Genomic DNA, 213101 nt, shown 5'->3' on the forward strand with positions numbered 1-213101 from the left:
GAGATGGAGGGATTTTCTCTCTCCTCCTCCGGTTTCTCAAGACTGCCATCCTTTAGATTTCTTGCCTTTCTTTCTTTAAAAGCCCAAAGCCAATTCCATAGGCACTAGAAACTTGGGAGCTGCTGCTTTGGATTTGGGTCCATTCTTGGCTGTGGGCTTGGACCACTCATTTCTCTTTGGTTAATTTTTCTTTCTCTCTGTTTCAAAGGTATTCTCTTTCTTTCTTTCTTTCTTTCTTTCTTTCTTTCTTTCTTTCTTTCTTTCTTTCTGTATCACACTTCATCTGAGAAACACAGGGCAGATTACACTATAAAAACACAAAAACACACAAGTTAATAACAGCCAAAACAATAACCCTCCCCTGCCAGAGACGCATTTTAAAGGCTATAGATTGTTTATTTAGCCAAAGGCCTGGTTGGAGAGAGGCATTGTAACCTGGCGCCTGAATAAATGTAAGGAAGCAGCCAGGTGGGCCTCACTGGGGAGAGCATTCCACAGGGGAGCCACTGCAGAAAAGGCCAGTTCTCATGTTGCCGCCACCCTCCCCCCTAGACCCCTTGTGGGGTGGGGCACATGAAAAAGGGCCTTGGATGATGTTGTCTTGCATCATTTCCCCCGCGAAGCTTATTTCGCTCCAAGCAAATCCATGCAGATTCCCCCCAGAAGGATTAGGGCATGAAAGAGCTCCATCGACCTCCACCTTCAAGGTGGAGTTTAAATAATCCTGATAAATGGTTTTGTGGTGGGCTTTCCCTGCATGGAAATTATCTGAAACTGTTGGGATGGAAAATGCCCCACACTTTATGTGTGCCAGACGGATGATCCCTGTCCTAATTTTCCTGGGCTCCATGTTCCAGCACACAAATATATTAAGCTGCCTTGACTCAGTCAGACCACTGAGCCGCATGGCTGCGATTGCCTCCTAATCTGGCAAGCAGCCAAGGGGACCTTCTGCATATGAAGTCTGGGCCCCTGAGCAACAGCCATCTCCTCCCCAAATCCAGGATTCTCAGCAGCTTGGCTGGCATTCCGTCTTGCACCCTAAGCAAGAGTTGTACCCCTAACAATGTCAGCAGGCAACTTGCCCTTTTGTATGTCATTTTCACTAAAATACTCATTTTTATGCACATGTTTCCCCAGTATAGGCATTTTGACTGCCTGGAGAAAGGTGGCTTTTGAAGAACTGCTGTGTTCTTCATACCTATTTGGAAGGTGCAAATTTGATAACTCAATCAATAACTCAATCAATCAATCAATCAATCTTTATTACAGTCCAGAGACCCAACAAATCATTACAAAGCAATGCACAATTCAGACAGCCTACCTCCAGGTTAAACAAGCATTTTGTTCAGACTTAAAGATAGGGATCAATGGTTCTTACAACCACCGATAAAAACTTTGCCACTGCTAATGTTCTAGCGTTTGTTCGGTCTTCCATAGGAACCTGACATGGTGAGCCTCTGATTTTCCCGGGAAAGGTACCAGCAAGGGTAATATCAGTTCAGCCCTGGCTTGCTCATATTTCGCACAGTGCAGCAAAATATGTTTTATGGAATTGATGTCTTGAGCACCCGAGCAAAGTCTGTCCTGGTAGGGAACTCCTCTCAACCTGCCATCCAACACTGCAGCAGGAAAGACGTTTAGTCTGGCTTTGGTGAATAACCTTCGATAGTTTGGTACTGTCAGGTTTTTAATGTAAGATGTTAACTTAAAGACATGTTCATATTGTACTCCTACTGCCAGCGGACTACAGACTGCGTGTGATCGAGATCACAAGTCACTGTGTGCATTATCCCATAATCTTTGCTTTTAACGTCTTTAGGGCGCCTTAAGCACCCTAAGCAAGAGTTGTACCTCTAACAATGACAGCAGGTGACTTGCCCTTTTGTATGTCATTTTCATTAAAATACTCATTTTTATGCACATGTTTCCCCAGTATAGGCATTTTTAAAAATGTCGACTGCCTGGAGAAAGGTGGCTTTTGAAGAATTGCTATGTTGCAGTTATCATACCTATTTAGAAGGTGCAAATTTGAGAACTTTTGCCGTTAAATGTGAACTGAATTTCTCCCCCCTTCCTGGAGGGAGGGTGTGTCCTGGAGAGAGTCTCATGGGTCAGTCAGAGAGGGGGTTCCCCACCCCCAGATGTATCCCCTATACCAGTGGTGCCCAAAGTGGACACTAGTGGTCTTTGCGGGGGGCGGAGCTGTGGGAATACTTTTTTTTTGGAGGGGGAGCTCTAAGAGGCAAGGGGTGGCAGCAGGAGGTGCTGGAGGTAGAAATGGCTTTGAAAAGTCACTATCCCTGGATCACAGTCCATCAGTTTTGCTGGATTAATTAAACTAGATAGTTTTTTAATGGATTTTGAAGAAATATGTGATTAAGTGTTGCTGTTTTGAATTGTTAGTGCAAGCTGCTTTTTTGAATAATGCTTTCTATAAGGGAGGGAGCACTGGGGAGGAGTCTATGAAACCAAGGAGGAAGTTGCCCCCAAAGGTCTGAGCACCACTGACCTAGACCTTTGACTGTAACTCCCCAGGGATGCAGGCCGCATCCTGCCCTCAGCTCACAGCCCCCCCCCATCAAACGTGCAGGTTCCAAGGGGGAAAGTGCCCAAGGCTCTAAGCTCTCTGACCATAGCTGCCAACCTTCCCTTTTCTTGCAGGAAATTCCCTTATTTCAGCGACGTTTCCCGCTGCTTCCCGCTGCTATCCCGGATTGTTAGATATCCCGTAGACTGTCTCCGGGACAGGTGAGGCTGCTGATCCCTTATTTTCAAATCTGAAAGTTGACAGCTATGTCTCTGACTCACTTTGGGCCGTGTCCAAGGTGAGCAAGGGCATGGAAATGTGAGCTATGACATAAAGCCAGAGAGCTGCCACGCTGGAGCCGCCCAACCAGTTGGCAGGAAAAGTCATCAGACAATGAGGCCCGTGGCTGAGTGACGGAGACCAGCAAGATTCCCCGGTGACTCATTGCCAGAAACACCTGCTGCTAATGGGATCTGCCTCACGCTGGGCTTGGCAGGGAAGCCGCTCCTCAGGCAAGCGCCACAAAGTGTTTTGCTCACCCAGTGGTTTTCTCAAGGCTAAAGTGAGTAAGAAGCGTCCCTCAGGATTGAACCACCTCATCTAGCATCCTGTTTCTCGCAGAGCCAAATAAGGGGATTGTGGGAAACCTACAGCCAAGACCCGCAGAGTGAGGCCATTTTTTGCTCTGGACTTTGTGGCCATAAACACGCTTTTGCGCTTCCTTCAAAATGTGGAAAGCCGCCACTGCCAATTTTGGGGCCCCTTTTATGATGCTGCATCCATCATCCCTGACCAAGATGCTCTCCAGAGGTTGCAGCAGTCCAGGGCTGGGGCTTCTGGGCTAGATGACCCTTTCGGTCCCTCCAACTCTGAGGGGTTCAGCACCCCCCATGACTGATGTCCTTTGTGCTCTGAGTCACTGGGTGCAGCTTTATAGCTTGGATGTTTTGCTTTCAACTTCTTTTGGGGAAGAATTACCATTTGAGGTGGGAGCGAGTTCCTTACTTGGAAAGAATAAGCCTTCCCCAAACTATTGTTCCACAACTGGCATCTGTTGATATTGTGTTGCGTTTCCTGTTATGATAAGCGACTAAAATGAGAACTGGAATAAATAGCCCCTGCATTGTTTGGAAAGGCTTCCTTTTTGCCCAAACACAGTAAGGAGCAAAACATGTCTCTGCCGACCCGTGGCGAGGAACGTGCTCCGGTTCAAGGGCTGTCCTTCCTCAGGGGCCGTGTGCAGGGTGGGAGTGGTTGGCAAAAGTGGGACCTCTCTTGTGCTTGACCCAGAAGCTGTAGTTGGAACTGTCTGCTGCAGCACAATTGCTGACAGGACTGAGGCCATGTCAGCACATAAGTTCAAGGTGTTACTGTTGGTGGTGTTTAGTCGTTTAATCGTGTCCGACTCTTTGTGACCCCATGGACCAGAGCACGCCAGGCACTCTTGTCTTCCACTGCCTCCCGCAGTTTGGTCAGACTCATGCTGGTAGCTTCGAGAACACTGTCCAGCCATCTCGTCCTCTGTCATCCCCTTCTCCTTGTGCCCTCCATCTTTCCCAACATCAGGGTCTTTTCCAGGGAGTCTTCTCTTCTCATGAGGTGGCCAAAGTATTGGAACCTCAGCTTCAGGATCTGTCCTTCCAGTGAGCACTCAGGGCTGATTTCCTTCAGAATGGATAGGTTTGATCTTCTTGCAGTCCATGGGACTCTCAAGAGTCTCCTCCAGCACCATAATTCAAAAGCATCAATTCTTCGGCGATCAGTTCAAGGTGTTACTACTAGCATGTAAATCAGAGGTGGGCAAGGCTTACCTTGCCTGGGCCAGTTCACTGCTGCGGAGTCCCCTTCGTGGGCTGGATCGCGGGCACGCGTGATTTCCTGCACAGACACGATTTCCCGCGCCGCTCCACAAGTCCCCACACCATGTTGCGCCGGTTTAGCACAGTGCGCAGGGACTTGCTGAGCGTGGGGCTCGGTTTGGGGGGTGGCTCATGGGCCGGCTCGCTTGTGGCCCATGGGCCTTAGGTTGCCGACCCCGATGTAAATCCCTTAACAACTTGGGACCGGTTCACCCAACATGTGCCCACTCAGCTGGTGGAACTGGCACAACTACAGCTGCCACCTACACTCTGGAACTCCCTGCCTATTGATACCAAGTGGGTGCCTTCCCTGCATTATTTTCGGCACCTGCTAAAATCATTCTTGTTTAGACAAGCCCACCCAAATGTTTAGAAACTGATGTGCATTTGAACCTTCTAGTATTTTAACTTTTTGTATGTTTTAAACTACTGTCATTTTTACATCATAATTTTATTGAATCATAGAATTCTAGAGTTGGAAGGGACCACAAGAGTAATCTAGTCCAACTGACTGCGATGCAGGAATCTTTTGCGCAACCCACGACCCAGAGATTAGGAATCTTGTGCTCTACCAACTGAGCTATCCCAGTTTTATATTTCTGTAAACTGCTTTCAGGTTTGTTTCTCACAATCAAGCAGTGTATAAATTTTATGAAATAAATAAAAATAAATAAAAGTAGATGGAGTAACAGTTGTGTGCAGTAGTCACACCTGAGCCACACAGAAGTCAGTGGTTTTCTATCCCACCCCCCACTCCCAGCTCTCCATCCAGACAATATCAAAAGGATGTACTTCTAAGTTTTTATTTTTAAAAAAGCATAGGATCTCACTGGAATGCTCTCTCTCTCTCTCTCTCTCTCTCTCTCTCTCTCTCTCTCTCTCATAAAACCTCAAAGGAAGGAGAGTCCTCAACCTCCTGAGGGAGACTGGTCCACTGAGTCTCCTCTAGTCTTTTCCAGACTAAACATACCCAGCTCCTTCAACCATTCCTCATAAGGCTCAATTTCCAGACCCTTGATCATCTTGGTTGCCCTCCTCTGCACAAGTTCCAGCTAGTCAACGTCCTTCTTAAATTGTGGTGCCCAGAATTGGACATAGTATTCCAGGTGTGGCCTGGCAAAGACAGAATAGAGTGGTACTATTACTTCCCTTGATCTGGACATTATACTTCTGTTGATGCAGCCTAGAATGGCATTAGCTTTTTTTTGCTGCTGCATCACACTGTTGAGTCATGTTAAGCTTGTGGTCCACCAAAACCCCTAGATCCTTTTCACATATATGGCTAGTAAGCCAGTTGTCCCCCATCTTATATTTGTGCATCTGGTTCTTCCTGCCTAAGTGCAGAACCTTTACGTTTGTCCCTGCTGAAATTCATTTTGCTAGCTTGCACCCAGTTCTCCAGTCTGTTAAGGTCTGTAAATGTTAATGTAATCTGTCAATGTAGGTTTGTTACAGTTAATTTATATTTGTTGATATTTGACTTGCCCAGCGAACATGTCCCCAAAATGCATAAAAAATGAATATCATAGCGAGAATGAAAGTTTGAAGATGGATTCTCTTCGGGAAATTGCTCACAAAAGATTGGGCTGTGTTGCATGCAAAGGTTTGTATCAGGAGAAACCCACACTGAAGTTCTGGTGATTTTTTAAAAAGAAAAACCACAAGCTGATATGGAACAGTGAAGCCCCCAACGTAAGACAGGGAAAAGTAAAAAAGAGAAATTTAAATTGATTCACCCACCGTTCTGTGGGACTTTGTTCTTGCAGTGCAGCTATAAAGCTGGAGGTGTTGATGGCCCCTGACTCACTTGGTGGTCTGGATGAATCAGCAAAGAGGTCTGGTTTCCCTAAGCAATGGCTTCCTTCTCCTTCCACAGGCCGCCTCCACACACTGAAACTCTGTGGGTGTGAGACAATGAGAACTGCAATCCATGCAGAAGTGCTCCTTGTTCTTCACGGGATGCTCTTTGAAGGCTATTCTATATCAAGCAGAACATCATGCTGCCTCAGAGTCCACCTACTTCATGAGTCTGGTGTGTCTCTGAGGGCTGGCTCCAGGCCTGAGAAGCGCTGGTGCCAGGTTTTGGGGGCCCTTGGCTGGTGGTACTGGGCCTCATCTCAGCATTGCCCCCCAACTCTACTTACAATGATCACAGTGGAACTAGAGATCTATAGAACTGTAGGGTTGGAAAGGATCCTGGGGTCATCTGGTCTAACCCCTGCAATGCAGGAATCACAGTTTAATAATCCCTGACAGATGCTCATCCAACCTCTGCTTAAAAACTCCTCCACCTTCTGAGGGAGTTGTCGACTGGGAGCTGCCTGTTTGTTGTTTTATGGAACAACAAGGAGTTTGAATGGCCTGATCGTCTCTCTTCAAGGCATCTGATGAAGCAGACTCATCCGTGACCATTGGCCATTGATCATTGAGGGTCTGGCAACATTCGGGAGGGGGGGCACTCCATTTGACCCCTCTGCCCCCTTACCTATTCCAATGAAAATGCTTGTCTTTTCTCTTTGCCAAACACTGAAGTCTCTAGTGGCAAGAGAAATCAAAGGGACAGGGTTTCGATTGCTTAACTGGGACCTGAAATCCGATGGCGATCTGGCATGCTAAATGCGACCCGGACCAAGCCAGGTAACGCTGATGTCTCTCGCACCGTGGTCTGCTTCTGCTTGACTGGCAGCATACAGGAAAGAAAATACCGTAATTTTTCGCCCACTCGTTCCCCAATTGCCTTTCAGTTTCACGAAAAACTCTGGCAGCTTTTGGACATTCAGGAAATGTCCCTTTTGTGGTACGTAGAGTGAGTTTCTATTTCAGGGTCTGAGGCAAGCAGGCCTCACCCTCTGTCAACAGGAAGCCTGCAGGAATGCAAAGCAGAGGTTACCTGGGACATCCTGAAACGGGACAGCGGAAGAATGGGCTTGTACGTAATTGTGCCAAGTCAGAGGTGAGTCTCCCTTTCGGGCTACAGGATCTATGACTGCGTGTGCCACACTGCAGCGTGACTTGCCAACTGTCTGACTAAGTCCATGCTCATATTTTGCCCATTGTTCTCCCTCAAAGGTCCTCATCAGGTGCAAGGATGGGCTTTATTTCATTTTGGCTATACAAACTTCACTCCAGTACAAAAAGTATGTAACCCATAACAAAGAAACAAGAGCATCAGTCTATTGGTTTATCAGTTTTGGTTTCTGCTCCTTTCTCAATGTTTTCAATCTTAAACTCAATTCCCAAAGAGTTTATTTGCATAGAAGTTTGGGAATTGCAGCTCTGTTGGGGGAACAAGGAATCTTCTAACAGCTCTCAGTGACGTTAACAAATCACAGTTCCCAGGTTTATTGGGGGGAAGCCATGACTGTTTAATGTGTAAAGTGCAGATGGAGACTTAAAGGTAAAGGGACCCCTGACCATTAGGTCCAGTCAAGACCAACTCTGGGGTTGCGGCACTCATCTCGCTTTATTGGCCGAGGGAGCCGGCGTACAGCTTCCGGGTCATGTGGCCAGCATGACTAAGCCACTTCTGGCGAACCAGAGCAGCACACGGAAATGCCGTTTACCTTCCCGCTGGAGTGGTACCTATTTATCTACTTGCACTTTGACGTGCTTTCAAACTGCTAGGTTGACAGGAGCTGGGACCGAGCAACAGGAGCTCACCCTGTCACGGGGATTCGAACCGCCGACCTTCTGATCGGCAAGTACTAGGCTCTGTGGTTTAACCCACAGCACCACCCAGATGGAGACTTACTCTCCCTTTATTACTCTCTTGTCTCAGATTACCGTATCTACTGAGGGCTACAACAGACAGACGGGGAGCCATCGTTTTGTGACTCTCTAAAGCAGGAGTAGGGAATAATTTTCAGCTGGAGGGATGCACCCCTTTCTGGGCAGCTGTCTTGGGGGGGCACATACCAGTAGTGGGTGGGGACCAAAAAGAGGCAGAGTTATGAACATGCAGTAGACAGTTTCTTCTCTCTCTCTCTCTCTCTCTCTCTCTCTCACACACACACACACACACACACACAACTTAGTAACACCCAAGTAAGCAAGAAACCCCATCAGAATTCAAACTCAAGGAGAGTGTGAAGCACAGCCAGTGGGACCTGGGGACAGTCCCAAGGGCCACATCGAGAGGCATTCGGCCCCCCAGGCCCGACAACCCCCCACCCCTGCTGCAAAGTTCTGTGTGTATCGGTAACACTTCATGAAGTCTAAAAGTTATGCACAGTAATGCATATGGAATACAGTGGTACCTCGAGTTACAAACGCCTCAGGTTACAAGAAGCTTCGGGTTACAAACTCTGCTAACTTGGAAGAGTTACCTCGAGTTGAGAACTTTGCCCCAGGATGAGAACGGAAATTGTGCACCGGTAGCACAGTGGCAGCAAGAGGCCCCATTAGCAAAAGCACACCTCTAAGTTAAGAACAGTTTCAGGTTAAGAACAGACCTCCGGAACGAATTAAGTTCGTAACTAGAGGTACCACTGTATAGAATTATTTATCTCTTTGGCCACAAAAAAATGATGACCTCAAAGGTCCTTTGCCCGCATAGGAAATCAACTGTTCTTGGTCTTGCACCAGAAATGCAGGAAGCTTTGTGTAGATGGACGCTTGTTGCAGAGGGTCATCTTTGGAATAAATGGGGTAACTTGCAAAGTATGGAGGGGACTTGATCCAATTGGCCCCCCTTCTTTGCCATGTTTTGCATCATTTGCATCAGGCTTTGCATCGAGTTCAAGGTGTTACTATTGGCATATGTAAAACCAGTTTACCTATGAAATTGCCTTGCCCCACTGGTGCCCACCCAATCACTTGGGCCCGTTTGCACACAATTTCCGCTCCGCAGTCCTTTAGTGTGGCAGCTGCTCCCTCCCTTTCAGATCAAGCAGGTCGCTTCCCAGTATTCTTTCCAGCGGCTTCTAAAAACATCCTTGTTTAGAAAAGCCTACCCAGAAATTTAGAAAGCTGCTGTGAATTTTAACCTGTTCTAGTATTTTAACTTTCTGTATGTTTTAAAGTCTTGTAGGTTTTTCCTTGTTTTATTGTTTTAGCTTTTGAGGCTTTTCCTTCTTTATTTCAACCAGGCAGTGCATACATTTCATGACATACATAAATACAGTGATACCTCGAGTTACAAACGCCTCAGGTTACAAACGCTTCGGGTTACAAACTCCGCTAACCTAGAAGAGTTACCTCAAGTGGAGAACTTTGCCCCAGGGTGAGAACGAAAATCGTGTGCCGGCAGCGCAGTGACAGCGAGAGGCCCCATTAGCGAAAGCACACCTATAGTTAAGAACAGTTTCAGGTTAAGAACGGACCTCCGGAACGAATGAAGTTCGTAACTAGAGGTACCACTGTAGATAAATTGGAAGAGAAGGCTATTCCGGCATCCGTCCACCTCTCCACAAAACCTATTTGACTCTTCGATTTTCCTCTTCATCAGTCCATGATGCTAATCACTCAACACGGTTCGCTCGTTTGTTGTGCCTGTGCGTACCTTTTGTCTTGAGCGAACTGTGTTGAGTGATTAGCATCATGGACTGATGAAGCTTGCTGCGAAACCTGGATAATATCCGGAGAATAGGTCTCATCTATTTGGCTTCAATTGATCATTTGGCTTTGTGCTTCCAGCTAACGACCACTTGAAGAATGCTTTCAGGAAATCGCTCCTACGTTTATTGCTTTGTGCTTCCAGTGAATGACTATTTGTTCCAGCTTTGTTGTGATATATTTATTGCATACAGAACCAGTACACCAACGAGAGAGACACTGGTACATTCTATGTTCATGAGTATCTCCAGGCTTGGTTATGCACCTTGCACTTTAGTTTGTCACATCAAAGATTGTTTTTTCCTGCTCTGAGGGTAGGACTTGAACCAGTGGCTTCAAATTACAGTGGTACCTCAGGCTACAAACGCTTCAGGTTACAGACTCCGCTAACCCAGAAATAGTACCTCGGGTTAAGAACTTTGCTTCAGGATGAGAACAGAAATCGTTCAGCGGCGCCACAGTGGTAGCAGGAGGCCCCATTAGCTAAAGTGGTACCTCGGGTTAAGAACAGACCTCCAGAACGAATTAAGTTCTTAACCCGAGGTACCACTGTACTCATTGTCTAGTTGGTTTATGAGGGTATATATTTATTCCATTAAAATTGTTCTTTATATTCATAAGCCAGTTCTGTTTGTTTTTCAGTTATTGTTATAACACCTGATACTTTTTGTGTATACTTACTGTAAAAACTTCATGGTGAATACCAGTACTGTTTTTTATTTTTTTAGGAAAAGCACCGGTCCGAAGCAAACTCCTCACTTCTCATTTATTGGTTTCTTCTTCCCGCCAGACAAACCAATTCAGACTTGAGTGTCTCCTTCCTGATTGAGATCACGGGGCTAAAAATAAATAAAGAAATAATCCCCACCCCCAAAGCCCTTGGAGGTACAACGCCACATTCTTTCAATTGCTTCCTCCTTTTCCTGGGGATGACGAAGGTCACTTCCCATTAGCGGAAACACATGGAAGCTTATTTACCTATTCATTTTATTCATGGTATTTATAGTCTCCTTTCATGTACCAAAAATCAAAATACAAAATCATATAAAAAGGACCAATAAACATCTATATTATATCATAAGGCTGCAGTTTATTGTGGGTTCAAAATGTGAGGTTGTACATCTGTCTCTGGCTCCATCTGCACTTAGAACAGGATCATACCACTTTAAGCAGTCATAAATTCCCCCCAAAACTCCTGGGAAATGTATCTTGTAAGGGGGCTGAGAGCTCACAAAGCTACAGTTCCCAAAGGGGTTTAACAATCAATCAACCTTCCCAGGGAACTCTGGGAATTTTTGGCAGCATGGCAGCCAACTCCAGGAGGCCGTGGCTGCTTAAAGGTAAAGGTAAAGGGACTCCTGACCATTAGGTCCAGTCGTGGATGACTTTGGGGTTGCGGCGCTCATCTCGCGTTATTGGCCGAGGGAGCCGGCGTACAGCTTCCGGGTCATGTGGCCAGCAGGACTAAGCCGCTTCTGGTGAAACCAGAGCAGCACACGGAAACGCCGTTTACCTTCCCGCCGGAGCGGTACCTATTTATCTACTTGCACTTTGACGTGCTTTCGAACTGCTAGATTGGCAGGAGCAGGGACCGAGCAACGGGAGCTCACCCCGTCGCGGGGATTCGAACCGCCGACCTTCTGATTGGCAAGTCCTAGGCTCTGTGGTTTAACCCACAGCGCCACCCGCGTCCCTCATGGCTGCTTAGGCACCCACAATAACATAATGGTGAGGGCTGGGCACCCACAAACTCAATGAGAAAAGCCAGCAGGTGGCAGCAGTTCTCCTTTTGACAGAGAAGAAGTCAATATTCTTCTTAAATTGTGGAGTTCAAAACTGGACACTGTACTCCAGGTGTGGTCTGACCAAGAATAGAGTGGCACAATGACTTCCCTTGATTTGGACACGGTATTTCTGTTGATGTACCATTAGCACACACTCTCTCTCTCTCTCTCTCTCTCTCTCTCTCTCTCTCTCTCTCTCTCTGCTGTATAACACTGTTGACTCATGTTAAGCTTGAGGTCCACTAAGACTCCAAGATCTTTTCACATGTACTGCTAGTAAGCCAGGTGTTCCCCATCCTATACTGGTGCATCTGGTTCTTCCTGCCTAAGTGAAGAATCTTATGTTTGTCTCTATAGAATTTCATTCTGTTAGTTGAGGCCCAATTCTCCAATCTGTTCAGGTCATCTTGAATCCCAGTTCTGTCTTCAGCGGCATTGGCTACCCCTCCCAGTTTAATGTCATCTGCAAATTGGATGAGCATCCCCTCAATTCCTTCACCCAAGTCATTTTTAAAGACACGGAACAACAACGAACCCCTGACAGAACCCTGTGGCACCCATGATGATGAGGAACCATTAGTGAACACTCTTTGGGTTTGGTCAGTCAACCAGCTACTGATCCATCTCACAGTTACCTCATCGAGGCCACATTTTACCAGCTTCTCTGCAAGAATACCATGGGACTTTGTCAAAGCCTTAGTAAAATCAAGATACATTTTGTCCACAGCATTTCCCATATCTACCAAGCTCTATCAAAAAAAGAAACGAGACTTATCTGGCATTACTTGTTTTTGGGAAGCCCATGCTGGGTCTTGGTAAACACAGCATCCTTTTCTAAGTGCTCACAGACCAACTGTTGAATTATTTGTTCTAGGATTTCCCCTGGTATCGGTGTCAAGCTCGCTGGTCGGTAGCTACCTGGGTCTTCTTTCCCCCACTTTTTGAAGATGGGGACAACATTTGCCCACTTCCAGTCTGTAGAGACCTCACCTGTTCTCCAAGAATTCTCAAAGATTATCATCAGAGGCTCTGAGATTACATCCACAAGCTCCTTTAGTACCCTTGGGTGCAGCTCATCAGGCCCTGGAGATTTGAATTCATTTAAAGGAGCTGGGTGTTCCCTTACTACCTCTTTTCCTATCTTGGGCTGCAGCTCCCTCCTAACATCATTTATTCTGTCATCACCAGGTAGGGTGTTGTTTTCCTTTTGGGTGAAGACAGAGACAAAGTAGGTGTGGGATGCTCTCCCCAGGGAGGTTCGCCTGGCGCGTTCATTGCACACCTTTAGGCTCCAGGCAAAAACATTCCTCTTTAACCAGGCCTTTGGTTCACTGACATTCAAGGCCCTTTTAAATTGTGTTTTGGGGAGTGTTAAGGGTAGTTTTTATGTTATGCATTTTGTGTTTTTTAATTGTGATTTTATTCTGTGAACTGCCCTGAGACCTGTGGGTATAGGGTGGTATACAATTTCATCATCATCATCATCATCATCATCATCAAGCAGTTCTGCCTTCTCTCTGTTCCCTAATAGCATTTCCCCATCTTCTCCATGAAGAGGACCTACAACTTGCTTGTTCTTCCTCTTTTTTCAAACATACCCAAATAAACATTTTTTAAATTTATTGTTGACCTCTCTTGCAAGCCTGAGCTGATTCTTAGTTTTAGCCCACCTGACATTCACTCTGCAACTGTTGGCTATTCGTGTAGACTCCTCCATTGTGATTTCCACTTTCTTCCATTTCTTATACACACCATTCTTAAATTTCAGCTCATCTGTAAGCTCCTTATGCAGCCACAATGGTTTCTTTAGATGTCTCCTACTTTTCTTTCTTGTTGAAACTGTCTGAATTTGTGCCTCCAATATTTCACCTTTAAGAAACTCCAGTCCAACTTGGACTCCTTTTTCTTTGAGTATTTCATACCATGGGATCTCAGCTCCTGAAGCTTTTTGAAGTTGGTCTTCCTAAAGTCTAGAGTGCATGTCTGACTACACTTAGCTTTCCCTTGCCATCACTTCCTCCCAAGTTTCCCATTACTTCATCAACCAGTTCCTCCCTGTTGGTGAGGACCAAGTCAAAGACAGAGGATCCCTTTGTTGCTTCTTCAAACTTCTGGGAAAATGAAATTGTCAGTGAGGCAACCAGTTACAAATGTACCTCACAGTTACCTCATCCAGCCCACATTTCATCAGCTTCCCCACAAAAATACCATGGGGGACTTTGTCAAAAGTCTTACTGAAATCAAGATACACTATGTCCACAGCATCCCCCTGATCCACCAAACTTGTAACACTATATAAAAAAAATGAGTTTGGCATGTGTATTATTTTTTGTGCTCCTTCTGGGGTAATTGTCCACCTTTGGTCCCCACCCTGCGCTCAGCTCTCCCCTGTGGCTCCTAGAAGTTGTCAGCAGGAGACAGCGGTCACACACCGGGGAACAACTTCGACTGGCCAGCTAAACCAGGTGAGGGCCGCCAATGGGCCTCAAATCTTCAATGATAGGGACCTGCCCTGCATGTGAAGACAAGACTCCGGCGGACTGAGCAGATGAGACCAAGAGTGGGTCCAACGGTCAAGAAGGCAGTTTCTGCATGTGCTGTAGAGGGAAGTGGGGAGCAGATGTGGCTCATCAACCGGGGAAGGTGGTCCATGTAGGAGAAGGAAAATTCTGGTGCTGAAACTCCGCTGCCTTGCGGAATATCTTCAGGAAGAGAAAAGGCTAAGGAGTAAATCCTAGACAAATCCAGAGTCCCCAATACAATTGGGTGGCGCCTTGTACACCTCCTTTCAGCAACTCCTGCAGCCAAGTGGTGCCAAACATATTGGTCTGTTTCCTATGGACCACATCAGTGAGGCCAAGAGGGAGGTCCCATCATCTGGGCAGCCCAGGACCTCCATGCACACTGACCAGGCTTGCTCCCTGGGGAGGTCACTTTGGTGCTGCTCACACACTGGTTTGACTTCACTTACTTAGGTGCACTCCAACGTCTAGTGAGATAGAGAGATGTCAACAACTCTGCTCAGCATTTACACTGGATGCAGCCCTTAGGTAAAGGTAAAGGGACCCCTGACCATTAGGTCCAGTCGTGACCGACTCTGGGGTTGCGGCGCTCATCTCGCTTTATTGGCCAAGGGAGCCGGTGTACAGCTCCGGGTCATGTGGCCAGTGTAACTAAGCCGCTTCTGGCGAACTAGAGCAGCGCACGGAAATGCCATTTACCTTCCCGCTGGAGCGGTACCTATTTATCTACTTGCACTTTGATGTGCTTTCGAACTGCTAGGTTGGCAGGAGCAGGGACTGAGCATCAGGAGCTCAAGGTTTGCACTAAAATGGAAACTCAGCAAATTTCTCCTTTGCCCCTGACACTTGCCAATAATCTTTTGCCTAGGGTTGGGGCAGGAGTCAGAGCCGTCTTTCCCATGGGGCTTAGTGGTGCGTTGCGCCAGGGCGCCGGCCTCTCAGGGGCACCCCAGGGAGTGGGGGAACTGCATGGCTTTGCTGGCGGCCTCCCCTTTCCCTGCACGCCCGCCAGCTGCGCCCCATCAACCATATGGCTGGTGGGCGCACAGCTTCCCTCCCAAGCCTCTGTGGGGATTGCTCTCCAGCCGCGGCATGGGGGAGAGTCTCCCCCTATGGCTGGCAGTGCGCAGCTTCATGCTCCCCACTATCCACGGTAATTTGGGGGTGCTTGGTGGATATTTGCACCCCAGCGCTGCATCTGCTAAAGACGGCCCTGGCAGGAGTTATGGGCTCAGCTTGAGTCCAGTATACGATTGGGGATGCAACGCCATTGCCCTCCATCACAGATCTGAATTTCGGATGGATTTATGCAGCACATATGATAAGGAAACCTGTGGTTCTATATTGTGTCAAGGTAGTTGCTAGATATTCCTGACTTGGTCTCCGTGGATTAAATGAACTGCTGGCGATTTCTCATGCTGTGGGTGGAGTCTGCCATCTAGTGGTAAATTTATTTGATTTGATTTGTAGGATTTCTTCCTTGTCCTTCACCAGAAATTCTCAGGGCGGGTTACAGCAATAAAATTTAGCTGTAAAAGTAATAAAAACAGTACATTTGTGAAAACAAGTAAAAGTCTTCCAAATGTAGCAAAAAAGGTGGGACCCGCAAAACACCTCAAATGTTGGTGCAGTTTTGAAATCAGTGGTTATAATCAGGGCAGTTTTGAAAGGTCCAGTCCACCATCTCGATTCAAAATGGCACCTGATTGTACCCAAACACAGAGAGGAAACTTGCTCCTCCAACTTAGGAACCATCATGCAGAAATTGGTTACAATAGTGGTTCCCAATTACAGGTCTGGGGATTTTAGGAAAGGAATTGCTGAAATAATTAACAGAAGTGGAATACAAAAAGGGAGGTGTGAGGAGGTTGTGGAAATAAGTGAATGAAAGATGGGATAATGAAATTGTTTGATTTATTTTAGTGTCTTTGTCTTGTTTTGTTAATTTGATGTGTTGTATTGTATTGTTTTTCTTTTCTTTTTTTTCTTCTTCTTTTTTTTAGTGTTTTTGGAAAATATAATAAATATTATTTAAAAAAAGAAAAAGAAATAGTTGCTTTGCTTAGATCCAGGCCATGGGTAGGCATGGGTAGGCTGGATGTGGCCCAATCGCCTTCTAGATCCAGTCCGCACATGGTCCAGGAATCAGTGCGTTTTTACATGAGTAGAATGTGTCCTTTTATTTAAAATGCATCACTGGGTTATTTGTAGGGCATAGGATTAAGTTTATCCCCCCCCCCAAATATAGTCCGCCCCCCGACAAGGCCTGAGGGACAGTGGACGGGCCCCCTGCTGAAAAAGTTTGCTGACCCCTGGTCCAGGCTATCTGAAGGACCATATCCTCCCATATGAACCAGCTGTTTTTAAGGAAAGGGCTGGTGCTGTTTTTATTGTAATTATATGCATGTTTTAATCTATGTTTTAGCTGTTGCTATTTGAGTCCCTGTTGGGGAAAAAGGTGGGACATAAATAAATATAATTAATAATAATTCATATCCTACCCTTCAGCAAGAAAGTCCCTAGAGTGGCTCAAGAATAAATAAGAATAACACAGTTGCTGCCCTCCCACCTTGCAAAATAAAAAGGCACAACACAAAAGGAAATAGCGGTGCGGAGGGCAGAGGGAATTCTTAAATGTCACAAGCTATTCTTATCACTGTTACAAGAATTTAAGGTCTCAAATATATAAATGAAATGTTCATGAATTTACAAGGCAAACACATACATAAGTATGTAAACCAAAGGTCTCAAATAGTACAGGAAAACAATCCTGAAACCATTTTGACTCTCCCAAACTGACCTCAAATGTTTCTCTGCAAGGAGGAATGAAATGGGAAAACCTCTCCATATCTTTTGCTTACCTGTCTTTAGGGCATCTTTGTAAGAATAGGGTGAGCCTGTGACCTGGATTCAGGAATTAAAGTATTTACCATCACAACAGAATAGCCAGGCTGCCCAAGTAAGCAATCATTGGCCATTGTCCGGGTACCCTGGCAGACAGGATTTCTGTTGTAGACTGCCTCCTTCTGTGATGTATGTATAATGTTTTTGGGGGTGGTCTTGAGCTACTGTATAGTGAAAGCTCTGGTTTTCCCAGTAGTGATGTATGGAAGTGAGAGCTGGACCATAAAGAAGGCTGATCGCCAAAGAATTGATGCTTTTGAATTATGGTGCTGGAGGAGACTCTTGAGAGTCCCATGGACTGCAAGAAGATCAAACCTATCCATTCTGAAGGAAATCAGCCCTGAGTGCTCACTGGAAGGACAGATCCTGAAGTTGAGGCTCCAATACTTGGGCCACCTCATGAGAAGAGAAGACTCATTGGAAAAGACCCTGATGTTGGGAAAGATGGAGGGCACAAGGAGAAGGGGATGACAGAGGACGAGATGGTTGGACAGTGTTCTCAAAGCTACTAACATGAGTTTGACCAAACTGCGGGAGGCAGTGGAAGACAAGAGTGCCTGGCGTGCTCTGGTCCAGGGGGTCACGAAGAGTCAGACACGACTAAACGACTAAACAACAACAACTTGAGGTACAAGATGGGCAATTTCAAAAGTCTATATAAGGGCTTGCACACCATTGTTCTGGGTTCCTTCTCCCTCCTGTGTGGGGGTGTGTGTGAGCACCCTTTTGCAACAATTTAATAAAGATAAGGCTTACTAGCTGCTTTGCTTCTCAATATTCTCTGGTTGGCCTCTGTTATTTTCTCCTACCGATAGGGAACCCACGTAAGGACTCTTGGATACCCCATAAGGGAAAAGGAGCAGATTTTGTTTACATCGTCACGAAGAGCACTTCTGAAAAGAGGCTTTGGCCATCCCAGGAGGAGGGGAGAACCCAGCCAGTGGCGGACTGGCCAGGGTGTCAGCTTGCCCAATGGCAAGTGGGCCACCTTAAATATTAGACAATAAGTTTAAAAGGTTAATTACCTTTGAGCCTTCTTCATGGATCACTGCCTTGTTGTGGCCAAGGGGCTTGAATAACTCAGAGAAGCTATGAGCTATGCCATGCAGGGCTACCCATGACAGACAGGTCATAGTGGAGAGTTTGGACTAAATGTGATCCACCTGGAGCAGGAACCAGCAAGCCACTCCAGTATCCCTGCCAAGAAAACTCCATGGACAAAAACAACAGGGATACTCTTGAGAGTCCCATGGACTGCAAGAAGATCAAACCTCTCCATTCTGAAGGAAATCAGCCCTGAGTGCTCACTGGAAGGACAGATCCTCAAGCTGAGGCTCCAATACTTGGGCCACCTCATGAGAAGAGAAGACTCATTGGAAAAGACCCTGATGTTGGGAAAGATGGAGGGCACAAGGAGAAGGGGACAACAGAGGATGAGATGGTTGGACAGTGTTCTTGAAGCTACAAACATGAGTCTGACCAAACTGCAGGAGGCAGTGGAAGACAGGAGTGCCTGGCGTGCTCTGGTCCAGGGGGTCATGAAGAGTTGGACATGACTAAACGACTAAACAACAACAACCTTTGAACAGCTTGAAAATAGAAATTCCAAGATAATACATCAACTATGAAACAGCTATTAACATGTTAATCCAAATTATTAAGATTACAATACAAGAAAGAATTAGTCATGAAGTTTCTCAAGCAGACTATTATTCTGTTCAAGTTTATTCAAGACAAGATAATTCATCCATCCATCAGTTTAGCATTATTATCTGGTATGTACTTAAAGGGGTTATCTGTGAATGACTACTTTCAGTTGTGCCAAGTAATGATGGTACAGGACAGGGACTTTTTGATCTGTTGAAACCCTTAAAATTGATCCCACAAAATGTTTGTCTGATAGTACAGAGGGAGCTGTAAGTTACCATGGCCAGTATAATGGTTGACAAAGTAAGATTATTGATGAGGCTGATCAACATGTTCCCATACGGTGCTATGCCCATGTCTTGAATTTGATGATAACTGAAACAGCAAAATGTTTCATGCCTGCAGTTTCTTTTTTAATTTGCTCCAGAATTTAGCAACTTTTGAGAAAGCACCATACAAGAGAATGGCTGTACAGATAGAAGTTGTTGGAAAACATATAGGACAAGAAAAAAATGAAATGATTAAAGCTAATTGGTGAGACAAGAAGGTCAGGAAAATCCAGTGCAGCAATAACTTTATTTAGATGTTGCTGCTGTTAGTACTTTCGTAAATCTATTGACGTGCTTATAATCAGTGATACAAGATGCACAAACAGAACAAGAAGAAAATGTTTTACGTCAAAGTCTTACAAAGTTCGAAAAAACATTGACAGCATTTATTTACTTGTATATATTTGAAACTACAGCCCCGTTATCAAGTTATTGGCAGACAAGTCATTTAGATATGTTTACTGCATGGAGTTTAGTAAATTCAGCTATAACAAAGTTGAAGGAGCAGACAAGAACATTTGATAACGTTCACAGCAAGGCATTGGAATTTGTAAATAAATGTAACAAGAAGATTTCACAGTTGAATGTGGATGGAAATCAAACATTGGAAACTGACTCTTTGGAAATAGCATTGCCAATTAAGAGGCAGAGGAAGAGGACAAGAATGGCAGAGGAGCTTATAGATCAGGGGTCAGCAACCTTTTTCAGCCGTGGGTTGGTCCACCGTCCCTCAGACGGACTATATTTTGAAAAAATAATAATGAACGAATTCCTTTGCCCCACAAATAACCCAGAAATAAATTTTAAACAAAAGCGCACATTCTACTCATGTAAAAACATGCAGATTCCCGGACTGTCCCCTGTGCCTTAGTTTGCCTACTCATGGGTTATGCACGTCTCTAGGAATAAGTCCCATTGAACTCCCAAAAAACCGGGCACAGAATTTGTGATCCCTGCAGAGCAGAGCTGGGGGTTGGACTAGATGACCCTTGGGGTCCATTATGACTCTACAATTCTATGATTCACTGGGGGTTTTTAAGCAGAGGTCAGAAGGCCACCTGCCAGGGATTCCTTAGCCATGGTTCCTGCATTGCAGGGGGTTCTTGCTTCAAGCCGGCTCTCCATTCAGGCTCCAGAGGGGCTTCAGTTTCCCCAATGGACCTCAAGGGAGACAAACAGGACTGCTGTTAACAACTGGGAGGAAAGCGTACCGTATTTTTCGCACCATAGGACGCACCGGCCCATAGGACGCACCTAGTTTTTTGGGGGGGAAATAAAGGGGAAAAAAATTTTATTTCCCCCCCAGGTGCGCTGTGCTAATCCCGAAGCTTGGGGCGTGCGGAGCTCAGTGCGCCCCAAGCTTCTGGGTGCCGGCAAGCAGTCCGCTAGCCGTGGGAGAGCTGCGCGACTTCGCGCGGCTCTCCCATGGCTAGCGGAGCACTGCGCTAATCCCGAAGCTTGGGGCGTGCGGAGCTCAGTGCGCCCCAAGCTTCTGGGTGCTGGCAAGGTCTCCGCTAGCCGTGGGAGAGCTGGGTCTCCCATGGCTAGCAGATAGCTTCCTGAAGCCTGGAGAGCGAGAGAGGTCGGTGCGCACCGACCCCCCTCGCTCTCCAGGCTTCAGCGAAAGCCTGCATTCGCTCCATAGGACGCACACACATTTCCCCTTCATTTTTGGAGGGGAAAAAGTGCGTCTTATAGAGCGAAAAATACGGTATCTCCTACTGTATCTGAATGGACTGAGAAAATGTGGTCCCTAGTAACTATTATTAAGTTCACTTATCACAAAAGAATACAGTGGTACCTCAGGTTAAGTACTTACTTCGTTCCAGAGGTCCGTTCTTAACCTGAAACTGTTCTTAACCTGAGGTACCACTTTAGCTAATGGGGCCTCCTGCTGCTGCGCCGCCGGAGCCCGATTTCTGTTCTCATCCTGAAGCAAAGTTCTTAACCCAAGGTACTATTTCTGGGTTAGCGGAGTCTGTAACCTGAAGCGTCTGTAACCTGAAGTGTTCCGGAGCCCTGTTCGCATCCTGAAGCGAATGCAACCTGTGTCCTTGGTTTGTGATTCGCTGCTTTCCATGCATGCGTGTGACATCATTTTGAGCGTCTGCGCATGCATGAGCGGCAAAACCCGGAAGTAACATGCTCCATTACTTCCGTGTCGCCACGGAGCGCAACCCGAAAATTCTTAACCTGAAGCTACTTCAACCCAAGGTATGACTGTACTTATAAACCAGGTTCGTTGGGGAAATGGTATTTTTTGGCAGTGCTTTGGAGCAACAAGTTCAATGATAATGTGCAATTTTAGGCTGCTTTCAGCCTGCTGTCATAGTATTTCTTCATTATTATTTTGTTTATATTGTTTGTTAATAAAATATACACAGGGATGTAATAAAAGAAAGAAAGGAAAAGTGTTAATCAAATAATTATGCACTCTGTAACGGCGGGTTTCGAAACCTCCTGTTTTCAGTGGAAAAAGCTGACAGGAACACTTTGCTGCTGTGTCAGAACAGAATGTACACAGGGTCAGATTAAGACCTTCGGAGGCTTTTTAAGCACTGAAAAGATTATGTTGTCCCCGCTATACGCAATTCAAAATTAAAACAATACTAAATCACAAAACAACATTCTAAAATAAAAGGCCCATAGATTTATTTCAACACATGAGATTTCCTTGCATTCTTATATATGTTAATAGGATCCCTCCCTTAGCTGGAGATAAGTAACAAAAAGACAGAAAGACAAAATGGAGTAAGAATGCAAGGATGGAGCGAAAGAAGTCTAAACAAGTTCTGATTTCCTGCTATGACGACTGCTATAATGTCTTTTATTTTTTTAAATGTCAAATTCCCCCCCTTTTTAAAACACCTTTCTCATATTTTGCCCCCATACCCTAAGCACATGCTTAGTCTGTCCATTGGATGCGCCATCACTAATTGTACAGCTCAGGAAAAGGTCCCATTAATAATAATAATAAGAATAATTTTATTATTTCTACCCCGCCCATCTGACTGGGTTTCTCCAGCCACTCTGGGCGGCTTCCAACAAAATATTAAAAATACGATAAAACACCAGACATTTAAAACTTCCCTAAACAGGGCTGCCTTCGGATGTCTTCTAAAAGTTGTGCAGCTCTTTATCTCCTTGACATCTGATGGGAGGGCACCACTACTGAGAAGGCCCTCTGCCTGGTTCCCTGTAGCGGCTCACCTCTTGCAATGAGGAAATCCTTCACATCTTATGATTTTTATAGACTTGAGTCTTATTTAGCAGAAAAAGCAATTGCTAAAATGGTTAGGCCATTTTTTGGGGGTGGAGTGGGGGATTATTATTATTGTTGTTATTATTATTATTATTATTATTATTATTATTATTATATTTATACCCCGCCCATCTGGCTGGGTTTCCCCAGCCACTCTGGGCGGCTTCCAACAAAATATTAAAATACAATTGTCTACTAAACATTAAAAGCTTCCCTAAAGAGGGCTGACTTCAGATGTCTTCTAAAAGTCTGGTAGTTGTTTTTCTCTTTGACATCTGGTGGGAGGGCTTTCCACAGGGCGGGTGCCACTACTGAGAAGGCCCTCTGCCTGGTTCCCTGTAACTTGGCTTCTCGCAGCGAGGGAACCGCCAGAAGGCCCTCGGTGCTGGACCTCAGTGTCCGGGCTGGACGATGGGGGTGGAGACGCTCCAGGTATACATTTCATCTCATTAGCCATCTGCTTTGGTATGTAAGTTTGGATCAAAGTGCTGCCTCAAAAAACAACCAGCTTTAACAACCAGCTTATCAATAAATATATCTATTTACATCCCCTCCTTTTTTATCCCCCCCCCCGGACTTCCCTCAGCTCATCTCTCCGGTTTCTTTACACATATTATCCTCTGCATATTGTAAAATTGTACATATCATTGCCTTATTTATCATATATTCAACTAATAAATTTGTGGATGTTTATTCAAAACCTGCCAAGGAGTCCAAATCATTTTGTTGTCTTTTTAAATAATTTGTAAAAAATTCCCATTCTTCCTTGAAGTCACAATTGTCCTTGTCACGCAGTTTATATGTCAACTTGGCCAGTTCTGCATAGCTTATCAGTTTTTCTTGCCTCTGTTCTTTCGTTGGGATTTCCTCGTTCTTCCATCTTTGTGCTAACAAGACTCTTGCCGCTGTTGCAGTTTTGTATTTTTCTTGGAAGGTCTTGTGCTACAATCCCTAACAAAAATGCTTCTGGTTTTTTCCACAAATGTCATTTTAAACATTTTTTTCAATTCATTGTATATCATTTCCCCAAAATTTTTAACTTCTCTAGATTCCCTACATTGTTTGAGTGTCAATGCTAAGAAGTTTCCATCAATATAAAGGAAATTGTTAATACAAGCAGGTACAGTTTGTCGGGCAAAGGTTTTCTTCCTGTGCTGGATGAATGACCACCTGTCTACCCTAAAAGGCTCCCAAGGGGGGGGGGGGAGCTTGCCCTGTAGCCGCACAAAGTTTTTGTGTCGGTTCTTCAGAATATGCAATGTCCCAAATTACTTTTGTGCATTTAAACCCTCTCTTCTTTCTAGCTATGAAAATTCTTGCTGCCATAAATAAGCAATCAATTAAACATTTTCATAAACCCCCTTGGTTGTCTTCACTGAATGCACACAACAATGCTATTTGGGGAGGTGTTTTTTCACAGACTTTCCCAGCATTTTCATTATTTTTGCAAATATCTTGTCCCAAACTGGGCAACTTTGGCACAGTCCCACCGCTCCATTTTGGTAACCATTCAATTTCATTTTTGTATGGTTTTCAAAGAATTTTCTTTAAATTTAGCTGAAGTTGTGTTATAAGGATTTTTTCCTACACAGCTGCCCAATCCTATTATCGTTTTTATCATCATCATCATCAGTAGTAATTACCCTCCCTTCAGCCTAAGGTCCAAGGTCTTCATTATCCATAGCAGCTAAATTCCACACTCATTTCAGGGCTTCTTTTGCTCCCACATCAGTTTAGGTAACATGGTTTATAAGACAGATATAAACCCTTTCTCCTGGTCACTTGTATTAAGACATAATTTTTCAGATCGGGTTAAGCTTATGTTACCTTGCTGTATAAAGGCAAGTGGTGACAGTACTAATTTAATTCCACACACTTCTGGGTAATGGTCTGGCATATATACAGTAGTACCTTGGTTTATGAACTTAATCCGTTCCAGAAGTCCGTTCTTAAACCAAAGCATTCTTAAACCAAGGCGTGCTTTCATATAGCAACGGGGGACTCAATTTACACTCAACAGGAAGTGGAACATGCTCTGCTTCCGAGGCAAAGTTCACAAGCTAAAACATCTACTTCCGGGTTTGCAGCATTCTTAACCGAAGTTGTTAATAAACTAAGCTGATCTTAAACCAAGGTACCACTGTACATAGGGATGTGGGTGACGCTGTGGTCTAAACCACAGAGCCTAGGGCTTGCCGATCGGAAGGTCGGTGGTTCGAATCCCCGCGATGGGGTGAGCTCCCGTTGTTCGGTCCCAGCTCCTGCCAACCCAGCAGTTCAAAAGTATGTTGAAGTGCAAGTAGATAAACAGGTACCGCTCCGGCGGGAAGGTAAACGGCGTTTCCGTGCGCTGCTCTGGTTTCGCCAGAAGCAGCTTAGTCATGCTGGTCACATGACCCTGAAAAACTGTCTGCGGACAAAAGCCGGCTCCCTTGGCTAGTAAAGTGAGATGAGCGCCGCAACCCCAGAGTCGTTTGTGAGTGGACTTAACTGTCAGGGGTCCTTTACCTTTATCTTTTTACTACTGTGTATAAATCTTGCAAGTTAATAAAATTAATTTATTTTAATGCATTAATGCTTCTTTCCCTATCCTTCAGCTAAAAGCCTGGATGTTCATGTGATGGGATTATTGGGGAAATGCCTGGAATAAAGACCTCACCTCTGTACTTCCAGACTTCCAAAATTGTTCTCTGTGTGCTATCCTGTGATTTCCAGCTATTAACAATTTCTATTCTAATAAATAGGACTCTGTTGCAAGGATGTTCCATTTGGACCATTGTTTGTCTTTTGGGGCTTTGATATATGAGTGCAATATAATTTTAGTAACGGAATTACCCACCCAGCCCTCTGATTTTCTGTATCTGAAATGCTTTAAAAAAGGTTTCCAATGCTACGTTCAGCCTGTATATATGTTTAAATAGACCTTGCAGCAACGAAAATGCCATCTGTCTCCAGTGACCTTCGTTCCAAGGAAACCGTTCCTAAGGTCTAGATTTAAAATGCAAAAGGTTTCTGCTTCCTTTACGATTCATTCTCATCATCATCAGTGAATCTGCTTGTCTTTAGAATTAAAAAGGTAAAGGTACCCTTGCCCATACGGGCCAGTCGTGTCCGACTCTGGGGTTGCGTTCTCATCTCGCTTAAGAGGCCGGGGGCCAGCGCTGTCCGAAGACACTTCCGGGTCACGTGGCCAGCGTGACGAAGCTGCTCTGGCGAGCCAGCACCAGCGCAGCGCACGGAAACGCCGTTTACCTTCCTGCTATAAAGCGGTACCTATTTGTCTACTTGCACTTGGGGGTGCTTTCGAACTGCTAGGTGGGCAGGAGCTGGGACCGAACGACGGGAGCTCACCCCGCCGCGGGGATTCGAACCGCAGACCATGCGATCGGTAAGTCCTAGGCACTGAGGTTTTACCCACAGCGCCACCCGTGTCCCTTAAGAATTACCGTACTTTAGAATTACTTTAGAATTACGTCTTTAGAATTATTTACCCATTATTTGTTTTGGTTTATCTCGTGTGTACTTGCCTTTAAAGTTACACGTTATCTTAGCCAAAAGACTTTATTCCTTGTTCAAATGAATAATATCATAAAGGGGGCGGGCAAATGGGCTGGGATTTCAAGCCAAAAGCCACTGGGCGTTTGGCATCCTTGAGACGGCAGCCCAGCTGCTATAAGAGCCTGACCTTTGGAGAACTTGCATCACTTCCAAAGGATTTCTCCTCTGGCTGCTTTGTTCTCTCATCCTTTTTTCTTTTATTCCCTACTGCTGCAATGCAAGCCAGGCATGGTTTCTGCCTCCCTGGCTTGGGCATCCCCAGCAGCTTGAGGATCTTATACTGGTCTGAAACTACCCAGCCTCTGGGCCACCGCAGAGTTCACGCAGCTTCCGGAGAGTTGCACCACTCTCCTCTGCGGGAGAAAGTGGGCAGGCCATTTGACCAATTACCTGGCCACTGGAGAAACAACTGGCTCAACCTGTACCACTTCTGGAAGGAAGACGGCCTCCACAATGTCCACAACATCATGGTAAAGAAGTTCCAGCAATTTGGGCCAATCTACAGGTAAGGGGGTCTCTTTTGGCTGATATGTTCCACCCTCTCTCATTTCTAGCAGCTCCTTGGGCTTTCTGAAAAGATTTGTTTGTTGCTTTTCCCCCCTTAAAAAATATGTTTAAGGGGTGCTTTCATTTTCACTCAAAGAAATCACCATTTTATAGTTCAAATTGGGGGAAATAAATAAATGGACAGGACAGAGAAGGCTTATTCCAAAAGATGGCTTTTAATTTTTTTTTAAAAAAAAGGAAACTCAGAGGGGAAAACACAAATTCTCAGTCCAGAATTTGTGGTTCTGCCAAAAAGGAAGGAAGGAAGGAAGGAAGGAAAGAAAGAAAGAAAGAAAGAAAGAAAGAAAGAAAGAAAGAAAGAAAGAAAGAAATGATTATTAAGGACCACATTTTTTTTTAAATATCCAGAAAAGAAGGGGAATTTAGGTCCTTCCAAAAGCCTTCCTGTATCCAAAAATAAATGGTAAAACGGGGGGGGGGGGGGGGAGAACGACCAGACATTGACAGATACTTTCAATTGGGGTGGGAAGAAGAGAGAGAAAATTAGTGAAATAAGAGAAGGAAGGGGAAGGGGCGCAGGGCGCATCTCCTAGGGGAGGGAGCTTTTTGGCGGGGGCGCCCAAGGCCAGAGGATCAGAGGACCGCGGAGCTCGCAGGTGGCCGCTTTCTTTCTTCCTGCCTCTCCCCTCCTGCCGCCGCCGCCGCTTCCTCCGCATCCTTCCCAGGTGCATTTAGATTCACAAAACGTTTAGGGGTTCGCGTCCCCCGCGTGTCTCCCCAGAAAAAAAGGACTGGATTTGCTCACGGGACCACTTAAGACTAAGCTGCTGTTTAAAGCACATCAACCCCGCCCCCCCCGCTCCAATTCCTGGGAACTGTAGTTTGCGATGAGTGCTGGGCGCAGTGCTATGTGAGGGGTAATTTACAGTTCTCAGGCCACTTTGGTGGGGAAATGTGCTTCCATTGCCCTTTAGATGATTGGTTCACAAAGCAGGGGGTGGCAGCGGGATCGCCCGGGGTGCGCTAAGAGGCGGGGGGGGGGGCGCATAGCCGTCAACTTTTCCATTTTCTTGCGAGGAATCCTATTCGGAATAAGGGAATTTCCCTTAAAAAAGAGGGAACAGTTGACAGCTATGGGTGGGCGCTGGAGCTGTGAATGAGCTTCAGGCTTTGAAAAGTTTGTCATCAATTTTGGTCAGTTCAACTTAATAGTTTTAACTGGATTTTGAACAAATGTGCAATTAAATGTTGCTGTTTTGAATTGTATGGTGTTAATTGTCCTCTTCAGTGGGTCATGCAAAAAGCTATTTCCTTCACCCCTGAGCTGTTAGCCTGGAATCTCACTGACCCAAAGGAAAGTCTGGCCCAAACTGGCTGGCCCTTTGACAATTGTAATTATTGTGACAATTCCAATTATAACTGTGAGTTATGTTCAACTAACATTTACTTAGAGGAGACCTAAGAGCCATGGCTAATTTCAGCCAGTATACTCTGAGTAAGAATTGAATATAATTCTGAACATGTCTTATTTTTGTTCTTTCTGTTTAACTAACACATCACTCGGCTGTTTTAATTGTTTAACTGATAATTGATTAAGCTACTCTGTGATTTTTTGCATATTAACTGACTTTATTTGTTGACTTTGGCATTGTATAAATCTCTCTCTGTGTGTTTGTGTGTGGTTATAGCTATACATACCAATTAGCAAACAGTATGCAAAACTGTCCTCTTTTCTGGCAATGCCATTAAGCAGCCACCCATTTACAGAGGGGAAATGTTTAAATCAGCTTGCTCAGTTTGTAGAGTTTGTTTTATTTGATTTTTTTCTAGTTTTGATTTTGTATATCAAGAAGCCTTCTTAGAAGACCAAAAAACCATTGCAGCTCCTTGCAATCTGCTTACTATTCCAAATATCTTTAAACATTGCCCGTCCTCATTCAGACCTGTTTCCTTGTTTCCCCTTTGTTGGACATCTTAGATCTAGGGGAATATGAATATATATATATATATATATATATATATCCCACTCATCTGACTGGGTTGCCCAAAGTTCCCATTGTTTTGTGTATGTTTTCCTTAAGAGAGAGCACTTGCCTGCACAGCCCACACTTTGCATAGAGCACGGGTCAGCAAACTTTTTCAGCAGGTGGCCGGTCAACTGTCCCTCAGACCTTGTGGGAGGCCGGACTATATAGTGGTACCTCGGGTTACATACACTTCAGGTTACATACGCTTCAGGTTACAGCTCCGCTAACCCAGAAATAGTACCTCAGGTTAAGAACTTTGCTTCAGGAGAACAGAAATTGTGCAGCTGCGGCGCAGCAGAAGCAGGAGGCCCCATTAGCTAAAGTGGTGCTTCAGGTTAAGAACAGCTTCAGGTTAAGAACGGACCTCCGGAACAAATTAAGTACTTAACCCGAGGTATCACTGTATTTTGAAAAAAATATATGTACATATTCCTATGCCCCACAAATAACCCAGAGATGCAGTTTAAATAAAAGGACACATTCTACTCATGTAAAAACATGCTGATTCCTGGACCGTCCGCAGGCTGGATTTAGAAGGCGATGGGGCCGCATCCGGCCCCTGGGCCTTAGTTTGCCTACCCATGGCATAGAGGAAGATATGGGTGGTGCTGTGTTCTAAACCACTGAACATCTTAGGTATGTCGATCGGAAGGTCGGTGGTTTGAATCTGCACAGCGGGGTGAGCTCCTGTTGCTCTGTCCCAGCTTCTGCCAACCTAGCAGTTTGAAAAGCACACTAGTGCAAGTCTGTGCACTCTGGTTTCCGTCAGGGTGTCCTGTTGCGCCAGAAGCGGTTTAGTCCTGCTGGCCACATGACCCGGAAAGCTGTCTGTGGACAAATGCCGGCTCCCTTGGCCTGAAAGTGAGATGAGCACTGCAACCCCATAGTCGCCTTTGACTGGACTTAACCATCCAGGGGTCCTTTACCTTTTTACTTTGCACATCAAATCCTTGCTCCTTACTCTCACCCTGTCTTTAGAGATGGTGTGTGTCTTTCAGATAAGGTAATAAAAATATTTTTTGCCTCAGCAGGGTGTTTCAAAATGATCGTTCCATCAAATACAATTTACTGCCAGCAATTTTGGTGTGGTTTTGTTTTTTGCTTTATGCTTAAGAACATAAGAGGCTTCTGGATCAGGACAAGAGGAGCTCATCTTAGTTTCGCTCCCTGTTCTTCCAGTGGCCCATTATGTGAAACCTGAAACCAGGATTTGAGCACAGGACCCCTTTCCCTCCCGTGATTTCAGCACCTGGTATTCAGAAACATTGTGCCTCCAACTGTAGAGTCAGAACATAGCAATCCCGACTAGTTGCCATCGATAGCCCTTTCCTTCTCCATGAATGTGTCCAATCCTCTTTTGCAGCCACCCAAATTTGTGGCAATCACAACCTCTTGCAGGAGGGAGTTCCATAGGTTAACTGCTTCAGGACAATTTCAGCATCAGAGAATGAAATAGCAGGTATCATAATGTTAACAGGAATTCATTTCAAAAGGCTGTAGCCAGAGGACCTGTCTGCCCGCTCAGTCAGTCTGCTGTCCACCTGCTAACTGTGAGTAATATCCAAGGCAACACGATGACCAAGTACAACAATGCAATATCAATATAAACTCTTTATATAGTCTATACGGAACATTGAACAATATGAGAAACCAAATAAACTGAAATCTTATAAATCTCTTATATCCGGAATCACTGTTCACTACATCTGTTGGTCGTCATAAAACAAAGCTTTAACGGCTTGTTTTCATCAGATAAGAATCTGACCCATTGCTTTTTTCAGAGACTTGCATAGTCTACTAAGACTTTCAGAGACTTATAAGACTTATGTTTATTTGGTTCTGTTTTCAAGAGAATCCATCAAGAGTGCACATTTAGTGATTTTCAGAGATTCATAAGATTTCTGTTTATTAGGTTTCTCATATTGTTCAATGTTCTGTATAGACTATATAAAGAGTTTATATTGATATTGCATTGTTGTACAGTGGTACCTCGGGTTAAGTACTCAATTCATTCCGGAGGTCCGTTCTTAACCTGAAGCACCACTTTAGCAAATGGGGCCTCCTGCTGCCGCCACGCTGCTGGAGCATGATTTCTGTTCTCATCCTGAAGCAAAGTTCTTAACCCGAGGTACTATTTCTGTAACCTGAAGCGTCTGTAACCTGAAGTGTATGTAACCCGAGGTACCACTGTACTTGGTCATCGTGTTGCCTTGGATATTACTGAAAATTGTTTGCAACCCAGGGGTTTAATTGTTTGGTTACACCTGCTAACTGTGAACAGGTAACTTCAAGGCTTCTGCTGTCTGACTGCCTTGTCTCTCACTGGCCTTGAACCTTTTGAACAGAGGATGCATTTGTGTGGGAACTTGCCCTCTTGACCAGGGGTCAGCAAACTTTTTCAGCAGGGGGCCAGTCCACTGTCCCTCAGCACCTTGTGGTGGGCCGGACTATATTTTTTTGGGGGGGGGGGGAAATGATGCAAGAGCACCACGAGCCCTGGTGACTGCTTACCTGTGTCTTGTGAGCAGCAGGGACTGGTGGCAGCGGTGGCGGCGGAGGAACGATGAGCGGAGAGCAAAAGGGCTCTGGAGAGGTGCTGCTTAAAACGGCAGCCGCTCGAGCGCTGCTGCTGCTGGCACCAACAAAGCCCAGCCCCCTTCCTCCTCTAGGCAGGGTGGGGAGAAGCCAGGAGGAGGGAGGGAGGAGACGCCGACGCCGTGTGAGGGAGAGGGAAAGAACGTGCGAGCTGGCGAACCACGTGGCGATTCCCGGACCATCCGCGGGCCGGACCCAGAAGGCGATTGAGCCTGATCTGGCCCGTGGGCCTTAGTTTGCCGACCCATGCTCTTCACAGTCTTTTAAACAGAGTACTGTCAAGTGAGACATAGAATTGTAGAGTTGGAAGGGAACTTAAGCGTCACCTAGTGCAACTCCCTGCAGTGCAGGAATTATAGCATCATCAGTCTGTTTGATTCTGGGTCTTCTGCTGCTACACTTTTGCGTTACTTGCTGAAAAGGCAAGTAGGAGGTGACATGATGGAAGTTTCTAAAATTATGCCTGGCATGGAGAAAGGCTTTTTTCCTTCTTGCATGATGCTAGTTGGTGAAGGATGCAGCTGCCAAGTGCTGCAAGCCGTGATGGCAGACTGTGTTCTGCCTCCAAGGCTGAAGGCAGCAGCGCTTCTGAACACCAGCGGCTGGAAAACACAGGAGCAGAGCGTGATGCTCTTGTGCCCAGGCCCTACTTGTGGGTTCCCCACTGGCACAACTGGCTGGCCACTCCAAGAGCAGGATGACGGACTAGGTGGGCCATTGGCCTGAGCTAGCGGTCTCTCCTTACGTTCTTCCTCCAGAAAAGAGAAGGCCTGGGTGGTGAGCAGTTGCAATTCACCCATGTTCCTCGTTGCTCTTGCTGCAGGGAGAAGCTGGGCACCTACGAAAGCGTCAACATCATTGATCCGGAGGATGCAGCGTTGCTCTTTAAAGCGGAAGGCGTGTACCCAGAGAGGTTCATGGTACCACCTTGGACGGCCTATCGCGACTTCCGCAATAAGGCATACGGAGTGCTTCTCAAGTAAGGCCCGTGTGATGTGTTGGGGGCAAGAGGGCATTTTGTGACCAGGGAATCTACAGGGGTGGGGAATAACTGCAGAAAAGCATACATAGGGAATCTGCAGGAAATCTTAGGGGAGGACTGTTCATTTTCTTTTCTTTTATTTTTTTAAAATAGATTTTTATTATTTTTCTCCTTAAACAGTATTTTAACAATACAGTAACACACAAATTTACTTTCAGCTTTGCCAAGCCGGTGGCTTCCTCACTTCAGCAGGTTTTCCACTTTCAAATCCTATCTGGCACTTTAGCTCTTTAGCCTGTTGTCCACGCTGTAGGATTTATTTCAGTCCTGCTAGTGTCTTCAGATTTTTGCAATTATTATTCAAATATACAATAAATTTACTCCAGTCCCTTTGAGATTTTTGATCGTCCTGGTCTCGAATCCTGCAGGTCAGTTTGGCTGATTCTGCAAAGTCCATCATCTTCGCCTGCCACTCCTCAATCACTGGTAATTCCCGTAACTTCCACTTTGGGGCCCATTTTAATGGTGACCGCCAGCCACTGGGAAGTATTATGTTTGAGTCCTACTCAGAGTAGATCTATTGATGTTGATGGACATCCAGCTCATTGCTGCCTTCCCTAACCACTGCTTTGGATACTAACTCCTGCCAGCCCCAAACAGCATGCCAAAGGGTTAGGAGTGAGGACCATTCAACCCCGAAACCCAATTATTAATAACTTACAGGGGGGAGTTGAAAATATTCCTGTTTACCCAGGCATTTGGGTGAATCTGACCCCTTTTGACATTCAGATGAGGAGGTCACAGAGGTCCGGAGTCCCTCTCCATGCAGTGGCTGGACTTCCTATAAATTCTGTTCGCTAACACTTATTGGAAATCTAGGTAATTACTATTAGTGTAAACTTGGGATCAGTTTATTCGCTGAGATCTCCAGGGATTATTCCCCGGGATCAAGGAGGCACTGTCCCTCTAGATGATGCCTTACCCCACTTGATCACTTCGATGGGCAGAACTGCCCCTGTTACAGGTGCCAAATAATACCTTCTCCGCTTTCCCAAGACCTCCACCTTTCAGCACCTACACTTTGGAACTCCCCGCCAATGGATACCAAGCAAATGCCTTTACTGGACTTTTTTTGGTGCTGGCTAAAAACATTCTTGTCTAGACAAGCCTACCCAGATGCTTAGATAGTTGGTGCAACTTTTAACCTGTTTTTAGTCTATTTTTATTTTAACATCTTGAAAGTCTTACACTTTTATTAATTCTCCTTGTTATGAATTTTATTGCTTTATCTTCTTATTAAAAGAAACCTGTTTTGAGGGTTTTCTTTTTACAGTGATAAATGTTATGAAATAAATAAGTAATATGAAATGATGTAAGACCCTGCATACGTTTCTTCTGCATTTCCCTGGGATCTCTCCTCGCTGATCCTTCTGTTTCTCTTTCACCCGCTTAGGAGTGGCGAGAGTTGGCGCCATGACCGCCTGGTCATGAACAGGGAGGCCCTGTCCCTCAAGATGACTGATCACTTTGTGCCTCTCCTGAACGAGGTGGGGGAAGATTTTGTCCGGAGAGTGCACACACAGATCCAAAGAAGTGGGCAGGGGAAATGGACGGCTGACCTCAGCAACGAGCTCTTCCGGTTTGCTCTGGAGTGTGAGTGGGCAAGGGGGCTCCATGGGAGGGAATATATTGCAGGAAGGTTTGCTAGATGACCCCCAGGGTCCCTTCCAACTCTGTTCTATGATTCCAGGAATAAGTGGTGGCTTGAGAGAGGATACAGATTCCTCCACTGTCAGAGGCAGCATGGCTTCCAAATACCAGTTGCTGGAAGCCACAGGAGTGGAGTGTGTTGGTCTTCCACTGCTTATGGGTTTCTCCTTGGGGTATCTGGTTGGCCCCTGTGAGAACAGGATGCTGGACTAGGTCCATTGGCCTGATCCAGCATACTTTTCTTATGTTCTTCTTCTTCTTCTTCTTCTCTTTTTCTGTTCCCTATAAATCTTCTTAATCTTCTTCTTCTTCTTCTTCTCATTTTACATCCACACACAATCGTAGGTACATGTACAGCCTTAAATAATTATACCATTAAATATTGATTCAAACTTGTATTTGTACATGCTCTTTTTTATAATTTCTAACTAAACAAAAATAAACCAAAGTAAAAAATCCAATAAACTAAATTATATGAAAACAGACTTCCTGTCATTTCCCAATGTAAGTTGGGGACGTGGGTGGCGCTGTGGGTTAAACCACAGAGCCTAGGACTTGCCGATCAGAAGGTCGGCGGTTTGAATCCCCGCAATGGGGTGAGCTCCCGTTGCTCAGTCCCTGCTCCTGCCAACCTAGCAGTTCGAAAGCACGTCAAAGTGCAAGGAGATAAATAGGCGTTTATCCAGCAGGAAGGTAAACGGCGTTTCTGTGCGCTGCTCTGGTTTGCCAGAAGTGGCTTAGTCATGCTGGCCATGTGACTCGGAAGCTGTACGCCGGCTCCCTTGGCCAGTGAAGCGAGATGAGCACCACAATCCCAGAGTCGGCCACGACTGGACCTAATGGTCAGGGGTCCTTTTACGCTTTACCTTTATAAATCATCTTCTTCTTATTTTACATCCACACACAATCGTAGGTACATGTACAGCCTTAAATAATTATACCATTAAATATTGATTCAAACTTGTAAAAATCCAATAAACTAAATTATATGAAAACAGACTTCCCGTCATTTCCCGATGTAAGTTACATTTACGACATTGAATGTACTTATACTTCTTACCTCACTCTTACTATAGTTTCTAGTACTTTCTTATAACATAGCGTACTGTTTTTTCTTGCTTAGTAGTATTTAATTTACACAAGGGTCATTCAAATGCTGCCATAGATGTTATGTCGTTGTTATATTTTTGTAGGTATTTCTTGAACATATCCCATTTTTGTGTGAATGATTGTTTTATATTTCCCCTTAATCTACCTGTCAATTGAGCCAATTCTGCATAGTCTAATAACTTATTCTGCCATTCCCTTACTGTTGGTACTTTCCCCCCTTTCCAGTTCGATGCAATTAATAACCGGTCAGCGGCTGTTGCATATAAAAAGATTTCTCTTATATTTTTTGGGATATCACTGCCTAAAATTCCAAGTAGAAATGCTTCTGGCTTCTTTGCAAATGATAAGTTAAAGATCTTTTTCATCTCATCATAGATGAGGTTCCAGAACTCTTTAATTTTTCGGCATGTCCACCACATATGGTACATATCTCCACACCGCCAACATTTGTCTGAAATATTTTTATACATCTTGGAGAGTTTTGATGGCGTAAGGTACCACCTGAACTGCATTTTCACCATATTTTCTTCAATTGTGTAACATGCCCTAAAATTCATGTTTTCCAAAGAGTTTCCCATTCACTCATCCACCTGGCTATGGTGCTGCTGAGGTAAAAGACAAGATGGCGCCCTCCCACAGGGCACATGCAGAAGCCTTCCATAGGACATTGTCTTCCACTACAGGGAAAGCCACACGCCACTCAGCTCTGGCCTCTTCTGCTACCTCAGCATCTGCTTCCCCACTCTACCTCACTGTAGGACTGGCACTGAGTTAAACTGTGGAACTCCCTCCCGCAGTAGGCAGCGATGGCTACCAACATGTGATGGCTTCAAAAGAGGATTAGAGAAACCCATGGAGGAGGAGAGGGTTGTCAGTGACTACGAGCCACCATGGCTCTGTTCTACCTCCACAGTTGAAGGCAGCATTGCTTCCAAATACTGGTTGTGGAAAGCGCAGGAGGGGAGAGTTGCTGTTATGCTCTGGTCCGGCCTTGTGGGGTCCCCACAGGCAACTGTTCAGCCACTGTGAGAAGAGGATGCTGGGCCAAGGCTTTTCTTATGTTCTTGAGATCTTAAAGTCCATTGTGCAACGACACCCAGCCACAGGATATCATAGAATTGTAGGGATGGAAGGGACCCAAAGGGTCCTCTGTGGGATGTGCAGCCAAAGTGCTACCCATTTGACTCCCACCCCCAACTGGACAGAGTATGGGGCGTTTCTGTACAGCAGGGATTCATTTTCTCCTTCTGCCCTTTCGCCCAGCGGTGTGCAATGTCCTGTACGGTACCCGCCTGGGACTCCTGCAGGATGTCGTTGACCCAGAGAGCCAGCAGTTCATCGATGCCGTAACCCTGATGTTCAACACTACCTCGCCGATGCTGTATCTCCCGCCGAGCCTTCTGCGCAGGATCAACTCCAAGATCTGGCTGGACCATGTGAAGGCCTGGGACATCATCTTCAAGCATGGTGAGCATGTGTTTACATGGAGCCCCACGGATGGGGCACCTTTCTAAGGCCGAGGGCCTTCTAGGTTACCTTCTAGGCAACCTCCTAGGGGTCACATGCCAGCCATGGATGGGGCAGAGTGGGAAATGCAAGTTTTACCTTTGCACACTAGGCTAGTCCTTAAACATGCTCAGCTTTCTCTCTCTCCTTCATTCAGCTCAGCAAGAAACACGTTGCTTTAGTTGCTTTCCTGCAGTGTAGCAGGTTGGACTAGAAGACCTCTGGGATCCCTTGCAACACTAGTTCTAAGATTCTGTGATTACCAGAGTTCAAGAACACATCCACTCTGAGGGAAATATCTACAACTAGAAAAGAATTCTCTGATTTATTTTATCTGACTCTGATTTATTTTACAAAACAAAGCTGGTAAAACAAATGAAGTGTCACGAGATCAAGGTCTTTCAGGAAACAGATAACTTGTTAATAATTATACTAAATCTAGTGACTGTATTCTGAACAAGGTAGTAAATGCACAGCTTCTTTTAAACTTCAGTCATTGCTCTTCCATTAGGTGTTACAGGTTCCTAGACTAGATGGTTGATGCTCTGCTTATTTCCAGACTCCTTTCTCTACCAATAGGTGTTTTCCTCAGGGTGGATGTTACACACACAGACCAGAGCCAACCTTCCTTAACTTTCCCTCCGGTTCCCTCTTAAACCATCTCCCTCTCCCTCTCCCTCAAAACGGCTCCTTTTATTCTCCCTCCCAAAGTGATGGCTCTGCCCTCCCCCCTTGACTGGCTGTTTTGACAGCCAATCAGAGAGAGGGTCTAGCCCTTGGGTGGAATTCCAAGGCATGGCATCACCAGACTCTAGTCTGGCTCGGCTGCCCGTCACACCGAGCCAGAGATGTTCATTTCCCATTGATTGTAAAAATGAGAGGAGGAGTGGAAAACTGCTGGCCCTCCAGTTTCTACTAGAGGCATGGGCAGTTGCCAGGGATGATGGGAGGAGTTGCTCAGGGACATCTGGAGGGCCATAGGTCCCCCAAACCTGAAAGAGCAACATGGCAAAGAGTAGCTCCAAGCTCCACCTGGGGGTGGAGGGGTGGGAAAGAAGGCCTTTGAGGTGCTTCAATGAATCACAGGAATGGCGTCTGAGCAGTTGGAGGAGGAGGGGAGGGGGGCAGAGCAAGGGAGACTCAGAGCCCCAGCTTGCCTTCAGCATCAAGGCTACATCTAGGAACGTGTAAACATCAAAAGCTGACATATGGTCATTTATCCATTTCGCCCTGTGCTATCCATGCAGTGTTCTCCAAGGTCACACAGTGAGGTCTTAATTTGTTTGGAAATGCTTTTCGTTAACTGTAAAAGAACAGTAAGAACAGAAAAAGAGCCTCCTGGATCATGCCAATGGCCCGTCTACAGTAATGTAGCATCCTGTTCTCACAATGGCCTATGAAATGCAAATAATAATAATAATAATAATAATAATTTATTAAATATACCCCACCCATCTGGCTGGGTTTCCCCAGCCACTCTGGGCGGCTTCCAACAAAGTATTAAAATACAGTAGTCTATTAAACATTAAAAGCTTCCCTAAACAGGGCTGTCTTCAGATGTCTTCTAAAAGTCTGGTAATTGTTCTTCTCTTTGACATCTGGTGGGAGGGCGTTCCACAGGGCGGGTGCCACTACCGAGAAGGCCCTCTACCTGGTTCCCTGTAACTTGGCTTCTTGCAGTGAGGGAACTGCCAGAAGGCCCTCGGCGCTGGACCTCAGTGTCCGGGCAGAACAATGGAGGTGGAGACGCTCCTTCAGATATACTGGGCCGAGGCCGTTTAGGGCTTTAAAGGTCAGCACCAACACTTTGAACTGTGCTCGGAAACGTATTGGGAGCCAGTGTAGGTCTTTCAAGACTGGTGTTAGATGGTCTCAGCGGCTGCTCCTAGTCACCAGTCTAGCTGCTGCATTCTGGATTAGTTGTAGTTTCCGGGACGCCTTCAAAGGTAGCCCCATGTAGAGCGCATTGCAGTAGTCCAAGCGGGAGATAACTAGAGCATGTACCACTCTGGCAAGACAGTCTTAGAATCTCATTTCTTGTAACTTGTGTCCATTTGTTTGGGTCTTCCCCTCTGGAGCAGCAGAAAATAAGCTTGCTCCATCTTCCATGTGACAACTCTCCAGGTATCTGAAGATGGCTCTCCTACCTCCTCTCAGTCTCCTCTTTTCCAGGCTAAACATCCCCAGCTCCTACAACTGTTCCTCCTAAGTCTTGGTTTCCAGACCCTTGGTCACCTTGGTCGCCCTCCTCTGCACACCTTCCAGCTTGTTAACATCCTTCTTAAACTGTGGTGCCCAGAACTGGACACAGCGCCCACTTTCTTCCTCTCTGTCTCACCAGCTGACAAGTGTATCCAGAACATCTACCGAGACCTCCGCCTGAAACGGAGAAGTGACCAAGAGTACATGGGCATTTTGTCCAGCCTCTTGCTGCAGAACAAGCTGCCTCTCGAAGATACAAAAGCCAGCGTCACAGAGATGATGGCAGGAGGTGTAGACACGGTAAGAGACGCTGGCAGGGCTGTTGACAACAAGTGTGAGTTGTAGAGGTCTGGCTTTAAAGGAGTCCTAAACTGAATTTCTCAGCAATGCCTGCCTCTAAACCAAACTGTTACAGGAGACACATAGCTCCTGTTTCACATTTGTAAGGACTCAGTTTTTTAGTGTGACACTCTGGAACTCCCTGCCTATTGAAATCAGGCAGGCACCTTCGCTGTACTCTATTCAGCGACTGCTGGAAACATTTTTGTTCAGACAAGTCCACCAGATGTTTAGAAGAGGGGTAGGCAACCTAAGGCCCACGGGCCGGATGCGGCCCAATCGCCTTCTCAATCTGGCCCGCGAATCAGCGTGTTTTTACATGAGTAGAATGTGTGCTTTTATTTAAAATGCATCTCTGGGTTATTTGTGGGGCATAGGAAATCATTCATTCCCCCCCCCCCCAAAAAAAAAATAGTCCAGCCCACCACATGGTCTGAGGGACAGTGGACCGGCCCACGGCTGAAAAAGGTTTCTGACCCCTGGTTTAGAAAGTCGATGTGAATGTTAATCTGTTTTTAGTCTATTGCTGATTTTTTTGACTGTTTAAAATAATTGTTTTTACTGATAATTTTATGCTTTATTGCTGGAAACTGCTTTGAGAGGTTTATCTTACAACCAAGCAGTGTATAAATTTTATGAAACAAGCTAATACGTTTGAAGAAGGCATTGATCCAGTGTGTACAAATATTTGGGACAGAAGCCAGCCCAGTATCTCCTTCCTTCTCTCCCCATTGATCCCTGGTGCGCTTCCAGACTTCAATGACCCTCCAGTGGGCAATGTATGAATTGGCCCGGGCTCCTGGCCTGCAGGAGCAGCTGCGGTCGGAGATCCTTGCTGCCAGGTCGTCTTCCCAGGGGGATGTCCTGAAGATGTTGAAATCTGTGCCGCTGCTCAAAGCTGCTATCAAGGAGACACTGAGGTAGGGCAGCAGGCAATGGGGCGGTCCCTGTCTAGGGTGGAAGGATTGCCACATAGGGGAGCAAGCACCCAGGCTCCAGAGGCCCCCTGCAGTCTAACTTTGGGCAGGTGGCAAGGAGCGGGGAGAGAGGGTGGTGGTAGGAAGTCAGCAAGAACAAATGGGGTTGGCAGGAACGGGTCCCTTCCAGTTCTGCAATTCTATGCTACTGCCTCTGGGGTTAAGATCTCCAGAGTGGATTAGGGCTGAGTGGATGAATGTCTCCCCCTGGTCTTTCCTGAAGGCTCCACCCGGTCGCAGTGACGTTACAGAGATACGTGGCGCAAGACATCATTCTTCAGAATTACTGTATTCCTGCCAAGGTGAGTAACTAGGTTGGAAAGGCACCATTCTTTGATCTACCATTACCGTTGTGATACTGTGTGTTGATAATGATGCCATGATGCAATTCAGTGACCAGCAAAGATTTTCTTTGTTTTCCTGGGCCTTAGGGCAGCATCATTGGTATGACTGTACCATTAAACCCATTTTAAATATCTTAGTGTGACTTGATGGCTGCGTTTTCATTATTGTTACTACTTGGCTGTGACTCGCTTAGGGACTTTAGTGGGAAGCAGAACATAATAAAGCGAGCCTAGCCAAGCCTAATCTAACCACCAAAGGGGAATTTGGAGGAGGGTCACATCAATGGGGAACCTTGGCGTCTCAAATTTCAGTGGCATCCTGTGCAACTGCAAAATCTGGTACTCATATCTGGGACGTCATAGTTGTGGCACCTGCTGCGGTGTCCCAAAAGCTCCATGCCTGGTGTTACTGAGCCCGTTGCGCTCTCCTAGACCCACCATTGGGTCACATACATGAAAAATCTGAAAACCTAGGTATATGTTCACTAACTCTTTTCCTCCTCTGCACAGACATTGGTCCAGGTGGGACTTTATGCGATGGGCCGGGATTCCAGGTTTTTCACCAAGCCCGAGCAGTTCAACCCGCACAGGTGGCTGCAGGCGGACTCCACGTACTTCCGGGGGCTGGGCTTTGGCTTTGGCCCACGCCAGTGCCTTGGGCGCCGGATTGCTGAGCTAGAGATGCAGCTCTTCCTGATACATGTGAGTCTGGAACTGCCTCCCCCATGACATGAATAACCAGGTGCACCAATATAGGATGGGGGATGCCTGGATGGTAGCAAGACACGTGAGAAGGATCCAGGGGTCTTAGGAGACTGCATTCTCAACATGCAGGGAGGTTAGGCTGGCCTCAACCAGAGCCAGGGCTTTTTCGGCTGTGGCCCCGATCTGGTGGAACGCTCTGTCACAAGAGACTAGGGCCCTGCGGGACTTGACATCTTTCCTCAGGGCCTGCAAGACAGAGCTGTTCCACCAGGCCTTTGGCCAAGGCATAGTCTGATGCCCTCCTTCGGTAATCCTCATAGAACTCTAGCCCAATGGTTGCCATTAATTTGATTCTGAATTGATTTTAGAATGAGTTGATTTTAGAATGCTGTGTTACTTTTACTTTTATTGTTGTTAGCCGCTCTGAGCCTGGCTTCGGCTGGGGAGGGTGGAATATAAATCAAATTTTATTATTCTTATTATTGTGAGTCAACCGTGTGATGCAGCTGCAAAAACAGCTAATGCAATTCTAGGCTGCATCCACAGAAGACTTTTGTCCAGATCAAGGGAAGTCATGGTAATGCTCTGCTTTGCTTTGGTCAGACACCAACTGGAGTCCCATGTCCAGTTCTGTGTATCAAAGCAATGGAAAAAGGAGCCATTGAAAAAGGCTCATCACATCCAATTCCTTTTTTTATTAGCTTAAATTTGTATCCCACCTTTCCACTGAAAGGTGTGGCAGGTGGCATCTTGATACGAAACAACTACCAAGAGCATACTGCTGTATCCAACTTACTTGTTCAGAATAGCCCTGCTGAAACCAATCATGTACAGCCCTACACTATTTGCACGGACTCGGGTCTACTGTCAGTAATACTGAGACACAATCTGTATTTTCCTTTTCAGTGATAGAAAAAGGAGCTATATATATACAGTAGTAGTCTCTGAGATTTAAAACTTGCTGCCCTGGGTATGGACCTCCAAATCTGAGTCTGGGGGCTCCTGCCTGTGCCCTCACAAGCTTACTTGTTCTCTTGGATCACACCCTGGTACTAATTGCTTCTCTTGACCCCTTTTCCTTCCATCTCTCTAGATGTTGGAGAGCTTCAAGATTGAGACCAAGAGGGGAGTGGACATCAACACCACTTTCAAACTCATCTTGGTTCCAGACAAGCCCATCCACTTGACCCTAGGGCCTCTGGACTCCCAGCTGTGAAAGGAGAGGGAATTCCCATTACCCTCTGGGGCAAGGCAAGACACATGGAGCCTCCTTCAAGGGGAATGGGGAGCTGCCTGACCGGTCCATTCATATCTGTGCATAAAGATCCCTGGGTGTCCAGTCACCGTTTTTCCTAAATGCAAAAAAGGGTGACACTAGCATTGAGATAAATAATTTGGGGTGGGACTCCTTGACTCCCATGCAGTACAATTTAGACCAGGGCTGCCCACCACTGGAACATGGCCCCAGAGCTGAGAAAGGTTCTCCACCCCGATTTAGACACTGGAGGGAAAAAGCATGCTTGCTGCACAGGTCTTCCCATAGTCTTAGGGCCAAGCCAGATGCAAGTCTAGAAGGCTTAAGAATGTTAGACCAACTCTGCTAGATCAGGCAGCTCAGCGGTTCAGCACCCAGCTTCTTGCAGTGCTGTGGGGAGGCTCCACAAACAGGCCTTAAAGGCATTAGGTCTCCTAAGCTGCTGCCCCCTCGTCCAGCAACAGTGGAGCACGACTGCCTCTGAAGATGGGTCTTCTACTGAGCCAGCAGCTGTTGAATGACTTCCACTCCAATACATTTGTTGAATTCTCTATTAAAGGCACTGGTGGCAAATGTCACAAATCAACTGCATGTTGCGTGGAGAAATTTGTTCTTTCCCCTGTCTTTAATCCCCCGCCAATCAATTTCAGTGGATGAAATGTTCACTTCCTAGGGACATCTGGTTTGGAATTCAGTCTTGACTGCTTTGGAACTCAGCCCAAACTAGCCCCAAATTTGTCCGGGAAACAGAATAAGCCAAGCCAAGGCGATCTGATCTGAGTTTGGGGAAACTCACTTGTTGCCATTAAGAGCGCCCATTATTCAGGCAGGCATTGTCTGGGGATGTAGAAACCAGACTTTGTTCTGTTAGCCACCATCCTTTTTTATATGATGAAGGGGATAGTACCCCCAACCTCAGTGTCCTTCAACAAGCCCCCCCCCCCTTCTTGCAGGGAACAAAGAATGTGGCAGAACTCACAGGGGACGGAGATGAGCGGGCAGGTTGAGGAAGCCCCCACCCCCAGGATCCTCCCTGGCAAATCCACCCACTCTTGTCAGAGCCAATCCCACCCCCCCCCGGTCATTGGTCAATCCCTCCTCTGCATCACGCTGACTCAGCCCATTTATGACACTTACAGGGAGGGAGACTGGGTAGCTCTTGCGCACGGCAAATGGTCCCAGCATGAGCAAAGGGTTGGCTTCTACCAGAGCATCTTTGCAGTGCACCAACCTCCTCTCTTTCCTCCTGGTAAGCAAGCGCTGCACCTCCACCCCACCTGCAGGATGCTTCTGCCCTCCCTCCACCTGCATTTCCAGTAATTTTCTTCTTCCCAAGCAAATTGGCATCAGCTGGTGGGAGTCCATTGATCTTGAAAGTATCCATTTGGGGTGAATACATGCCAAAACTTTAATAAAGTTTATTAGGGAATTGAGGAAGGGGTATGAAACTTGAGAGGTATATTTACAACAGATGATCTGCTCTGCCATCGAGCGTAGATCGCCACAGGCTGCACAAAGGACGAAGGCTCCCAATGCCTCTTGAGCTGAGTTTGCTAATTTGGATGAGTCTTCTGAGAAGAGGGAAAGAGCAGGTGTCAGGAAGGTGTCTAGAATCTCCATGACCCAGTTGCCAGATCTCCTACCCACTCTGTCTAGCATTCTGAGGGCCTGCACAATGTGGTTGCCCCTGTAACGTGGTGCAAAAACTCTGCAAAATTTCACTCAACGTTTCTGTGTGTGGGGAAAAAAAGGCAATGATGTAGAGTTTTCCTTGCACATCCCCCCTCTGGGAAGAATGACCTCTAGACATGCCCCCAATCTGCCAGGGAAAGATCAGGCATCAGGTGTGTTGGTACAGAAAGTCACAAATTGCTGCAGGTAAAGGTTGAATGACCCAGGGGGACCCCATGGCTGTTGGGGGTGGGTGGGCAGGAAGGAGAGGCTGGCATTGTGGGTGGTGGGGGAGGACCCTGTGAAAAGGCTGAGGTCTACCCTGACTACTAGCTGAGTCTTCGGGGAGAAGGTGGGAGCAGGGCCGTCTTAAGCATATCCGGTGCCATGGTGCAAAGATCCCTCTGGTGCCCCACTCCCCATTTCCCAGTTGTCGACCTTTCCCCAAGCCTCTGCAGGGATTGCTCTCTTCCCGCAGGGGCTTGGGAGGCAAGCTGCATGCCCGCCAGCCATATGGTTGACGGGGCACAGCTGGCAGGTGTGCAGGAGGGAAAGGGGAGGCTGCCGGCAAAGCTGCACAGCTCCCCCACTCGCTGGGGTGCCCCTGAGAGGCTGGCGCCCTGGCGCAACGTGCCAGTAAACCCAATGGGAAAGACGGCTCTGGGTGGGAGCTCACCACCTGACTCATCCCTGCAGAGAAGCCTCTCGCAAAGGAGCATCCCTCAGCACTGATAGGTTAGGTGGGATTAGGCCATGCTGATCCTTTGGGCCAGGCATGTGGAATGGGTTCTCAGGCTGCTCTCTCTTTGGATTTGGATTTGATATCCTGCTTTATCACTACCCCAAGGAGTCTCAAAGCGGCTAACAATCTCCTTTCCCTTCCTCCCCCACAACAAACACTCTGTGAGGTGAGTGGGGCTGAGAGACTTCAGAGAAGTGTGACTAGCCTAAGGTCACCCAGCAGTTGCATGTGGAGGAGCAGGGAATCGAAACCGGTTCACCAGATTACGAGTCCAGTGCTCTGAACCACTACACCACACTTGCTTTCTGTAACACCTGTTCCCAATTAACAAAAACTAGGGACTCTGTGGATTGGTTTTGCATGAGGCAGAACCCCACATTTGTAGGGGATTTTGGCACCTGAGTTACCAAAACCAAAACTTCATCTCTGGTTGTCAGATTCCTGGAGAAACCCTACGTCACCCTTGGTGCAACATGAGACTGGGTGTGTTGCTGGACTCTGGACCCGCATCAGCCTTGACAATCTTGTCCAATGGTCAGGGATGATGATGGGAGCTGGAATTCAGCAACACAGGGCTCCCTCTCCCTGCCCTTGAGCCGCTGGGTCAAGACACCTGCCCAACAAGGGGCATCCCTTGCACTGACCTATAATGGAGCCAACCTGCACTGGACTACTTTGCAGCGCTCACCTTCACTCCATATATCTTTGCATTCTTCTGCTCTTCATCTCCTCTCCCTTCCTTCTCATCCTGTGAGTGGGTAAGGGAGCACTCTGATGAGCTAGAGGCATACTAGAACTTTCCAAGCTAAGTCTAGGCTGAACTTTGGGGGTGGGTGGGATTGTGCACAGATGAAGCCCTGACTCCCTCTACTTTCCCTTTTGAAGGGATGCAGTTCCCAAGGTCCAGAGCTCCCTCGTGGCTCTTATTGGCCAGATGTAGGGATGCAAGGAGGCAGCAATTTCCGTCCCATCCTGGTTTTGTTGCAATCAGCGTGGTTTCCATTCTGCTGCAGTTCAGCTTCTGCTAAAACTTAATGCTTTTCATCTTACTATCCACTATGGCCGAAGCTTATGCAATTAATTTCAGTGGAAGGATAATGTCAAAAACAAGGTAGGAAATAATGTAATTATGTATCTAATGTTTGTGGACTGAAAAAATATTGCAAATACAGCATATATACTTTCCTGACCTCAGGTGAACAAACAGATTACAGGAATTTCTGCCCCTATTTCTGTTTCCAGTGGAATTCTTTGTGTGCTAGATAGTTGTGACGAGGGATCAGGGAGAAAATCAATTCAGTTGGCATATGAAGCTGAATCTATAAAATTCTCTCTTTCCAAAATAAGTTGAGAACACAGAAGCAGCTTTTGAAATTCACACTTATTCCAATTTTTCAATGCACTTCTCCAGTTGAACAGTTTTTTTTACAAAAATGCATCTATTAGGGGGAAGTCCCTATAAATATGAAAATATTGGTGAAAACAACATACAAAAATGCATTACATTAGAAGCAATTGCTTGCAAAAAATATAAACTGCGTACAAAGATGTAAAAATGGCACTAAAATTGCTGGTGCATTTTCATGAGGATTTATTTGTTTATTTATTTTGCAAATTAATGCAGAAATGTGGAGAACCAAATTTAAGGATGGAAAAATGAGAAACTAAGAGGATAGAAATTGACAGATGCTTCCATCCCAAGTTGTGATGGTCTGGATGTCAACCGATACCTGTTTCAATTAGATCAGGAAGGAATGGGAGGAACTGCCCCACCCTTTGTGAAAATGGTTAGACATAGATGTCTCCCTAAGGGCCACCCAGAAAGCCATCATATCTTGCCCCGGGAAACTCTCTCCCTGCCCACAGTTATGCTAGTTACTCACCAGTAACGTGTCCCCTAAGAGTAGAGGGGTTGGTGATAGGTCCAATCCAAGATCGCGCTCCAGAAGTCGGGTGCTGTAGTCCTGCTTCTCTCGCCCCCATTTCCTGGCAGACTCCTCCAGCTGTGGCAGAGAAAACCGACAATCCCTGTGACAAACTTGTGCACTGTTCTGGTTGCCTTGTCTCAAAAAGGATACTGTAGAGCTGGAATTCATGCCAACGGATGTGAAGGTTAAAAAGAGGCCCCTTACCTGGTACTCCAAGGCATTGATGCGAGCCTCTGCCCTCTCCAGTTTGGAAATCAAAGAGAGCTTTTCGTTGCTGTTGGAAAACGTATCCTGTAGGGCGGGGAGAGAAAGTTCTATAACATAAGAAGAGAGGAAGCAGCACGAGAAAGGTAATACAGTGGTACCTCGGGTTAAGTACATAACTTGTTGCAAAGACCCATGGAATCAGTCTGCCTGAAACACCCACATCTCCGCATACTCAGTCTCTCTTCCTTTGAAAACTTTCTGCCCAAGTGCATTATTTGCTACCTGTTATTTGTTTCTACCCAGCTCTGCTCACCTGGAGATCAGCTTACAGAGGCCTCCCTCTTGCTATGTTCCCATCTCTTTTAGTGGAGGACCACAGCTTTGTGGTGTCTTTGCATGTAGAAATTCTGATGTCCAACCTCTGGGCAGTGGTGTAGCGTGGGTTGCCACCCCATGCTACGCCACTGCCTGGGATTTCTGATCAAAAGGATCAGGTGTCAGGGAAGAGACCCAGTCACAGTAGGTTAATTATGGGCTAGTGGCAAAGAAGGCAGTCATCTTCTCCCTCACTTTTGTCTTAGTCCAGGATTAGCTAATACCATGGATGCTCAAGGAATTTGTTCTTTACACTTTCTGATAATAACTGACCTAATCCACACTACTCTGGGGATCAGAAAGCAGCCTTACCTTGAATTTCACTAGGGATGAGGAAGAAAATCGGAAAGGAAATTCAGACTTTCTAAACAATCCATAGACTGAACTGTAGCCATCCTTTGAAATTTGCACTTACCCAAAATTTGCAATGCAGTTCGCCAGCAAAGTAATGTGTAGAAAAAGGCACAATTCAAAGTGTTGGTGCTGACCCTGAAAGCCCTAAACAGCCTTGGCCCAGTATACCTGAAGGAGTGTCTCCACCCCCATTGTCCAGCCCAGACACTGAGGTCCAGCACCAAGGGACTTCTGGCAGTTCCCTCACTGCGAGAAGTTAGGTTACAGGGAACCAGGCAGAGGGCCTTCTCGGTAGTGGCGCCTGCCCTGTGAAATGCCTTCGCATCAGGTGTCAAAGAAATAAACAACTATCAGAGTTCTAGAAGACATCTGAAGGCAGCCCTGTTTAGGGAAGTTCTTAATGTCTGAAGTTTTATTCTGTTTTTAGTGTTCTGTTGGAAGGCACCCAGAGTGGCTGGGGAAACCCAGCCAGACGGGTGGGGTATTATTATTATTATTATTATTAATAATAATAATAAACTATATAGTAAGGTAAAATGTGAGTAAATTCAAAAGGGTATTATGCACAGGACATCTGTCCTGATTTATTTCAGCAGAGAATTATGCACAGGAGAACTGTCCTGATTTAATCCAGGACAAATGCCCTGTTTTATTTCTGTAAGGTATTTTGTTCAGGGAAAGTGCACAGGATGAATGGTTGCTGAATAGCAACACCTTACCGGTAGTGCTTGCTGCTGCAATATGATGGGGGAACGATAGTAGGAAGACTTGCCCAGTTCGTCTCGCAGCCTCATGTTCTCCATCATCAAGGTGGAGTAGAGACCCTTGGACCAGTTGTCACCTGGAACTGGGGGTAAAGACAGCAGAAGATGCTGAACTCAAGGAAAGAGAAAGCTGTTGCAAAAAGGAGTAGGGAGAAGCTTCTTTACATTTTCAGGGGTGCAAGCTCAACTGATTTCTACCTACGGGACCGCCTCTCCCGGTATGCCCCATGGAGAGCCTCAAGGTCCATAAATAGCAACACCCTAGAGGTCCCGGGCCCTAAGGAAGTCAGATTAGCCTCAACCAGGGCCAGGGCCTTCTCAACACTGGCCCCGGCCTGGTGGAACGCTCTGCCTCATGAGACCAGGGCCCCGCAGGATCTGATTTCTTTCCACAGGGCCTGTAAGACAGAGTTGTTCCCCCTGGCCTTTGGCTTGGAGTCAATTTGATTCCCTCCCCCTCTTTCTTTTTCCCTTCTCCTCCTGTGATGAGGCTGCATTTTAATGTTTTAATATTTTAATGTTGTATTTTAATCTTGTTTTTTAAGTTGCATTTCAACCAACTTGTTTTTTATTGGTTGTTAGCTGCCCTGAGTCTGGTCTTGGCTGGGGAGGGTGGGGTATAAATACAATTTATTATTATTATTATTTATTATTACAAAAATATTTGTATACCACTATATCATAAAAATATATCAAAGCAGTTTCCAATAATAAAACCATAAAATGAGACACCAATTAGCCCTTGTGGACGGATGTAGTCTTAATTGCCTGGTGGAACAGAAAAGTTTTCAGCAGGTGTTTAAAAGATGGCACAGAAGGTGCCTGCTGAATCCCTAGTGGCAGAGTGTTCCCCGGGACTAAGCCAATGACACAAAAGCCTCGCTTTCTTGATGTTGCCAAATGAGCCTTGCCAATGCAGGGAACCAACTTTGAATGGCAACAAGTGCAGCAGAGATGCTGGAGATGCACAAATTGCCAGCAGTCCACTCACCTGAGCCGAGGGGTGCTTCTGAAAACTGGGTGTCCTCTTTTGACCGCTCCTTCATCTTCCCTTCCAGCATCATCTCCATCCTCTCAATCACCTTTCAATGGAAAGAAGCACTGGATGAATTTATAGGAGGGGACCCTTCACTCCACCCTAAGCTTCTGAGAGACGGTTGTGATGTGCTGGTCTCCAGCAATGGGCTCAGTGCAATGCTCCCGTTCATTGCCGTAGACCAGCAGTCACATTTCATTGCAAAAGATGGAAATGGCAAGGAAGCAGCTCTGAGTGAACTACTGGGCAGGAGTGCCAGTTTGGCCCCATGACCATGGGTGCCTGGGGCTGTGGCTGCTATGCAGTGTGCATGGCTCTGGCACCAAATTTTGTGGCTGCCCGGCCCCTTCATGGGGAATTTTGTGAGTGTTTGGGCACCCAGAGCCCCAGGGAGTTGGCACCTATGCTACTGGGAGAGGTTGCCTCATGGGTAAGATTTGGTATAACAGTAAGACAGACGTCCTTGGGAAACGGTGGTCTCTCCTCCAGTTGAGTTATCTAAGTTGAACAGGCTCCATCTCATAGGCCATTCTGTCAGCTGCCACATGATACAAGCGACCTTACAGTGACTTTCATGAGGTGGTACCAGATTCTGGGCTTAATGTTTTTATGGGGTGAGTGCCCTATAGATGGCAAGGTGTCTTACTCTACTCAGGGCTCGTCCACACATCTTTCTGTGTCACAGTTCCAGGTCTGTGCTTTAAACCTCTGAGACTGTGTTTTTTTGCCCTGGTGATTTCCCCATAGAAGCCCGCTCTTGACCGCTGAATCAGAGCAAACAGCAATCCACAGGAAACCCGAATTGCCATTTGTGCTTGGAGTCCCTCCTGAGCAGCCTCCCCAGATTCTGCCCCCAAGCCCCTACCCTGATGTCTTCACATTTCTCCCACTCGTCTTCCCTCACCTTTTCTTGTTTCTTCACCGCATCTTCCAGAGCTTGCATCTTGGTGATCTTGGCCTGGTATTTCCTTAGCACCATTTGCTGCTGCTGGTGAGCTCGTTGCAGCATCACGAGGTCCTTTTCTCGGTCATTTTTCTGGTGGTGGGAAAGGACCAAGGCCCTTGAGATGGGATGGAACCACAGACCTGATTTCTTTGGGGGGTGGGGAGTGAGTGGTAGAGGCTTCTTTGTGGAGGACTCTGGACAGACCCAGACCTAGTGGGGACTGACTGATCCTCTGCTGAACAGAGGTGGAAAACCTGTGAACTTCCAGAGCTTCCTGGACTACAAATCCCATTATCCCCGATGGACAAATCTATCCAATTCCATTTCTTTCCATTTCTCATTTTCTCAATCTTAAGTTCACTTCTCTCAATTTCTATGTTAGTTTGTGATTATTGTTTTTAAGTGAACACGAAAAATCGCACACATGTGCATTTTACATATTAAGCGCATTTTTAATACAAAATCTCCCCACATATCACCATTTTTTTCACACACACGCCCTTTTTCTTTTTTTTAACTAAGAGAAGCACGTGTGTGCACTTTCTCCTTTGGGTATGCATTTTTTGGTTGGATAGCTTCATTGCAAAATGCAGTGAAGTGTGAGTTTGGGAGGCTGGCAATGTTTCATTTCAAATTCTGGGTTGGGAATCAGGTAGGTTCCTATTAAAATATGGACCAAATAAATCACTGCCCCCATTCCTACCCACAACGCAGAGTCTCTCCAAAGCTGTGAGGAATGGCAAACACAGAAGCGCTTACCCGAATCAGTTCATTCTGCAGCCTTTGAACCCGGTCCTTCATTCTGGCCATCTCCCGAGCCCCAGCACTTAGTTTCTGCTTGAGGGTTACTAAAAAGCAAAGGCAGAGCCTGGAGAAAACCCCATCCAGGGAGGACCATGGCTCTCATACACCATGGTGGGTGCTCTGCCTTCTGTATTGGAGGGGATTGGACAAGATTATGCTTTGGGTCCCTTCCACCCTACAGTTCTATGGTTCCATGATATGAGAGGCTTCTTGCCTTATGTGTCCCAGTTCTCAACATCAGTGAGTGAGGCTATGAACATGGGAAGCAGCTTTATATAGAATGAGACCATTGGACTATCTCATCTGTCACTGCCCACTCTGACTGGCAGCACTGCTCAAGGGTCTCAGCCAGAGGTGTTTCCCATTTTTTTTAATTAAAAAAACTTGATACAGCAGGGGTTGAATTTGGGACTTTCTTTGTGCAAATTGTGTGCTCTAGCTCTGAGCAATACAGAGGATGACCAGGAAAGGCGAAGAATCCCATAGATGAGAACATAAGAAGAGAGTGTTGGATTTGGCCAGTAGTCCACCAAGTCCAGCATCCCGTTCTCTTCTGCTTGGGTCAAGCTTGCAGGTTTCCCACTGACATCTGGTTTACCACTTTGAGAACAGGAAGCTGGACTAGATGGGCCATGGACCTCATCTAGCAGAGCTCTTCTCATGGGACAGTGCTCTTGCCCTTGGGTTCTGCTTATGGGTTTCCCACAGGGCTCTGGTTGGTGTTCATACAGGGCTGTTTCAAAGCACCGATCCTCCTATGATCCTCCTTTTCAACGCTGGCTCCGGCCTGGTGGAACGTTCTGCCTCATGAGACCAGGGCCCTGCAGGATCTGATTTCTTTCCGCAGGGCCTGTAAGACAGAGTTGTTCCGCCTGGCCTTTGGCTTAGAATCAACTTGCTCCTCTTCCCCTCTTTACTTTTTCCCTTCTATGATGCAACTCCTATTTGGGGACTTCCCTGGCTTTTTTCTGGTCCATGTAGGACCAGTTTGGATAGTTGGCCTTGGTGAAGATTGACGTTTTCATCCCCAAAAAGTTTTTGATTTGAGTTTCCACTGAAATGAGGCTACATTTAATGTTGTACTTTAATCTTGTTTTTCAGTTGTGTTTTAATCAATTGTTTTTATACTTGGTGTTAGCCGCCCTGAGCCCGGTCTTGGCTGGGGAGGGCGGGGTATAAATAAAATTTATCATTATTATTATTATTACTATGTTAGAACCAAATTCCAGCTTGGCCGTAAACAAGGATGGGGCAATCTGTCAACTGCCTGGCTACCCTTTCTGCATTTGTGATGGTCACTATCTGGTACTTAGAGGTATACTGCCTCCAACAGATGACGCAGCATGCACCAATCATGGCTAGTAGCCTTAGGTTTGGGGACAATACCTGAGTGGCCACCCAGTCTAGCTGCCACCCAACAAGCTCTACATCCTTCCCCCATGGGGGACCTTCACCTGTCCCCTCCTGTGTCAAACGGATTGGCAGAGAAGTAGGCAATCTCCTTACATATCCTGTCAATGATTTCAGCCTTTGTCATGACGTCAGGGTCTATGTCGTGAAACAGGATGCGGCCCACATCTTCATGCATGGCGAGGTTGCGTCGCAGGGCACTGTTCTCAGACTCCAGGTTGGTGACGTGCTGGCGCAGGGACAGGATATCATCCGCCATCCTCTGCATGGCTGCATGGTAATTGTCCATCTCCTGGCAGCCATTGGAAAAGAAGAAGAATCATGACCCAGTAAAGATAGTTAGAATCCACAAATTGCACCCTGTTAGTTTTGACAGGGCCTGGTGATTATCAGCTTGTGGCAAGATGGAGGTGGGCTTTTTCCACCGGTGCCACCTGTGTTGTGGAACGTTCTCCTGCTGAAATACGAAAGACTCCCATCAGCATTGGCATCTCGCCAGCTCTTGAAGACACACTTTTTTAGACAAATGTTACCCAGAGCCTCTTATTTTCACTGGTGCTGTTTGGATGGATGGGTTTTGTTGCACATTGGAAGGGGACATTTATGAAAGGTATAAGTGCAATTTATTCTGAACAACAGGTGAACTTAACAGTAAACAATGTATTAAATGAAAAATGTATAATAACTAAGGGAACGAGACAGGGATGCCCTCTGTCTCCATTATTGTTTATTTTAGTATCAGAAACGCTGACAAGGAATATGACTGGATAAAAACTTAAGAGGAATTACATCAGGGAGTAAAGCGTATAAGTTAAAAGCATTTGCGGATGACCTGGTTATAACTGTGGAAGAACCCTTGGAAAATATACCAAGGGTAAAAAAGACAGATAAATTTGGACAAGTAGCAGGTTTCAAGCTTGATAAAAATAAAACAAAAGCGTTATTGAAGAATACGTCAGAATAAATGGAAAATGAATTTAAGCAAAAAACGGATTTAGTGGTAGTAAAGAAAGTAAAATATCTAGGGATATGGTTAACAAATAGAAACATAAATATTTTAAAAGATAATTATGTAAAAGTGTGGAATGGAATTGAAAGAGCTATGGAGATATGGGGAAGGATGAATTTAACATCGTGGGGAAGGATCTCAGTGATAAAAATTGATTTTCTTACAATGTGGTTCAGGAATCCCTTGTGTATTTTTACTTTCTCAATACCATAGATAAGCATGCCAACCATATATCTGTTATCATGTCCTTCTAAACCCAGTATATCCGTATTCTTTAATTGTACCCATTCCCGCAACCAGCAAAGACAAGACGCTTCATAATATAATTTCAGGTCCTGCAGTGAGAATCCCCCTCTTTGTTTTTCATCCATTAATAATTTATATTTTATTCTGGGCTCCCCCCCCCCACCAGACAAATTTAAAAATATTTTTTCCATTGTTTGAAGTGTTCTGCTCTTCTGATTATGGGTCTTGATTCAAACAAAAATAGGATTCTTGGCAATACGTTCTCAAAAAAATAAACATGAAAGAGAATTGGCCTATGTACAAAGATCTGTTAACAGAGGTGGAAAATAAATTGAAGGTAAAAGAGTATGGAGAAATAAACCACCTGTTAACAGATTGGTCACAATACCACCAACTAAATGACATATTCAGAAGTGATAAAGAAAAAGGCTTTGGGAAGGAATTCTCAAAGTTTGAAAAAGAACTGTTGGAGAATAATGAAGAATTATTATCAAAAATGTATAAACTACTATTGGAATGGGAGACGAAAGATGAGGAGGTTAAAGATGTAATGATAAAATCGGCAAAGGATTTGGGATATAATATCCCACTTGAGTCATGGGGAAAGCTGTGGAAAGAGGATTTGAAATTTACGGCGTGTAGTACATTGAAAGAATATTATATGCAAATGATGTATCGCTGGTATTTAACTCCAGTAAAGATTGTAAAGATGTATAAAATTCCTCCAAAATATGTTGTAAATGTAAAGATAATGAAGGCACTTTTTTCACATGTGATGGATTTGCAAAAAGGCAAAAGACTTGTGGGAAATGATAGATAATGAATAAAAAAAAAAATGTTTAAGATAACTTTTCATAAAAAACCAGAAGCCTTTTTGCTTGGAATAATGGGGGAAGAAATACCAAAGAATGTAAAGAGACTATTTATGTAGGCTACCACGGCTGCTAGATTGTGATTTGCCCCAAAGTGGAAAGAAGATGGCGTAGCAACAAAGGAAGAATGGACAAACAAGATGATAGACTATGCTGAAATGGCAAAACGTACTGTGAAGATCAGGCATCAAGATGAGAAGAAATTCAAGCAAGATTGGATAAAACTGATAGATTATGTTAAAGAACACTGTAAATATGTTAAAACATTAGCAGGATTGGTGTAGCATTTATGAGATAATTGGATATCTTAGATTAAAAAAGAATTGAAAAGTAATTATATGCAAGGGGAAGAAATGTAAAAAAATTTGGGAACTGGGGTGGGGGGAGTCAGACAAGATGAATTTGGTGTTAAGATGAATGGGGAAATGTTGTTATTTTAGAAATCTTGAAAAATAAAATGTTTTAGTTTTTTTAAAAGGAAGGGGAGGGCTAGCGATGGCTACTAGCCACAACTGGAGGCAGCAGTACTTCTGAATACTAGCTGCTGGAAACTATGGGGCTCTTGTGCTCAGGTTCTGCTTGCAAGTTTTCCAGAAGAGGCATCTGTGTGACTACTGTGACAGCAGGTGCTGGACTAGATGGGCCATTGGCCTGATCCAAAAGGCTCTTCTTATGTCCCTATGGAATTGCTGTTGTTGTTGTTTAGTCATTTAGTTGTGTCCGACTCTTTGTGACCCCATGGACCAGAGCACGCCAGGCACTCCTGTCTTCCACTGCCTCCCGCAGTTTGGTCAGACTCATGTTAGCAGCTTCAGGAACACTGTCCAACCATCTCGTCCTCTGTCGTCCCCTTCTCCTTGTGCCCTCCATCTTTCCCAACATCAGGGTCTTTCCCAGGGACTCTTCTCTTCTCATGAGGTGGCCCAAGTAATGAATGGAGCCTGAGCTTCAGGATCTGCCCTTCCAGTGAGCACTCAGGGCTGATTTCCTTCAGAATGGATAGGTTTGATCTTCTTGCAGTCCATGGGACTCTCAAGAGTCTCTTCCAGCACCAGAATTCAAAAGCATCCATTCTTCGGCGATCAGCCTTCTTTGTGGTCCAGCTCTCACTTTCCATACTACTGGGAAAACCATAGCTTTAACTATACGGCCCTTTGTTGGCAAGGTGATGTCTCTGCTGGGATTATGGATGTTTATTTAAACATTTTGATGAAATGGTTTTTCATCATGTCTTTTCATTGTTCGAGTCATGAGGAGGATCCATCTGTAGTAGCTCCTGCCATCAGTGGCTGACATGTGATGATTTCAGCCTGGGTCTGATTTCAGACACTTATGGTGGTTAGACAAATTCATGGAGGATCAAGCCATCAGTGGCTGCTGGTCAGAGTGACCACTTATTGCCTCCAGTATGGGAGGTGGTTTGGGACGTGGGTGGCGCTGTGGTCTAAACCACTGTGCCTAGGGTTTGCCGATCGGAAGGTAGGCGGTTTGAATCCCCATGACGGGGTGAGTTCCCTTTGCTCAGTCCCTGCTCCTGCCAACCTAGCAGTTCAAAAGCACGTCAAAGTGCAAGTAGATAAATAGGTACCACTCCGGCGGGAAGGTAAATGGCGTTTCTGTGCGCTGCTCTGGTTCACCAAAAGCGGCTTAGTCATGCTGGCCGCATGACCCGAAAAAACTGTCTGTGGAGTGGATAAAGGCCACAACCTGAGTCATTCGCAACTGGACTTAACTGTCAGGGGTCCCTTTACCTTTTTATGGTGATATAAGTTGGTATGTCAGGATGCGGGTGGCGCTGTGGTCTAAACCACTGAGTCCCTTGGGCTTGACGATCGGACGGTTGGCAGTTCGAATCCCCGTGACAGGGTGAGCTCTTGTTGCTCTGTCCCAGCTCCTGCCAACCTAGCATTTCGAAAGCACACCAGTGCAAGTAGATAAATAGGTACCGCTCTGGCGGGAAGGTAAACGGCGTTTCTGTGCTCTCTGGTTTCCATCACGGTGTCCCATTGCACCAGAAGCTGTTTAGTCATACTGGCCACATCACCCAGAAAGCTGTCTGTGGACAACTGCCGGCTCCCTTGGCCTGAAAGCGAGATGAGTGCCGCAACCCCAGAGTCGTCTGTGACTGGACTTAACTGTCAGGGGTCCCTTTACCTTTACCTTTATGGGAGGTGGTATGCCTCTGAGACTGGGGAGCACTGCTGTTCACTCAGGGCCTGCTTGTAGGCTCCCCAGAGGCATCCAGCTGGCCACTATGAGAACAAGACAAGCATTTGGCCTGATCAAGCTGTAGGGCTCATCCTATGTTTTCATGAGGTAAGCAATCGAAAAAGGATTCTCCTCCCCAACCCCCTCTAACCTTGGCCAGATTGCACACGCCAACTTCCTCCTGTGTCAGATCAACAGCTGTTTTGGTTCAGCGAGATCCTGCCCCGCAGTAGGAGAGTGACCTTGCCTGCTTGTTCCAAGCCACATGCTCTCCCTCTTCCCTCCCTCCCGCTTGTCTCTCAGCAAAAAGGCAAGTGGTTTGCACACAGAAAGGTCAGCAGAATTGCAGCAGAGGGGCCTTGTCCTCCTGCCCACACAGCGCAAGATGCTTTCCTAATCACCTGCAGCTAATCTCCGAATGAAGATAGTGACCCATCCGGCTATAGAAAGCACATAGGCGCAAAAGCAGATATGAGAGAGGCAAAGTGCAAGCTTTGTGTTCTTACACAGATCCCAAATGTTGGTGCCGGAAATGAAGATCCTCCTGGAAGCATTTTTGCTAGGGATAACAGGGGATGAATTAAAAAAGGAAGACTACAAACTATTCATGTACGCAACGAGCGCTGCTAGAATCTTAGTGGCTCAGAAATGGAAATCCCAAGAAATCCCAACTTTAATGGAGTGGCAGACAAAAATGTTTGAATACACAGAATTGGCGAAATTGACTTAGAAGATTCGGAACCAAACAGAAGCAAAGTTCGAAAAGGATTGGAGTAAATTTGTTGAATATATACGGAGTAATTGTAAGAATTTAAAAACTGTAGCAGGATTAATGTAAATCTTGTGATGTGGGTGGAGTGTAAATAAGAAACTGTAAGAAAAGATTTGAGACATGAAAACCATTGAAGGGATGGAAGGAAGTTTGGGCGCAATAAGGCGCAGGGTAAATAAGAAGACATACAAATTTTTTAATGTAAGAGTATTTGTTTCATTTGTTGATGTTACAAAAAAGCAGTAAAAAGTATTTGGAGGGGGGGAAAGAGATCCTCCTGGATTAGAATAAATTCCAAATTGGCTCTAAATAGGGACGGGCAAGTCTGTCAATGTTCTAATTTTCCCAGCCTTAAGTTCAGATCTCCACATCACTTGGCAAACTCATCAGCAAATTTCTGCTAATATACAGATGTTTTTATGCAATTTTGCCATATACACACATTTAAGCAAATCATTTTTCCCTAACGTGACACATTTTTAAAGGTTTTCCCATGCTAACACATGCATTTTTAAGGCACACCTCACCGCACTTTGAAACACACTTTGGCTGGAGAACTGCATTGCAAAATTGGGGAAGTGTGAATGTTGAAGTATGGCTGTGTTTTGATTCACACATTGTTTTGGAAAGTGTGAAGAAGAAGAAGAAGAAGAAGAAGAAGAAGAAGAAGAAGAAGAGGAGGAGGAGGAGGAATTTAATTGCACTTATTTGTTGCTTTTCTTTTATAAAAGGCAACCCAAAGCAACTTACAAAATAGCACAAAGCTTAAAACCAGCATGAAACAAAAATAAAAACCTAAAACCACATTCATTCATATCAAAGGCAGGTCTAACACATTCTGGCCCGTGAAAGAGGGCACAAATAGCTAAACCCCTCAAAATTAAGGGCCAAAAGTCTGGGTAAAGAGAAGCGTTTTCCATGCTGCCTTAAAGGAGATAGTGAAGGTACGTGCCTCTCTGGGGAAAGCATCTCACAAGTAGGGGGCCAGCACTGAAAAGGCCCATTCTCATGTCTCCCTCCTCTGCACTTGCCTTGGAGGGAGCACACAGAAAAGGGCCTCAGATGCCAAATCCAGGGTCCAGGCTAGTTCATGTGGGGAGAGGCAGTCCTTATAGTATCAGAGTCCTGAGCTATGTAAGGCCTTATGGGTCAAAACCAGCCCTTTGATCTGAGCTGAGAAACTAACTGGCAGTCAGTGCAGCTGTACCAGAATTGCTTTAACATGCTTGGACTGCCCTGCCCTGGTCAGCACTCTGGCTACAGAATTCTGCACTAGCTGTAGTCTCTGAACTGTTTTCAAAGGCAGCCCTGTGCCCAATGCATTGCAGTAATTGATCCTGGCGGTCACCAGAGCATAGACAACCAAAGTTAAGCGACCCCTGTCCAAATAGAGGTGCAGCTGGGCCACTAGTCATAGTTAAGGCAATCTGTGCCACCGAGGCTACCTGAGCCTCAAGTGACAGGAGGAGTCTCCCCAAAACGACTAATTAGGCTGCTTTCCTTTGAAATGCAAATCCTTTCCCCATGCCTCACACTAAATAGCATCCAAATTTTCTGCCAGGCAAATGCTTCTGTTGGGGCAGATCAAGCAAATGGGAGGCAGTAATCCAAATGTGAGCAGCAGTTTCCCTTGGCAGTGGGGGTGAGAGGGCACTTGGGGACGGGGGTGGCCATGACAGAGTTGCCTCCACGCCAAACTGCTGACCTCACAGGCACCTGGCCTTGCCCCAGCTTTCAATGGGATGCCAAGAGATAAGCTTGGTTTGTTTGTTTGCAGAACAGGGAGATTGACTGCCTGGAATTATGGAGAGGGGGAGAATGCCTGTCCTTCTGACGGGTGACGAGGAAGCCTGCTGGAAATCACTGTGCACGGCAGTATCCTGATATGACTCACGGCCCAGGCGTCAGAGCTGAAGGCCTCAGCCCCCTGGCAGGGGAATGGATGGGTGCCCAGTAGGGTGCTTGCTTAAAAGGTAAAGGTACCCCTAAATATTAGGTGGGACGTGGGTGGCGCTGTGGGTTAATCCACAGAGCCTAGGACTTGCCGATCAGAAGGTTGGCGGTTTGAATCCCCGTGATGGGGTGAGCGCCCGTTGCTTGGTCCCTGCTCCTGCCAACCTAGCAGTTTGAAAGTACGTCAAAGTGCAAGTAGATAAATAGGTACCACTCCAGTGGGAAGGTAAACGGCATTTCCGTGCGTTGCTCTGGTTTGCCAGAAGCGGCTTAGTCATGCTGGCCACATGACCCGGAAGCTGTACGTTGGCTCCCTCGGACAATAAAGCGAGATGAGCGCCGCAACCCCAGAGTCGGCCACGACTGGACCTAATGGTCAGGGGTCCCTTTACCTTTACCTAAAGATACCGCTGACCATTAGGTCCAGTCACAGATGACTCTGGGGTTGCACACTCATCTCGCTCTATAGGCCGAGGGAGCTGGCGTTTGTCCACAGACAGCTTCCAGGTCATGTGGCCAGCATGACTAAGATGCCATTTACCTTCCTGCCAGACTGGTACCTATTTATCTACTTGCCACTTTGACGTGCTCTCGAACTGCTAGGTGGACAGGAGCTGGGACTGAACAATGGGAGCTCAGCCCGTCGCAGGGATTCGAACCGCTGATTTTCCGATCGGCAAAACCTAGGCTCTGTGGTTTAGACCACAGCGCCACCTATGTCCCTAGGGTGCTTGCTTACAGGCTGCCAAATGGAGAGGAAAGAGTCATAGGAAGAGCCTGCAGGATCAGGCCAGTGACCCATCTAGTCCAGCACCCTCTTCTCACAGTGGCCAACCAGATGCCTGTGGCAAACCCATAAGGAGGATCTGAGCACAAGACCCCTCTCACTTCCTGTAGTTTCCAGAAGCATTTAGTGCCTCCGACTATAGAGGCAGAGTAGAGCCATCAGTGCTAGTGGCCTTCAAAATCTCCTCCTCCATGAAATGGCACCTCTTCAGACAACGCAGAGCTCCTTTACAATTCCCAGCACCCTTAACAAACTACAGTTTCCAGGATTTCTGGAAGGGGAAGCCATGTGCCCTAAATGTATGGTGTGCTTTAAATAAGCTTTTTAAAAAATGCATTGTTTTAAAAGTTTGGTGTTTGGGAGGAAAAGTGGGACAGAAATTTAATACCAACCCAATACCCATCAGTCCCTGACAGTATGGCCAAAGGACAGTGAGTTGTAGCATGGGAACATTGGGAAGGCTTATTTATTAGCTGGCTAGGGCGTTTCTGCAAATCTACTTCTTTGCTGCAGAGGGCAGCATCTTTCTTTTAATAGATTTGTTTTAAAAAGCTTCCAATAGCTTCACGTTCTCCCAAAGATTTCCAGAGCATAGGCACATCGCACACAACACAGCACAACTCAACACAATCTTCCCTGTATTCTTTTTAGCGCCTGCTAAAAACATTCTTGTTTAGACAAACCTACCCAGATGCTTAGAAAGTTGATGTGAATTTCAACCTGTTTTAGCATTTAAACTTGGGGTAGATTTTTTTTTTTAATAAGATGTTTATTAAGATTTTCAAAATATTACAAAATGAAAATAGAAAAAAGAAAAATACAAAATAAAAATAGTTAAAAACATCTCAATCTTTCCATTACTTATTTTTCATTAGCTTGTTTCCCGGACCTCCTCACGCCTCCCTTTTTTGTATTCCAGTTCAGTTTGTTGGTTCAGCAAATCCTTCCCCTCTTTGTTTATCCTAATCTTTAATCTTAAAATATTGTAACATTAAATTTTTACCTGTTAGTAATCCATTTTTCATATTCCCTTATAGTGTTGCAGCAAAAAACCAGTTAATTTCTATCCAACATCATTCTAACATTCATTAATTTTACAATATTTCTGTAAATAGTCTTTAAATTTCTTCCAATCTTCTTCCACCGACTCTTCTCCCTGGTCTCGGATTCTGCCAGTCATTTCCGCCAGTTCCATATAGTCAATCACCATCATCTGCCATTCTTCCAGAGTGGGTAGCTCTTGTGTCTTCCAATACTTTGCAATGAGTATTCTTGCTGCTGTTGTGGCATACATAAAAAAAGTTCTATCCTTCTTTGGCACCAGTTGGCCGACTATGCCCAGGAGAAAGGCCTCTGGTTTCTTCAAGAAGGTATATTTAAATACTTTTTTCAATTCATTATAGATCATCTCCCATAAAGCCTTAATCCTTGGGCATGTCCACCAAAGGTGGAAGAATGTACCTTCAGTTTCTTTACATTTCCAGCATTTATTGTCGGGCAAATGATAGATTTTTGCAAGCTTGACTGGAGTCATGTACCACCTGTATACCATTTTCATAATATTCTCTCTTAAGGCATTACATGCCGTAAACTTCATACCTGTGGTCCGTAACTGTTCCCAGTCAGCCATCATTATATTATGTCCAACATCTTGTGCCCATTTAATCATAGCAGATTTCACCGTTTCATCCTGAGTATTCCATTTCAACAGCAAGTTATACATCTTTGACAAAATCTTATAAACTTGGGGTAGATTTTCAACTGTTGTTGTATTCCCCCCCCCCCCCCCGATTTTATTGTTTTATCTTTTTGTAAACCCTTCTTCGGGTTGCGGGTAGATGGGAACACACTGCCTTTGCTTGTAGGTAGTGCCAAGATGGAGCTATCTTCAAATATCTGAAGGGCTGCCATGTGGAGGATGGGGCCGGCTTGTTTTCTGCTACTCTGTGGGGAGGATCCAAATGGATCCAAATGATAAGAAAGGAGATTCTAGCTAAACACCAGGAAGAACTTTCTGGTGGTAGAGCCATTTAACAGCAGAATGAACTCCCTCAAAAGGTGGTGGACTCTCCTTCCTAGGAGGTTTTTAAGCAGAGGTTGGGTGGCCATCTGCCAGGGATGCTTTAGGTTCCTGCATTGCAGGAAGTTGGGCTAGAGGACCCGCTGGGTTCCTACCACCTCTACAATTCTATGATTCTAGGAAGTGCCATAACTCTGTCCAAATGTTACCCTATTTATCCAAACAGAGTCTGTGCCTGTAAGCAGTCTGTTCATAGGTTGTGAGTGATGTCATATCATCAATCCATTGATTAAAGGGTAATAATAATAATAATAATAATAATAATAATAATTTATTATTTATACCCCGCCCATCTGGCTGGGCTTCCCCACCTACTCTGGGCGGCTTCCAACAAAATATTAAAAATGCAATAAAACATCAGGCATTAAAAACTTCCCTAAACAGGGCTGCCTTCAGATGTCTTCTAAAAGTCAGATAGTTTTTAATTTCCTTAACATCTGACGGGAGGGCGTTCCACAGGGCGGGCGTCACTACCCAGTTGGTCCAACGTCAGTACACCTGTTTCCACCCAACTTTTCCATATTACCATCTTTTTTGCAATTCTTAGCATGGGGTTCGCCCACAAAGTAAGGTTAGTATGTGAAAATGGAACAAATTTGTTTTTCTTGTTGAACCTAATGGGCCCCATCTGGCAAAATGGGTCATTTGTTACAAACAGATACACACCTGCTGCTTCACCTCAGCCCCCTGCATTCATTTACTGCACCTTCCCAGCCCCACCCTTCCTACAAGCATAAAATGAACAGGAATCCTTTAGATCTCTTACCGGATCTGGGACCTCCTCGACGATGGGCCTGCCAAAGGCAGAACAAGGTATAAGTCAGTACTGGGAATATCTTCCTTGGCCCTTCCCAGTGAAGGCATCATTTGTATGGCGGAAACTCTGTGACGGAGGCAGGCGAATTGTGGCCTTCCACGCTCACACAGGCTAAGGAATTATCTGACTCCAGAACCCTGACATTTGGACCAGGAATGTGCATTTTACAATGAACAGCACACCTGGGGGCTAACACCTGTCCTGGGGGTGGGGCACTCAGCAAGGAAGCGGCCAATCTGGATGGGAAGAACATTCTAGATCAGGGCCCTGAAGCTTCCCCTCCTGCTTCAGAAATAAAACAACCAACTTCCTCTTCTTCTTCCTATTCTTTTAAAGTGTGTTTATCAAACAGTTTGGCCCACAACTCTCAGTTGGGTCTGTGACAAAGATACAACCCAGGTAAAGGTAAAGGTAAAGGTAAAGGTAAAGGGACCCCTGACCATTAGGTCCAGTCGCAGACGACTCTGGGGTTGCGGCGCTCATCTCGTTTCACTGGCTGAGGGAGCCGGCGTACAGCTTCCAGGTCATGTGGCCAGCATGACTAAGCCGCTTCTGGCGAACCAGAGCAGCACACGAAAATGCCGTTTACCTTCCTGCCAGAGCGGTACCTATTTATCTACTTGCACTTTGATGTGCTTTTGAACTGCTAGGTGGGCAGGAGCAGGGACCGAGCAACGGGAGCTCACCCGTCACGGGGATTCAGACTGCCAACCTTTTAATTGCAAGTCCTAGGCTCTGTGGTTTAACCCACAGTGCCACCCGCATCCCTAGAGATGGTCAAATACAAACGACTCTCCATTTACACGGGGGTTACGTTCTGAACCTCCCTGCACACCAGTGAAATGGGGAGTCACTTGTATCAGCTCAGCTTTGCTGGTCCACAGAGCCGCATGAGCCGGAGCTGATGTGCAGGAAAGCAGCCGCAGCTGCGCTTCCCAGCATGTCAGCTGTTAGATGGGAAGGCCTCCTGCTTGCGAGGAGACCCCTCCGCAGAGCCCGAAGAGGATGTCCTCTTTGGGCTCTGGGGAGGGTCACATCGTGAGCCAGGAGTGCTCCCTATTTCCGGGATCCACTTCCGGTTTCCCTGTACCACACATGTGCACGGTCACGTGCAAATAGAGTGCACGCCAATGGGGAGTAGCCTGTATGTCATTTTTTGTTTCTGTCAGTTTCTCATTTCCCTGCCTTTCCACACCAGTTCATAGCTGTCAGCTTTCAGATTTGAAAATAAGGGATCAGCAGCCTCGAAAATAAGGGATCAGCAGCCTCACCTGTCCCGGGGACAGTCCACGGGATATCTAACAATCCGGGATAGCAGCGAGAAGCGGCGCCGGAATAAGGGAATTTCCCGCAAAAAAAAGGGAAGCTTGACAGCTATGCACCAGTTTGCATTTAAAAATAAGGTCCTCTTCAAAATGTATCAACATTTTTGTGCAAATTTTTGCAAAACCATTTTTACTGATATAATGCATTTTTGTATGTCATTTCACTAATTTATGCATTTAAATTCTCAATTTGCCCCTGCATATGCGTTTTTGTACACATTACTGGGCTGGAGAATTGCACTTCAAAATCTGAAGAACGTGCAGGTTTTGAAGGACGGCTCTGCTTTGGTTCTCAGATTCTTTGTGTGATTTGAGTGAGTTTGCCTTTAAATGGAGATGGATTGGATTGCCCCTCCCCCTTTTCCTAGACTCAGGTTCTTTGCAGGTCATTGGGAAGTAGGTTGCCCTCCTGTCAATTCATCGGCCCACCCTACCTGGGACGCTTCTCTGGGAGAATCTCCATCACAGCATCGTGGGGCGGCAACTCATCTGGGTTTATCTGCGAGACAGAAGACAGCTACTAAAGAAAACCGTCAGGTAAAGGCTGCTGTCACCCACACCCCTGACCCTCATTACTCAGAAGACAGTGGAGGCCCAAAGTGGCAGCCGTCAGTGTGGTGCTTGCTACACCCCCCCCCCAGCAGTTGTGCTTTATTTGTTTGTTTGTTTGTACAGTGGTACCTTGGGATGCGAACGGGATCCATTTCGGAGCCCCGTTCGCATCCTGAACAGAACGTAAAATGCGACAGCGCGTCTGCGCGTGCGCAGGTCGCGTTTTGCCGCTTCTGTGCATGTGTGTGACGTCATTTTGAGTGTCTGCGCATGCGGCGAAACCCGGAAGTAACGCGCTCCGTCACTTCCGGGTTGCTGCAGAGCGCAACCCAAAAGCGCTCAACCTGAAGCACATTCAATCCAAGGTATGACTATATCTGTATACCTCTATATCATAAAAAAAAAGTCAAACTGCTTTACAGCAACAAAAACATACAATACAGTGGTACCTCGGGTTACAGACGCTTCAGGTTACAGACTCTGCTAACCCAGAAATAGTACCTTGGGTTAAGAACTTTGCTTCAGGATGAGAACAGAAATCGTGCGGCAGCGGGCAGCAGCAGCAGGAGGCCCCATTAGCTAAAGTGGTACCTCAGGTTAAGAACAGTTTCAGGTTAAGAACAGACCTCCAGAACGAATTAAGTTCTTATCCCGAAATACCACTGTAATACCATAAAAAGTTCAAAACAAATATCAGTTAACCATGGCAGAAAGTCCTAGTCTTAATTGCCTGCTCAGGCCTGTTTTCAGTAAGCGTTTAAAAGTTGGCACAGTAGGACCTGCTGAATCTCTAGGGCAGGGGTCAGCAAGCTTTTTCAGCCGTGGGCCGGTCCACCGTTCCTCAGACCATGTGGTGAAAATATATATATATATATATATATATATATATATATATATATATATACGAATTCCTATGCTCCACAAATAACACAGAGATGCATTTTTAATAAAAGCACACAGTCTACTCATGTAAAAACACACTGATTCCCAGACCGTCCGTGGGCTGGATTTAGAAGGCGATTGGGCCGCATCCGGCCCCCGGGCCTTAGGTTGCCTACCCCTGCTCTAGTGACAGAGAGTTCCACAGGACCAGGCCAATGACACTAAAAGCTCTATTGCTCATTGTTGTCAAACAAGCCTCACGACGCTCCTGCAAGTGATCTGAGTGATCAAGCTGGGGGTATAAGGGTTTAGGCAGTCCCTGGAGTATCCTGGACCTAAGTTGTTAAGGGCTTTGCAAATTAATACAAGGACCCTGAACCTGGCTTGGTAGCAGGTGGCTGGCAGTTTTGCAGCACTTTGGTCTGGTTGTGTGCTGATGGCAGTTGGAAGATGGCTGCCATCCCATCACCAAGAATCTCAGGGAATTGTTGTGCTTTCCTCCCACTTTTCCTCCGAGGAATTTGAGGCAGCTTATATGGTTCTTTCCCCTCCCTCCTGCTCCCTCAACAGACCTGTGAGGTAGATCAGACAGAGAGATTGTGACTGCTGCAAGGTCACCTAGGCCTCTTCTTCACTATACCGCTAAAGCAGGATCCTACCACTTTATGAACAGGCATGGCTGGGAGCTGTAGTTTGAGGGTGCTGAGGGTTGTTTCCTGATTCCCATCACAGGGCTACAGTTCTCAAAGTGGTTTTACAGTAAATCGCTCTTCACAGGGAAGCTGCATGAGGTGGGTAAATCCTTGCACCAACAGAACCAGAGACTTAAGTGCCACTTTGGATACAAGCAAATAGTAATAACAACAATAATTAATAATGTCATTTCAACCCAGCACTCACAGGAATCCATTTCTCCCTTTCTATGCTCTGCTTATTCATCCATTTATCAATCTATCATCCATCATCCATCAGTAGAAAGACACTTGATCATCTAGTTACTTTGGAACTCCCTGCCTATTGATATCAACCAGGCGCCTTTGCTGTCCTCGTTTTGGTACCTGCTAAAAACACCCTTGTTTAGACCAGCCCATCCTGAGAAAGTTGATGTGAATGAATTTTAATCTGTTTTCATATTTAACTTTTCTACGTTTTAAAGAATTGTGTCAATTTTTTCTTGTTTTCTTGTTTTAACTTTTTGTAAACTGTTTTGATGGTTTTTTTTTTAAAAAAAACACCCAAATAGTATATCAATATTATTAAATAAACAAGCAAACAATCCTCAGTGTCATGCTAAATTAAACCAAATCCCCTTTGCTGTTACTGCAAATACAGCCCCTACAAGGAAGGGCATGTAACACTAATTCACACTGAACGAATGTGAAGGTAGACAGCAACAGACTTGCAGGGTGGTACAGGCTCTCACTATATATGACAAATCAGAGGGAAGCAACTACAGAGCTCAGCCAGATTTCCTCTCATGGAAGTACGTAGGATTGCAGCAGAAATGGTTTGTTCAGCCCCAGCCGCAAGAATCCCAAAGTCAAATAATATAAGGATTCTACTTCCTCCTCCTGCAGCCCCAAATACTCACTGTTGCAGAGAAGGGGCGGTAATACAGTGCCATCTGAGTGTTTGAATGTGCCTCACGCCATCCCATGGGGGGCAGAAAGAAAAAGATCCTCTGGCAGAGATCAGATTAACAAGCCTCTCCACTGGTTGCCAGGCGCCTGTCACTCCAAACAGCAACCTCCAGAGGGACGGCACAAACTCCGGAACCGCAAAGCAAACAGGTGTGCTCACCTCTCCTCCCGGAAGAGGCTCCAAAGGGCTTTGCATCACATCTGCCGGCTCCATCGCCAACAGAGTCAACTGCTAATGGGACGCAATGCCAGCTGGACCCTAAACTGCATGAGGGCAAGCCACAACTCTCCCGTGGGCAGGGCAGGTGTCGGCACCTGATTGCAGAGGTGACCCGCTGCCCAGCTCACTCCGGAAGCTGTCGTTGCTACAACACAGCTCCTTGTAGCAACCAGGGTGTCAAATCTCCTTTGCCACACACAGGGACACAAATGCAGCACTTGTTGAATGTTGGGGTTTTTTTGGACAGTTGTTAAAGACGCAGGTGCCTTGGCAGAAAGGACTACAGAAAGCAGAAAGGATGCGGGTGGCGCTGTGGGTTAAACCACTGAGCCTAGGGCTTGCCGATTAGAAGGTTGGCGGTTCGAATCCCCGTGACGGGGTGAGCTCCCGTTGATTGGTCCCAGCTCCTGCCAACCTAGCAGTTCGAAAGCACGAAGTGCAACTAGATAAATAGGTACCGCTGTGGCGGGAAGGTAAATGGCGTTTCTGTGCGCTGCTCTGGTTTGCCAGAAGCGGCTTAGTCATGCTGGCCACATGACCCGGAAGCTGTCTGCAGACAAACGCCAGCTTCCTCGGCCAATAAAGCGAGATGAGCGCCGCAACCCCAGAGTCGTCCGCCACTGGACCTAATGCTCAGGGGTCCCTTTACCTTTAAAGGCGCAGGTGCCCTGGCAGAAAACAGAAAGGACTACGGAAAGCAGAAAGGATGCGGGTGGCGCTGTGGGTTAAACCACAGAGCCTTGGGCTTGCAGTTTAGAAGATCGGCAGTTCAAATCCCTGTGACGGGGTGAGCTCCCGTTGATCGGTCCCAGCTCCTGTTAACCTAGCAGTTCAAAAGCATGTCAAAGTGCAAGTAGATAAATAGGTACCACTCTGGCGGGAAGGCAAACGGTGTTTCCATGCGCTGCTCTGGTTCGCCAGAAGCGGCTTAGTCATGCTGGCCACATGACCGGGAAGCTGTACACCGGCTCCCTTGGCCAATAAAGCGAGATGAGCGCCACATCCCCAGAGTCATCCGCAACTGAACCTAATGGTCAGGGGTCCCTTTACCTTTACCTTTAAAGGTGCAGGTGCCCTAGCAGAAAGCAGAAAGGACTACAAAAGTTGGACTACAACACTTGGAGGGCCCTGGGTCATCCGCACCAGGTGAAAGGATTGAGATGGACTGTAGGAAGGATGCACACACATATGAACACTTGCAAATCAACAGCTCCTGGTCAACGGACGGGGACATTTGCTGCGATGCTCTTTCTGGGAAGCAGGGGTGCCAACGGAGGTCACTTCTACACCATAAATTGAAAAGTGGACATCCAATGAAGCTGAATGTTGAGAGATTTGGGACAGATAAAAGGAAGGACTTCTTTATGCAGCACATGGTTAATCGATGGAACTCCTTGCCACAGGAGGCAGAGATGGCAACCAACTTGAGTGGCTTTAAAGGAGGATCAGACACGTTTGTGAAGGAGGAGAGGGCTGCTGGTGGCTCTGCTCTTCTTCCACAGTGGGAGGCAGCAATGCTTCCAGATACCAGTAGCTGGAAAATGCAGGAGGGGAGAGTTGCTCTTGGGCTCAAATCCTGCTTGCGGGTTTCCTTTTGGGGCATCTGCTTGGTGTGGGATGTGAAAGACAGAGCAGTCAAGTACAACATCCCTAGAGTGGACATAAAAAGGGGATGTCTGGACCAGCCAGTCGGAACTTCCTGTTTCCTCCTAGGCTGGGACAGACTTCCTCTACATGTGACCAGAGGTGGGCGTGACCTCACCTATGCAGGTAACAAAATACCTCAGCGGAGGTCGCCATCTCTCTCTCTTTGACCACATTCGCCGAAGAAGCAACATCTGCTTAGCCTAAGATGCTCTCTTGGCTTCTAGCCAAGAGAAGACAAAGGAGCTATTTCCTTATGGGATAGTTTCCAGGTATATTACTTTTGTAACTTAAGTCTGCCTTCTGGGATCCATCTGTGAACAGAATGTGAGTGAGTAAACTCTTTTATATTTTTATAGAAGACTGTGTCGTGTCTACAGTATTTCTTTTATGAGGAACTAAAGGGGAAATTACCAGGTACCGTATTTTTCTCTCTATAACACGCAGATTTTTTCTCCTAAAAAGGAAGGGAAAATGTCTGTGCGTGTTATTGAGCGAATGTGTGGTCCCTGGAGCCGGATGGCAAAAATCAGGCAAAAATCAAATCATGTCTCGGAGAAGGGAAACCTGAAAAGAGGAAGTGGCTGCTTTCCTGCATTCTGCCTCAGGGTCTTACTGCCCACCCTCTCTGTTTCGTTGCTGTGTTTGCTCAAACGGAACAAAGAGCAGGGATAGCCCCTCCCCTCCAGGCAAGCAGAGGGGAAAGCAGAGCGTCCTTCCTTCTAATTCCTCTCCATGCTCCGGAGGGAACAATGTTTGTGAAGGGAAGAGAGATTACAGGTTCAGCTTAAAATTCTGATTTGACTTCCTGCTTTTGTTTTTGAGGACACACAGCATTCAAATATGCTTTCTTCCATTTAAAAGGATGAAATCCTTAAACAGTGTTTTGCCTGTAAATTCATGCGATCTGGAAGATTACAGTGTCTGTACCTCTTAAGGGATGGCAAAGCTTAGGTTTCGCTGCTAAATAGTTCTTAATGCAGTTAAAATGCTTTCGTCTGTCAAGGCAATTAAAAAATATATATATCAGGCAGCCAGAAAACATGCAGGTGGGAGAGAGAGAGCGCGAGCTGGCTGACTTGGGTGGGTGGGTGGTTGGGGGGAAACTTTTGCCTTCCTTTCCTCCCTCCCGTTATACCCCTCTCCTGCATTCTTAGCCAGCTGCTTCTCTGCACACCCCTCTCGTGCTCCTTGTCCCTTCTGTGTTTTTCCTTCGCTCCCCACTTAAAATGTGGTTACAAAGCATGGATCCACATGGATCCTCAGGATCTTTGCATTGGGTCAGCCCAAATTCACCATCAGATCACATAGCATGTCCATGGCTACAGCCTGCCCCCCAAAAATCACGCACCCACTGTTGCCTGGGGCTGCAATGGTGCAAAAACGTGGTTACAAAGCATGGATCCACAGGGATTCTCAGGATTTTTGCATTGGGTCACCCCAAATTCACCATCAGATCACATGTCTGTGACCACAGCATGAAGCACAAAAATGATACATCCACTGTTTCATTCAGAATGTTTTTTCCCTTGTTTTCCTCCTCTAAAAACGATGTGCGTTTTATGGTCAGGTGCGTGTTATAGAGCGGAAAAATACGGTAACTTATTTTAGAGGCTTTAGCGAGCCTGAGCAAACGCATCTGCTATGCAAGTTTAAAAAGGGGAATGTTACTCTGCTAAATTGTAGAACTTGTTAACACAAGTTGGAAAGGATATAATCAAACAATATATCCTCTCCTGCATCCCTGAACATTCCCACACTTGGCCACTGTGAGAACAGGATGCTGGATTGGGTGGGCCATTGGGTGGGCCATAGTCATGGCTCCCCCCCCCCCAAGCATCCTGGGAGCTGTATTTGGGTCCAGGGTGCTGAGAGTTGATGGGAGACTCCCTATTCCCTTCACAGAGCTACAATTCCCAGACTTCCCTGGTAAGAAGAAGGATTGACATTTAAACCACTCCGGTGGTACAGCAGGGCTTTGACTGTATGGTGGGGGCTATGGCCCCTGACTGGCCTGGCCTCCATGGGTAGCAGAGCCCCACTGTGTTTCCTGACCCCTGCCAGCCAGAGCCCAACCTTAACTCTCTTTGTCCTTCTCTCTGACTCAGAGTCAGGCTCCTCTAGAGATGACAGAGGGAGGTATCAGTCCCTCACTCCCTGCTGCTTAGATGCTGAGCACCAGAGCCTTTTGCTGCCTCAGCACCTTTCTCTGCCATGCACTCCGCTTCTCATGTTTCAAAGGCTCAATTAGCTTCTGAGGCTCCTCAGCTTTTAAACGTCTCCCTCCGTGACCTTCCTGGGAACGCCTCAGATCTCCTTGGGCATCAGCTTGGTCTGTTTTGCTGCATCCTTCCTAGATCTGTCTATGGGGGGGAGAGATTTGGCACCGTTTGCATCGTCCGCTGTGTCTTCTTTCAGCAGCCAAAACGACCTTGTGCTGGCGATCCGCTGCTTTCATTTCCCCTGTAAAGTTGCATGCGTCTACTTTGGGAAGGAATGTTGGGAGCTGCCTTCAGGACATTTGTCTGTCTAGCTCAGTGCTGGCCACACTGTCGGGCAGCGCAGCAAAGGCTCTCTGGGGTTTCAGTCTTGCAGGGGTCTCTCTCAGCCCAACCTGGAGATGCCATTACACTGGTATCTCAGGTTACATACGCTTCAGGTTACATATGCTTCAGGTTACAGACTCCGCTAATCCATAAATAGTATGTCGGGTTAAGAACTTTACCTCAGGATGAGAACAGGAATTGTGCCCCAGCGGCGCGGTGGCAGCGTGAGGCCCCATTAGCTAAAGTGGTGCTTCAGGTTAAGAACAGTTTCAGGTTAAGAATGGACCTCTGGAACGAATTAAGTACTTAACCCGAGGTACCAATGTAGTGGAGACTGAACATGTGCAGAACATGCTCTGCAACTGAGCTATGGTGGTTCTTCTTTGGGGAAGCGACAGCCTTCAAGACATGTTTTATTTTTTATTTATTTGTGGCATTTCTATCCAAGACGCTCAAGGCGATGTGCATGCTTCTCCCCATTTCCTCACGGAGTCCCCACAACAACCCTGTGAGGTAAGCTAGGTTGAGAGGCATTGGTTTGCCCAAAGTCACACCCAGTGCGCTTTATGGCTGTGATGGACAGCTGAGCCAGACCTGAGTCTGTAGAAGAAGAAGTAGTGTTTGGATTTGATATCCCGCTTTATCACTACCTGAAGGAGTCTCAAAGCGGCTAACGTTCTCCTTCCCCTTCCTTCCCCACAACAAACACTCTGTGAGGTGAGTGGGGCTGAGAGACTTCAGAGAAGTGTGACCAGCCCAAGGTCACCCAGCAGCTGCATGTGGAGGAGCGGGGAAGCGAACCCGGTTCACCAGATTACAAGACTACCGCTCTTGACCACTACACTCATACTGGTGATGCAGCCCCTCAGAAGTCCCCCCAAGAGGGCTGGAGCCTCTCTTTGATTGGCTACCAAGAAAGCCAGCCAGAGGGGGGTGGGGCCACTGGCAGAGTTAGAGGAGTGCGGGGGGAGCGCATCGCCCCCAGCAGCGCGATCCCGGAAGGGTGCCATTGCGGCTGCCCCCCCGTCTGCGTTTGGGCGCCATGCCCCTGCAGATGGCGCACCCTGCCCCCAGGGCGTGCGCCATGACCCCAGGACGCACGCCCCGCTCCTGCGGGCGGCGTGCCCCACCCCAGGATGCATACCAGCCCCACTCCTGCCTACTCTCCACCCCCCGGTGCCGGAGCATAAAGCTCCGCCACTGGGTGCAGCCAGCACTTTCCTGCCACGCGCTTTAAACCAGGGGTCAGCAACCTTTTTCAGCCGTGGGCCGGTCCACCGTCCCTCAGACCATGTGGTGGGCCAGACTATATTTTGGGCAGCGGGGGGGGGGGGGGATGAAGGAATTCCTATGCTCCACAAATAACCCAGAGATGCATTTTAAATAAAAGCACACATTCTACTCATGTAAAAACACCAGGCAGGCCCCGCAAATAACCCAGAGATGCATTTTTTTAAAAAGCACACATTCTACTCATGTAAAAACACCAGGCAGGCCCCACAAATAACCCAGAGATGCATTTTTTTAAAAAGCACACATTCTACTCATGTAAAAACACCAGGCAGGCCCCACAAATAACCCAGAGATGCATTTTTTTAAAAAAGCACACATTCTACTCATGTAAAAACATGCTGATTCCTGGACCATCTGCGGGCCGGATTGAGAAGGCGATTAGGCTGCATCCGGCCCCTGGGCCTTAGGTTGCCTACCCCTGCTTTAGACCCAACCAGTTGCATTTCCTCTGCTATCTATTTCATTTATTTATTGCATTTATATCCCACCTTTCCCTCCACGGAGCTCAAGGTGGCATACGTGGTTCTCCCACCTCCTCACTGAATCCCCACAACAATCCTGTGAGGAAGGCCCCCGAGGTCGCAGCCAGTGAGCTTCCTGGTGTAGTGGGGACTTGAACCCTGGTCTCTCTCAGCTCATAGTCCATCACTCTGTCCGCGACACCACCCCTGGCTCTCTGCTAGATTTAATAGGTCAAGTGGGACCAATTAAGGTCAAAGGGGCACACTGCTGGGTGCAGAATTTAGCCCCTTGTCCTGACCCTCAGAGGCAGGGCACAGAGGAGAGAGAAAGAGGCAGAGATATACCGTATTTTTTGCTCTATAAGACTCACTTTTTCCCTCCTAAAAAGTAAGGGGAAATGTGTGTGTGTCTTATGGAGCGAATTCAGGCTGCGCAGCTATTCCAGAAGCCAGAACAGCAAGAGGGATCGCTGCTTTCGCTGTGCAGCGATCCCTCTTGCTGTTCTGGCTTCTGGGATTCAGAATATTTTTTTTCTTGTTTTCCTCCTCCAAAAACTAGATGCGTCTTATGGTCTGGTGCGTCTTATGGAGCGAAAAATACAGTACTTTGCTGCTCATCAACTCTGTCATCCTGTCAGCTGGGGACCTGCTCCTTCACCCTGTTTGCGCATTGTAAGATTTCACAGAAATGTACTTTAGTCTCACAAAGTACGGGAAGAGTACTTCACGCAGACAACAGGCCAGTGGTGGTGCTGTGGTTAATGTGTCAGACTAGGCCCTGGGAGACTAGAGTTCGAATTCCCGCCCTCTCAGCCATTGAGCTCTTTGGGTGTGATATTGGGCGCCAGTCAATTGCTCTCATCCTAACCTCCCTAGCGGGTCTACTGTGAGGGTACAATTAGGAGGAGAACCACGTATTGCACCCTGAGTTCCTTGGAGGAAAAAGTGAGACATAAATGTAATATATAAATAATTAGTAAGTACTTTAAGCCTGCGCATATTCAGTTTTACATGCTTGGCAAAATAATTTTTAAAAGGGTGGGGCAGAAAGGGGTCAGGCATCTGGGGGAAAAGACTTTGGTAATCCCACCTGTCATTGAACCCAATGTGTTTTAACTATACAACTGCAATTTTGGCTTTAGGTATGATCCCTGGAATGTAACCCCTGTGAGTGTTGTGGGCTTACTGTAATAAGTCAGTAAATATGGACGAGCCAAAGTTATTATAATTTTTTAGAGAAGTAACTCCAAAAACACTTGCAAAAAAGAAGCAGCAAATCTGTATCTTTGTTAAGGATATGCTTCACCTCAGCCAAACAGACAAGTGGGGATGGGGCCATAGATGTTTAATGCTTAAAACCCTAAGGAATTAGCATCATTAGTGATCAGTGACAAAGCAAGAGAGTGGCTTCCTCTTTGAGCCTTGGAGCAGGGACCTGTCCGTCTATACTTCCATGGCTGGAATTGGCACTGCTACAGGGGCCACACAATACTCTTTCTGCAGCGCCTGTACTTTGGAACTCCCTGCCAATTGATATCAAGCAGGTTGCCTTTGCTGTGCTCTTTTTGGTGCTTGCTTAAAAACAGATGTAGAGATTGTAGAGGTAACTTTAATCTGTTTCGTATTTTAACTTTTGTATGTTGTAACACACAATTTTATTGATTTTCTTCTTTTGTCTTTTTGTAAGCTGCTTTGCTTTTATTTATTTATTTTTTTACAACCAAGCTGTATATAAATCTTATGAAATAATAAACTAAAATATATTGATGGTGCTGTGAAAACAGAGAGCAGCACTGATACCCTGAGAGGTGGCCTGGCCAAACAGCAGTGTAGACAGTCAAGGGGACACATCCCTCAAGAGCGAACCATGCTTTTGATCATGAAATCAGACAACACGGTGGCTTGAGCCACACTCACCTCTTTTAGGTCCATCAAGGAGCTCTTGTGTTCAGGAGCAATGAAGGAACTCTGGAAAACACAATATAGTTTCCCCTATTATTTTCCTCCAAGGACAATCCTCACAGAAGAAAATGGTTATAAAATCAAATCCACTGAACGTGGTGTGGATATGAAGAAGGCAGGACTGGGGCATCTGGGTTCTGAACAGATATTGCTCCTGGTTCTCCAAGAACGGCCTGCACCACAAAGATGTCAAGAGCTAGTCATGCAGGTTTAGAGACACTCGTTTTTATTTAATGAGATTTGCAAATGCAGTAAACAAAAGCAAGCAAACAAAACACCAAGTTAAAAAAATAAGAATAAAAACAGTCAAAAGAGCAATACAAAATAGCAGAATAAAAATCATAATGATCACAGGTAAAGGGACCCCGACCGTTAGGTCCAGTTGCAAATGACTTTGGGGTTGCGGAGCTCATCTCGCTTTACTGGCCAAGGGAGCCGGCATACAGCTTCCGGGTCACGTGGCCAGCAGCAGCTTCTGGCGAACCAGAGCAGCGCATGGAAACGCTGTTTACCTTCCCACCGGAGTGGTACCTATTTATCTACTTGCACTTTGATGTGCCTTCAGACTGCTAGGTTGGCAGGAGCTGGGACTGAGCAACAGGAGCTCACCCCGTTGCAGGGATTCAAACCGCCGACCTTCTGATCGGCAAGTCCTAGGCTCAGTGGTTTAGACCACAGCGCCACCCTCATAGAAAGCTTTAAAAAAAGAATGAGTAGCATAAAATATATTCCATGGTGGGGTACAAGGTTCATATTTATACGTAACTTATGAAATAATCACAAATGTTGCCAAATAAACTCATTTAGTAGGAATGTGCCAACTATAAGAGAGTTTGGCCATATCAATCACAAATCGCCCCAAGCAGAAGCTGGAGGGGCCCACCTCATCCCTGGCAACACATAGTTTATAAGTCAGTTTTTTTGAAAATGGTAATAAGCAGGATTTCCTAAAACCCTCAATCCAGAGAGTAACAGGATGCGTGCTTCCTCCAGAGATCCCTAGATGAGTGGCAACCAGCAAATATAGAATGATTTGTTGAGGAGTAACAGCAACAGCAGTCATGAAATTAAAAGACGCCTGCTTCTTGGGAGAAAAGCAAAGACAAACCTAGACAGCATCTTAAAAAGCAGAGACATCACCTTGCCAACAAAGGTCCGTATAGTTAAAGCTATGGTTTTCCCAGTAGTGATGTATGGAAGTGAGAGCTGGACCATAAAGAAGGCTGATCACCAAAGAATGGATGCTTTTGAATTCTGGGGCTGGAGGAGACTCTTGAGAGTCCCATGGACTGCAAGAAGATCAAACCTCTCCATTCTGAAGGAAATCAGCCCTGAGTGCTCACTGGAAGGACAGATCCTGAAGCTGAGGCTTCAATACTTTGGCCACCTCATGAGAAGAGAAGACTCCCTGGAAAAGACCCTGATGTTGGGAAAGATTGAGGCCACAAGGAGAAGGGGACGACAGAGGACAAGATGGTTGGACACTGTTCTCGAAGCAACAAACATGAGTTTGACCCAAATGCGGGAGGCAGTAGAAGACAGGAGTGCCTGGCGGGCTCTGGTCCAGGGGGTCACAAAGAGTCGGACACGACTAAACAACAAGAAGGCCAGCTTCAGCTCCATTCAAGATTGATGAGAGACACAATTTAGCATCTAAGGTGACCTACCGTATTTTTCGCTCTATAACACGCACCTGGCCATAACACGCACGTAGTTTTTAGAGGAGGAAAACAAGAAAAAAATATTCTAAACAAAACAGTGGATGTATGATTTTTGTGGTTCATGCTGTGGCCACAGACATGTGATCTGACGGTGAGTTTGGGGTAGCCCAATGCAAAAATCCTGAGGATCCATGTGGGTCCATGCTTTGTAACCACGTTTTTGCGCCATTGCGGCCCCATGAAACAGTGGGTGTGTGTGTGTTTTTTGTGCAGGCTGTAGCCATGGACATGCTATGTGATCTGATGGTGAATTTGGGGTGACCCAGTGCAAAAATCCTGAGGATCCATGTGGATCCATGCTTTGTAACCACGTTTTAAGTGGGGAGGGAAGGAAAAGCACTCAAGGGACAAGGAGCACACGTGGGGGGGGTGGAGAAGGATGCTGCTAATAATGCAGGAGAGGCTCCTCTCCGGCTTTGCTCCTTTAGAACAAGCAGGCTCTGCGTCTCTCCCTCCTCCCCAGCAAGGAAACCACGATAGTAACCACTCTGAGACAAATCAAGAAAAAGTGCGACCAACACTCTCCCCCAACAAGCACAGTGAGGTCAAAACACACACACACACACAGAGAGAGAGAGAACTGGCCCTAAAGTTGCAGGGCGCTGGAAGTCGCAGGGGCGCTGGGGGAGTGAATGGGAAGCAAGAGAAGGAGAACGATCCCTCACACACACACAGACACACAGAGTGTCAATTCTAAAGTCGCAGGGGCGCTGGGAGAGTGAATGGGAAGCAAGAGGAAAAGGAGCCCTCACACACAGAGAGACACACAGTGTGGATTCTAAAGTCGCAGGGAGAGTGAATGGGAAGCAAATCACACACAGAGAGACACACAGAGTGTGGATTCTAAAGTCGCAGGGAGAGTGAATGGGAAGCAAGAGGAGAAGGAGCCCTCACACACACAGAGAGACACAGAGTGTCAATTCTAAAGTCGCAGGGAGAGTGAACGGGAAGCAAGAGGAGAAGGAGCCCTCACACACAGAGAGAGACACAGAGTGTCAATTCTAAAGTCGCAGGGAGAGTGAATGGGAAGCAAGAGGAGAAGGAGCCCTCACACACAGAGAGAGACACAGAGTGTCAATTCTAAAGTCGCAGGGAGAGTGAAGGGGAAGCAAGAGGAGAAGGAGCCCTCACACACAGAGAGAGACACAGAGTGTCAATTCTAAAGTCGCAGGGAGAGTGAACGGGAAGCAAGAGGAGAAGGAGCCCTCACACACACACAGAGTGTGGATTCTAAAGTCGCAGGGAGAGTGAATGGGAAGCAAGAGGAGAAGGAGCCCTCACACACACACAGAGTGTGGATTCTAACGTCGCAGGGAGAGTGAAGGGGAAGCAAGAGGAGAAGGAGCCCTCACACACACACAGAGTGTGGATTCTAAAGTCGCAGGGAGAGTGAATGGGAAGCAAATCACACACAGAGAGACACACAGAGTGTGGATTCTAAAGTCGCAGGGAGAGTGAATGGGAAGCAAGAGGAGAAGGAGCCTTCACACACACAGAGAGACACAGAGTGTCAATTCTAAAGTCGCAGGGAGAGTGAAGGGGAAGCAAGAGGAGAAGGAGCCCTCACACACACACAGAGTGTCAATTCTAAAGTCGCAGGGAGAGTGAAGGGGAAGCAAGAGGAGAAGGAGCCCTCACACACACACAGAGTGTGGATTCTAAAGTCGCAGGGAGAGTGAAGGGGAAGCAAGAGGAGAAGGAGCCCTCACACACACACAGAGTGTGGATTCTAAAGTCGCAGGGAGAGTGAAGGGGAAGCAAGAGGAGAAGGAGCCCTCACACACACACAGAGTGTGGATTCTAAAGTCGCAGGGAGAGTGAAAGGGAAGCAAGAGGAGAAGGAGCCCTCACACACACACAGACACACAGCGTGTCGATTCTAAAGTCGCAGGGGCGCAGGGAGAGTGAAGGGGAAGCAGGAGGAGGAGAATGATAGCTCAAGCACACACACACACACACACACAGCCCCTACAGTGGCTAATCCAAAATCGGACATCAGAAAACTGCAGGCAGGGACAGAGAGCAGGGGTTGTTTTAAAGCAGCCAACTCCCGCTCTGCTTCTCTCCCTCCTCCCCGGCTCCGCTAGCTGTTTCAAAGCGAGCCACGGACTGCTCACGACTGCAGCAGATTCCCCCGCCATCTGTAGGCATTCGCTCCATAACACGCACAGACATTTCCCCTCACTTTCTAGGAGGAAAAATCTGCGTGTTATGGAGCGAAATTTACGGTATTTGCCAACAATAATGTCAATCTCCATGGCAGAGAACTTTTGCTTCCAGAACTTCTGAATATTCTTATATCCCCACCAAATATGTGGATAAGTTCATTGCACACTCATTTTTTAAAAAAATAAACGTATGACTTTTATCCAAAGCAGCACTAAGTCACTCGTTCTGTTAGTGCAATGGGTTCCTTTCCTCCCCACCCCTCCTGCAGGCCCCCTAAATCTGTTCTGGGGTTTCCCTGCAACCTGCCTGAGCAAACAGGGGAAGGCACAGAGTTCACATGGTGGGGGGGTGTAGGAAAGGGGAAAATGTTCCATTGCACAAGCATAAATCATTGCGCTAGCAGAAGGAGTGCATTGGACAGCACCCAATATTCTTATGCAACTTTTCCTGGGAGGCTTACAGAAGGTAAAATTTTGAACTTGAATTTTAAAATAGAACAACCCAGAAGAATAAAGTCCATTCACAATAAACTCCTGCCTTGAGTCAGCAAATGGAGACAAACATTACGCAAGGTGCTGCAACCTGTAGGGTTTAGATGTGTGACACCTGTGTGACATATACAGGGCAGCCATTTGACCTTCGCCTTCCACCTTAATGAGTCATTACAAGCAAGATACTTACGCCTCAGCGGAGGTCTCCTTGGGAGACGAGTGGTTCAACAGGTGTTTAACACCAAAGAGGTAGGGCCCACAGCGGCTCCCACCTGATTTAGTAACTGCTGAGATACATCCCACGCAGGATCGTATTTCCCTTCCTATAGAAGAAGTGAACGTTGGTACTTACCATAAGTTCCTTCTCTGTAGGGAGAAATATGATCCGGCCCTCCCAGGTACAGTCATACCTCAGGTTACAGATGCTTCAGGTTGCGTTTTTTCGGGTTATGGACCACTGAAACCTGGAAGTACCGGAATGGGTTACTTCCGGGTTTCGGCAGTTGTGCATGCACAGAAGCGCTAAATCGTGCATTGCACATGCACAGAAGCGCCGAATCACAACCCGCGGGTGCGCAGAGGTGCTGCTGTGGGTTGCGAATGCTGCGGGTTGCAAACATGCATCCTGCATGGATCACGTTCGCAACCCGAGAGTCCACTGTACTGCTGTGTACATGGGAGAGGTCATCAGACACAGAGCATGGAGGGTTCCCCAGGGGGCCAGACGTACCTCCCCACAATGTTCAGGGGCCTCCTATCTCCCCGTCCCTCTTGCTCTTTAGCACATACCGGGGCGGCAACGGCATCCCCCTTCTCCTCACCTGTCCTATCTACCCGGCAAGCTTGGGACGGGAGTCCAGGGAACAGAGAGGTGTGTCCCATTGGGACTGCGGAATTTCCTGCTAACTATTTGGTTTCCTTCTTTTTTAGTCTGTTAGTTGTTTATTCCTGACTGTACAGTTACCTGCTTAAGCACAAATTGAACTGGAGATAAAGTGGTTGTCCCTGCCCCAGCTATACTCTAAAAACCCCCACAAACAATCAAACAATCAAACAAACAAACCAGTTACTTCTTGCCAGTGGTGAGATGGGCAGTGACAACCCACACAGGATCAGCTTCCGGTCGGCGCCATCGGTTAATGGCGGATTTCCCTCCGAGCTCCGGAGGGGGTCTGCTTTACAAGTTCGGGTCCTGTCGCTACGGCGAAGCGGGGACCCTCAAAAATTACAGGCGCGGAAGCCTGTGAACAAGGAGGCTCGGTGGGCACCATCGCGCCCCCCCGAAATCGCAAGGGAGCCTTTTTAAAGGCTCCGGAACGGCAGCGGGGGGAGAAGCGGTGCTGAGAGCCGCTACCCAGCTTGTAAAGCGAAGCCGCATCGCCATAGCCGGAGAGCGCCGATTCCTTCCTGAAAATTGGATTACAAAGTAAAACCAGTGAGTAAGACTGACTTAATTGGGATTTACAATTATCTTTTTGAAATTTGGCTGAAAACGGGATTGGTTAAAGTAAGGAAGTCAGCCTTTCCCGGACTGCATAAGGATAAAGCAAAGAAGGATTAAAAGCTGCAACCATTGAGAGATCGCAAAGAGTGAAGAGAACCAGACATAAACTGTGAATTTTCCCCCTTTTGGTAGGCAGGAGCAAAAGGGGGAGGAATTTGGAATTAGAACCTGCCAGAAAAAGATTTTAAAACTTTTTATCGCTGTGTCAAATACCCCTGAAACGGACTGCCGGGGCAAAGGAACCTGGAGAGAGAGAACTGTCAGTGAGCTGTCACTTAGATTATTACATTGTTTCAAACTACTCAGCTCAGGAGAGACATTAAATTACTGGTTTGTTGAACTCTGAAAATATAAGAACTGTTACAATTGACTATTGGGAAACCTCAGGGGAATTTTGGACTGTAAGACATTTTGTGTAGCTTTGGAAACTTTGTTCCCCTAGAGGACACTTTGATAACTGTTGCAAATTGGGCTGTAACTATTAAGGCAGTGGAAATTTCCCTTGAAAAACAACTAACAGCTGCGAGAGTGACCTTGGCTAGGCATGAGTGGTGCATCAGAAGAGACAACAACCAGGTCTGGGAGACAATACAAAACAAAATCTTCACAGCGAAGAATTTCAGTCCCAGGCATCCCAGTGGCACCAGCTGCAACTGGTCAGACAAGAACAACAATGTCATCAGATCCTGTAACACAAGCTTTGGTTAAAATAAATGAGTCTTTGGAATCTTTGACAAAGCAGGGGGCGGAAAATAGTAGAAAATTGACAGAACTCTCAATCAAACTTGATCAGAATACACAAAGTGTGAATGAATTAGGGAAAAGGGTGACATCTAACACAGAATCTATTAATAAAATATTAGAGGACTCTGCTAATATACGTAAAATCGCAGAAGAAGCCAAAGTCTCTGCTGATGAGGCTAAAGTCTCGGCGGATGCTACACAGGAAAAAATTGTACCAGTTTGCAAAAAGCTAGAAGATCATACATTGGCCCTGTCTATGCTTGAATTGGAGAGGAGAAGTAGAAATTTAAGACTACGAGCGGTGCCTGAAAGTGAAGGAGACAACTTGGCGAACTTCCTTTCTAAAGAATTTTCTGATTTTTGGCAACAGGAGTTAGAGAAGGAAGAAATTAAAATAGTCACTGCTTTTAGACTGGGAAGAGCACAAGGCAGGAAGAAGCCAAGGGATTGCCTAATAACATTAAGATCAAGAGAGGAAAGAGAAAAAATATTGAGCCTGCATTTTCAAAGAACACTCGAGATTGAAAAGTCTTTTGTGGAGATCTTTAAAGATATCCCAAAGGAAATTCTAGACGCAAGAACATACTATAAAGAATTGGTCGGATTGCTGAAGAAGAACGAAGTACCTTTCAGGTGGGAATTCCCGCAAGGCCTATCTTTCAAATTCAAAGGTAGGAAAATAAGGATAAGATCAGTAGAAGATCGAGATCAATTTTTAAATCACTACAGGGAAGACCTTCTGAAAGGAACAGTCGGAGAGGAAATAACATCAGAAACGAAAGACGCAACAGACATTTTAAACCTGACGTTTGGACTGAAATCACCGACAGAAGAAGAACAACTACTCGGAGCGACAGGAGGTAAATAGCTTCAGGATGGCCCTGCAACTTCTAAGCTGGAATTGTAATGGACTCAATCTTCCGCGAAGGAGGAAAAACATATTCCATTTATTGAAAAAAGAGCAGTTGGACATAATTTGTTTACAGGAAACTCATATAACAAGATTGCATAGGAAATTACTCGTCAATAAGAGATTAGGCCAAGAATTTATTTCATCGGATAAAGTTAAGAAAAGAGGAGTGGTAATCTATGCAAAAGAAAAATTTTCCCCAAAGTTTATATTTAAAGATGAACAAGGAAGATATTTGGCAATTGAAGTGCAAATTCAAGGTGAAAAATTTTTGATACTAGGGATCTATGCACCTAATGAAGGGAAGTCAGAATTTTTTAAGAAGCTGCATGAGACATTGTTGGACTATTTGGATTACAAATTAATTATGATGGGAGATATGAACGGAGTGGTATCTACAAATATGGATAAAGCACAAAGACAGGTAATTACCAGAGATGGGAGACTACCAAAGACTTTCTTTGAAATGACTGAAAATATGGACTTGATTGATATATGGAGAACAAGGAACCCTCTCGAGAGAGAGGGAACCTTCTTCTCTGAAGCAATGATGACCTGGACCAGAATCGATCAAATTTGGATTACTAGTGGGTTGGCTCCAAAGATTAAGAAAGTGGAAATCTGTCCAAAGACTTGCTCCGACCATAACGCCGTGAAGATGGAGATGAAATTTACAGTAACTGGTCAATTCAGATGGAGGATGAATGACAACCTATTTCGAGACGAGGAGATCCATAGAAAGGCCCAAAAAACTTTAAAGGACTATTTTGAAATAAATCTAAAAACTGATGTAGAAAAAAGAGTGATATGGGACGCAAGCAAAGCAGTGATGCGAGGATTTTTAATCCAACAAAATTCAGTAAAAAAGAGAAAGCAAAATGAGAAGAAGGATAAGATCTTGGAAAAGATAAAAGAAGGAGAGAAGAAATTGAGATCAAAACCAAAGTCCCAGGAGATTCTGAGAGAGATTAAGTTATACCAGACACAATATATGGAATTGATGAATCAAGAGATTGAATGGAAGATAAAACAAATGAGACAAAAGACTTTTGAATCAGCAGATAAATGTGGTAAGCTTCTGGCTTGGCAACTGAAGAAAAGACAGAAACTAAATACAGTTACAAGTCTAGAAGTGGATGGAAAGAATATTTCTAAACCTAACGAGATAAGAAACTGTTTTTTGAGTTATTTTAAAAAGCTATATTCACAAGGACCGCAGAAGGAAGAAGATATAGACGAATTCCTTAAAAAGTATGGACTACAAAAAATCTCCTACCAAAGTAAGGTGGATCTAAACCAGAGAATAACAGATCAAGAGATAGAGAGTGCCATTCAAAATATGCAACTGGGCAAATCTCCAGGACCAGATGGACTGACTTCCAGATACTATAAAGCTTTGAAGGAGTGGTTGGTACAACCATTAAAGGAAGTCTGTAATGAGATCTTGGAGGGGAAAAGGGCACCAGAATCGTGGAAAGAAGCGTATATTACACTCATACCAAAGACAGAGACTGAAAAGACTCAACTTAAGAACTACCGCCCAATATCATTACTTAATGTGGATTATAAAATTTTTGCAGACATTCTGGCAAAAAGATTGAAAAGAGTGTTGATGGAGAAGATTCATAAGGACCAAGCAGGCTTTCTCCCAAAAAGGCATTTATCAGATAATGTGAGGAACATAATAGACATTCTGGAATTATTAGAGGTGAATATAAACACTAAAGCAGTTCTGATCTTTGTGGACGCGGAGAAAGCCTTTGACAATATTTCTTGGAGTTTTATGAAAAAGAATCTTCATGGGATGGGGGTAGGCCAAGGATTTGAGAATGGTATGGGTGCCATATACGCTGAACAAAAGGCTAAGTTGATTGTAAATAATGTGATAACTGAAGAATTTAAAATAGAAAAAGGGACACGACAGGGGTGCCCAATCTCCCCTTTACTTTTTATTTCTGTTCTGGAGGTGTTGCTTAATATGATTAGAGATGACCAGCAGGTTAAAGGTGTACAGGTCGGAGCCAAACATTACAAGTTAAGGGCCTTTGCAGATGATTTAGTACTTACTTTACAAGAGCCAGACACTAGTACAAAAAGGGTGTTGGAGCTAATTCAAGAATTTGGTCAGGTGGCCGGATTTAAATTGAATAAACAAAAGACTAAAGTTTTGGAAAAAAATTTGACAGTCATGGAAAGGGAGAAGTTCCAGAATGAAACAGGTTTGACAGTGGTAAAGAAGGTGAAATACCTAGGGGTTTATTTGACATCTAAGAATTCGAACTTGTATAAAGACAATTATGAAAAATGTTGGTCGGAAATTAAAAAAGATCTAGAAATATGGTCAAATTTGAGATTGTCAATGTTAGGCCGAATTGCAGCTATTAAGATGAATGTATTGCCTAGAATGTTATTTTTGTTCCAAACATTACAAATTCTGGACAAGATAGATTGTTTCAAGAGGTGGCAGAAGGATATCTCGAAATTTGTCTGGCAGGGCAAAAAGCCCAGAATAAAATTTAAAATACTGACGGATGCAAAAGAAAGAGGGGGGTTTGCCCTGCCGGACTTAAAACTGTATTATGAAGCAGCAGCATTTTGCTGGCTGAAAGAATGGATGCTCCTCGAGAATACAGATATCTTGGACTTAGAAGGTTTTAATAATACATTTGGTTGGCATGCATATCTATGGTATGATAAAATTAAGGTGCATAGGGCCTTTAAAAACCATATTGTCAGGAAAGCATTATATAACGTTTGGATAAGATATAAAGATTTGTTGGAAAGTAAAACCCCTAGATGGTTGTCACCTTTAGAGGCTACAGCGCTGAAAAAGCTTAATATGGAAGCTGAATGGCTAAAGTATTGGGAAATTTTGGAACAAGATGGAGATAAATTGAAGTTACAGAGCTATGAGAAATTGAAACTCAAGGTTCGAGATTGGCTCCATTATTATCAAATAATGGAGGTACATAAACAAGACAGGAAAATTGGATTCCAGGTGGAGAAATCAAAATTAGAAATTGAACTGTTAGAATCCAATACTAAGAATTTGTCAAAAATGTATAATCTGCTGCTGAAATGGAATACACAAGATGAAATAGTTAAATCAGCTATGATTAAGTGGGCACAGGACATTGGTCATAACATTATGTTTGCTGACTGGGAATGGTTGTGGAACACTGGTATAAAATTTACGGCATGTAATGCCTTAAAGGAAAATATTATGAAAATGATCTATAGGTGGTACATGACCCCAGTCAAGCTAGCAAAAATTTATCATTTGCCTGATAATAAGTGTTGGAAGTGTAAAGAAACGGAAGGTACTTTTTATCATCTTTGGTGGACGTGCCCGAAGATTAAGGCTTTCTGGGAAATGATATATAATGAAATGAAAAAGGTACTTAAATGTACTTTTCCTAAGAAACCAGAGGCCTTTCTCTTGGGCATTGTCGGCCAATTGGTGTCAAAGAAAGATAGAAATTTCTTTATGTATGCTACGACAGCAGCAAGAATACTCATCGCAAAGTATTGGAAGACAGAAGAATTACCCACCTTGGAAGAGTGGCAGATGAAGGTAATAGACTATATGACACTGGCTGAGATGACTGGCAGAATCCGTGAGCAGGGGAAAGAGACGGCGGAAGAAGATTGGAAGAAATTTAAAATTTACCTTAAGAACTATTATAAAATTGAGGAATGTTAAAATGTCGAGGTTTGGAGAAAGAAAAGGAGATTACAGTGACATAAGATTAAGTTGAAGAAAAGAATAAGAAAAAATATATTTGATAAAATTAATTAGAATTTGCTGAAATAAATTTTGGAAATTGGGATGTAGGAAGGGGAGGTTTGGGGGAGTCCGAGAAGAGAGGGACATGAAAAAAAGGTTATGAAATTTTACATGTTTGTATGTCTTTTTTTATTTGTTTGTATTGTTTAAAATTATTCTGTAAAACCAATAAAATTTTTTACAAAAAAAAAAAAAAAAAAGACAACCCACACAGGATCATACTTCTCCCTACAGAGAAGGAACTTATCATGGTAAGTACCAACGTTCGCCTCTCCCCAGTACACATGCAAAATCTTGGCTTGTATCCAATGTGTCACTAAGTTAAAGTCATTGCAGTTGGCTCTCCTCCTCCTTCACTGGCCCTTCATCCTGCACTCCCTCTTCCACAGCAGGCTCCCAGGGACTGGGTGGAGAAATCACTCAGAAGCAGATCCTCAGCTCCAGCCAGTTCACTTTTCTCCAAGACATCGTCTTCCCCCTTGCCTTCAGCTACTGAATCTCTTCAGCCATCCCTTCTATCTGGTTGCCTTACAGCTGGGCTCTTGGATCACTTTAGGCCCCGTGTATCATCTCATCCTGGGATATGGGTAGCGCTGTGGGTTAAACCAGAGAGCCTAGGGCTTGCTGATCAGAAGGTCGGTGGTTCGAATCCCCACGACGAGGTGAGCTCCCATTGATCGGTCCCTGCTCCTGCCAACCTAGCAGTTCGAAAGCACGTCAAACTGCTAATAGATAAATAGGTACCGCTCTGGTGGGAAGGTAAACAATGTTTCTCTGCACTGCTCTGGTTCGCCAGAAGTGGCTTAGTCATGCTGGCCACATGACCTGGAAGCTTTTCACCGGCTCCCTCGGCCAATAAAGCGAGATGAGCGCCGCAACCCCAGAGTTGTCTGCAACTGGACCTAATGGTGAGGGGTCCCTTTACCTTTACCTAGCATCTCATCAGGCAGGTCTCTGACTTTTTTCTCTGAGGAGGCGTCTCCCACACTCTGCTTGCAGCTGCTCCATTTTATCGAACCACTGTCTCTGTCTGCTGTTGATCCAGTTTGTCAAGCAGTTGATCCGACTGGCCTTGCTGCTCCATTTGTTCCTGGCTTTGCTGCTGGAGCATCAATCTGAACTGCTCTAGAGGTATACCTGTTCCTCCCTTCACCTTGACTCAGGCACACAGGTCCTCCTCCAGGAAAAATGAATCCCACTTTTGACACCAGTGTTGCACGCCACCACAATCTATGAGTGAAGTGAGATTCCTGGTGTTCCAGGCATTTACCCAGAGTTCAGTTTCCTTGGAATGAGGGACAGTGGAGACTGCTATGTCTTTAGGATATATGGTTTATTAACACATATATACAGCCTGAGCCTATGATGGAGGGGCTCCCAGCTTTAACCCCGCAAGAAGGTCTCGCTTCTCCCAAAGCCACAGCCTTGGATTCAAGCAGAAATCAAGCATGCATCTCCCACTCAGGCTTTTGCCTGCTTCTAGCTCTCTTTCACACACCTCTGGCCCTTTCCCTTCTCACCAACAGCCAGGTGAGGGAAGGGTGATGGTGATAAATTCCTTATTAATGACTACAAGAAAGTTAAAAGCTTTGCATCTCCTGCCAGCCTGAGGTTTATTTAGATTCTAAATATATATATTCCCACAGCTTCCTTTCCCTTTAGTAATTTTGTATGTCTTTCATATGCTAGCAAAGAGAAATTTCCCTGTATGATCTCCCTCTTTTCCTCTCTCTCATTCACCATATATATATATTTGTTCAGTGTTTTCTCCTGCACACTTATTTATTTATTTTACAAATTGCTCGGGGAGTCTTTGATGCCTGTGATGAGCTTCAGATGTTGGAATCTATTAATCTTCCATGTCTGCAAAGAAACTGTTTTGCATGATCTCATGGGCCCAGCTGCAAAGCTTCCAACCCCCACCAAAAAACACCAGGGACTACATGGTGCATTTCAAAGGGTAAATGCAGACAATGGGATTCAGGGGGCAGGTTTGCCCCTTTAACATGCCCAAATTTTCTATTCCAGACAGGGCGAAAAGGAGGCACCTGTGTGTGGGAAGAGCCTTGGAAGAAAAAGCATAGAACCATAGAATTGTAGAGTTGGAAGGGACCCAAGGGCCATCTAGTCTAACCCCATGAGATGCAAGAATCTCTTTTTTTAAAAATGATATTTATTAATTTTTTTAACATTTCCAACACAACACTTCAAAAAAAGAAAGAAGAAAAAGAAAGAAAAGAAAGAAAAAACAATGCAAATACAATATAAAATCACTACATAGACTAAAAAAACACATAAAAACAAGCAAAAACAGTTTAAAAACACCTCAAACATTTTCAATATCTTATATTCCATTCACTTATTTCCAGCGACCTCCTCTCACCTCCCTTTTTGTATTCCACTTCTATTATTTGTTTCAGCAATTCCTTTCCATCTTACTCTGTTTTCTGTTCTATAATTATCTTAACACATTCTTGCCATACTTTTCCTTTAATTTTCTATTAATCTATCTATACCTAATTCCTTATGACATTTCTGCTAAAGCCATATAATTTCATTCCAACATTTTTCTAACATTCCTTAATTTTACAATATCTCTATAAATGGTCTTTAAACTTTTTCCAATCTTCTTCCACCGACTCTTCACCCTGGTCTCGGATCTTGCCAGTCATTTCCGGAGATGCAAGAATCTCAACTGAAGCATCCCTGACAGATGACCATCCAGGAAAGAGAGTCTACCACCTTCTGAGAAGTCAGTCCTACTGTTGAATGGCTCTCACCTTCAGAAAGTTTTTCCTGTAAACAACAGATGAGAATCTCCTTTCTTGTAACTTGAATCCATTGGTTTGAGTCCTCCGCTCTGGAGCAGCAGAAACCAAGCTTTCTCCATCTTCCATGGGACAGCCCTTTAGATGTGACAGCTGTCAACTCTCATAACTTCCCCTGGTTTTTTAAGACCCTCAGCTACTGGCTGCATTTCTTCACAGGCCCTCAACAAATGGGTTTTATGGAGGCTTGAGCCAGGAACCAGGCTCAGGACGGCTTATATAAGATGTAAAAATTACATAATTACAAACATAACAAAAGCAGTCATAAACAATAAACAAAACATAAAAAGTACAGAATGAAATTGAACAATTTCCACATAAATAATAATAAAAGCAAAATACAAAAATAATAATATCAATAATAAAATAGTATCAATGATTATTTATACAAGCAGGGCTCAAATACGAAAGTTTGGTTGTGTCTAGACTAACCTTGTGAAGAATACAGAGATCATAAAGATTTGAAAAGAATCTAAGGAAGGGAAATGATTGAAGAACAGATGTGAATGCGAGTAAGACAACTAAAAGACGTGTGGTGAATGTGGTGGAAGTCTTTTATCATATTTTAACTAAGATTTATATATTGCAGTATTTGAAGCAAGAATTTGGTAATATTTCAGGTTATGAAAAGTATATTTTCTTTTCTTTTGTCTTTTTTCTTTATATCTTTTATTTTTCCTTTTCTTTCTTTTTATTTTTATCAGTTTTCATTTTGGAAAATATGTATATAAGTGTGTTTACAGTGTTATGTATTGTTCTTTGTTTTTCTTTGTTTAATTTCTATTTTTTGGGAAAAAAAATAAAACAAAAAAAGCAACAATGAACCCCCCCCCCCCCCGCGCTGGCCCTAATCATGGACCTGTGTGCAGACTCTGAGACTTGTATAGTATTTATATATTACTTATTTCATAAAACTGATACACCCTTTGAAAAAGAAACTTCAAAGTGGTTTACCAAAAAAAGGACAAAACAATGGACCTAAGAACAATTAGCAAAAATTGTTTAAACTATCAAAAAGTGACTTTCTAAACATCTGTGTAGGCTTGTCTAAGCAAGAATGCGCTGGATGGGCACCAAGAGTACAGTGGTACCTCGGGTTACAGACGCTTCAGGTTACAGATTCCGCTAACCCAGAAATAGTACCTTGGGTTAAGAACTTTGCTTCAGGAAGAGAACAGAAATCGTGCAGTGGCGGCGCAGCGGCAGCAGGAGGCCCCATTAGCTAAAGTGGTGCTTCAGGTTAAGAACAGTTTCAGGTTAAGAACAGATCTCCAGAGCAAATTAAGTTCTTAACCCGAGGTACCACTGTACAAAGAAAGCACAAAGGCCTGCATAGTTCTCCTCTTTCTCACAGAATCCTCTCAACAACCCTGCGAGGTAAGTTAGCCTTAGAGGCAGTGCCTGGCCCAAGCCCACCCAGGGAGCTTCATGGCCAAGCCGGGATTTCAACCCTGGTCTCCCAGATCCTCATCCCTAAAAACACACAAGCACCTAAGAAGAGCCCTGCTGGATGAGGCCCCCTGAGTCCAGCATCTTGTTACCCAGCTATACAGCTGCAAATAAAGCGCTGTGTGTTTGTTGTAAAATAAAAAATATGCCCTTTTCCCTTATGGGGTATCCAAGAGCCCATATAGAGTCCTTACATAGGTTCCCTATTGGTAGGAGAGAATAACAGAGGCCAACCAGAGAATATTGAGAAGCAAAGCAGCCAGTAAGCTTGATCTTCATTGATCTGTTGCAACAGAGTGCTCCCCTCACTCGCAGGAAAGGCGGAGGACCCACAAAAATGCTGTGCAAGGGTTTATAAAGACTTTTGAAATTCCCATCCTCTAGATCCAGACCACCCCCAGAAACATGCATACATCACAGAAGGGGTGTAACCTAAGACCACCCCTCAGATACATCCCACCTACATCACAGAAATTTTAATATTGTTTTTCTCCTGTTGTTGTTTATCTCCTGTCTAGCAGGTTACTTGATTGGATTGCCTGAGGAGCCTGGCCATTCTTTTGTAGTGGTAAAATACTTATTTCCTGGGCCAGGTCACAGGCTCACACCTTATTCAAACAGACATATCCTTGAGACAGGATTTGTGAGGAAAGAGACAATGGGGAGGCTTTTCCAGTTTAACCTTGCAGAGAAAGGATTTGGTCAGTTTAGGAATCAAAATGGTTCCAGGTTGGTCTTCCTGTGTTGATCTATGTATGTGCAGTTATGAACATTACCATATATCTAAGACCATAAAATTCCTATCACATGTTGTAAAGTGCTTTATACAAAAGCGACACTAGGTGGCAATGGTGAGCTATGACAAATTCAATATATTTTTCAAAACCTTTTTCAAAAAAACATATTCACAACATTTTTTATATGTGCCTAGATTCCACCTTGTCCTCCCAGTGGCCAACCAGATGGCCCATTATGGGAATCCTGCAAGAAGGCTGGAGCACAAGAGCCATCTTCCTTCCTGTGGTTTCTAGCAACTGGAATAGTTTGTTTACTTCAAGTTGGCCCTGGAATCAGGGTGAAATAAAGGGCAGCTGGGTCAGTCTTAATGGCTGGCCCTCATTCCGAAGCAATTATGGTCTATGTCTCCCTGGAGAAGAGCAAAGAGTGTCAGTAACTAGAGGTCACGGAGACACAAGATTTACAGATGCTGCTCTGCAGCCCAAGGCCTTCCTATGTAAATGATTCTTCCAGGCTGTGCTCAGACATTGCTGTTATCTGCAGCACGCACTCATGGCTTGCAGGAGGGCTATTGTCGCTTGCCTTGCTGATGCTCTTGGCGTTCTACAAAAGCCCTTCTCTGTTGCCTCCTGTCCACAGAATCCCTGTTCCGGGTTCTCCAAGGCTGGGAACGTCATCAGAAATATCTTTAAAAACAAAGAGCATCAGACCCAGGAGAGCATCGCACCCTTTCTGGTGCCTGCTAAAAATGTTCTTCTTTTGGCAGGCCTATGCAGATGCTTAGAAATACGGATGTGAATTTTAATGTGTTTTAGTGGGTTTTTTTTGTTTTTTTGTATGTTTTAAAGTATTGATGTGATTTCTTGTTTTTTTCTCTTTTTGTAAACCTCTTTGAGGCTTGTTTTACAATCAAGAGGTGCATACATTTTACAAAATAAATAAAAATTGATAAAATGCCATAAAAAGAGAATATCAAAGCGGCTTACAGCAGTAACACATTGCTCAGAGCACCTTATGACAGCAATTAAAATAAAACCCCGTATGATTAAGCTATACAACAACTTCCACAATGTAAGAGAAGAACGGGGAATCTGCAGCGCTCCATATATTGTTGAGGATGCTCAGTTCTCATCGGGCTTTTGGGGAGTTTTATTCTGCCCCCTGCCCCATTTCTCCCACGCCTTATGAAAGGCTTTTTTTGTGCTTCTGCAGAAGCCTGCTGTTACCTCCCTCTTGTGCATAGGTGATGCCAGTTTGGCTCCACTAAGAATAAGCAACTTTGCTATCAATGCACAAGACGCTGTGTGCTGAGCCTATCACCTTGTTTAGGTCCCACAGCCCAAGTTTTAATCCATCAGCTGTTGGCAGGTCCAATTGATGCAGTCCTTGCCAGCAGATGAGCCACTGATAACCTTGCATCTGTGATGTCCCTGTCTGTTTTCTTATTTAATCCATCCTCTGTCTGCATTGCTCTCCTGCATGCCATTGTTAAAGACAATTTCCTTGAGCCCATTTTCCTAATCCTGATATCTTAATTGTACTGAGGATCACTGATGTTTGCATTCTCGTGGGGCTCCTCTGTTTGACTTTATCCTTTCTGATTTTCCACAGGATTGCCATAGATCTCTCAGCTAGTGGAGTCACTTGACTCTGGTGCTCAATACGCCCCCACCCTCAAAGCAGACAGTACGGAAGTTCCAGGCCAGCTGTTCTAACACCATATTGACAGAGAGCCAGTGGTGGTGTAATGGTCAGAGTGCCATAACACTAGGACTCATGGACTTGCAATGATGCTGAGTGTAGGAAAAATCAGGACTGATGAAAGAAAGTCCACAAAGAAAGGTTTGGAATTGCCCAAGAATGATGTTAAATTATTTTTGTATGCCACAACTGCTGCTCGAATATTACTAGCTAAGAAGTGGAAAACACAAGAACTACCAACTGTGGAAGAATGGCAGATGAAGATGATGGACTTTTCGGAGCTAGCCGCCCTGACCGGAAGAGTCCGTGACCAGAAGGAGGAGGAGTACCAGGAAGAATGGACGAAATTTAATGACTATTTAAATACATTAAGTTAAATTAATTGGAAAAAGCTTGCAATTACCAGTTAGGCTTAGGACTTAAATAAGTAATGTGAGGAATTATTATGTTTAATGCTGAATTGGGAAGAAAGACTGATGTTAAGTGATTAAGTTAAGATTTTAAGAACTTGGAAAACCGTTAAAATGATATCCACTGAAATTCAACTAGGGGGATACGAGGAAGTCACTGAACAATGTTAAGAAGATTAGTTTTAATAAGGTTATGATTTATGTTTGTCTGTTTATTTGTTAGTGTGTTTCTTAATTTTGTGAAAATCAATAATATTTTTTTTTTAAAAAGGATCAGGCATGACTGTTGTGTGTCACATGCCTGTTTACTTCCAGCACAGTCTGCTGGGAACTTCCATTTGTATATTGCTTTTGCATTGCTGCTGTTTTGCTGGACACAAAGGGAAGCAGACATGTTTTCCCTTTGTTCCTGAACTATGCTGAATAAATGCCTGTAAATAATGCTTACACATGTCTCTGTCCGCCATTTCCATTGTGAGAACTTATTCACTCTGCTGATAAGAGCGTGCAGAGTCTCTAAACGTATCTGAGGCTTGTCTCGCTGATTAATGCTGTACTGGAGATCGCCCGGCTGCTGGCCTGTTGCTGGAGCCAGCTGGAGGCCTGCCAAATGCCCCCATCTCCCCAGCAATATTCCAACAGTGTAATGGTCAGAGTGCCATAACACTAGGACTCATGGGCTTCCAATGAAGCTGAGTGTAGGAAAATTCAGGACTGATCAGAGAAAGTCCACAACGCTAGAACTATGGAACTCCCTCCGGCAGGAGGCAGCAATGGCCACCAGCTTGGATGGCTTTAAAAAAGGACTGAAGAAATTCAGGAAGGAGCAGAGGACTGGTGATGGCTCCTAGCCATGATGGCTGTGCCCTGCCTCCACCATTAAGCAGGGTTCTTCTCATGTTCTTATCTATTTTCAGTGCTGGGCATCAGATCACACACCTGAACATAGGCCTTCCACCGCAGTGCTCCACTGACTTACTTTTAAAGCCTCCAAAGAATGAGCATCTACGACTTCTGAGGGAATCTGTCCCACCATCAAACGGCCCTTCACAGTCAGAAAGTTCTTCCCAAGGTTGCGTTGGAACCTCCTTCCTTGTGAACGTGTGCATTTGAGATGGAAGAGAGATCCCATTTTGCGAAAACCAACTCATTTTAACTTACAGTTTCGGTGCCTCAAATCAAGCAAAGATTTCATGGGTCAAATCCTGACCTGGAGGGTGGCCTTGCAATACCAGTGGGAGAAAGACAACATTGAGCATGTGAGACTGAGCGGTGGCAGAGGGACACCCCCAGGGGGACCTTCTGAAAGTTAAAATCAGCCACCCTCCCCCCCCCCTTGTATTTATTTCCAACACACATTCCTTCCAAAAGATCAATCTCATCTCCTGTCCTGCACCTGGGTGGCGTCATTGGGAATTAATTGCCCTTTATCTGGTTAAACTGGCGGTGAACTCAGAAGCTATTTGCCTTCATCTACTGTGAGGCAAGATGGCCTGCAGTCTTGTAATGGGAGCTGGAAGGAGGAAGGAGAGGAAAAAATTCATGCCAGGGATGAGAACGGTATATTATCCTCCGCATTGCTATTCAATTTGAGAGTTAATTGGATTGTATCGGAAAGCATTTGATCTCGGCTGAGGCTGGCTTAATAGAGACACGGCTTCACTCCGAGCTGCCCCATTCAAAATGGGTGGTTTTGAGGGAGGGCAAAGAGATGGTCATCGCTGCCACGCTACAGATCCAGCTGCCGAAGGCAGATAGTATATCCAGCAACAGAATAAAAGCCATTGGATTACACTAGTAAACCCTCTGAAGAGACAAGCTCTATCTGGCTGGGGTTGGCTTTGCTCAGCCTGTTCCTCTGAGATAAGGCAGGGGAGGCAGCCATCCATCCTGGGCGGCGTCACACAAACACTCCGATTTCCCTGCAACCTCCCCACGTCCCTCCCCATTCCCTGTTCTCAAAGGGCTGGAACACTGGGAGAGATGAAAGTCATCAAGAGGCTTCCCACGGCCTCCGACCAAACATGTTCAAAGATGCGTGTCGCAGGCTCAGACGTCAGGCTCAAAGATCGTGGCCCAAATAATAAGAGCAAAAGAGGTATAAAGCACAAGCAAAGATAAAAAAGACCAAACCTTCAAAAGGATAGTTTGAGGCACAAAATGCACTACCTAGCGCTTTTTTCCACACGACTTTGCATACTTTTGCCTAAGAACTTTCTTAGCATTGAAACAGGGTGTGGTGAGCCACTTTTAACAGTCATGGCTTCCATGGAAAACACTGTCTGGAATTAACACCTCATTATGGTGCAGTAACATATGGAAAACTGCATTACATGAACAACTTAACTGGTGCATCTGTTTGTATGAAAGAAAGAAAAAGGCCTCTTTTGTGGAATTTTATTGAATACATAAAAACACAATTTATCTCTTCCACAAGTCGCTCAAAAAATTTGGGAGAAATAACTTATAACTGGTTGAAAAATGTTATGGTTGTAATATAGAGTCTTTTATTCTTGGTAGTCCTTGGGCCTCTGATGGTTTAATTCATATGTTTCTGTTTCTGTTTATCTTGTAAGTCATGTGCACCACACTTGCTCCTTCGTTTCTTACGATAGTGCTCTCCACTTGCCTGTTTTGTTGTTTAGTCATTTAGTCGTGTCTGACTCTTCGTGACCCCATGGACCAGAGCACGCCAGGCACTCCTGTCTTCCACTGCCTCCCGCAGTTTGGTCAAACTCATGCTGGTAGCTTCGAGAACACTATCCAACCTCTGTCGTCCCCTTCTCCTTGTGCCCTCCATCTTTTCCAACATCAGGGTCTTTTCCAGGGAGTCTTCTCTTCTCATGAGGTGGCCAAAGTATTGGAGCCTCAGCTTCAGGATCTGTCCTTCCAGTGAGCACTCAGGGCTGATTTCCTTCAGAATGGAGAGGTTTGATCTTCTTGCAGTCCATGGGACTCTCAAGAGTCTCCTCCAGCACCAGAATTCAAAAGCATCCATTCTTTGGTGATCAGCCTTCTTTATGGTCCAGCTCTCACTTCCATACATCTCATCTCAAACATCCCGATAGCCAGCTTTATCATATCTTCTTATGAATGTACCATCCCATTGCAGCCTTGGTTCAGTTTTAAAGTCTCATTAAATTCTCTTTTGTTACTTGGGTTATATGGATAAATTTAATAAAATACCTAAAAATAACAGTCTTGGCTTCCCAGAGTTCAGAAGGTGGCCATCATATCACCTGTCTTCTCTTCCGCAGGCTAAAAATGGCCAACTCCCTCAACCGTTCCCCATAAGGCTTGGTTTCCAGACCCTCCCTCAACTTGGTCGCCCTCCTCTGTGTATGTCAATATCCTTCTTAAGCTGTGATGTCCAGAACAGAGCACAGGGCTCCAGGTGGGGTTCAAACTAGGCAGAATATTGCAGTACTATTACTTCCCTTGATCTGGACACTTGATTTTTGTTGATGCAGCCAAGAATCACATTGCCTTTATATTATTATTATTATTATTAATTATTTGCTGTTGCATTTGGTCAAGATCAATTGCAAGAGTCCATCACATGCAGCGTTTTAAGATCTATATGGCACTCTCCGCCTCCTCCAAATCTCTCCCCCATGCCTTACCCTTTGGTCCACTTTTATAAAGCCAGGAATTTTGTTCCCAGAGCTTCCTGTTGAGATGTAGGCTTTCAGCACCTTTTCCCTTCTGCAGAGGCAGGAGACTTTTGAGGATGGTCCGTCCTCTGAGGCTGATGGGTCCAATGGGTTTCCAGGCAGTTGTGGGGGATTTTCTGGATGATATGGCTGGCACTCCTGCTGAAGCCCTGGCCGACCTCTGGAACATCCAAATTGCTTGGGCAGTTGCCACGATCGCTCCGGAGTGCCCTCTCTCACTTTGTGGACCCCATTGGCTCCCTGGTATACTCCAGAGCTTAGGGCAAGGAAACAAGTTTGGAGACAGCTCAAACGCAGGTGAAGGAAAGTTTTGGTTGAATGCAACTGGACATCATCAAACCTACCTAGTGGCAGAGAAGGCAATAAAGTATACCTTCTTTGTTACATTTGCATTCTCATTTCATTGTCTGGCGGAGCTCTTCCTAGGCAGTGCTGGGTCTTTTACAGGCTGGCCCAAAGGAGGTGACCGAACAGTTGGTAGCTCACTGTGACTTGTTTGCAAAGCATTTTGAGCATAAAATTTGTATCCACAGAGATCTTGACTCTGCTGTTATAGCAGATTAATCTCATGTGGTGTCCAGAGCACTGTCTTGGCCTGTTGTGTTGGATGAATTTCAGTTCATCCAAGACTCAAGGATGAGGACAAGGTGCTTGGATCAGTCAGGGCACTACGGACCCTTGTCCCTCTCGGCTGATAAAAACTAGCAAGAAGGGGACAGCTGGGTGGACCAGGGAAGTGGTTTATGCCTCTTTGCGAGAGATGGCGGTCCCTGCCTGCATGAAGGAGGCAGTGGTGAAACCACTCCTCAATAAACCATCTCTGGACTCAGAAAAGTAGCTGCTAGTCAGTTGCTTTTCTCTCCCTGGGCAAGGTTCTTGAGTCGCGGACCAGATCCAGGCACTCTTGGAAGAAACTGATTTTCTAGATCCATTTCAATCAGTGTTTAGGCCCGGTTTTGGCACACAAGCTGCTTTGGTTGTCCGGAATGGTGGCATTTGTCACTGAGGTACTGGGTGGACAGTTCCCTAGATTGGATGGCTGGGAAGTTGCCCGCTCTTAATGGGGTTACACTCCCTATGAAGGAGTGGGTATGCAGCCGGCTCTTCTGGATCCTTTGCTGTCACTTGAGGCTTAGGTGGCCTTAGAGTGCCTTCCATCAGCTTCGTTTGGTGGCCCAGATGCCCCCCCCATCTAAACAGGGATAGCCTAACGTCTGTTGTCTATGCTCTGGTAACCAATAGGTTGGATTACTGCAATACGTTATATGTATGGCTGGCTCTGAAGATGGTTTAGAAGCTTCAGCTGGTGCAGAATTTGGCGGCCAGGTTGCACCAATCCTGGTCCAACTGCACTGGCTGCCAATTAGCTTCTGGGCCCAATTCAATGTGCTGCTTTTGACCTATAAAGCCTTAAACGGCTCAGGACCACAATACTTCAAGAACCGCCTCTTCCCATATAAACCAACCCGGACTCTGCAATCATCATCTGAAGCCCTTCTTTATGTGCTTTCTCAACAAGAGGTCCAGAGGGTGGCAACTAAAAAATGGGTCTTTTCTGCAGTGGCTCCCTGTTTGTGGAATGCTCTCTCCCCAGGGATGTTCAGTTGGTGCCTTCATGATATACATTTAGTCACCAGGCAAAAACCTTCCTCTTCAACCAGGCCTTTGGCTGATTCACGTCCGATGCCCTTTTCAATGTGTTGTGGGAGGGGAGATTATTGGCTTGTTGTCCTTACTTTTACTATGTATTTTGTGGTTTTTATACTGTTATTTAATGTCGTGAACCGCCCTGGGATCTGCGGATGAAGGGCGGAATACAAATTTAATCAATAATAATAATAATAACCTTTTCTCCCATCCTTGAAAGTTGTTTACTGAGCCTACATATTTTAATGACAGTGACTTTGCAGGTTTTATTTACTGGCCCAAGGTGGGCAGTACATCCATTTACTCAAAGACCATAAGGTCAGCTTGTACTACAAGGCTGGGATATGCTTCATTCAACACTGATAACGCTGATATGCCATTGGGGGTTAATGACGCAAAAAGAAAATAAAGACATCTCTCTCTCTCTCCCTCCCCCTCACCATTCAATATGCCAAGATATGACATTTCTCACATACACCATATTCTGCTCATATTCTGTCTGCTTCAGTTTGGCTGGCAGACCCTGCTTGGCTCAGAATTCTAATTAGCACAAAATAATTTGGGCTTGTTAGCGAGCTAGCTACAACAACGTCTAATGAGCTCCTTTCGTTTGGGCTGTTAATTAGCACTTAAAAAGGTCTGTTTGGCTTACAGAATTAGCAGTAAATCAGGCACCAATCAACTGTTCCATGACAAGTGCAACAACGAGGTTTTGCAGCGCTCTGCTGCCTAGGCAGGACTCAGCCAGTTTCCAATCCATGCTGCACAACAGCTCCGTTACATCTACCAGAAGTGCCCTGGACCTGTTCTCTCCCCCTCCCACCAATTTCCAAGGCAGGCTCTTGAAGAATCAGAGCATATGCAACACAGTTCATAGGAATACATGGGGAATCTGCAAAATCCAAATCTCATCTGGATTATTGTAACTCGCTCTAAATCCTTCGAAGACAGAGGTCCTCTGGCTGGGACGGGGCGAAATGGGATTGAGGGGGCAACTCCCATCTCTTGCGGGGGTGCAATTAGTGCCAGCATCATCCGTTAAGAGTTTGGGTGTAATCTTCGATACCTCCCTCTCTATGGAGGTGCAGATTGCAGCTATAACAAAGGTGGCATTTTTTCATCTCCGCCAAGCTAAGCAGTTGGCTCCTTATCTCTCTCGCCTTGACCTAGCCACTGTGATCCACGCGACGGTCACCTCCATACTGGATTATTGTAACTCGCTCTACGTGGGGCTGCCCTTGAGACTGACCCAGAAACTCCAGTGGGTGCAGAATGCCGCGGCGAGACTCCTTACGGGGTCCTTGCTGCGGGATCACATTCACCCAGTGCTATACCAGCTGCACTGGCTCCCGGTGGAGTACAGGGTCAGGTTTAAGGTGCTGTTTTTAACCTTTAAAGCCCTATATGGCCTAGGACCCTCGTACCTATGGGACTGCCTCTCCTAGTATGTCCCACGGAGGACCTTACAGTCTTCAAACAAAAACATCTTGGAGATCCCAGGCCACAGCTTTTTCAGATGTGGCCCCGACTTGGTGGAACGCTCTGTCACAAGAGACTAGGGCCCTGCGGGACCTGACATCTTTCCTCAGGGCCTGCAAGACGGAGCTGTTCCGCCTGGCCTTTGGCCAAGGCACAGCCTGACCCCCTCCTTTGGTAATCCTCACAGAACTCTAGCCCAATGGTTGCCATTAATTCAATTTGAACAATTTATAATGAATTGATTTTAGACTGCTGTATTACTTTACTGTTGTTAGCCGCCCGGAGCCCGGCTTCGGCTGGGGAGGGCAGGATATAAATAAAATTTTATTTTTTATTTTTATTTTTTATTATTATCATCATCATCATGATCTTTGTTCACAAATAGGTATAAAGTGCTTGAGAAGAAAAGACTGCTGGATGAACCCAGTCCAAACTTCCTGAGCTAATATATGAACTGAAAGCTGTTCAAAGGCTCTTCTAGTCCAGCACCCTGTTCCCACAGTGGCCAATGAGACGCCAGTGGGAAACCAGCAAGCAGGATTAGAGCACAAGAGCCCTCTTCCATAAGAACAGCCTACTGGATCAGGCCGATGGCCCATCTAATCTAGCATCCTCTTCTCACAGTGGCCAACCGGATGCCTCAATGTGATGCCCACAAGCAGAATCCAAGCACCAGAGCCCTCTTCTCTCATGTAGCTTCCAGCAACTGACATTCAGAAACATTTCTGCCTCCAACTGTGGAGGCAGAGCAGAGCCATCATGCCCAAGAGCCATCATTAGCCCCATCCTCCATGAATTTGTGAAACCTGTTTTAAAGCCATGTGAAGGAGCGTCTCCACCCCCATCGTTCTGCCCGGACACTGAGGTCCAGCGCTGAGGGCCTTCCAGCGGTTCCTTCACTGCGAGAAGTCAAGTTATAGGGAACCAGACAGAGGGCCTTCTCGGTGGTGGCTCCTGCCCTGTGGAATACCCTCGCACCAGATGTCAAAGAGAACAACAACCACCAGACTTTTAGAAGACATCTGAAGGCAGCCCTGTTTAGGGAAGCTTTTAATGTCTGATGCATTACGGTATTTTAATATTTTGTTGGAAGCCACCCAGAGTGGCTGAGGAAGCCCAGCCAGATGGGTGGGGTACAAATAAATCATCATCATCTCAGGATGGTGCATGAATCCAGCAAGCTTCGTTTCTAAAGCAGATACTGTTGATGTCCCAGCTCTAACTCTCTTTCACATCAGAACCAGTGAAGGCGGTGAAGGTCTTGTGTGAGTGTCTGGAGGCAGTTGGAGGATGGATGGCGGCTAACAGATTGAGGTTGAATCCTGACAAGACAGAAGTACAGGGGGCAGGTGGGTGTGGGGGACTCCCTGGTTCTGAATGGGGTAACTGTGCCCCTGAAAGACCAGGTGCGCAGCCTGGGAGTCATTCTGGACTCACAGCTGTCCATGGAGGCACAGGTCAATTCTGTGTCCAGGGCAGCTGTCTACCAGCTCCATCTGGTACGCAGGCTGAGACCCTACCTGCCCGCGGACTGTCTCGCCAAAGTGGTGCATGCTCTGGTTATCTCTCGCTTGGACTACTGCAATGTGCTCTATGTGGGGCTACCTTTGAAGGCTACCTGGAAACTACAACTAATCCAGAATGAGGCAGCTAGACTGGTGACTGGGAGCGGCCACCGAGACCACATAACACTGGTCCTGAAAGACCTACACTGGCTCCCAGTACGTTTCCAAACACAATTCAAAGTGTTGGTGCTGACCTTTAAAGCCCTAAATTGCCTCGGTCCAGTATACCTGAAGGAGCATCTCCACCTCCATCATTTTGCCCGGACACTGAGGTCCAGCTCCAAGGGCCTTCTGGCGGTTCCCTCACTGCGAGAAGCAAGCTACAGGGAACCAGGCAGAGGGCCTTCTCAGTAGTGGCACCCGCCCTGTGGAACGCCCTCCCACCAGATGTCAAAGTGAAAAACAACTACCAGACTTTTAGAAAACATCTGAAGGCAACCCTGTTTAGGGAAGCTTTTAATGTTTAATAGGTTATTGTATTTTAGTGTTCTGTTGGAAGCCGCCCAGAGTGGCTGGGGAATAAATGGGCGGGGTATAAATAATAAATTTATTATTATTATTATTATTATTATTATTATTATTATTATTATGCTTCTCTGGTTGAGTAGGGAAGATCCCTGCCTGACATCCTGGACAGCAGCTGCCCGTCAGTGTGGGCAATACTGAGCTAGAAGAACCTAGAGCATAACTGGGCATGAAGCAGCTTCTGGTGCTCTTATGCTTTATATGCAGAAGGTTCCAGGTTCAATCTCTGGCATTTCCAGGGAAGGGAAATAAATACCTCTGTGAAACCCTAGCAAGTCACTGCCTGTAGACAATATTGAGTTAGGTGATTGTGTCTTTCCATGAGAACATGTACGGCACTGTCCAATATGACGGCTCATCCTCAAGATACCTTCCCTATAAAGAGCAGCATGAAACAGGGCTGTGTTCTTGCTGCAACACCCGTTGGTATATTCTTCTCCCAATTGCTCTCCTATGCATTCAGCTCAACTGAAAATGGTGTGTACTTTCCTTTGAGGAGTGATGGGGGTCTGTTCAACCTGGCACGTCTCTGTGCCAAGACAAAAGTGTGGCAGATCCTTATCCAAGAGATGTTGTTTGCAGATGACGCAGCCTTGACAGCACACTCCAAGATTCATCACTACGGAGACTCATCAGCTGTTTTGCTAAGCCTACAGGGAGTTTGGCCTTACCATCAGCCTGACAATGACCAACATATTGGGTCGGGACGTCGCCAGCACTCCACGCATCAGCACTGGTGACCACATGTTTGAGGTGGTAGACAATTCTCTCTACTTGGGTCCCAGCATAACCAGCATTCTCTCCAGCATCGCTTAGCTGGACAAGCATATTGGTAAGGCAGTTTTGACAATCACCTCTCCAAAAAGGTATGGGAAAATGTGATGCCAACAGCCAATACCAAGATGAAGGTCTACTAGGCTTACGCATTGAACACGCTGCTTTATGGGAGTCGTGGGCAACTTACAACCGTCATGAGCAATGCCTCAACGCCTTCCACATGCACTGTGTCAGGAGGTTTCTGGGTATCATATGGCAGGACAGAAGTCAAAACAAAGATGTGCTCTTCTAAACCCACATTCCCAGGATGTTTGCACTCCTGTCTCAGTGACTTCTACGCTGGCTTGGTCACGTCCACAGAATGGTAGATGGCAGGATTCCCAAGAAAGTTCTCCACTACAGGCACAAGGCAAATTGGCAGGCCAACTCTGTGCTACAAAGATGTCTGCAACCACGACATGAAGGCTGGCAACATCAACCCTGCAATGTGGGAATTCCTTGCAGATGACCAGAGTGCCTAGAGATAGGCAGCCATGTATCCCTAGCAGTGACCAGAGGAGAAATGGAAGGAGCACAGAGCTCTACAACCACAGCAGGTACTGCAAACTTCCAACAGCCTGACCTCACTCCAAAAGGCGCACTCCTCTGTTGTCTCCCATGATAAACAGATGCCAGTCAATGGTCTGACTCATCTAAGAAGCATAGAATCATCGATAGAAGAGCTGGAAATAATCCTGAGGGTCACCTAGTCCAAGCCCTGCAACACAGATTGCTGCGTGTCCACAGAATGACAGCCTTAGTGACACCCACCCCTCAGTCTGAGGGGTTTGCAGCCTTCCCCCACACCCCTTTCTCTGACTCTCCTCCCAGATCGTCTTACTCAGGCATCCCTGTTCAAAGTGCCATTTATCGAAAGCCAGCAAAAAGGGATCAGCCTCAAAATTCTACCTTGGTAATAACAAGCCTTGCGGCAGGTGGCAGCTAATCGCAGAGGATTAAGGGCTGTAACGCAGAGAAGCTTGGAAAAAGATTGGTGCAATCCAGCACCACGAAATGCATTAGTTTCCATTGTCCTCCTCGCCAAATGGGCTTTGCTCGGTTGCTCTGGCCCTGAAACAGGAGCCAATTCCAGCTCAGAGCGACAATAGGAATGATTAGAGCTGGAAGGGGGTCAAAATCCCCGGTAACAAGCCTCTTCAATCACACATAAAAGCACAGAACTGAAGCATGACAAATGCGTTTTGTCAGGAAAATACAGGGAGGATAAGAAGAGCCTGGCTGGGCTGGATCAGGTCAGTGGCCCACCTAGTCCAACCTCCTGTTCTCACAGCGGCCAACCGCTGTGGGAGGCCATGGGAAGCTGGTAGTCCGGAGATGAAGGCAGCAGCAACTCTCCTTGCTCCCTCCTGCACATGACAAGCATTGCATGTCAGAACAAATGCCTGAATGGAGCAGGGAGGTGCGTGCTTTATGCTGAATGCACGGGCATTGATTCTAAATGGCACTAGATGGCACTGTAACAACTGCAAATGGATGTCAAGCGGAAAAGATCCTGCCTCGTGAATCTTGGAGCCACCCTGACTTTCACAGCCTCTTGCCTGGACTGCTCTTGACAATCTCTAGTTTGGCAGAGTGGCGGCACCAGTGGCATGCAAGGCCAGCAGTAGATTTGTAGGATCTTGCTATACCGTCTTCCAAATTGGAAAAGCCCCCAGTAGGTTACTAAGGAGCGTGCGAGACGAGCCAGGAATACTGATGCCTGTGAATGGTTTGCTCTAGCTGTAGAATACATGTGCGACTTGAGCAAGGAGGGAAACTCCCAAAGTGCTTTGTGCCCTGCCCTGAAAGCAGGCCGAAGGCAGAAACAGAAGGCAGGAAAAGTGGGGAATGTCTCTGGAAATTGAGATAAAAGATCTCTACGCCTCTCCACTCACCCAGGCTGGCCTGGCCATGTCACCTGTCAAATGTTTTCAGTTTCCATCTGACAATGGACCCGTGCAAAACAGACCCATGTGTGTGTGGCATCCAGGGATGCTGCAAAGACCGGGCACTACAGCAACGTCCTGTTGAGGGTGAAGGCAGGGCTGTGGGGAGAGGATGGGATCCCAGCCCTAGAGCAGGACAGCTCGAGTGACTTCAATACTGCATGGAAACATGGCAAAGGTGCCATGTAGGGCGGGGATTGGAAAGGCCTTCTGGGCACCCATTAATTCCTCCGTTTGCCTTGAGGAGGCCACTGGGCACCCTGGCTGGGCAAGCCCCTTCTCCCTTGCCTGAAGAAAGCAGCAAGAGGAGGGGTCAGAAGGTGTGAGACCACTTGCAGGGTCCTAGACCCCACCTGCCTCCTTCCCAATGCTGCCACCCCAGGAGCTGCCCAGGGGAAATTGAGCCCCTGTCTGCTGCCCAGGGGAAATTGAGGCGGCCTAGGATCAAGTCAAGGGATGCGGGTGGCACCGTGGGTTAAACCACAGAGCCTAGGACTTGCCGATCAGAAGGTTGGCGGTTCGAATCCCCGCGATGAGGTGAGCTCCCATTGCTTGGTCCCTGCTCTTGCCCACCTAGCAGTTCGAAAGCACGTCAAAGTGCAAGTAGATAAATAGGTACCGCTCCGGCGGGAAGGTAAATGGCGTTTCCGTGCGCTGCTCTGGTTCGCCAGAAGCGGCTTAGTCATGCTGGCCACATGACCCAGAAGCTGTACGCCGGCTCCCTCAGCCAATAAAGCGAGATGAGCGCCGCAACCCCAGAGTCGGTCACGACTGGACCTAATGGTCAGGGGTCCCTTTACCTAGGATCAAGTCAGAAGCCATGATTTAGGAATTTTGTGACAGTCCTGGAAAAATTGGGACACTTGGAGGGTATGGATACACATCTGAATTAGGGAGAAAGCCGATTCAGTGTGTACTGAAAGGTGAATTTGCCTAATCCACACTTCCCGAAACAACACGCCAACTGAAACATAGAAACGTCCTTCTAAACTGGCCCTTCTCTGAATTTTACAGTGGAGTCTTCTAGCCATGTAATGCGTACAAAAGAGCCTTTGCTGTAGCTAAGCGTGAATAAAGAGGCATTATTAGTGAAGCTCACAAAGAAAAGGTAACATAGAAAAAAGGCATTATATTAGGGGAACCTGCTTTGCAAAATGTGTATATTAGGCAAAATGTGCCTATTAGGAGAAATTTGCATGAAAATGCTGATGAATTTTCATGAGGACTTTTTAAAATAAATGCAAATGGATGTGGGGAAGTGTGTGAGTGGGAAAATGAGAAATTGAGAGGTACTGGAACTGCTAGTATTCTCCCATCCCTCATCCATATGAGGAAGTTGTTGAAACCCTTCGGTACGCAGACTGACAGGTTAAAATGACAGAGCATAGTCTGGGAATGTGGACGTCCCACACTCTAGCCATGCTCACCCCATTACTGCATATGTTTATGGTTTTCTTTCTTTCTTTCTTTCTTTCTTTCTTTCTTTCTTTCTTTCTTTCTTTCTTTCATTCTTTCTTTCAAAAAGCTTAAACATGCGTTTTTGCACACATTTGATGCTAATATGTGTTCCCTTTGCCATAAATTCCCCCCCTTTCCAGCTGATAGCCATCATTCTGTGGCTATTGAGTAGGCTCACTCCTCACTGACTTTGGGGGGAGGAATGAATTTGCTTTTCTCCCTTCTTACTTGTGGTTCTGGAGCTTCTGGGTCCCCGCAAAGAATACTGGTACCTCCTCCTCCTCCCTCTTTTTTCCCTCCATAGAGACTCCAAGTCCAACCCATCAGTACGCACCAGCTGAATTTGCTACTGGAAGCAGTGACGGCCATAAGAACTTCAGGCCCTGGGCCTTGGTGGCTGCTGCTGCTGTGTGTTGAATGCATTTTATAATAAAACCTACACTGAGTAAAATGCACCTTGATCAAAGGCTCATTCCACTTTCTCTCTCGCGATGCCAACATTCACACATACAAACAGACAAGTGTGAGTGCAGCTGAAAGGTGCTTGGAGTGGCATGTGTGAAAACTCTCCCCAGAGCCAGATTCGCACACCAGCTGCTTTTCTCCTTCTGCCTCTTGTCTCTTGCTCCTAACAGCAGGCAAGATCATCAACGTTTTCTATCACAAATGCAAACTGCGATCTGGGACTCCCGTGTCATTCAGCTCGCAAGAGGAAAGTTGGAAGAGTCAGGAAAGATTGCAGCTCATGATGAACCTCATTTGCCATGCCCAGAGTACAAGGCATTTCTCTAAAAAAGGAAAAAGCATGAACCCAGCTTGGCATTTGCAAGTCTGTGGCTGAGGGCCTTGCAAACTGCCCTACTTCTCTGCAATGTTGAGATTCATGTTGGCTAGGACACAGCCGCCAAGAGCAGGTCTGGACCCCAGGGGAAAATGTTTCAGGCCCCCCAGCAAGGACAGATCAGCTAAAAATATTTACCTGGGATACAAAATAAATGTGCAGTATTGTGTTCATGCTAATAATAAATATGAAAATATGCATACCTGTTGAAAATATTAAGATCCTAATGACTAATATCTAAAATATAAGCTGAACTAACCATACACTTTAAACATTAAACTTGTATGTGTAATACCACACAATGTGTATCACATGACGACTTTGCTTACGAAAACATACAAATGCGACTGGACACCACCGCACTGTTTGTGTGGAAGCAAACATTTGTACAGAGTTGGAAATGATCCGAAATGCTTGGTTGACGGCACAAGTTCACAAACTGTTATTCAGAACGGTGTGTGCACTGAGCAAGAAATACGTATTTTGTTAAGAAATACATAAATATATGCAAGATACATGGGACCTCTTTTGGACCTTCAGGACTGGGTAATTTGTAATGGCTTCCCACCCCCCACCCCAGCCACCTGGTCCTGGGCTGGGATACCATTTACAGCCCATGATACATTGAAGACATCCGCTGCAATTCTAGCCCATGTAATAAAAGTGTCTGTCTTTGGCTTTGGCCACCTGATAAAATAAACCCAGCAACAGCAAAGCAGCCTTCCTCTGGAAAACCCTCACATTATTCTTTCTTTTCAGATGCCCTAAGTCAGTTCTGATGAGTTTGGCTAAAGCGGGGATGGGGAGCCTGCCGTCCTCTCAATGCTCCCATCAGCCTCATCCATCATGGCCAATGGGCAAGGGTGGCCGTTGGAGTCCAGCACAGGCTTCCCACCCCAGACCTAAGGGATGCAGCGGGAGTAAAGGACTTTTCCAGACTGAGGGTCGCATTCTTAACATAAGAAGAGCCAGTGCTATTTTTGTAGAAAAAGAGGAGCCAGAACTCAACATTCTCTTGGAATAGCAATGGCGCCCACCTGAGAGGGGCCAGAACTGAGTTCCAGCGAGTTCTGGCTGAGAACTCTGCGACGGAGTGAGCTCCCGTTGCTCAGTCCCTGCTCTGCCAACCTAGCAGTTCAAAAGCACTAAGTGAAAGTAGGTACCGCTCCAGCGGGAAGGTAAACGGCGTTTCCGTGCACTGCTCTGGTTTCGCCAGAAGCGGCTTAGTCATGCTGGCCACATGACCTAGAAAATCTGTCTGTGGACAAACGTCAGCTCCCTCGGCCACTAAAGCGAGATGAGCGCCGCAACCCCAGAGTCATCTGCGATTGGACTTAACGGTCAGGGGTCCTTTACCTTTACTCAGAAGGCTTCCTCACCCACTAGGCTGCAGGCCCCCTGCTGGAGCGCCACTCGCTCACATGCTGGGCTGGTTCCTGTGCAGCAGTGATGCATCGAGTTGTTTATTGTGTTTTTTTCCTACTAAGCCGTGGTCAGAATTAACTCCATACAGCAACGAACGGCAAAGCAAAAAAGTTCTGTAGATTGAGTGAGTGGGGTTTGGATATCTGTATGCTGGGTGCAGGGGGAGCAAAAAATAGCTTCTTGCATTTTATTGCCAGCTTTGTTCCGGCATGTGGAATGGGAACCCAAAGCCACGGATGTGCTTGTTGCACGAGCTGAGAGAGAGCCAGCGGTTAGCAAGCAGGCGGCAGCATCACAATGAAGGTAGCAGGGTGCGCTAAACCCATACAAAATCCTCTGCAGCATTAAAAAATACGTTGCTTTGTGAAGAGGAAACAGTTCTGTCGTGGTTTTGCATTACAATCAATCCATTGCTTAAATCAACACGTTGCAGATGCAAGCATTAGTTTCTGCATTATAGAGAAACTGTGTTTTTTGGGAGGAGGGGCAGAAAGAAGAGCACATAAAACCAGATATAATGGGGGAAACCCACCGAAAGAATCTCTCTATTCACACCTGCCACCCTGAAGCTTCACAGTTGCATAACTTAATGCAGATATCCAAAATCGTTCTAGAAACAAGCTCCACTGACGCACAGCTTACTAAGGAATCTTCTGCATGGTTTTATAAGATTTTAAGTCTTCAATCAAAGCAGCGGGAGGAAAAAGTCAGTAAGTCACAGCCTCACACTGCTGCCTTAAATATGGGGAAGGGGCTCTGAAGGGGGGGGGTGCTTAACAACCTCTAGACCTGCTGTTAACTTTGTGGAGCCACTGGGGCAGGAGGCTCCAATTTAGATGCATTGTTTTTCCTGATCTAAATACCCTACACACACACACACACACACACACACACACACACACACACGTTGCTAATAGCCATTTGGGGAGGGATGCAAATAGCTGTTTGATCCCTTTATTTCTTGTGCTTGCAGGTGGCTGGGAGGTTAGCAAAAGCTTTGGAGGATAAATTTAGAGTCGGAAATGGCGAGGAGTCTAAACCAAACCATGTGAATGCTCTCTCTCACACACACAACCACACAACCACACCCCGGTTCATCCAATACCCATGCTTTCACCATCCTTATCCTGAAGTTTTATAATGCAGAAAGACTGAAAACCTAAATACAAGCTATTGTATGAACTGTTACTTTTCATTAGACATTATTGTTATTTTTATTCGATGTTATTTACTTGAAATTATTGCAGCCTGCCCTGGGACCTTAGGATGAAAGGGGTATGATAAATTAAAATAATCACCATAATAATAATATTTCATTCTCTCTCCTCACAAACACATTTATTAGGGCAACGCTTGCAGAGCTCTGTGATTACCACTCTCTGGTTCAGACAGCAACTGTGGCAAATCAGGATCTGTGGCTGCTCTGGAACATCTGGGCCAAGGATGCAAAAATGTCAAATTCTGCTGTGTGTAAATTCCCTGTTTTTAAAGTGCTTTTAAAAATGCAGCCGTTGCCATTGCACCCTTTGTTCCTCTTCCTGGGCATTTAATAACCAGATTTTAATGGCATGCTATTTTATTTTTATTTTTTAAAAATCCAGACGGATGAAGTGTGCGAGACCTTCACTTAGTGACTGAGGCACTAGTAACGATTTTATCAATCCCCCAGGTTTGATGAAGTCAGCCATATATTCACAGTCCTGAAAGATACGAGTTCTGGGGAAAGCCTGGGGTCTAAAGACTAATGCAGCTGTAATAGCAAAGAATTAGCTAAATGGATTCAGAACTGAAGCCTCTTTATTGTGCCGGAAGCCTTGAAACTCATACAGCCAGCCATGGGCTGCTGTTTCTTTTTAATGGGGTCAGAGTACAATACCTGCTACTAGTTGTCAATTCCAGGGTTTTTTTGGGGGGGGGTGCTTGAGCAGGTCCCTCCTCCCGAGAAAGACCCCCCTCCCCCACTCTCCCTTTGATTCCTCCGTTTGTTTGCCCTCCGCTCCCCATGCACCAAAATACACAGCTCCTCCCACCCCACCAAGGCAGCGCGGACACCAAGATAGAGGAACCTGCTTCCTCTCCTCTCAAATTATATTATCAGGAGAGAGAAAACCAAGTCCTTCTTCACGCAGCGCCGAGTTAAACTGTGGAACTCACCACCAACCTAGAAGGCTTTAATAAATAAAAATAATAAATTTTTATTTATACCCTGCCCTTCCCGGTTCAGAAAACCGGGTTCAGGGCGGCTAACAACAAATTTAAAATACTTAATTGATGCAACAAAAAAAACAGCATAAAATACAGTATAAAACGTGAATAACAATCAATTCAGAATTCTAAAATCAATTTAGGGGGGAAATCCATCCAATAAACATTAGGTGATCACCAGGGCTAGCTGGCTAAATTGGTCCTATTTGGGCCAGCGAGGAGACCAGGGGAGAATTAGCTGTGGGATCCCAGAGCGGGTAATCTTCATAAAAAGGGGAGGGGGAGGTAAGGAAGGGGAATAAAAGATCAGGCTAAGTTCAAATTGAAAGCCAGGCGGAATAGCTCTGTCTTACAGGTCCTGCGGAAGGAAGTTAAATCCTGCAGGGCCCTGGTCTCATGGGACAGAGCATTCCACCAGGTCGGAGCCACCACTGAGAAGGCCCTGGCCCTGGTGGAGGATAATCTGACTTCCTTAGCGCCCGGGACCTCTAAACTATGATTAATCATGGACCTTAAGGTCCTCTGCGGGGCATACCAGGAGAGGCGGTCCTGTAAATACGAGGGCCCTTAGCCACAAAGGATTAGAAGAGGATTGGACAAATTCATGCAGAAGGGAGCTGTTGAAGGTGGCAGTGGACTCTCCTTCCCTTGAAGGATGCAATTTGGAGGGCCACTTGTCATAGAGTCTTTCCCTGTTCCCTATTTTGTGGTGGGGTTGGGCTAGGTGAGCCTTGGGGGGGACGGGACCTTCCAGCTTTACAGTTCTGTAATTCTGTGATTCTTGGATTCTGTGACCAACGCCTATCAGTCACGATAGCTCTGCTGTGTTTCGTGGTCACAGGTAGCAGTGCTTCTGAATACCACTTGCTGGAAGAGAAGAAGGCTCTTGTGCTCCTGATTTACTTGCTGGTTTCCCACAAAGGTCATCTGGTTGGCCCCTGTGATGGGGCCTGATCCAGCAGGGCTCTGCTTTGAAAGGGCAGGTGAGCAGATGAGAAGGAGGAGTGCTGGGAGGTGCACAGAGTCAACAGTGGGCCCCACAGAGGAATGTGGACCTTGGCACATGCCCAGTGATGGATCCATGCAATGGATGCCTGGCCTGCAATGGAGATCTGAGTTTCTAGAAACAAGACAGACCTTGTTCAGGCAGTTGGTGGAGGAGCATGTATGTGCTGCCCCTGCCCCTGAAAAGAGCTCTGCATTCACTCTTCATCCGACTTTTTTGGGGGGGGTAGCGGGCACATTTGGAATTCTGAGAAAGTGCCATGGGTGCCAGTCATAAAATGGCTGCTGTGAGGTTCATGGCACACGAGAAAATGGCCGCCAAATCCCAAGAAGCAAAGGAAAGAGGCAGGGCAACAAAACAGTGCAGGTCTTCCCATCCCACGTCCATCCATCTGACCACACACACACACACACACACGAGGAAAAAAAGGCACCTGCATCAGTTGCCACCACGCTCAATTGCAGAAATAAGCTCTTGTCACTTCTCCTGGAATATATATTTTCCAGGTGAGTACACTGCCTCAGATATATGTACTTAATCCTCTCCCTGCTGTTTGTGTGCTTCTTTTTCCTCTCTTTTAGTATCTGTTTCCCTTTTTCATATTGTATTGCAGGACTGAACACCTTAATAAAAATTACTGCAAAAATAAAAAAATATAAATTGACGCAGTTCTAGCAGTCGAGCTGCTTGCTTCAGGAGTGCGCTTACTTTCCATGTGCTCTGCTTTTGTACTTGCAAATCGCAATGGACGCGGGTGGCGCTGTGGGTAAAACCTCAGCGCCTAGGAGTTGCCGATCGTATGGTCGGCGGTTCGAATCCCCGCAGCGGGGTGAGCTCCCGTTGTTCGGTCCCAGCTCCTGCCCACCTAGCAGTTCGAAAGCACTCTTAAGTGCAAGTAGATAAATAGGGACCGCTTTATAGCGGGAAGGTAAATGGCGTTTCCGTGTGCTGCGCTGGTGCTGGCTCGCCAGCTGCAGCTTTGTCACGCTGGCCACGTGACCCGGAAGTGTCTTCGGACGGCGCCGGCTCACGGCCTCTTAAGTGAGATGAGCACGCAACCCTAGAGTCGGACACAACTGGCCCGTACGGGCAGGGGTACCTTTACCTTTACCTTTACTAGATGTTGCAAAGGCACCGTAAGTTCCCAGTGATTTCTAACTTCAAGGGAAATACAGCTCTGTAGCCCTGTCGCTAGACCTTCCCTTATCTCACGTAGCTCAAGGAAAGGGAGTCACTCACCTCTTTTCGGGGCACCATACTTGTCCAGGGCTCTTTGATAGTCCCCAGCTGCCCCACCAGTTCTGGATCCAGGACAGGAAGGCCATCTGTAGTGGATGATGTCAAAAACAGGTCTGGCCTCTGTGCAATAAGAAATGCAGAACATTACAATATTCATTATTGCATGGATAACGGTTAATATTTTGTATCAATATTACAGTGGTGCCTTGGTTTACAAACTTAATTCGTTCCGGAAGTCCGTTCTTAAACCAAAGCGTTCTTAAACCAAGGTGTGCTTTCCCATAGCAGTGGGGGACTCAGTTTATAAATGGGACACACTCAACAGGAAGCGAAACATGTTCTTATTCCAAGGCTAAGTTCACAAACCAAAACACCTACTTCCGGGTTTGCAGCATTCTTAATCCAAGTTGTTCATAAACTAAGCTGTTCTTAAACCAAGGTACCACTGTATAGGACTAGTTGCATTTTTTTATATACAAGGCCCTGAAACCCGTGTATGGATGAAGATGCTGTTTTGAAAACTGTAAAATTAATCATCAAATCATGACAACCATCAATATCGTTAGCTTTATTCAAAAACATCAGACACTTCTGCGGAAAACGGTCGAGGCTGGGCTACTGGGTGGTGATGGTCTGCAGGACCGGGAGACAAGGTCAATGGAGAATCAGGATGTGAGGGAAATTGGGAGGGGGGAAAATTCAGTTCAGTTTGCATTTAGAAAGTTAGGGTCTCAGTTCGGTCTCAAAGATTGCCAACTGATTTTCCTAGCTGGACTGCTGGGTCTTTAACAGTTAGCAGAAAAAGCATCAATTGGTGAACACTGGCTTATCACACAACAAGCACACAATGTGTGCACGTCTGACTTGGGAAACTCTAGTACACATGTATGTACTTGCATAGACCCCTTTCTTGCAAAGAATAAGGCAAACTTTTTCAGCAGTGGGCCACTCCACTGTCCCTCAGACCTTGTGGGGGGGCGGACTATATTTTGAAGGAAAAAACCCAACGAATTCCTATGCCCCCCAAATAACCCAGAGATGCATTTTAAATAAAAGCACACATTCTACTCATGTAAAATCATGCTGATTCCCGGACAGTCCGCGGGCCGGATTGAGAAGGCAATTGGACCACATCCGGCCCCTGGGCCTTAGTTTGCCTACCCGTGGAATAAGCCATCACATGCTCTTATCACTGTCGGCCCCAGATCAGCGACAAGGTTGGACACCTTGCTTTTGGCTTGGGAGCGGCTGCCTCTCCTCCCTTGGCAGGGCCCTACAGATCAATTAGAAGCTGCTGTCTGAAGCTCATCAACGGTGCAAACAAACGACACTCGGCAGATGGTCCTTAAGCAAACAGGGGTGGCTCTCTAATTGGAGCGGATTCAGCGAGCGCAAAAACTTCAATCATTCCCGAAAGGAGCCAATCTCCACCAGCTCCCTCGGCATTCGTTGACGTGCCCAGCAAATGCGTCCGACTCATTTCCTTGTAATGCATCCCTAACTCGCCAAATTGGCCGCTGCGGGTGGCTGGTGGCAAAGTGGCCCTCGGAGCCTCCTGCTGCCGTGACTAGAGGCCGTGATGCCTCATTAGGGCTGCTTCAGACTGTAGAGGCATAGTCATCGTGGTTTAGTAGCCAATGATAGCCCTCTTGTCCAATAATTCATCCAATCCTCTTTCAAAGTCTTCCAAGTTGGCGGTCCCCATGGGCGTAGCCAGATGGGGGGGCAGCTGCCCCCCTAAATCAAGGAAATAAATAAAAACACTTAACTGACCAATCGTGTTGTAGATAGCTAGGTTCTGCCCCCCTCCCAAAAAATCTCCATCTCGCAATTTCCTTAAATCTTTGCGGTGTTTGTTTTTGCTCCTAACAAACTCTTCGTGGGGTATTATAACAGGAGTTGTCTGTGGTGTGTTGCGATCCCCTCTTTATTTCAAGCCAAACTCTGTGTCTAAAAAAGCTTTTTATCTTGCTGCCCACCTTCGCTAGTGGGGAGTTGTTAAAGATTTTAAGTTCTCTACCGCCGTTTTGGGGAGTAAAACGTCTTGTTTTTAACAGTCTCTCTCTTTTGGGAGAGTTTGGCACTGCCTCGCCAGGTTTTGGGGTGTTTGTGTCGGAGAGGAAATTAACCCTTTTGTGCGGAGGTCCTCCCTGCTTCTTGGCTATATTCTTTGTTTTCTCGCTTTGGGAGAGCCCTTATCGTGCTGCCATGGGCTCTGCCCTCAGGATCCCCCCCTGAGGTCGGGTGACTTACGCCTTGTCGCCCGTTTCTGCCTCTCTCCAACACTGGGTCTGCCTCGAGACAGTAGGAGCACAGATCCCCACCCGAATGTAGGCGTGCTGCTCCGGAAGTCCCTCTACATGCTTTGTGAAGAAAGACTGCCTTTTACTTGTCCTGCTTCTTCTCTCACTCAGATCCTCTTCCATCTCTGGACTCTGTGCTCACGAGAAGGATGTGTAGAGTGAGCAACTGCCCAAATGGTGGCAGGGGGATGCCCTGCTGATGCCCTTGTTGACCAGCGCCTTATTAACCACCAGCTGGATCTTCTGGGCCTTCACATTTCATTCGGCTGGGAGGCCTTTGACCTTGGCTGAACGCCCTTGGCATTCAAAGCAGTGGGCCTGGGCAGCAGTCACGCCCCAGTTTGTGCGGACCCTCGTGGGGAAGAAGCGGCTCATGCAAAATGCAACAGTTTACCAGGCTCCTTGCAAATGACACCAAGCGCACAGATGGCGCCCAAGGTGGGCAGAAAGGATACAGATGACTCCAGTCCCACACCCCACCCCACTTTTTGCCTGACAAAGACAGGGCAGGTTGGCTAGCAGTGCTGCACATGCTCCTAATTCAATTAGCTCTCTCCTAAACCCTCCTCTGGGAGAAGTGAGTGGGAACGGACAAATGTTCTTCCACAAAGACGTTCATTTCAATGTCTCTGTGTGTGCATGTTCTGCTCCGCTTTGCTTTGGCCCTGCTGTCTTCCACTCATTAGCTGCCTAACAAAGCGAGGCTGGCTCAGTCCGTTTCCATTCGGCAGTCATTCTATCACTCCTCTGTAATTTCTGCAGCAATCAAGATTTTCTAAGGATGCTGAGCCAAAGGGGGGGGGGATTAGGGCAGGAAGGAACCTGGCAGAGAATAATGGAGAGCCCACAACCCACCTCCATTCAGGCACTAGCCTTTCATTTCCTTCTGTAATAATCTTCCTCCCTCCCCCTTACTGTAATCACAACGGCTCTTATATGTGCAAGCTAACACAGCTGCAGGATTGCTGGACTTGCTTGTTGCTTACTCGCTCACTCGCTTGTTTGCTTGCTTGCTTATTTGCTTCTAACCCACAAATTTCTGTGCTGGTCCATCCCCTGGCCTACAAGCAGCGGATGGCAGGATGCTGCCTTAATTTGGGCCCAGCCACTGGGCCCATCTCACTCAGTAGCAGTGGGCAACATTCAAGTAAGCTTTCCTCAGAGTAAAAAGGGGAGTGGCAGTGGGAAGAGTGGTCAGAAGGAGAATACTGTTGAATGGTTACTTTAAATGTAAAGGTTCATCATTGTTCCACCCGATGTGTATGTCTTTAAGGGGCCAGAGCAAGGCCCAGAGCAAAATAACAAGACCCAGCTTTACAGCTGTGAATCATAGCAGGTGCTGCTGAGTTGTATTGATTAAGCTGTGTCAGCAATTGGGTATAGTATATAAGGAGCAGCACCTAGCTCTCCCATTACCCTGGGGGATGGGTTGGTGGTTGGGTCTGGTTTGTTGTTGATATATTTAGTGTATAAGGAGTTTTTGTTTTGTTATTAAAGCCTTGTTTAAGTTATTTTTGAGTCCCTTTTTAATGCATGGTCTCCCCAGCAAGCTCTCTGCAGCGCTCCCAAACTGCAAGTAGCCAACAAATACAAGGAAGGCATGTCAGAAGCTTAAGAGATAACAGGGCTTAGTCAGTGGGGAGAGTCTGTGGCTGAAAGAAGTCAGGAATCGGGGGCAGGAGCTGAAGCTGAAGCTGAATCAGGGAGGCCAAGAGGCAGAGATGAGTCAGGCTGGTGAAGAGGCACGAGTGTCTCCCCCTCCTGCTGCAATGAGTGTTGGGATACTGCCGGGTAGACGGGGGCATCAGGCAGGCCCCAAGCTGGCTCCAGCCACCGGCCAGCAGCTGGACAATCACCGGTCTCCCTTGGAACAGCATCAGTCAGTGACACGAGCCTCAGATACATTTAGAGACCCGTGCACACTCTATCAACAGAGTGAATAAATCTTCTCACAGCAGAAGAGGCAGACAGAGCCATGTGTAAGCAGTATACAGTGGTACCTCGGGATGCAAACAGGATCCGTTCCGGAGCCCCGTTCGCATCCTGAAGTGAACGTAACAAGTGACGGCGCGTCTGCACGTGTGCGGGTTGCTTTTTGTCACCTCTGCGCACGCGCGTGACGTCATTTTGAGTGTCTGCGCATGTGCGAGTGGTGAAACCCAGAAGTAACGCCCTCTGTTACTTCCGGGTTGCCGTGGAGTGCAACTCAAACGCCCTCAACCCGAAGCACATTCAACCCGAGGTATGACTGTAGATTACAGCATTTTATTCAGCAGCAGGAACAAAAGAAAAAACATGTCTGCTTCCCTTTGTGTCCAGCAAAACAGCAGCAATGCAAAAGCTATATACAAGCGGAAGTTCCCAGCAGATCTGTGCTGGAAGTAAACAGGCATGTGACACACAACAGTCATGCCTGTACCCTTTTAAGGTGGAACGGAACTACCGTATATCCTAACAATGAGCTCATTTCCCCCTTGGTCTCCCAGAAGGGTGGAGAGGCAAGAAGAGAGCAGAGGAGAGGTTAGCTTCACAGAGGCACAGTCTCCGATTACTTGGGAGAAAGCCCTGGAAAGGAAGAGACTTAAGACAACTGTGGGGAGTTAGGGGCTTTCAGTCTCAGCAACTGATCCATAGGGCAGGACCCACCAGGAATGAGCTCATTAGGCCTGACATTCTGTCATGTCTGTGCAGATCCTGGTCTTGCTAATAAAGAGTTAACTCCAACATGCACAATGTGATTTACTCACTGGCTCATCAATGTATTATGAATAAATAAATTATAACTTGGCAACAGTACCTAAGGAAGCCATTTCAGCTGGACGAAGACTAAACACACACACACACACACACACACACACACAAAAAACTCCACTAAGAGGATGAAGATGTTTGTGAAAAACAGCACTTGTTGAGAATGCGTGTGTGAGGTGAATGGCAGATAAAATTAATGGACTATGCAGAATTGGATAAAATGACAGGAAGGATTTGAAACCTGTGGGACCAGAGATTCATAGAAGATTGGAAGAAGTATATGAACTATTTGAAGAACAACTGTAATCAACAAATTACGCTAGTAGGACCACAAGAAGTTTTGTAAGGAGAAATATATAAACGTTACAAAGTAGAAAAAGAATAGAGATATCAACTATGAGACATAAATGTAATAGGGAAAGTAAGAAATTTATACTAAGAGATCAGATTGGAAAATTTTCAGACGAGATGGATGGAAGTCAAAAAATTGTATAAGATGTAAAAGTATGTTTAATTACTGTTGAAAATGATATGTTAAAAAATTAATAAAAATTTATAAAAAAGAGAACGAGCGTGTGAGGGAGAAAGATCTGTTTTGCCAGGATGTAAAGAGGTGTAGAAGCGGGAGCCCTGCAGTTGCCCATCAGATAAAGCCAAACGTCCGTGTCCCATCATCCCTGGGCCATGCCGGGCAGATGGGCTCCCCATCCCTGTTGCAGCCTCTCAATCCCTAGGGAGCTCAACACAGAGAAGGGCAAACACTTCCTTGCATTGGTGCCTCTTTGCTCTCACGTAGGCTCAGATTTATTTTAGGGCTGAGCTGCAAATTCTCCAAAATATTGGCGTACCAGTGGCCTGGTCACCTGGTTTTGTGGTAACAGCAACAACGATTGGTCTGTGTAGTGTTGTTCTGCTGGGAGTGGGAGGGTTCTGGGGGGGGGGGGAGCCACTGCCTATCAGTTCCAGACCCTATTTTTATGCCCCTTTGACTTCACCCCAAACCCTGAAATCTCCAAAGTCTTGTAAGAGAGCTGGACAGCAGCAAAACAAAAGGGGAAGCTCATATCATCCTAGCCCTCTTTTATTTCATAGAAACACAGTTATATATTGTAAGGGGTACCCAAGGGTCATCTAGTCCAACCCCCTGCTATGCAGGAGCCACAACTAAAAAGTCCCTGACAGATGACCATCCAACCTCTGCTTAAAACCTCCAAGGAAGGAGAGTTCACAACCTCCCAAGTGAGTCCCTTCCACTGTTGAATGGCTCTTGCCACCAGAAAGTTCTTCCTAGTATATAGGAAGAATCTCACTTCTTGTCATCTATTGAATCTATTGGTCCAGGTCCTCCTATCTGGGGCAGCAGAAAAGAAGCTTGCTCCATTTCCTGTGTGACAGCCCTTCAGATATTTGAAGATGACTACCATATCACCTCTTTTCCAATATTTTCCCCCTCTGCACACATTCCAGCTTTTCCATATCCTTCTTAAATTGTGGCACCCAGAACTGGACACAGGGCTCCAGGTGGGGTCTGACCAAGGCAGGATAGAGCAGACTATTTGTATTCAAAGCAAATATCGCACACAAGCCACAAGATTCCCATGCCCTTTCGTTCTGCGGAAATGAAAGCCAGGTAGCACTACCCCCTGGAATGTCCCAGTGCCTCAGTGAAGCATGGAAAACACAAAGGTAAACTAGAAAGGATGCCAGATCAGATCCCTACAGATGAGACAGCAGTATGCCAGCAACAAGGAAACAGACAGGTGCAGTTTTCAGATACAGTGGTACCTCAGGTTACATATGCTTCAGGTTACATACGCTTCAGGTTACAGACTCCGCTAACCCAGAAATAGTGCTTCAGGTTAAAAACTTTGCTTCAGGATGAGAACAGAAATCGTGCTCCAGCGGCGCGGCGGCAGCAGGAAGCCCCATTAGCTAAAGTGGTGCTTCAGGTTAAGAACAGTTTCAGGTTAAGTACGGACCTCCGGAACGAATTAAGTACTTAACCTGAGGTACCACTGTAACTCCCTGCATTAGGTACCAGTACAAAGCCATATATGTGGGGTGTGAAACACAGAGCAGTCCAATACAACATTCCTAGAGTGGACATAAAAAGGGGATGTCTAGATCAGCCAGTCGGAACTTCCTGTTTCCTCCTGGACTGGGACAAACTTCCTCTACATGTGACCAGAGGTGGGCGTGACCTCACCTGTGCAGGTAACAAAATAGCACAGGGGAGGCAGCCATCTCTCTCTTCTCCATTTTGCTTTCGTTGAAGAAGCATCATCCTGATAGATTCCAGGTGTATATATTTTGTAACTTAAGTCTGCCTTCTGGGATCCATCTGTGAACAGGATGTGTGAATAAACTATTTTATCCTTTTATACAAGACTGTGTTGTGTCTATTCTTTTTATGAGGGAATAAAGGGGAATTACCAGGAAACTTATTTTAGAGGCTTATTCAAGCCTGGCAAACCTATCCGCTGTGAAAGTTTAAAAGGGGAATGTTACTCTGCTAAATTGTAGAACTTGTGTTAACAAGTTGGGAAGGATATAATTAAACAATATATCCTCTCCTGCCTCCCTGAACATTCCCATAATATACACAATATACACCTAAAATATTGGCCCACTTCATATTAGGAATGAGGGAGAAATTTGGTCCATTCTGCATTAAAAGATGATGCTCAAAGTGACGTTACGCGCATGCGTGGAAGCGGCAAAATGCGACTCGTGCACACGCAGATGCGCCATTGCGTCTTACGTTCCATTCAGGATGCGAACGGGGCTCCGGAACGGATCCCGTTCGCATCCCGAGGTACCACTGTATATGAAATGGTTCTAATTCATTTTAACATAGGATATTTTTAATACACATTTTTATTGTGGGTTTTTTTAAATTGCTACATGGCTTTGAGATGCGACCTGGGAAGTGATTCATAAATAAAACAAGATCAACAAATGGCACCACTCTGCAGGCAAAGTGACAAAAAAACAACAACAGTCATTGTTGTCAGAGAGTAGATGCCCAGATGCCCTGGCAAAAGACTGCTTTCCTCCATCTCAAGGGAAAGAGCGTCTCTCTTTCCATCGTCAAACATTATCAGTTTAATTTATGTTCTCTCCCCACCTTTCTACAGCCCACTGGGCACTAAGGGACTTGTCAGAACCTGACACTTTAAAGCAAGTCGCATCGCATGATGGGGCATTTAATTCTACTGTTATCAGCCGGGATTGCCTTTTGTGTGTTTCTCTTCTTCTAAAGACCACCTGAAAACCCCAATTTGTTACTTGGTTAAAACAGTTTAAAGTGACAGCGAGCAAGGAAAAGAAATGTAGGATCAAAAGTGCTGTTTCTATTAGATTTAATTAAATCCCCCCAATTGGTAGCTCATACCATGCAAATGCAGATTTTGTGTCAGTTTTTTGGGGGGGGTGAGTTCTGGTTGTGGAAATGTTGACAGTGCCTCATAGGACTTCCGGAGGCGGCGCCAGCGGTCGATGGCGGATTTCCTCGGTTAGAGGGAATCAGCGCCACGAAAAAAAGGGTCGAATCCCGCTTCGGCGCAGCGGGGGACCCCTAAAAATCACAGGCGGGGGAAGCCTGTGAACCTGGGACCCAGCGGGCACATTTGGTGCTCCCCCCCAACCCGGCAAAAAGCCCAGAAACGGGCTTGAAATCGGAGCGGGGGAGAGCGCTGTGCTGTGGGCTGTCTGCTCGTTCGTGGTGTGAAGCCGCAAGCTGTCGACCGGAGAGCGCTGCCTTTCTTCCTTAAAATCCGGACCTGGAAATCAACGATCCGTGAGTAGGATATACTCAAATTGGAACTGTACAAATTGGAAACTGAAATTAGGCTGAAAACGGAAGGAGGTTTAAAAAGGAAGTCAGCCTCCTTTTATTGTAGATAAACTTAAAGCATTGAACTTGAAAGCGGAAGCATTTGGAAAGTACGTTTTAGTGGACTTTAATCCAATCATCGAACCTGGACTCTTCCCTCTATAAGTTGAGGGAAAAAGGGGGAGATCTTTGGAGGTGATTTCTTTATAAAGAGTGGAAAAGAAGAGATTAAACCATCACTCAATTTCCTGGGAAAGGATTCTCCAGATCCTAGGAAAAAAAGAGAGGTACTGTCTTGTAATATATTTTGACAGCTAGTCCTGCATTGAAAAAAAAAAAAGTTTGGATAGATCTTGTGAATATATATCTCCTGGTCCTAAGTTGAAAATTGTGATAGACTGTTTTCCTTCTGAACAAACTAGGGGGGCTTAAAAAGGAAATTAAAGTATCCAAGAACTTTTATGACTGTTACAGTGTCCCCCTAGTGGAACTTGGAACTGTTGCAACTTGTTATAACTGTAACTGTAGCAGGCTTGAGGAGTTCTCACACTGCTTGGGAGGAAATTTCCACTGTACAATTCTAACTACGTGTCTGACCTTGAGAATTATCTAAGGAATGGCAGATAAAGAGAAGACGGATGCTTCGACTACAAGATCGGGGAGGAATATTCGCACAGAAGAAGGATTACAAAGGAGAGCTTCGGCCTCAGGCCCTTCTGGAACCTCAACAACAGCCTCATCGGCACAATCAAAGGTAAAAAGCTCGACAAGTGAAGAAGCCTTTGCTCAAGTTTTGGCCAAAGTTAATGAATCTTTGAGTAAAATAAGTCAACAAGTAGCAGAGGCTTCTGAGAAGATTGATCAAAATACAATAAGTATTAACCAAAATACAGCAAGTATAAATAATTTGGGCCAAAAAGTAAATACCAACACTGAGACTATTCAGAAATTATTAGAGGAATCGGCCTCAATTCGCCAGATTGCTGAAGAGGCTAAAGAAATTGCTACAACTTCTGCTACGGATGTTAAGGAGGTTCAAGAGGAATTACCAACATTGCATAAACAATTGGAAGACCATAAATTAACTCTGTCTATGATAGATTTGAAGGAGAAGCAAGTAAATCTTCGGGTCAGATCAGTACCAGAGGTGGAAAAGGACAATTTAGCTGAATTTCTCACGCAGGAATTTTTGGACTTTTGGGACCCAGAACTGGTAAAAGACAGTTTCACAATAGTAAATGCATTTAGACTTGGGAGAAGAGGAGAGAAGAAGGTGAGAGACTGCCTGATTACTTTTAGAACAAAAGAAGAGAGGGATAAGATTTTGGGCTTACATTTTAAGAAGACATTGGAAATCCATCAGAAAAGGGTGGAAATATTCAAAGATATTCCGAAATATCTTCTGGATCTCAGATCAAAATACAAAGACCTGGTTATCCTGCTGAGAAGGAACAACATCAATTTCAGGTGGGAACTTCCTCAAGGCCTGTCTTTTAGCTACAAGGGAAAGAAGAGGAAAATAAGATCGGAAGACGATAAAGATAAATTTTACAGGGACCACGGAGAAGACTTACAAAAAGAACTATTTCCGGAACCAAAAGACCGTTCGAAAGAAGGGATACCACCGACGGACGAGGAACAGGCACTAGGTGCAGTAGGAGGAGAACCAAAACAATAACATCATGGCCCTGCAACTTTTAACATGGAACTGTCGGGGTTTGAATTCCCCTCAAAAGAGGAAGTCAGTATTTCATATATTAAAAAAGGAACAATTAGACTTAATTTGTTTACAAGAAACACATATAACAAGATTACACAGGAAATTGTTGATAAATAAAAGACTTGGTCAGGAATTTATCTCGTCAGATAAAGTTAAAAAGAGAGGGGTCGTGATCTACGCAAAAGACAATTTATCACCAAAATTTGTTTTCAAGGATGACCAAGGAAGATTTGTGGCAATTGAAATTCAAACACAAGGAGAAAAATTTTTGATCGTAGGAGTTTACGCACCAAATGACGGGAAATCTGATTTTTTTAAGAAGTTGCATGAGACCTTGATGGACCATATGGATTATAACATAATTTTGATGGGAGATATGAATGGAGTGGTATCTACCTACATGGACAAGGCACAAAAACAGGTAGTCACCAAAGATGGTAGACTACCGAAAACTTTTTTTGATATGACAGACAACTTGGACTTAGTGGATATTTGGAGAATTAGAAACCCCTTGGCAAAAGAGGGAACTTTCTTTTCTGAAGCCAAAATGACTTGGACAAGAATTGACCAAATCTGGATAACTAGAGGAATGGCACCAAAGACAAAAAAGGTGGAAATCTGCCCGAAAATTTGCTCCGACCATAACGCTGTTAAGATGGAAATGAGACTAATGCCAACTGGCTCCTTCAGATGGAAGATGAATGACACCCTATTTAGAGATGAAGAATTTCTTAAGAAGGCCCAAAAAACTTTAAGAGACTACTTTGAGATAAATCTTAGTTCCAACGTGGAGAAAAGAGTAATCTGGGATGCAAGTAAAGCTGTTATGAGAGGGTTCTTAATACAACAGAATGCGATAAAGAAAAGAACTCAAAATGAGAAGAAGGATAAAATTATGAACAAAATGAATGAATGTGAAAAAAGATTGCGAGTAAATCCCAAATCTCAAGAGATTTTGAGAGAGCTAAAGTTATATCAAGTACAATATATGAAAATAATGAATCAGGAAATAGAATGGAAAATTAAACAAATGAGACAAAAGACTTTTGAATCGGCCAATAAATGTGGTAAACTGTTGGCATGGCAAATGAAAAAGAGACAAAAACTAAATACGATTACGAATTTAGAAGTGGATGGAAGGAATATACAGAACCCTGCAGAGATAAGAAGTTGTTTCCAGAAGTATTTTAAAAGACTATACACTCAAGGGCCTGTGAAAGAAACAGACTTAGACCAATTTTTGAAAACAAATGGACTACAAAAAATATCTCAAGAAAAGAGATTAATTTTGAATGACAGAATAACGGAACAGGAAATAGAAGGTGCCATTCAAAATATGCAACTGGGTAAATCTCCAGGCCCAGACGGCTTGACCTCTAGATACTACAGATCCTTAAAAGAATGGCTAATTCAACCATTGAAAGAGGTCTGTAACGAAATAATGGAGGGGAGGAGGGCACCAGAGTCGTGGAAAGAAGCATATATTACACTTGTACCAAAAACAGAGGCTGAAAAGACACAACTAAAGAACTACCGCCCAATATCATTACTTAATGTGGATTACAAAATTTTTGCAGATATTTTGGTGAAGAGATTTAAAAAAGTGCTGCTGGAAGAGATTCATAAAGACCAAGCGGGCTTTCTCCCAGGAAGACACTTGTCTGATAATTTGAGGAATATAATTGATATTTTGGAAAAACTAGAAGTGAATATAAACACTAAGGCAGTGTTGATATCTGTAGACGCGGAGAAAGCCTTTGACAATATTTCTTGGAATTTTATGAAGAAGAATCTTCAGGGTATGGGGGTAGGCCAAAGTTTTGAGAATGGTATAAGTGCAATTTATTCAGAACAAAAGGCTAAACTAATTGTAAATAACGTTGTGACGGAAGAACTTAAAATTGAAAAAGGGACACGACAAGGTTGCCCAATTTCCCCTCTTCTTTTTATTTCGGTCCTGGAGGTGTTGCTGAATATGATTAGAAGGGACCAGATTGTTAAAGGTATACAGGTCGGAACCAAACATTATAAATTGAGAGCATTTGCAGATGACCTAGTATTGACGTTACAGGAGCCAGAATCTAGTACAAAAAGGGTGTTAGAACTGATTCAAGAATTTGGTCAAGTGGCAGGATTTAAATTGAACAAATCAAAAACCAAGGTTTTAGAGAAAAATTTAACACCGTTTGAAAGAGAGAGGTTTCAGAATGAGACAGGGTTAACAGTGGTTAAGAAAGTTAAATACCTGGGGATTAACATGACAGCAAAAAATGGGAACTTATTTAAAGATAATTATGAAAAATGTTGGTTAGAAGTGAAAAAAGATTTAGAAATTTGGTCAAACTTGAAGCTTTCACTGCTAGGCCGTATTGCTGCGATAAAAATGAATGTATTGCCTAGAATGTTGTTTTTGTTTCAAACTTTGCAGATCGTGGACAAAATGGACTGTTTCAAGAGGTGGCAGAAAGATATTTCTAAATTTGTCTGGCAGGGCAAGAAACCTAGAATAAAATTTAAAATACTAACAGATGCAAAGGAAAGAGGTGGATTTGCCCTGCCAGACCTCAAACTTTATTATGAATCAGCAGCTTTTTGCTGGTTGAAAGAATGGCTACTTCTTGAAAACACTGACATTTTGGATTTGAAAGGTTTCAATAATGTATTTGGATGGCATGCATATTTATGGTATGATAAGGTCAAAGCACACAAAGCATTTAAAAACCACATTGTCAGGAAAGCGCTATTTAATGTTTGGAGAAGATATAAGGATTTGCTAGAAAATAAAACCCCAAGGTGGCTGTCACCAATGGAAGCGAAAGCCTTGAAAAGGGTCAACATGGAGGTCAAATGGCCGAAATATTGGGAAATTTTGGAACAAGACGGAGATAGACTGAAATTGCAGAGTTTTGAAAAACTAAAAAACAAAGTGCGAGACTGGCTTCATTATTATCAAATAATGGAGGCATTTAAATTAGACAGGAAAATTGGCTTCCAGGTGGAAAAATCAAAATTAGAAACAGAATTGTTAGAACCCAATACTAAGAATCTGTCAAGAATGTATAACTTGCTGCTGAAATGGAATACTCAAGATGAAACGGTAAAATCGGCTATGATTAAATGGGCACAGGACGTAGGACATAACATTATGTTTGCTGACTGGGAACAGTTATGGACCACTGGTATGAAATTTACGGCATGTAATGCCTTAAGAGAGAATATTATGAAAATGATATACAGGTGGTACATAACCCCAGTCAAGCTTGCGAAAATCTATCACTTGCCCGATAACAAATGTTGGAAATGTAAAGAAACTGAAGGTACATTTTTTCACCTTTGGTGGACGTGCCCAAAGATTAAGGCTTTCTGGGAAATGATATATAATGAATTAAAAAAGGTATTTAAGTATACCTTCCCTAAGAAACCAGAGGCCTTTCTCCTGGGCATAGTGGGCCAAATGGTGCTAAAAAAGGATAGAATTTTCTTTATGTATGCAACAACAGCAGCAATAATACTCATCGCAAAGTATTGGAAGACACAAGAACTTCCCACGCTGGAGGAATGGCAGATGAAACTTATGGACTATATGGAATTGGCGGAAATGACTGGCAGAATCCGTGACCAGGGAGAAGAGTCGATGGAGGAAGACTGGAAGAAATTTAAAGACTATCTTCAGAAACACTGCAAAATTAAGGAATGTTAGAGTGATGTTGGATTGAAAATAAATGGTTTCCAGCTATACAGGTTAAAGTTAAGGATAGATTAAGATTAAAGATCAAGATTAAAGATGTTTAAAGAAATGGAAATTTGATAATAAAAGGGAAAAATTTAAAGGTATATGACATTAAGAATAAGGATTATGTTTAAAAAAAAAAGTTGAAGTTATATATTTTAATATTTTATTAAATTAAAGATTGGGTTTAAAAAAGTGGAAAAGAAACTGCTGGACAAATAATGTAGATTGGAATACAAAAGAGGGAGGTATGAGGAAGTCTAGAAAATAAGTAATATAAAATTGGGAACGGAAAAGAGAGTTTGTTTTTAATTGTTATGTTCTGTTTTTTTATTGTTAAATTTTGTATTGTTTTTTTTGTGTGTGTTGTTTTGCTTTTTTCTTTGTTTAAAATCTTAATAAAAAATTATTCAAAAAAAAAAAAAAAGACAGTGCCTCATAGGAACATAAGGTGCTGCCATATGACTCGTTCGGTCCATGTGTCAGCTACTCTCGAGGGTGAAAAACGTAACACAAGAAAAGCCTGTTGGATCTGGCCAGTCACCCATCCAGTTGTCTGTGGGAAACCAGTGTGGGGTGTGAAACACAGAGCAGTCAAATACAACATTCCTAGAGTGGACATGTTTACACATGAAGAGGGATGTTTGTCTGGGCAGTAGATAAACTTCCTGTTTCCTCCTGTGCTGGGACAAACTTCTTCTACATGTGACCAGAGGTGGGCATGACCTCACCTGTGCAGGTAACAAAAGCACAGGACTTGCCACCACATCTCTTCTCTATTTTGCTTTACTAGAAGAAGCATCAGCCTAAGATGCTCTCTTGGCCAAGAGAGGACAAAGGAACTATCTCCCTATGGGATAGATTCCAGGTGTATATATTTTGTAACTTAAGTCTGCCTTCTGGGATCCATCTGTGAACAGAATGAGTGAGTAAACTATTTTATACTTTTCTACAAGACTGTGTTGTGTCTATTCTTTTTAGGAGGGAATAAAAGGGGAATTACCAGGAATAGTAGTAGTAGTAGTAGTAGTAATAATAATAATAATAATAATAATAATAATAATTTATTATTTATACCCCGCCCATCTGGCTGGGTCCCCCCAGCCGCTCTGGGCGGCTTCCAACAAAACACTAAAATACAAAGGAAACGTATTTTAGAGGCTTAAACAAGCCTGGCAAACCTATCCGCTGTGTAAGTTTAAAAAGGGGAATGTTACTCTGCTAAATTATAGAACTTGCTAACGCAAGTTGGAAAGGATATAATTAAACAATATATCCTCTCCTGCCTCTCTGAACATTCCCACAACCAGCAAGCCGGATTCAAACTCAAGAGCCACTCTCTCCCCTCTGGCATTCAGAAGGATTGCTACCTCCAGCTGCGGAAGCAGAGCATAGCCTTCATGGCTAGTAACCACCAATAGCCCTCTTTTGCATGAATTTGACTAATCCTCTTTTAAAGCCCTCCAAGTTGGTGGCCATCCCTGGTTTAAGGCAGGGGACATTCCCAGCCTTACCTGGAAATGCCAGACGTTGAACCCAGGACCTCTTGCATGCAAAGCAGATTCACTTACAAACTCAGCCATGGCCCTTCTCCATGAGGAAAAAGAATGAAAGGGTGATGGAGGCAGCGGGCACAGCAGCTCAGGAGATTTGTGGCCTGGTACATGAGTATGTGTCTCAGTTAGGCTTGCCATATGTCAGGAAAATTCCTGGCATGTCCTGGTTTTCAGGTGTAAAAAGGGCTTCGGGAACGCAATGGAAAAACCAGCAGAAAGAGCTCAAAAAGCTTAAAAATCACAATTGGGGGGGGGGGGAGGTTTCCTCCAAAAAGCTCAACAATAAAAGCTCAAAAATTTGGCAACCCTAGTCTCAGTGGAATGGGGAGGCACAAAGAGGAGAAGGAGGTGCAGGCTGGAACCTACAGAGCTCATCTTTTTCTCATGCTTAATGGAACCAGCATGTTCCTCCTTTGTAAGATCCCTAACATGCCTTTGAGTTGTCACTCTCTGAATTGCTGGGCAAACCAATCCTCTAACATACGTAATTGCTCCCACTAGCTCCCAAGTTCGGCACTGAGTGCCAATCACTATGCCAAAGTAGCATCACCCACAAAGAAGAGGAAGGACTCTGTTGGCTTGGGGGATCGCGGGGTATCTAGAAGTAGGGGGGAAATGTGAGGAAACCTCCTAAAAGGGGACAACCCTCCCTCCAAATGGCTGAAACACAACTGTACGTTCACAGGCCTCTTGCCTTATTCACTCTAGCCTGTTGCCATACCAAGGCTTGGTCCTGTGTGTGTGTGTGTGTGTGTGTGTATGAAAACATACACTGGCTGGCTGGCTGGCTAGATGCCTCTGGGTAGCCCATAAGCAGGACCCGTGCTCAACAGCGCTCTCCCCAACTAAAAATCCAAGGGCGCAGACAGGATCTACAGGTGACTCAACCTGCCTCTTAGGTACCAGTGATTTTGGCACATTTTAAACCTTTCCAAAGCCTGCACTCTTTACACCGACCGCCTGCCAGGTTGCTCATAAAAAAATCTGATGGATTCTGGGAGGTTAGCACTTAAAACGGTCCAGTTCATCGCAAAGCTGTGATTGCTTGAACCCGCGGCGCCGCTTCCCACCGCCCTCCTCCCTTTCCTTTGCGCCGCTAGCAACAAATCCATTCTTTTCTCCATTGTTGCTAGGGCCGATTTGCTGAAACAAGCTTTAAGAGCAGGATTGAGAAGCTGAGCTTGTCACCTGATATCCCCCCCCCCGCTCCCTCGCTTGTACATACATTAGTTGGGGAGGGGGAGAAAGAGGAGGAGGAGGAGGAGAACTGGGGAAGGGGGATAAAAAAGAACACAACAGCCCTTAGATCAAAACAATAATCAGCTAAATGAATTCCGCAGCATTTTCCCGCATGACTAGGAGTGATAATTTAGTGCAGCAGCCAGCTGGAAGGAAGGGGATTAATTCTGCACTTACCAACACCTCTGTGAATAATTCATCACACACGGCCCCCCTCCGCTGACCCCCTGGGCCATTACTCCAAAGTAGCTCGCCAGACAGCCCTGCCCCAGCCAGGGGCCCCGGCGCTTTGTGGGGGGAGAGCAATGGAATTAACCTGCCGGCTTTAAGTTCGGTCCCAAATTAACTTTGCAGATGGGGAGGGGTGGTGGTGGGGAGAAGGCAAAGGCACAGCTGTTTTCTGCAACTGTAGCACCAGTCCCAGAATGCCCCATCCCCTGTAAAAATAATGTTTCTACAATGTAGATATACTTAGGAGGTTCAGCCCTGGGCAATGAAAAAGTCTCTACTCTGTGCAGTCTGTAGCTGCTGTTATTAATTGCAATACAGTGGTACCTCAGGTTACATACGCTTCAGGTTACAGACTCCGCTAACCCAGAAATAGTACCTCGGGTTAAGAACTTTGCTTCAGGATGAGAACAGAAATTGGGCTCCGGCGGCACCACAACAGCCGGAGGCCCCGTTAGCTAAAGTGGTGCTTCAGGTTAAGAACAGTTTCAGGTTAAGAACGGACCTCCAGAACGAATTAAGTTCTTAACCCAAGGTACCTCTGTATTACTGAAGAATTTTATACCCTACTTTTCACCAAATGTCTCAAAGCAGCTTCTGGAAAAATAAAAAGTACAATCCAGAGGATTGCATCCAAGGTTAGCCCTGATCAGAGAAGACCCACTGAAATTAATGTACCTAAATGAGTCCCAGCAGGGGGGTGACAGTGGCAGGGAGCAGAGGCCAGGAACCCACATAATTTTTTTTATATATGGTGCCAGTGTCTAGTGTGACCACCTACAATGGGTTGCCCTGGGCAAGAGCAAGCAAACAAGCAAACAAATATTACAGCTAATGTTCTGGAGTCCAGCAAAGCTTAGCATTTGCAATGGGCACAGATGAGCCTGAATGCCTGACCTGCAAGGCGTACGGGAAGGCAGTGTCACCAAGCGAGCCGGTTAGTAAATTACACAGTTCAAAGCTGGCGTTAACTCTTCATTTGCGGAACACAATCCTCACAGACGTGGTGGAGTTTCAGGCCTAATGAACACAGCAGCTCGTGCCTTCTAGGTCTTACTCCATGAAATCATTGTTGAGACTCTAAGTACCTGCCTCCCCAGAACCTTCTATGTCTCCTCCTCTCCAGGGCTTCTTGCAAGCAATCAGAGACTACACCTGCATGCAGCCTCTCTTTGCTCCGTCCATTCCATGCCTCTTCTGGTTCTGGGAGACCAGGCAGGGGAGCTTATTGCAGCAGGAGGGGGAGACACTCATGACTCTTCACTAGCCTGACACATCTCTGCCTCTTGACCTCCCTCCTTTCACTTATCTGCTTCAGCTTCTGCCCTGATTCTGGATTTCTTTCCACCACAGACTCTCTCAACTCACTGAGCCTGTTACCCCTTCATCTTCTGACACCCCCTCTTCCCAGACTTCTCCCCCTGACTACTGTGATAGGAATTTTGAGGTCTTAGATATATGGTAATGTTCATAAGCGTACCAACCAAGCACGTACCAATCAGCACAGGAAAACCGACCTGAAACCATTTTGATTCCCAAACTGACCAAATGTTTTCCCTGCAAGGGGGGGGGGGGTCAGGGAGCCTTCCCATTGTCTCAGGAATTGAGTAATCAGCATTTTAATGGGTGACAGACTATCTGGAAAGACAATCAGGAAAGGCAATTAGATAACCTGGCAACCAGGAAAAACAACATTCAAATTTCTGTTTTAGACCGCCTTTTCTGTGATGTAGGTATGTTGTATCTGGGGGGGGGGGGGTCTTAGGTTACACCCCTTCTGTGATGTATGTATGATGTTTCTGTGGGTGGTCTTGATCTACAGTTTGGCAATTTCAAAAATCTATATAAGGCCTTGCGTGCCATTGTTTTGGGTTCCTCCTCCTCTCCTGCGGGTGAGGGGAGCACCCTGTTGCAACAGATCAATAAAGATCAGGCTTACTAGCTGCTTTGCTTCTCAATATTCTCTGGTTGGCCTCTGTTATTTTCTCCTACCAATAGGGAACCTAACGTAAGGACTCTATATGGGCTCTTGGATACCCCATAAGGGAAAAGGGCAATTTTTGTTTACAACACTACTCATCATTGTCCCACCATCATTCCCTGGGATCTGAGCCTTCTTCCCTTGATGGTTCCTCAGTTGGTTCCTCCCACCATTCCTCTGTGTCCAAACAGTCCATGACGAGCGGCAACCTGAGAGAGGCCATGAACTCTGAGCACTGGGAACAGCAGGTCAGATTTGCACACGTGACTCAGTGCAACGTCCATTCCTGTTATTTGTGGGCCAGCTGCTGGCAGGCAGAAGAGAACCTCTTGGTATTTTAATCAGCCTCCCTCCCCCATACTTTCTCCCCCTTTTTCGCTGCAGAGCACAGGGGCAGGCACATTCCCTCCATCCTTTACAACCTAATTTGGACTGACAGGCTGGAGTTGGTGCTTAGCAAGGCTGAGCCTCTCGGCTTCTCTGTTATTTTAACACAGACTCCTTTGCAAGCGCTTGAGGCAGAGGAGGGAGGGCAGAGGGCTTTACAAGAGAATGCAAACCATCATCTATATTCATGAACTGCCTCCAGGGGCACTCTCTCTCTTTCCAGAGGAGCTGGCTGCCCGGTTGCCTGCTGTCTGCAGTGATTTTTGCACCTCTCGGGCAGAATCACATGAGGGCCAGTGGAGGGGAGTTCCATTTAAGGCAGCAGCCCAAGAACAGGATCACAGGCCCATGTTTAAATAGCAGCATGGTTAGAGTCAGGAGTGTGCAGTCTGGTGCCAAGCCTGCAAAGGTCTGGAACATTTAGCATTCTCAAGGCAAGTGTCACACCCATGCACTACCCAGAACATTTGGAATCTGAGTTCTTTTGATGTGTTGGCATCTCTGGCTTGTTTTGATTCTGACAAAGCATCACATTTGAAGGATATTATCCAAAGTATCACAGAGACAGGAGTTCAAAGAATTATAGAGTTGCGCTCCCTTCCAACTCTACCATTCTACGCTTCTATGAAAGGAGATTCCAGCGAAAACATCATGAGGCGCTAGTCCATGGGTAGGCAAACTAAGGCCCAGGGGCCGGATCCGGCCCAATCGCCTTCTAAATCCGGCCCATGGACGGTCCGGGAATCAGCATATTTTTACATGAGTAGAATGTGTCCTTTTATTTAAAATGCATCTCTGGGTTACTTGTGGGGCATAGAAATTCGTTCATCCCCCCCCCCTAAATATAGTCTGGTGGGTGGGGCTGGAGTCAAAAGTGGATGGGATCAGAGCCCGAAATGGAAGGGGCCAGACTCAAGAGTGTCAGAAAAATGCTGATGTGTTAACCAAACTGAACCTGTAGACACACCAATGACAACAGGTTATCAGGTAGATGATACTGAAGAAGCATTTTCTGACACTACACTGTACAGAAGTGCGCTCGGCAAACTAAACTTCATTGCCAGATGTTGAAGACCTGCCACTGGAGTTAGCACGAATTTACTAAGCAGACATGTCAACAATCCTACAGGTGGGGGCACTCCTTTCTCTCTCCTTCATTGCTACCTTCATATTTCCCCTCCTCTCCAGCAGGGAAGCCAGCATGCCCCCCACATTGAGGGGGTGCTGTCACACGACACGTGACGCTGCCTGGAATGCCCCAGGTGGGGCAGGATGCGCAGAGGGCGATCTCCATGCCTGCTCATCCCAGCTGCTGTCTGGCTCCTGGACTGCCGAGCTGGGGCTGGGGCTGGGGAACACAGGGGGCACCCAGCAGCAACGGTGGGGAAGGTCCCCTCAATATTGGTGGGGCACTGCCACCTGCCAAAAAATATTGGGGGATTTGAAGCCCCCTCTGCCCCCTATACCCGACGCTGCTGCTCCCCAACCACATGAATCAGGCCAAGGGCCACCTGAAACTGGGCGGAGGGCTGCATGCAACTTTCAGGTTGCAGATTGTTCACCAGTGTCCTATATGGACCATCTGAGCTGTCCAGTCCCGCCCCCCCCCTTTTTTAACGAAGGCAAGATTCTCGGATATCTCCTGTCTGGAGCTCCCCAAGCTGATCTTGCTGGCATTTCCATGTGTCTCACCTCTGAATTTATCAACTGAACACCAAGCTGGACAGTTGGGACTTCTCCACTTCTGGTGCGCAGGTTTGTATCCTGAGAAATCAACAAAGACAAACGGTTGATTAAGAATTGTCAACACACAGAGTTAAGAACTGCATGGCTGGATCAGATGACAAGTCCATCAAGCCTGGAGCACCGTCCGCGCACTGTCAGCTATGTGTCTATTTGGAAAGCCCACTAGCAAGGGGATGCTGGGTAGCTCAATTGGTACGAGCATGAGACTCTTAAACTTAGAAAAGAGGGAGGGATTTGCTGGATAAGCTTAATGGGAGTTATCATGGTGGATTCCTTTTCATCGGTGTCTGGATTGATCCTACAATGACTGAGAGGAAACAAGGAGGAGATCGAAGTAATAGGGTTCTGTCTGGAAAGACTGAATTGTCCAAATTCGATGGTTCAGTCTATAGAGCAGGCATAGGCAAACTCAGCCCTCCAGATGTTTTGGGACTACAACTCCCATCATCCCTAGCTAACAGGACCAGTGCTCAGGGATGATGGGAACTGTAGTCTGAAAACATCTGGAGGGCTGAGTTTGTCTATGCCTGCTGTAGAGCATGAGACTCTTCATCTCAGAGTCATGGGTTCAAGCCCCATGTTGGGCTAAAGATTCCTGCATTGCAGGGGGTTGGACTAGATGACCCTCGTGGTCCCTTCCAACTCTAAAATTCTATGATTCTATATAAGGTGAAGGGACGGGCCCAGGGATGAGTGTATCCGTAGGTTCCTCTCCATGTCTCATTTTCCCAATCTTATGTTGAGTTCTCCATTCCACTTTGCCAAACAGAGCAGCTGTCCAGCAGTGTGGGAGGCACATTACCAAGTAGAAGAGGGACTGTCCACAGGATCCACAAGGACTAAGGGCAGGTCTGCGGAGGTTGTGGCATCAGCAACTTCCAGGTGGTCTAATTCAGGGCTGGGGAATTTGTGGCCCTCAGCGATGAGGAGCGTCATGAGGATCAGTCATGACCAGAAATGGAGTAGGTCACTAGAGGAAGAGTGGGTGGAACCCTGAACGGGAGTACCAAGGTGGTCCACAAACAAACAATTATGAAAATACGGCTACCTGTAATTAAAATGCATAGTAATACAACCATACATCCATAATTTAAATATATGACATACAAGTCCATTAAACCAGCATAACACTTGAAACAGCAATCGAAAACAGGAGACCCAAGTCAGAAGCTGTGTTTTCAAAAGCCGGCAGAATGCCAGTACTGATGGGACCCCCAGTATTTCAGCAGGAAGAGAATTCCACAGCAATGAAAAAGACTGTTGATGTGCTACCACAAGTCAATAACCATCAGGCCATAGCCAAAACTAACCAGGTCTCATTTGTAGATCTTAATGCTCTTTACAGTGGAGGGGCAAGGTTAGAATATACCAGAAGATTTTGCAGCAGGTCCTGTTGCCTAGGGTTGCTATTACCTGGATGGGAAGGTTTTCTACAAGAACTCCATTCCTGCTACTGTCTGACACAAGCTTCCGATAGACACGATTACTTAGTGGCAGCACAGAGAAGCCCAAAGACTTTGGTGGAATTTCCAGGTCTCCATCCGGATCTGGTGGGCAAGCAGGGATAAAACATCTTGATTAGTCCTCCATTGCAACGTGGCAGGGATGCTTTCAAAATCCTCCTCGTCCAAAATTTCTCCCCAGGCTCCTGAGTTGGAAACCAGCCGATCTCGTCTCAAGAGGAATTGATGTTTGGGGCTGCTGGTCAAGATGGACCTTGCAGCCCCAAACATCAGGAGATAGAAAGAGCCTGATGGATCCAGCCCATGGACCATTTAGTCCAGCATCCTGTTCTCACAGGGGCCAACCACAGTGGTCTATATACAGTATATAGTACCAGAGTGCTACATACATTCTTAACCAAAACTGACCATCAGGCCACTTCTGACAGTCCATAATCCAAAAATGAATCAAATGCCTTACCCCAGATATAATAATAATAATAATAATAATAATAATAATAATAATAATAATTTATTTATACCCCGCCCATCTGGCTGAGTTTCCCCAGCCATTCCGGGCGGCTCCCAATCAACTGTTAAAAACAATACAGCATTAAATATTAAAAACTTCCCTAAACAGGGCTGCCTTCAGATGTCTTTTAAAGATAGGATAGCTGCTTATTTCCTTGACATCTGATGGGAGGGCGTCCCACAGGGCTGGCGCCACTACCAAGAAGGCCCTCTGTCTGGTTTCCTGTAACCTCAGTTCTCACAGTGGGGGAAACTGCCAGAAGGCCCTCGGCACTGGATCTCAGTATCCGGGCGGAACGATGGGGGTGGAGATGCTGCTTCAGGTGTATAAGACCGAGGCCGTTTAGGGTTTTAAAGGTCAGCACCAACAGTTTGAATTGTGCTCAGAAACGTGTTGGGAGCCAATGTAGATCTCTCAGGACCAGTGTTATGTGGTCTCGGCGGCCGCCCCCAGTCACGAGTCTAGCTGCTGCATTCTGGATTAATTGCAGTTTCCGGGTCACCTTCAAAGGTAGCCCCACGTAGAGCGCGTTGCAGTAGTCCAAGCGAGAGATAAGCAGAGCATGCACCACTCTGGCAAGACAGTCCACAGGCAGGTAGGGTCTCAGCCTGCGTACCAGATGGAGCTGGTAGACAGCCGCCCTGGACACACAATTAACCTACACCTCCATGGACAGCTGTGAGTCCAAAATGACTTCCAGGCTGCGCACCTGGTCCTTCAGGGGCACAGTTACCCCATTCAGGACCAGGGAGTCCCCCACACCTGCCTGCCCCCTGTCCCCCAAAAACAGTCTTGTCTGTCTTGTCAGGATTCAACCTCAATCCGTTAGCCGCCATCCATCCTCCAACCGCCTCCAGACACTCACACAGAACCTTCACTGCCTTCACTGGTTCTGATGTGAAAGAGAGGTAGAGCTGCTAAGCGCCACATCTCATCTTGAGAACCCCCCACAAATCATTTCACACTCCCATATGGTCTTATCTCACTGGGGGGTTGGTCCAGAGGGGCAGACTGAGCACTGCCCCACCAGCATCAGTCCGCCTTCCTACTTACAACCAAGCCAGGGGGGTGGCCCTGCCTCTCAGCTTGCTCCTCCTTAGCCTTGCTACTGCTATAATAGAACTCAGCAAGGAGGAGGCTGTCAGGCCCATCTTGCCTGGCATCCTGTTCTCCCAGTGGCCAACCAGATGCCTATTATTGGAAAGGATTTGAGCCCAAGAGCACTCTCCCCTCAAGCAATTTCTAGCATCACTGCTTCTGACTGTGGAGGCAGAATATAGCCCTCATGCTTAATAGCCCTCTCCCCCATAAATTTGTCCAATCCTCTTTTAAAGCCATCTGAGTTCGTGGCCATCAATGTCTCCTGCAGCAGTGAGGTCCATAGCTTAGCTAGGCATGGTGTGAAGAAAGACTTATGAATCCTCCAGCATTCAGTTTCATTGTGGATCTGCCAATTCTAGCACTACAAGAGTGGGAGAAACACTCATCTTTCCAAGCCAGGCATAATTTTATCAATTTCCACCATTTTATTTTTTTTAAAAAAATGATATTTATTAAAAGTTTAAAAATTACAGAAAAAAGAAGAAGAAATAATAACAGTAAAGTAGAAAAAGAACAATAACAAAACATATAAAACATATAAAAGCCATACAACAATACAGCAAAAAAGACAGACAAAAAAGAAACTAAAACACACATCCAGTATTCCATGTCTTTACCTTTCCTTTACTTGTTTCATCGACCTCCTCACACCTCCCTTTTTTTGTATTCTAGTTCAATTCACTATTTCAGCAAGTTGTTCCCATCTTTCTCAACTTTTATTCTGTAGTTTATCTTAACGATCTAACCTTGAATTTTTTCAATTTAACCCATTATCAATCAACTTTTACTTAATTCTTTGTTGCATTTCTACTAAAAGCATGTAACTTCATTCCCGCATCCTTCTAACACTCATTAATTTTACAATGTTTCTGTAAGTATACTTTAAATTTTTTCCAATCTTCTTCCACCGACTCTTCTCCCTGGTCTCGAATTCTGCCAGTCATTTCCGCCAGTTCCATAATCAATTTCCACCATTACCTCCCAGAGATAAAGACTTACTTTTTTTGAAGTATTCAATCACCAGGGCAGTATCATCCGAGAAAGCTGTTGCTCCATCCCGTCCTTGGAACAGGTAGGACATGTTCCACGTTGGCTGCTCAGGAGGTCCGGCAGCTGGAGAAACCTGGTGATCAGTGAAAAGTGGAGGAAGCCCAGTCAGGGTATCAGAAGAGAGACCAGGGGGATCTACAGCAAAGTGGCTTCCTCCTGTTCTGTATGCTCCATTCTATTCCCTCTCCCATCTGGTTTCCCACCTGATTCCCCCACCCTCAACAGCGGGGAGAGAAGACCCCAATGCACTCCTCTGAAGGGACAGCGGAAAGGAATGATCTTCAATATCCCACAAAGAGAAAAGAAGTCCCAGGCAATTTGGACTTTTGAAGGAGCCTGCTTCCACATTCCTCTGAAAACAGTATGCAAGTGGTCAATTCCTGTCTCTGAGAGTAAAAAAGAAGTCAAGACTAAAGAGGCTGAAAGATTTTGCTGCCTGGGCATGTGAGGAGCCCTTTCCCAGAGGTGTGTGTGTGTGTGTGTATGTATGTATGTGTGTCAGCAGACACAGGGCTGGTCCTCAGCAGCTGTTTCTGATACTCTACATCACCATGAGTTTGTATTGAATTATAATAAATGCTTGTTTCCTTCTGTTGTGCTTTTGATAGGATTATAAAGATGGCGACGTTACAACGTGTGCAGAGGAGGGAGGCCAAGAGGACCAGCATTGGAAAGTGGAGCAGTGGGTGTTGGGATGTGTCCAAGGAAATGGGGGAGGGGGGCAATTTGCAGGCCCCCAGTTGGCTCCAGCCCACCGGCTGGCAGCAGGGCAAACTCCAGTCCTTGGAACAGCATCAAAACAGTGGCACACAGCTTCAGAAGCCTTCAGAAGCTTGAGCACGCTTCACTCAGCAGAGTGAATAACATGCAACAGAAGTGGTGGACAGAGGCATATGTAAAGCATATTTACAAGCAGTTTATTCAGCATAGTTCGGGACAAAGAAAAACATGTCTGCTCTCTTTCATGTCCAAGAACAGGAAGCATAAGCAAAAGCTATACTCAACGGAAGTTCCCAGCAGGCTGTCCTGGAAGTATACAGACATGTGACATACAACAACTCCACATGCCTGTTCTTAAGGTGGAACGGAACATCGATATCCTAACAGCGGGTACATGGCAAGCTATCGGCAATCTGGTGGCACACTCAACGAGTGCCTTTGCAACTCTGGGGCAGATAAAAGACAGCCCTTCTTTATGCAGCACATAGTTAATGCAAGAGGCAGAAATGGCCACCAAACTAGATGGCTTCAAAAGAGGACCAGACAAATTCATGGAGGATGAGAGGGCTATAGATGGTGACCATCGATGGTGACCTGTTGGAGGCAACAGTGCTTCTGAAGACCAGTTGCTAGAGACCAGAGGAGGGGAAGGGAGCTCTTGTGCACGGATCCTGCTTGTGGGTTTCCCATAAGCATCTGGTTTGCCACTGTGAAAAGAGGGTGCTGGACTAGTGGCTTCCTTATGATTCTATAACACATCATCAAGGCTGAGAGCTATTTATTTTATTTATACAAAGAAAAAATCCCACCAAGAAGTCAATTATGGATTAGAAACCAGGACAGGGCCCTATTTCGATGTACTGTATTCACATTCATCAGCTAACTTTTAAAGGGTCGTGTAAGTTTGAAGACTTTCAATTTCAATACCTCCAAATTGAAAACGCACAGAAAAGCTCAAGATACACATTGATCTACCCACACTTGTTATCCTTGAGAAACGTAGAAAATAACAGGATATATTTATCTGAAAGTCTTCAAACTTAATTGACTTCTGACTTCTGCTCAATGATTGAAACTAAGACCTCCATGACGAATCTGGACTAACATGAACTAATCTCTACGCATAAACTCTTATCTCTAATTCTGTAATAAATTATTGTGTTATACATATTTTTATGAGTTTGAGTTTGTAATCTCTATTTGAGTTTGTAATACATACTTTTGAATGGATTAGTTTTTGTTACTATTGACTATTGATTTGCGAGCAGGGACCACTCCCACTATTGAAACTTACATTGGCCTGAGTTCTTGGTGTGCTTTTTTTCTTGGTATATTTAATAACAAGAACTCCAATTTATTTTATTTAGGCAGAAGCATCCTCAGAAGGGGTTAACCTGGGCACTGGCTGCTCTCCCCTCAGCACCCTGAGAGCAGAGATGCCCATTTCAGCTTGACCACAGAGTCAACAGAGTGACAGTGGGGGGGGGGGCACTGCTGGGGTGGCAGAAGGATCGAAGCTGATTAGCCGCCACATAAGATTCACCGGCGGAAAGCCATTAACCTCCCTAAGCAGAGCTCGGCCTTCCCTCAGAGATCCAGGGAACTAAGTGCATCGATCAACCTTTTGCACCCAGGGGAAACCATGGAAGCCTCTCTCTCTCTCTCTCTCTCTCTCTCTCTCTCTCTCTCTCTCCCCTCCCCTCCGACCTTCATCTGGGAGCAGATGAAAGGTGGGGCAGTTATTATTGCTGTTATTTTGCCTTTCCCCCAGACAGGGGCTCAAGGCACCTTGCAGCTAAAACAGAAGCAGCTAAAAACCTAGGAGGCGGGTGTCAGGGCTGCCTCAAGTCTCAGCTCACAAAAGACCAACGCCTTTCTTTTCTTATATACAAAAGTGTTTATTGCAGTTCATTGTTTGCTTCAGATCCGAGGCGCGCAGCCCTACGTCTGCTAGGCTTAGACCGCTGAAGTCCCTTCTGAATCTGTCCCTGCCCTGCACCAGTTTAAGAGGCTTGCGCTGCTCCACCTCTTTCTCTCTTTCCTTTTCCGCAGGGTCTTTCTGCCCGCTGGGGTTTCGCCCCTCCTGGATTCCTCCGACGCGGAATCAGACTGCTCTTGCCCCCTCCTGCGGGCTTTGGGACCTGGCCCCTCCTCCGGGCTCCCTGTACTTCCGCGCGCCTCTACATTTGAACTTGGCGCGCGCCCCCAACCTCTAACTTTCCTTTTGACAGCTACGCTACTCCCTTCACTACTCCCCTCCCCTTCCGGGAGGGTGGCTTGCTCCGACCTCCCTCCTTTCTCTACTGCCGGAGCCGCCTCCCCTGATACACTGGAACCTCCACCCCCTTCGCTGCACTCTGGCGGGGAGGCTGGTCCTGATGCCCAGCTGCCACTTTGGGATCCCCCGCTGGCCCCCTGCTCCTGACAAGTCCCCCCTGGGGCTCCCCTGGCCTTGACCACCGGCGCCCCCTTCTGGGAATCCTCTGATTCGCTGGAAAGACTCATGGAATCTCTAGAGTCATTGTCATCCTCTTCCTCGCTGTCCTGGGATTCATCCCCATCGCTCTCCATCTCCTGCCTACCCTGTGCCTCTGTCCCTGAACCCCTGACAGCGGGGAATCATTAAAACACAATTAAACATTAACACAAATTAAATTTCCATTTCACTTTTGATTTGTATACTGCCTTCCTGCATTGCTAGGCACAAGGCGGTTTACAAGATCTCCATGGCTCTTTCTCTTACCAGTTGCTTCCATTGTTCTTATAAAGCCTTGGCATACAGATAATGACAATAAAAAGCATAACAGCACCATCTCTTTCATTAAAAGCAGCCAGTTCCCAAAAGCCTGTAGGAAAAAGGATTTCACCTGCCGGCAGAAGGACAGCAAGGAGGAAGCCAAGTCTAGCTTCTCTAGGGAGGGAGTTCCAAAGTTGCCTGGGGGCAGCCCTCTCCTGCGTCCCCACCAGGAGTCCCTGTGAGGGTGGGGGGAATCGAGAGAAGCCCCCCACAAAAAAGTTCTCAGAGCCCAGGCAGGTAAGTATGTGGTCTTTCCAATAGCCTGGGCCTGTACCATGTAGGGTTTATAAGTCAAAACCAGTGCTTTGAATTGTGCCTGGAAACAGGCTGGCAGCCAGCGGAGCTGTTGTAAAAAGGGAGTCACCTGCTCCCTGTAACCAAATGCTAACTCTACCTATTTCACACTTTGTGAAACAATATTGTTATGTTGATGATTCATTGCATTTCTATTCTACCTTTTCCTCCAAGGAGCTCAATGTGGTGTACATGGTTATTCCACTCATTTAATCCCCATTGCACCACACTGTGAGCTCCACTCTGACTGAACTTACCTACAGGGATACCTTGGTTTACAACCATAATCCGTTCCGGAGGTCCGGTTGTACAGTGGTACCTCTGGTTGCAAACGGGATCCATTCCAGAGGCCTGTTCACAACATGAAAAGCCCACAACCTGAAGCGCCGTATCTGTGCAGGTGCGCGGTGCGATTTGGTGTTTGTGCGCATGCGCGAAGCGCGATTTGGTGCTTGTGCACATGTGCGAGCGGCGAAACCCGGAAGTAACCCTTTCTGGTACTTCCAGGTTGCCGCGGGACGCAACCTGAAAAAACATAACATGAAGCAAACGTAACATGAGGTATGACTGTAAACCAAAAGAGTTTGTAACCCAAGGCGCGCTTTCGCCAATGGGGCCTCAAAAAAATAATAATTGGTTGTAATCCGAAAAAAGGGACATACACTTCAGGGTTTGACGTGGTTGTAATCCAAAACGGTTGTAATCCAAAATGGTTGCAAACCAAGGTACCACTGTATATGTAAATCTGCCCCAGTGAGCATATGTCCAGGTTGGTGGGGGCTGAATGTCCCAGAGGAGGGTACTGTGAACACATGCAGTCCCAACCCCAAGATGCCCCCCCATACACTGAATAAAAAATGCAGAGATGGCAAAAGTGGGCTGAGCTTGCCATTAAAGAATGCAAGAGGCATAACAACAGTCTTTAGAAAGGGACTTTAAGTTCAGCTCCCCTGGAGCAAAGCTTAGAGTAAAACTGGCCACTATTTCCAAAACTCATGCAAGGAGTGCAATGTCTGGACAGCTAATTGTGCCCCATACTCTGTTTCTAAGGGACACCACTGCATGCCTTCTAGCCATAAGCATGCTCAGCCCATGTTGTGCACCAAGGAGTTAAATGGCTTGCCAAAAAGCACATAGGGAAGGGAGGGGGGAAGAAGGGGGAGGAAATACCATGACAGTTCAATTCCCTCCGCGGATTAATTTGTAATTCAATTGCTAAATGCAACCCTGTGTGCGGCAAGCATGATTTATGGTATGTAAAGCAAACCACACTGGGTTGGGGGTGGAGGTGTTGCGTTCTTGTCTTTTGCTTCTCTAAATCCTCCTCTTGCTTCTGAGGCTAAATAAGAGATATCAGCTTTCAGAAGTTGTCCCTTAAGAAGAAAATACCCTAACCTCCCATTACGGATCAGTCTGATCCCAAGGCTAAAATGAAGACATCGCCCTGCCTGCCCTGGGAAAAGGAACAAAATCACTGGCTTTCCTGTAAGGAAAGTGGGGCTTTCAAAGGGCAAGAGGAAACCAAAAGTGAGGAAGCTCCCTCATACAGAGTCAGAGCCTTGGTCCTTCGAACTCAGTATGGTTTACACTGCCTGGCAGCAGCTCTCCAGGGTTTCAGGCCAAGCAGAGTCCCAGCCCCACCTGGAGGTGGCAAGGATTGGAACTCGGAAGCTGGCAATAGCCCTCCCGGACTGTTGCACACATTCATTGCATTTTTCATTGCATTCCATTTCACATTCAGATTGTGCAGCACCTTTCTGTATTTCTACGCACAAGGCCATTTGCAAGCTGATGCAACAACAAAAAGGTAAAGATAAAGGTACCCCTGACCAGAGTCGTCCAGTCGCGGACGACTCTGGGGTTGCGGTGCTCATCTCGCTTTACTGGCTGAGGGAACCGGCGTTTGTCTGCAGACAGCTTCCGGGTCATGTGGCCAGCATGACAAAGCTGCTTCTGGCGAACCAGAGCAGTGCATGGAAATGCTGTTTACCTTCCCGCCGGAGTGGTACCTCTTTATCTACTTGCACTTTGACATGCTTTCGTACTGCTAGGTTGGCAGGAGCAGGGACCAAACAACGGGAGCTCACCCTGTCGCGGGGATTCAAACCACCGACCTTCCAATCGGCAAGCCCTAGGCTCAGTGGTTTAGACCACAGCGTCACCCTGATGCAACAACAAAATATACAGCAAAGACCAGGCATCTTATAACAATCCAATCCAATACAAAGAGTCATAACAAAAAAAATATGATTGGAAGCTAAACAACCTATCAAACAAAGTAATACTCAATGATCCATGAGAATATAATAGTAGACAATAAAATTAACTCTCAAAGTACAGTGGTACCTTGGGTTACATACGCTTCAGGTTACATACGCTTCAGGTTACAGACTCCGCTAACCCAGAAATATTACCTCGGGTTAAGAACTTTGCTTCAGGATGAGAACAGAAATTGTGCTCTGGTGGCACGGCAGCAGCAGGAGGCCCCATTAGCTAAAGTGGTGCTTCAGGTTAAGAACAGTTTCAGGTTAAGTACGGACCTCCGGAACGAATTAAGTACTTACCCGATGTACCACTGTAGCATCAAATAATAACTAAACAGAAATTCACTCTCAGAAGTTACAGTAAACCATTACTAAGGTATAATCAATAAAAACAACAGCAAGTCACAATGTATAAAATATCACAATACATTAAAAAAAAATGTAAAAGGCTCTAATTGAGAAACAAAGTCACATAACTTATAAACTTTTTTTAAAAAAACAAAAAACAAAAACCTCCTCTTCTTCCTTCCTAGCTGTTTCTCCTGTTCTTAAAGTCATGGCCTGGCAGAGGCTTCTGTGTTATGCTGACTGAATTCAAAGTATACCCCTCTGAAGATGGAGGAGCATGGTGCACAGGAATGTAGAAGGCTGACTTATACTGAGTTAAGCTCAGCATTGTCCACACTGTGTGTGTTTGGAGCACCACAGTTTAAGAAGGATGTTGACAAGCTGGAAGTTGTGCAGAGGAGGGCGACCAAGATGATCAAGGGTCTGGAAATCAAGTCTTATGAGGAATAATTGAAGGAGCTGGGTATGTTTAGCCTGGAAAAGAGGAGACTGAAAGGAGATATGATAGTCATATTCAAATATTTGAAGGGCTGTCACATGGAGGATGGAGCAAGCTTGTTTTCTCCTGCTCTAGAGGTTAAGACCTGAACCGATGAAGAACTGCACTCAGAGGTGTGAATTTTAAAGGATGCTTATATGTGTCCACCTGTGCATGGTTTCTGAAAGGGTGGCTTACGTACGCTTGCCTTCTAATGGAAACTGAATGGAATTTCTCCTCTATTCCCACTCAGCGACAGAGCGCACTGCATGCAGAAGGGACTGAGGTGCAATCCCTGGTGTCTCTGGCTTAGGCTGGAGAAGGGCTCTCCCCCAGGATAAAAAAGAAAGGTAAAGACCCCTGGATGGTTAAGTCCAGACAAAGGCGACTATGGGATGCGCCACTCATCTCACTTTCAGGCCAAGGGAGCCGGCGCTCGTCCACAGACAGCTTTCCGGGTCATGCGGCCAGCAGGACTAGACTGCTTCTGGCGCAACAGAAACCAGACTGCACGGAAACACCGTTTACCTTCCCACCGGAGTGGTACCTCTTTATCTACTTGCACTTTGACGTGCTTTCAAACTGCTAGGTTGGCAGGAGCTGGGACAGAGCAACGGGAGCTCACCCCGTCATGGGGATTTGAACCACTGACCTTCTGATCGGCAAGCCCAAGAGGCTCAGTGGTTTAGACCACAGCGCCACCCGAGTCCCTTTACCTTCTCCCAGGTTAGCTGCTGCCAATCAGTGCAAAGGTAGCTTTTTCTAATACTACACAACAAATCTGCAAAAAAGCTGAGAAGGGAGACTGGCCAGTTCCACTGGGCCATTTAATTGAAAAGCCTTCCCTAAAACCAACATTCAATCAGGGCTTTTAAAGAAAATTAACAGGGTGTATGTGACGAAAGGAATAAATTTTCTCAGCCCAGATGGCTCTGCTAAATCATTTATGCCGCCAAACCTGCCTCCTTTTTGCCAGCTTTGTTTGGCACCAGGCCTCATCAAAGAGGCTGTCAGCTGAATCAGGATGAACCCCCTTTTGATGGGACTTGGCTGCAAATGTCTTCCTCTTTAGGCTAATTTCCCCCCTCCCCACTGGTTCATCCCCTGAGGGGCTGTTTCTTAAGTTGTAGGAGCCAAAAGGAATCTGTTTCGGATGGCAGCTTCCTTCATCTTGGCAGGAAGGGATGCAAGAGGTAAGGTAGATGTGGTCCACAAAGAGGCTTTGGAGGAACTGAAAAGGCGGATAGGTACTGTGAGCAAGCCTGAAATCCTCCCTCCAATTACAAATTGGATGAAGAGCAAAACAAACAAACAAAGCAAGCACACTCAGGGCCCTCCAGCAGCATTTCTTCCTGCTGTGCCTGACTTATGCTGGGGAGAGCAATTCAAGCCTCTCCAATGCAACTGAGCAACCCACTAGCCATGGGCCTCAGGTAGGGGCCTCCACCTCTTTCTGTGCAGCCCTGAGCTCAGAGAGCAAGAGAGAAGGAAGGAAGGAAGGAAGGAAGGAAGGAAGGAAGGAAGGAAGGAAGGAAGGAAGGAAGGAAGGCTATATGGATATGGATGAATGGACAGATGGGCCATGCACAGGGGTGTGTTTGGTCTTTTAAATTTCAGTGGTGCCCTCTGTGAGGCCAAAATCCAGCTCCCTCCACTTCTGGCCTTGCATTCTGTGTGATGCTCTGCCGTGTCCTCCTTTGCTCAGCGCCCAGTGTGGGGGAACTGGTTGTGCTGCCCTAAATCCACCTCTGGATACTTTTGGCTGGCCACTGTGGGAACACGATGCTGGCCTGGATTGGCCATTGGCCTGATCCAGCAGGCTCCCTATCTCTCCTTATGTCCTTCCCCAAGGCAGAAAACTTTCAAGCGACACTTGGCTAGTACCTGCGGGTGTCCTTGGTTGGTGACTTGCGGGACCTCAAAAGCCTCCATTGGAGGATCTGGGAAGGTGATGTCCTTCTCTGGGACCGGGTGATCATAAAGCGGCCGGGCCTTCATCTCTTTCCTTCAGAGGGAGGAAGGGAGGGGGAGAATGGAATTATAGGGGTTGTTTGCAGCTACACCTTCAGAAATGTATTGCCAGATGTCTAAGAATGACAACACAACTCTAGGCCCATTTCCTCAGAAGCAAGGGTGGGAAAGTCTGTCCATTGCAAATTCTCTTGCTCCTTCCATCTTAAATTCACTTCTCCACATTTCTACATCAATTTGCTTTTTAAAAATAGTCTTCATAAAAATTCACCAGCATTTTAGTGCTAATTTCTCCTAACACACAACTTTTTGGATGCACATCTAATATGCACATTTGGCAAAGTAATTTCCCCCAATACAACGAATTTTTGTGTGCTATAGTCACAATACGTCCATTCATATGAACACGTTATCTCTGTATATGCATTTTTGCCAACACTACTAGGCTGGAGAACTGCACTGCGATATTTGGGAGAGCGTGACTTCTGACGAATGGCTGCATTTTGGTTTGTTTTTCATTTCTGGACAGCTGCAGTTCAGAAAGTTCAAGTTAGCTAGTTGCCTACATTGACCGAGAGTGGCTCTCTTTCACTCACCGGGGATGTTTGGTAGGATCTGCACTAAGGCAGAATCTATGTCCTCTTGTGCAAAGATGCTTAGGATTATGATTAAGACATGTATAGAACTGCCCTGTCCCATCCTGTCCCCCTTCATGTGCCTTTAGCTGGAATTCCTGCATTGCAGGGGATTGGGCTAAATCAGGGGTCAGCAATTTTTTTCAGCAGGGGGCCGGTCCACTGTCCCTCAGACCTTGTGGGGGGCCGGACTATATTTTTGGGGGGGAAATGAATGAGGGATGATGAGCGGTGCGTGAAAGGGCTCAGGAGAGGGGCTGCTTAAAATGGCGGCCGCTCAAGCTGCTGCTGGCACCAACAAAGCCCAGCCTCCTTCCTTCTCTAGGCAGGGCAGGGAGAAGCCAGGAGGAGGGAGGGAGGAGGCGCCACTGTGGTGTGTGAGGGAGAGGGGAGAATGGTGCAGCCCGAACGATCAGAATCAGATCCAAGTAGCGATTCCCGGACTGTCCGTGGGCTGGATCCAGAAGGCAATTGGGCTGGATTCAGCCTTAGTTTGCCGACCCATGGGCTAGATGACCCTTTTGGGTACCTTCCAACTTTACAGTTCTTTGATTCTATTCTTAGCAGCCTGTTGTGATTTCTCCCCACTTACATGTAAGCTTTGACGTTGTTCACTATCCGGCCAACGGCTAAGACAGTGCTGTCGGGTTGTTCCAGAGGCTCATTGATCCCCTTGAGGAATACCTGAAATCAGAGAGAACAATGATTACCAAAGACCTGGTTCTGCTCTTAACACATGTTCACAATCATCAACCCTTCCCCTCACTTCTGCCCTAAATGTTACTTCTTAGCATCTTTGACTTCTCATAACTTCTTATTTCTTCCATTTCTTATATATTCCCTTCTTACATCTCATCTCATCTCATCTGTAAGCTCCTTATGCAGCCACTGGTTTCTTTAGATGCCTCCCACTTTTCTTTCTTGTTAGAATTGTCTGCTTTGTGCCTTCAATATTTCACCTTTAAGAAACTCCCATCCATCTTGTACTCCCGTCTTTTGAGTATTTCTAGCTATGGAATCTCACCCAGCAGTTCCTTAAGTTTTTTGAAACCAGCCTTTTTCAAGTCTAGAGTGCATGTCCAACCACAATAAAAAAAATCCTTTTTTTATTTTGACTATGGCAGACCAACACGGCTACCTATCTGTAACTGTCCAACCACACTCAGCTTTCCCTTGCCTCTGGGTCATGAAACCCAAGAGGACCTGATCATCATTTCCTCCCAAGGTTTACAGTACTTCCACTTTATTAATCAGTTCTTCCCTGTAGGTGAGGACCAGGTCCAAGATAGAAAATCCCCTTGTTGCTTCTTCCATCTTTTGGAAAAATGAAATTGTCAGTGAGGCAAGGGAGAAATTTGTTGAACCTTATATTCTTGGCAGAGTCTAACAGATATCGGGGCAGTTGAAGTTTCCTTTAACTACTATATCTCTCCTTTTTGAATGTTTGGCAATCTGCTCCAGGAAGGCATCACCCAAGTCTTCAGTCTGGCTTGGCGGTCTATAGCTGACACCACTGTAAGGTCCTTGTTGCTTCCCTCTCCTACAATTTTTACCCATATGCCCTCAATCTGTTTTCCATGGTATTCCATGCTCCAGGTCATGAATTTCATCACAAGTGTACATATTCTTTATGTATAATGCTGCTACTCCCTACCTGCTTGGTCTATTCCTTTTGAACAGGTTATACCCCTCAATTTCTACATTCCAATCATTAGTCTCATCCCACCAGGTTTCAGTAGTGCCTATTAGGGTCATATTAGCCACTTTGCATCAAGAGTTCAAATTCATCTTGCTTGTTTCCCATACTCTGAGTATTAGTATAGAGACAACTGAAACCATGAGTCATTCCCTTCCTTCTTGCAGTTTCCTGCCCTTTATCAGGTTTCTGGGGCACCTCCTCAGTTTCCTATGCATCAATCAAGCTACTATCACCAGTACCAGTATTATCCCTTGTCATCTGTAATATTGTCTCCCTCTCCGTTAAGCTCTCCTGATCAGGTGGCATCCTCCAAATATTGTTGGGCTTCAGCTCCCATCAGCCCCAGCCATCATGGCCAACTGCAACTAACGGAGGAGCAGAATCGGGGGGGGGGGGATTTGTGCTGTGAGCCCCTCCATGTTATGCTCAGGTTGTATATATTTGCAAATAAAACAATCTATCCTAAAGACACCACAGTCTCCACCGACCTTCTTTCCAAGGAGACAAAACCTAGAGTGAGTGCTGGAACCCCTGGAAATTCTCACTGCTCAGAGACTGGGGTGCTATGTAACAATATTAAGGGGTTTTTTTAATATAAAAAGGTACCTTAAAAGGCGGGGAGGAACCACAATCATTCCTGATGGAGGAGAGTTTCCTCCTATTCCTTCACTTTCTCATTTCCACCAATACAACAAAATTAATGGAGACAGGATCTCTAGCAAGCAGGGATAGAAACTGGGAGAGGAAAGGAGGTAGGAAGGGAAAGGATCCATCCATTCCAGACCCTTGATCATCTCAGTCACTGTCCTCTGCACATATTCCAGCAAGTCAACACCTTTCTTAATTAATTAGTTTCCATTCATTTAAAGTCACCACATGCTGTGTGAAAATTCCCCACCTTTCTATGTTCTGAAATTGTCGCCAATCTATTTGGTCAGCAGAAATAGGATTGCAGCTGCAGGCACTTTCAGGGCATATGACCCCAAAGGTCTTGGCACTGGCCTGGTGCCACTCACCTCCTCAGAGGTCCCAAAGATCGCCAATTCCACCTCGCCCACCATTTTGGATTTGCCGGCCTGAGCCTTACCTCCAAGCCTGTGTAATTCATTCCAGGGTAGCGGGGGATGAGACTGCCTTTACGGATTATGGTGACATGCAGCTTGGTCCCCGCTGGGTCCTTCTTCCTAGGCTGTTTGGGAAAGAACGAAATGCTTAAGGTGAAATGGGAATGGAGAGAGAGAGCAAGCAAATGAGGCAGCAAACCAAGAGTTTCTCAGCAGTCCAGATTACTCTGCGTTGGCCCTGAGCAGCCATAACAGCAGGCACTGATAATTAAAGCCCATTGTCCTCTGGAGTGCCCTGTCTAGAAAGATCAATGTCATCAATCTTTCCCCTTTGGCATTTAAACATTTCGCAGCCCAGGAAGACCTGCCACCAACCTCTGTGGGAAAAGTAAATAATGTTTGGATCAGCAGAGAAAAGAGGCGAGGGCTGAGAACACGTTATACATTTAAAACACACTGTTTCCCCTAAAGGGTCCTGGGAACTGTAGCCTGCCTCTCACAGAGCTATGATTCCCAATGCCACTACAATTCCTAGCACCAACACTGAACTGAGGGCTGTGAGGGACTGCCCTTTCTTCCCAAACCCATAAGCAGACTTGCCACAAAATGGTGACCCCCTACAGATTTCTTCAGTGTGAGTAAAGCAGCCATGCTTGGGCCGCCAGCAGCTTTGGATGACCATTTGGGATCATGAATAAATCAGCCGGAGAAACACAAAGAACCGCATGGAAAGCTAATCTTGGGGCCACTGGAGTCTGCAAATGGACTTTGGAGCAATCACACCACAAGACAGCTAATCATTATTACCTCATCAATACAAGCACTCTCCTTAAAAATCACTGCTCAAATGAGGGGAAATGGCGTATGGAATAAAGGTCAGGTTTTTAATGCAGAGAGGGAGGAAATTAACAGGCGTTACATTCTGCGCTGCGTGAAACCTTCACAAAAATGCAGAATTCCTCTCCCCCATACCCGCCCAGGATGCAGCGGCTCCTTCTGAGGCAGAGGAAGACAAGCCCATCTTACCCAGAGCTGATGAGTTTTAGGTTTGTCCCCCTCCTCCTCCCTACAAGGACAGCAATTGAGTCTGGGGGAGAGGAAGAAGCTGACAGCCACTGCTATCCCCTGGAACAGATGTACAGTAAGTAGGCAGCAGGCAGGTGGGGGCTGGCTGAGGGCAGATGGGCAAGGTAGGGCCCCATCCTCCCCAGTCAAGCAGTTCCAAAGGTCCCAGGTTCAGGGGTGCTGTGAGGGAAGGACTTTGGAGCCCATATGGATTTTCTTCTGGAAGCACATAAAGCGGGAAAGAGTCCTAAACTTGCACTATATTCTACTACGGTTCCAGAAGGGGCTTCACTGTGTTCCGTTCCAGTTGTCTCACCTAAAAGAGGATACTGCATTACAGAGTTGGGAGAGGTTCAGGACAGTTCCAAGAAAGAGCTTCTTCCCAGAGTACAAACACGGAACTCCCTCCCAGAGGAGGCAGCAAGGGCAACCAACCTAGATGGCTTTAAAAGAGGATTAGAAAAGTTCATGGAGGATAAAGCTATTGTTGGCTGCTGGCCAACATGGCTCTGCTCTGCCCTCCACAGAAGGAGGCGGTAACACTTCTGAGCGCCAGTTGATGGAAGCCCCAGGAGGGAAGAGGGCTGCTCTTGTGACTGGGTCCCGCTTGCTAGATTCTCGTAGTGGGCATGTGGCTGGCCCCTGTGAGAAGAGGATGCTGGACTCAATGGGCCCTTGGCCTGATCCCGCAGGCTGATATGATGTTCTTATGCTTAGTTAGGGGAAAGTCATGAAAACAGAATATGATACGATAATCTTTATTGTCATTGTCCCATACAGAACAACGAAATTGAAAAAATATACATCAGACATTCAAAAACCAACAATACAATATACTCCCACAGAGACTACCTTACACTACATTTAAAACCGAAATCACATTTGGATAGAAAATGTTTCTCAGGTGGCTAGTCCCAGTCTTTATAACCCTGTCCCTTCTTCCAGAAGGGGATGTGGGTGGCGCTGTGGGTTAAACCACAGATCCTAGGACTTGCTGATCAGAAGGTCGGCGGTTCGAATCCCCTCGACGGGGTGAGCTCCTGTTGCTCGGTCCCTGCTCCAGCCAACTTAGCAGTTCGAAAGCACTTCAAAGTGCAAGTAAATAAATAGGTACCGCTCCAGCGGGAAGGTAAACGGCGTTTCCGTGCGCTGCTCTGGTTCGCCAGAAGCGGCTTAGTCATGCTGGCCACATGACCTGGAAGCTGTACGCCGGCTCCCTCAGCCAATAAAGCGAGATGAGCGCTACAACCCCAGAGTCGGCCACAACTGGACCTAATGGTCAGGGGTCCCTTTACCTTTACCTTCTTCCAGAAGGCATAAGCTGAAAGAGATCATTTCCAGGGTGCACACTATCCTGCACTATCTCTGCAGCTTTCTTGTGACACCTGGAAGCATAGATTTGATCCAAGGTGGGAAGAGTGCACCCAATTATTCTTTCTGCAGTCTTTACAACCCTGGACAGCATTGTTTTTCCCCTGACTGTAAACTGCCATGTGAATGCAGCCTGGCTCAGACCAGCTTGATCTATGTTGACTGGAAATGGCTCTCCAGGGTTTCAGACAAGAGGTCTCACTCCATCCTGCCTGGAGATGTCAGAGCTCAAACCCAGGCGAAGCAGATGATGGCCCTTCCCCTCTCTTAAAGGGACCCCTGGGCTCTGGCTTACCACATTTACTCGAGCACATGCTTCTGACTTCTCAGGCTTTGAAAACCTGAAACATTTTCCCATCACGGATTATTGCCTTTGCATAAAGATTTCCTGGGCCTGACCCCAGTGAACTTCAACAAAACGCTTTTTTGTGAGTGAGGCTGCTGCAGAATGTAGTGTGTAAGCCTGGAATTAGGAGGTTGCCAACAAAGGTCCGTATAGTTAAAGCTATGGTTTTCCCAGTAGTGATGTATGGAAGTGAGAGCTGGACCATCAAGAAGGCTGATCGCCAAAGAATGGATGCTTTTGAATGATGGTGCTGGAGGAGACTCTTGAGAGTCCCACGCACTGCAAGCAGATCAAACCTATCCATTCTGAAGGAAATCAGCCCTGAGTGCTCACTGGAAGGACAGATCGTGAAGCTGAGGCTCCAATACTTTGGCCACCTCATGAGAAGAGAAGACTCCCTGGAAAAGTCCCTGATGTTGGGAAAGATGGAGGGCACAAGGAGAAGGGGACGACAGAGGATGAGATGGTTGGACAATGTTCTCGAAGCTACAAGCATGAGTTTGACCAAACTGCGGGAGGCAGTGGAAGACAGGAGTGCCTGGCGTGCTCTGTTCCACGAAGAGTCGGGCACGACTAAACAACTAAACAACAACAACAACAGGAGGTTGGATCCCAACATGCGGGGAAAGTAAAGATGCCTCCTCTGGAGGTGAGAAGAAGACTGTCTCGGAAGACAGATGGTGCATTCGAAATAGTCCTCTGTGTCAGAAAAATTTCCAACAAATGGGAGCACAGCAAAACAAGGAAGAGGCTAGGTGAGAACTCCCTTAAGCAACATCTTCTCTTCTCCATGCAGTAGAATCAGAACTCATGCACACGTCCCTTATCCACAGTGGTGTGTGGATCCACAAGCAAAAGTGGGTGGAGCAACATACACTAATATTCTCACACAACCCTCCCTGTTCTCCATCTGGGCAAGCAAGAGGCACTATCAGAGCTTGAGGCCAGGCAAAAATATTCAAGGAGGGTGCAAAGCAGAGCAAGTGAGAGGCTGGAAACTTGGAGGGAGCCCTGAGGGCCAGACAGACACGCGTAAAGGTAAAGGACCCCTGACAGTTAAGTCTAGTCGCAAATGGTTTTTCCGGGTCATGTGGCCAGCATGACTAAGCCGCTTCTGGCGAAACCAGAGCGGTGCATGGAAACGCTGTTTACCTTCCCGCCAGAGCAGCACCTATTTATCTACTTGCACTTTGCCGTGCTTTCAAACTGCTAGGTTGGCAGGAGCAGGGACTGAGCAACGTGAGCTCACCCTGTAGTGGGGATTTGAACTGCTGAACATCTGATCGGCAAGCCCGAGGCTCAGTGGTTTAGACCACAGCGCCACTCTCTACAGTAAAGCACTTGTTTATTCATGACAATCCATCTTTGAAGATGGATAGCAACCTATCAGGGCACATACAGGCCAGGCCTTTAGATTGCTTGCATAGATCATCCAAGCCTTGGGTGGGGACCTTCTCCAGCCCAAGAGCCACATTCCTACCTGGGCAACTGTCTGAGGACCACAGGCCAGTCATGGATGAGTCAACAAGGCAGAAGTGGGCACTGGAACGCATGCCACATTTAACTTGGCCTGGCAGGCAACTGTGTGCATACACTCCCACTCCCCTCTCTAACCTCCATCCAAAAAAGAAGAGGCATTAGCAGACATATTCTAAAAAATGGTCAAGGAGGGGTGTGTGCAAAGCACAGTAATTGAGCTTTGGCCTGGGGAGAGCTCCAAGGGTCAGACAGAGGGGCCTGAAGGGTCACATTTGACCCCCCAGGACCTGAGGCTCTGCACCCCAGTCTGCCTCCCCCAACCATCAAAGCATGTGGGCAGCTTCCCAGAGGAGGAGGCAGCACTCCGAACAGAGGTGGGGAACCTGCAGCCTTCCAGACATGGCTTAACTCCAACTCCCATTGCCTCCAGTCGGCTTGGTTAATGGCCAGAGAGAATGGAACTCAGCAACCAAACATGTGAACAACCATCTATGTCTTCCACAGTGGTCCAGGCCTATGGTGATGGCACAACTTGCCCTTTCTGAACCTTAAGTTAGGTGTGGGCTGAGAAGCCAATGGTACATATGCCCAAGGTTGGACAGCCAGGCAGCTAACGGGAGCAGATTGTGGGATGTGGCTTACCAGCACTAGGGCACAGTGGTAGTGGTGAAAGGGTTGCAGGTACTTCACAGGGATGATGTATTTGGCCAAGATCTCTTTGGAGTCTTTGTCGGCCACGATCAGGGAGATCCCTGGAAAAGAAAGAAAAGGAGGCAGACTCATTAGCACATGTAATTAAAATCCCTCAGGGCCAATGTGCACCAAGCAGGAGGGGATTTTCAATTGTTTTTATCAGAACAGTGAAGCAGAACACTGCATTGCATTGCTTTTGCATCTCACCTTCTCTCCAAAGAGCACATGGTTCTCTCCTTCCTGATTTAATCCCCACAACAACCCTGTGAGGTAGGTTAGGCTGGGAGAGGCAGTGACTGGTTCCCAGGGTCACCCATGAGCTTCATGACTGAATGGGGATTTGAACCCTGGATTCCCAGATCCTAACCAAGACTTTATTAAAATTATCTGTGGGATGCAGCTCAGTGGTGGAGTCCTTCCTTTGCATGGAAAGGTCCCCTGCTTCCATCTCTGGAATCGCCAAGGTAGGCTGTGAAGAGCCTCTCTCTGAAACCACGAAGCACTGCTGTCTTTCAGAGAGGAAAATGCTCAGACAGACCCCTGGCCTGCCATGGCACCCGCCAACTTCCTATGTTCCTATACCACCAGCATCCAAATTGAAAGCGCCCACATGGGATCTTCAACTTGATTAACTAATCTAATGTACATTCATAGCTTTTATCAAGGCTGATGAGTTTCTCAAGCAGATGAGGCAAAAATCAATGTTACCAATTAAGGGCGGTAGCTCACTTGAGCATTGCTCCTAATCAGATTTGGTATAGGAATCTCCTAATCACCATCACCATCATCTAGTGTAAAGAACAGAGAGGGTTTTATTATTAATTTCCATTGTTTTACAGTTCGCAAAACCTGACCCTGCGAGGTTGGATGAGGCTATTCCACAAACTTCCTTGCAAAGAATGGGGGTAGATCTGCATCTTCAGCATCCAGAGATCCAACATATGCTATGAAAAAAAGCCTGGAAAGTTTCCCCAGGGAGGGGCAGTCACAGTCTCGTAGCCTAAACTACCTCACAGGGTTGTTGTAAGGATACAGTGGTGAGGGAGGTGTGTGTGCCACCTTGAGTTCCTTGGAGAAAAGATAGGATATAAATATTGTTACAAAAGTTGGGCACCATCCCCACTCACTGTCGAGCAGTAGCAAGATCCCAGGGTGGGGGGCTGGGATGCCAGGCACTCATATGGGGTCTGTGTTGCTCTGGAGAATTGAGATACAGTGAAGACTGCCATAGTTTTAAGGAATATGGTTTAGTCATGTATTTATACCTTCTGTCTGAATGGAGGGAGTCCGGATCTTACAGCAGGGTCATTTCAAGAGGGACTTGTTCCCCACAGCAATGCAGCCCTGTAGTTCAAGGCCTCTCTCCCAGCCTCCCTTCAGCCAGCCTGCCCAAGATGGATCCCAGTCTTTCTTCTCCCCTTTCTTCCTCCCAGCACACCTTGCTCTAAAGACACTCTCTTCCTGTCACTTCTAACCCACACCCCATCACCATGGCAACCTATTTCTGTCCAGGCCCAAGATTCCTGTTAGATGGGCCATCAACACCTTTTGTCTGGTCAGTGCCTCTATCCCAGGTGAGGCCCTGGCTTGGAAAGGAAGCTGAGTCTGTATTTTTCCACTGGCCTCCAATCTGTCATGGGCCAGGAGTCAGCTTCACCTGCTGAGCAGCAGCCTGAAGGAGCAGAAGGTGAAGTGACTCTACCTGCTGCTGATCAGCCTTCTTGCTCCTGATAAGAACCAACTGGCTCCAGCTTTCTTAAGCAGGGTCTCCAGCCTCAGTCAGTTGCTGAAAAAAACATTCTTCGTTCCTGACCAGACCTTGCAGCTTCTCGCCTCTCGTGACCTTGGACCCTCAGCTTTCTTGACCCCCAGATCGTCTGACTATGTGAACTAAGATAGTCCTGACCTTAGGACTGGAGTGGACCTTGTATACAGCCTCTGCCTCCAGGCAAGTACCCCCCCCTGAGACTTGGCTGGTTGGCTGGCTTCTCCTTCCACTAAGCTCTGCCATGGCTGGCAGCACAGAACTATGACACAATCTTCCTTTCAGTACTCCAAATAATCAAAATCCTACCTTTTATTAATTTGGAGGGTTTAGTGGGGGGGGTCTCCCCTAATCTAAAATGAATGAATGGATGAATGAATGTTGAACTTAGTGATCCCTGAGGCTTCTTGCACCCAGGATGCTGCTATGACAGCTTTCTCCTAGGCATCCAAGCAGTGCGAGGGAGAAATGGGGTGGGGGAGGGAGAACTGGCTGGTGCCCCCACTCCTATTCCTGTTTCACCACCAGGTGAAATTGGGAGAAGGGGGAGGTGGGAAATTCTTCACCTGAAGGAGCGTCTCCACCTCCATCGTTCCACCTGGACACTGAGGTCCAGCGCCAAGGGCCTTCTGGCGGTTCCCTCGCTGCGAGAAGCCAAGATACAGGAAACCAGGCAGAGGGCCTTCTCGGTAGTGGCACCTGTCCTGTGGAACACCCTCCCACCAGATGTCAAAGAGAAAAACAACTACCAGGCTTTTAGAAGACATCTGAAGGCAGCCCTGTTTAAGGAAGCTTTTAATGTTTAATAGGTTATTGTATTTTAGTGTTCTGTTGGAAGCTGCCCAGAGTGGCTGGGGAAACCCAGCCAGATGGGCGGGGTATAAATAATATATTATTATTACTATTATTATTACTATTATTATTATAATAGATCTAGGTGTTCAAAGTGATGAAGGACTAAGGTGTGAGGGTGGCCAATGGGAGGCAGTTCACTTAACTCTTTTCATGAGCACTCAACAAGGCTTGCTGCAAAATATGGCAAAAAGAGTGTGCGAATTGAGGTGAGTCATTTGTTTACACAACCCTGCTCTGATTTGCGACCCTCACCTCCCACAAAATGTTGGCATGAATTTCCCACATTTCTAAACTGAAATCAACAAGCATCAAGCAAAAGGCTCGTGTGATTAAAAATAGCCTTCTTCCACTGGTATGTTATTCTTTGCATTGCTTGTGAAAATGCCCTAAAATCCTCAGGGGCACCCAGTTGTCGCTGTTGCTGTCCTTGGTGCTGAACTGTAGTCTATTGCTATTGGGAGGTGCTGTAAATGTTGGTGCCTTGTTGCTTAAGATAAACATAGCTCATCAGTACAGCAAAGTGTGGCCCTACTGCAATTAGATCGACTGACCCCATCATGAAACCTTATCTGTTTTCTCCTCCATCTACCCCACAATTCACACTTATTTATCTGAATACACTTTTTGTTGTTGGGGGAAAGGAGGGGAACCTTGATAATGTGCTAATCTTGCCCTGCTAAAGCAGAACATGAAATCCACAAACAGAGAAGGAACCTTCTAAATAAAGGGCACATAGAATAGAAATAATCAGTGCTAACCACCAAAAACAGAACAGCAGGAGAATAAGCAGGCTGTAGGGATGCGGGTGGCGCTGTGGGTTAAACCACAGAGCCTAGGACTTGCCGATCAGAAGGTCGGCGGTTCAAATCCCCGCAACAGGGTGAGCTCCTGTTGCTTGGTCCCTGCTCCTGCCAACCTAGCAGTTCGAAAGCACATCAAAGTGCAAGTAGATAAATAGGTACCACTCCGGCGGGAAGGTAAACGGCGTTTCCGTGCGCTGCTCTGGTTCGCCAGAAGTGTCTTAGTCCTGCTGGCCACATGACCCGGAACCTGTACGCCGGCTCCCTCGGCCAATAAAGCGAGATGAGCACCGCAACCCCAGAGTCGGCCATGACTGGACCTAATGGTCAGGGGTCCCTTTACCTTACTATTTTTCTTGAAGGGACCATTTGACTTATTTGTTAAGTAACTTCATTGTGTAGGAAATGGCCAGTAGTCCTCAGATGACCCAAACCCCCATAAAATAAGAGCATAAGAACCCAAGAAGAGCCTGCTGTATCAGGCCAGTGGACCACCTAGTCCAGCATCCTGCTCTCACAGTGGCTGAGCAGTTGCCTATAGAGAAGCCAGCAAGCAGGACCCAGTCACAAGATTCCTCTCCCCTTCCAGCTGTTTCCAACATCTGGCATTCAGAAGCATTGCTCCCTCCCACTGTGGAGACAGAACAGAGCCAGCCTGGCTAGGAGCCATCAACAGACCTCTCCCCAGGAATGTGTCTAGTTCTCTTTTAAAGCCATCCATAGGTGGCCAACCCTGACTCCTCTGGAAGCCAGTTCCATGGTTTAAGAAAAGTAATCTCTTTAATCTGTCCTGCATTTTCCAACATTCAGCCTCCTTGGCTGTCCGTGAGTTCTAGAGTTAGGAGAGAGGGACAACTTTTCTCTATCCACTTTCTCCATGCTCTGGATTTTTTAAAAAATAATTTTATAAACCTCTATCATGTTGCCTCTTATTCGCCTTTTCTCTGAACTAAAAAGTCCCAAACTCTCAACCTTTCTTTCATAGGGGAGTCACTCCACCCCCTTGGTTGCCCTATTCTGAAACTTCTCCAATTCTGCAGTATCCTTTTTAGGTGAGGCAACCAAAAGTGTACACAGTAACCCAAAATCACAGGTTATCCCAATTTTTGTGTGTTTTTTTTGGGGGGGAGGGGCAAGACCAGGAAGTGAAATTTAGGGAAATCCTGATTTATTTATTTTTTAGGGAGGAAGAGGAGCTTGCTGCATTGGGGCAGCAACTTCCTGTCTGTTTTAAATGACAATTTAGAAGTCACCGGCTCTGCTGTTGGTCTGAAGTCAGGATAAAGCTGTTGCTCTGGTGCCTCCCTCAATATGGTCTCCATGAGGCAAACATGTCTCATCCCCATCCCTCTTCATTATCTCTTGTACCTCAAGTCACTCTGCTCACAGGAGGCTGGACAAAGGAAGACTCCAGCTGCACATCCTTCTTCAATAACAGCAGCTTGTTTTCGGTGTGACCCCCATCAGCGAGGGGAGGGTGCGGGGGAATCACCAAAGCAACAGCACCTGAATAGACCTCTGATCAGCCGCTGATGATCTGCTGCTGATGATCTGCCAGCAAACCTGCCCACCACACTCTCCCCCCCCTCTCTTTCACATTCCCTTCCTCCTCTGTTCTTCTCATCTTGATGCACAGCAGACTCAAGCTGCTCCCTGACTTCAGTCACACTCCAGAAAATTGCGGGGATGTTGGCTGCCCACTATGGTTATTACACTTGTGTCAAAGGGCACGGGGCGGGGGATTACTGTGACTCTGCTGGGCCCCTCATCCACTCTTTCCCTTGGCCCAGGGACAGAGTCTCTCTGTACGGCAGAATAATTCCACTTCTGCTTTGCCAAGGTCGCCTTTGCAAAAGAATACAATGAATCCCACACAGCCTGCGTTGCTGTAAAGGCCCAATCAAGCGAACGAGGCAGCCACCTCAGCTTACTGATTTCAGGCATCATAAAAGGTCATCCAATGGCTTTTAAATTCATCATAATTGCTGCTGCTTTTCCAGCTAGAGAGGGGGTGGGAGGTGCTTGTGGAATTTTCTGCATCAGGCGGCAAAAGTCACTTGAACAGCCTTGGATGCTGTGTGTCAAGGGGTCACTAGTGCGCTCCCCAGGACCTCCCAGGGCACCTGCTGCAAATAGTCTACATAAATATCCCTGCCAAAATCCCCCATGCACAAGAGATGTTTGCTCTTCAAGCTCAGGTCTTGTTGGCAGAGGATCAGCCTCTCCTGTATTAAACACCCCGGTCCCACTTAAACACCCCTGGATGCCAAGACTGCACACCCATCATCCCATCCATTCTGGACAGAGGAGAGGTGCAAAATGCTTCTATAGATGAGCGAGCAGAGCATGCTCACACTGTTTCACAGTCCTGTCCCCCTTTCCTGTGCTTTTAGATGCTGCAGGCATTCGGTGTAAAGCTGTGCCCCTGTGGCAGACATGTTTTTGACTGGTGCCCAGAGCACTCTCTCAAGATTACAAATGTGCTAACTGGCCCCAAAACATTGGTGGCTCCTGGGGTGGGTAGGTGGGTGGGCTCACCATTTGCAGCTCTGCCTCAGAGAGCAAAATGCTTTCGGGTTGCCCTGAAAGAGAAACAATCCTTTGGGGAGTTTGTTTGTTTTGAAATGGCTTGGTTTAGGGCAGGCTTGGCCAAACTTGGCCCTCCAAATGTTTTGGGACTACAACTCCCATCATCCCTAGCTAACAGGACCAGTGGTCAGGGATGCTGGAAATTGTACAGTGGTACCTTGGGTTACAGACACTTCAGGTTACAGACACTTCAGGTTACAGACTCCGCTAACCCAGAAATAGTACCTTGGGTTAAGAAGTTTGCTTCAGGATGAGAACAGAAATCGTGCTCCGGCGGCGAGGCGGCAGCAGGAGGCCCCATTAGCTAAAGTGGTGCTTCAGGTTAAGAACAGACCTCCAGAACGAATTAAGTTCTTAACCTGAGGTACCACTGTAGTCCCAAAACATCTGGAGGGCCAAGTTTGGCCATGCCTGGTTTAGGGCTAAACTGAAATCTCTCTCTCTCTCTCTCTCTCTCTCTCTCTCTCTCTCACACACACACACACACCCCTTCACCAGGGGCTTGCTATTTTCAGAGAAGAGGGTGAGCCACTGCTAGGATTTCCGCATACACCTCAAGTAAGTCGTCCCCTTTGTTACAAACACTGTACTCTCTCTTGTTAGGAAGAAATCTCTGAGGGTAAAAGCTGCTTGACAGTGCAACAGACTCCCTCAGAAGCAGGTGGGCTCTCCTTCCTTGGAGGTTTCTAAGTAGAGGCTGGATGGTCATCTGTCAGGGATTCTTTAGCTGTGATTCCTGCATTGCAGGGAGTTGGACTAGATGACCCTCGGGGTCCCTTCCAACTCTACAATTCTGTGATTCTGTGGTTCTAAGTATAAGCCTCTTGCTAAAACACTCACCAACAAGAGCAGGGTTCCAATAGTAGTGCTGTCCATATAAGCCCAGGTTAGTCTCAAATCATCAGTCTAGGTCTAAAACATGATCCACCGGCAAAGTCCAGCAACAGTCCACAGCCAGTAGTTCAGGCAAGTTGCACCATCTTGGTCCAGAACGCCCAACAAGGCTGACAGCACCATCTACAGTACTTCAATTAATGCACTCCTTCAGTTTGGTCATAGACTGACTGGTTACCTGGCTACATGATGGAGTCATCAAGTGCCCTTCATCACACAGTCAGTTCCAACTGACATTGTTTCGCCCTTTAAAAGCATCGTCTGAATCAGTCCTCAATCAATGGACTGAACTGACTTACCGTATTTTTTGCTCTATAAGACTCACTTTTTCCCTCCTAAAAAGTAAGGGGAAATGTGTGTGCGTCTTATGCAGCGAATGTAGGCTGCACAGCTATCACAGTAGCTAGAACAGCAAGAGGGATTGCTGCTTTCACTGTGCAGCGATCCCTCTTGCTGTTCTGGCTTCTGAGATTCAGAATATTTTTTTTCTTGTTTTCCTCCTCCAAAAACTAGGTGCGTCTTGTGGTCTGGTGCGTCTTATAGAGCGAAAAATACGGTACTTACGCCAGTGGACAGATGGAGACTGAGGCTGCAAGACAAAAAGTATGCACACAGCCAGCTTCTCCCCCCACCCATATATATATATATATATATATATATATATATATATATATTCCGGCTTGTGTAAATGAACGGCTCATCTGAATTTGATTTGCACCATTTAAGGGTCTGACCCTGAAAGAATACAGACTCTTGTCTCTCTCAATCGTTCCAGGCTAGGTTAGGTAGAGGAGTACATCAAGCGCTGCTTTATTTCACTTAAGCAACAGCTGTAATGGAATTACGAGGAGTGGGTTGTCTGGCTGCCACTGGCTTTGTTTCGCCAGAGTCTGGCAATAATCTAATTGCGGGCGCTAATGCCATTAGCATTGCTACAATTACCCACATAACATTGCTCAGCTTGGAACGATCAAGATAAAGTCACCAGGGCACATGGCCACTGCCTTGGAAAAATGTAAAAATTATCAACTATCATTTCCCCATCAGATAGATAATTGAGCGGGGAGATGACTGTCTCTGTCTTCCTCTCTCTGTGTGAGTGTGTGTAGGTGCGTGCAATTCTGTGTCAGCTGAAAGATTCAATACCCAAAAGATCTCCGCTTTCCTTTTTCAACAAGCAGGGTTCTAGCCCTATGGGACTCCAGTACCCATCATCCATAACCACTAGTCATGCTAGCTGGGGGCCAGCGGGAGTCCGGCAATATCTGGAAGGTCACAGACTCTCCATTCCCACATGCTCATTTTTGTCAAACAAGCTCAGCAGGCTTTTAAGGCGCTACCTTTTCACCCGTGCTTACAGCCGGAGTGCCTCTAGCACAATGCTTATGCCGCCATCTTTCTCCAGTGTTAAACAACAACATTTGATGCCAGGGAAATCTCAGAAGCTGGTGTTAATAGGAAGTGGGGCCTGTAGAGACTGAAGGTGAGGCTTCTGTGTTCAGTGCAATTCTTACTCTAGTGTCTACAGAGAATTGAGTTTGCATTCAACAACACACTTTGAATAGAAACTGCTTCCTTGTAAGAGTGAGTGCTTTTTGCACCTGTTAATTTGTTATGCTCTTGAGAAAGGAAGACATGGGACACAGACACCATATTTTTTCTGGAGAGATCCCTTTCTGTCTGAACCTCTGACTGGGTAATATTGACAATGTCATTGTACTGAATGTCTTTTCTCAGAACTTATGGATACCCTTTTATTGTTCGCTATTTTTATTTCAAAATTTGTAATAAGAGAGATTGCAAAAAAAGTGGAACCTTTTCTTCTTTCCAAAGTAACTCAGAATCATAGAATCCACCCACTGCAATGCAGGCACCACAGCTAATTTGTGCCTGGTGGTTGGGAAATGCTGGGCAAGGGGCTCTGCAGACCCAGCCAATGTGTAGCGCCTGCAAAGCCCCTTTCAGCCCTGCCTTTGCCTGGCTTCATATACGTGGCTTGGCTGAAATGGCCTCGTGGACAACACTGGGGAGGCCTGAGGGGCTGAGCAGCCTGTGGGCCAGAGGTCTGTTGCCTCTGCTCTGGTGTGTGCTGCTAGGAGCAGCAGGGTGTGTTTTGGCATGCAATAGCTTTTCTGATAGCCATGCACAGCCCTGTGTGGTAGAATATGCACCAACATTCACATTGATAGAAGTAAAAAAAAGAGTGTTAAAAGCAATGTAGGTAAAGGTAAAGGGACCCCTGACCATTAGGTCCAGTCGTGGACTACTCTGGGGTTGCAGTGCTCATCTCTCTTTATTGGCCAAGGGAGCCAGCGTTCGTCCGCAGACAGTTTTTCCGGGTCATGTGGCCAGCATGGCTAAGCCGCTTCTGGCAAAACCAGAGCAGTGCACGGAAATGCCGTTTACCTTCCCGCTGGAGCAGTACCTACTTGCACTTCGTGCTTTTGAACTGCTAGGTTGGCAGGAGCAGGGACCGAGCAACGGGAGCTCACCTTGTCGTGGGGATTCGAACCACCAACCTTCTGATTGGCAAGTCCTAGGCTCTGTGGTTTAACCCACAGCGCCACCCGCGTCCCTTAAAAGCAATATAGCCTGGGCCTAAGCTACTACATTAGAGGGCCTCCCACCCCCAAGAGGAGAGCGCCTTGTGGCCCTTTCCTGTACTGCACACCTTCTTCTCCTGCCTTCGCCTTGTTCATTTCCACAGCCACTGTCTCCTCCCAGATCGGTCTGTGGGTTGGCTGGGCAGCCACGTGAGTCACGCCCTGGGCTGGCTGCTTGCTGTCTTCATCCGAGGTGGTTTTTCTAGGAGAAACAGAAGAGAAGGAGTCGTGACTTCAAAGCTTATTGCATTGACCACCTTTTTTCTCAAAGGAGCTTGATGTGGTGTGTGTTAGGTTGTGGGTTGACATAGCAGATGACACAGCGATTTCTCCAACGCAGCTCTTTATTTTGTAAGCTGGAACAGAACTAAGCTGAGGAGCTCAGTCAGCCTGCTTATATAGAGATACAGAACAATTGTAACTGTTGCAACGTTCTAAAACTATCCAATCACTGAACGTCACTTTTCGATCCTTCATTTGCATAACTATCTACAGTATCCCCCTGCTGGCCCAGGGTGAGAACTTCAGTACATAACAGTGTGCATGGATCTCCCCCACTTCATTTAATCCCACAGCAATCCTGTGAGGTAGGTGAGATTGAGAGAAGGTAGTGGCTGACTCAAGGTCACCCACCGAGCGCCATTCGAAGCCTCATCTGCCAGGTCATAGTCCAAGACTCTACCCATTACACCACACTGGCCCCAACAACTGGGTGGCTGATGCTGAGCAAACCATCACAGATCAAGGCGGACTTCGGCTTTCAGAGAAAGAATGCTGCGCAGTGGCCCCAAGACTGCATTACAGATCAGTGTATTCCCAGGTTCAGACCTTCACTCTGAGCTGTAGGCCTCCATCTGCAAAGTGCTCTGTTGTCAGGACTGTAAGCAGGGCTGCCTTTGGTTCACGCATTTCAAGGCGTAAGACTAGCATTGACTACAACTTTATATGCTTTCAAACACCTTCCACTAGTCATGGCACAAATCTAGGTACCACACTGGATCTTATACAACCCACTGCAAAGCGGCAACATAATCCTGTTAAATCACAAATACCAGGCCACTAAATCTGGGAGGCCTTGGAACAGCAAACAGAGGCTCTTTTCTGACTCAGGACGCATAAGCCTTCTTAATGAAATCAGAACTGAAAGGGTGTTTGAAAGTCTGCTTTATTCGCTTCCTCCTGCCATTCACTCTCCGGAGGGCCAGGCTTGATAATCCATTTCGTTGCTACGTGACCAAACTGGCCACCCTGGGAACTGGGACAGAGCAGGACAAGGTCTTCAAGGTCATATGCCAAGAGGGTCACCTCTCAACCATAGCTTCCTTCCAGCCATCCAGACAAATTCGCCCTCACCTTCGGAATGACACCAACATACCCTCCCACATTTCTCTGATGAAAATAGGGACGTCCCATTCCATAATGATAACTTTACTATTTATACCCCACACATCTTACTGGGTTGCCCCAGCTACATTGGGCGGCTTCCAAAAACGTAATAAAACATTAAACATTTTTTTAAAAACTTCCATATACAGGATTGCCTTCAGATGGCTCAGGGGTCGGATAACTCCATACCCTCCAACGTTTCTCCAATGAAAATAGGGACATCCTAAGGAAAAGTGGGACACTCCAGGATCAAATCAGAAACTGGGACGGCTTCTCTAAATTAGGGAGACCCCTGGAAAATAGGGACACTGGGAGGGTCTGCACCAAACTGGAAGGGGTAGCTAATGTCACAGAAGACAGAATTGAGATTCAATATGATCTTAACAGACTGGAGAACTGGGCCCAAAGTAACGACATGAATTTCAACAGGGACAAATTTCAGGTTCTACACTTATGCAGGAAAAGCAAGTTACACCACTGTAAGATGGAGGACACCTGGCTTGTCAGCAGTGGCGTAGCGTGGGGGGTGCAGGGGGGGCCGGCCACACCGGGCGCAACAACTGGGGGGGGGCGCTTGCAGCTCTCTGCCCCTACTAAAATCCACGGGTTAGGGGGCGCAAATTACTTGCCTTGCCCCGGGTGCTGACAACCCACGCTACGCCACTGCTTGTCAGTAGTACATGTGAAGAGGATCTAAAGCCAGTGTGATGCAGCAAAGGTTTGATGGGCATCTGTCATGGATTCTTTAGTTGAGATTCTTCCTTTGCAGGATGTTGGACTAGATGATTCCATGATTCTATGCCTATTGGCTTCATCCTCTTAGTCTCAGTGTTGCCCCTTAGAGCTCAGCAAGGAGGGAGAGGAGGGGGGCTAAACTAGACTGAGTTTGCTCTGTCTGCCATTGGTCTCTGTCTGCCATTGGCCTCCTTGCCTTGCTCCCTCGCACTCCCACTTGGTACCAGCCACCTTTGCTGATGGTTCAACTCTGGCTTCCCACAAACAGCTAAGTAGCAGGCAGCTCTGGGGTTTCCAGGGAAACCAGATTGAAACTGGAGAGCAGCCACGTTTTCAAGTGTCAAGGCTAAAGACTTGCCTGGTGCATGGAAGCTGCTCTAAACTTGAAGAAAAGGCCAAATGAGAAAGAGAGAAAGAGGAAATGTGACTCATTTAAGCTGTGTGTGCGCGCGCGCTATTTCTTAAAGGAAAAACTAACTTCTCACAAAGCTACCTGCCATCCTAAACACAGTTATAAGTAGCATGCCCAATTCAATACGACGGGGTTTCTTTCTGAAAAAGCATGTAAACGAGTCAGGAAAACTGGCCAGAACGGCTGGAGAATTTGACACACAAACACACACATCAGAGAGAGAGAGAGAGAGAGAGAGAGAGAGAGAGAGAGGGAGGAAATACGTAGCAAAACGATCCCTCCCCAAGTAAGCTTCCAAGCATTTTATAAAAGCCATTTCTGCCACATTGTCGAAATGCACAAATAATTATAAATACATCTTAGTTAAAACCACCAACTTAGTTAAAACCACCACCAAGAAAACAATCCTGTTATATGACATGGCATGTTCCTTCTCTATCATGGAATGTGCCATCACTGCTAGTATGTACATAATGGGGAATCTATCACTCTGTCCCTTCTGGGAAACAGACATGTTTTACCTGCTTTCAGAGGCTTGCCGTGACCGCGTTTTAATTTTGGGCTTGTATCGATCCAGCTAATCAACACCATTATTTACACTTCACTCTTGCCACAGTGTTCCTTGGAAACAGCCATCATTACCAAGGTCTTTGCTATCCATTTATATGAGGGCCTATTATCACACACCAAAGAACTAATTCCCTGAAGGAATGATGAAGAGGGGAAGAAGGTACTTGGGGAGAGAGAGGCGGGGAAGGGAGAGGAAGGGTTAAGAGCCCCCATCAAGGAGCATTCACAGACGGCACCATGAGCAGGAACCAGAGTGCTAATTAGCAAGTTCCCAGCATTTATATTGTGTTCCATAATTATCCGTTTATGCTGTTTATTCTGTGCAAAATCTAAGGCAATCTTTTTCTTCTTCTTTTTAAAAAAGTGGCAATTACTGCCAGAGCAGATCAGAAAATATAAGAACATAGGAAGAGCCCTGCAGGATCAGGCCGTTGGCCCATGTAGTTCGGCATCCTGTTGCGTGGCGAGTCCCGCCCCCCCGCCCCCCGTGGAAATAAAGACACATAACACAATTATTAAGGTTAATGGGCTAAATAAGGCCACAACTTTATTGGTTACAGGTGATAAGCGGTATTGGCTTAGGCATTGGTCCTAACCGACTACATGCGTGTGTCTTGGGGGAGGAAGGGAAATAGGAGGGATTAATTGTTGAACATTGTTGCGTGGCGAGTTCCCCCCCCCCAGTGAAAATAAAGACACATGACACAATTATTTAAGGTTAATGGGCTAAATATGGCCACAACTTTATTGGTTACAGGTGATGAGCGGTATTGGCTTAGGCATTGGTCCTAACAGACTATCCGGCGTCAGCCCGTCTGCTTGAAGTCCGGGAAGGGTTAACCACCAGTAGGGGGAGTCCTGCTGATGCACATCAACTAGGAACTCCCTTGGGGTCACCGATAGGGGGCGTGCCTTAGGCCCTCACCTCCATAGTTTTGGACAGGGCCACGCCCCCCGGAATCCTTTAGCGGACTCCCCTTCAATATGCGGGGCAGGTGATGGCGCTTCCTCCACTCTTCCATCTACAGAACCATGCCAATGCCTAATCGCCAATACCAAGAAAGTTGTGACGATTTGCTATGAGGTAGGCAATAACCAAGTGGTTGGTGCCAATTTGCCAAGTGGAAAAAATTCCTACCAGGCCCCTCAACGGCGACCAACCAAGGTCCATAGCAAGGTCAAGGAACGGAAACCTTAAAGGGCAGGAGGGTGGGAAACAGGAACAGCTGGCAGGCGGGAAAAGAGGGAGATCCCTGGCTGCACCTGCGTTAAATAGGGCAGGCCACGCCCCCAGAGCCAGCTGATTGGCTGGCCAGGGAGTGACGCGGCCGGGGATTCTCCTCTGCAGGGCGGAAGTGGCTTTCTCACAGTGGCCAGCCAGATGCGCCAAAAGGAAGTCAGCAAGCAGGACATGGGCACAAGAGCAACACTCCCTTCCTGCGGATCCCAGCAACTGGGATTCAGAAAAATTTCTGCCTCCAGCTGGGGAGACAGAGCAGAGCCACCGTAGCCAGCAGCCACTGATAGCCCCTGACTGCATGAAATTATATCTCCATGAATTTTAGCTTTCCTTGAAGCAGTGCAGAGAAAGAAGTCCAATACAGAAAGGTCATGCTATACCCCACCCACCACAAGCATGGAATGAACCAAACTCCCATAATTCCTAGGGGTGTGTCTGATTGGTTTTGCACTGAAGTGCTAAATTAGAGGGGTGCGCGCCTGGGAATATATTGAACCTGCCCTGTATAGGGTCTGGCTCCGGTCCTGCCTCCTGAGCCTGAGAACCAGAGACTAGGAACCAGGGAAGAATCGGTACAGTTCACTGTTTTAATGCCAACGTACTTAACTTTCATTCCCCAAACCAACAGCTGAATTGAAATGCAACTGATTGGTTGGACTCAAATTCATATGTTTTCTATCTGCTGATCAAATGAAGGCCTTGGCATTCTCACCCCCTTCTGAATCTCAAGCAAAGACCACAGTGGATGTAACCATTTCTTCTTCTTCCCCCCCCAAAATTTTTTATTCATTTTATAACACAAATAAAAAACACAAACAGAAAAGACAAACAATACAAACAAATTCTTGTCGTATCCTTATTTTTCTAAACATTGTTAATTGGGCTTCCCCAAGTCCCACCTATCTGATTTTCATTTTACTTCATCTTTAGCAGTTTACATATATCATAATTTCTAACCACCTCCCCCCCCCACTTACTTTAACCATAAAAAACTTCACATTTTATCACTTATAAAATACACTGTCTTCTACTTCTAACCCTACCGCATATATCCACTTCCAAAGCTATTCTAAGATTTAAATATTAACATATTTTTTCAAATATTCCTTAAACTTCTTCCAGTCTTCTTCTACCATCTCTTCTCTCTGGTCTCGGAGTCTCCCGGTCAGTTCGGCAAGTTCCATATAGTCCATCATCTTCATCTGCCATTCTCCGATAGTTGGTAAATCTTGTTTCTTCCAATTCTTCGCTAGCAATATTCTTGCAGCTGTTGTGGCATAGAGGTAACCATTTCTTGAAAGGGTTGCAAGACAGCAAACACACACACACACACACACACACACACCCTTCAGGGTCAGAAGTTCTTTCTGAGCCCCACCAGACAAAGCGAGAAGGACTCATCTGGCAGCCTTGGAGCAGGGCTGCCTTCGACACCAGATGGATGAGTGGCTTTGCCCCTTGTCCCTGGGATGTTCCTGTGCATCTCCCCAGCTGTTGCTCTGGGCTACTCTGCCTTTAAAATCCACCCCCCTCCCCGCCAAGCTCCCCTCTCCTCCAAGCAATGAAAAATTAATGACCATTTCTTCACAAGCCATTTGATATCGCCCATTGCCGGGGAGGCCAGCTTAATGGAGTCACAGTCCCCCACAACGTGTTAATGGGATGCCTGCTTTAGAGGGGAAATGCTGCCCTGCAACCACCCTGGGTCCCCCTCCTCCTCCTCGTTTTTTTTAACCGCTTTCGCCTCTTAAGTGTAGCTGCTGGCATTTCATCCAGTAATTGGTCCTCTCTTAGCTTAGGCGGATATCTGGGCCTCTAGGAAAATTGCATGCTGCCTGATCACATGACCCTTTTAATCTCGCTCCCCTCCCCTCCCACTCTCCATCCCCAAAAGATCGGGTTGGACCACCAAGGCATCAATAATGGATGAAAGGATGCACTTTTCCCCCTCCGCTTTTCATGGCAAGGGGGGGGGGAGCAGGTAGAGGCAGCTCAGCAGACAGACAGACAGACAGACAGCCCTCACCGTAGAGATCCTAGAAGCCAAACAGCACACAGAAATCTTTACACACACACACACACACACACCCCACCTTGGGTGAGCTGGAGGCAAAGATCAATAGGGCCTGCTCAGAAATTCTGCTCTCCCCACACTCACACCCAAATCAAAGGAACAATCTTGATGCGAAGACCCAGAAGGAGCCAAAGGCTTCGGGCACATTGACTTGGCTTTTCTGATCACTGGCCTCGCCATGCAGAGAAGCAACTTGTCTTTTTGTTTTTAATCAGCTGCTCAGGAGAGCACTACATTTGGCCACAGATGCCGGCAGACCCACAAAGCCAAATTATGGTCTGACTGACCCATTGGCTCACAGAGAACCGTTGGCATGTGTGTTGGGGAGAGATGCCATTACAAGGGGGCAGAGGGCAGAACTTGAAGGCTGGGGGACGTTTTTCAGCCTGGGGGCCCCCTTCCCTTCTGTGGTCACTTGCCACTGATGGGCAGAGCAAGAGACACATTTGTGAAATAAGCCAGGGGCTATTCGCAAACTCACCCCTTCTCCATCCTCTACCCAGGAAGGTCCTGATCCCTAGCCTTGGTCCCTGTTTCAGACTCTACCATCTCACACGATCAATGCATCAAATGAACAAGTCTGCTTTAGCAAAGTTCACTGCATTGGTTCAAAAATCCCCAAGAAGGATTTCCATAACTGGCAGGTGAACTGAACATGAATTAAGTTCATTTGGTGACAGAACTTCCTGCAATTTCTACTTCATCTTCAAGTTCCTTCTCTTACGTTTTAAAAAACTCTTCAGATTCTTTGGGCCTTTAAGCTTAAAGAACATAATTGCTAGGGAAACAAACTACAGTGGTACCTCAGGTTAAGAACTTAATTCATTTCGGAGGTCCGTTCTTAACCTGAAACTGTTCTTAACCTGAAGCACCACTTTAGCTAATGGGGCCTCTCGAGGTACTATTTCTGGGTTAGCGGAGTCTGTAACCTGAAGCGTATGTAACCCGAGGTACCACTATAACCATGTCACATCCCACTGATTTGATGTTTTCTTTGCCTCCACTTTGTTATTTTATACTTTGGCACAGCAGCTTGTAACATTCTGAATCCTTAAAACAAAACCTTTTTTTTTTACTGAGGGTCATTTGGATTACCTTGAAGTGAACTGTGCGCACTGGACATGAACCAAACTAGTTTGGTTTGGAAAGGGACAACTGTGAACTGGAACCTTTCCCTTTGGGAGCATCTCGAACTCAAATTTATTCCTTTTTAAAAATGAACTTTCCAGCTCTGCACAGTCCCAAGCTGGAAGGGAAAAGAAGGGGGGAAACCTAGCAAGACCCACAACTGGAAAACAGAGAGACGGTAGTTGGCATTATCCAGGAAGAGGCGAGCATTAAGCTCGTGGCATTCCAACGCAACTAGAGGAGGGAATCCAGCCTCTGGTAATGAGCTCCACAGGGGCTTGCTGTGCTGATCATAACGTGCTTAGAGTCCCAATAAAGACTGAAGGGGCATGAGGTGTGTGTTCCTGGGCAAATGGGGAGGAGAGACTGAGGTGTGTGCTCTGGACAGACCCACAACAGGCCAACCTAAGGAACAATGGGAGTGGTGGAAGGATGGAGCTATTGATGGCTACTAGCGTCGATGGTTATGCTCTGCCTCTATGGCTGGAAGCTGTAATGCTTCTGACTACAACAAGGCTGTATATTGTCTCCCTGCTTACTTAACTTATATGCAGAATTCATCATGCGAAAGGCTGGGCTGGATGAATCCCTAGCCGGAATTAAGATTGCCGGAAGAAATATCAACAACCTCAGATATGCAGATGACACAACCTTGATGGCAGAAAGTGAGGAGGAATTAAAGAACCTTTTAATGAGGGTGAAAGAGGAGAGCGCAAAATATGGTCTGAAGCTCAACATCAAAAAAAGAAGATCATGGCCACTGGTCCCATCACCTCCTGGCAAATAGAAGGGGAAGAAATGGAGGCAGTGAGAGATTTTACTTTCTTGGCTTCCATGATCACTGCAGATGGTAACAGCAGTCACAAAATTAAAAGACGCCTGCTTCTTGGGAGAAAAGCAATGACAAACCTAGAGAGCATCTTAAAAAGCAGAGACATCACCTTGCCAACAAAGGCCCATATAGTTAAATCTATGGCTTTCCCAGTAGTGATGTATGGAAGTGAGAGCTGGACCAAACTGCTTTCCACGACTGATCGCCGAAGAATTGATGCTTTTGAATTATGGTGCTGGAGGAGACTCTTGAGAGCCCTATGGACTGCAAGAAGATCAAACCGATCCATTCTGAAGGAAATCAGCCCTGAGTGCTCACTGGAAGGACAGATCCTGAAGCTGAGGCTCCAATACTTTGGCCACCTCATGGGAAGAGAAGACTCCCTGGAAAAGACCCTGATGTTGGGAAAGATGGAGGGCACAAGGAGAAGGGGATGACAGAGGACGCGATGGTTGGACAGTGTTCTCGAAGCTACCAGCATGAGTTTGACCAAACTGCGGGAGGCAGTGGAAGACAGGAGTGCCTGGTGTGCTCTGGTCCAGGGGGTCACGAAGAGTCGGACACGACTAAACGACTAAACAACAACAACCAGTTGCTTGGAACTGCAGGAGGGCAGAGTTTCTCTGGGAAGCCATTGGGAGAGCAGGATGCTGGACTAGGTGGGCCCCCTGTGAACTGATCCAGCAGACTCCCCTGCTCTGTATATGGCAGAGTGCTCTTTGTGGCTGGGTCCTGCTTGCAGGTTTCCCGTTGAGGTATCTGGCTGGCCAGAGGAAGAACAGGATGCTGAACTAGATGTCCCCACTGGTGACTGAAAGAATGCAGTGTCTGTGACTTCTAGAGAGGTGAAGCTAGCACCAAACTCAGCTCCTGCAACTGCAACCAGAGCTAGGTAAAGAAGGGTATGGATAGTGTTGTAAACAAAAATCTGCCCTTTTCCCCTTATGGGGTATCCAAGAGCCCATATAGAGTCCTTATGTAGGTTCCTGTAATGAGTATGGGTTGCTCGTGCGTTAGTTGCCGCCTCTCCTGGCTATGTTGCCTTGTTTAAACCTTTCTGTCTGGACAGCCCTTCACTTCGTGGCTGCCTCAGTCGCTAGCAGAATCCGTCAGTGGGCGTTTCTTAAACCTTTTCCAACATAAAAGTTGTTTGACGCCAAGTCTCCTCCTACTCTCCCTGCGCGGAAGCCTTCTGCGCAGGGAGGGCGTGGGTAGCGGAGGACCCGTGCTCTCCCCCTGGTGTCCGGTGAAGAGTCCTGGAGCCCTCTCGCTGATTCCCCCATCTGCCCCCCTTTAACTCTGGTGTTGCGCTGATTTGCTTCCCCATCTGCTGAGCTGCCTCTCTCCCTGCTGGGCCCTTCTCCAGCATCATTTGAGAGCCTCCCCTCCGCCTCTAGCTCTGATGTCAGTTCCCTGACAGTTCCCTATTGGTAGGAGAAAATAACAGAGGCCAACCAGAGAATATTGAGAAGCAAAGCAGCTAGTAAGCTTCATCTTTATTGATCTGTTGCAACAGGGTGCTCCCCTCACACGCAGGAGGGAGGAGGAACCAAGAACAATGGCGCGCAAGGCCTTATATAGACATTTTAAATTCCCTGCCCTGGAGCTCAAGACCACCCCTCCATACATCATACATACATCACAGAAGGGGTGTAACCTAAGACCACCCTCGAGATACATCATACCTACATCACAGAAAAGGCGGTCTACAGCAGAAATCTGAGTGACTTGTTTACCTCCTGTCTGCCAGGTTACCTGTTTAATGGTCACTTGACTGGATTGCCTGGGGAGCCTGGCCAGTCTTTTGTAATGATAAATTCTTAGTTTCTGAGCCAGGTCACAGCCTCACACCCTATTCATATCTTAAATGTGCCCTTAAGACAGGATTTGTGAAGGGAAAGACAATGGGGAGGCTTTTCCATTTTCATTTGACCTTGTAGAGAAAACATTTGCTCAGTTTGGGAATCAAAATGGTTCCAGGTCGGTCTTCCTGTGCTGATCTATGTACGTGCTTGGTTGGTACACTTATGAACATTTAACATATATCTAAGACCTCAAAATTCCTATCACAATAGATAGAAGTGGACAGTGCCCACCCAGGGGCAGCTGTGGGCAGGAGTCCTGCATTGCAGGGTGTGAACTAGATGACCCTTGGCTGTCCCTTCTAACTCTACAATTCCACAATTCCATGAAAACATGCACTTCCTCATCCTTCCCATTTTTACTCTGCACATCATTTGGTATGGGTCAGTACTGAACCAAAGAGATCTCGTTCGGTTCTGCATTGCTTCCAAGGCAAATGCAAATCCCTTCCAAAGCTGCATATTCTTCCTGAACTGGTCTAGTCCATTTGGCCACTCAGCATTCTCTTGCCTCGTTTGCACCTCATTCTGCTGTGTGGGTCAAGTTAGGCACAGAGGAAGAAGAAGAAGAGTTTGGATTTGATATCGCGCTTTATCACTACCCGAAGGAGTCTCAAAGCGGCTAACAATCTCCTTTCCCTTCGTCCCCCACAACAAACACTCTGTGAGGTGAGTGAGGCTGAGAGACTTCAGAGAAATGTGACTAGCCCAAGGTCACCCAGCAGCTGCATGTGGAGGAGAGGGGAATCGAACCTGGTTCACCAGATTACGAGTCTACAGCTCTTAACCACTACACCACACTGGCTACCCCGCTCTCTGCAGGAGCCCAGCATATTAAGCTGAGAAATTGGCATTCCAAGTTTGTTGTCGTTATTTGTGATATTTATTCACCCCCTTTTTCCAGAAAGGTGAACTCAGAGAAACTTGCAAAAACAAGTGTGAAAATAAGAGTAATCACGAAGAGGGCTGCTCCTTGATGGAAGTTGAACAGAGCCTGTACTTGCTACAAGTCTTTTAAAGAAAAAGCTTCAATGCATTTTAGTGCTGTTGATTTAACCATAATGCAGTTACTGGGTGATGTACAAATGGATATGATGAGTGAGCAGATTATCCTTAAAAGGTTCTTAATGGTTGAGGCAAAGGCACTGACATGGGGAAAAGGACAGAAAGCTAGAGCAGGCTGCCAGAGTCTGACCTGGTCCAGGCTCAGGTGGAATTTAGAAGGATGAAGCAAAGTGGATATGATCCGCCTGCAAGATACCAAGATTATCCATGTCTTTCTGCAGACGGGCGGGGGGGGGGAGGGAAGCTTATGAATTTTATTGAGCAATAAATGTTTAATAGCTGTGTGATTTGCATGACAGGATAAGTAGAAAGTATGGATGAGAAATCCAATCTATTGGTGTCGCTTAAGCACATCATTACTCCACCAGTATAAGCAGTTCCTGCTTGTATTAACACACACTTCAGCACTGAGTAATAATGTTCACAGTGGGTGACAGATGCTTGGGAATGACATTACCCAGGGCTCCTGGATCATGAGGGTTGGAACTCTTGGGAGGGATTGAGTCCAAGCAACATCATTGGGAATAGGAGGAGAGGAATGGAATACCAGTTGAAAACTAGGTGCTGGAAACGGCAGGAGGAGAGGGTCCTGCTTGCTGGTTTCCCAAGGGCATCTTCTTGGCCATTGTAAGAAGAGGGTGCTGGACCACAGGGGCCATTGGCCGGATCCAACAGGCTTTTCTTGTGGGATGCAAGAATCAGGTGCAGTCAAACACAACATGGCTAGAGTGGACATGAAGGTTATCTCAGTCCTCCAGCCAGAACTTCCTGCTTTCCACGACTGAGACGAAACTTCCTATGGGCATCTTGAGATGGGCATGGCCTCTCAAGAAGTAGAAAGAACCAAGAACCACAGGCTGGTGACCATCTTGTCTCCTCTTGTCTCTATCGATGCCATCTTAACAACAGCACTACTAAGATGCACCCTTGGCTCCAGGCCAAGAGAAGAAAAGGGGGGCCTTCTCCCATAAGGAGATAGTTACCACATTTAAACTATGTTCTAACCTTTTAAGTCTGCCTTCTGGGAACCTTTGTGTGAACAGATGATTACTTGTGAGTAAACGTTTTATACTTTACAGAAGACTGCGTAGCGTCTTATTTTAGGAGGGATTAAATGGGGGAAATACCAGGAAATATTTACAGAGACTCTAACGAGTCTGAGCAAGCTATCTGCTGTGTGTGTGCTTAAAAAGGGGAGTGTTAACTCTGCTGATTTTGTTGAACTCATAAAGAAAAGTTGGGATAGGATATCTTAGACAATATATCCTCCCCCGCATCCCTAAACATTCCCACACTTCTTAGGCTCTTAATACTGTTACAAGACACCCCAATCTCTGAGCGGTGTGAGATTCCAGGAGGTTCCAGTCACTTATCCTTGGAATGAGGGACTGTGGAGACTGTGTTGTCTATATGTGTAAATAAATCATATATCCTGAACAACCTGAGTCTTAGATGGAGGGGTTCACAGTGCTGACACCTCCAAAAGGTGGTATTGGGCATAGGGTGGGTGAAAGAGTGATTTTCTCAGTGGGGAAGGGACAGGATAATTTCCAAGTCTGCCTCCAAATGAAGCCCATGGAGTGGAAGTCAAGAGCTCTTAAGTTGCTGAAAACACTAAGCGCAGTGACATGGCTGCAGTAGCTCTTCACAGACTGGAAGCAAGCAGCCTTCGACCCAAACAAGAAACTCACTTCAGTCTCCTAGCAGGACTCAGATGCACATGGCAGCAAATCACCTGTGGGCCATTGAGCTAGACAAGTGCTTTCTCCTGGCAGTCACAACAAGTCCAAACCATTCTAGCTCTCCTGCCACAGTGACCTACTTTTGCCTGCCACTTCGCGGCTGGATATTGAACAGCGCATTTTGACGTCACGCAGCTACACATGCATGACTGAGCAAGGAGTAGCATTTGGTTAGCATCAAACTGCACTCCAGAGAGATACTGAGACAGACAGACAGACAGCAAGTATGTTTTCTGCATCTCAAGACTTGCAACCTTCTTGTGGTGGAAGGAAAGAGTAAAAAGATACGTTTTGCTTTTTATTTTATTTTTAAAGCAAAAATAAAAACCTAAGTGATATAATCCATACTTGAAAATGCAAGGCTGTGGCTCAGTGGTTAGAGCACCTGCTTTGCATGCTGAACATCCCAAATTAAATTTCCAGGATCTCCAGGTCAGGCTGGGAGCTTGTCTCATTTGAAACACTGGAGAATTGTTGCCAGTCAGTATAGAAAACACTGAACTAGATGGACCAATGGATTGGCTCAGTGCCAGGCAGTTTCCTGTGCTGAAGACTCCTGACAGGATAAGAAATCTTTTGAGGAATCGAAGGGTGGGCTTCAATTACTGTTTTATTGCTGAGTGCCTCATAAGAACTTTCTGGCATTTACCGTTGTTTGACAGTGGAACAACTTCCTTCCTTGCAAGTTGGAGGTTTTTCAGCAGAGATGGCCATCTGTCAGAGATGCTTTAGCTGTGATTTGTGCATTGCAGGGGATGGACTAGATGATCCTAGAATTGTAGAACTCTGCAATTCTATGATTCACCAAGCATGCCAAGGTTGAAGCCATCAACAGAAGGCTGCCTTTGTGTGAATAATGAATGCCTTCCAAGACCAGCAGAACCTCTGAGCAGAAAAGCAACCCAGCTGCTGTGTAAATTTGAACCCTATTCCTTCTTCAGAGAATAATGTGCTCAACTGCTCCTGGCATCTCAAAAGCTCATTGTTCCCCAGATGCCCCAATTCCGCACAAACTCTGCTCCTCACTTCCAGGAGCACAACGGATGGCCGTGACAAATGGGAGATTTCATGGCAATCTGGTTCCTCAAGGAGAGAGGAAAACAATCATTAAGGGGTCCTTGAATTTCTTTCATCTGCTCTGAAGCGCCTGAGCTAAAGTATTAGAACAAGGTTTGGAGGGGGACCTTTCATTTGCCCCTCCCCACCTCGGTCTTGCATGCCTCACCTCCAGGAGGGAGCAAGGGGGGGTCTTGCTATTCCATTCTCACGGATCAGTTGCACTGACATCAACATTTCTGCATGTCCTTGCAACAAGCAGTATTCGATGGCTGCATACATAAGCAATAGAAATCGTTCGTATGGAAATCAAGATGTATAAGATGGTGTAAAAAGAACGGGAAATGGACTCAGGGTGGTACATTTTGAGATGACAAAGGCTCTCTCAGCTGCAAGCTTTGTTAGAAGGGATGTCAGGGAATTTAGGAGTATAAATTGCCGACACACTCTTATTCATCTCACGTCTGGAATGGAAATCAATCCAGTGAATACGATTGGTATTTACTGTTGTTGTGGTTGTCAGTCTGCAAATGGCAAACAATGGATTATGGCCACGTCCCCTACATTGGCATCCCGTTTCCTTTGCACTGTAATGAAAGGGGTAGAATGACATAATGGCAACATCATAATTACTTAAACAAGTTGCATAGTTTTGCCCCAATGGACAGCAAGATGAATAAAGCACCGTATTTTTTGCTCTATAAGACTCACTATTTCCCTCCTAAAAAGTAAGGGGAAATGTGTGTGTGTCTTATGCAGCGAATGCAGGCTGCGCAGCTATCCCAGAAGCCAGAACAGCAAGAGGGATTGCTGCTTTCACTGCGCAGCGATCCCTCTTGCTGTTCTGGCTTCTGAGATTCAGAATATTTTTTTTCTTGTTTTCCTCCTCCAAAAACCAGGTGCGTCTTGTGGTCTGGTGCGTCTTATAGAGCGAAAAATACGGTACTTTTCGGCAGACGATGAATGGCATTGGAACAAAAATAGGGCTGCAGGAAATGACTGCATTGCAGAATGGAAAGCAATGCATAGAGAGTAATGCCTCCTTACACCCCTAATTGTTTTGACCAGTGACCAGGGAGCAGGACCTTTGAAGTGGAGCTCTTTGAGTGGGCACAGCAGACAAGAAGAGGCTGCCCTTTAGGTAACTTAGTCCCAAACCATTAAGGGCTTTAAAGATCAGCACCAGCATTTTCAGCTGGGCCCAGAAATGCAGGCAGAGCCAATATAAATGGTGTAAAATTGGTGTTACATGTCCTGATTTCCCCCCTCCCCCCCCCCCATTTTGTAAACCACTTTGAGGTTGGCTGGTTTTGTTATAAGAATTTTAAGGTCATATATATAAAAAATTAAATGTTCATAACTGTGTATATAAACCACATGTCTGAAACCTCACAGATCAGGTCCTGAACAAATTGACCTCAAATATTTCTCTGCAAGGTCAAAGTGGGAAACCTCCCCATTGTCTCTTTCCTCACAAATCTTGTCTTAAGGGCGGATTCAAGATATGAACAGGGTGTGAGCCTGTAACCTAGATTCAGGAATTAAGTAGTGGCCAAAACCCAGATAATGCAATCAGGTAACTTGCCAGACAGGAGATAAACAACACACTCAGATTTCTGTTGTAGACCCCCTTTTCTGTGATGTAGGTATGATATACCGGTATCTGGGGGTGGTCTTGGACTCCAGGGCGGGCAATTTAAAATGTTTATATAAGGGCTTGCACGCATGGCTCTGGGTCCTCCTCCTTTCTCCTGTGTGTGGGGGAGCACCCTGTTGCAACCATTAATAAAGATCAGGCTTACTAGCTGCCTTGCTTCTCAATATTCTCTGGTTGGCCTCTGTTATTTTCTCCTACCAATAGAGAACCTAAAAAGAGGACTCTATATGGGCTCTTGGGTACCCCATAAGGGAAAAAGAGTAGGTTTTTTTCCCCTTATAATATCAATTTTTAAACAAACAAGCAGTGTATAAATTTTATGAAATAAAATAAATGAATAATAAACACCAGGGTGGCCCCATTCTGCCCCATTTGAAGATTTCAAAGCATCTTCAGAGGCAGCTGCACATAAAGAGCATTACAGAAATCCTGCTTGGAGAACAATATTATATAAATAGAGTAAATAAATATTTCCATGGCAAACATAGCCAATGCATCATGTTCCCCACTCTTTATATATGTATCCCTCCTTTCTTATGTCACCCAAGCAGACACTGACCACGCCTACAGCTGCTTAGACAGGTTCAGCAAGGTACGTTTTCAATCCGGGCCCTGTGTCAGAAGTGATGGTGCACTGTAACCCCACAGAGCTGCAAAGGGGGAGCTCCTGCCCCCCACAATTCCTTGCACACTCCCCAACTTGTGTTCCTCAAATAATAATTACTCTCCTCCACTGGCTACTACAAACGTTTTGATAGGAAGTCATTAGGGCATTCCTCAGACGCTGAAGTCCCACAGACCCGGCAAGAGGCACAGAACTCATTTCTCATCTCAGCGAGCCATGAACAGATGCAGAGAGCTGGCTTTTACAACCCACCAAATGCTGTTGAGACCGCTTGCATCAGCGATGAATAAAATTAGAGAGGAGCAGGAATTAAAAGGGACATAATGTAATTGAAAACCAGGAGCCTTTGGGGGACAATATCTTGGCTTCGATTGTTACGGCTTTCACTTCTTCTGCACTTCCATGGGGGACAGGAGGGAAGGAATGCATTGGGCTGACCCTGACATCTCTTTCGCATCACCTCTGAAAGTCCTAAAAGAATGGCTGGACCAGCGTCCATGCTCAGAAATTTAGCTTTGACAAATTAAGCCCTTGCCTAAGACTAGAGACACCACAGCAGTAAGAGCCGTCCTGAGAAATTGTCCTGAAAATATCACCTCTGTGCACACATATTCACATGTTTATGTGTCTTTTTGTTTGATAGTAGAACAATTGGAGAATTCTGATCCAAACAGAAACAGGAGTGGAAATTGCCCATGTTCATTGATAACGTCCCATGCTTGAAATGGAAATCAATCCAGCTGCTAATGTTCAATATTCACTGTTGCTGTCGCTTTCAGTTCACAAATAGTACATAATTGATTACACACACACACACACACACACACACACACACAACTTACTTGCACTGGGTTTCCTTTGCAGTGAAATTAATGGGGTGGAATAATATAATTCGTGACATAATGTCCTTGCTACAGTGGACAGCAAGACCAAGTGTTTGGCAGAAGACAGATTGCAGCAGAATGGAAACAGTGCTGTATGAATATATGACGAATTTTAAAAACTATTTAAACTTGACATCAAAAAAACAGACCAGAGATTTTCCTTCTAGGAATATTACCAACAGAAATAAAGCAAAACACAAGACCACTGTTTATGTACTCAATTACGGCTACAAGAATACTTGTAGCCAGAAGTTGGAAATGTGAAATAATACCAACAATAATAGATTGGCAAACACTCATGGTAGAGTATTTTCACTTAGCAAAGCTGACTGGAAAAGTTAGGGGAGCCCTAAATCAAAAAGTATATAGAGAATGGATATTATTCAAGGAGTATCTAAGATCACACTGTAAAAATGAAACTATCCTTGCAGAATTGAATGATACTTGTGTATAATAAATAATTGGAAAAATATCTTAGAAGAATATGCCGAAAAAGCTATAAAATAAACTGTGCGATAAAATCAAGATATTAGAAAAAGTACAACGAGAATGATTGGAAGTTTTTGTTCTAGAAGACTATATTGGTCAAGATATGATAATACCACCAATATTCTTTTATTTTAATGTTAATTCTTCTTTGCTTTTTATTCTTGTTATTCCTTTTTCATTTTGGTGTCAAATTCTGTTGTAACTATTTGTAATGTATTTGTATGCTAGTATTTTAAATCAATTGCTGAAGAATGGATGCTTTTGAATTATGGTGCTGGAGGAGACTCTTGAGAGTCCCATGGACTGCAAGAAGATCAAACCTCTCCATTCTGAAGGAAATCAGCCCTGAGTGCTGACTGGAAGGACAGATCCTGAAGCTGAGGCTCCAATACTTGGGCCATCTCATGAGAAGAGAAGACTCCCTGGAAAAGACCCTGATGTTGGGAAAGATGGAGGGCACAAGGAGAAGGGGACGACAGAGGACGAGATGGTTGGACAATGTTCTCGTAACTATCAACATGAATTTGACGAAACTGCAGGAGGCAGTGGAAGACAGGAGTGCCTGGCGTGCTCTGGTCCATGGGGTCACGAAGAGTCGGACATGACTAAACGACTAAACAACAAAAACAATTTTAAATCAATAAAGATATATTCTAAAAAAATAAAATAAAAAAGGAAACAGTGCTGTATGCATCAAATACCAGACAGAATGTAAAATCAGAAGAGCCTGCTGAATCAGGCCAGTGGCCTACCTAGGTCTGCATCCTGTTCTCACAGTGGCCAACCAGATGCCCATTATGGGAAACCTGCAACCAGGACCTCAGCACAAGAGCCCTCCCTGCCTCCTGTGGGAGTGAGTTCCATAGTTCAACTCTACGCTGCGTGAAGAAGGACTTCTTTTTATCTGTCTTGAATCTTCCGACATTCAGCTTCATGGGATACCCACATTTCCTAGTGCTATGAGAGAGGGGGAAAAAACTTTTCTCTTTCCACTCTCTCCACACCAGGCGTAATCTTATAAACGTCTATCATGTTGCCTCTTCCTCGCCTTTCTCTAAACAAAACAGTCCCAAATGCTGCAACCTTCTTTCACAGAGCAGTCGCTTCAACCCTGGATTATTTTGGCTGCTCTTTTCTGAACTTTCTCCTACTCTACAATATGCTTTTTGATATTCAAATGGTTTCCATTGGCTTTTTAACTGTGCTCATCTGCTGTGTTCATTCCTTTAATATTAGGGTTTTGTTTTTGTTTTTTAAACAAATGCTTTAAAGGATTCACAGTTAGTGTTTTATTGGGGGCTCCCCTCCCCAATAAAGGTGGGATTTGTTTTGTTTGTTTTAAAAAACCAAACACCTCACATTTCAAAAGGGGCTATTTTGATAGGGGGGGGGAGTACCATTCATGTGCAAATTAGCCTTTGATTGACAACGTGCCCAAGCCTCCCTCTCATTTGTATCTTTTGCTAATTCACATTGCATAATGGATGCAGCTTTCCCTCTGCCTAGCAACAGCCTCATTAGGGGCTCCTCTTAGGCCAAGGTCTGCCTGGATCTCAACACTGCCCAGTCCTCTTTATGCCACTCTCAGCAATCAAGGCGGCATTCCTGCAAACAATGGCCTATATATCTTTCTGCCTCAGTTCTCCTCACCATGGCTACTCAGACACCTGGTGCATGTGGCGGGTCTAATTTGTGAGATGTGCAAATATCCTCCACCCACAATTGCTCCTGTTTGTCAATTTGTCAATATTGCTCAAAAACTGTCATTGTTATTGCCAATATGCCAATTTAGGAACCGAATGGACTTGATCTCCTGACCATCCATTGGACTTTAATTTCTCTTGATATGTTCAGTTTGCATGATACGTTGGTCTATGGATTTACACTTTGTGAGATATTATATGTTGAATTGTGTTTGAAATAGAAGTTACATAGTCAAAAACAGCCTGTTATGTTGTGTGTGTTGTTACCAGGATTGTATTTACGTAACCTAAGGCTTAGTAGTGTTTTGCATGTCATAGCATCAGAACACCAAAAGGGTCTGCTGGATCAGGCCATTCCATTGATCTGGTACAGCAGGACTTTAACCATCTGACTTCCTAACCAGGGTATTGTGGGGGTTTTTGGGGGGGGCAGTCTAGATGATGCTCTGGGTCCCTTCCAATCTTTGTGGGTCCTATACCCAGTGAGGATTAGAATCTGAAGTAGGATTCTACTGCTAAACTGGTTGGGCAAGTCTCTTTGTTGGCCAATGACCGTAGGTGGTCCTCATCAGCTAAGTGTCCTCCTCAGCACCCCAAAAGAAGGAGCCAGGCTGCAAGAGCTGCAAGTAAGTGATGGGGTCCTCCAGGCTAACAATGGGCTCCACCTAGCTGCTAGGTAGGAGAATGAAAGCCAGTGTGGTGTGTGAGGGCTGAGCTGGAAGCAAGACAAGGAGAAGCTGCAACTAATGGAGAAGCAAGATCTATTGGGGTGTTAATGCTGTGGTCCCTTCACCTTATGCTTATGTTGTATAGATGTGTGTAATAATAATAATAATAATAATAATAATAATAATAATTTATATATACCCCACCCATCTGGCTGGATTTCCCCAGCCACTCTGGGCGACTTCCAACAGAATATTAAAATACAATAGTCTAAAGCCATGTACTAAACATAGTCTAAAAAGTTAAAGCTATGGTTTTCCCAGTAGTAATATATGGAAGTGAGAGCTGGACCATAAAGAAGGCTGATCGCCGAAGAATTGATGCTTTTGAATTTTGGTGCTGGAGGAGACTCTTGAGAGTCCCATGGACTGCAAGAAGATCAAACCTATCCATTCTGAAGGAAATCAGCCCTGAGTGCTCACTGGAAGGACAGATCCTGAAGCTGAGGCTCCAAGACTTTGGCCACCTCATGAGAAGAGAAGACTCCCTGGAAAAGACCCTGATGTTGGGAAAGATGGAGGGCACAAGGAGAAGGGGCCGACAGAGGACGAGATGGTTTGACAGTGTTCTCGAAGCTACAAACATGATTTTGACCAAACTGTGGGAGGCAGTGGAAGACAGGAGTGCCTGGCGTGCTCTGGTCCATGGGGTCACGAAGAGTCGGACACGACTAAACGACTAAACAACAACAACAAAACCATATACAGTGGTACCTCGGGTTACATACGCTTCAGGTTACATACGCTTCAGGTTACAGACTCCGCCAACCCAGAAATAGTATCTCGGGTTAAGAACTTTGCTTCAGGATGAGAACACAAATCATGCTCCAGCAGCGCGGAGGCAGTGGGAGGCCCCATTAGCTAAAGTGGTGCTTCAGGTTAAGAACAGTTTCAGGTTAAGAACGGACCTCCGGAACGAATTAAGTACTTAACCCGAGGTACCACTGTATCCTAAATACACCACATTCTGACCTTCATTCCAAGGATACTGAACCCTGCATAAGCGCTGGAACCACTGGAATTGCTCACCACTCAGAGGTTGGGGTGCATGAAACACTGGTGTTAGCGGTGGGATTGCATTTCCCGTAGGAAGAAATGTGAGCCCCTATATCCTCTGAGAAATCCATCTATCCTAAAGAGACTCCACTGTCCTTCATTCCAAGGAAACTGAACTCTGGGCAAGCGCAGGAACCCCTAGACTCTCTCCCCAGTTGGAGATTGGAGTGGCATGTAACATGGGCATGCCTTGTGGCCATATGAGGGATATTGGTTTGGTGCGGAAGATGCTGGACTAGATCAGCCTCTTGCGGATTCTGATCTAAGAGCGCTGACCTCTTAAATCCACGGAAGGCAGCAGCCTGAATCACAGCAATTTCATCTGACTTTCATCTGAGTCTTTGGCACAGCAAATGCACGGACAGCTCCTCCTAGACTCTGTGTGTTGTTGAGGCTTGGAGAGGGGAGGGTCAATAATGGGGGGGGGGAGAGAATGAGCTCTGAAGCATTCTTGGTTTTAATCTCACACATTGTTGCTTTCTCGCTGCTTTGAATGTCACTCCTGCCTCCAGGCGGGTCCAGGGTTGAGAAAGACTCCCTGCCTTTTCACCCAGGCATTTCCTGTGATTCTTGTTCAAATGTTTTCCCAGTACGGCTTCAGACAGAAATGCCAGAACAATATAAATGGTAAAATATGGAGACGCAAAGGGTGTGGAAAAGATGGAGTCATGGCCCATAGACGCCACCCCCACCCACAGCTCAGTGGCAGAGCATCTGTCTTGCAAGCAGCAGGTCCCAGGGTACATCTCCAACATCTCCAGGTATCGTCCACACTGAGCAACATGGACCAGTGGCCTGACTCACTATAAGGCAGCTTCCTGTTGTTGCTGTTGTTTAGTCGTTTAGTCGTGTATGACTCTTCGTGACCCCATGAACCAGAGCACGCCAGGCACTCCTGTCTTCCACTGCCTCCCGCAGTTTGGTCAAACTCATGTTTGTAGCTTTGAGAACACTGTCCAACCATCTCGTCCTCTGTCATCCCCTTCTCCTTGTGCCCTCCATCTTTCCCAACATCAGGGTCTTTTCCAGGGAGTCTTCTCTTCTCATGAGGTGGCCAAAGTCTTGGAGCCTCAGCTTCACAATCTGTCCTTCCAGTGAGCACTCAGGGCTGATTTCCTTAAGAATGGAGAGGTTTGTTCTTCTTGCAGTCCATGGGACTCTCAAGAGTCTCCTCCAGCACCATAATTCAAAAGCATCAATTCTTCGGCGATCAGCCTTCTTTATGGTCCAGCTCTCACTTCCATACATCACAACTGGGAAAACCATGGCTTTAACTATACGGACCTTTGTTGGCAAGGTGATGTCTCTACTTTTTAAGATGCTTCCTTTTTAGGGCAGCTTCCTAGGATCCTGAAAAAGCACCTTTCTTCCATGACCCAGAGATGCACAACTGCTCAGTGTTGTAGCACTAGAATTCGAGGACATCTAATGAAGCTGAAGACTGGAAGAGTCATGAGAGGTAAAAGAAAGCCCTTCTTCAAGCAGCGCGTAGTTAAACTATGGAACTCCCTCCCACAGGAGGCAGTGAAGGCCACCAACCTAGATGGTCTTGAAAGAGGATGGGACAACCATGAAGGAAAAGGCTATGCATGGCTACTAGTCAAGATGGTTGTGCTCTGCCTCCATGGTCAAGAGGCGGCCGTGCTTCTGACTACCAGTGGCTGGAAGCCACAGGAGGAGAGAGGTGTCTTGTGCTTGAATCCTGCCATTGGCCTGATCCATCAGGTTCTTCTCATGTTCTTATCCCCAACCCTTAATCCAAATATTGCAGCAGCCATTCAAAAGCCGCTTTCTGGTGATGAAACCATTCGTGAGCCACTTGCACCAAGGAGCAGTCCGTATTCTCACAAGATCTGCATTTGACCATGAAAAGTCTTTGCATCCATCCATCTTGTGAGCGGGTGGAAAACACAAAGGCCCAAGAGACCAGTGTTTTCCAGGGTAACAAATTTTGGCTCCAGCAGAAGCATCTCCAGGAGAGAAAACTAATGGAGGAAGGAACTTGTCTTCTCTCACCTCCTCCCTGGCTCATGGCAAAGTCCATGGAGGAGACCATTTGGGCTTAATTACAGCATCAAGGGATCTTCTGGAGAGGAGAGGTTGGGCAGGGGAAGGGCTGGGGGAAATGTGTGCGTTCTGAGTCAGCTGAGGGCGACCACCCTATCTCCTTTGAATTATTACTGGCAAAAGAAGCTGGTCACAGCCCTATAGTCTGAAATCCTCACAGACCCACATCCAACTGCTTTCATAAAAAAGTTTCAACAGCCTCTGGAGGCTGCTTCATTTGGATGAATGGGGAGGTTCCTGCCACCCTCAGTGTGACTTCCACCAGCCCCCGCCTGCCTGCTTGCCTTCTTACTTAGAAGCAGACCAGGCAGTGGCCCTGCCTCTCAGCTCCCTCCTCTTCCTCCCTAGGCTCAGTGGTGTCTGCTTAGAAAAGGGGGTGGCCTCTCCTTCCTTGGAGGTTTTTAAGCAGAGGTCGGATGCAGTGGCAGATCTTGGAGTCTCAAATTTCAGCGATGTCCCCAAGGCTCTGTGCCCAGTGTAACCAAACCAGTTGTGCTCCCCTAAATCTGACTTTGTTGGATGGGCCACTTCCTCCTGCTCTTCTTCTTCTTTGGCGATCACTTACTGCCGAGTAAGATTGTCTTCCATAAACACAGTCTTAACAGTGAGTCCGTAAGTGACTGTGGAGGCCAATTCTGGATCCACACGTCCTTCCACAGTGGGGACATTGGTTTTCAGGTGGGAGTTGATCACAGTGTGGATTTGCCAAGGGTGCCTTCCTCTTAGCATGTTTCTCCCTTGCGTTCTGAGTTCGAGTGTCTTCAAAGTCCATGACGCCTTTGGTAAAGGCAGTTCTCCAATTGGAGCGCTCGCAGACCAGTGTTTCCCAGTTGTCGGTGTTTATACTACATATTTTTAGATTTGCCTTGAGACAGTCTTTAAACCTCTTTTGTTGACCCACCACCATTGCGCTTTCCATTTTTAGGTTTGGAATAGAGTAGTTGCTTTGGAAGACGATAATCAGGCATCCGCAAAACATGACCAGTCCAACGAAGTTGATGTTGAAGAATCATTGCTTCCACACTGGTGATCTTTGCTTCATCCAGTACACTGATATTAGTTTGCCTGTCTTCCCAAGTGATGTATAAGATTTTTCAGAGACACCGTTGATGGAATCTTTCAAGAAATTGGAGTGGGCCACATATAACGGATTCATCAGTTGCGTTTCCTGCCTTGCAGGGGGTTGGACTAGATGACCCTTGGGATCCCTTCCAACTCTATGATTTTATACTCAGAAGATAGGGACGCGGGTGGCGCTGTGTGTTAAACCACAGAGCCTAGGACTTGCCGATCAGAAGGTCGGTGGTTTGAATCCCCGCGACGGTCCCTGCTCGGTCCCTGTTCCTGCCAACCTAGCAGTTCGAAAGCACGTCAAAGTGCAAGTAGATAAATAGGTACCGCTCTGGCAGGAAGGTAAACGGCGTTTCCATGTTCTGCTCTGGCCACATGACCCGGAAGCCAATAAAGCGAGATGAGCGCCGCAACCCCAGAGTCGGCCACGACAGGACCTAACGGTCAGGGGTCCCTTTACCCATTACCTTTACTCAGAAGATAACAGGGGTCCTCCTTTTGCTCTTCCTTCTGTACTTGCCTTTCACAGGCATCTAGTTCTTTTCAGCTATGCTTTAATTTGCATGGGTGTGGTCAAGTGTGGTATATTTGTAAACATTTTATCAACACTGTTTAATAAATATATTTTAAAAATTGTCCAGCTTTCCAATCTTCTTATAAGATTGATGTGGAGGGCAATGTATCCACAAGCATGCCTTTCAGCTTATTTGCATGGAGTTCTATTATGCAGGAGAAAATCTTATCAACAGCTCTGGGTGGGCAGGGGCTTGTAGGGCGAGCTTGGCGTGGGCACAGAGAAAACCCTGCCAGTCAACAACGGGCACCTGTGACTGGCAGCCCCTTCCCTTCCCCCAGCATGGCTTGGCAGCTTGATCCTGCCCTGGAGAAAAATGCTGCTCTTGGGGTCCTCTCCCTCCCATCAGAACTATTTTATAGAAAACCTCAGCAGAAATGGGCAGCAAATCAGCAAGCAGATCTATATCTGGAAATGGGCCAAACTTTGCTTAGAATAATCCGTGCACATTGTCAAGTTGAAGGGGTACGATTTGGTCATTTTAGACTATGGATTAGGGAGGGAGGAAAGAATTTGACTGGGTTTGCCTTCAGAATTCACCCTTTCCAAAACAATACTCAAAGCAAAGCACAGCCAGTTTGGCACTCTTCCAGATTTTGCAAGGCAAAAGTAAAGGCTACAAATGATATGCTTGTGCAAGGGCAAAGGGTACATCAAAAGCAGATAGCTGTGAAAGCAGCATACATTCAAAAATGCATTCTATTGGGAGAAATTGCTTTACAGGAAAACAACTCTATATGTTAAGGGGAAATTGCACCCAAAATGTGTATATTAGTAGAAATGCACTGTAAATTCCTGATGACTTCCCACAAAGTCTGATGTGGAGAACTGTAAAAATGAAGAACCAAGAGAAACGAAAGCTGACAGATTTGCCTATCCCTGCTCTGGGTTTAATGCATTTTAGAAAGCAAAGTCTGTCTTGCTCCATTCATTTAAATATGCAGTAAGACAGCCCTGCTGTGTTTGGGGCTCTTTTGCTCATTCTGGACTCTGGACATCTGCCCAAAAGTCCGACTCTAGTGCTGCCACAAATCTTTTTCCCAGAGAGGAGAAACGCAGTTACTGTACTGTTCAGGATCCATTGGGTTATAAGCTACGAGATTGCCTTATGCCATATATGCCCACTTGATCGCTTCGAACAGTAGAACTGGCACAGTTAACAGGTGCCACTTAATACCCCCATCACATTTGTAAGAAATATCTAGTGTGGCAGCGCCTACACTTTGGAACTCCCTGCCGATTGACACCAGCTAAGACACCTGCTGAAAACATTCCTTTTTAGATAAGCCTATCCAGATAGCAGGAGATGTGGGTGGCACTGTGGGTTAAACCACAGAGCCTAGGACTTGCTGATCAAAAGGTTGGCGGTTCGAATCTCTGCGATGGGGTGAGCTCCCATTGCTCAGTCCCAGCTCCTGCCAACCTAGCAGTTTGAAAGCACGTCAAAGTGCAAGTAGATAAATACCATAGGTACCGCTCCGGCGGGAAGGTAAATGGCGTTTCCGTGCGCTGCTCTGGTTCGCCAGAAGCGGCTTAGTCATGCTGGCCACATGACCCGGAAGCTGTACACTGGCTCCCTTGGCCAGTAAAGCGAGATGAGTGCCGCAACCCCAGAGTTGGAACAACTGGACCTAATGGTCGGGGTCCCTTTACCTTTACCTTTACCCAGATGCTTAGAAAGTTGATGCAAGTTTTACTTGCTGACAGCAGCAAGAATGATCATAGCTAGGAAATGGGAAAAGCAAGGAGGATTTCAAATAGAAGAATGGTATAAAGAAGTGTGGGATATAGCAAAATGATAAATTAACGTGCACTATCTAAGTAAGAAGGGAAATATGGAAGAGAAATGACTTTGAGGAAATATGGGCGGTATTTGTGGTATTTGTATTGTTAAAACAGAAAGGGGTCATGCCATCTGAAGAAGGGTAAATTTTTTGGAAAGTTGGATAATTATAATAAATAATGGTCTTGGGGTGGGTGCAAATTTCTATTTGTATTCTTATTGCTCTGTTAAAAAAGAAAATTTATTTTAAAAAGGAAAGTTGGTGCAAGTTTTAATCTGTTTTTAGTCTGAAATTTTAACTTTCTGTAAGTCTAAAATTATTGTTAATTTTTCTTGTTGGTGATTTTATTGCTTTCTCTTTTTTGTAAACCACTTTGAGGGTTTTTTCTTTTTTTACAATCAAGTGGTATATAAATTTTATGAAATAGAAATGTAAGTACATTGAGTGAGTAGAGCTAGCAGATATCCTGCTATTGACACCTCTTGTTAGGCCAGCTCTTATTTATTCCCACCCCATTCATTCAGAAAAGGGTTAAGAACTCTGGTGCAGATGATCAACTGAGCGGGGGAATGCAACTTGTGGATCATTTTATTTAAACAAATAAAATAATACGATCCCAGCTTTATTTTAAAGCTGACGTGTTCGTAGAGTATACAGAGCCACGTAGTGGTTGGCCTTTAATTCTTAATAGCCTCTTTTAAATGCAGGGTTAAGGTCCAGAAATGCAAACTGCAACTGTCAGGAGCTCAGCACCAAATGCAAAATTCTGTGTTTGCAAGGTTGGGTGTTGGAATTATGGAATATGCACAGCTGTGGCTCCCAGTGCCGAGACCTGGGATTCAGGGATGCTAAACCAACGTTCCTCCCCCAAACATCAAACCTTGTTTGCCAAGACACTAAGCACACCGGGAGCACCTTCGCTTCCCTTGGAGGAGGGGGATTCTATATTCCAGGCCTCTTTTTTAATAATAATAATAATAAACCCTGCTCATGATTCAGACACTCAGAATTCTAAACAACTCAGTGATGCCCTTTCAATTAGTCTGCCATACCAAAGTCAGAGGCCTTTAATTGAGTCCCAGGATGCATCTATTATACACAAGGCTGGGTAACTCAAGATGCTGCTCTGTTTTATTTATTCCATTCAAAGTTTAAAATGCTGGAAGCGCTGCCTTGGTCTCTCACCCACCAACTGTAGAAGATATCACAAGCCTGTGGTGAAGGATGCAATCACCTACAGAAGTAAGTATTTGAATTCAAAGAGTAGAGCAGGTGGAGTGGTTTGTGTGTCACAATTGCCTCTATTCCTTCCGTCTTCTTCATCAGTTTATTTACAAGTGGGAACTGCAGCAAAATGTTGCAGCCATGCCCTTTTCCAAGGTACTCCATTTCATTTCCCCTCTCACCCAGTCTCCTTTCCCTCCCCTTCAGCCTGCTGTTGCCTCACTCTTCTACTCAGGTGGTACCATTGGGGCTACATAAGCAACGACATTCATACAAAGTTTCTCCACTCCTGACATAGGTCTTCTGTGAAGCAATACACTCCTCACCCAGGGAACCTTTCCTGCGACCAGCGCTTCTTTTCGGGGGGGGGGGCGCAGGGAGACGCGTACCCCTAAACATTTTGTGTTGCCCCTGTCAGGAGCTCGTCCTACTCTCGAGTAGGACCCTGGCAGAGACACATGCCCGACTGGCATGTTCCCTCCCTCCTGGTCGATCGCTCGGGAGCTTCAAAAGCTTTCTTCTGCCCGAACATCACAGTGACCGATGCCAACAGACACCAGCACACATAGGGATCCGCAGAGTCTTCACAGCTTTTCGTGACAGACCTCAGCAACTCAGCATTTTGGCTAATCTACTTTATTTACACATAAACACACACAGAGCACTGCAACATGGCTCCCTCTCTCTCTAGCATCAGACAGTAAAAAGAGAACAAAGGACAATAGTCTCACTTCACGGAACACAGTAACACAAACATCCTGTCTCCGTCACTTCCCACTCTGTGGAGTCAAAACATACACCGTCATGTGATAGACAACAATCCTATGACTGCAATCATGGAGCAGGAATTCTAACAGCCCCAACTGACCGACTGATGGACCAATATGCCAGCTGTCTCTGCAGTAGCAGCGCAGACTGGAGCTCCATCATTCTCCAGTGCCCAAAGAGGGGAGTCTGGGGTGACCACAGTGGAGGCGACGGTGCTGCTCCTCTTCCTCCTCTTGCCGGGCTAGAGACAGCCGGTGAGCACTTGCCTCTCCTCGCTCAAGCCGACCCCATCGCCTCCTTTGCCAGGGGCCTACCCATCCTCTCAGCACCACCTCAAGTCCGTCATCTGGGGGTTGGGAGGGAGGGGGCAAGGAGCAGCCAAAATGAGAGTACCCCTAAACATTTTTTTATAAAAGAAGCACTGCCTGTGACCATGACATGTCTCCCCAAATTGACATCATCTCCTTGCACTCAAGAAAACAGCAAAAGATAGAGTCAGAAAAGATACTCACACGATGACATAGGGATTGGGTACGTTGCCCTTCTTGGTTGAGGGAAGATTGCTGGCCCCATGCAGCGTGACCTCAACGGATTCCATCTCAGGATTAGCCAAGTGCAAGGCGTTGGGTCTGGAAGTCAGCGTTCCTGGCTCTGCAGGATCCTCCTTCACCTGCCCAGGGGAAGCAGAAGAAACACCAACTCAGCAGAACTGAGGTTTGTCCGACGACATCCACTGCAGAATGTGGCAGCAAAGCAGCTGGTAGTTAAACTCTGGAACTCAGATTGGAGAACTGGGCCCAAAATAACAGAATGAATTTCAGTAGGAACAAATGTAAGGTTCTGTACTTAAACAGGAATAACCAGCTGCACAAATATAAGATGGGGGACACCTGGCTTGCCAGCGGTATGTGTGAAAAGCATCTAGGGGTCACTCCCAGGAGAGACTTGTGGCTTGGGCGTGCTGCAGGCTCGTGGTGAGTGCCGCCCACCATTTTGTCACCCCCCTCAGTGGGGACATCCAGGGCGGACCAGACCCACCGCACCCTCCTCGCTATGCCCCTGCATGACTCAAAAGTGTGATGCAGCAACAAAAAAAAGTGAATGCATTTCTGGGCCGCATTAACAGAAGTATAGATCAAGGGAGGTAAAAGAACCACTCTATTCTGCCTCGGTCAGACCACGCTTGGAATATTGTGTCTAGTTCTGGGCACCAAAATTTAAGAAGGATGTTGACAAGTTGGAACATGTGCAGAGGAGGGCAACCAAGGTGTTCAAGGGCCCGGAAACCAAGCCTGATGAGGAATGGAAAAGATAAAAAGTCTCCTCTTTACCAGGCTCCACATACCCAATGCCCTCATGCACCACTCAGGCTGAAAAAAGGTTTGCCATCCAGGCTTTTGACTGCTAATGACATGTGGCTTTTGGAGCCAATTCTGGTTGGAAATTAGGGTAGAGAGGATGTGTTGAAGGCATTAATGGCTCAAATCTTGCTTCATCTTAAGACTTGCTTTAGCAACAAAACCCCTAAAGGGCCTCTGTGCAAATATACCAGAGGATGGCAGAAGCAAGAGTTAAATCTCTGGCCTCCTTGACTTGCAAATGAAAGGCAGCAGAAGACCCTTTCAATCATCTTTTCATTAGCACCTCATCTGGCTTCATCGACAAGCAACATCCCAAGAGCCTTGCAAAGCCTTCCTCCTCTAATTCAAAGAGCCAGAAGTTCTTTGGAGCACGCAGAGATGCCACCTGCACCCCCACCAATCAAAACCTTGCAGGTCAGTGGGGGAGGAGGAGGAGAGAGAGAAAGGTTGTTACACACCTCAGCGGATGCAAGGCTCAAGTGATAATAAGGGCAAAGAAATCTGGGGAGAGGTCCTTTTGGTGGAGGCGTTTTAAGAACATAATGAGGGTCTGCTGGATCAGGCCAAGGACCCATGTAGCCCATCATCCTGTCCTCATTGTCTGCCTGAACACTTGCCTGTGGGAAACCCACAAGCAAGACACAAGCACAAGAGTTCTCTCTGCTCCTGTGGTTTCCAGCAACTAGTATTCAGAAACATCCCTGCCTCCAACTGTGGAAACTGTGGAAGCAGTGGAGGACTCCCTGGTCCTGAATGGGGTAACTGTGCCCCTGAAGGACCAGGTGCACAGCCTGGGAGTCATTCTGGACTCACAGCTGTCCATGGAGGCACAGGTCTATTCTGTGTCCAGGGCAGCTGTCTACCAGCTCCATCTGGTACACAGGCTGAGACCCTATCTGCCCACAGACTGTCTAGCCAGAGTAGCACATGCTCTAGTTATCTCTTGCTTGGACTACTGCAATGCGCTCTATGTGGGGCTACCTTTGAAGGTGACCTGGAAACTACAACTAATCCAGAATGTGGCAGCTAGACTGGTGACTAGGACCGGCCACCAAGACCATATAACACCGGTCTTGAAAGACCTACACAGGCTCCCAGTACGTTTCCAAGCACAATTCAACGTGTTGGTGTTGACCTTTAAAGCTCTAAATGGCCTCAGTCCAGTATACCTGAAGGAGCGTCTCCACCCCCATTGTTCAGCCTGGACACTGAGGTCCAGCTCTGAGGGCCTTCTGGCGGTTCCCTTGTGAGAAGCCAAGTTACAGGGAACCAGGCAGAGGGCCTTCTTGGTAGTGGCACCCGCCCTGTGGAACACCCTCCCACCAGATGTCAAAGAAATAAATAACTATCTGACTTTTAGAAGACATCTGAAGGCAGCCATGTTTAGGGAAGCTTTTAATGTTTAATAGGTTATTGTATTTTAGTGTTTTGTTGGAAGCCACCCAGAGTGGCTGGGAAAACCCAGCCAGATGGGCAGGGTATAAATAATAAATTATTATTATTATTATTATTATTATTATTATTATTATTAGCATAGCCATTGTGGCTAGTAGCCTTCAATAGCCCTTTCCTCCTTAAATTTGTCTAATACTCTTCTAAAGCCATCCAAGTTGGTGGCCATCCCTGCCTGCTGAGGAAGGGAATTCCATAGATTAACCATGTGCTGTATGAGGAAAGACTTCCTTTTATCTCTCCTGAATCTTCCAAAATTCAGCTTAATTGGATGTCCTTCCTTCATAGGGGAGTCGCTCCATCCCATTGATCATATGTGTTGCCCTTTTCTGAACCTTTTTCCAACTCCAACATCCTTTTTCAGGTGAGGTGACCAGAACTGTACACACCCTAGGTTTGTATAATGGTATTATGATACTGGCAGTTTCATTTTCAGTTCATTTCCGAACAATTCCCAACATGGAATTTGCCTTTTGCACACTGCTTTGGTGGGTGACCCACAGGCTGAAACATGGCACTGTCAATGATGGCCAGTCAAGTGTTATCACAAGACGAACAGGTCACCAACCGGTATGACAACAAAGAGGGCAGAAACTGGAACACCATCCTTGCAAAACCCTACTTGACACCTGTCTTCACAAGTGAAGCCTCAGGATTGTGCATCATGGCAACCCAACCTTGAATGCAAAGTTTCTCCATTCCCCATGGGCTGAGTGGACCTAAAGTTTAGTACGGTAGACACTTCCCCATGCCACCCGTTTTTGTCATGTCACCCATTTAACCCTGCATTAGTAGCACAGTAAATAACGAAGGTTTAGTGGGGGACCAAGCAAGTGGTGTAGCAATCACAGGTCTGTTTTACTACATTTAAAAACTGTAATCATATTCAACGCATGTTGTTCTTGTTGTTAATATATTATTATTTTCCTCCACACATCATGTTGTTGATATTATTATTTTCCCCCACCACATCATGTTGTTGTTGTTGTTGATATTATTATTTCCCCCCATCTTTTCCCCTGACAAGGGCTGACAGATAAAATTGAAACAGATAAAGACATAGGAAAAACATTTTTAACTAATAAACATTAATATAATTAAAACAATATAAGATCTAGTAAAATATTCAATTAATTATAATACAAACATCACAGAACCACCCCTTTCCTTAAAAATTTCCAGTTCCTAAAAGCCTGTTGGAACAAGATGGATTTCACCTGCAGTCTAGCTTCTCCAGGCAGGGAGTTCCAAAGGTGTCTGGGAGCAGTACCACTGAGGAGGCCCCCTCCCGCACTCCCACCAAGAGTCCCTGTGAGGGTGGGGGGACTGAGAGAAGGGCCCCCTCCAAATATCTCAAAACCTAAGCAGGTTAATGTGAGGGAATGGGGTCCTTCTGATAGCCTGGACCTATGCCATGTTGGGCTTTATAGGTCATAAGCAGCACTTTGAATTGTTCCTGGAAACAGACCTGCAGGCAGTGGAGTTGCTGTAACAAGGGAGTCATCCACAAGGTCCGCAGGCAAAATCTCCAGTCCAGGCATTTGACCAGACCCAGAACTAATGGTGATGTTTTATTTGACCCACGATTTACTTCTTAAGGGAAGAGGCATGCAACTCTGTCTAGAGCAGACTGCACATCGCTCCTCCGAGGAACCCCCTCTAACAGACTCCCAGTCTGGTTTGGACAGAGCCCCAGTTTCTTGGCCCTCATCCAGTCCATTTCTGTGACTGGGCACAGGTTCACCACATCCACCAACTTCTCTGCGGAGGATGAAAAGGGAAAGCAAAGCTGTGCACCATCAGCATATTGATGACAACACGCTCCAAAAATTTGCATGACACCCAAGACTATTTCATATGAGACATAAATGTTTTGTGCTTGGATGGTGTTTGTAAGTTGGGGGGAAAACCTTGGACAAGATATTGGGATGGACCCTCCCAGCTGCCGCTGCTGCTGCTGTCCACCTTCTGGAAAAGCAAAGATTGGGCATGCAGAAGAACCTGTTCCTTTTCCTTGCTCATGTCACCATTTGCTTACTCAGAGAGGTTCAGTGAATAGGAATCACTGGGCCTGGGTTTTCCAGGGATTGGCAATGCCCCCTCCATAGGAGCAGCCAACTCCGAGGGCCCAAGGAGTCTTTGGCCCCTCCCAATAAAATATCTGGACGCGGGTGGCGCTGTGGGTTAAACCACAGAGCCTAGGACTTGCTGATCAGAAGGTGGGCGGTTCGAATCCCCGCAACAGGGTGAGCTCCTGTTGCTCGGTCCCTGCTCCTGCCCACCTAGCAGTTTGAAAGCACATCAAAGTGCAAGTAGATAAATAGGTACCACTCTGGTGGGAAGGTAAACGGCGTTTCTGTGCGCTGCTCTGGTTCTCCAGAAGCAGCTTAGTCATGCCGGCCACATGACCCGGAAGCTGTACGCTGCCTCCCTCGGCCAGTAAAGTGAGATGAGCACCGCAACCCCAGAGTTGGCCACGACTGGACCTAATGGTCAGGGGTCCCTTTACCCTTTACCTTTAATAAAATATCTGACGGGGCCACCGCCCCCCTCCCCCAGTTGATGGGCATTGCCATTCAAATGGTGATTGTGCAACATGCAATGTGTTTGATTATGCTGGGTAGGGCTTACCTGACCCCCCCCTCCCTATATTTTATTGAAGTTGGCACCTCTGCCCCCCTCCACTAGCATTGAGCCTTGGTAGCTGCCCAGTGATGCAGATCCCTGATGTCTGCTCTGCTGCTTGACTTCACCAAGGCAAAACTCAAATACTTGCCTAAGATCCAGGACAAAGCGCCGCTTTGTCTGGGGCTACAGTGCGGGTAATGAGCAGGCTAGTCCACGGAGGGCATTCTCGACTCTACAGAAAGCGCCCTTTAGGTTCTGCTTTATTTCATTTGACCAGTTCAGCAATGTCTTAATGCAATTAACTCTGCCCTCCGGGACACAAGAAAGAGGGCTGCTCTCTTTTACAATGAGCCTGGAATGTCCCGCCCCCCCCCCCTGCTCTGTTAAGAGGAAAGAAAGAAAAGCACATGTCACATATCACAAACGTGATCTCGCCAACGGATGAACCCCAAGGCCGCACTGCCGGTGCCAGCCCGGCTTAGGAAAACAAGCCTCCCTCAGCAACTTGGTGCGTCTGCCTGCCCATCTGCAAGTAGCATGCAAAGATGGTGGCGCCAGAACAACCGAACCGTGACAGCTCACAAAGCGGGGTGGCTACCTTTGCCAGGCAAAACAGGAACAGGCCCTGAACCCCCAACCTACTGTGCAAAAGCAAGTGTCCTGAACCTCAGGACATACCCAGAGGTAAGTCCTAATAGTGCCCTAAATGGGCAACCCTAGAGAGTAGTCAGATAGTCCAAATGGTCAAATGTCAGTCCAGGTGTAATAATAATAATAATAATAATAATAATAATAATAATAATAATATATTTATACCCCGCCCATCTGGCTGGGTTTCCCCAGCCACTCTGGGTGACTTCCAACCGAATATTAAAAATAATACAGCATCAGACATTAAAAACTTCCCTAAACAGGGAATCCTGTTGTCTTCAGCTGTCTTTTAAAAGTAAAATAGTTGTGTATTGCCCTGACATCTGCTGGGAGGGCGTTCCACCGGGCAGGCGCCACTACCGAGAAGGCCCCTCTGCCTGGTTCCCTGTAATTAGGCTTCTCACAGTGAGGGAACCGCCAGAAGGCCCTCAGCGCTTGACCTCAGTGTCCAGGCTGGACGATGGGGGTGGAAACGCTCCTATTTTCAATGGAGAAATGTTGGAGGGTATGGAGTTATCCAACTCCTGAGCCACCTGAAAGCAATCCTGTATAGGGAAGGTTTTTTTAAATGTTTAATGTTTTATTATGTTTTTATATATGTTGGAAGCCACCCAGAGTGGCTGGGGCAACCTAGTCAGATGTGTGGGGTATAAATAGTAAAATGATCATTAGGGAATGGGACGTCCCTATTTTCATCGAATAAATGTTGGAGGGTATGCAAGGTGAGGTTCCTGCCTCTGGTTGGAACACCTGGACTTTGCGGATTTACTTCCACCTGGAGCTGGATTGGGTGGCTCCTGTGGACCAATCAGACAGTCCCAAAGTCACCCTCCAGTAGTCCAGTGGCTGACCAGATCCCTGTGGGAATCCCAGAAGCAGGATTTGAGCACAAGAGCAACTCACCACTCCTGAGGTTTCAAGCAACTGAGATTCAGAAGCATTTCTGTCTCAGACCGTAGAGGCAGGACATGGGTAGTAGCCATCCATAGCCCTCTCTTCCAAGAATTTGTCTAATCCTCTTTAAAAGCCATCCAGGTAGGTGGCCATCACTGCCTCCGGTTGGAGTGACTTCCACAGTTTAACTGTGTGTCCTTTCTTTAAAGGTAAAGGACCCCTAACAGTAAAGTCCAGTCGCGAACGACTCTGGGGTTGCGGCACTCATCTTGCTTTACTGGCCGAGGGAGCCGACGTTTGTCCGCAGACAGTTTTTCTGGGTCACGTGGCCAGCATGACTAAGATGCTTCTGGCAAAACCGGAGCAGCACACAGAAACGCCGTTTACCTTCCCACCAGAGTGGTACCTATTTATCTACTTGCACTTTGACGTGCTTTCGAACTGCTAGGTTGGCAGGAGCAGGGACCGAGCAACGGGAGCTCACCCCGTCGTAGGGATTCGAACCGCTGACCTTCTGATCGGCAAGCCCTAGGCTCGGTGGCTTAGTCCTGAATCTTCCAACATTCAGCTTCATTGACTGTCTATGAGTTTTAGTGTTATGAGTATATAGTGCCCTGATATTTTATGAGATGGTGGCTTATATCTATATTATCCATCCACCCATCCATCCTTTTATAAATGAATAAAATGTGAAATTACTTGAATTTCTTGCCCAATCCCTACAGCCTGAGTAGGCATGTATGAGATTGCAAGCACTGCCCTCACTGCTCTCCTCCTTGGTGCTTGTTCCTTATTCCTTTGTAAATTCTTACCAGTTGCCTCATTCTTGAACAAAGCTTGCTGAGAACTCCAGTGAGTCACTAGGGGAGGCCGTCGGTTTCCAGGATGTTGGATCATCCGCACCAGCTGCCCCATAACAACCATTATTCCAAGTTCTGTGATTAATAGCTATGTGGTTTTTAAAAAATGTCTGAGATCCTATTTGTGTTGGAGGGTGGGGAATAAATAAAAGATAAAAAGAAAAATAGCAATTCCCAAAATTGAAATGTGCAGAGGAGTGCTATTGTGGGTAAGGAAGTCAGAAATATTAAAGATGGACCAGTGGGGAGGGAGCTACAGAGAGACCTAAAATGAACAATTAACATTGCGACACTGTGGGCTCATCGACACGTCCCACTGCTTTCCCAAGGGAAAACCCACCATTTACCACTGAATCGGACCAAACGTCAATTGGTTTTTCTGCGGATTGATGTCTCTTTTGATTCAGTGGTAAACAATGTGCTTCCCCAGGGAAATCTGCAAGCCAAATGAAAAACTGCTCAGACCCGTGCCTGAAAAGCATGGAAGAAGTGGAAAATCTCCCGAAGCCAAGGACAAGTGGAAGTCTGGATGAGCCCTGGGAAAGAGCTGGTAAAGTCAATGCTCTATTTCGCAGAAGTCTGCAGGAGGAGGCTTTGCTACATTTCCTCCTAAGTCAATGGTTCCCAAAGTGGGCGGCGGAATAACCTGCGAAGGGGGCAGTAAGAGGCAAGGGGGCAGCAGTGGGGCACTGGAGGTGTAAATGACTATCAGGTTTTGAAAAGCTGGCATCGTTGGATCACACTCATCCACCTTCGTGAATTAGTTAAACTAAATAGTTTGAATTGGGTTTTAGAAAAATGTCCAAATTGGCAATATGTCAGGGAAAACCTGGATGTATGGCAAAGCGATGGAAAAAGCAGCAGAAACAGCTTCAAAACCTTAAAATCACCATTGTGGGGGGTAAAGGGACCCCTGACCATTAGGTCCAGTCATGGCCAACTCTGGGGTTGCGGCACTCATCTCGCTTTATTGGCCGAGGGAGCCGGCGTACAGCTTCCGGGTCATGTGGCCAGCATGACTAAGCCGCTTCTGGTGAACCAGAGCAGTGCACGGAAACGCCGTTTACCTTCCCGCCAGAGCGGTACCTATTTATCTACTTACACTTCGTGCTTTTGAACTGCTAGGGTGGCAGGAGCAGGGACCGAGCAATGGGAGCTCACCCCGTCGCGGGGATTCGAACCGTCGACCTTCTCATTGGCAAGCCCTAGGTTCTGTGGTTTAATCCACAGTGCCACCCGCATTTGAGGTTTCCCCAAAACAGCTCAACAATTCTGGGGCCTTCCTTAAAAAGCCCAACAACGTTGCAGGTGTCGGGAATTTTACATTTTGAAATATGGCCACCCTACCTAATTCTGAATAATGTTTTTTATAGGATAGGGGGCTCTGGGGATGAACTTATGGAACCAAGAGGACAGGGGCCCAAAAAAGTTTGGGAACCGCTGTTCTAAGTGACACACAGTTGACCCAACTGAACTGCAGTGGTGACTATGTGGCTCTGAGCTCAGCTCATTATCTGGCAAAGCAACTCTGTAATCTCTCTATATCTATCTGTCTATCTATCTATCTATCTATCTATCTATCTATCTATCTATTTCTAAAATTATTTATATACTACCATCCAGTGCTTTTTTTCTAGAAAAATAGGGGCCTGTACTCATCATTAAGTTGTTACAGTAAGTGCATGTTTTAACAACAAAAAAGAGATGCCAGTATTGCGTACACTTGAGTAACCCCCCAAAAAAGCACTCCCACCAACTCATAAAATGCCAGAACATTCACCAGTGTGCTAGTAGCACCACATTCCCAAACTACAAAAAGTGCTCCCTGCCAACATCTTCAAATAGATGTTAAATAACAATGGGGACAAAACTGTGCCTTGCAAATCCCCCCCCCCCCACTCCCACCAAGGTTACTCTTGGGACTGGTCCAATGCTACTACCTAGTGAGCTTCATGGCTGAGTAGGGATTTGAACCCAGGTCTCCCAAGTCACGGGACGCGGGTGGCGCTGTGGGTTAAACCACAGAGCCTAGGGCCTGCCGATCAGAAGGTCGGCGGTTCGAATCACCGTGACGAGGTGAGCTCCCGTTGCTCAGTCCCTGCTCCTGCCAACCTAGCAGTTCAAAAGCACGTCAAAGTGCAGGTAGATAAATAGGTACCGCTCTGGCGGGAAGGTAGACGGCGTTTCCGTGCGCTGCTCTGGTTCACCAGAAGCAGCTTAGTCATGCTGGCCACATGACCCGGAAGCTGTACGCCGGCTCCCTCGGCCAATAAAGCGAGATGAGTGCCGCAACCCCAGAGTCAGCCACGACTGGACCTAATGGTCAGGGGTCCCTTTACCTTTACCTCCCAAGTCACAGTCTAACACTCTAGCACTGTCTACCACTGACTCTCCAAAAGCCAGTGGGCATCTAATTGAAGCCGAAGGTTAGAAGGTTCAAGGCAGACGAAAGAAAGTACTTTTTCACACAACACATAGTTCAGCTAGGGAACTCCCTCCCACAGGGGGAAGCAATGACCACCGACCGAGATGGCTTTAAAAGAGGGTTAGAAAGATTCAGGGAGGAGGAGAGGGTTCTCAGTGGGCTGCTGGTCAGGTTGGCTCTCCTCTGCCTCCACAGTCAAGGGCAGCAATGCTTCTGAATGTCAGTTGCTGGAAAGGATGGAGAGAGGAGCTCTTGTGGTTATGTTCAGCATGTAGGTTCCCCAAAGGCACTGGCGGAGGAAGAGGGGGCAGGGAGAGTGCACTGCCCCCGGCAGCGCGATCCTGGTGGGGTGCCATCGCGGCTGCCCCCTGCCTGCGCTGGGTGCCATGCCCCACACAGGTGGCGCGCCACGCCCCAGCAGGCAGCATGCCACACCCCCAGGATGTGCAACAGCCATGCTCCCACCTCCTCTCCGCCCCCCGGTGCCGGAGCATGAAGCTCTGCCACTGCCCAAAAGGGCATCTGCTTGGCTACTGTGAGAACAGGATGATGACCTAGATGGGCCATTGGTCTGATCCAGCAGGCTGTTCTTATGTCCTTATGCTCTAGATAGTGATAATAATAATAATAATAATAATAATAATAATAATAATAATAATAATTTTATTTATATCCCTCCCTCCCCAGCCGAAGACGGGCTCAGAGCAGCTAACAACAATAAAAGTAACACAGCATTCTAAAATCAATATTCTAAAATCAATTCAAAATCAAATTAATGGCAACCACTGGGCCAGAGTTCTACGAGGATCTCCAAAGGAGGGGGTCAGAATGTGCCTTGGCCAAAGGCCTGGCGGAACAGCTCCGTCTTGCAGGCCCTGCAGAAAGATGTCAAGTCCCGCAGGGCCCTAGTCTCTTGTGACAGAGCGTTCCGCCAGATCGGGGCCATGGCCGAAAAAGCCCTGGCTCTGGTTGAGGCCATTCTAACCTCTCTGTGGCCCGGGACCTCCCAGATCTTTTTCTTTGAAGACCGTAAGGTCCTCCGTGGGACATACCAGGAGAGGCGGTCCCGTAGGTACGAGGGTCCTAGGATGTATACATGGGCTTCCAATCGCCACAACAATTACAGAATTTGCACGCCGATTGGCGAAGGCCCTAGCCTAAGCTGGCTTGACATGGAGTATCCTGCTCCCTCTGCCATGCGCTGCTGTCTGAGCTCACTCTCCTCTTCCACATGCTGACATTACCCAGCTCCCCCACCCCTCACCTTGTCAGCCTTGCTTCCCGCACCTCCCCTCCCTCTCCCTCTCCCTCTCCCATGTCATCCTGGCAGCCAGTCTGGGCCTGCGCTATTCCCACCGGGCCTCTTGAGGGCTGAGCAAAGAAAACGAGAGGTTAAGTGCAAAGCTCCCCTCTCCCGAATGCCGTAATCATCCTGTGATGGGAATCAAAGTGAAAGTAATCACAAGAGGCAACAGCCTGTGACTAACGGCTTTTTGGCTACAGATCTGGGCTGGCGGCAAGCAGAGACATCTCCCAGGGATGAATGGGAGCGTCGGGGCTATTGGCGTCTGCTAGCCACAGTGGCTCTGCTCTGGCTCCACAGCTGAAGGCAGTGATGGTTCCAAATGGGGATTGCAGGAGGTCAGGTCCTTCACCCGCCTAGCCTCCAACATACCTCAGGTGCAAATACAGTGGTACCTCGGGTTAAGTACTTAATTTGTTCCGGAGGTCCGTTCTTAACCTGAAACAGTTCTTAATCTGAAGCACCACATTAGCTAATGGGGCCTCCTGCTGCTGCCGCGCTGCCAGAGCACGATTTCTGTTCTCATCCTGAAGCAAAGTTCTTAACCTGAAGCACTATTTCTGGGTTAGCGGAGTCTGTAACCTGAAGCGTATGTAACCTGAAGCGTATGTAACCCGAGGTACCACTGTAGGGACATTCTATTCCACATCAGTATCACTGCTTGAGCATTTCCTCCTGCTCAAGTACAAAAGTTATTAGAGGAAACATGGGGAAACTACAGTATTTTAAGCACAGAAATCTTTGAATTCATGTATTGCATTTAAGGAAGGCTGGCGGGGGGAGAAAACCCCAAATCAATAAATACAACTAATTATATATGTGTGTTTGTGTGTGGAGACTATGCAAGGTCATCATGCATTTAGGAGTATTTTGAAAGCACGTTAACTTTGAACAACGTCTATTGTTGAGATTGTACAGGTGTGTGGTATGGGGTATTTCAATGTTTATTTAGGGATGCGGGTGGTGCTGTGGGTTAAACCACAGAGCCTAGGACTTGCTGATCAGAAGGTCAGCGGTTCAAATCCCCGCGACGGGGTGAGCTCCTGTTGCTCGGTCCCAGCTCCTCCCAACCTAGCAGTTCGAAAGCACATCAGAGTGCAAGTAGATAAATAGGTACCACTCTGGCGGGAAGGTAAACGGCGTTTCCGTGCGCTGCTCTGGTTCGCCAGAAGTGGCTTAGTCATGCTGGCCACAACTTCAGAGTCGTTCGTGACTGGACCGAACGGTCAGGGGTCCTTTACCTTTACCTTAATGTTTATTTTGGGGTCCAGGGTCTTTTGAGTTCTGGAATACATAAACTCCCCCACTTTTTAAGTATTTCAAACTTCAGAGAAAATCAGGAATGTGTAAGCAACTTCAGCATCCTGGTGCTGTGGTGAATTCTGGATGGATCAGTTACAAAGATCCCGCCCCCTCACACAAGCCCCCCCCCTTCCCTAGCTGCCCCGGGACTCCCCTTCTTGGAATAGATCAATGCCTTTTTCTCATCCATGTGAGAAGCCAGGCAGGAAAGGGCTTTGGATGACTTTTGCTCAGGAGGACTCCTCCCCATCTCCCTGAATCCCCTTCCTCTCTAGGAATCTATTCCCATTCATTTTAAGCCATAGAAAGAGCCAAGCTGCAGGATCAGATCTCTCTGCATCTCTCTCAAAGCAGGAGCCAAATACGAAACGCCCAACCACCCCACACACTAAGGAACAACAGTTCAGTAACACTTCAGGTTCCCAAATGAAACTGGCAATGAAAGACAAGACAGCTATGTGAAGAAACCAAGCAGGGACCTAAGATGTCTGGGGGCAAAGCAGACCCTCCCCGTTGTGCACAATGTTGCTGAGCGGCTTGTAAGAGCATGCAAGTGAGAACCCAAAGTAGGTTGCTGCTTCTCTCTTTCCCTGGCCAGAAGATGGAAGGAGCAATGAATGAAAACATGGAGAAAGATTTGAGGGTGGTTTGGAGGGGAGCAGCAGCTGGCATTTGGGAACTGGGACTCTGCATGATAAAGGGCTCCAATACTTGGGCCACCTCATGAGAAGAGAAGACTCCCCAGAAAAGACCCTGATGTTGGTAAAGATGGAGGGCACAAGGAGAAGGGGACAATAGAGGACAAGATGGTTGGACAATGTTCTCAAAGCTACCAGCATGAGTTTGACCAAACTGCGGGAGGCAGTGGAAGACAGGAGTGCCTGGCATGCTCTGGTCCATGGGGTCACAAAGAGTCAGACACGACTAAACGACTAAACAACAACAAGGGTTTTTGTGACGGTCCCAGCATCTTCAGGGCAGTTGGAGCCTATGCATCTGGTTGGCTACTGTGAGAACATGAGGCTAGATTGATGAGCCCTTGACCTGATCCAGCGGGCTGCTTCAATGGCAGAGGGCTTTTCTGTTCAAATGCTACTTGTGGGCTTCCCATAGGCATCTGGTCAGTTACTTTGGCAGCAGGGTGCTGGATTAGATGGGCCACTGGCCTGATCCAGCAGTTCCTCTGATGTTCTTAGCTTCAACGCAGCAGTGCCATGACAGCCCTCCACTCCTAGGGCTCTTCCAGAAGACCAGCTTATTGAGTGCCCGTCCTCATTTGCTTACGCAGAGGTTAGACTGTGCTCGGTCTTTATGGAGCATTTGTTCTGGTCTCTTTACAAGGATGCAACAGTGTTTAAAACCCTCAATGAGCCAGGCCCCAAATGCATACCTGAAAGCAGGCATGGTCGCAGTTCAAGAAGAAGAGTTTGGATTTGATATCCCGCTTTATCACTACCCGAAGGAGTCTCAAAGCGGCTAACATTCTCCTTTCCCTTCCTCCCCCACAACAAACACTCTGTGAGGTGAGTGGGGCTGAGAGACTTCAAAGAAGTGTGACTAGCCCAAGGTCACCCAGCAGCTGTATGTGGAGGAGCAGAGATGCGAACCCGGTTCACCAGATTACGAGTCCAACTACTCTTAACCACTACACCACACTGGCTCACAAGCACAAATTCCACCTGATAAAAAGCACTTCAGGAAGTCAGAGAGCAGGGACAGAGTGTGGCTTGGTCAGGGGAGAGGGACACCTGTCTTGGGAAAAGCCAAAGGCCAGATAGAGAGGCTGGCAGGGGGGGCATATGTGGCCCACAGGGCTGGACTTTCTCTACACCAGGCACATATGACTTACCATAGACTACTATAAGCTTTGCCAGGGGGTACTCAACACTTCATTTCTAAGCTTGCATCCAGCAACTTGCACCTACCTTCTTTGTTCCCCAGGAAAGGAAACTGAATGGGTTTCGTATGCGGGATTTGCTGCTCTCTCCTTTTTTCTAAAGACCCAAAATTCAAAAACCAAGAGAAACAGAAAGAAATTCTCAGTTTCACAAATGGGTACTGGCCTTACTCTGCCCAGTTCACACCAAGCAGTGAATGAAGGGGGGGCTGTGGCCCTCCAAATATCCGTTGGACTCCAACTCCCCTCAACAAGACCAGTGGTCAGAGATGATGGGAGAGGATCACAGTCTCCCAGAGTCTCTGGCCATGCAGGCCGGGGCTGATGGGGTTTGGAGTCCAACAACATCTGAAAGGTCAGAGGTTCCCCAACTTGGGTCTAGCCAATATAACTGTGAGGGAAGTTCCTGGCCTGGGCTTGGAGTGCAGAAGACTTACTGAGCGTTAAGCACCTGGAGACATCAGCAAGGGAGTTACTCAATGCAACAAGACAGGGGCCAGCCATATAGTTGCATATAGCTACCATTAGAAAAGTGTGGTTCAGCAAAGGTTGTCAATCCACTGTTCCAGTGATTGGGCAAGGATATAAAATTCCTTTTCTCTGCCATGTCTTCCTCAACCTGATGCCCCCCAGATGTTTTGGTCTACTACAGGGGTAGGCAACCTAAGGCCCGTGGGCCAGATGCAGTCCAATCACCTTCTCAATCCGGCCCATGGACGGTCCGGGAATCAGCGTGAATGCGCTAATAATAGCCCAATTTCATGCTGTAAATCTCTTTGAGAGCTTTTTCAAGTGCATAAATCAGCGTGAATCTACATGAGTAGAATGTGTCCTTTTGTTTAAAATGCATCTCTGGGTTATTTGTGGAGCCTGCCTGGTGTTTTTACATGAGTAGAATGTGTGCTTTTATTTAAAATGCATCTCTGGGTTATTTGTGGGGCATAGGAATTCGTTCATTTTTTTCTTCAAAATATAGTCTGGCCCACCACATGGTCTGTGGACGGTGGACAGGCCCATGGCTGAAAAAGGTTGCTGACCCCTGGTCTACTACTTCCATCATCCCAAATGTTTGCCCATGGTGACTGGAGCTATTTGGGAGTTGTAGTTCAGCAAGCAAGCTGAGAAAAGCTGCTTTGAGGCTAAAACGAGGCAGTGAATGCTATCTAGTAGCTGCTTCTGGGCTTTTAGCCACAGCAGGGGGTCACCCAAAAGAAGACAGAGGCCTTCTACTGTGGGAGAAGATGTGATAGCTTTCCCTCAGATGTCTCAACACACTTAACTCTGCAGCTATTACAGTGACCATTTTTAGCTACCTGAAAAGTGATGCTCCTTTTGTTGTTTATTTTGAACTTTGAATTCTGGAGGTTTGGGGCGGGGATGCAGCAGACCACATAATCAAATTGTAAATTGAGCAGTGAATTGAACTGGAACAGAAATAGTTCTTTTTTGGAGGGGTGAACTGGAACTAGAACTTAGTCCTTTTCAAAATGAACTATTCAAGCAGTGCATCAGTAATACTGCTGACTTTGTGGATTTTTTTAACCTACACCTTTTTTTTTTCTTTTTCTTTTTTTGCATACTAGAGATGTTATCCCAGGGTATGTTTTTCTGTGTTTGGGGAGAGGGCAGTGAATGTTCAGCAACTCACCTCCTGAGCAGGAGGTTCCTCTTCAGGATCATCATTCTTTACTTGAGACATTTCTTGTTTCTTGTTTAGGAGTTCTTTATCTACAGTCTTAGGGCACTGCTATGTCAGAATGAAGCCTGACTCCAAGGACCATTACTGTTGCTTTCCTTTCTTTAAAACAGAAGGCATACTCCATCCTAGCTTCAAAGGAGCCTCCGTAAAGGTCAGTCCAAGGAGAACTTTGCTGAAAGTCATCAGTGAGGCGACCCCCAGAACTGCATCTTCCTGGTGTGGATTCCACCACAACTGTCTGCTTATGACATCAGCAGCATCACAGTTCTGCGGCCAGCATTACCTTCCTTTTTAAGGATATAGATCGATTCGGAATTTTTATGCACTTGAACAAAGCTCTCAAAGAGATTTACAGCATGAAATTGGGCTATTATTAGGGCATTCTCATTAGGACATCCTAGGGTATCTCAGTTCTAAAGATTTCATCTTCAAGGGCTGCTCCTGCTCTCCCACTTCACCCCTACAAAGGGCAGGGGATAAGGTTTGCTCCAAAATAGGTTGGAGCTAAACTGAGCTGGTTGTACATTGTTCCCATTGAAACCAATGGGACTCAAGTCACAGCTAACATTGCTCAATGATTCCTTTGGGACCTGACCTGACTTTGTATGGATTCAATTTGCTGCCTTCAAATACAGCGCTTTGCTCGATTAAGTTGAAAGTTCTTCCTGGATTATTTTCGGTTGATTTCGTGTTTGTGTGTGTGTGTGTGTGTGTGTGTGTGTGTGTGTGTGTTTCTGGCCAGGGCTGCGCATGGGCCTGCCAATCGGATTTGGGGCCTGATCCAACCAGATGCAGCTCTCCTCCTCCCCTGCCTTCCCACCCACACCTGTATGTTTAAGCAAGGTAGGGGAGAGGGGAAGGCTACCTGTGCCCACTCTCCTTGCCCCGCTTTTGACAGTTCCAGAACACTCTGGGTGGACCCAATCTGATCCAAGGCAATCTAAACCTCTCTCAACCCAATGCAGCTGAATCCTGGATCAAACCAAGTCAGGATCTGGGATTTGGACGGATTCCTGCATCAATTTGGGATGTATAATTCTGATAGGGTACCAAAACTCCCTAGTTCAACATAGTGCAAGGGTCAGCAAACTAAGGCTCACAGGCTGGATCAGGCCCAATTGCCTTCTATATCCGGTGCACGGATGGTCCAGGAATTGCTGCGTGGATTGCCAGCGCGCACGTTCTTTCCGTCTCCCTCACACAGCAGTGGCGCCGGCATCTCCTCCCTCCCTCCTCCTGGCTTCTCCCTGCCCTGCCTAGAGGAGGAAGGGGGCTGGCTTTGTTGCTGCCAGCCCCTCTCCGGAGCCCTTTCATGTGCCGCTCATGGTCCTGCCGCCTCCATCCCCTGCCGCTCGCAAGACACAGGAGCTGCGGTTGGCTGAGCCTCCCTCTCGAGCAGCTGTCATTTAAAGCAGCCCCTCTCCAGAGCCCTTTCGTGGGCTGCTCATCATCCCTCCACCATTGTTCTTTTTTCTCTCTCCCCAAAATATAGTCCAGCCCCCCCCCCAAGGTCTGAGGGACAGTGGACCGGCCCCATGCTGAAAAAGTTTGAGGACCACTGACATAGTGGATTTCTAG

General features: G+C 46.3%; 2 protein-coding genes across 4 annotated transcripts; one reads left to right on the forward strand and one right to left on the reverse strand.

Annotated features, from left to right (window-relative positions):
• Positions 1–26056: 26056 nt before the first annotated feature.
• On the forward strand, positions 26057–42793 carry CYP11A1 (cytochrome P450 family 11 subfamily A member 1). The gene is made up of 9 exons (XM_081020051.1): positions 26057–26453; positions 31901–32056; positions 33513–33712; positions 36143–36346; positions 38727–38887; positions 39680–39846; positions 40127–40205; positions 40758–40949; positions 42046–42793. The coding sequence occupies exons 1-9, from the start codon at positions 26164–26166 to the stop codon at positions 42166–42168; spliced, it is 1572 nt and encodes a 523-aa protein (XP_080876177.1). The 5' UTR covers positions 26057–26163; the 3' UTR covers positions 42169–42793.
• Positions 42794–43642: 849 nt separating this feature from the next.
• On the reverse strand, positions 43643–211749 carry CCDC33 (coiled-coil domain containing 33). Of its 3 annotated transcripts, none has more exons than XM_081019940.1 (24): positions 211473–211749; positions 209853–209921; positions 195564–195721; positions 166391–166524; positions 156766–156875; positions 151886–151987; positions 149692–149783; positions 148378–148498; positions 139542–139665; positions 136881–137014; positions 135414–135485; positions 113992–114111; positions 75669–75719; positions 64948–65012; positions 63138–63165; positions 52541–52736; positions 50990–51078; positions 50189–50320; positions 49240–49330; positions 48204–48331; positions 46753–46839; positions 46504–46623; positions 45309–45368; positions 43643–43778 (listed from the first exon to the last, which is right to left on the reverse strand). In XM_081019940.1, the coding sequence occupies exons 1-24, from the start codon at positions 211521–211523 to the stop codon at positions 43761–43763; spliced, it is 2352 nt and encodes a 783-aa protein (XP_080876066.1). In that variant the 5' UTR covers positions 211524–211749; the 3' UTR covers positions 43643–43760. The 3 variants fall into 3 exon arrangements, with proteins under 3 accessions (XP_080876066.1, XP_080876067.1, XP_080876068.1); XM_081019941.1 differs by having other exon boundaries at positions 45265–45368; XM_081019942.1 differs by lacking the exon at positions 209853–209921.
• Positions 211750–213101: the final 1352 nt, after the last annotated feature.

The sequence above is a fragment of the Podarcis pityusensis genome, assembly GCF_964106645.2.
Source record: "Podarcis pityusensis genome assembly, chromosome: 9".
NCBI classification, from domain to species: Eukaryota; Metazoa; Chordata; class Lepidosauria; order Squamata; family Lacertidae; genus Podarcis; species Podarcis pityusensis.

What these genes read in the sequence shown, in the direction of transcription:
- CYP11A1 (XM_081020051.1), top strand. Translation starts at nt 26,164, where the DNA reads ATGCAAGCCAGGCATGGTTTCTGCCTCCCTGGCTTGGGCATCCCCAGC. An exon ending in GCATACGGAGTGCTTCTCAA is followed by an intron (nt 32,057 to 33,512) that starts GTAAGGCCCGTG and finishes TCACCCGCTTAG; the next exon opens with GAGTGGCGAGAGTTGGCGCC. An exon ending in GCTATCAAGGAGACACTGAG is followed by an intron (nt 39,847 to 40,126) that starts GTAGGGCAGCAG and finishes TCTTTCCTGAAG; the next exon opens with GCTCCACCCGGTCGCAGTGA.
- CCDC33 (XM_081019940.1), bottom strand. Translation starts at nt 211,523, where the DNA reads ATGTCTCAAGTAAAGAATGATGATCCTGAAGAGGAACCTCCTGCTCAG. An exon ending in TTCAGTTGATAAATTCAGAG is followed by an intron (nt 114,112 to 135,413) that starts GTGAGACACATG and finishes CTTATTGCACAG; the next exon opens with AGGCCAGACCTGTTTTTGAC. An exon ending in TCGAGGAGGTCCCAGATCCG is followed by an intron (nt 52,737 to 63,137) that starts GTAAGAGATCTA and finishes AATGGCTGCCAG; the next exon opens with GAGATGGACAATTACCATGC.